General features: G+C 39.6%; 8 protein-coding genes and 1 pseudogene across 10 annotated transcripts; 1 reads left to right on the forward strand and 8 right to left on the reverse strand.

Annotated features, from left to right (window-relative positions):
- Window positions 1-46,091: 46,091 nt before the first annotated feature.
- Window positions 46,092-53,318, forward strand: H1-7 (H1.7 linker histone). Its single transcript, XM_014481355.2, has 2 exons — window positions 46,092-46,116; window positions 52,510-53,318. Exons 1-2 carry the CDS (start codon window positions 46,092-46,094, stop codon window positions 53,316-53,318), a joined length of 834 nt encoding a protein of 277 aa, XP_014336841.2.
- Window positions 53,319-60,601: 7,283 nt separating this feature from the next.
- Window positions 60,602-73,486, reverse strand: ZNF641 (zinc finger protein 641). Of its 3 annotated transcripts, XM_070370689.1 has the most exons (6): window positions 73,141-73,486; window positions 70,299-70,507; window positions 69,587-69,678; window positions 67,744-67,873; window positions 67,009-67,122; window positions 60,603-66,163 (listed from the first exon to the last, which is right to left on the reverse strand). In XM_070370689.1, the coding sequence occupies exons 2-6, from the start codon at window positions 70,480-70,482 to the stop codon at window positions 65,409-65,411; spliced, it is 1,275 nt and encodes a 424-aa protein (XP_070226790.1). In that variant the 5' UTR covers window positions 70,483-70,507; window positions 73,141-73,486; the 3' UTR covers window positions 60,603-65,408. The 3 variants fall into 3 exon arrangements, with proteins under 3 accessions (XP_070226791.1, XP_070226792.1, XP_070226790.1); XM_070370690.1 differs by lacking the exon at window positions 70,299-70,507 and having other exon boundaries at window positions 60,602-66,163; window positions 73,141-73,259; XM_070370691.1 differs by lacking the exons at window positions 69,587-69,678; window positions 70,299-70,507 and having other exon boundaries at window positions 60,602-66,163; window positions 73,141-73,250.
- A 4-nt stretch (window positions 73,487-73,490) lies between these two features.
- On the reverse strand, window positions 73,491-136,435 carry LOC102265933 (olfactory receptor 5G9-like). Its single transcript, XM_070370111.1, is given in 6 exon segments — window positions 73,491-73,608; window positions 89,875-90,390; window positions 90,392-90,803; window positions 130,812-130,852; window positions 131,751-131,818; window positions 136,385-136,435. Coding segments are annotated over 6 exon segments (1,206 nt in total).
- A 6,560-nt stretch (window positions 136,436-142,995) lies between these two features.
- On the reverse strand, window positions 142,996-143,925 carry LOC102266218 (olfactory receptor 8S1-like). Its single transcript, XM_014481348.2, has one exon. The coding sequence runs from the start codon at window positions 143,923-143,925 to the stop codon at window positions 142,996-142,998; it is 930 nt and encodes a 309-aa protein (XP_014336834.2).
- A 29,914-nt stretch (window positions 143,926-173,839) lies between these two features.
- LOC102266502 (olfactory receptor 8S1) lies at window positions 173,840-174,742 on the reverse strand (the record flags this gene model as incomplete). Its single annotated transcript, XM_014481349.2, has 1 exon — window positions 173,840-174,742. A coding segment is annotated over one exon (903 nt), but the record flags the coding sequence as incomplete, so codon positions are not given.
- Window positions 174,743-212,603: 37,861 nt separating this feature from the next.
- LOC102266787 (olfactory receptor 8S1) lies at window positions 212,604-213,515 on the reverse strand. The gene has a single exon (XM_005905477.3). It carries the CDS (start codon window positions 213,513-213,515, stop codon window positions 212,604-212,606), a length of 912 nt encoding a protein of 303 aa, XP_005905539.3.
- Window positions 213,516-227,617: 14,102 nt separating this feature from the next.
- Window positions 227,618-228,489, reverse strand: LOC102267067 (olfactory receptor 8S1-like). Its single transcript, XM_014481350.2, is given in 2 exon segments — window positions 227,618-227,997; window positions 228,000-228,489. Coding segments are annotated over 2 exon segments (870 nt in total).
- Window positions 228,490-255,470: 26,981 nt separating this feature from the next.
- LOC102267339 (olfactory receptor 8S1-like) lies at window positions 255,471-256,425 on the reverse strand (annotated as a pseudogene).
- Window positions 256,426-275,234: 18,809 nt separating this feature from the next.
- LOC102267632 (olfactory receptor 8S1) lies at window positions 275,235-276,170 on the reverse strand. Its single transcript, XM_005905478.2, has one exon. The coding sequence runs from the start codon at window positions 276,168-276,170 to the stop codon at window positions 275,235-275,237; it is 936 nt and encodes a 311-aa protein (XP_005905540.2).
- Between the last annotated feature and the right edge of the window lie 12,188 nt (window positions 276,171-288,358).

Genomic DNA, 288,358 nt, shown 5'->3' on the forward strand with positions numbered 1-288,358 from the left:
ATAAATCACTGCTCATTTATTTCTAGTAAATTCTTGTAATTTTTTTTTCAACTTCAGGTCATTCACTCTGATTTACACCAAATTGAAGTCAGCTCTTGCTTGATGAAAAAAAGCCAGCACAGTGATATAATTATTATATCACTGGATATCATTACCCAGTGATATAATATCTCAACAGGTCTCTTGCTTGAGGCCCTCTTGATTCTGATTGAAAATTTTGCTTCTCCATTCTTTCTGAAAGAAAGTTATACTTAAAGTCTGTACACGTTGTCATATTTAATGGGGCAATTTATCCATCAATCATGGGGCTTCTAGACCACTGTATTCTCCAGAACTTTAAACATTTGGCATTCAGCCTTATGTTTATCGGGTATCTATTATGCCCCGGACACTATTCTAGGTGCAGGAGGTGCAGCAATGGAGATAACAGACATGTCCCTTGCTCTCATGAATTGTAGATTTTAGAGGAAGGGGAAGTTAACTACCGAATCAATAAGTAAACAAATAGGATATTATTCAGATAACAATAAAAAATACTACTTTATATTGGGTGGTCAGGGAATGACTTGAGACAAAAATGATGTGAAGGGGCAAATATGAAGATTTTGGAACAGAGGATTACAAGCAGAAAGAACAAAAAATGCCAAGCGCTAAGGTAGGAATAAACTTGGTAAGTTCAAGGAAGAGAAAGACTAGTGTGATTGGAGCAGGGCAAGCAAAGCAGAGACAAGTGGTACAGGTGTCCAGAGGACACCAGAGGGACAGTTCATGCAGGGAGTGTAGGTCAAGGAAGGAGCTTGAATTTCATTTTACATATACAGGGAACAGAATTTTCTAGAGTAGGATTCATAAGGACTTCATCACAGAAAAAGTCAAATGAAGAAGAAATACAACAGCTGGCAAAGTTATTTCCTTTCTGGTTGAACTTTTCTTTTTGCTTAGATAGCAAGATATCTAAGCAAAGATAGCTTATTGTATGTAGTATCAATTATGAAATAATCTGCTGAGAAAGAATTCTTAAACAAGAACTTAAAAATACATAAAAAATAAGGATTTCTGACCAAAGAATTTTATTGACATTAATTACATAATAACAAAAACATTAACATTCAATGAATGAGAATTTTTCAACATATACTTTTACCCTAACAAAGGGAATTTCCTTATGTAATCATTAAAATATATTCATGAAAAATATATTCTTAAATAAAATCACAAGAATTCCTCATATTCCAGAATACATTCTTTTTGTTCTTTTATTTTTATAATCTTTAATCTTTTCCTTTATTTGCCCCTTGTAGTAGCCAGAGAAGGGGTAAAGAAAACAAAACATTATTTAAAATGCTGTCAGGCAACAAATAGTTTTCAAGACACTTTAAATAGTATTATAGTTAAAGAGGTAAATTTATTCAAATGATGATTTGGTGAATTGATAATTTGGCCAGCTGGCCATTTGCTCTTGTTGAACTGGCTTTCTACTTATTGTTAGTGAATTAACTGAGGCCAATGAGAGAGGTCAAAATTCATGGGAGCCAGAAGACTGTAGTTTGAACACAAGCATCTGATTTTGCTCTCTCCTCTAAACTCTGCAAAAACTACAACAGAGTTTTTTTTTTTTTTTTAAAGACATAGACCTACAGAATAAACAAAAAATAAAACACCAGGAGCAATATATTTTGGAAACTGACAGTATACAGATGTGTGGTATCTGATTTTACAGAGTTAAGAAATATAAATTCCAGATTAGTAGCTAGGCAGGGGCATGGGACTGAGAATAAACCAATGAGTAACGCAAACTCGTCTGGAACTGGGAACAAAAGTTAGAACTGGTTGAAAGCTACTTTAAAACCTTTACAATCTTTTCATCCCTTCCCCCAGTGCATACTGTGTGAGATCATCTCTCACACACCATGGCAGTAAATTGGAAGTTTATTCTTTGGAGAGAAGTAGTACTTTGGTCTCAGACATACTATGTCTACTTGAAAGCATTACTATCATACCCGAAATAGGGGAATTAAGGAAACAAGAGCGTCCTAAATAAGATGCCCAGATCTCTTTCCTCACTTAACTCCTAGATGCTGGCAGTTAGGTCTTAAGTCTCCAGGTGGAAGACTGGAAGAGTCTTCTCTGAGAATCAGATTAACCTAAGAGGAAAGGTCTAAACATACTGACAGCAGGGCTTTCTAATCAAGCGTTAGTCACTCAGCAGTGTCCAACACTTGGTGACCCCATGGATTGTAGCCCACTGATCCTCTGTCTATGGAATTCTCCAGGCAAGAATACTGGAGTGGGTTGCCATTCCCTTCTCTAAGGGATCTTCCCAACCCAGGGATTGAATCTGGGTCCCCTGCGTTACAGGCAGACTCTACCATCTGTGCTACTAGGGAAGCCCTTCATAACCAAAGACCCAACCAAATTAAACAATAAAAAGCTCAAAGTTGACAAGTTCAACCAAAGTACTTGGAATTTCATCCACATTTTAGTCTTCTTCTACTCTAAATATGGACAGGCAACAAAGTATTACCAGGCAAATGAGGAAAACTTTCAAAAAGATGAAGACCAAATCAAACTAATAGAATAAAAGGGCAACGTGGAGAAACATGCAATATGCAGAGAGAAGAAAACCAGAAGTCAACACCTAAAGAGATGAAATGAATCTGGGAAGGAAGTATAAAAAGGAATATTTAGAAAACAAAGAAAGGACTGTTAGAATTAAATATAACATAAATAAAAATTTCGATAGAAGAATTAGAAAATAAAGTTAAAGACATTTCCCAGGAAATAAGGCAAAGAATAAAAAAGGCTATCATGTGGAAAAAACCATTACCATGATAATTAAAAAGGTTTTTTCTTAGAACTGAATAATTTCTTACACTGCATGAATTTTCAGATTGAAGGGCTCAAAATGTTTATATGATAAAGAAAATTTAAAAAAAAACACTGAATTACACTACTGGAGAATTACAGTACACTAGGACAAAGAAAATTCCGTTAAGCTTCTAGATAGACAAATAGAAATATTGAAGAATACAAAGATAGATAAAAGTAATAAGATAAAAAGAATCATAAGTCAAAAAAGGTTTTGTACTTCTCAAGAGTAACTCCAGAATCTAGAAAACAATGGGTAAATGCCAAGGGAAAAAAGGATTTCCAACCTAGAATACTATACCCACTGAAACTATCTATTAAATGTGAGAGCAGAATAAAAACATTTTTAACATGCAAGTTATTACATTTATCTTCCTTGTACTTTTTCTCAGAAGACACTAGAGGACAGTTTACTCCAAAAAAAAAAAAAAAAAAAAGAGAGAGAGAGAGAGAATAAACTAGGAGGACAATATGGGATGCAGAAGACATTTGGAGACAGAGAGATGAAAGAAATCCCTTATGATGAAGAAATACTCTAAGATTAGAATTATGTACCAGATTGGAGCAGTGCAATTCAAAAAGTACATATTAAGGACTGTCATGCTCATTTACTGTCATTATTACATTTTTAATCTTCACAAAGCTACTGTAGGTGTATTTCACCAAAAAAGATGAAGGAATGAGATCCAGGGATTAGGGAATCCAAATCAGAAGAAAGCCAAAGGGAATTCCTAGGATGGCAGTGAAGGAAGTCCTGGGATCATCATTGCAGAGCAGGACCAAAAGCAATCAGGGCAGAATGAATCTCTTAGAAGAGCCTGTCTGTTTATCTGTCTCTCTTTCTCAGTCCTCCATAACAACACACGTGTGCATGCACACACAAACACATACACACTCACATTGGAATTAATATATTAGCTGATGAAATTGCTCTTATGGGAAATTATAGTGAGAGATTATTGGAAGATATGAGAAGAAATAGCAATTAGTAAAAGAAAAAGTATGTAAAAACTGTGAAAAGAAGCAAAGCAATTATTAACTTTAGGGAAAGATGTAAGAATATAATCCAAGCACTTTACAATAATCTGATAGAACTATCAGGACAGATAATATCATGTAAATACTGAATATCAACTTAATAAGTAAACTATATCATAACTCTACTGGGAGGATAGGGGAAAAAAAGCCAAAGAAGATGGAAGCACATGAGAGCTAAATCCTTTCTACCATTTCTGTCCATCATATTAGGACCTCAAAGGACAATGTCAAAAATAAATGAATTCACAAGATCAGAAATTTGGAGATAAGTAAGTGGAGATGTATAAAAGCTGGAAGACACAGCTAGAAAAGGAGTCAGAAGTTGTTGCCTTTGAGGAGGAAGAGTTGGGGAAGCAAAGAGGAGTAGCGTAAAGCATCATTATTTTTATACTAAGTCTTTCAGAACTATTTGATAACTCTTTATACTTCAGTTTAGTTCAGTTCAGTCGCTCAGTCATGTCCAACTATTTGTGATCTCATGGCCTGCAGCACGCCAGGACTCTCTGTTCATCACCAACTCCTGGAGTTTACTCAAACTCATGTCCATTGAGTCAGTGATGCCATCCAACCATCTCAGCCTCTGTCGTCCCCTTCTCCTGCCTTCAATCTTTCCCAGCATCAGGGTCTTTTCAAATGAGTCAGTGCTTCACATCAGGTGGACAAAGCATTGGAGTTTCAGCTTTAGCATCAGTCCTTCCGATGAATATTCAGGACTGATTTCCTTTAGGATGGACTGGGTGGATCTCCTTGTCATCTTTATACTTAGTGCATGTATTATGTTAATCAAAATCAAAAGTAATTTTTAAAATCCCTGGGTTCCAAGAGAGGCCATAACATCTGATTTTGGCCTGTATGTAAATTGGATATTCACTCTGAATATCCAGGTTGATCTCCCTTTGCAAATGCCCACAGCTTACACTCCCCTCCTTGTATCCCAAAAATGCACGGTGAAGTCTTATGGACATAAAATATGAGGGACAAACTCCAGCCCTTAGGAAAACTGGCCTGCCACCTGTTTTAGTATGACTTGTGAGGTAAGAATGGCTTTTAAAATTTTAAATGGTTGAAAAAAAATCAAGAAGAATATTTTATGACATAAAATTGTATGAAATTCATATTTTAGTGTTCATGCTTATTTCTTTACATTTTGTCTATGCCTTTTTTTTTTTTTTGCTACTACTAGAGCTAAGTAGTTGTGACAGTGACTGTGGCCAGCAAAGCAAAGGATATTTGCTATCTGGCCCTCTACATAAAAGGTTTGCCTACTCATGACCTAGAATCTTAGTATCACAGGATGGGTACACATAAGACCATCCCTCCTCTTTAACACTCATCTGAAATCATATTCCAAAAATGCATGCACATATAAGCAAACACATACTCTAAACTATCAAAAATCCTCTCCTTTTAGTTTCACCACTGAAGTTTTTTGTCAAATTTCATCATAGAAATTTCAAAGGCAGTCCCCATTTCCCAACACTATGATTTTGGAATCATTAACTTATAATTGGTCATCTCAATTCAGAACAAAAAACACTGAGGACCTGATGGAAAGAAAAGTAGTGATGCCATCTTTCAGTCTAGTATTACTGTCAGTAGGAAGAGGGGGAAACTAGGAAGGTAGATGTTCCAGAAAAGAAGAAAGTAATTAGAAATAATCTGATATTTTTTTTTCATTACAGTAAGGTCTATCTCCCCAAAGATGGTGTTACTAGCAAGTCTAGGAAAAGGAAAACAGAAACCTATTTTTTATCATTAATTTGAAGTCTAGATCCATTCTCTATAAAATTGATTCTAGAAAGTTATGGTGGTCCCAATCTGAATATGCTTCTCAGAAAGTGAGATTTAAAAGTTTTGGGTGGGGACAAAGGATAGAGGTCATAAACAGTTCTCTGTCCTATGAATCTACATTGGGCTTAAATTTCTGAAACTTCTACTCTTATCTGGGCCTTCCCTGTTCCTCTAATCTGGGATACAGATGTTGTGACTTCTCTTCTTAGGGCAATTTTTCAGGTTATGATTCAGTTTTTGCTACTGGGGAACTCAGTAACACCAACTCCACCAAAAGAACTCCTTGTCCTATTTCTGAATTGTGGCCTGAACATCATTCTTTGTTGCTGTAGTGTTCAAGGTTCAGGTTTCTTGAAAAAACTGGCTGAAATTTTGCATGGAATAAGAGAAGGAGAAAGAGAAAATAAAGTTCTGTTTTCAGAGGTTGTTAAGGAGAGTAAAGAAATTTCCAAAATATTCTGGCCTAAAGCTTGAGCTGGGATCTACTGAGATATAGAAAAATGAGAGTTAGAAGGACCTCCCTATCTCTACTCTATTTTGTTGCCTGAATGATTCCTCTAGGTTCATTCGTTTCTATCATGACCTCTGATGTGCTTCAATAATTAATAACTCCAAGCAAAGAGATTGGAGAAGGCAATGGCACCCCACTCCAGTACTCTTACCTGGAAAATCCCATGGATGGAGGAGCCTGGTAGGCTGCAGTCCATGGGGTCGCTAAGAGTCGGACATGACTGAGTGACTTCACTTTCACTTTTCACTTTCATGCACTGGAGAAGGAAATGGCAACCCACTCCAGTGTTCTTGCCTGGAGAATCCCAGGGACGGGGGAGCCTGGTGGGCTGCCGTCTATGGGGTCGCACAGAGTCGGATATGACTGAAGCGACTTAGCAGCAGCAGCAGCAGCAGCAAGCAAAGAGATAAATCAATACCGGGGGCTAATGGGCCTCAGGAAAGAATCACTAACCTTTTCTCTTAAAAGATCAGAAGCCCAAAAGAAATAGAAATCTTCATAACACAAAGGAGGGCACTGGCTCAAACATAAACCCCTTCCTCACTGCTCAGTTTTATTTTCTTGCAGAAAATTCTCTAAAACATTTACAACTATCTACATGATATACTTGTGTGTGTCCTTACAGAAAACAGAGACAATGAGCACCATTCCTTCTCTCCCACTCTGCCTTTCTGGCCTCCTTCCCTCCCTCCCTGATCATGTGAGTGCCCCATCTCACATACCGTGTCAGCTTCCAGGACTCTTTCTGCAAGTTTTCTCTTATGTCACAGTCACAATTCTTCACTACATTTTGGATGCTGCTACTGAATCTAGGACTAGATATTCTTGGGCAAAATCTATTCCTTAGTGTGGTTCTGACCTCAACGCCTCAAGGCATAGCTGCCAGAATTGAGCCAGAACTAATTCAAAGAAGCTATGGCAGGAAACATTAGGGCCAAAAGAGTTCCCACTTAGGCTGAACCTCTGATTCCATAGGGCAATGTTCCTGCAGGGTACCCTCTGGCTCCAATGACTGGCCCTAAAAGCATCATCACAACAGACTGATTTCAAATAGGAAAAGGAGTATGTCAAGGCTGTATATTGTCACCCTGCTTATTTAACTTCTATGCAGAGTACATGATGAGAAATGCTGGACTGGAAGAAAATCAAGCTGGAATCAAGATTGCCGGGAGAAATATCAATAACCTCCGATATGCAGATGACACCACCCTTATGGCAGAAAGTGAAGAGGAACTAAAAAGCCTCTTGATGAAAATGAAAGAGGAGAGTGAAAAAGTTGGCTTAAAGCTCAACATTCAGAAAACGAAGATCATGGCATTTGGTCCCATCACTTCATGGGAAATAGATGGGGAAACAGTGGAAACAGTGTCAGACTTTATTTTTCTGGGCTCCAAAATCACTGCAGATGGTGACTGCAGCCATGAAATTAAAAGATGCTTACTCCTTGAAAGGAAAGTTATGACCAACCTAGATAGCATATTCAAAAGCAGAGACATTACTTTGCCAACAAATGTTCGTCTAGTCAAGGCTATGGTTTTTCCTGTGGTCATGTATGGATGTGAGAGTTGGACTGTGAAGAAGGCTGAGCGATGAAGAATTGATGCTTTTGAACTGTGTTGTTGGAGAAGACTCTGGAGAGTCCCTTGGACTGCAAGGAGATCCAACCAGTCCATTCTGAAGGAGATCAGCCCTGGAATTTCTTTGGAAGGAATGATGCTAAAGCTGAAACTCCAGTACTTTGGCCACCTCATGCAGAGTTGACTCATTGGAAAAGACTCTGATGTTGGGAGGGATTGGGGGCAGGAGGAGAAGGGGATGACAGAGGATGAGATGGCTGGATGGCATCACTGACTCGATGGACATGAGTCTGAGTAAACTCCAGGAGTTGGTGATGGACAGGGAGGCCTGGTGTGCTTCGATTCATGGGGTCGCAAAGACTTGGACACAACTGAGCGACTGATCTGATCTGGTCTGATCTGGGGGTGGGGTGTGGTGGATTGAGGGGAGGTGCATGTTCCGAACCTTTAGCAACAGATTCTCCTCCCTGCCCAGTCTCTCTACACCCTGTCTGGGAGTATTGACAAGTTTGACCCACCCAGCCTTCAGAGTATGGGAAAGGGTGAGCAACAAGATCAGAGCTTTGGCTTTTACCCACTGCAAGTGCCCAGTCTTTCTCCACCTCCTCTGGTGGTAGCCCCTGGACCCTACATGGTCCCTCTTTTCAATGCCAGCTTTCCTTTGAGGACAGGAGTCATGCATGCACGTGTCCCCTCAGCCTTAGGACAAGAAGGAGGAGTCAAAGCCCCACAAAAGGGGCTTTGGCAAATCTTCATGGAAATTATACCTGCAGCTTGCATAATTTTAGTTTTAAGTGTAGTAGGTGGGAAGAAAATTGTTAAGGAACTTGAGATAGGCAGTGAATTTCTTATTCAATTGTAATGCACAAGTGCAGTTGCAGGCCCAAAAGGCCAGCCCCATTACCAAGGCAATAAAAATATCCCAGGGACAAAAATTTCTGCTTTCTTTCATTCTCAGATAAAGGAACACTGGTAAAGGCCCATCATATAAGATCTGGCCCTTGTTCTCTAGGAGAGGATGTAAAGAGGACGGTCAGCCAGTCAATAAATATTTATTAAACTCCTATGTTGGCAGCATATTAGACAGGTAAAACAATAAATAAAATGCTGCCTTTGCTCTCCAGAAAACTATTCTAAAACAGTTATTGTGATGATTATTGTAATATGTAGTATGGGAACAAAATGCAAAGACTCCTAACTCAGACCACTGAAATGGAGGGCGAGAGAATCAAGGAAAGCCACCCAAAGATAAATACTCATGAATTAAATGAAGTAAATACAAAAACCAAGTCAAAAAAAAAAGAAAGCTGCCCAGAGAAAGTGATAGGTTTGAATTAAGTCCTGAAGTGGTCTAGGTTTGGAAAGAACTTCAATCCTCATTATCTGTACAGAACACTGAAGTCTGGATGGATTAAAGACCTAAACATTAATAAAAAAAAAGTATTAAAATATAGAATACTATTTTTATGATCTAAGACAGGGAAACAAAGCAGAAACATCATTTTGCCTACAAAGGTCCATATAGTCAAAGTGTGGGTTTTCTACTAGTCATGTATGGTTGTGAGAGTTGGATCATAAAGAAGGCTGAGCAAGGAAGAATTGATGCTTTTGAACTGTGGTGTTGGAGAAGACTCTTGAGAGTCCCTTGGACTGCAAGGAGATCAAACCAGTCAATCCTAAAGGAAATCAACCCTAAATATTCATTGGAAGGACTGATGCTGAAGCTCCAATAATTTGGCCCCCTGATGCAAAGAGCTGACTCATTGGAAAAGACCCTGATGCTGAGAAAGATTGAAGGCAAAAGGAGAAATGGGCAGCAGAGGATGAGATTGATTAGATAGCATCACTGATCCAATGTACATGAGTTTGAGCAATCTCCGGGAATTGGTGAAGGACAGGGAAGCCTGGCGTGCTGCAGTCCATGGAGTTGCAAAGAGTCTGATATGATTTAGAGACTGAACAACAATAATAACAGAAGATACCATAAACAAGGTTAAGAGAGAAAAGAAAAATGAGGAAAAAAATCTGTGTCACGCTTGAGAGCCATCAACGTCCAGATGTCTGTGCCCACCAGCCAAAAGTACCTGGAAACACAACAGTAGGCAAACAGAGTTGGATCTAATACTTGCTACCAAGAAGGAAGACTGCACACCATGGGGAACCTCTAGGATATTTCAGTAAGAGGGGATTGTTTTGTGATTTGGGCTAGTGTTTGAGTTGGGGAGAATTTGTCAGAAATCAGGGCAATTCTACAATTGGATATCTTAATTTTTATCTAGGAGGTGAGAGAAACTGAAAGGAGCTAAAACTACAGTTGGTAAAGCAGCAGCAGGCCCTCCTGTTCCCTGGGAGAAGAGGATATTTGGTCATTTTTTGTGATATGAACAGTGTTCCTGTTTTTATCTGTGCTCAGATGATTTCAGAGCAGTTGTATTTTTGTCCTGCTCCATCGGAATCACAGAGTAACCTTGTCTGATGTTGCTGTTCTCTGTAGCTATTATGTTAAGTAGGGAATGCCTGGGCCTAGGTACTAGCTGTAGATGAGCTCTTTCTATTTCACACCTGTCATTTTTGTTTTTTATAGAATTATAAATCAATAACAAAACAATATGCAACCCACCAAAACATTAGGGGAAGATAGGAACAGTAATTCATAAAAGAAGAAATAAAAGTGCAATTTTTTTAGGGTCAATTGCACCAACAGGAAAATACATATTACAACAGTGAAACCCTGTTGGTATTAATTTAAATTGGTTCAGCTTTTATGGAGGACTGGGCTTCCCTGGTGGCTCAGAGGGAAAAGCGTCTGCCTGCAGTGCGGGAGACCTGGGTTCGATCCCTGGGTTGGGAAGATCCCCTGGAGAAGGAAATGGCAACCCACTCAGGTACTCTTGCCTGGAAAATCTCATGGATGGAGAAGCCTGGTAGGCTACAGTCCATGGGGTTGCAAAGAGTCGGATTCGACTGAGCGACTTCATTTTTGCTTTATGGAGGACAATTTGACAATATCTTATATGCATATACCTTTCAACCAGGAATTTCTGTTTCTTGAAATTTCTTCTAGAGAATTACATGGACAGGTACATAAAGAGGAATATAAAAGGATATTCACTGTAGCTTGTTTATAATAGTAAAAACTGGAAAGCCTAAATAACTGTCAAAAAGAATAATTAAACTCTGGAATATTACACAGTAGCTTAAGCTTGATCTTACTTAACCTTCTGTTATTTAATTACAAAACTTGAAAGTCAGTATTTATGTCTCTAAGTAGCAACATAGGAACATAATTATGCCATTATTCAATGGCATAATTCAATTTATTGAACTTCAATAAAGAAAGCAGCATTCATAATTATACATAATTATTCATAATTATATATATCAGTATGATTCTGTTTTTTAAAAAATTTCCAAAGGAAAAAAAAAAGATTTAGGAAATGCTCCTAAATCTGAGTATTTAGATGGGAAATTTTTTTCCTTCTTTCTAATTTTCAGTATTTCCAAACTGTGACAATTAGCATGCATTTCTTTTAGAAATGATTAAAAAAATTTGTTTTTAAATGTAGCAGTCTACAATATGTCAGCAGGTACTAATCCAGAGTAGCTGGCCTGGATAAATCATTGTCAAAAAATAGTCCCTATGTTGAGATAAATTCACATGGGAAAACAAGATTTTCCAAAAGTGCCTTGACTCTGTGACCATTTTAAAATTATATGAGGGCTTTCAAGAGTCTGGTTACTCTTATGCACACGTGCTTCCATGTTCCAAACTGATTCAGTGACCTTGGTGACATGTTAATATTGCTTTAAAAAGATTTTGTAATGTTTAATTATCAAGCATCAGGCCCTCTTACTCTATCACTGAACCTGACCCAAACTCTTGGTTTTATTCTAATTCTGAGCTTTGACAAAAAGACTCAAAGATTGGGTGGGATTTCAGGAATGCTGCTGCTGCGTCGCTTCAGTCGTGTCCGACTCTGTGTGACCCCAGAGACGGCAGCCCACCAGGCTCCACCGTCCCTGGGATTCTCTAGGCAAGAACACTGGAGTGGGTTGCCATTTCCTTCTCCAATGCGTGAAAGTGAAAAGTGAAAGGGAAGTCGCTCAGTCGCGACCCCATGGACTGCAGCCCACCAGGCTCCTCCATCCATGGGATTTTCCAGGCAAGAGTACTGGAGTGGGTTGCCATTGCCTTCTCCATTCAGGAATGAGGTCAGGGGAAATTGTGTAATGTATTTATAGGATATAAGCCTATTCATGATAAAATATTTAAAGCTGTCTCTATAGGCTTAACTTTCACTGAAGCTTAATGTTCATGTTTTCACTTTCTTTTGAAATGCCTCCTTTTATTTATTAACTCAAATGCAGAATGCTAAAAATCAAATGTATCATTTCCTCTCAGTATGAACCATTATTTAATAATTAACACAGAACTTTGAGAAGAATATAATCAGACTCCAGGACTCTGTACATTTTGACGAAAGTGTATCTCATGGTTGTAGATTTCATATGAGCACTCCCAAGTAATTCCACCATAAGAAAGAAGAGACTGGAAAATGTAACAGGAAGCAAGTCCAAGGAAGTCCAACTGGTAAAGAGAAGTTAGAGCAGGGCTCACACATATTTCAGGGTCATGGTGTGGTAAGGGTCAGGCTCCAAGTGAAACTGCCACATAGACTTTGAAGTGGTTTTATAGAGAGGGGTAAGAATGAGGGCTTCAGGGGGCTGGCTGAAGGAGTTCACTATATAACGCTGTGATGACAGGTAAACTTGATGGGAGAAAGCATATGAGCATATTGAAGAGTTTAGACCCAATTAGAAGATACAAGCAAAGTAATATGATTGGATCCAAAAAGTGTTATAACTACATTGCTGGTAGTTACAAGGGTAAAATAAATGGGTAATTTCATTTGGGTAAAAGAATATTCCCATATCCTTGGAAGAATAATAACAGTGATAATAATAAATATAAACGACCAAACTTTTTGAATGCTTAACATGTTAGAAGGCTATGATAAGTGCTTTATGTTTAATCATTTAACCAATATTTATTGAGCATCTAGTATGTGCTAATAGGTACTGTGCTAGCTAGGTAACAAGTTAGACAAGATTCCTCCTCTCAATGGGCTTATTTTCTAGTATATCTCATGAGTTATCCTATGTAATATTTCCAACAATGGCTCACAAGTGTTATTAAATCTATTTTATAGATAGGAATCCTGATAAACAGAGAAATTAAATAATTTTCTAAAAATAACATGGCCAGTAAGTGTCAAAGTAGAGAAATAAGCCTAGATGGCCTGATTCCAAGTTCACTGTAAAACCTTTATGTTATAATCGTGGTTATTTAACCAAAAGCCATAAAATATTTCTCTCTACATGTATATCAAGGAGTTCTTCTATCACTCAAAATGTAGAATTTTTGAGGGCAGAAGAAAGTTCCTAACCACTAACTACTCAAAATGAAAAATTTTTCTTAGGGCTAAGACCAGTTAGAGAGCCCTCTAACATTTATTTGTGAAAGACTGAATCTTAGAGTTCAACAACAACAGCAAAGCAAAATTACCTTTTATAATTTTTGAATATTGTCCAGGTTTGATTCAGGATATAGGATCCCTGGGGCTGGTACACTGGGATGACCCAGAGGGATGGTACGGGAAGGGAGCGGGGAGGGGGGTTCAGGATGGGGAACATGTGTACACCTGTGGTGGATTCATGTTGATGTATGGCAAAACCAATACAATATTGTAAAGTAATTAGCCTTCAATTAAAATAAATAAATTTAAATTTAAAAATAAAAAAAAAAATGAAATGAGGTTTTTGTAAGTGAAATGTAGTTAGAAAGAAAAAAAAAAAACTACCTTAATATCCAGGAACTGATGTGATACAGCTAAGTTATGTTATCCCTGGATGTAAACAATCTCACAAGTACATCCACTTTAGATAAGATAATTGTAAAACTCCACAAAATACCAAGTATTTCCCTGTCACCTAAATGAGTGCCTGCTTCTTCTTTACCATTTATCTTTGCTCTAGTTTTCTCTCCCAATAGGTAAAATTTATTGAGATATCCAATCATAGTGTTGCCCCTGCTTTTTGACACCACCAAATCTAGAATATCTGCTTCCTTAGACTCTCTACAAAATTTATCAATCAAAGTCCAACTCCCAGGGTAAGTTCTTTCTAACATCCTCTTACTGAGACATCACACAGCTTCCCAAGTTGTGTGTTCTCCCTTGCTACAATGAGTAATAGATTCAACTCATTTAACTGCAGGCGTTCCTATAGTTTTTAGTTGAAGAGTTCAGTTCAATTCAGTTCAGTCTCTCAGTCATGTCCGACTCTCTGCGACCCCATGAGCCACAGCACGCCAGGCCTCCCTGTCCATCACCAACTCCCAGAGTTCACCCAAACTCATGTCCATCGAGTTGGTGATGCCATCCAGCCTTCTCATCCTCTGTTGTCCCCTTCTCCTCCTGCCCCCAGTCCCTTCTAGCATCAGGGTCTTTTCCAATGAGTCAACTCTTCACATGAGGTGGCCAAAGTATTGGAATTTCAGCTTCAACATCAGTCCTTCCAATGAACACTCAGGACTGATCTCCTTTAGGATGGACTGGTTGGATCTCCTTGCAGTCCAAGGGACTCTCAAGAGTCTTCTCCAACAACACAGTTCAAAAGCATCAATTCTTCGGCGCTCAGCCTTCTTCATTGTCCAACTCTCACATCCATACATGACCACAGGAAAAACCATAGCCTTGACTAGACGAACCTTTGCTGGCAAAGTAATGTCTCTGCTTTTGAATATGCTATCTAGGTTGGTCATAACTTTCCTTCCAAGGAGTAAGTATCTTTTAATTTCATGGCTGAAGTCACCATCTGCAGTGATTTTGGAGCTCCCCAAAATAAAGTCTGACACTGTTTCCACTGTTTCCCCATCTATTTGCCATGAAGTGATGGGACCAGATGCCATGATCTTAGTTTTCTGAATGTTGAGCTTTAGGCCAACTTTTTCATTCTCCTCTTTCACTTTCATCAAGAGGCTTTTTAGTTCCTCTTCACTTTCTGCCATAGGGTGGTGTCATCTGTATATCTGAGGTTATTGATATTTCTCCTGGCAATCTTGATTCCAGCTTGTGCTTCTTCCAGCCAGTACCAACAGCATAAATATAAAAGTAATTGGTGGTAAATTCTGCTAAACATTTACTGAGCCTATACTATATACAAGGTAATGTATTAGGTTTTAGAGTATATTTGTGCCAAGGAGCTTATAATTACTGAGGGACAAAATAAGCACAGTAATGAAGCACAAAATACTTGAATTTTACACAGAAGCAAACTTAGTGATTAAAAAACAACAAAAGGCTATTTAATATTGAAGGAAATCAGGACAGCTTCATAAGAGGTGTATTTTGAGACTGATCTCAAAGTAGGAGGATTTATTTCTACATGTGGAAATGAGAAAGAGTATAAGAGCTAAGGTAAACGACTACTGTATTTGATTTCTTAAGTGATAACAGCACTGCCTATAAAGCATGAAATGTTCTAGAAATATTAGCCCTATTTATCCTCAAAATATCTATATTTTGTAGGTGAAATTGAGAGAGGTTAAGTCATTTGTCTAAGGTCACACAGCAAATAAGTGACAGCTTGATTGAAACCCAAGTCTGCCTAAGTGCAATGATTGTGCTTTTAACCATCACAAAAGTGCAAGCCAGGCTTTTGGGTAATGGCAGCTCTGTCTTGATGTCCTCCAGTGTTGAAGTGACAGCTATAATTTAACCACTTATATACTGGACTCAGTTAATGTTGTTAAAAAGAAACAAGCAAGCAGGGGGAAACAACAACAACAACAACAACAACAACAACAAAACAGGCAGAAAAAGACAGTGGCCAGTGTGGATAAGAATATTATATTGTTTAATACTTGGAAGAGTTCTAGATATTTGCAGATATCAGTAACTAAGGTACTTTCAAAGGCGAATATTTCTACTGAATTTACATTAACCTGAGAAAGGTCCATCACAGTTCACCCAGTAGTAATCAATGTCTACTCTGATTTGGAGAGGACTTTCATGGGAGGACCCTGAGGGAGGGTACCCAGGGGAACAATTTACTTCTGAAGTGGTAGATATCAACAGAATGACCACGAAATGTTGGTCCATGAGACACAAAAGAATTATGTGTGTTTTATTCTACATCTTTACTAAGACTACTACCATAATGATTATTGAAAACACTAAACATTTGAGTATATGCAGTCAGCTTAATTTTGCCTGTTTTAAACTTCGTGTTTGGAATCATACAGTATATATTCATATCTCTTTTTTCACTCTACGTAATGTCTGTGAGATTCACACTAATTGGAGGCTTTTTCTATTGGTATGTAATGTTCTATCGTATAATTCATTAAGAAGGTATAATTAATTTTTAAAATGTATTATAAAATGTTTAGAAAAATGTATCTGGCTCAAGTGCAGTGACCATTTATTACACATGATAGAGATTCAAGAATCTGGCCTCAGAGATTACCTAGTTTGTGTTCTGACTCTTGAATTGGGCTCCAGATCCCAAGCAAATAAACTGAATTTACTTTTTCTGAACTCCATTTTCACTTCTCGTTTCTATTTCAACTCTGGGCTAAAGTGAAGAAACAGAGATATCGATGGAATTATCCTACAGACTCAAGCCAATTATAATTGATTTAGTACAAGTTTCCATAACCTTATGTCAGCACTAAGCCTGTAGGAATTCATACCTTTAAAGAATCATAGTATTAGAATAACCTTGAAAACCAATCATTTATGGGATGTCAAGCCTGTGGTCTCCAAACCTGTAGGAATTCATAAATGATTTTCAATATTTCAAGGTTTTTTTTTTTTAAAGAAGTCACATAGCTACCTAAGTCTGTGAATGCTAAATAAAATAATTTCTTTGTTTTTGGCTGATGTACCAACTCAGGGTGGCAATCATGTATATCTTAAGTTAATCAGAAACAAAAATGTCTTTAATTAGTAAGAAATAGAAAACAAACAGTTTCTTAATAAATATGATATGTACTTTACAAGGCAAAAATCTTTCAAAGCATGAGATCCGAGGAAAAACAGCAAGAAATTATGGTTCTTGATGGTCTCACTGCTGTAGTCCAACCTGCCCATTTTGAGGATACCTAGGCCTAGAGAGGTGAAATTATTTGCCCAAAGCTATGCTAAAGCTGAAACTCCAGTACTTTGGCTACCTCATGCGAAGAGTTGACTCATTGGAAGAGACTCTGATGCTGGGAGGGATTGGGGGCAGGAGGAGAAGGGGACAACAGAGGATGAGATGGCTGGATGGCATCACCGACTCGATGGACATGAGTGTGAGTGAACTCCAGGAGTTGGTGATGGACAGGGAGGCCTGGCGTGCTGCGATTCATGGGGTCACAAAGAGTTGGACACGACTGAGCGACTGAACTGAACTGAACTCTCCTAGGGAACACAGTTTAGCAAAGGTATGTAAACAAATGTGTTTTAGTGTGTTAAAATACACATAACATAAAGTTTACCATCTTAACCATTTTTAAGTATACAGTTGAGTGGTATTACATACATTCATTCAGCCATCAGCACCATCCAGTCCCATAACTTTTCATCATACAAAACTGAGACTCTATACCTATTAAACAATAACTGCCTATTCTCTTCTCTTGCTCACCCCTGGCAATAAACATTCTAATTTCTGTCTCTATGATTTTGACTACTCTAAGTACCTCATATAAGTGAAATCATATAGTACTTGTCTTTTTGTTGGACATTTGGATAGCTTCCATGCTTAAGCTATTGTGAATAATGCTACTATGATCATGGGTGTATAAATATCTCTTTGAGACCCTGCTTTCAATTCTTTTGGATATATGTACAGAAGTGGAATTGCTGGATCATATGGTAATTCCATTTTTAATCCTTTGAAGAACTACTATACTGTTTTGCACAGCAGCTGTATGATCTTATTTTTCTACTAACAGAGTACAAGGGCTCCAATTTCTCCACATTCTTGCCACCATTTGTTTTCTGTTTTGTTTTCAGCAGTAGCCATACTAATAGGTGTGAGGTGGTTTCTCGTAGTTTTGATATGCATTTCCCCACTGATTAGTGATGTTCACAATCTTTTCACGTGCTTATTGGCCATTTGTACATCTTCTATGAAGAAATGTGTGTTCAAATCCTTTGCCAATTTTTGAATCAGGCTGTTTGCTTTTTTATTGTTGAATTTTAGGAGTTCTCTGTGTGTTCTGGATATTGATCCTTTATCAAATATATGATTTGAAAATATTTTCTCCTATTCTCCCATTTTGTGGGTTGCCTTCTTACTCTGTGGACAGTTTTCTGGTGTACAAACATTTTCATGAAGTCCAGTTTGTCTATTTTTTTTCTTTTGTTACCTGTGCCTTTGATGTCACATCCAAAAAAATCATTACTAAGTCCAAAGTCATGAAGCTTTTGTCCTATGTTTTCTTCTAAGAATTTTATTATTTTGGTCTTACATTTAGGGCCTTGATCCATTTTGAATTAATTTTTGTGCATAATGTTAAGTAAAGGTCCACCTTTGTTTGCATGTAGATATACAGTGTTCCCAGCACTACCTATTTTAAAAGACTACCCTTCTCTATTCAATGATCTTGGCATGATTTGACTGTATATGGGAGGGTTTATTTCTGGGCTCTCTATTCTGTTCCAGTGGCCTATATGCCTGTCTTTATCAGCACAAGTATTTTAAACCATAGGTCAATAGTGTCCTGTGCCTGCTTGTTTAGGTCAAAGAAGAATGTGAAGCTGGTGGCTGGTCTGAAGGTGGATAGGTATGTTTTTTGTAAACTTCAGTAGCCTTCTCTGAGAATGAACAATATCATTCATCCTCCTAAGTCAGGGTTTCTCTCCTGTTAGACAAATATTAACCCCATCTGTTATAGTTTTGATAAAGAATTGCATGTAGAATAAATCCCTCATTTAGTAGAATGCCTGAAATTCAGTAAACTCTACCTATTAAATATGCTAGAGCAGTAGTTCTCAAAATGTGGTCCCCAGAACAACAGCAACAGTATCAGCTGGGAATTTATTAAAAGTGCATATTATTAAGATGTAAAGGTGGCTAACAGGTACAGAAAAGAAGCCCAGTATCTCTAATCATCAGGGAAATACAAATCAGAACTACAATGAGCTATTACCTTACATCTGTCAGAATGGCTATTGACAGAAACACAAAAAATAACAAGTATTGGCAAGAATGTGGAGAAATGGGAGCCCGTATCTACAGATGGTGGAAATGAAATTGGTTTGGCCACTGTGGGAGATTGTATTAAGGCTCATCAGAAAAATTAAAAATAGAACTACCATACATTCCAGCAACCCCACTCCTATGTATTTATCTGAAGAAAACGAAAACACTAATTAGAGAAGACATACGCACCCCTAATTTCATCACAGCTTTATTTACAATAGGAAAGATATGCAAGAAAAGATGTGAGATACACATTCTTTATCAATAGATAAAGAAGATGTGAGATACACATACACTGGAATTATTACTCAGCCATAAAAAAGAATGAAATCTTGCCATTTGCAACAACAAGGGTAGATGTGGAGGACTTTATGCTAGGTGAAATAAGTCAGACAGAAATATAAACGCCATATGATCTCACTTATCTGTAGTCTGAAAAAAAAGTACAAGCTCATAGATACAGAGAACAGATCTGTGCTTGCTAGAAGTGGGGAATGGGGCTGCATGAAATACGTGAAGGAGATCAAAGGTGCAAATTTCCAATTATAAAGTGTCTAAGTCCTGGGTATGTAATGTACAAGAGACTGAGTAGAGTTAACAACACTATACCGCCTATTTGAAAGTTGCTAAGAGTAGATCTTAAAAGTTCTCATAAGAAAAATGTTTTGTAACTATATATAGATGGTAACCAGAGTCTGTGTGATCATTTCACAATATATATTCAAGTGTCAAATCATTATGTTGTACACCTGAAACTAATATAGTGCTACATATTAATTATATAAAAACAAACAAAACACAAATTTTGGGGCCTCACCTTAAACGTGCTAAATCAGAAAGTTTGGAGTAGGACCCAGAAATCTGTTTTTCTAACAAGCTCTTCAAGTGATTTTATTATGCACAGCCAATGTTTGAACATTAATTCCCACCATGGTTCCATTCCTGGGTTGGGAAGATCCCCTGGAGGAGGGCATGGCAACCTACTCCAGTATTCTTGCCTGGAGAATCCCATCGACAGAAGAGCCTGGCAGGCTACAGTCTATGGGGTTGCAAAGAGTCAGACACAACTGAAGCGACTTAGCACGCATGCCTGACGGAAACACAAACAAATTCTCCTGAGGATACTTATATGTTCAAGTACCTTGTCATTTATACATTTTCAAAGGTATAAATTAGTGGTAATACTGGGAGTTAATTTTAATGACATAGCTAGTCTAAACTTATCAATGAACAGGAAAATGAAGTAAGGAGAATGCCTTTGTGCTCAAGGCAACTATCAGTTCAATCACTCAGTCATGTCCGACTCTTTGCGACCGTTTGAACTGCAGCACGCCAGGGCTCCCTATCACCAACTCCCAGAGTCTGCCCAAACCCATGTCCATTCAGTCAGTGATGCCATCCAACCATCTCATCCTCTGTCATCCCCTTCTCCTTCTGCCCTCAATCTTTCCCAGCATCAAGGTCTTTTCAAATGAGTCAGCTCTTCGCATCAGGTGGCCAAAGTACTGGAGTTTCAGCTTCAACATCAGTCCTTCCAATGAACACCCAGGACTGATCTCCTTTAGGCTGTATTGGTTAGATCTCCTTGCAGTCCAAGGGACTCTCAAGAGTCTTCTCCAACACCACAGTTCAAAAGCATCAATTTTTCTGTGCTCAGTTTTCTTTATAGTCCAACTCTCACATCCATACATGACCACTGGAAAAACCATAGCCTTGACTGGACGGATCTTTGTTGGCAAAGTAATGTCTCTGCTTTTTAATATGCTGTCTAGGTTGGTCATAACTTTCCTTCCAAGGAGTAAGCATCTTTTAATTTCATGGTTGCAGTCACCATCTGCAGTGATTTTGGAGCCCCCAAACATAAAGTCAGCCACTGTTACCACTGTTTCCCCATCTATTTCCCATGAAGTGATGGGACCGGATGCCATGATCTTCGTTTTCTGAATGTTGAGCTTTAAGCCAACTTTTTCACTCTCCTCTTTCATTTTCATCAAGAGACTCTTTAGTTCTTCTTCACTTTCTGCCATAAGGGTGGTATCATCTACATATCTGAGGTTATTGATATTTCTCCCGGCAATTTTGATTCTAGCTTGTGCTTCCTCCAGCCCAGCATTTCTCATAATATACTCCGCATATAAGTTAATTAACCAGGGTGACAATATACAGCCTTGACATACTCCCTTTCCTATTTGGAACCAGTTTGTTGTTCCACGTCCAGTTCTAACTGTTGCTTCCTGACCTGCATACAGGTTTCTCAATAGGCAGGTCAGGTGGTCTGGTATTCCCATCTCTTTCAGAATTTTCCAGTTTATTGTGATTCACACAGTCAAAGGCTTTGGCATAGTCAATAAAGCAGAAATAGATGTTTTTTCTGGAACTCTCTTGCTTTTATGATGATCCAGCGGATGTTGGCAATTTGATCTCTGGTTCCTCTGCCTTTTTTTAAAACCAGCTTGAACATCTGGAAGTTCACAGTTCACGTATTGCTGAAGCCTGGCTTGGAGAATTTCGAGCATTACAAGCTAAATGAAGAGTCTGTAGAGCAGTGGTCCCCAGCCTTCAGGATCTAATGCCCGATGATCTGAGGCAGGCCTGAAATAATAATAGAAATAAGGTGCACAATAAATATAATGCACTTGAATCATCCCAAACTGCCGGGAGCCGGTGAGGCATTCCACTCGTGACAAAGGTCATGAGGAAGGAGGCTCGGCATACGCAAAGGCGGGATCGAGCCTCAGGAGTCCGCCCGGATATTCTCGAGCATCTACCCCCCCAAAAAACCAGAGTCTGCCTACTTTATTGCTTTGTGCTCTCACCTCTGACTTTACTGGGGGCTGTCCCCTACCACCATCTCGCTCTCTCTGTCAAAGAGTTAACTTACAGTTCCAATTAATAAAGTTCCTGGGCAATTAGGAGTGTTTAAATTCAAACCCCTCAGATGGCTCTCTAACTCGCCTGACAAGTTTACCTGGACTCCTGCAGCTATGCATACGATTGTTTACAGTCTCCCAGCCTCGAGAGGCGCGGGAAGCTTAAGATATTCAAATAGCTTAGAGCCTCTCAGAGAGTTAGAAACTGTCAGAATAAACTAGTAAAGGATTTCATTGATGAGTCAATGTTTATTGCCAAGTTTTCACATCCCCTGAATTGTATCCTTGAATATGTATTAATTAATAGTTGGTATATAGAAAAAATAAGTAGTGGCCTTGGTGTTAGTAACTTTAGACCCTTAAGGTAATAAATTCTTTCCTTTGTTGTAAACCCATTACACATCCGCCCTATAGGAATGCAATTTTATCTTTGGAAGATGGCGCCAAACCTTAAAATAATTACTCTTAGAGAAAATAAGTCTTTGTTGATAAGTCCTTGTCAAGAGTCATAAAATGTTAGTAGGCCTTCTGGCCAGAAGATGATGTAAATCACCTAAACCATTTGTATACGATAAATTTGCAAGAAAGAAACCCTGGTTTTTGATAAGAATCAAAGACTGCTGACTTTGCATCCCCTATTATCCTCTATGTGTAACTTAGGGTATATAAGCCCCTGTTGAAAATAAAGCTACGGGCCTTGCTCACCAACGCTTGGTCTCCCCATGTCATTCTTCCCTTTAACTTCCAGCTGAGTCTCCATCTGGAGCGCGGAACCCACCACGCTTACTAATTATGCCTGGGCTTCTAAGACCCACTCGAGAAGGTGTCTAGGGTGAGGCATCTTCCGCTATTCGAGAGGGCGCCTGCGGCCTATGTAAGTGGTGCAAACTTCTTGTCTTGAAGTTTTATTGGTCTCCCGCGTAAACCAAGCTACTCAGCCTCGTTTCTCCACTGAATTTTCCTACTGAGCTATCCTCATTCTATTATTCTTTATATCTCTAATTAGCATATAAATAGTCGCCTAGGCCATCTCTCCTTCGAATACCCTGGATCAGCTGGGGCTGGTCCCCAGCACCAAACCACCCCCTCCCCCAACCCCAGTCTTGGAAAACCTGTCTTCCACAAAAAGAACCCCTGGTGCCAAAAAGGTCAGGGACTACTGCTATAGATGGAAAGAATATCAAAAGTCAGGAAAGAAAAGGCTATTTTCGTTAGTTATTCAGAAACTTCTAAGAGTTGAAATGTTTTCTCCTGGCTCAGCCCAGCCATTCATTCTGGCTTAATGCCTTGGTTCCTTTGCTCTGCTCTGCCTAGTCCGTTGATAAGCAATTCTTTTCTCACCTCAGCGCTCCACTTGGCCAGCTAGTTCCTCTACCTAGCCTCACAGAAAGTAACCTTTGTTCTTTGTTTCTTTTGCTCTTTGGCCTTTCACATTTAACTATTCGTCTGTTTTTTGCTCCTGCTATCCCTCGCTGCATGTGCTCTTCGCCAGCAGTTACCAAATTTCTTTATAACTCTAGCACTGAGCTCTGAAGAGCCTCCTCCTTCTGGAACACAGCAGGGGCGGGGCCGGAGAAAGCTGCTCTCATTGGCTGACGTTTGCTGAACTCCCCAATGCGCAAGGCCTCCTGGGAGGAGAAGCGCCATCCTAAAACTGAGCTTCACTGCCATTAGGGCGTGGTTTCCCCTTTCCTTAAGGCATGTGGGTTACCTTCCTCTGTGGGCGGAGTGACTCTGGGAGGCCCTGTCCTCTCTCCAAAGGCCATTCCTTGGGAACCATCGTTTTCAGGTAGACACCTCTGAACTCCTGAGGGTCGCTCAACTTCCGTGGTGGGTTTTCTGCCTGCTTCACTCACAGGTCTTCCCGTTGTGACCTCTCACCTTTGGAGGTGGGAAAAATTAAGAATTTTTAAAAATAGTTTTTAGAAGAAGCAGTAATGGAGGTTTTCTGAAGACACACTTTCTCCAGGAATGGAAGAAGCATGTGGAGATAGATTGTGTATTCAGTGCAGGTAACGTGAACAGAAGGAAGGTAGAACAAGCAGAAGTATTACCTACTCCATTTTCTCTGAAAAATTTCCCTTTCATTTTATGTATTGAAAGTCCCTACTTTTTATGATTGCTGGAAGAGCAGTCCTCCTTGGTGTCTTAATTTATGTAGGCATTCTTTCCCTACCCTTAATTTTCTCTTTCTAAAAAATACCTGCCCTAATTTCTTCAGAGTAGATGCTTTAATTTTTAAGGCTTCTATGTAATACTTTCTTTCTTGATTGCACTTTTTGTATTTTCCACGTTCTTAACAATGCATCAATATCAATGAATCAGAAAAATACGATACAAATATTTGTTTGAAAAGAAAAATAACTGTTGGAAGTTCAGAGGCTGCAGATAGGGCAGAATTAATTTATCTAACATATTGTTTTAACTTTTCAGGACTCAGGGTGCCTTCATCAACTTTACTGACTACAGGCGCAAAGAGACTTGGTACCTGTATCTTAAGGATCTTAAAGCAACTGAATCCTGGCAAAAAGACCCAGGTGAAGAGCATATGAAGAATAAAAGCCACTAGTAGATTAGGAAAAAGGAGCAGCTGTATCTGAAAGTTTGTGAAGCACTGAAAGAATCTCAGGAGACTAGGCGTATTATTACCCATAGTCTGGTCCTTTTCTTCTGTAAAGTCGTATTTTAGGATTCCTGATATATGAGATGACCAAGATTTAACCCTTTTCTGGGTAATTAAGGCTTTTGGATACTAATCCTGAAACTACTTTTTTTTTTTTTGCTAATGTTCAGACATACTTTATTCTCTCCTAAAGTTTGATAGATGCCCTAGAAGGTTTTTCCCTATTGATTTTAAAAATAGTTAAAAATTAGTTTAAATGTAACTTTAATTTATTCTTTTGGTGGTTGAAGGAGGAAGCATATAAGAAAGGGGGACAGGAACTATGAAGGGGAATGTTTCCCAAGTATCCAATAAGGGAAACTCGAAATGAGTGGCAAAGAAAGAATGTGTCTGTTTTCCTGAAATCTTTGAAAGGTGGAATCTGATAGACCAACAGGAATCCAATGTAGGAGGAAGAACTTGCCAAATATTTTAGCATGTGAAAACTCTGGGTTGATTTTAAGTTGGAGTTATCCCTTGAGGTGTTGGTACATCACATTTGTTGTTTTAGAAAAGCAGTTGTTGAGGAACAAAACTACTTCTGGTGGCGATGAGGATCGGGGTTGAAATATGTGGGCTTTGTTTCCGGCACTTGCTGTCGTTTTGTGTCTGTTAATGCTAGATAAATGCTTCTCTAGTACATAATGTGAATCGTAGAATGCTATGTTTTTAATAGTACAGTTTCTGAATCAATTTAAGTGCTTTGGGAAGTTAGTGCTTTAACCTGTTAAGTCTGCAGCCGTCTTGTAGTTGTAGTATTGGTACATAATCAAGGGTGCTAGCCTAGGTCCACAGATGCATGTATGTATTTCTTTTAGTATTGTTTTAGTACTTGTAGAGAAAGTTGCACCCACTTTTGGCATAATTTTGTATATGAGTATCAAAGGGGACTTTTGGTATAATATTTAGCTGTAAAAATAATCTCAGAACTCTCATATATATTAATATATAGAGTTTGTCCCCAAGAGGCAGGGGGTGGCAGGAGGAAGGACTCTGCATGAGCTTCCAAGCTTCCAGCACATGCCTCATTGTCCCAGACAATTTCACTTACAAGAAATATAAGCTCAAAAATAAAGTTAAGAATTTTAAGATAGCAACCTGGTATTGAACTTCAAGCCTGGAGCCCTGTGTGACTGTACTAGTCACATACCCAAAAAGTTGCTAATTACATTAAAGAAATTTTCTCCAGTGTAAAAGATGAGGCATATACTTTACTTATGTATTTCTGTTGTGTCATTTATCTTGTGCAAAATAGAAGGCTCGATGACACTGATGACATTCAAGGTGTTTCTCCCTGGTGTGATTGCTCATCCATTACGTAAGGGCAGAGAAATTGCCTCCGACTCATTAGTAACATTCATGAGATTTCTGTCCAGTATGAATTCTCTTAGATTGTCTAAGGGATGAAAGATCAATAAGTGCTTTCCAACACTAGTTGCATACATAAGAATTCTCCCCACTGAGTATGCTGTTATGCACAGTAAGTAAACAAAGAACATCAGTGGAAGGATTTTCTGTACTGAGTACATTCATAGGGCTTTTCTCTGATGTGGTTTGTCATGTTTACTAAGGGATGAAGTAACACTAAAAGATTTCCCACAGTCTCAGAGTTCCATTTTGTATTCTGTTGTACACACTAAGGGAAAAGCTACTACAAAGAATTTTTCATATTGATTGCAAGTATAGGGTTTTCTTCAGTGTGAGTTCTCATGTGTACATTAAATGCAAGTGCTTCCTAAAGATTTTTCCACAGTCTTGGCCTTCAAAGAGTTTCTCATCGGTCTTATGTGTGCAGTGCAGGTAGAATTTACACTGATGCCTTTCCATATCAATTACATTTATAGAGATTGTCTCCAGTATGAATTCTCTTGTGCCATCCAGAGACAGATCTGCTGCTAAAGACTTGAAAACACTACTTATGTTCATAGTGTTCTATGCTAGTGTGAATTCTCACATGTATCTGAAGGGATGAGTGAGAATCAAAGGCCTTCCCATAGTTCTTACACTCTTAGGGTTTCTCCTCATTATGTATTTCTATATGCATAGGAGTAGTCCTGAAATATTTTCCACATTAATTACATTCACAGCATTTCTCACCAGTAGCAATTTTCTTGTGTTGAGTAAAGTTAGATCTTGTACTGATTATGCATGTGTGTGCTAAGTTACTTCAGTTTTGTCTGACTCTGTGTGATCCTATGGACTGTACTGATTACATTCAGAGTTCTTCTCTAAGATGACTTCCCTCCATCTTCACACAAGTAGGTGACTTTTATCTGAAAAAATCTTGCCTAAGATTTGACCCTTTAATTTTAAGTAAAATCTACAAATCTGGACATGCTGCCTAGGTGGCTCAGTGGTAAGGAATCCACCTGCCAATGAAGCAGATGAGGTTTGACCTCTAGGTTGGGAAGATCCCCTGAGAAGGAAATGGCAATCCAATCTAGTATTCTTGCCTGTAAAATCCCATAGACAGAGGAACCTGGCGGGCTATAGTCCATAGGGTTGCAAAAGAGTCAGACATGACTTAGCATCTAAACAGCAACAAGTCTGGACAGGTGTTTGGAGATTTTCACCCTTCTCTGTAATCATCTCATCCTTTTTCTCCAACCAGGAGATAAAACTGGGTTCCTTGATAATGATGCCCACGTGATGCTATTTCTGTAGTTCTCCTGCATCTTATTCTGTGTTTTTTGCTGAGAAGGGTCTAGCAAAGCCTACTTCATCTGGATGAATTCCACAGTTGTATCTTTTTTTTTTAACTTTTCATTTTATATTGGAGTATAGCTGATTAACAATGTTGTGATAGTTTCAGGTGCACAGCAGTAGTGACTCAGCCGTGCATAAACATGTATCTGTTCTCTCCCAAACTCCCCTACCATCGGGCTACCACATAAAATTGAGCAGAGTTCCCTATACTATTCAGTAGGACCTTGTGGATTATCTGTTTTAAGTATAGCAGTGTGTACATGTCAGTCTCAAACTCCCTAACTATCTCTGTCCCCCATGTTGTAAACAGTGCCACAGTCATATCTTTGAAACTCATCCAAGTCCTTGACCAGTTTGTTAGCAGCCCAGCAACCAACCATCCTTTCCTGTATTTCCCCTCTGGTGCCAGAGGGGTCCTGAGCAGGCCAAGAATGAGTCAAGGACAGATAACTGCCATCCTGTGAATCTAACTGCAAATTTTCTTGAAATACAGAGCAGCAGGGACTTTAGAACACTCCTCTCAGTTCTCACAGTCCATTTGGGGCAGGGATCTTTGATACTTTAGACATCTTCCCACTGGACTGTGACTTTTCAGATGAAGGTTATTGGGCCCTTTATCTCCTCCAGCTGCTTGTCCTGAAACATTCCAGAGCCTGCCCTTTCCCTTTCTTTGGGATTTTCTCCTTGCTCAGGGACTGCCTTGAGACCTTGGGCCTGTGTGTAGTATGCATGCTCAGTCATGTCTGACTCTTTGTGTCCATGAACTGTAGCCCTCCAGGCTCCTCTGTTCATGGAATTTTCCAGGCAAGAATACTGGAGTGGGTTGCCATTTCCTACTCCACTGGGATATGAGTAAGTAAAAAAAAAAAAAACCCTCAAAGGCGGGATGCTTTGTTCATCCAGAGCCTATATTATCTCTATTGAAATCCCCATTTCTCTCATTCTGATCATCAGGTACCTTCCCAAGAGCAGTAATTCTCAAACTTTTTGAACCCATAATCTCTTTACATTTTAAAAAATAATGAAGGTGTTCTAAAAAAGTTTTTGGTATGTGGTGCATGGACCCATATATAATTGTGTAGACATGTATGTGTGTATATATGTGTGTGTGTATATATATATGTCTGTATACATGTATATTAATGTAACTTTAATGGAAAATAATTTCTTAAAACAAATTGGGTGAGAACAGTGACATTGTTTCTTGTTTATATGTCTTATTTAAAAAGAAACAGCTAGATTTTTTTAAAATTTTATTTATTTTTTTACTTTACAATATTGTATTGGTTTTGCCATACATCAACATGCATCCGCCATGGGTGTACACGTGTTCCCCATCCTGAACCCCCCTCCTACCTCCCTCCCCATACCATCCCTCTGGGTCACCCCAATGCACCAGCACCAAGCTTCCTGTATCCTGCATCGAACCTGGACTGGCGATTCGTTTCTTATATGATATTATACATGTTTCATTGCCATTCTCCCAAATCTTCCCACCCTCTCCCTCTCCCACAGAGTCCAAAAGACTGTTCTATACATCTGTGTCTCTTTTGCTGTCTCGCATACAGGGTTGTCGTTACCATCTTTCTAAATTCCATATATATGCGTTAGTATACTGTATTGGTGTTTTTCTTTCTGGCTTACTTCACTCTGTATAATAGGCTCCAGTTTCATCCACCTCATTAGAACTGATTCAAATGTATTCTTTTAAATGGCTGAGTAATACTCCATTGTGTATATGTACCACAGCTTTCTTATCCATTCATCTGCTGATGGACATCTAGGTTGCTTCCATGTCCTGGTTATTATAAACAGTGCTGTGATGAACATTGGGGTACATGTGTCTCTTTCAATTCTGGTTTCCTTGGTGTGTATGCCCAGCAGTGGGATTGCTGGGTCGTATGGCAGTTCTATTTCCAGTTTTCTAAGGAATCTCCACACTGTTCTCCATAGTGGCTGTACTAGTTTGCATTCCCACCAACAGTATAAGAGGGTTCCCTTTTCTCCGCATCCTCTCCAGCATTTATTGCTTGTAGACTTTTGTATCGCAGCCATTCTGACTGGCGTGAAATGGTACCTCATTGTGGTTTTGATTTGCATTTCTCTGATAATGAGTGATGTTGAGCATCTTTTCATGTGTTTGCTAGCCATCTGTATGTCTTCTTTGGAGAAATGTCTATTTAGTTCTTTGGCCCATTTTTTGACTGGGTCGTTTATTTTTGAGCTGTAGGAGTTGCTTGTATATTTTTGAGATTAGTTGTTTGTCAGTTGCTTCATTTGCTATTATTTTCTCCCATTCTGAAGGCTGTCTTTTCACCTTGCTTATAGTTTCTTTTGTTGTGCAGAAACTTTTAATTTTAATTAGATCCCAATTGTTTATTTTTGCTTTTATTTCCAATATCCTGGGAGGTGGGTCATAGAGGATCCTGCTGTGATGTATGTCGGAGAGTGTTTTGCCTATGTTCTCCTCTAAGATTTTTATAGTTTCTGGCCGTATGTTTAGATCTTTAATCCATTTTGAGTTTATTTTTGTGTATGGTGTTAGAAAGTGGTCTAGTTTCATTCTTTTACAAGTGGTTGACCAGTTTTCCCAGCACCACTTGTTAAAGAGATTGTCTTTAATCCATTGTATATTCTTGCCTCCTTTGTCAAAGATAAGGTGTCCATAGGTGTGTGGGTTTATCTCTGGGCTTTCTATTTTGTTCCATTGATCTATATTTCTGTCTTTGTGCCAGTACCATACTGTTTTGATGACTGTGGCTTTGTAGTAGAGCCTGAAATCAGGCAGGTTGATTCCTTCAGTTCCATTCTTCTTTCTCAAGATAGCTTTGGCTATTTGAGGTTTTTTGTATTTCCATACAAATTGTGAAATTATTTGTTCTAGCTCTGTGAAAAATACTGTTGGTAGCTTGATAGGGATTGCATTGAATCTATAGATTGCTTTGGGTGGTATACTTATTTTCACTATATTGATTCTTCCAATCCATGAACATGGTATATTTCTCCATCTATTAGTGTCCTCTTTGATTTCTTTCACCAGTGTTTTATAGTTTTCTATATATAGGTCTTTAGTTTCTTTAGGTAGATATATTCCTAAGTATTTTATTCTTTTCGTTGCAATGGTGAATGGAATTGTTTTCTTAATTTCTCTTTCTATTTTCTCATTATTAGTGTATAGGAATGCAGGGGATTTCTGTGTGTTGATTTTATATTCTGCAACTTTACTATATTCATTGATTAGCTCTAGTAATTTTCTGGTGGAGTCTTTAGGGTTTTCTATGTAGAGAATCATGTCATCTGCAAACAGTGAGAGTTTTACTTCTTCCTTTTCAATTTGGATTCCTTTTATTTCTTTTTCTGTTCTGATTGCTGTGGCCAAAACTTCCAAAACTATGTTGAATAGTAGTGGTGAGAGTGGGCACCCTTTTCTTGTTCCTGACTTCAGGGGAAATGCTTTCAATTTTTCACCATTGAGGATAATGTTTGCTGTGGGTTTGTCATATATAGCTTTTATTATGTTGAGGTATGTTCCTTCTATTCCTGCTTTCTGGAGCGTTTTTATCATAAATGGATGTTGAATTTTATCGAAGGCTTTCTCTGCATCTATTGAGATAATCATATGGCTTTTATTTTTCAATTTGTTAATGTGGTGTATTACATTGATTGATTTGCGGATATTGAAGAATCCTTGCATTCCTGGGATAAAGCCCACTTGGTCATGGTGTATGATCTTTTTAATGTGTTGTTGGATTCTGATTGCTAGAATTTTATTAAGGATTTTTGCATCTATGTTCATCAGTGATATTGGCCTGTAGTTTTCCTTTTTTGTGGCATCTTTGTCAGGTTTTGGTATTAGGGTGATGGTGGCCTCATAGAATGAATTTGGAAGTTTACCTTCCTCTGCAATTTTTTGGAAGAGTTTGAGCAGGATAGGTGTTAGCTCTTCTCTAAATTTTTGGTAGAATTCAGCTGTGAAGCCGTCTGACCTGGGCTTTTATTTGCTGGAAGATTTCTGATTACAGTTTCAATTTCCGTGCTTGTGATGGGTCTGTTAAGATTTTCTATTTCTTCCTGGTTCAGTTTTGGAAAGTTGTACTTTTCTAAGAATTTGTCCATTTCTTCCACGTTGTCCATTTTATTGGCATATAATTGCTGATAGTAGTCTCTTATGATCCTTTGCATTTGTATGTTGTCTGTTGTGATCTCTCCATTTTCATTTCTAATTTTATTGATTTGATTTTTCTCCCTTTGTTTCTTGATGAGTCTGGCTAATGGTTTGTCAATTTTATTTATCCTTTCAAAGAACCAGCTTTTGGCTTTGTTGATTTTTGCTATGGTCTCCTTTGCTTCTTTTGCATTTATTTCGAGGCAGCTAGATTTTTATATCTACTTTTTAATTCAATATGTTGCCATGTTTAAAAGTACATGAAGAAAATTCAGCCTCACACAGATAATGTAGTTGGAAAAGGGAGTAGTATTTTAGTAGCCTTTTCAGACAATGGTGGATATTCTTTGATAAAACACTTAAATTCTACAGGTAGTAATTTCATAAAGGTTAGTTGCAATGTGAAATCAGAAACTTTATCAGTGAACTCTGCAGGCTCTGTTAGATTGAAAACCTTTGACCTCTGTTATACTTTGAATGAATCTTTCACCCACATGTAGTATTGTAACCTTATGTTGTAACTTTGAAATGCATTGGACATTTGGAAAATATTAATATTATTAGCTCCCTGGGTTAAGCAGATCTTCCAAACACACATTTCACTATACAGTATTCCCAAATCACAATTATTAATATCACCACTGATCTCAACAGAAAGTGTTAGGAGGATGTCAAATTTGTTTTAGCTGATACAGGTCTTACAACACTTTACTTTTTTGCTTGAAAGCCTGGATTTTATCATTGGCAGTAAATACTGTCAGTGGTTTTATTTGAAATGATAGAGATATTTTGTTCATATTTGAGAATATGCTTGCCAAATATCCATTTGCAATAATCATTGTTTTCATTTCAGTTGTTCTTTCAAGTGAAATAGTTTCCATGAAAAAGTAGTTAGTTGAGCTTGCAACTCAAACAGTTGCACAAAAGTTTTTCCTTGAGACAACCACTAAACTTCAGCACACAGCAGAAGTACTTTTTGTGTACCTCCCATTTTGCCACACAGAGTATCACTCAAGGGTTGAGATTTTTAAAACCCAGTAATTTTTATTACTTCATCAAAGATGTTTAAAATAAAACTTGCTTTCTTTTCCTTCTTTTCTCTGAGTATAGTGGGAAAGAATATAGTGTTTTCTAGTACAGTTTGGTGCCACTGCCTTGGTTCATGTTAAGAGGGCAGCAGTTTTACCCACTGTTGGTTTTTCACTGTCAAATAAATGTCAACCTAGGTAAATAATGTCTTAGAATTTATTGTGAAAAGTTTTGACCTTCTGAAATTCCCTTGAAAGTCTTGGCTTCCCCAGGGGCATTGGACTACATTTTGAGAATCATTACTCTATGGAGAATAAATAGCAAGGCCTTTCCTTTTTCTCTCTAATCTTCAGGCAGAGAAGGTAGTAAGCTTTAGTGGATTATTCAGTATCTCCTTTTTTGTGTGTGTACAGTTGCTAATCCAGTTATATCCAAACATCATATTTGATTTGCAATTCACAGAAAAGATTTTAGAAGCCATTTGAACCAATAATTAGTTATTTTAAAGTGTTCCACTATTTTCTGACCTGAATGCCATCATATGAATTTTTGTTCACCTATATGATTCATTTGGTAATTTTTTGTCTGCTTTTAAGTTTTTCCTTTATTTTTTGGCTTTAAGCAGGTTGATTGTGATGTGTCTACCTATGATTTTCTTTAAGTTTATCCATCTGAATTTTGCTGTATTTCTTGGATCTACAAATTTATACTTTTCACCAAATTTGGGAGGTTTTCTACCATTATTTCTTCAAATACACTTTTTTTCCCCCTCCTATTTCAGTCTCTGTCTCCTCTTCCTCTGGGACTTCTGTATCATGAATATTGGTTCCTTTGATATCGTTCTACAGATCTCTAAGACTGTTTCAATTCTTTTTATTCTTTTTTCCTTCTCTAGCTTGTATATAATACAGGCATACCTCAGAGATATTGCAAGTTCAGTTCCAGGCCATCACAATAAAGCAAATATTGTAATACATTGAACCAAAAGAAATTTTCTATTTCCTAGTGCATATACTGCTTTGGCCACTTGATGCAAAGAACTGACTCATTTGAAAAAACCCTGATGCTGGGAAAGATTGAGGGCAGGAGGAAAAGGGGATGACAGAGGATGAGATGGTTGGATGGCATCACCAAAGCTATGGACATGAGTTTGAGTAAACTCTGAGAGTTGGTGATGGACAGGGAAGCCTGGCGTGCTGCAGTCCATGGGATCGCAAAGAATTGGACACGACTGAGCAACTGAACTGAACTGAGTGTATATAAAATTTATGTTCACACCATACTGTGGTCTATTAAGTGTACAATAACATTATTTCTAAAAAACATTGTGCATGCCTTAATTAAAAAATACTTTTGTAGTAACATCAAAGATCACTGATCACAGATCACCATAGCTTATATAATAATTATGAAAAACTTTGAAACATTGTAAGAATTACCAAAATGACTTGCTTGACATAGGGTTTCCACAAACCTTCAATTTATAAAAGATACAGTATCTGTGAAGTGTAATAAAACTAAACAAAGTATACCTATAATGTTTATTTTCAATTTCACTCACTGTACTGTCACCTCCATAATGCTGTGAATCTCTATCGTGAATTTTAAAATTTCACTTACTGAATTTTTCTATTCTAAAACTGTTCCTTAAAAAAAGAAACTCCTGTTTCTTTTCTGAAAACTTCTGTCTTTCCATTCATTTCAACAACCTGACTTCTTGGATCATGGTTGTAACAGCTGCTTTTCAGTCATTGATAATTCTGGCACTTAGGTCATCTTGCAGTTGGCATCTGTTGTTTGCCTTTTCTTTAGGGAGTTGTTTAGGTTTTCCACTTATGTTGAGTAATTTCAGATTCTCTCTTGGACATATTGAATATTATGTTATGAGACTCTGAGTTCTGTTTAAATCTTCTGGAAAATGTCGATTTATTTATTTTTACAGCAGGCAGTTAACATGGTTATGTTTTGATATGTCTTGGCTTGTTTTCTGTGGGCTCTGGTTCCAATTTTAATTTAGTTTTCAAAGTCTTACAGTGCTATTCGGGTCTTCTCTTGTGTATCCACCTCAACAACCAGCCTGAAACCTGGGGAGAGTATGTAATGTAATGTAATGTAATGATACAGAATCATGATATAGAAGTTCCAGAGGAAGAGGAGGGAGAGACTGAAGCAGGAGGGAAAAAAAAGTGTATTTGAAGAAATAATGGTAGAAAACCTCCCAAATTTGGTGAAAAGTATACATTTGTAGATACAAGAAGCACAGCAAAATTCAGTGTAATGCAGTGTTTATTTAAAGTCTTGACTCTGCTAATTTCAGTCAGTTTCACAAATGTACAGCTAGGAGGTAAGATCAACTCCACTCATACTCAAGGTTCCCTTTCTCCAGCTCCTTCATTTCCTTCATCATCTGCTTACTCTCTGGCTCTCAGGTTTCCCCATTCCTGGCTAGAAAACAAGGACAGTACCTTCCCTGACTGTTGCCAGGAAAACCCCAGTTTGCTTTTTTTTTTTTTTTTATAATTTTTTAGTGTACCAAATTTTAAGATTTTTATATAATAATTTGTAAGGAATTTCCTCTGTGATTCTCTCATTACTTTTTCTTTCCAACGTGAATTCTTTTGGTATTTAAAAAAAAATGTCTATTTTTATTTATTTGGCTGTGATGGGTCTTAGTTGTGGCATGTGGGATATAGTTCCCTGACCAGGGATTGAACTTGGGCCCCTTGCATTGGAAGTACAGAGTCTTACTGGACCACCAGGGAAGTCCCTCTTACTACTTTTATGCTTAGAAATTCTTTCATATAAATATTTCCCTGCTTTCATTTTCAATGTTTAATTCTTTGATCCATTTTAAATTTACTAGTGTGTGGTGAAACATGAGTATTAAAAAAAATCAATTTGTTAAATGTTACATTCTATACATTTCTCATTAAAAGTTACTCCTAACTTGTTAAAAATTAGGTCTAATGAAAAGCAGATTAAAAACTCCAGGGTCTTTGTTAAAAATATAAAATGATTTTCATCTTCATTTTAAAGATGAAATTTGTTTTTCAGGTTGAATTTAATGAATAGCCCCCTGTTGCAAAACTCCTCTGATGCTACTGTTTTAGTCTGGTCCAGTCAGGAGACAGAAACCACACAGTAACTGAAACAGGGAAAAGTTAACATAAAGAATTTTTAAGCAATTATAGGAGAATAACAAGGAAGGACAAACTTGGAATGAGGGTTCAGATCATGTCCTGCTCTGTTTGCCATCAACTGAGGCATTCTTGGGACACACAGCAGTCAGCCCAAGTGAGAGGGACCTGGCAGGAATGTAGTGGTGTGGGGTGCAATTTCTCGTTCTGCCTCAGTTACATCCAGATCCCAGGATGCCTTTCTCACCTCTCAGAGATCTGCGTCATGTCAATTTGGGCAGCTGGCTGGAGTATTGAGGAATGTGTAAGTAGTGACAAGTACAGGTCCTGGGGAGTGGTGAGGCATGGCCCCAGGCCAGGGAGGCATAGGCTATGCTGGCAGTGGAGGATGAAATAGAGGTGGGAACATTCTGTCTTGTTCTTTGAAGCTCAAAGTGCTGGTCCACTTGAGTGGTTTCCGCAAGCCATTTAAAAACAGGCAGCAGGCTGGATTTGGCCCTTCGACTGCAGTTTTCCAATAACTGCTCTAGAAATCTGATGAAGGAGAGGCCAGAGAGAACCAGAACTAGAGAGGAAAGCTGTTTCCTCCTGTGCTGTCTCTCCAGTGCCCTCTACTGACAACACTTAACATCATGTCACCTGGAAAACAAAAAATATTTAAAAGACCCTGATCCATTTTCACATATTGGTCAACAAAGGGTAAATTTGGTGCTGAAAGGCAATAAACTGGTAACTGGCATAGTTAGAATGGTAGAAATTATGGTAGGAAAAGGAGAATATAAATTGCTTGCTCAAAGCTTTGGTTGGTGAAATGATAGAAGAAAAGAGTGTTGCAATTTCTCTTCTCTAGATGGAAAAGGAAAATTTGAGATCCTTGTTGGATTTATTTGTGAACTGTGGAGTATTCTCATTCTGAACTTTTCCTTTTGTATACCATTTACCCTCTCATCTATAAATGTGAATAATATTACCTACTTTTCATTGTTGTTGAAAGAATTAGCGACAATATATAACCAATTATAATGCTTGGCTCATAGGCCTTCAGTAAATAGTAGCTCTTCTTCCCTAGATGGATCAAAGGTTGAAAAAAATCCATGGGAGAATAGTTGGGTTAAATTTTTAAAATGGGTATTATTTTCCCAGGAAATGGAGTGTTTTTTGAATTGAAAAATTTAAAACTTGAGCTTTGAAGAAAAGATTGGGGGAAGTTATATAGTAAAATACTAGAACACGTGTTATTAAATGGAATGCAAATATAGCTTGCTTTTGGCTGTATTGTTTAGCATGGATATTTATTTACATGGTTACTTAATTTGGTGGAAAGCAGTTTTTAATAAGTGAATTCAATTTTGTGGAATTTTAGGTGTTTAGAGATTAGGGTAGAAATAAGGTTCTTCATGGTGGGATTGATATATCAAATTGGGCTTTTAGGTCTGGGGTATTTTAATTCTCAGGCTCTAGGAGTTAACATGTTGGGTTGGCCAAAAAGTTCATTTGGGCTTTTCCATAGCATTGTGTGGAAAAACTTCAATGAACTTTTTAGCCAACCCAATATATTATGATAAATGATGGTTATTTGCCAATTTTCTGTTTCTGCTTTGGCTTCATTTGTACATATTCTGGGAATACTCTGATAATTGGAAAAGAGATAGATGGCTGGGAATTACAATAAAGAATTGAAAAATTTGATGTTGATTGAATTGAATTGAAAAAAATTGATGCCTAGAATATAGTGTTACTGGGGGGCTGCAACATTACTGTGTCTTGGGACTTCCCAAGCCTTGTGTTAAAAGTATAAATCCTCAGAGAAACGGGATTTTAGCTTGAGACGTAACTGACTGTAGTAGAATGACTTTTAGTCATCCCATATTTTAGATTTATGGAAAGACTTAACTATTAATATATTAACCCAATATATTATGACTTCCCTGGTGGCTCAGGAGGTAAAGTGTCTGCCTACAATATGGGAGACCCAGGTTCAATCCCTGGGTTGGGAAGGTCCTCTGGGGAAGGAAATGGCAAACCACTCCAGTACTCTTGCCTGGAAAATCCCATGGACAGAGGAGCATGGTAGGCTACAGTTCATGGGATTGCAAAAAGTTGGACACGACTGAGTGACTTCACTTTCACTTTAGCTACTAATAAGCTCTGGATGAAAGATTTAATTTGTATAGCATATCTTTGTTTGGGTTAGGATTTTAGTAATACCAAAGCCCATTTTTCTCTCCTGCTGTCATATATATAGGTTTTATGCATGTGGGGATGGGTATGTTTTACAGAGTGCTTAGAGCTTCTTTGAAGGGCTTAGGGAGACCAGATCTTCATATTTGCAGGCTAATTGCTGAGGGGTTTGTCTGGTCCTCCAGTAAGATCACATGGGTCTAGATTCTCTGTACTGTCTCCATGCTTTTAAGGAATCTTGATATCTTTGCATTATTTTTTATGAAACCACTTTAGTGCTCCTGAAAGCCATGAGTGGACCAGTGGGCTTATTTGCTCAAATAACTGTTGTGGGGTTATTCACACTAAAGTGAAAGGCTCAATAGTAGTTCAGGAGAGGAGAAGAATTTTAGAATATAAAACAAAATGAGATGGGAAGTTATTTTTGCAAAACAAACAAACAAACAAGCAGTTTAAGGTCAGTTGTAATAGATTGCTGAACAGGTTTCTGTCATTCAGTTTGGGGAGAGAGAAATTGAATCAATGCAAGATAATTGAGTCAGAAAGACCTAGCCCCTGGGAACTGAGGGGCAGTGAGATTATTTATAGATTATTATAGATTGAGGTTAGATCAGCGTGTGCTACTAAATTTTGCTGTACCTGACATGGAGTTATCCTCGGTGAAGTTAGAGTTATATAACACTGTATGAAGGAATGAGATTAATAAAACCTCTGATGGTCTTAGAATTTAGTGTAGTAATAAAAGGTTGCTTATTGTTTAAATATTTCAATGAAGTTACTCTAGACTCCTCATAGAGGCATGACTAACCTAGAGGAAGGGTCTTGTTTCCAAGGACAAAATGATCTTGCTCTGGAACTTGAAGCAGAAGGATTTAGATTACAAATTTCCAAGTGTCCTTTTCCTCCCTGCCCCCACTTTCTGCCCACCCCCCCCCCCCAACACACAGTCCCCAGGACTTCCAGAAATTAACAGCTATTGCTCTTTCTCACAACTGGGTAGTTCTGTCCTATTTTGGTGATAACTTCTGGTTTATAATCATAGACTATTAAAATTGGAAGGGATAGTTCAGTCTTTCTGGAGCTGGAGTTGGTATTTCTTGTAGGGGTATGATGTTGGTTTGTACTGATTCTTCCTGAAGAAATAATTTTCTCTTGGAGTATCTTTTCTTTTTGGGGTATCAGAAGATGGGAGCTGGCAAGTAGATTTATTCTAAAGAGGAAGAGATTGGTGCTTTGGTCTGGGGAGTGTGTAATTTCCTCAGTTCTGTCTTTCCACAGCAAAAATTTGAAGTGGCAGATGGACCAGTGTTATAGCTCAGTTTTATTGGCAAGCAAAGGAAAATACATCCTCAAGGCATGAGGGTGGGTCGACCAAAAAGACACGAGCCCCTGGCTCAATTTTGGCTTCTCTTTTTATATGTTTTTTTCTGTCCCCCTACCCACCCTGAGCCTGCCCTCTGTAAATTGGGCTAGCCAAGGAGGGTTTTACCTGAGGTACTCACTCCAGTCCCTGGACCTTCCTTTGTTCTCTTTCCCTTCTTTGTCCTTTAGCCACTGCCATTTTGGACTCCTTTTTCCTATTCTAACTACCTAACATTCCCTGCTCAAGAGATGGGAGGCCCAATTCTTTGGGAATAGGGACGTCAAAGTCTCTCTGGCTACTTCCTGCTGAACTGGGATGGCAAGGGGCATTGGGCCTCCCCCTCTTGCTAGTCTCAAGACTCAGAGACTTATAGCAGTGTCAAGCCTTATAGCAATGTCCATCTAAGGGTGAGTGATATTTTCTGTCATCAGATGTAATTTTATATATCCTTGTTAAACTGGCACTGCATGTTGTAGCCTGTTGACCAGGGCAGAGAAAAAATGGGTTAGACAATTGATAATACATGGAGCAATCATAAGCAGCATCAATATGGTGATAGCAAGGATTAGTAGGGGCATTAGCCAACTCCAAATTCCCTATTGCCAGGAGAAGGATCCCCAGAGAGATTGTAGCCACCCCAAGAACTCTCCAGCTCATTCTTTGAGGTCCTGTAGGATCTAGAATTTTTTTCTTGAAGACTGTAAGACTTTCTTTAACTTAGATGCAGGTATTTACCCAAAAACAACATGTCTCATTCAAGATGGCTCAAGTCCCTCCTTATTCAGGGATCAGGAGATCTGTCCCCTGTCTATTTTGGAGTACAACCCCTGCCAAGTTGTGTTGCTCTTTAGAGCTGTCCTGAGAAATCTTATTCCCAGAAACTTAATTTTGGGGATCTGCATTAGAATGGCAATTATTTGCATTTCCAAATAGGTATCTGAGATCTCCCAAGGGCTCGCAGGTGTACTGAGTTTCCTCTTATGTTTTCTTCCATGGCTTGACTTGGGAGTCAAGTCAAGGACATGACTTGTACCTGGTACCTTGACTGCTGTGGGGGTAGAAAGTGAAAGGTTGTTGTTGAATCATGCAAAGACGCCGGGATTCTTGGCCCCCGGAGGAGAAGAATTCAATCCGGGGCCAGAGACGAGTCTTGATCGCTCATAGCTTTTGTGTAATAAAGTTTTATTAAGGTATAAAGGAGATAGAGAAAGCTTCTGACATAGGCATCAGAAGGGGGCAGAAAGAGTACCCCCCTGCTAGTCTTCAGCTGGATGTTATATAGTCGCTAGCAGTCTGTTAATGAAAGAAAGGAATGTCTTAAAACTCAGAATGGCACCAGGCCCCTCACCCATAAGATGCATTTTGGGATAATCTTGACACCAAATGGTTCATCCTGGGCCATAAAATGATTAACTTGAATCTTGAAGAAGGGCAGATCACCATATAAATAGTTTCATTTATGTAGATTAGGGAAACAATATCTGAGTATAACATGCTGGTTTGTCAAGTAGGTTCTGAGCCAAGAGGCAGAACCGACTTGAAGACAGTTCAGTTCAGTTCAGTTAAGTCGCTCAGTCGTGTCCGACTCTGCGACCCCATGAATCGCAGCACGCCAGGCCTCCCTGTCCATCACCAACTCCTGGAGTTCACCCAGACTCATGTCCATTGAGACAGTGATGCGATCCAGCCATCTCATCCTCTGTCGTCCCCTTCTCCTCTTGCCCCCAATCCCTCCCAGCATCAGAGTCTTTTCCAATGAGTCAACTCTTCACATCAGGTGGCCAAAGTACTGGAGTTTCAGCTTTAGCATCAGTCCTTCCAAAGAAATCTCAGGGCTGATCTCCTTCAGAATGGACTGGTTGGATCTCCTTGCAGTCCAAGGGACTCTCAAGAGTCTTCTCCAACACCACAGTTCAAAAGCATCAATTCGCTCAGCCTTCTTCACAGTCCAACTCTCACATCCATACATGACCACAGGAAAAACCATAGCCTTGACTAGACGGACCTTTGTTGGCAAAGTAACGTCTCTGCTTTTGAATATGCTATCTAGGTTGGTCATAACTTTCCTTCCAAGGAGTGAGCGTCTTTTAATTTCATGGCTGCAGTCCCCATCTGCAGTGATTTTGGAGCCCCTCCCCCACCAAAAAGTCTGACACTGTTTCCACTCTTTCCCCATCTATTTCCCATGAAGTGATGGGACTGGATGCCATGATCTTCGTTTTCTGAATGTTGAGCTTTAAGCCAACTTTTTCACTCTCCTCTTTCACTTTCATCAAGAGGCTTTTGAGTTCCTCTTCACTTTCTGCCATAAGGGTGGTGTCATCTCCATATCTGAGGTCATTGATATTTCTCCCGGCAATCTTGATTCCAGCTTGTGCTTCTTCCAGTCCAGCGTTTCTCATGATGTACTCTGCACAGAAGTTAAATAAGCAGGGTGACAATATACAGCCTTGATGTTCCTATTTGGAACCAGTCTGTTGTTCCATGTCCAGTTATAACTGTTGTTTCCTGACCTGCATACAAATTTCTCAAGAGGAGATCAGGTGGTCTGGTATTCCCATCTTTTTCAGAATTTTCCACAGTTTATTGTGATCCACACAGTCAAAGGCTTTGGCATAGTCAATAAAGCACAAATAGATGTTTTTCTGGAACTCTCTTGCTTTTTCCATGACCCAGCGGATGTTGGCAATTTGATCTCTGGTTCCTCTGCCTTTGGGGTAAATGCATAGTACATTAGCATAGCTTGAGACAAACATTTCCATAAGAGAAATGCATTGGTTATCTCTAGGTTTGAGAATAGTTAACTTCAGATGAAACCAGGTGTCATTATGGTAACACAGTATTTTAAGAGAAATCTCTTTTAAATTTGTATAGAGAAGGAAAAAAATATTGCTAGTTTGTTTGCTCCTGCCGCTTAAGTCTGACACTTGCAGGCTATTTCCTCTGTTTGGAGACCCCTGGCCTTCCTGCCTGTTACCCTCTCAAAAGTATTACAGGGTAGGGACCCTGGAGTTGAGCTGGAAAGGCTGGACCCATCTTTCCAGACTTTAATTAGGATTTGAATCCCTGGAGCATATAGTGGTGACTTTTTAGAATCTTTTGGGTCCTGGTTAACACCCCATGAGCGTATATCCTGTTGGAATTGCCCAGGGGCCATGGTATAAGACTGGAGGGACTGAGGCTCTGGATCTAGGAAGAGGTCATTGACATAAACAAAAGGTCTCCCGTATAGCATCTCATAAGGACTAAGACCAATCTGTTGCTTACGGGCAATATAGGTGTGGAAGAGAGCTACTGGTAAAGCCTCCTTCCATCTCAGAGAGATCTCTTGGGTTACTTTTTTTATCACTGATTTTAATAATTGTTGGCTCTTTCTACTTTTCCTGAAGGCTGAGACCTCCAGGCATAATGGAGATAGTAGGTAATGCCCAATGCTGTAGATACTCCTTGGGTGACCTTAGAAGTAAACGATGTCCCTTTGTCACTTTGTAATGACTTGGGAAGACCAAATCTCAGAATGATTTCATGGAGCAGTTTTTTTTTTTACCACCTCCTCAGCCTTCTCAGTGTGGGTGGGAAAGCCTTCAATCCATCCTGTGAAAGTATCTATCATGACTAATAGGTATGTATACCCTTGAAAAATGCAGGTCAGGAAGCAACAGTTAGAACTGGACATGGAACAACAGACTGGTTCCAAATAGGAAAAGGAGTACATCAAGGCTGTATATTGTCACCCTGCTTATTTAACTTCTATGCAGAGTACATCATGAGAAACGCTGGACTGGAAGAAGCACAAGCTGGAATCAAGATTGCCGGGAGAAATATCAGTGACCTCAGATATGCAGATGACACCACCCTTATGGCAGAAAGTGAAGAAGAACTAAAGAGCCTCTGATGAAGGTGAAAGAGGAGAGTGAAAAAGTTGGCTTAAAGCTCAACATTCAGAAAACTAAGACCATGGCATCCGGTCCCATCACTTCATGGCAAATAGATGGGGAAATAGTGGAAACAGTGGCTGACTTTATTTTTCTGGGCTCCAAAATCACTGCAGATGGTGATTGAAGCTATGAAATTAAAAGACACTCCTTGGAAGGAAAGTTATGACCAACGTAGACAGCATATTCAAAAGCAGAGACATTACTTTGCCAACAAAGGTCTGTCTAGTCAAGGCTATGGTTTTTCTAGTGGTCATGTATGGATGTGAGCGTTGGACTATAAAGAAAGCTGAGCTCAGAAGAGTTGATGCTTTTGAACTGTGGTGTTGGAGAAGACTCTTGAGAGTCCCTTGGACTGCAAGCAGATCCAACCAGTCCATCCTAAAGGAGATCAGTCCTGGGTGTTCATTGGAAGGACTGATGTTGAAGCTGAAACTCCAATGTTTTGGCCACCTAATGTGAAGAGCTGACTCATTTGAAAAGACCCTGATGCTGGGAAAGATTGAGGGCAGAAGGAGAAGGGGATGACAGAGGATGAGATGCCTGGATGGCATCACTGACTGAATGGACATGGGTTTGGGTGGACTCCGGGAGTTGGTGATAGACAGGGAGGCCTGGCGTGCTGCAGTTCATGGGGCTGCAGAGAACTGGACACGACTGAGTGACTGAACTGAAATGACCCTTGAAAAACTGGCATCTGGGTGAAGTCCATCTGCCAGTCCTCTCCTGGGTAGGTCTCACGTCATTGGACAGGCTGTGCCAGCTGGGGTCTTCAAGCTCCTTGGGGGTTGTTTAATTGGCAAGTGGGACAAGAGGAGACCACTTGCCTTATGGTAGTTCGGAAGCCTGTTCCTCTGAAGGACCTTTCTAGTAATTTTTGGAGGGCCTTTTCCCCTAAATGAGTGGTGGCGTGTAAGGAATTAACCAACTTCCATTGGAGGTTCCCAGGCAAAAAAAGGAGTCCCTCCTTTTGGAATCACTCCGTATGATCTTCTTGGAAGCCCCACTCTTAGCTTTAAGAATCTCACCTTCAGTATATGAAGGAGTTTCTGGCAAGTTAGTCTGTGGAACTAAGGTGACAGCCCCTGTTAGGTCATTATTCTGTAATGATTCTCTCTTAGCTGCCTGATCGGCTGCGTGGTTCCCTTATGCCACTTCCGTGCTCCCTTTTTGGTGTCCTTTACAATGGGAAACTAAAACCTCACTGGGCAGATGAACTGCCTCTAAGAGCCTAAGGATTTGATCACCATATTTGATTGGGGACCCTCGGGTTGGTCAAGTGGCCTCTGTCTTTCCAAATGGCAGCATGTGCATGTAGCATCAGAAAGGCATACTTGGGGTCAGTGTAAATGGCTACTCTTTTTCCTTTTCCCAGCTCTAAAGCTCGAGTCAGGGCTATGAGCTCAGCTAATTGGGATGAAGTACCTGGTGGCAAAGATTTAGCCTTTGTGGTCTCAAAATTGGAGACTACTGCATATCCAGCTCTTCCTTTTCCATCCAAGACAAAACTGCTTCCATCAGTGTACCAGATTTCCTCAGGATTGGTCAGAGGATCTTCTGACAATCCCTCTCAGAGTTTTGTCCAGTGGTCCAAAGTTTCTAGGCAAGAGTGAAAGGGGAGAGAGCCCTTGGGGATAAACAGGAAGGTAGCTGGGTTAAGAACCTCACAAGGGGATATAGTCAGGCCTGGATTTTCCATCAGCACTACATGATATCTGAGGATTCTTTGATCAGACATCCATAAATGGCCTCTCCCATTCAGGAGTTGTTTCACTTGGTGGATGGTAAAAATAGTGTTAGTTCGTCCCCAGAAGAGAGTTTTAAAGCATCTTCTAGCAGGTCTGCAATAGCTGCAAGATTTTGAAGACAGGGAAAGATCTCTTCCCAATAAGGGAGTTGGACCCTCAGGGACCACCCAAAACTGATGGGAAGATGTTTGTCCATCCCAGAAACTAGAGAAGTGCTTGGGAGAATGAATCTTTTTGTAATTGTTTTTCCTGTAGCACCCGAAATGGTACAGGTTTGGGAGGAGAAGTTTCCAGAGCAGAAGGTCAGGACAACCAAGAAATTCTCGGACCTACCTGCCACATCCAATTGCACCCTTGGCTCCAGCCCCATGATGGTTATCTGTGACAGGTGGGCTGGCTGGAGTGAGCTGCTTCAGTCCTGTTGAACCATTGTGAGGGAAGGCTTGGCACTTGACCTAGAAGTTCTTGGGTCCTGAGGATAGAGTGCCACCCAATGTCCCAACTGATGACATTTGTAGCGAGCTGTTTTAGGAGACTTGTCACAGTTTGGACACTTTGGCCCAGTGTCTCGCCTGTCTACAGATTAGGCATTTGCCTTGTGCCTTACCCTTTAAGGACTTGGGGTTTGCCATAGGGCTTCTCTGGAGGGTGGCCAGCATCTGGGCATGCCTTGTCTCTTTTATTCTCTCCCTTTCCTGGGCCTTGGCCTCCCTCTCCTGTTCTCTGTTATCAAAGGAATTGGTGGCTGTCTGGACCATCTCATCTAAAGAGGCATCAGGGTCCTGCTGCTATAGCTGTTGTAACTTTATCCTGATGTCTGATGCACATTGGCACAGGAATTTGTCTTTCAAAATCACCTGTCCCTCATAAGAGTCTAAGACCAGATTGATAAACATTTAGTGGGCCTTTTAGCCTTTCCAGAAAGGCAATGGGGTTCTTGTTGGACTCCTGAGTTATTGCTGAGACTGAGCATAGTCCCACAGCTAATAGGCTTCCTTCTATTTTCATGGGTGAACTTCCTTAGGGGTGAGTCTTTGTGAAGTTTATCCTACCCAGTACTGTTGCAACCTGAGAGCCAGGCGTCCCCGGGTCAGGGCGCAGATCCCCAGGCAGGCTGAGGTGTGACAGCCTTCTGGAGATTGAATCTAGGCATGTTGACCTCCTGGGATGCCTGGACTGGTGGATCCCCAAGCAAGTTGAGGTGTGACAACCTTCTGAGGACCAGATCCTTAGGCAGGTCTACCTCCTGGGACCATGGGCTGGTGGATCCCCAAGCAAGGTGAGGTATGACAACCTCCTGGGGACCAAGTCCTTAGGCAGATCGAGGCATGTCGACCTCCTGGGACCCTAGGCTGGAGTTGGACGTCCCCAAGGTCTCCAGCATGACTAGTGCTGGGTAGGATTAAGGGATTGTAATCTTAATTCATTGCTGGTTTGTCCACTGCAGATGGGAATAGATATCATGATGTAAAGTAATCCAAGCCTGTGCTCTGAGACTGGGAACCTGGTGAAACAGCCATAAACCTTATCCTCTTATTGTTCTGAGGGAATGTAAGTCATTGATTTCCTCCCCTAGTCTTTCATAAGAGCAGCTTAGAGTGTCTCCAACGGTAAACATCTCATTGTCATAGACCCACTTTAGGTAATAACAGAAATAATGGCAAAGGAGTGGGTTATCTGGTCCTGTTAGGGTCATTAGGAGTATTTTAATAATAATAAGCGGGGTGGAGTGATGTTGCCTACAAGGGGGCAGGGTCCTGGTTGTAGGAGTTAGTAAGCGGCTTAAGAACAAATTGATGAGGCAACAGACCAGATGTTCCATAAAAGTGGAGTGGAGATCTGATCCAGGGGTATGTTTGTAACTTTAGGAGAAGGGTGATAAGGGATTGGGCCCAAACAGCCTGTAGGGCTAATTCCCAGAGTTGCAAACATTATCCTTGGAAGCCCAATTGCCTTTGAAGGGATGCCACCAACAGATGGACTTCTAGCAGGCATTGTGGGCCTGCCACCTGCCCTAGAGGGTTCACTGAGAGATGCTACTGTTGCACATGTTGTAGGAAACATGGAAGATGAGGGCCTGAATATCTAGAGAGATTGGATATTATACAGTATGTCTCTCCCAAGGGCCAACTATTTTCTAGTTGTCCCTCCAGAAGATTGTAGAGGCAACATTTTGGGCCTGGACGGGCTCAGGAAAAGAGCATGAAACAGGAAGGGCGGGGGGAGGGCACAACTTTAGAAAAAATGACATAGCCCAAGGGCATAACATAAACCAATTAAAATCAAATGGGTCCAAGATGACAAGTCAAATTCAACTAAACCTTGATCCTCAATATGCAAGCTAAATGACACAGCCGGTGGTTATCTGGCCAGGACAGTTGCAAGGCACTGTCAAAAGACCGAGGAGTGGGTGGTTCCCCAATTGTCCGAATGATACTCACACTCATTAGCATATGAAATCACCGAGCTCGCAGAAAACTAACCGCACCACTCTCGCCCTCTGCAATGGCCCACACCCTGTGGAGTGTTCAGTTCAGTTCAGTCGCTCATCGTGTCTGACTCTTTGCGACCCCATGAATCGCAGCACGCCAGGCCTCCCTGTCCATCACCAACTCGAGGAGTTCACTCAGACTCATGTCCATCGAGTCAGTGATGCGATCCAGCCATCTCATCCTCTGTTGTCCCCTTCTCCTCCTGCCCCCAATCCCTACCAGCATCAGAGTCTTTTCCAATGAGTCAACTCTTCGCATGAGGTGGCCTAAGTACTGGAGTTTCAGCTTTAGCATCAGTCCTTCCAAAGAAATCCCAGGACTGATCTCCTTCAGAATGGACTGGTTGGATCTCCTTGCAGTCCAAGGGACTCTCAAGAGTCTCCTCCAACACCACAGTTCAAAAGCATCAATTCTTTGGCACTCAGCCTTCTTCACAGTCCAACTCTCACATCCATACATGACCACTGGAAAAATCATAGCTTGACTAGATGGACCTTTGTTGGCAAAGTAACGTCTCTGCTTTTGAATATGCTATCTAGGTTGGCCCTAACTTTCCTTCCAAGGAGTGAGCATCTTTTAATTTCATGGCTGCAGTCCCCATCTACAGTGATTTTGGAGCCCTCCCCAAAAAAGTCTGACACTGTTTCCACTGTTTCCCCATCTATTTCCTATGAAGTGATGGGACCAGATTCCATGATCTTCATTTTCTGAATGTTGAGCTTTAAGCCAACTTTTTCACTCTCCACTTTTACTTTCATCAAGAGGCTTTTGAGTTCCTCTTCACTTTCTGCCATAAGGGTGGTGTCATCTGCATATCTGAGGTCATTGATATTTCTCCCAGCAATCTTGATTCCAGCTTGTGCTTCTTCCTCTAACTGTTCTTTCTTGACCTGCATACAGATTTCTTAAGAGGCAAGTCAGGTGGTCTGGTATTCCCATCTCTCTCAGAATTTTCCACAGTTTATTGTGGAGTGTACTTTCTCTAAATCCGAACAAATCCACCTCTTACTTATCACTGTGTCTCTCACTGAATTTTTTGCAAGGAGGCATCAAGAGCCTGAGCTTCATTCATTAGGTCCTAAAACCAGACACCATGGGTTTTGGCCGGTTTCAAGTCCCAGTCAGATATGACTGAGTGACTAAGCATAGTACAGAGTCCCTGCCATGTGGGTTTGAGTCCCAATCTTAGGTAAATGGTTTCAAGCACAACTTTCACGAATGGAAAGACGATGACCTGCCCAACACTTTGTAAGCAGTGGCATAGATGGAGAGAGGAACTGAAGGATGGGAGGAAAAAGGAGTGGGAAAAACGTGCCAAGAAATCCCCTTCATAACCTGCCAGAAAATCTGCTGAATACCTGACCTGTGCTCACAGTTTTCATTGGCCTGATCCTTGGCACAAAGAAGATTAAGGACAGAAGAATCCCCACCCACTTGGGCAACAGCTACTAGGGCACCGCAGATAGTGGAGCCTTCGGGACACCCTGGGCACCCACTGTTGCTCGCCTGTTTGCAGGGGGTTCAAGGAAACAAGAGATTGTAAAGGAATTAAAATTTTGTTAGCCATATGTCCTTCCAGCCACAGGAGTGAGGACTTCCTACCCGAACCGGTGGTCTCTGGAGTCTGAGACTGAGCCGTGTGAGCTTTCTGCTGTTTGTTTTTGCTGTCCCGGTTTCCAGCACAGTGGGATTTTTGTCCCTTCTCCTGCACTGGGTTTTCTTCGTGTTCAGCTTCCACCGTGGAAGCTTTCACTGAGTTGGGCTTCTGCTGTGCTTGGCGTCTTGACTCGTTGGGGCTGAGCCGAGATTGTTTCAGCCAGGTTAAACCTGAGTCATGGCATACAAACCATGTATGTCGGAGGAGTGTGTAATTTCCTCGCTTCTGTCTTACCGCAGCAAAAATTTGAAGTGGTGGATGGACCAGTGCTATAGCTCAGTTTTATTGGCAGGCAAAGGAAAATACACCCTCAAGGCATGAGGGTGGGCTGACCCAAAAGACACGAAGAGAAGCCCCTGGTTCAATTTTGGCTCCTCTTTTTATGTTTTTTCTCCTCTCCCTGAGCCTGCTCTATGTAAATTGCACTAGCCAGGAGGGCTGTTTGTTTTACCTGAGGTCCTCACTCTGGTCCTTAGACCTTCCTTTGTTCTATTTTCGCAGGCTTTTCCCTTGTCTTTTAGCCACCGCCATTTTGGACTCCTTTTTCCTATTCTAACTACCTAACTCTATGAAAGATGTCAACTGGCTTTCTTATCCTCTGAGTCATCTGAGTGGTGGTAGGGGCATTTGTTTTCTACCTCCCATTTTTAGTTATTCCTGTCTTATTTACAGCATACTTATACAGAAATCTATGTGAAATGAATGGTTATATATAAATAAAGATGTTTTCTCTTTTTTGTCATAGGTGTTGAGTTTTTTTTTTCCATAGGTTTCCTTTCCTTTGATTTCAGCCTCAAAGGTTTCCAGTTTGCCTCCTTTGTAATCACAGGGGTATCAGTAAACATGGTTTTTTATTTGGTTCTTTCCTTATGATGATACCATTGCATGCAGTATCATACATAAAAAAACAACCTGTTTTTACCTGGAATCAGCTGATACAAAGGTGACACTTCATTTATTTCCCTCCTATTCTCAAAGCAAACACTTCTGTTTTTTTTTTCTCTGGTGGTTGCCCCTTCCTGTGACCACTGGCCTATGCAACCAGGAAGAATAGCCAGGCCAAGAGACTCTACAAATGGGAGAGATCTAGCACCATGTAGTTCTGCCTCTGCGTCTGGCAGCTCTTCCTTGGTGCATTGTCCCTGTGCTGCTGTGTTAGCCCTTGCCCCTGGAGATCCTCAGGGTCACAGAACTCTGCCCTGATCGAAAGCCTTCGAAAAAGTACAGTGATTGCATATAAATACTCTTGACTCTGAGCTGTGATTATAAACTTCCCTCTATGTATTCAGCTGCTCAGTCATGTCCAACTCTTTGCAGCCCCGTGGACTATAGCCCATCAGGCTCCTCCATCCATGGAGTTTTCCAGGCAGGAATATTGGAGCAGACTGCCATTTCCTACTCCAGGGGATCTTCCCAGTCCAGGGATTGAACCTGCATCTCTTGCTTCTTCTGCATTAGCAGACAGATTCTTTACAACCAGGACCACCTGGGAGGCCCCTCCACTCTCTAATGGAGATATATAAGGTGGTGGGGAGAAAAGGAAACCTAGCATAGTAATTTTAAGTAGAAAGTGAAAGTGAAGTCTCAGTTGTGTCCAACTCTTTGCAATCCCGTGGACTGTAGCCTACCAGGCTCATCCATCCATGGGATTCTCCAGGCAAGAATACTAGAGTGGCTTGCCATTTCCTTCTCCAGGGGATCTTTCCTACCCAGGAATCAAACCCAGGTCTCTTGCATTGCAGGCAGATACTTTACCCTCTGAGCCACCAGGGAATCCCAGAATTAAGTAGACTCAGGTTTAAATCCAAACTCTACCACTTAACTGCTGTGTGACCTATAACATCTATGTCATTATAATGGCATCTGTCCTTCACAACCTTTACCCTCATCTACATTTCCAGTCTTATGTCCTGCCACTTTCCTTCTAATTGTCTACTCTCCTCTACCCCTAGCACTTGTGTTTATCCAGGAACTACGTGGGACCTTGTTGGTAAAATCTCTGGATCCATCTCAGATCTAAGTAAGTGCACGTTAAAACTTAACAAGCTCTGGTCTAAGCAACTTCCTGGAACTTTGATTCCTGGAAGAAACAATGCCACACTCCAGCCTATGACTGCTGATGATATGTGAATGTTCTCTGGAAAAGTATGATATGCTTTGTAACTTGAGGTATTCTTTGAATTATTCCCAACTAAACCGTGTCTTAAATTAGAGGTCCTTGAACAACTAGCTTCCTTGGTTGCCTTCATTTCCAGCCCTTTGAAATTCATCCTGCTATTTTCTCATGTTTTTCTGGGACTTTCCTTCTGAATCCAGAAAAAGCCTCCTCACCAGCAAGGAGCTTAAGCAGACTCAAATCAAATGCTTGCTATATATAATATGCTGTATTAGGTACAGCACGGGGTATAGAAATTAAAAGACTGACGCTGAGTGACCTTTTTATTTCATTGGAAAGATATACAGATCCAGAGTGAAATAACTTTTATGCTCCTTTGTCTATTATCACATCTTTGAATTTTTGCAGTATGGTGTGTTTCTGTGATGTTGGTAGGAAGGGATTATTAAACGTTTTTCTTAGATAAGGAAGTCAGGTTTAAAAATATTAAGGATTATTAATGTCATATGGCTATTAAAGAGCTAGGATATGTATTCATATTTTCCAGCTCCAGTTTTTTTTTTTTAAATATTGTGCCACACTGTACCTTCTAATATCAAGTTAATTTACAGTAAAGAAAAAACCATATAGGGTTACAGAAGTAATTGTGGTAATTAAGAGGAAAGACATTCTTTTACTGCAGGTGTCTAAGGAGGCTTCAGTGAAGGAGCATTTAGCAGGATTTTGAAAGACAAGCAGGATTTATCTGGACAGAGATGGGATAAGCAATCTAAGAAGAGGACAAGCAGAAAATCACAGTGTCTGTTTAAAGAATAATGATTAGACCAGTGTTCTTAGGCTTTTCTTATTTGTAATCTGGATTGTTCCAATCCAATTGAACGAGGCATCTGAACTGTGCAGGTGTGGGAACTGATTTCTTATTTTGTTTCATACTCTTGCACAAAATCCACTGTGCTGAGAGCCAGGGGGATATAACTGCATACATTTTCCTGGTGGGACCTAAAAATGGGAGTTTCTCGGCCGGGTTGTGTTTTATAGACTACCACAGCCACTTGTTAAAGGCAGTGTATTACTTGTGGGTGGTTGGCAACAACTTCTCTTCCTTTGTAGGAGAATGTGGGTAGATGGTGTGCAGGACCACAAAAAAATAGTGACCTTCAGAAAGCGGCTGAGATCAAGATCAGTGAGAAGCATAAACTTAAGACCAGGAAACAGAACCCTGGATATTATAAAGGGGATTTTTCAGGTGTGCAGAGGCTCTGAAAATCCGAATTGGTTTAAGACCTAGAAGGAAACGGCGTCTGATTGGTTTTCCTTTTTTTTTTTTCCAAAGTGAGAAAGGCACCCCCTACCCATTGGGTGGGCCGCCCTCGTAATAGGACCTGCCTTTGTGACGTGGCCCGGCAGCCGCAGTCTTATTAGCTCATACCTGGGTGAGTGAGGTTCAGAGCCAGTGGCCCCGCGGGAGCGGGAGCGGGGCCATGGCTGAAGGGGTTGAGCCCATGGACGAATCCCAAGGTACTGAAGTTAAAACCCAGCAGCCCACGGAAAGAGGCCTCGCGGGACCCCTGAGGCGGAGCTCGTGCTCCGTGCTCAAGGTGTCCCAGCTGTTGCTCCGCGCCATCGCCTCACACAAAAGGCTGACCCTGGCGGCTCTCAAGAAGGAGCTTGGAAATGCGGGCTATGAGGTGCGCAGGAAGTGCGGCCGCCTCTCGGGCGAAAGGTCCGGGTCTGAAGGGAAGGGCCTTCACCTCCGGGTGACTGGCAGCGAAGCCGCCGGCTACTTTAGGATCTGGAAGATTCCGAAGCCGAAGAGAAAGCCAGGACGCCCAAGGCTGGAGGAGGGTGGGCGCTCGCCGAGGACCCCTCTCGGGGCGCGGAACTCACGCAGGCGCTCTGCGCGCCGCACGGTGGCCAGGAAGGTGAGGAGGGGGCGCTCGAGGGCAGACTCGAGGAAGGTGAGGTCAAGGGCCAAGGACCTGGTGAGTTCCAGAACCAAGGAGGAAGGGAGGGCCAAGAAGGAAGACATCAGGCCCAGATCCCGAAATGCGAAGAGGCCAAGCTCCAAGGCCAGGGAAGAAAAGAAGCAGGACCCGGGGAGGCCGGTGAAACGGACCGTCCAGACGCCAACGGCGAAGACGTGCGACTCGAGGGCTACTCGCACCAAGACTTCTGCTAAAGCTGAAGGTGCTCGGAGTGCGACCGGGAGTCCATAGTGTGGGAGCCACGCCCCTTCCTCCAGGCACAGATGCCTTTCCCCCCATAGGCCCCAGTGAGAGCAGCCCCCCACACTCGTTGGAATGAACAAAATATATACAAGACCTTTCCACCGCATTGTGTGTGTTTCCTCTTTGCCGCACCCGAAGGGGAAAGGGTGGGTGTTGAGCTGAGACGTGTAGCAGAAGCCTGTCGAGTGAAGACAGAACAAGGTGTATGACATTCTGTTTCTGCTGCAGGAGCCAGAAAAATGCCTTTTAAAAGGAAAGAAAACAGGTAGAAGAAAGCCAGCAACTTCACGGGGTTAGAGGATGTGTTGGATTAATGTGAGACAGCCTAGCAAATCTAAATTGAGTTTTGGAGAGAAGGGCAAGTAAGGAGAGAAGTAGGGGCATCACTGGGGCAAGAGAATAGACAGCCTTTAGGTTAAGTGGTCCCACTAATCCAAAGTGTTCTTACTGGAAATTCCTTTTAGAAGACGGCCTGTCTCCCGCAATTGATTGTAATGCGTTTGTAATTTTTGCCCTGATTTGATAATTGTTTTAACTTAGAAAAAAATGTCTTATATGTTAATCCTCAATTGAGTGACCGTGTGTGTGAAAGCATCTAGCACAAGGCTTGAGTCATGGTAGGTGCTTATCACAAGAATTATATATGAGTAGAAATGATTTGTGATAGAGCGATAATGTGCTACCACAGAAAACTATACTGCATCAGTACTTATTGAGACCAGGATCCTAGTCAAAGTGCTGCCACTCTGACCTTAACTAGGTTATTTAATCACTCATGGTCTTGGTTTCCTTCTCTGTTTAAAAAAATACTGGAATTAGAGTAGGATTATTTTAGGTGATCTCAAGTGTCTGTAAAATGATAAGAGGGACTTAGACATCATGGTGTGTGCTTTGATTGACAAAATTCATTAAGGGAATTATCAGCTGAGAAAGTACTATCTCCTACTGAGGAAACTACTAAGATATACAGAATGCATATCAGAAATAAAAGAAGATGGGAAAGGCTAAGTAATGAATAGCTAGATCTTTGGTCTTCTGAAAACACATGTGCTAAGCACTATATACCAAATTGGAGCAAATATATGATTTCTTTGGGTTCTCAAAGCAGGCATAAAGCACACTATTAGAACAGTTCTCATGCCATCGGCTATGACAGGATACAGAAATGGTTCCTTGGGAAGTGTACATATGAGTTTTTTAGAGTATACTTGACCAAACTTTCCCCAGAAAATTCTGATATCTTTTATAAGGGGGCACGGGATTTATATTTAAAACAAAGTTCAGTGATGCTAATATTCACTGACACCTTTAAATGAGGATCACTCCTTTAAGTCTATACAATGTAACAGCAAAATGCTTGCCCTGTATTTCATCTATAGATGATCTGAACTTTGAAATCTCCCCCTGCTATAGTTTTACTATGCACTTGAATTGTCTGTAAGAGGCAGAATGAAGCAAACAATCAGAAAATAGCCACCTGAAAAAAAGGCAAAGAGAAACATTGTCTACTGAACACAATTAGAACAGGTTAATCAAATGCCTATTTGATCACCAGATGTTATTGCCCCTTTATAGTTGCAGGATGTTTTTACTTAAAGAACAAGATCATCTCAAATTAGAAATCCCTTTCCCCTAAATTAGGATGGGAAGGACACTGGCAACAACTTGTTTTCTATATTTCCTAGGAATCTTCATGCTTCTCTTTGCATTATGATGTTTTTCTTCATTTAAGCAAACGTTATTAATCACTCAGTAAACTTACCAAATTAAGTAAATTATGTATATAATTTACATAGCTAACAATGGTCATTTCAGATTATTTTCATTGATAAGGTGATTTAGTATGACTGTACTCTGATTAAATATAAGGCATGATCTTAACTCATAGGTAGGTCATCCAGATTGTTTAGGTCATGATTCTAACATGTTTAGGTCATGATTCTCCATGGAGAAACTGCCAAGAATAGCTCACTTCATCAGTGTCTGCAAGATTGTGAATGTTTTGCTGAGAATAAAGATGGATAAAACATAATTCCCACTTTTTAGTGCTCACATTCTAGTGGCATATTTAGGTATTTAACTTTGGTCAGAGCAAATAGAACATCCCTGCCCTCAATTCTTTGTTTTCCTTTTTATCTCAACTGCCTAGTGCAATTATGGTCAGAAAATTTTTGGTTTAGAGTTGTGATGCCATCTAACATCGAATATTCAGAGGTTGTTGAAAAAACAAATAAAATGGCCTTGAAAAATATGGAAAAAAGTATAATTTTACTCATAAAGGAAATGAACATTAAAACAATAATATAACATTTTTAATCAAAATATTTGAGAACCTACTCTGTTGGTGAGGCTGTGGGGAAACAGGCACTCATATACAATGCTCAGTTCAGTTCAGTCGCTCAGTCGTGTCTGACTCTCTGCGACCCCATGAATTGCAGCACACCAAAGAGGAACTAAAAAGCCTCTTGATGAAGGTGAAAGAGGAGAGTTGAAATCAAACTAAAGCTCAACATTCAGAGTCAGATCATGGCATGTCCCATCACTTCAGGGAAATAGATGGGGACACAGTGGAAACAGTGTCAGACTTTATTTTTCTGGCTCCAAAATCACTGCAGATGGTGACTGCAGCCAGTCTTTTCCAAAGAGTCAACTCCTTGGAAGCATGAGGTGACCAACCTAGATAGCATATTTGAAAAGCAGAGACATTAGCATTTGTCCAACAAATGAACACCCAGGCTATAGTTTTTCCTGTGGTCATGTATGGATATGAGTGTTGGACTGTGAAGAAGGCTGGCGAGAAGAATTGTCTTTCCAACTGTGGTGTTCAGAAGACTCTTCAAGTCCCTTGGACTGCAGGGTGATCCAACCAGTCCATTCTAAAGGAGATCAGCCCTGGAAAATTTCTTTGGAAGGACTGATGCTAAAGCTGAAACCAGTACTTTGGCCACCTCATGTGAAGAGTTGACTCATTGGAAAGACTCTGATGCTGGGGAGGATTGGGGCAGGAACTTTCCTTCCGACAGAGGATAAGATGGCTGGATAGCATCACTGGCTGCGATGGAAAGGTGAGTCTGAGTGAAAGAAAAGTTGGTGATGGACAGGGAGGCCAGGTGTGCTGCGATTCATGGGGTCACAATTAGTCGGACACGACTGAGTGACTGATCTGATCTGAGGCCTCCTTTAAGTTTTATTAAAGTATAAAGGAGCTAGAGAAAGCTTTTGACATAGGCATCAGAGGGGGCAGAAAGAGTACCCCTCTGCTAGTCTTCAGCTGGATGTTATATAGTCACTAACAGTTTGTTAATGAAAGAAAGGAATGATTTAAAACTCAGAATGGCATCAGGCCCCTCACCCATAAAATGCATTTTGGAATAATCTTGGCACCAAATGGTTTATCCTGGGCCATAGAATGATTAACTTGAATCTTGTAGAAGGACAGATTACCATACAAATAGTTTCATTTACATAGATTAGGGGAACAATATCTGAATATAACATGCTGGTTTGTCAAGTAGATTCTGAGCCATAAGGCAGAACAGACTTGAAGACAGAGTTTGGGGTAAATGCAGTAGTACATTAGCATAGCTTAAGACAAATATTTCCATAAGAAAAATGCACTGGTTATCTCAAGGTTTGAGAATAGTTAACTTCAGGTGAAACCAGGTGTCATTATGGCAACACAGTATTTTAAGAGAAACCTTTTAAATTTGTATAGAGAAGGAAAAAAATACCACTAGTTTGTTTCCTCCTGCCGCTTAAAAGAGATAAAAATGTCTGACACTTGCAGGCTGTTTCCTCCTTTTGGAGACCCCTGGCCTTCCTGCCTATTCCTCTCACAATCACCATCTGCAGTGGTTTTGGAGTCCAAAAAATAAAGTCTGACACTGCTTCCACTGTTTCCCCATCTACTTCCCATGAAGTGATGGGATCAGATGCCAGGATCTTAGTTTTCTGAATGTTGAGCTTTAAGCCAACCTTTTCACTTTCCTCTTCACTTTCATCAAGAGGCTTTGTAGCTCCTCTTCACTTTCTGCCATAAGGGTGGTGTTATCTGCATATCTGAGGTTATTGATATTTCTCCTGGCAATCTTGATTCCAGCTTGTGCTTCTTTCAATCCAGGGTTTCTCATTATGTACTCTGCATATAAGTTAAATAAGCAGAGTGACAATACACAATGCTAGTGAGAGTGTAAATCTCCATGACCCCAGTGGAAGAAATTTGGCTTTAATAATTTTAAATGCAAATGTCCTTTGATTCAGTGGAACCACTTTTAGGAATTTACTTTTTAGATATTAATGCATTTGTGTAAAGACTTATGTGCAAGGTATTTAATTGCAGCATTGCAATAACAACAACAAAAAAAGAAAGTAAGGTAATGGCATTAGGGGATTGATTAAACTGTGAAACTTCCATACAGTGAAATAGTACACAGCTATAATGATTCTCTATGTATTATGACAAACTCCCCAATATAGATGAAGTAAAAAAAAATTCAGGACACTGAGTATACCAAACTACCTTTTGTGTAAAGTGAAGGAAAATGTGTCTCTTTGCAACTGTATAAAGAAACTGGAAGGATACACAAAATCCTGTTTCTGTTGTGAGGGGAAGGTAATGGGAACTGTAGAAAACACATAGAAATAAAACTCTCTACCATATCTTTTCTTGTATTTGTTTTCAGAATCATATAAATTGTAACTTGTTCAAAGATAAGGTAGAAATTTCCACATAATTGTCAATTATAGCCTTTTCACTTATACAGTGGTTTATAGTTTTGGATGCATTGTTTCATTTTACTTCATGACAGTCTCTTAGATTTTAAGTGAAAAATCTAATGTTAGAAAATGTACAATTAGAAATTGACTTTTAACTGCAAATTCAGTGCTCTCTTCACTATAGTTGTAGTTGAGTAAGGCCTCTACAAGAGTTAATGTAGGGAAAGGTCAGAAGTTTAGAATTCATTTATACACTTGAGTATTTTAATAATTTAGCGATTTCTTGTAGGGAAAGATGTTCAACACATGGTGTGTGTGTGTGTGTGGAGGGGGTTGTTTTCTGATCATGAAACTATTTCCATTTGTTAGTGGTCTCAAAACAATAGATTTCTCCTGTTCTTCCTTTTCCTCTGGAGATAGACAGCAAGGCTGTCTGGTTGGACTGCAGATTCAGCCAAAACCTAAGTGCCCAGTAAGGATAGGAAGATTGGCCATTTGGGAATTGATAGAGGGACACCATGCTGAAAGGGGCTCAAAGAAAGCCAGAGGATTTGGAAGAGAGGGACTGAAGACTGGCTGAGGGGGTGTTAGCATGAGTCCTGTCAATGCTAGGAAAGACATCGATATGGTAAGAAGGAAGTCAGGATGTCAGTAGTCCACTGGAGTTGGTGGAGAGGACAGGCCCATCGATGAACAATCACAGTTGTGTTTCTCCTCCTCCTCTTGTCAGTTCTTTCCCTCTTCCACGTTTTGGTTAGGGGAGAGGCTAGACATGTCAAAAGCTTTATTCCAAGTGATGGGGGTGGGGGGGTGGGGTGGGTGGGAATTAGGAGTGAATGCAAAAAAATAAGGAAACACATGGAGCACAAGGCAGGTTGGCAAACAGCCTGGCTGGTGTTCAGAAAGCTACAGAGACACATCACCCCTAAGCAGTAGGACTGAAGCTCTTGAAGGCAACTTCCATGGAGAAGAGCAAAGCCTTTGGGGTGTACCCAGTGCCTGCAGAATGGTTTCCTGCCCCCATCCCAGTGAAGCTCCATGGGTAAAAGGCCACGTCAGTGGGTCACAGGCTGGGTGGTTTCCCCCTAGGCCAGCTTTCCATTTTCCCCCATGTTGTTTCTCATCCTGTCCTCTTGATACCCTCTAGCAGATGCCCATCCTCTTCACCATCAACAGTGAATGTATCTGGTGGACTCAACTGTGCTGGTTTCTTCTGGGTCCCCCCAAACTTCCAGTACTTGTGAATTTGTCTGGGAGGTCAATTCAATCACCACCTCAGGTTCCAGACTTAGGCTCAGCACTCTAAGGGTCTCCTGAAAGTGGGTCAGCACTTAATCAACCCTGAGATGGAATGCCTCCTTATGTTTGTGTGCAAGGCCCTTGTTCCCTGACCCTTGGCCTGGCCTCCTCAGCACTCTGCTCCCTCAGTCTCCAGAATATGTTGCATCCCCAGATGATGGAAGTGACATCTGGGAGCCAAGGCACTAGGAGGAAGGTGGGAAGACCTAACATGGGTACCTTAAGGTGTTTGTTTCAGGAAGGGAAGCAAGGGGGCTCCTGCATGGCTGTGTGACTCCCCCTAGAGCTGTCTGGTGTTCCCCACTTTGTTGTATCAGGAAAGAAGAGCTGAGAATGGAGGGGAGAGGAGAGGATGGAGAGAGGAAGTCAGAGACACAGCCAATACATCCTTTATTCAACTGACAAGGACCATGAAGAGTAGATTATAGATCTCTATAGATAGAGATGAAGGTCCCTGGTTGGATGATCCATGGGAAGTTCACTGTCCATCAGAGGGAACTAAGTCAGACAATAGCTAGAAATCTGGAAGGCATTAGGTAGTTAGGCTGGATGGCCAGTGGGTATACAGCCCTGAGGCTGCCTGATGCATGGTGTTCTGAGGTATGGCAGCAAAGTGCTGGCAAGGGAGGGGTCAGCTGAGAAAGATGCTGAGTGTAGGGACCATGGCCGTACTCAGTCCTCCAGGCTTGGGACAGCCCACACCTGGCACATAGTAAGCACACAAAAAATGGCTTGTAGAATTGAAGCTTATTCTCAGGAGCCAAAAAGGACAGGAGGGGACTGAGTTTTGGAGACTGCATCAAGGGAAGAAGAGTCTGTAGGGAGGGTGTAAGGGGCCTGGGTTTGGCAGTACAGGCAACCTTGGCCTCGTCCAGATGTGGGAAGGTATGTACAAGAGAGGCGTAGAATAGGGTGATGGTGGCTGAGCTGCTACAGGCAAGCCAAGAATCTCAGGGAAGAAAGGACCCTTCTTAATAGGCTTGAAGATGACAGAAAAGAAATTGGACAACAGGCAGAGGTACAGGTAGCAAGTAGGCTCACAATAGAATGGAACTGGCTAGAAACTGGAAGAGAGAAACTACAATGGAAGGGTAGGAATTGGGAAAAACAAACGCCCTTGGGAAGGTGTGGCATTCCCCAGGAAAAACAAGAGAGAACCAAACCAAATTGAAAAAGAGAAGTGGGAGTGAAGAGTGGAAGAAAAGCTGTTTATTGGACAGACGGAGGCAGTGACAGGAGAGAGGCAGAGCTTGAGGCCTAGAGTTTCTGTGCCTTAGGAGAGAGGAGCTGATCATTTCCAAAGAGACTGGGGTTCATGCTAACCTTTTGACCTTCCAGAGCCCCAAAGAGGTAGCAGGTTTGCAAGGATCCTCATGGGTATGTCTAGGACAGAGGGTGAAGGAGGTATCAGGGCCAAGACAGAATCTTCGAAGCAGAAAAATGCATTTTTTATATAGGCACTGTGGCTTAATTAGTTACAACCTCTACCTAGTAAACACTCTAGGTTCAGATTTCATGTCATATCTTACTAAATGAGCCTGGTCTCCTCCTATGTCCTGGGGGTCTCTCTGATCCTTCTGCTGCCCTTGCCCACAGGGTTGGCCAAATCATCGTGAGAAATCCTTTGCATGGCACCTTATTGGTCTTCAGTGCAACTGTGAGGTAAGAATACTTGGGTCCTTAAGGGCTTGAGACAAATGGCCTTACTCTGCCTCTGTGCTGAGTAAATGCCCACCCCTTTGCCTCCAGGGAAACTCATATTAGGCCTGAAAAAGACCAGATAAGGAGGACCACTTCTTTGGGTGTCCATTTTTATGTTGGATTTACCATCTTTGAGATGTCTGCTCCTTTTTGTCTTTTTAGATTTCTAGACCAGTGAAACCTCAGTACCTGTTTTAGAAGCTCCAGCCTCAACCAATTACAGAAGCTTAGTAGCTACCCCACCACAATTTCTGAAATTGGTGACTAACCCAGTTCTTTTTCTGACTTAAGGTTAGTGGGATACCTTGGGACTCAAGAGGAATTGAACTGAGGACAACTATCCTAGGAGTTTGCAGAAAATAAATCTAAGAACACGGGTGTTAAGATTCCATCTCTCCCTATTTGAAAATGGAGAAGGCAATGGCAACCCACTCCAGTACTCTTGCCTGGAAAATCCCATGGATGGAGGAGCCTGGTAGGCTGCAGTCCATGAGGTCGCTAAGAGTCAGACACGACTGAATGATTTCACTCTCACTTTTCACTTTCCTGCATTAGAGAAAGAAATGGCAACCCACTCCAGTGTTCTTGCCTGGAGAATCCCAGGGACAGGGGAGCCTGGTGGGTTGCTGTCTATGGGGTCGCACAGAGTCGGACACGACTGAAGTGACTTAGCAGCAGCAGCAGCAGCTATTTGAAGAGGGTGAGGAACCACTGGTTAAAATGGAATCTGGATCTCCTAGCCATTGGTTCCATTTGTTCCGTCCCGACTTGGGTCCACATCAAATACCCTGAGAGGCAGGTTAAAGACCAATTGCTGGATTCCATCCCCAGTGTCTGAATCAGTTTGTCCAGGGTGAAAATTTACATTTCTAAGATAACTTCTTCTAGGTGATGTTGATGTTGCTGGTCCAAAGATTCATTTGAGACCCATAAATTTTGCCATCTCAGAATCTCTAAGGGATCCAAGGGAATAGATTTCACTCTGTTGTTGCCCAGCCCTGCTCACCCTCATCCAGAGCACTCAACTGAACAGAGCTGGAAAGAACTTGTTCTCTGGAACCTCTGGTTCTGAGTCAGGGCTCACTTTGCCCTTGATGGAAACAAGAAATAGTGATTTGATTGTGGGAGTGCTGGAAAGGTGAGGATTTTATCCCAAATTATCACCTCTTTGCTCCCTGAATGCATAACATCATTTTAACAAGAAAACTTTTCCTTCTTCCACTATCAGCTGCTGCTAAGTCGCTATCAGAGCTACAGCTTAAAATGTAGATAGCTCTGGGAAAGTCAACCCTTTGGCTATAGTCTTCATTGCAAGGGATTCTTTGCAGAGATACCCTAATGGGGTGGAAAGGCAGGGATACTTGGGCTCTGAATAGGGTAGAGGCACCACACAGAGGAAAAAAGGTGACAGGTTACTAAAGACAGACTTCCCTATTTTACATTTTGTCCAGAGAGAACACGGAGACATTTTTTTATTTAAAGGGGATAGGGTAGGGTAGACATGTGGCAGAGGGAGTTGGGAGGAAGATGGGAGTTTTCCCTGAGGGAAAAATGACTCAAATCTCTTTACCCAGCTGGTGGCTGTTGCTTATTTTATTTTTTGTCCAAGGGAAGTGGTGTTGGACGGAGGTAGAGAAGACAGTGGTACAGTAGAAATGACCTAAAGGGATGCCCCTTCTGCCAAATGCCCTTAGACTCCACGATGCCTTTCAGTTGGGTGCTGAGTGCACCTACACTTTGGGGGCTTCATTTTCCCTCCTTAAAATTACGAGAGATCAAAGGCTGGAGGTTAACACCTGGTTTTTAAGAGGTGTGATCCAATGGTATGGAGGGTCACCTCATACAAGTCTTTAGAACAAGGTTTGTGAGAAACTCGATTTGTCACCAAGTCATATAAATTTTTAAGAAAGCACAGAGTGTAAGCAATACCCTTCAAATCATTAAAGACTGAACACTCTCCTGATATCCTACTGCCTCTGGTATCTTAGTCCTTAAAATGTTTAGAGATCCTTGCCATGTAATTCTTGACACAAATATAGAATGACCATATTGGATCAGGGTAACTCCTTCTCTTTGACCCCCATTTAGTGATTCCATGGATGGGCTGTGACCCTGCTGAATGTGTGTGAACTACTACTGTCTTTTCTTCTCAAAAGTGAGTTTCTGTTTTTTATCAGATTCTCAAAAGGGTCTGTGATCCAAAACAGGTTCTGGACAATGCTCACATAGAGCTGATTGTGTTAATGTATGAGGTATAGTGGAAGGTAAAAGAAATGGCATCATTCAGTTTTGCCAATGGAATCCAGTATTTTCCTATGCCCTGGGGTGTCTCCTAATACTGATCCTAAAATGCTCCTGTCTCAGAGGACCTGGGACAAGGATGCCTTACAAATAGCTGGCCATTTTGCTCTATTCATAGGAACATAAGCAAGAGAAGTGCATTCTAGGCAAAATGGGAAGGCTGCCCTGAGCAGAAGGGAGGTAGGGGCTGGATTGCTCAAGTTATATCCATTGTTAAGAAGCTATGATTCACTCAGTTTTTCCTAAGCAAGTGTAAAAGCCATTAAACTAGATTGTTGCAGCTCACTTCCTCGTCTCTCTGGTTAATTCCACCAACTGTGGTTGAGAAACAAGTGTGTTAAGGAAAAACCAGAATCTAAGCATTAAAGAGAAAATATCCCACTTCCATCTTCTTCGCTCTTCTCCCTCCCTACCTACAAGGTGCTCTTACATACAAGGTAATTTTTAAATTATAAGACTGGTATTAACACATTATCAATAAAGAGAAACAATGACCAATGCATTGAACAATGTTAGAATACTTATACAAGTTAAGAGTCAGTGCATTTTCCCAGAACTGGGAGGAGAACCAACCAGAAAGCTTATTACCTGCATCAGCCAAATAGCTAAGCCACAGCCATTTCCCTAAAGTTCTATTTAGGGGAATGAGATCGCAAGAATAACTCTGCCCTTGATGAGGCAATCAACGTCAAACAAGAGTGACGACAACAATCTGCAAGCACCGTGACTCCTGCTGTAACTTCTCAGCACTTAAAACAAGACCCCAAAACCCACTCAGCACACAGCTGCTATATGCACCTGACTTGAAATTAATAAGACATAGCTCACCTCACAGAGGATGTCTCTCTCTCCACTTAGGCAAAAAGAATCTGTAGCCCAGAGATTCAGACCTAGACTTACATATCCAAGTTGTCTTGATCTCAGTGATCCTGGGGAAGGCTGTATACCTCAACCCCCAAAACTTAAACCTTTCTACTAGGGCTCCCTTAATCTCTCAGCTTGCTTATTATCTTGAAACAAAACAAACCAAAAACCCCATACAATCCCCACTACCCTCATCCCCAGAACACAGCCCCTAGAAAATCTAGCTTATACAGTTTGCACTTGGCATGCTCTCTTCAAAGACCCTGCACACAGATACACAGACACATAAAGACACTGTAAAGAGGAGAGGGGTCTGTTCAAGGGAATGAAGTATTTTTCTTCTGTGTGGGCCTGGGTTACCTGGGGGTATAAGGTCCATCTCTTAACACTGTAGCGTGATCTCTCAGCTAGATATATGTATATGCAGGGTGAAGGGAGCAGGAACAGGGGGTGAGAAGGTTACTGTTTGTTTTCAGCAGGTGGGGTGAGAGGTGTGGATGTATATTCAGATGATTGGAGTAGGGGTGATGGGCCCACACAGGAATGAGGTCTGCCCCTCAGCTTTCATTTGGATAAAAAAGGGGGCTCTGGGTGCCTGATCACTCTCTGTCTCCTGTTTCCTTATTACTCTGTAACCCAGTGTTCACCAGTGTGGTTCAAGGAGTCACCAGTTCTGTGAGATGCAAGACAAAAAGGATACTGAGGTCAAATAAATTTAGGAAATACTGCAGTAAGAAAGGCTTAACCATTTGCTCTAATGCATAAATTTTCGAGCCTTTAATAAGCTAGTATGTGTGTTCTCTCTCTCTCTATATATATAGACAGAATATTTATGTTACAGAAGCATGATACTCAAAATATTTAACAACTGGTATGGCACAGGCTTCCACCAATCAGAATGGGCCTTAGCCACAAACTGCTGGTACCACTGTACCCTGGAGAACGGGATCAGGCTGAATATCAGCCCACCCAGTAAGCAGCATTTCCCAAAAGTTTTGCCCAAAGAACTCTACTTTGTGTGGCATCTCACAGAACTGGGGAGAAAGGCTCTGGCTAATGCTGGAACTGCATCTCTCTAGGGATGGGGCCAGGACTCATGATTCTGACCACGGGGGTACAGGAGAGGGGCCAGCTCTGGCAGAGATTCCTGGTAGCACCGGCTGACAGATGTGACTACAGCTGCAGCAGAAATAGATTTCAAAAGACAGATGTCCCTCTGTCCCAGCTGCTCCGGGGACTCTGTCCCTGGTGGGTCAGCAGGTGCCTGTCCAGGTGATGTTTGCGGCCGAAGCTCTTCTCACAGCGTGGGCACTGGAAGGGCTTCTCCCCGGTGTGTGTCAGCCAGTGTCTCACCAGGTGGTGCCGTCGGCCAAAGCTCTTCCCACACTCAGTGCACACGTGGCACTTTGGCACAGGTGGCGCACGCTGCCGCTTCCTAGCCCCAGGGCTCTCTCCAACCTCTTGGCCCTTGCAGGATTTGCCATCTGCGTGCACTCTCTGGTGGCTGGCTAGATGGGAGTTGCATCGGAAATTCTTGCCACACTCAGGGCACCTGCTGGGCTTGTCATGTAGGTGGGTTTTCTGGTGTCGGATCAGGTGATGTCTTCTCCCAAAGCTCTTCTCACACTTGAGGCAGCTGTAGGGCCTCTCCCCAGTGTGTGTCTGCTGGTGCCTGGCCAGGTGGGAGCCCCACACAAACTGTTTACCACACTGGGGGCACGTGTGTGGTCTTAACAGGGAATCCATTTCTGTGCTACACAGAAGGTTTGAGAAGCTGTCTTCCTGAAGAAAAGGTGGGCCTAGGAGCATGCCTCTGGAGCTTCTGGGCATGGAATCCCAGTTTGCATCCTGCTCTGGGTTCCAGAGAACAGTATCTTGAGACACACTAGATAACATTCTGGGAGGCTCTGCTTCTAGTTCAGGGGTATCCCCCTCGTGCTCACTTCCGTCTCCTGTGGAAAAAGGAAAATACAGACCCCAAGAGGTGAGTCACGAGGAGCCCAGGACTTAGTCACAAATGAGGCTGTGTGATGCCTATTAGGGTCTAAACCTCACCCCATAAGGTCTGAGAGAACAGATTTTAATGTTGTACAAGACAGTGTAACAGGTACAGTGGTTAAAGCTTAGACTTAGGAGACAGATACCCAGAAAATCTGTTTTCCCACTACACTTCTGTAGGCCTTCATGTCTTCTTCTGCAAAATGGGAATAATTATAAGGTAGATGTTATAAGACAGATAGACTAGTACCTGCATATGTTAGACACTATTAAATAGTCCATGCTATTGTTGTTATCTATTTATTTACTATTATTTATTTAGCACTTAAAAAAAAACTATTAATCACCATCACCATGAAGAGAGGTGAGGAATGGTCTGAAATCACTGGCCAGGTGACACCTTGTCAGCAACACTGGAGACATTGTGGAAGGCATTTCTACAATGGGTGGGAGGTTGAACAACAACAACCAACATTTATTGAGTGCTTACTATGTGCTTGGTACTGTTCGACTATGGTAACATATTTAAATCTCGTAATAATTTATAGATGAGGAACCCAAAGAGAAGTTAATTATTTTTCCAAGGTTCCACAGGAATGGTCCTAGATTCAGATCCACAAAGTTTGGCGCTAGAGCCTGCCCTCTAAATTATTATGTTACAGTCTTGCTTTTGAAGAAAAGGATCTCTAAACCATTCAATGCTATAACTGTCTGAGGCAGAGGAGGGGTTGGAGGGACATGTAATGATAAACCCCCAAAAGGGGCGAAGGTCGCGGCTGAGTCTATCATACATCATCACCTGTGTATGTGACCTTCAGAATGTCCCTCTCTTCTAAGTCTGGGGGGTCAGGGACCCATTGTTCTTCTCCTCCTTCTAGTTGAGAAAGCATATCCAGTTTGGGAATTGGAAATCCTGACCATGGGAGAAAAAAACAGAGATGTCAGTTTATTCAACTGTAATTTTCATTTCTGAAAAAAGCTTTTTCCTAGATTATTCCTTTGAACTCTATAGATAAAGAAGGCCAGATAAAACAAGCCTTTCCCTCTCCCCACTCCCATTTCTGTTAAGTCCCCTCTTCTTTCAGAAAATCATATTCTCTTTCCAAGTGTTCTCTTTTGTGCAAATTTCAAATACTTTCAGCTCAACTGTTCTTTCTGGTCCTACCTTCACTTAATTAGCCCTACTACAGCTGTCTCACCCCCACTCCCACTCTCATCTTTCCTATATGGTTTCTGAGTTTCCAAGGACTCAGTTCCACTTCTTAGGTGTCCTTCTCTCTGAAAGAACCTCCCAATTCCCAACCAAGAACTGCCTAAAGTTCTCTAATAATTCACAGCATTTTGTTGTTGTTTTTAAAAAAGTGACACTTCTATTCTCTTTGGATTAACCCTAGTGCTCTTTCCCTAGTGGAAACCTAGACAGATTTCCTGCCAAGAAAAGAACCCCAAATGGACACTATGCAACAGTCCCAGAGCAGATGGCTCCACTCTCCTAGAGTACAGTCATTGAGTGGCTGGGGAAGGTTGTGCTTACTCAGGGAGACCACTATCCCACAGTTTTCCTGCATGACATATTCTCCATAGAAGTCTGTTTGAGAAGGGTCCAGGCTCCTCCACTCCTCCTGAGAGAAGCACAGTGACACATCCTTGATGGTTACCAGGCCCTGAAACAAAATGCAGCATCATCTGTCAGCAGCTGTTCTTTAAGGAAAATGGGGTCTCAGTATAGAAGGCTAAGGTGGTAATAGAGGAGAGGTGGCAAGAGAAGGTCTAGAAAAAGAACTGCCCAGAGGTTCCTGGGCAGGGAACATGGTTTTGGTGACGAGGAAAGGGGTAAAAGTAATGGTCAGGGTGTGAGCAATAATGTCTGTAGAGGAGATTCCCAAGTTGGGACCATGAGAAGTTGGAGGCACCACAAACTCATTGGTCCCTCTGTGTAGTTACAAATGTCTACCCAGTCTCTTCTCATCTGCCTTTCTTGGACTATTCTTGCTGCCTTTCTTCACTGCAGAAATTGTGTACAAGTTCCTCCTTTCTCTACTTCACCTTTCCTTTCCTATCTGTACAAAACAATATGGATAAAATATTCTTTCTGGCCTCCTCCCCCTATTATGCCATGTCCTTATCTTTTAAGGCAGCAGAGTCTGAAAGTTAGGAGCCCAGATTCTGGAGCCAAATGACTCCTAGCTCTGTCACTTACATTAGCAGTATGACCTTACACAAGTGCCTTAACCTCTTCCTGTCCAATTTTCTTGTCTGGGGATAACTGTGTTTCTCTCAGGGTTAAACGAGTTAATGTATATAAAGCACTCAAAGAGCAGCAAACATGGTAAGCACTCTGGGAGTGTGGATACTACAACTACTATTATTACTAACTTCCCATGGCTCTCCCCTTGCCTTCTGAATCTAAACTTGTTTTCTGTCTCTGGTGCTGCCCCTCTTCATATCTTTCTATCTTTTATTCATGTCCATAAATGCTCCATCATCCACCTAATCCAGTCTACTTTATGTTCTTCCAAGCTTCCTCCAGGTCCTCTTTTCCTAATCTTTCCAGATTTCTGTTTTTAAATTTAAAGTAATTTATTTATTTTTGGCTGTGCTGCGTCTTTGTTGCTGTGCATGGGCTTTCTCTAGTTGTGGTGAGCAGGGGCTACTCCCCAGTTGCAGTGAATGGGCTTCTCATTGTGGTGGCTTCCCTTGTTATTGAGCTCGGGCTCTAGGGTGCACGGGCTTCAGTAGTTGTGGCACTTGGGCTTTGTTGCCCCATGGCACGTGGAATCTTCCCAGACCAGGGATCAAACCTGTGTCCCCTTCATTGGCAGGTAGATTCCTAAGCATTGGACAAACAGGAAAGCCCAAGATTTATTTCTTAATAAACATTAATGAATTTTTCTTAAATTCTCCCTGTGGCTAGCATAGCTATCTATTAAAACAAAACAAACTCAATCTGTAGGAATTTTCTTCTTCTCATCATGCCTCCATTCATTTTTCAAAAGGTTATAAGTTCCTTAGAAAGGGACAGAATCTGTGAAGATATCAGACTAAATACCAATAGTGATCAAGTGAAATGACAAATTAATTAAATGAAATGAAGTAAAAGTCACTCAGTCGTGTCTGACTCTTTACAACCCCGTGGACTGTGTAGCCTGCCAGGCTCCTCTGTCCATGGAATTTTCCAGGCCAGAATACTGGAGTGGGTAGCCGTTCCCTTCTCCAAGGGATCTTCCCAACCCAGGGATCAAACTCAGGTCTCCTGCACTGCAGGATGATTCTTTACCATCTGAGCCACCAGGGAAGCCCAATGGAATGACACAAAGGCTACAGAAAGGCAGCAGTGCTGAGACCTTGAGAGAGGCCAAGAGAAGAACATAGCCCACCTGTGATCCCGCCGCAAGAAGTGCAGCTGCCATCTCCCAGTCTCCAGTGCTCCCTTCTTGGGGAATGGCAGGAACCCAGGGAGTGGACTGAGCTGGTGAGGGGAGAGAGGAACCATTAGAGATGGACCATCCATCTTTTTCCAGTTACAGCCTGGGACCTATTTTAGTGAGGCTTAAGCGTCATATTTTTCCCCTATATCTATGTCCACTGGTAAGACTCAAATGCATAAATGTACTGTAGTAGAAGAGACCTTCCCTCAAATGTTCTGAAAGGGTACTGAGTGGTTTTTAGTAGAGCATTTATGTCATTCATTTCTATTAAACTAGCTGTGGTTTGAATTTATATTATTCAAATGTAATTTTCATCTTGTAAAGTGCATTTTACTGGGTGTGTTTTCCAGTGGCAGTCAGTGTTTCTGTCACTTCCTTTGTCTCCCATATTTGTTACCACTAACCGTGTAACAGGTGGAGGGAGTGATTATGTAAGAAATGGGAGAAACCCAGTTACATGGTTTGCAGAATCCAGATGCTTCTTATATTTTTCTGACTAGGGCCTGTAAGTTTTTTCTATTTCTGTGGCCTAGTCCTGGTACTAACTGTGCTGTTCACTCAGTCCATGGCCATTGGGAGATTTTTAATTCTACTTTTTCAATAGAGATTAGAAGATTATTCTCTGCATTGTGCTTCCCACACACACCCTATGGGCTCTCACCCTTCTCCTGAAGGGACTGTGGCTCCTCTTCAAGGTCACAGCATAGGTGCTCCAATGGCCCTGGAGCTGTTCTCCATGGCCCCTCTTCCTGGCTTCCCCTTTCCACCTGGGGCTCTGCTCTATCCACCTGGACATTCATTGACTCCCATCCTGTCCCCAGGGCTGCTGTCTGTTCTGAAAGCATTTTTGCTGCAAACCCAAATTGTGACCTGGAACAAATTCATATCAGTTATGCCCATGACAATGAAAAGGGGTGATAATCCTAAGGGAGAACAGTCCAGGGATAAAAGATGAAACTGGATAGGAAGAGCTTGATGGAAGATAAGTTTTATGTGTTCCAATCAACTGAACCTGAGCCAGAAATGAGCAAGTGCTATATAGTAAAGTCACTAATGGTTATTTTGGGGACCTCATGGTTGGCAGAACTTCATTTAAAAAAATCCTGGAAATTCAAAAGCTATCAATTAATTTCAACCATGGAAAATACTTAATCTGGGAATCTCAACCACTGAAAATAAGCAATCTGGAAATATGCAGGAGGGAATGCAAACAGATTTGCATTCAACAAAAACGGAGGTAATCCCACATAAGATTTTCTGCCACAAACTCCATTCTCATCAGTTTAGAATGAAATGATTACTATAGGTATTAATCCTAGTCAAATGGTGTATTTCTCATAAGGCTGAACCAAATGGTGTCTTAGAACAAGCCTCAACTAAGAGACTTACAACCTATCATTCTGTTGTTGAAAATCAGAACTGGTAGTAAATATGGTGGACAGATCAATAACTTCGAAAGCAGATGTAAGATTCTAAAGCAACCCTAACAGATAAGAAACTGTTGTCAGTGAGGAGCTATGTCTAAAAAAAAAAAAAAAAAAAAGAAAGAAAGAATTTCATATAGGTAGAAAAAGGGGAAACAGGTGTTGCTAACATGACCCTGGGGTGAATAACAGCCCTGTGATTTAAGACACAGCAAAGAACCTGAGACACATGATAGAACCAGTCAGATCTAATTATAAAAACATATTCAATTTTAAAGAAGGATATGGTGAAGCCACAGTGTATTCCATCACAAGAAACAAAAGTTAAGAAAGGGATGGGAAATATGTCCATTAGGGAAAAGTTCAAAACAATGGACCTAGTCTTCTCTTGCCTTGGGAAGAAGGCTCATGAATGATGCTGCCAATGAATAAAAAGAGAGATGTTTTCTTTCTCTATGTAGATCTCTTCTCTTGATTGCAAGAGAATAGATTTAGGTAAGATTTAAAAATTCTTAATAATCCTGCAGTGCACAGAGTTGAAGGCTCTTTGCTCTGGACCTCTTCGGAGCACGACAGTTTGTGTTGTGATAGCAGTCTCCCTGCCTTACAGCAGAGAAAGCCTATAAGACTGTGCAGAGTCACTTTTTGCTTGGCAACATCATATTTTTGTGATTCTTATTCAATGCCCAAGCAATCAGAGCCAGTCAAAGTGTTTCAAAAACAGGTCAGAACCTCTGTAACTGTTCTGGCTCACTCACATTCATCTAATGACATTTGCAAGAACCCAGAAGCCCGGAACAGATAATGACAAATGTCAAGTTGTTTATTTTCCTGCCTATCTGTCTTTGACAAAAGAGGTAAATGAGAACCCTAAGCTCAATGAACAGCAAGGGAACAAATTCCCCTTTCATCTCAGATGTCCAAAGATGTCTCAGGGCCTCTTGGGAATATTCTGGACTGATTCCCAGCTTAGGAGGTTTCCTTTTCAGAGACTTCTCATGAGAAAGGAAAATTCCCAATAAAGCAATAAAGGGGGAGTTCCATTTTAGATTTCTCCTCTGAATTCCAGCCCCTGTGTTCTCGTCACTTCTAATATGTAAAGCATGGATTCACCCTCTTTACCAAAGGTCTTCCTCATCCACTAGCTTCCTTGGAAAGTCCTCCCTCAGGGCTTTACCTCTAGGTAAATATCTGGACACCTGTCTGAGATCCATTTCTCCATCTCCCTAGCAGCAGAGTCCCTTGATAGGAAGCCTCTTTCTCAGGCCAGATGTGAGACTCTCCAGACCACTGACAGAAAACCTGTGGAAGAAATCTCAGCAAAGGAGGGGGCGAGTACTTGTCCTCAGATTGCCTTTGCTAAGATGTGCATGCTGTCGGAGCCAGCACCTGGGCAGTTAAGGTATCAGCCCTAACCTGGATTTTCCTGGTTCCAGGATGTACCTCAGGCCTACTGGAGTCAGGGTTCTAGAAGTTTCGTTCCCCCTTTTGCTTCACATATCTTAGGGGGGCATGGCACCTGCAGAAGTTGGTTTCTGCAGCGAGTGCTGTTGGACAGAGAAAGGGCCACGCTACTGAAATGAGTAGTAGCCCAAGGGCATAGGGACAGTCGCTGTCAGAGAAGCCTGGCCCCGTTCCCGGGCAGGGTGTGGGCGGGACGGGTGCCCACTCCAGAGTTGGGTTGCTTCATCCCTCTTCGTCTCCGTGCCCCGGGAGAGGGTCAGGTTTCAGAGAACTCGAGAGAGAGGCAGAGCTGGAGCAGGGGAAGTGAGGTCAGAAAACAGGTTGCCCGTGAACTGGGACAGGAGCAAGTGAAGAAAAAGGAGCCACGGGGAAACCTGCGCGCGGTGACAGCGGCGGGAACCCGCGGGGCCTGACAGCGACGACGCTGGGGACGAAGAGACAGGAGAGGGGCGGGCACAGAATGTCAGCGAAGCCGAACCTGGGAATGGCAAGCGACCCAGAGGCCGCGTCGACCCTCCTCCCCGCCCCCACGGGTGACCGGCCCCACTCGCCGCCAGGGGAAGCCAGGTGTCCCTCCCTCCAGCGGTGACTCCCGCCGGCCCGGTCCCAACTCACCCGGGTCGGCTTGGCCTGCAGCCCGGTGTCTCCCTCCCGGGCGCCGGCTGCCCCTCCCCTCCGCCCTCGCTTCGTCGGAGCCGGCGTCCGCGGAGCCAGCGACAGGCGGAGACGGCGGCCCGACTGGTGCGGGTGGGGCGGGCACAGGAAATCCCCGCCCGCTTCCGGGGCTCGGCGGCCGCGGCGGCGCTAAGAGGGGAGGGGCCGGTGCAGGGGACGGGCTGCGGCTCTGGCGACCCCCGGCCGGCCCAGCCCCGCACTTCAGCGCCCGCCACCCCGGGGCGTCGGTGGCCCGAGCGCGCGGATCCCGGCTGAAGGTGGTTGCTCAGCCCCGCCCTCTCCCTGACTGGTCATCTTCCCTCCCGGCCACTCGGCCCCCCGCCGGGTCCTTTGCGCTTGGGTTCGTTAATTACTTTGACATTATAACAACCGCTGATTATACGCCGGCAATCGCTATGAGGCTGATTTCTAGAGACAACGGTCTGAATTCTTCAAGGAGCTCACCTTCTAGGTTTCAAGAAAATGACGATGATGATAAGGGGCTGAGAGAGCGCTGAGGAAGAGTCACTAATTCTGAACGAGGTTGACTTCACCCAAGACGTGTGTCTCAAGTAGGCCTTGCGGCTGTATTGTCCAGTTTGCGAAAGCCACCAGCCACAGTCCAGACAGAGGTGTGTTGTAACATACGCACCAGATAATTCGGAAGACAAAATTAGCGAAATGTACAATAGCTAATAAACAATATTTTGAATATGTTGAGCTAAAATGTTTAAATTCACTTCACCTACTTCTTTTAGCTTTTTAAATATGGCTACTAAGGTGTTTGTATATGCGGCTTACGTATTTCTATTGGACAAAGCTACTTCGAAACAGTAAGATAGATTTGACTGGAAAAGATGAGAAAGGGCCTACAAAACAGAATAAACAGACTAGTCTTAGAATCTGTTTATAATCTACAAATCGCATTCTTCGTCATCAGAACAATTCTATACAATTGTATTTTATAGGCTTAACAAGTGACTCACTTAAGATCATAGGGGACAGACATTCCTTTAATATATAGTTATTTTTGCTGTGTGCCAGGCAGTGTAACTAAATCCTGGAAGTCAAAGATCCCAAAGAGATTGTCTGCCCCTAGATTCAAAAACTCGGTCTGTGGAAACACATGTTAACAAATATTTGCAAAAAAATATAACAGATGCTAAAGTGGAAGAGTATACTTTGCACTGGGAGCAAAGAAGTAAATGTGCATGGGTGGGAGGTCAGAGAAGGCCTGACAGAAGTCTTGAGGGAGAGAAGGGTGGGGAAGGCTCCATTAATGAAAGAGAATGTGCTAGACATGCAGTTGCAAAAGGATATAGACCGTATTCAAGAGCAGATCATAGGGTATTTTGCGGAAGTAGTAGAGCCAGGATTTATATCTCAGTTCCTGGAACTAAATCCAGAGGTTCTTTTCATTTATATTTCCAAAAATGAGAAATACAAGGTATGTTAATCTGGGTATTTAGTAATACCAATATCTCAGTGACTGAACATAATAAGAGCTTATGTTTCATATAAGTCAGTGTGTAGCAGGCTTGTTGGGGCCAGTGAATGGGTTACGTGCTCCTTGCAATTATGGAAAGACCAGGTTTCTTCCATCTTGTGACTCCACCATCCCCTGTTGCCTTGGAATCATCCAATCTGTGGGCTGACTTGGTGGAGGTATCAGGGCCCAGCCCTGGAAGTGCTATACATCATTTATACCCCATTTCCTTAGCCAGGGTTCAGGTACATGGTTACAGGGCTGTACCTAACTGCAGGGGGTGACTGTGAAGTGTGTGTACCCCAGTAGAGAAGGAAATGGGGTTTGATGAATGGTTAGCATTGCTTCTGTCACACATATAATTAATCAAACACCTAAACCTGACTTTACCTGAAGGAGATATTTGGGGAGTGGTGAAGATTATATATATATTAAAAAAAAAAACAAAGAAAAAGGCAAAATAGTCATCTTTGGACTGATGACACAGTAATGGGACATTAATATTTAATAAACATCTACTTTATGCCAGAAATTTGTTTTTTTAACATCACGGGGCAAAATATAAAATGTCTTTATTATTAGCTTTAATGTGCTATCTCTTTAGATATCAGTCAGCAAGCTGTGAGGTGTAGATATCTCAGCAAGGGTTTAAGAGCATTCGGTGAGCCAAAAGGCAAAATTAGGAATTGAACTCTGGTCTTTGATTTATAATCTGGTGCACCTGTCACCAGAGTGTTACTTTACCTTTCACAGTAATACATGGATGAATCAAATTCCTATGTAAGGTGGAATAATTAAACATGCAGGGAGTAGCAGGCAGATGATTCCATCTTTTTAAGACTTTCCAGTCTTAGATCAAGACTGGATCAGCTTTGAAGGCAAGATGTAGGAACAGCATCTTGTGTAGAATCAGAAGGCAGAAACGTACATGCTGTGGGGTGAAGAACATATGCAGATGTGCCTATTTAGAGAAGAAATGAGGAAAATGATAGAAAGATTAGAATAGTGGGTCAAGGACTTCTAACTTGCCATGTCAAGTTATAGAGAGTCACTATATTTAGTGTTATAAGCAAGAATAAACCTGATAGGTCTAATTATATCATTCTAAGGAGACTCTTTTATCCAGGACTGCCCTATTGATAGAGTTCAGAACAATAGAATGGGATGAGTTGGACCTAAAGCCAGATTCTAGTGTGTATAGTACAGAGTTCCTCAGGACATAGCAGTATTCTTCCTGGGGCTCAGGGAAGTCACAGTCATTTAAAGTTCCAAGTTCTCTGTGAGGACTTCAAAAGACCTTAAGAGAATCAGTCTCTTGTCTGTCAGCCTTGGCTCCTTCATTTCTGAACTCTTGTTCTGCCATGGTTTGAATAAAAAAGTATAATTCAGGTGTTCACCAGTTTATGATTGTATTATGAGTTTATCAGTTGATTGTAATAAATTATCAGCTTGGCTTATAAAAACGTGTTCCACTGTAATAAACATACCTCCAATTGCTAATTAGAGCCCAATCACCATTTATAACACTGCTTTTCTTCCACTCAAAGTTTCTGAAGCTTGATGTTGGAGATGAGTTTTCACTAACAGGGCAGTGCAGTTATTTGCTTCCTCTATGTCTGTGTCTATAAAAGAAAGAGGAAGGTCAAGGAAACTGTAGTAGGACTCCTGTGGAAAGAAAGGTAAGGGCCCCTTCAGTTCAGTTCAGTTCAGTTGCTCAGTCGTGTCCGACTCTTTGCAACCCCATGAATTGCAGCACACCAGGCCTCCCTGTCCATCACCAACTCCCAAAGTTCACTCAGACTCACGTCCATTGAGTCAGTGATGCCATCCAGCCATCTCATCCTCAGTCGTCCCCTTCTCCTCCTGCCCCCAATCCCTCCCAGCATCAGAGTGTTTTCCAATGAGTCAGCTCTTCGCATGAGGTGGCCAAAGTACTGGAGTTTCAGCTTTAGCATCATTCCTTCTCAAAGAAATCCCAGGGCTGATCTCCTTCAGAATGGACTGGTTGGATCTCCTTGCAGTCCAAGGGACTCTCAAGAGTCTTCTCCAACACCACAGTTTAAAAGCATCAATTCTTTGGCACTCAGCTTTCTTCACAGTCCAACTCTCACATCCATACATGACCACAGGAAAAACCATAGCCTTGACTAGACGGACCTTTGTTGGCAAAATAATTTCTCTGCTTTTGAATATGCTATCTAGGTTGGTCATAACTTTCCTTCCAAGGAGTAAGTGTCTTTTAATTTCATGGCTGCAGTCACCATCTGCAGTGATTTTGGAGCCCTCCAAAATAAAATCTGACACTGTTTCCCCATCTATTTCCCATGAAGTGATGGGACCAGATGCCATGATCTTAGTTTTCTATGCTTAGTCAGTAGTTAATAATTAAAACTGGTACTTGTAGAGCACTTTAAAATTTACAAAGTACTTCTGTATACATGTGATCTTCATAGCTCAGGGAGATAGACTAATCATCTTTATCCCTAGTCTTCATAAAGAGATACAACTGAGCAACAACAATAATAATCCCTGGTTTACATTTAAGGAAATAGCAGTTCAGATATTTAAAATTGCAGAACCTCACTTTTTATTTCTACAATTCTGGGCAGATTTATATAGATATATCTGTTTTCTAATCAATAAAATGAATGTCATTATACCTACTCCATAGGGTTGTTCTGAAGAATAAATTGCCACCTAAAAATTGTCACTCACCATTTGCCTCTACAAGGATTAGGTCACTAGCTGCTGTTGTCACTGACCTTCAACACATCTTAAAAAGACTTCAGGGTGGACATCAAGGATGAGGCAGTCTGTGCTCTGGGAAAAACTGGCAGAACAGGCTTTCAGATAGTTAGATATTTTCAGAAGAAGGTTTTATGAGCCTAGTTTCTCGCATCTTCTCATATCTAGGTAAGCACTAATATCATTAATGAGGACATTCTCTCCTTGTGACTATCAGCAACTTTCTGTGAGTAGCAGTAACCTGCCAAAGTATATGCTGGATACATGTATCCCCCTTCAGCAAAATCAGGTATATACTGACTTCCCCCCCTACCTCTTTAAAGCAGTTCCTCAGAGCTATCTGAGAGGGCTTCTCCCAGGCTATAGTCCTCATTTTGCTCCAAATAAAACTTAACACACAACTCTCACATTGTGGATTTTTTTTCTGTCAACAAAATAGATAATTTAACACATAGGAATAATTCAGTAAATGATAAGACCTAGGTATGGAGCTGTATAATTTGTGAAAAGAAGACTTTAGTAGGGTGGGACAGAGCAAAGATGGGATAAAAGATAATTTATTCCTGAGTCTCAGTGAGGTAGACAAATTGATTGGAGCTGAAGATGTAGGTGGCAGAGTGGGAGCTTTAACTGCAGCTTGGGATAGGGGCTACAGTTATTGGTAATAACTAGGTATAGGGTATGACTGTAAAAGTGAATGACTGAGGTTGTGGACAAGATTATTTAAGGTAAGAGAAAGTCAAGGAATGGAGAGGCTGGGTATTAGTGGGGATAGTAATCAAAATATTAAACTACCAGTACTAGTGTGGGCATAGGCCCATTAAAATGAGGTAGCTTATAGTTCTGTGCAGGGTCCTGGAGGCACTAGTGGCAATGACAGTGTTTCAGTATGTTAATGATCATGCTTGCACAGTTGAACCCAGGGCATAAGATGGGTCATCCACTTGGATACTACCATGAATGATGATGAAGTTACATAGAGTGAGATAGCAAGCTAGTTGAGGGAGTCTTTAATGAAAGAAGGAGAATGACCAGGACTATGGTAGGTGATAATAACAAGGAAGGGTAATGTGCAGAATGGCCTGACGTCTCAAAGGAGCAGGACATTACATAGGGAGAAAGGAGGATAGTAGTACTTGAGGCAGTAATGAGCAAAGAGCCTATTTATTCTACTTCTAACCCTATAAAGTGTAAAGCCGTGGCTTTCAAATTTCATATATTATATTTGAAAAAAAAAACATATTTGAAAGTCATCATTTATATACTTGAAAAAATAGCTTACTTTCATGGAACAATACCTTAACTACATGCAGTATATGCTGATATTTTTCTATTTATTTTTAAAGTTTTTTTATTTCCTACCCATTAAATTAATTTCATAAACCATGAATAGGTTGCAATTTACCATTTGAGAGCATTGGTATGTATATTGTCAGAGAAAAGTCCCCTTGAGAGGACTGCAAAAGAAGCATGCTTTTTCCTGAAGAGGTAGCCAGGTTTCAGCTAGATAAAAGAGGTGAAAGAAACGTCTGTCAAAGAGGTTGAAGGATATAGGAGCATCTTAGTCTGTTCAGGCTGTGGTAACAAAATACCATAGACTTGGTGGCTTATTAACAGTGAACATTTATTTTTCACAGTTCTGGAGGGTGAGAAGCCTAAGACTGAGACACTGACAGATTCTGGTGGAAAACTGCTTCTGGTGTCTTCTTGCTCTGTCTTCACATGACAGAAGGGGTAAGGGAGTTCTCTGAGGCCTCTTTTATAAAGGCATTAATCTCATTTATGAGGGGTCTGCCCAAAAGACCTAATCGTTTCCTTGAAGGCCCCACATCCAGGTACCATCAAACTGGGGATTAGGTTCCTATATATGAATTTTGGGAGGACACAAACATTCAATCTACAGCAATGGGACTTTACTGATGATGGGTCCTGAATTCCAGAGATCACAGTGGAAGAAGTTAGAAGTTGTTTTGAGGGTTAGAGTCTGATTCAAATTAGGCAATGTAGAAGACAGTAATAGGGTAAGAATCTCTATGGTGAGGGGTGATCTGGAGGCCAAGTATTTTTGTGGCCAGTGTTGTAAGCAGAGATATAGGACATGATGGATTAGTACTCTCAGGGGAGGTGTATAGTTAGTTCTCATGATAGTCATCTTGTCAGTGGTGAGGTGAGGTTTAAGGGTTAGCTTGGGATCAGTAGACGAAGTGTTTGTGATAGAATGAAAGTCTCACTAGAAGTGTGCTGCACTTGTATACTCTCTTTCAATCGTGTTGTGAACAGAGTTAAGGCCAGAGGAGCTGTCTTTCCAAAAGTGCCAGAGCTCCAAGGTCTCTTAAATCATGCTTGGCAATAGTGGTGGTGGTGTGAAGGATTAAGGAGTTCTGTGGCTTAACCTTAAATCTTACTTTCCCTGATATTGAGGGGAGGGAAGGAGTAGCCTTATAAGGAGGTAACAGTTTCTTGTGTACTCTTTTTTGTTGTTGTTGATTTTATTTTTTTTAAGTTTTTGATGTGGACCATTTTTAAAGTCTGGTGTGCTGCAGTCCATGGGGTCGCAGAGTCAGACATGACTTAGCGACAGAACAACATCATTTCTTAAAGTCTTTATTGAATTTGTTGCAATAGTGCTTTTGTTTTGTTTGTTTTTTTTTTTTTTTTTTTTGGCCACGAGGCTTGTGGGATCTTAGCTTCCCAACCAGGATGGAATCCACACCCTCTGCATTGGAAGATGTAGTCTTAACCACTGGACAGCCAGTTAAGTCCCTCTTGTGTACTCTTTAAATGGGAAAATTTTAATACTAAAGACAGTGCTAAATTGAATAGTGGGCACAGAGTTGTGCTGGAAATAGCACTAAACTAAGAAGCAAAAGATTTGTTTTTAGTTCTGGCTTTGCCTCTAGGTGTCAGATCAATCAACTTGGTATAATGTCATTCATTCTTCTTTTCCTTAAAAGCTGTTATGAAGACTAAATTAAATAATAATACAGGCACATGGTGTAAAATTTTTAAAACACTTGTAAGCAAGATGTTGGCAATTGATGTTACCTGGCAGAAATAATTTGTAGTCAGTGTAAATAGTGAACCAAGTGCCAGCAGCTGTCAGTTAGTGACAGCTGGTGTTGCAATCAGGGTAAGACTAGATGTTTTTATAAGATTTAAAAAATTTTTTGGTGGTAGGACACAACTCAGAGACAGACAGGTGAAAGGCAGAACTCTTTGTTACTTGCAGCTATAGACCAGAGAAGGCTGTCACACAGGGTCACACAGGAATTTTACCCAGGGACAGGTAACAGTAAGCTGGAACTGTAGGAAATGCTTGTGGAGTCCTAACTGCTGGACTGCCAGGGAATCCCAGCACTGTGACATATCATGTTGTACTCAGACAACTGCAAAGTGGTGTAATCTCAAATTGTCATTATTTTATAGTACAAAAACTTAATTCTAAACAGATTACTCGTTGACATAGTATGGTATCTTAATTTAGTTCTCTGTTGCTTTTTTCATTGAAGACTAGTTGATTTATGATATTATATTAGTTTCAGGTATACAACAATGACTGCATATTTTTATAGATTAAACCCCATTTAAAGTAATTATAATATGTTGGTTATATTCCCTGTGCTGTACTGTGTCCATATTGCTTATTTATTTTATACCTACTAGTTCATACCTCTTAATCCCATTCCCCATCATGTCTCTCCTCTCACTGCTCTCACCACTGGTAAAAATAGTTTGTTCTCTGTGTCTGAGTATGTTTCTGTTTTGTTATATGCATTTATTTGTCTTGTTTTTAAGATTCCACATATAAGTGAAAAATACAGTATTTGTCTTTCTCTGACTTATGTCACCTTTCATAATACTCTTCAAGTTCACCTATGTTGTTAGAAATGGTAAATTCTTTTTTATGGCTGAATAATATGCCGTGCGCACGTGTGTGTGTGTAACAGTTTATTTGTCTGTTCATGATGAACAGTTTATTTGAACAGTTTGGACACATGAATGGACAGTTTATTTGTCCATTCATCTTTTGATGAACACTTAGATTGCTTCTGTGAATGTCAGATTCTTCTTAGATGGCTATTGTGAATAATGCTGCTGTGAACATTGGGGGTGCAAATGTCTTTTCAGGTTAGTGTTTTTTTTTTTTTTTTTTCATTTTCTCTGGATATGTAACCAGGATTGGAATTGCTGGATCATTCTATTTTTAATTTTTGAGAAAACTTAATACTGTTTCCACAGTGACTGTACCAATGTGTATTTTGACCAGCAGTGTACTGCTGCTGCTGCTGCTGCTAAGTTGCTTCAGTCGTGTCCGACTCTGCGACCCCAGAGACGGCAGCCCACCAGGCTCCCCCGTCCCTGGGATTCTCCAGGCAAGAACACTGGAGTGGGTTGCCATTTCCTTCTCCAATGTATGAAAGTGAAAAGTGAAAGTGAAGTTGCTCAGTCGTGTCCGACTCCTAGCGACCCCATGGACTGCAGCCCACCAGGCCCCTCCGTCCATGGGATTTTCCAGGCAAGAGTACTGGAGTGGGTTGCCATTGCCTTCTCCGGCAGTGTACTAGGGCTCCCTTTCTCCACATTTTCACCAACATTTATTATTTGTTATCTTTTTCAGGGTAGTCATTCTGACAGATGTGAGGTAGTAACTCCTCATACTTATAATTTGCACTTTGCTGATTATTAGTGATGTTGAGCATCTTTTCATGTGCCCATTGGCCATCTGTATATCTTCTTCAGAAAAATATTTATTTAGGCAATCTGCCTATTTTTAATTAGGTTGTTTTTTGATATTAAGTGGTATGAACTCTTTATTTGTTTTTGATATTACCCCTTATCAGTCATACCAGTGTAAATATTTTCTCCCATTCAGTGCTCAGTTGCTTCAGTTGTATCTGACTCTTTCTGACTGCATGGACAGTAGCCTGCCAGGCTCCTCTGTCCATGGGACTTTCCTGGCAAGAGTACTGGAGAGGATTGCCAAGCCGCCCTTCAGGAGATATTCCCAGGGGTCAAACCCGTGTCTACTGTGTCTCCTGTATTGCAGGCAGATTCTTTACTGCTGAGTCACGGGGAAGCCCTCCCATTTAGTAGGTTGTTCTTTTGTCAATGGTTTCCTTTGCTGTGCAAAATCTTCTAAGTTTAATCAGACTTCATTTGTTTATTTTTGCTTTTGCTTTTCTTGCCTAAGGCAACAGATCCAAAAAAATATTCCTAAGATTTATGTCAGAGAGTGTATTGTCTATGTTTTCCTCTAAGACGTTTATGGTTTCTGGTCTTACATTTAGGTCTTTTATCCATTTTGCATTTATTTTTGTATGTAGTATGATAAAATGTCCTAATTTTAGTCTCTTACATGTAGCTGTATAGTTTCCCCAGCACCAGTTATTGAAGAGAGTATCTTTTCCCCATTTTTTCCACCTTTGTTATAGATTGATTGATCATAAATGCATAGGTTTATTTTTGGGCTTTCTGTTCTATTCCATTGATCTATGTGTCTGTGCATGTGCTTGTACCATACTGTTTGATTACTGTAGCTTTATAGTATAGTCTAAAGTCAGGGAATGTGATACCTCAGTTTTGTTATTCTTGCTTAAGATTGCTTTGACTGTTTGAAGTCTTCTGCAGTTTCCTATAAATTTTAGGATTGCTCTAGTTCTGTGGAATATGGCATGAGTATTTTGGTAGGGATTGTATTAAATCTGTAGATTGTTTTGGGTAATATAGCTATTTTAACAATATCACTTTTTTCTAATTGTAATTCATGAACATGGGATATCTTTCCATTTATTTGTATTATCATCACTTTCCTTCATTAATGTCTTATATTTTTCAGAGTACAGGTCTTTTATCTCCTTGGTTAAGTTTATCCCTAGATATTTTTTTCTTTTTGATGCGATTTTGAATGGGATTGTTTTGTTGCTTTCTCTTTTTAATAGTTCTTTATTAGTATATAGAGAAGCAATGGATTCCTGTATATCAATTTTATATCCTACAAATTTACTAAATTCACTTATTCTAAATTTGGTAGAGACTTTAAGGTTTTCTATATTTAGCATCATGTCATCTGTATATAGTTATAATTTTATTTCTTCCCTTCTAATTTGGGTGCCATTTATTTCTTTTTCTTGTCTGATTACTCTGGCTGGGGTTTCCAATTCTATATTAAATAGAAATTGTGAGAATGGCATCCTTGTCTTTTTCCTGATTTTAGAGGAAAAACTTTCAGCTTTTCACTGTTGAGTATGATGTTAGCTTTGGTTTTGTCATAGATGGACTTATCATGTTGAGGTATGTTTCCTCTATACCAACTTTCTTGAGGGTATAGACTTTTTTTTTATCATGAGTGATGTTGAGTTTTGTCAAATGCTTTTACTGTGTCAGTTGTGATGATCATGTGATTTTTATCCTTTGTTTGTTAATGGGGTGTGTAACACTGTTTGTGAATATTACACATCCTTGCATCTTTGGAATAAAAGATTTTTAAGTTTGAGTGTTTCTATGTATCATTTCAGTTCAGTCACTCAGACGTGTCCAACTCTTTGCAACCCCATGGACTGCAGCACGCCAGGCTTCCCTGTCTATCACCAACTCCTGAAGCTTGCTGAAACTCATGTCGTTGAATTGGTGATGCCATCCAACCATCTCATCCTCTGTCGTCCCCTTCTCCTCCTGCCTTCAATCTTTCCCAGCATCAGGGTCTTTTCCAATGAATAAGTTATAAGGATCATGAATAAGAGAGTGTATCACTACAGATCCTTCATAGACTTAAAAGCCAATATGAGGAAGTTATGAATGATTTTATGCCAACGCATTTGACAATTTAAATGGAGAAATTCTTTGAAAGACACAGATTAACAAATTACAAGAATATATAGAAAACCACAGTAGCACTATCAACTATTGAATTTGTAACCATAATCAGAAGGAAACTCAAGGTCTAGATGGTTTTACTGGTGAATCTGATCAAACTTAAACAAAAGGATAATAATTCTACAAACTTTTTTTAAAAGAAATTTTTATTCAGATCTTGTTTTATGACTAAATATAGTTTTAGTCATATAAATTCTGTATTTTTTGGTTAAATTTATTACTGGTTATTTTATTATTTTGTTGATAATGTGAATGGATTTTTTTCCATTTTCAGTTCAAATTGGTTTTTGATAGGATAGTAATAAAATTTTTTTGTATTTATTTTTTGTGTTGTCAACTTAATCTCTCTTATTAATTCTCATTCTTCCCTTCACCTCAGCCTATTGAGTCTAAGAATTAATCATATCATCTGCATACAAAATAAGTAATTTTGTATTTTATAATTATTTTAAGTATTTCTTCTTCATGTCTTATTATCATAGTTATAAGTTTCAAAACAATGTAAGGAAACCATAGAGAAAACAGGCATGTCAGCTCAGTTTCTGGTTTTAATAGAAATCACTTCAGTATTTCACTATTTATAGTTTATCCAAGAAATTAAAATTACCATGTTTACTAAAAATTCCATGTTACATTTGTGTATAACTTAACAATTACTTAATAAAGCAAAGATCTATGTGATCACTGTATAAGAAAAAATTTAAAGGTTAAGAAATAGTACATTACCAGCACTGGGAATGTACATCATTCTGCTACAGGAACCCTGTCCCTTCTCCTCTTAGTACTAACACAGGTTGCCCTAACATTCTTACTGATTTCCTTACTTTCTTTATAGTTTTACCATTTATACATGCATCCCTAAATATTATAGTCTTGTTTGCCTTTATTTGAACTTTATATGAATGAAATAGTTTTATGTAACATTTTGTACAATATTATATCTAAGGTTGATCCATGCTACTTGGTGTGGAAATGTTTATTCATTTTCTTTGGTTGTATTCACTTCACATATACATACATATGCACGTCTGCTCAGTAGTGTCTGACTTTTGCAGCTTTATGGACTGAAACCCGCCAGGCTTCTCTGCCCATGGAATTTTCCAGGAAAGAATACTGGAGTGCGTTGCCATTTCCCATTTCCATTGGGAAGATTAGGGGATCTTCCCAATGCAGGGATCAAACCTGCATCTCTGGCATCTCCTGCATTGGCAGGCAGATTCTTTACCACTGCACCACCTGGGAAACCAATTCAAAAATTGTCTTTTAATTTCTATTGTAGATGGCCATTCAGGCTTCCCTGGTGGCTCAGCCAGGAAAGAATCCACCTGCAATGCAGGAGACCCATGGGTTGCATAGAGTCGGATACAACTGAGCGAGTTTGATTATGGTATTATGGTATGGGTTATTTCCTGTTTTTGGTTATTACAAGCACTGCTACCATGAACATTTTTGTACATTTATATTGGTGCAATGAATAAGAGTTTCTCTAGATAAATCCATAATAGTGGAATTTGGGGCTGAATTAACTTTACCACATAATGGTTAACAAAAAACTTTTTCCCAAATGAGAATTTTCATTGTTCTACATTATTGCCAATACCTCGTTTTATTGGGCTTCTTAATTTTTGCATTTTGTCATCTGCCTAATGGTACTTTTCACTGTGGTTTTCATTTGCATGATTCCTATTAAGGATGAGGATCTAAGAGATTTGGATTTCCTCTTTTGTCAAGGTCCTGTTTCCAGACCATTGTTGATTTTCCTATCTGAATGATTTCTTTTTTTATAATGGATACTAGGATTTTGCTGCTCATGTGTGTGGCATATATTTTTTACTAATCTTTTCATTCTTTTTTAAATTTTTTATTTTATTTTTTAACTTTACAATACTGTATTGGTTTTGCCATATATCAACATGAATCTGCCACAGGTATACACGTGTTCCCCATCCTGAACCCTCCTCCCTCCTCCCTACCCATACCATCCCTCTGGGTCATCCCAGTGCACCAGCCCCAAGCATCCAGTATCCTGCATTGAACCTGGACTGGCGACTCATTTCATATATGATATTATACATGTTTCAATGCCATTCTCCCAAATCATCCCACCCTCTCCCTCTCCCACAGTCCCAAAAGACTGTTCTATACATCTGTGTCTCTTTTGCTCTCTTGCATACAGGGTTGTCGTTACCATCTTTCTAAATTCCATATATATGCATTAGTATACTGTATTGGTGTTTTTCTTTCTGGCTTACTTCACTCTGTATAGTAGGCTCCAGTTTCATCCACCTCGTTAGAACTGATTCAAATGTATTCTTTTTAATGGTGATCTTTTCATTCTTAATGAGGTTCTTTTTGATAAGTCAAAGTTCCTAATCTTAATATAATTCCATTTATCAACATGTTTTGGTAGTTCAGTTCAGTTCAGTTGCTCAGTCGTGTCCAACTCTTTGCGACCCCATGGACAGCAGCATGCCAGGCCTCCTTGTCCATCGCCAACTGCCGGAGTTTACTCAAACTCATGTCCATTGAGTTGGTGATGCCATCCACCCATCTCATCCTCTGTTGTCTCCTTCTCCTCCTGCCTTCAGTCTTTCCCAGCATCAGGGTCTTTTCAAATGAGTCAATTCTTCGCATCAGATGACCAAAATATTGGAGTTTCAGCTTCAGTATCAGTCCTTCCAATGACGATTCAGGACTGATTTCCTTTAGGATGGACTGGTTGGATCTCCTTGCTGTCCAAGGGACTCTCAAGAATCTTCTCCAATACCACAGTTCAAAAGCATCACTTCTTCAGTGCTCAGCTTTCTTTATAGTCCAACTCTCACATCCATACATGACTACTGGAAAAACCATAGCTTTGACTAGACGGACCTTTGTTTGCAAAGTAATGTCTCTGCTTTTTAATATGCTGTCTAGATTGGTCATAACTTTTCTTCCAAGGAGCAAGCGTCTTTTAATTTCATGGCTGTCGTCACCATCTGCAGTGATTTTGGAGCCCCGAAATATAGTCTGTCACTGTTTCCACTGTTTCTCCATCTATTTGCCATGAAGTGATGGGACCAGATGCCATGATCTTAGTTTTCTGAATGTTGAGTTTTAAGCCAACTTTCTCACTCTCCTCTTTCACTTTCATCAAGAGGCTCTTTAGTTCTCCTTTGCTTTCTGCCATAAGGGTGGTGTCATCTGCATATCTGAGGTTATAGTACTTTTCATATCTGGTTTTTAAAAATCCTCCTCTGCCATGAATATATTGTCCTATATTATGTTATAAAAGATTTTTAGCTTTGCCTTTCACATTTAATACTTTGACTGGAACTGTTTTTTGCTTATATTGGGTGAGGATAAAATTTTATTAATTTTCTACATGAAGAGCTAATCATCCCAGCAGTATTGATTGAAAAGTACACCTTCAGTGAATTGATTTACCTTGCCATCTCAGGGTTTACTTCTGAGTTTGGGCTCCATTTCTGAGTTCTCTTTTCCATTAGTGTATTTGTCTATTTGTTAGTAATATAAAGTCTTAATTACATAGTTTTATAATAAATCTTGATGTCTTATTCTTCTTAACTTGGCCTTTATTGAGTTGTTTACCTTTGCATAAATTTTGGAATCAACTTTTCAAATTAATAAAAAATTGTTCTGGAATTTAAATTGAAATTATACTAAAAATATGGGCTTCTCTGGTGGCTCAGTGGTAAAAATCCGCCTGCCAATGCAGGAGATGTGGGTTTGATTCCTGGGTCAGGAAGATCCCCTGGAGAAGGAAATGGCAACCCCACTCTAGTATTCTTGCCTGAAAAATCCTATGGACAGAGGAGCATGGCAGGCTACAGTCCATGGGGTTACAAAAGAGTTGAACATGACGTAGCAACTAAAACAACAGCAACATACTCAATATATAAATGATTTGGGAACAACTGACATTTTAAAAATCATCTAACATTTGTAAACATGATATATTACTTTCTATTTAGGTGTTCATTAGTGTTTCTCAATAGGCTGCTATTATGTATTTGTTTATTAATTACATAGATGCAAAGGGGTACCTTATTGACCTTTTAATTTTAGTTCTATAATTATTCATGCCTACCACCTACTCCATATACTGTTATACAATATGTACCTGGATCAAATGCACATGCTATATTTTATAAATGTAAGATCTCGGCAAGAGAGCTTAGGAAAAATAAGACAGGCATGATACACGGATTTCTAATATGAGAATAATTGAATTTTTTCACCTTTTCCTGCCATATTGGTCATGATTCTAAAAAACAGAACTGATAGACTATGTATATAAATACATAGATATGTAGAAGAGATTTATTGTGAGACATTGGCTCACACAATTATGGAAGCTGAGATAATGCCACCTGCGAAACAGAGGCTTAGGAAAGACAGTGTTGTAATTCTAGTCAAAACTGAAGGTTTAGAAACCAGGGGAGCTAGTGAGAGAAGTCCCACCTTTAGTCTGAAGGTCCAAGAACCAGAAGCATCACTATCTAAGGGCAGAGAAAGCAAACTCACCCTGTTTTGTTCCACTTTAGCCCTTAGCAGTTGGATGATACCCAGGCACACTGTGATACCCAGGCAGTCTTCTTTGCTAGGTCTATGGATTCAATGCTCATCTCTTCTGGAAACACTGTCATAGACACACCCAGAAATAATGTTTTGCCAGCTGTCTGGGCATCCCTTAATCCAGTCAAGTTGACATGTAAAATTAACCAACACCATCAGCCTATGCAGGTTCACTGGCCTTTTGATGCCAGAGAATACCACCAGGTCTTATGAATGGATGGCTCTGACTATTTTCATTCTGGAGTATTATTTATACCTGATTTCTTCTTTGTTGTAGGCGCCTTTCTTTATTGTGTGCCTTTGTTAAAATGCCAAGAAAAAGTTGACATTTTGGCCAGAGACCCTGTTCTGCTTCAATATACTTTATGTATGTCAGCAAGCCCTGCTATTTCCTCACACAGAGCCAAGATCTCTCTCTGTGAACATGTGTGTGAAGTGAAAGTTGCTCAGTTGTGTCCGACTCTGTGACCCCATGGACTATACAGTTCATGGAATTCTCCAGGCCAGAATACTCGAGTGGGTAGCCTTTCCCTTCTCTAGGGGATCTTCCCAGCCCAGGGATCAAACCCAGGTCTCCTTCATTGCAGGCAGGTTCTTTTACCAGCTGAGCCACAGGGGAAGTCCAAGAATACTAGAGTTGGTAGCCTATCCCTTCTCCAGCAGATCTTCCCGACCCAGGAATTGAACCAGGGTCTCCTGCATTGCAGATGGATTCTTTACCAATTGAGCTATGATGGAAGCCCCTTGTATGAGGGAAGCTATGAGAGAGCTGTGAAGGTCTCTCTATGGTTATTTTGCAAAAGGCTCCTGGATAGGAACCTGCACATCAAGCTCTTTTTCCCCCAACCTCCTCCTCTTGTTTTTTGGGGGCAGCTTATTTACTTCAAAATCCAAACAAATAGTTAAATATAATTGAAATTCAATTTCCCCAAGTGCTCTGTGCCTATAAACATCTTTCTCCTTTAGAGATACATTTTCTCTTTCCTGAGCAGAAGCACACAGCTTTCTCTTACCTGCTGGCACACTTCTGTTGCCTCAGCAGTCGCTGTAGAGCTGTTTTTACCTCCTGGTTCTTGAAGCTGTAGATAAGGGGGTTCAGCAAGGAAGTGATCACACTATACTGAATGGAGACCACTCGCTCCAACACTGAGCCTGAGTCAGGGCTGATGTACCTGAACAGAGCCGTCCCGTAGAACAGGAGCACCACAGTGAGGTGGGAGGAACAGGTGGAAAAGGCCTTGCCTTGGCCCTCAGCGGAGCGGATACTCAGTATGGCAGAAATCATTCTTGAGTAAGAAAAGAGGATTGGGGGAAGTGTCAGCAGCCCTAAAGATGTGCATGACACAGCTAGAAGAATCTCATTGACAGTGGGGTCAGTACAAGACAGAGGGAAGAGTGGAGGTAGCTCACAACTGAAATGGGGGATGATGTTGGAACCACAAAAATGTAACTTGTGAACAAAGAGGCTATTCATCAAGGAAATAGAAAATCCCACTGCCCAAGCTATGCTCACAATCCCAGTGCAGAGGTCTGTTTATGACCACAGTGTAGAGCAGAGGGTGGCAGATAGCAGCATAGCGGTCGTAGGCCATGGCAGAGAGAAGACAGGCTTCTGTCCCCCCTGAGAGAGTGAAAAAGAAACTCTGAGTGATGCAGCCCCACACTGAGATACTTTTCTTCTGAGACAAGAAGTTCTGTAGCATTTTGGGCACAGTGACTGAGGAGAAACTGAGATCCAGAAAAGACAGGTGTCCGAGGAAGAAATACATGGGTGTGTGGAGCCGAGCATCAACCTTGATGATCAGGATCATCACTGTGTTCCCCACTAATGTCAGCAGGTAAATCCCCAGGAACAGCACAAAGAGCACGGTCTGGATCTGGGGGTCACTGGACAATCCCAGAAGGACAAACTCCGTAATAATACTGACATTTTTCTTGGTTGCTTAGAGATTCTGTCCCTCAAAAGAAATGAATGGTTCTACATTTGTGAGACATTAATCTGAGTCATTTTCCATGAACAAGAGACTTCTGCTCAAAGAGAGTATATCTCTTTCTGTGCTGTGTGCTAAGCCGCTTTAGTTGTATACCTTCTTACCTATAGACTAAAATAGGAAACTCAGGATAAGGGAGTGTCTTCTCAGATGCTATATTCTTACTTGACCTTGTTTTCTAATTGCTAGCATTATCTTGTCATGATCTTTAATCCTTCAGCCTACTTTGTCACTCTTAGTAATAATAATAATGATAACTCATGTGCATTTAATAATAACAGTGTATCATGCATAGGAAAATCAGGTTCTGGTTTCAAAACAAGGGGCATAGCCCAGAAAACCCTCCATGGTTAAGGGCTGAGAGGACTATGGGAAAGTGATTCCCTCTTAGAATAGTGAGATCATAGACTCACAGTATGCTAGGATGTTGTCATAATGGCTTTTAACCCCTTCATTTTATAAATGAGGTGAATGCAATGCCTAAGGCCTCATAGCAAAGTGAAGTCAAGGTTGGGATTAGCCCAGATGTTTCAATTAGTCTTGCATGCATCCTCATGTACCACACTTACTGGTTTTAAACTGATAGTTAAGATGAGTTTTGTGTGGTTTTGGGGTCATGAACAACTTCATTAGTAGGGAGTTCACCTAAATTATGTCTAGGTATTCCTTGGCTCTGATATAGTGCTCCCTACAGTTCTGTGACAGCAGCTAAGTGGAAAGAGTGCTAGTTTTAGAGTACTAACCTTAGTTTGAGTCTTGGCTCAAACATTCTAATGGTATCATCTGAGAAAAGTTACTTAGTTTCTTGAAACCTTCCCTTTTTCATTTATGAAATTGGGCAAATGAAACATGCTTTTGCAAACTGTCTAGCCCATGACACACTACACAAAAACATCAAATGTGTGTATGAACAAAGATTGACACAGAATATTGAAAAATAGAAGTGATTTCTCTATTGGTTAGTAGGCTTATGGGCATTCATTTCTTTTGAACAGTTTCTCTAATGTTGTAAAATTATTTTTCCACTGAACATTTCTTTATATATATATATAAACATTTATATATATATATATATAAAGAAAAGATTTGGAGACTTTCAGGAAACTCTCAGCTTAGCTCTGTTTTCTTCAGAGAGAAATACTGAATTGCAGTGAGAGAAAGCTCCTGGGCAAAGGAAGCTGAACCTCTAAAGTGTGAATTGTTTTGTCATTTCTTCCCCATTACCATTGGGCATCTCAGTAGTTTGATACTACTCAGTACATGTCCCAAGTCCTACTTGGGTATATGGGACTGAACCCAGTGCTATTTTAAAATATTCCAGGCCCAGGATCTCAGAATACTTCAGGGAACTGTTTTCAAACTGTGAAAACAGTTTGCCATAGTGCTTTAGGGAGACACCCTAAGTATCAAGAGGCTGAGGAGTTAATAGGGTGTTTGGGGTTCTCACATCCATCTCAATTACCCCATCTCTCCATTCATCTATTTAATCATACTTGATGGTAGGATTTTGGTGGTAGGATTTCATCAACGCAAAGCATCCCATTAGTACAAACTTTCGAAAACCCTGCAACCTAGGGATTCCTTGGCCAGAATAAGAGAAGGGCGGAGAATATAGTGAGAAAGACAACTTTATTAGTTGTCTTTCTCACTATATTCTCCGCCCTTCTCATTTTCAGTCCTCCAGGAAATCTCCTCCTTACTCTTCATCTGGTTTTCAGCCAGTAAAAACATTCCCATTTAAAATAAAGGCCTAAATTCCAGGGGAGGGAGGGGTCCCAGAACTTGATACATAAAGGAACAAATAGGAAGACTCCAAATGGACAAAGGGCAGAAGGCTCAATCTTCCAGCTCAGCCATTACCTGAATGGAGGTAGCAGTGTCTGACTTTGAGAAAGATACTTCCCTAATCTGGATCTAATTTCCTTCTGTGGAAACAGGAGGGATTTGGACCAGATACCTGTACAGCTCTCACTAGTTACATTTAACTACGCACCTTTAAGTCTCTCACCTGCCTTACTAAGCACGACTGCTCAGGGTTTGCTGCGTCTTTCAAATTTCCAGCCAGGCTGCTTGCCACAGGACACTGTTGCTGGAAGACTTGACTCCAGCAGTTTGAAATGAGAGGCTTCAGTCAGGTCCCAGGAAAGGTGGACTTTGTTTCCCAGCCAATAATATGGCCAGAAACAGGTAGAGACAGGCAGTGGTTAAGACCAAAGTGTTCAGGTGTGGGTCTCTTTGGAGAGGGCTCTCTTAAGACTTAGGTTTTTCTCCTGTTTTCTCCTTGTACTCCCTCAGTCCCAGGGAGAGCTCCTGGATAGTTTGTGTGACTTGTATTTCCTTTCATCAGAGTCCTGGGATGTGTGACTTGTATTTCCTCTTTCATCAGAGTCCTGGGATCTTATGCCAGGTGGGCCCTGGGGAAGAATGGTGAGAAGACGCTCCAGAGTCAGAAGCTGTCCACTGCCCATGGGAGAGGTAGCATTAGCTAGAAGGGCCACTGGTCCTGGGACTGAGTGGTTACTGACATGGCTGTTTCCAAGAGAATCTGGTTGAGGCACAGGAGTTTAGAAAGCTCCTGGCCATAAATTGCTCTACTAATTAAGAAGCAGAGGATCCAGAAGTTCTATAAAGGATTCATCTTGTCTCTGACAGCTCTCTTGGATTTTGAGCATGAGTATGTGCATGCACACAAACACATATACCCAGGTTTATACAATTTGAAAGTGTATTACTCTTATGAAGCCATTTGCTCCATTCTAAACCCTTGTTTTTCTAGCAATCTGCTTAAGCTCTTGTCTCCTACTTCATGGAGGAAATGTTTCTATGCTTATTTTAATTTTGTTGTATCTCTTCCTCTGTTAGGCTTTAGTACTGGTTATTGCTCATGTTTTTCATTTTTAAAAATGTAGTGAGAACAAAAATAGAAATATAGATCAATGGAACAAGATAGAAAGCCTAGAGATAAATCTATGCATCTATGGGCACCTTCTCTTTGACAAATGAGGCAAAAATATACAGTGGAGAAAAGACAGTCTCTTCAGTAAGTGGTGGTGGGAAAGTTGTTCAGCTACATGTAAGATAATGAAATTAGAGCACTTCCTAACACCATACACAAAAATAAACTCAAAATGGATTAAAGACCAGAAACCGTAAAACTCTCAGAGGAAAACATAGGTAGAACACTCTTTGATATAAATCACAGCAGGATCCTCTATGACTGACCTAGAGAAATGGGAATAAAAACAGAAATGAACAAATGGGACCTAATTAAACTTAAAAACTTTTGCACAACGAAGGAAACTATAAACAAGGTGAAAAAGACAACCCTCAGAATGGGAGAAAATAATAGCAAATGAAACTATTGACAAAGGATTAATTTCCAAAATATACTAGCAGCTCATGTGGCTCAATACCAGAAAAGCAAACAAACCAATCAAAAAGTGGGGAAAAAACCTAAACAGACATTTCACCAAAGAAGACATACAGATGGCTAACAAACACATGAAAAGATGTTAGACATCACTCATTATTAGAGAAATGCAAATCAAAACTATAATGAAGTATCATCTCACACTAGTCAGAATGACTCTCATTAAAAAGTCTACAAACAGTAAATGCTGGAGAGGGTGTAGAGAAAAGGAAACCCTCTTCACTCTTCATGGGAATGCAAGTTGATATAGCTACTATGAAGAAAGTATGGAGATTCCTTAAAAAACTGGGAATAAAACCATCATACAACCCAGCAATCCCACTACTGGGCATATACCAGTTATGAGCATATACCAATTATGAGGAAACCATAATTGAAAAGGATGCATGCACCCCCAGTGTTCTTTGCAGCACTGTTTACAATAGCTAGGACATGGAAGCAACTTAGATGTCCATCGACAGATGAATGTATAAAGAAGATGTGGTACACATACACAATAGAATATTACTCAAGTATGACAAATAACACATTTGGAGAGAACAAGATGGCAGAGGAGTAGGTGGACATGGAGTACATCTCTCTCCACGGATACATCAGGAATACACCTTCAGACACAGAAGTGCATGCAGAACACCAACTGAGAGCAGACAGGAGTACCTGACCAGGGGAAAAGAATATACAGAACCAGGCAAAACTTGGTAGCATGAAGGAACTAGGGGGAAAAACAGTAGTGTTAGTAGGACTGGACCTGCCCTCCACCAGTGGGGGAACCGAAGCAGGGGTCCGATCCCCACACTGGGGCAATTGTCTAGGTCAGAGGAGGAACATTTAAGGCTTAGAGTGAAACAGCTGATCTGTGGCAGCCTAAATGGGATGAGAATCAGATAGTCCTTGCCACGGCCATACATACCCTGGACAGAGATGCAGGTCTGCTGGAAGGCACAGTGGCTGGTGGCTGGGAGCTGGAGTTTAGGGATTGTGGAGCAATCCCAGGGAGAGGGCTGCTGTTGACTGCAGAGAGACAGATCAAAGGGATGTGAGGGAGGAGATTGTGGTGGGAAATGCCCATGGAGGAAAGCCAGGCAGGCGTGGAAGCAAGGCGATACTGCTGAGTCACACATAGCGGGTGGAGCCATCACCATAGCCTCTCTCTCCCCACATGCCAGCATTGACAGCTGAACAATAGAGAGGCTGGCCATCAAATGCCAGCCTGAACTGCAGAGCAGGACGTCACCCAGGGTGCTCCTTTAAGTGTCTGATGCCCTGAACTACAGAGTAGGACCCCAGCCAGGGGGGCCCCTCTATGTGCCTGACATGATGAACAACAGAGAAGGGCCCCAGACAAGGGAGCCCTCTAAGTGCCTGAATGGGCAGAGCTATGGAGAAACTGGTCAAAGAGGCCTTCTGATTGCCAGCTACAAGAGGCTCAAAAAAAGACTCTGATGGGGCCATAACTCCTGTGGCAGAGGCCATCCATGTCCCCACAAACGAAGCAGCTGCACCACCTTCACACTCAACTTTCACTGGGGCAGAGCTGCCACAGGCAAAAAAGTCTTGCGTCTATGCGTGCAGGGTCGCTTCGGTAGTGTCGACTCTTTGTGACCCTGTAGACTGTGGCCTGCCAGGCTTCTCTGTCAGGGAGGGGGGTTCTCCAGGCAAAAATACTGGAGTGTATTGGCCATTACTTGTTGCCATACCCTTCTAGAGCACTGTGTTTCCTGCTGCCCTAGCTGCCAACTCCTCTGAGTACCTGGTGCTGCCAGAACCCCTGTGACCCAAGCAGGTGCACCACCTCCACACCTGGCCCTCACAGGGGCAGACCCAAGTCCTCCAGGGCAGCTTCAGAAGCAAAGCCCAGTGGATGACCCACAGGCAGAGGTGGAAATAAAACCACAGTTGAAACCCAGGGGCAGTGTGGCTAAGGAGGAAGACCCAAAACCTTCCCACCTGCTGTACAAGCTGCAGATTAAATCCACACAATCAACTAGGGAGGCTCTGTGTCTATGGAATATATATATATAATTTGGACATTGAGACCTCCCACAAAAGAAAATGTACTAGTTCTGATAGCTGTGGACATTAGAGGCAAGAACACACAGGAGAAGGATCAGATTAAAATCTGAGCTGCCCCCACAGCAGGTCCAGAGATCAGCACAGAGTTGGAAGGCATCCTAGGGAGGTGAGGTAGACTGTGACTCCCAGAGAGGGAAAGGAATGTGACAGCAGAGACTCAAGAAAAACATTTATTATTCTTATGTTTTGGCTTGTTCTGTAGATTCTTTTGAATTTTTTTCTTTTTTTATCCCTTTTTCTCCCCCTCTGTTGTAGTTGTCGATTTTATTGGCACTATGAAATCCAATTAAGCTTTTGAGCTTTCTTTTTTTTTTCTTGGTCACATTTTTATTGTTGTTATAAACCTCTGCCTCTATGTTGGGCTTTTGCAGTTCTGTGGATTTTCCCCTTTTATTTTTTTTCTTTTTTTTAATTTTAATTTTTAAACCTATTATTATTTTTTCTACATTTATTCCTTTGCTTTACCTACAGTTCTTTCCCCCTTGTAGTTAATCTTTAATGTATATAATTCTTTATTTACCTCTATTTATCTTTGCATATCTATATTTTCTTTTTTTTCTTTCTTTCCTTTCCTCTTAACGTATTTGTTAGTTTTATTTCCATTGCTTTCTTCCCTAGTTGGCACTTTGCTTTAGTTTTGTTTTCCAGTTTGTGCTTTAGTTAGTTTTGTTCTGGTAGATATAATTTTTGGTTTCCTTTGTTTGCCGGGTCAATCTATTGTACTTTATTTTTGTTGGACTATTTTGATTTAGCTTATGGGTGTATATGTGTATGTGTATATTGTCACACTTTTTATTGTTGTTATAAACCTCTGCCTCTACATTGGGCTTTTGCAGTTCTGTGGAGTTTTCCTTTTTTATTTCTTCTTTTTTTATAATTTTTTAAAACCTATTGTATTTTTTCAATATTTATTCCTTTGTTTGCCTTTCCTACTGTTCTTTTCCCCTTGCAGTTAATCTTTAATGTATGTAAATCTTTGTCTACTTCTGTTTAACTTTACATATCTATTCTTTCTTTATATTCTTTCCTCTCAACATAACTGTTAGTTTTGTTTTCATTGATTTATACCCCACTTGACATTTTGCTTTAGTTTTGTTTTCCAGTTTATGCTTCCGTTAGTTTTGTTCTTAACTGGTAAATATAATTTTTGATTTCCTTTGTTCACCAGGTCAATCTACTGTACTTAATTTTTTGGACTCTTTTGACTTTGCTCATACATACACATATGTATATGTGTATATTCCATTATTTTAATTATTATTTGCTGATTTTGTAGCTGCCATTTGTCTGTGATTCATCTTTGGTTTCTCATTTTTGGATATTTGTTTTAATCTCACTTAATGCTTTAACAAACCACTTGTGGAATCTTTGTTCCTGACCAGAGATCAAGCCTTGAGCCTTTTGAGTGGGAGCACTGACACGAAGGCCCTGGACTACCAGAGAACTAACCCTAGGGAGTATCCAATAGTGAGAACTCACACAAAGGAAACCATTTGAATATAAGACCTGGCATCACCCAACCACCAGTAGCACCCTGCGCAGGATGCCTCATCTAAACAACAAACAAACAAAAAATACAAACCCAATCATCAGCAGACAGGATTACCACCTCACTCAGCCTTGTCCATCAGAGGAAAAACAAAAAAAAAATTCAGCATAAATCTCACCCTATAGGAAGCTTACACAAACCCCTAGAACCAACTTAGGAGGACAGAAACCAAAAGGAAGAAAGAATTCAACCCTGAAGCCTGGGAAAAGGAGACCTAAAACACAAAAAGTTAAAGAAAAGGCAGAGATATACTACACAAATGAAGGAACAAGCTAGAAACACTGAAGTCCAAATAAATGAAGAGGAAATAGGCAAACTACCTAAAAAAGAATTCAGAATAATGATAGTAAAGGTCAAAAACCTTGAAAACAAAATGGAGAAAATGCAAGAATCAATTAACAAAGACTTAGAAGAATTAAAGAATAAACATACAGAGACAAACACCACAATTACTGATCTGGGGAGTTCATCTTTCAGTGTCCTATCTTTTTGCCTTTTCATACTGTTCATGGGGTTCTCAAGGCAAGAATACTGAAGTGGTTTGCCATTCCCTTCTCCAGTAGACCACATTCTGTCAGGTGGGCCTTAGGAAGCATCACTACGAACAAAGCTAGTGGAGGTGATGGAATTCCAGTTGAGCTATTTCAAATCCTAAAAGAGGATGGTGTGAAAGTGCTGCACTCAATATGTCAGCAAATTTTGGAAAACTCAGCAGTGGCCACAGGACTGAAAAAGGTCAGTTTTCATTCCAATCCCAAAGAAAGGCAAAGCCAAAGAATGCTCAAACTACCGCACAATTGCACTCATCTCACATGCTAGTAAAGTAATGCTCAAAATTCTCCAAGCCAGGCTTCAGCAATACGTGAACTGTGAACTTCCTGATGTTCAAGCTGATTTTAGAAAAGGCAGAGGAACCAGAGATCAAATTGCCAACATCTGCTGCATCATGGAAAAAGCAAGAGAGTTCCAGAAAAACATCTATTTCTGCTTTATTGACTATGCCAAAGCCTTTGACTATGTGGATCACAATAAAGTGTGGAAAATTCTCAAAGAGATGGGAATACCAGACCACCTGACCTGCCTCTTGAGAAACCTGTGTGTAGGTCAGGAAGCAACAGTTAGAACTGGACATGGAACAACAGACTGGTTCCAAATAGGAAAAGGAGTACATCAAGGCTGTATATTGTCACCCTGCTTATTTAACTTCTATGCAGAGTACATCATGAGAAATGCTGGGCTGGAGGAAGCATAAGCTGGAATCAAGATTGCCAAGAGAAATATCAATAACCTCAGATATACAGAGAAGAACTAAAGAGCCTCTTGATGAAAGTGAAAGAGGAGAGTGAAAAAGTTGGCTTCAAGCTCAACATTCAGAAAACGAAGATCATGGCATCTGGTCCCATCACTTCATGGCAAATAGATGGGGAAACAGTAGGAATAGTGGCTGACTTTATTTTTCTGGGCTCCAAAATCACTGCAGGTGGTGATTGCAGCCATGAAATTAAAAGACGCTTACTCCTTGGAAGGAAAGTTATGACCAACCTAGACAGCATATTCAAAAGCAGAGATGTTACTTTGCCAACAAACGTCTGTCTAGTCAAGGCTATGATTTTTTCAGAAGTCATTATGGATGTGATAGTTGGACTATAAAGAAAGCTGAACACTGAAGAATTGATGCTTTTGAACTGTGGTGTTGGAGAAGACTCTTGAGAGTCCCTTGGACTGCAAGGAGATTCAACCAGTCCATTCTAAAGGAGACCAGTCCTGCGTGTTCATTGGAAGGACTGATGTTGAAGCTGAAACTCCAATACTTTGGCCACCTGATGCGAAGAGCTGACTCATTGGAAAAGACCCTGATGCTGGGAAAGATTGAGGGCAGGAGGAGAAGAGGATGACAGAGGATGAAATAGTCGGATGGCATCACTGACTCAATGGACATGAATTTGGGTAAACTCCGGGAGTTGGTGATGGACAGGGAGGCCTGGAGTGCTGCGGTTCATGGGGTGGCAAAGAGTTGGACACAACTGAGTGACTGAACTGAACTGAAGTTGAATGTATCAGTCAGCTTAGGCCAAGTTATCCTGTGAAAAGTGACCCAAAGTTTCACCAGCTTAACAACAGTAAATATTCACTTCTCATTCTATGTGTCTGTTAGGATAGCTGTGACTTTGTTGCTACACAAAATTTTCTTCAGGACCTAGACTTTTGGAGCAGCCTTTAAACTGGGGTATGGCTATTGTTTGGGCTGTTAGAAAAGAGTACAATGATGAACTGTGAGCTGGTTCTTGAAGCTTCTGCTCAGAAACCATATGGGACTTTGAACCACACTTCACTAGCCAAAGCAAGTCATATGGCCACACTTGACTTCAGTAGGGCAGAGGTGTATCATCCTCCCACCAGGAGGCACAGGTAAAACCTGAAGTGCATGGGCTGTGGAGAAATTATGACTCTTCCTCAGGAGGGGTTAGCAAGTAATTTGAACAGTGATACAAACCCATGTTGGGAAAGGAATTAATGGTCAGCAAGGAGGTCAAAACCTGCTTTCACCACTTTCTCTTCTCAGTCTATATAAATGCAAATAGTTGGCTTTTTTTTTTTTTTTTTTGCACTTTTAAATTTAGGTATAGTTGATTTATAGTATTTTATCAGTTTCAGATATACAACACAATGATTCAAATTTTTGTAGATTATACTCCATCTAGTTATTGTAAAATATTGGCTATATTCCTTTGCTGTAACAGTCTATCCTTGTACCTTATTAATTTGATCTTAGTATTGTAGTCCTTAATCTCCTATCCCTATTTTGCCCACCTCCCTTTCCTTGTCCCCCCAGGTAACCACTAATTTCTTCTCTGTATCTGTGAGCCTGTTTTGTTATACTTAATCATTTATTTTTTTAGATTCCACATATAAGTGCTAACATACTGTATTCGTCTTTAATTTATTTCACTAAACATAATACTCTCCAGGTCCATCCAAATCGTTCCAAATGGCGAAACTTCATTTTATGGCTGAAGAGTAGTCCATTGTATATATATATGTGTGTGTGTGTGTGTGTGTACACACACAGACATACATGCCACATCTTTATCCATTCATCTGTTGGTTGCTTCTGTATCTTGCTATTGTAAATAATGCTGCTGTGAACACTGGGGTGCATGTATCTTTTGAAATTAGTGTTTTATTTTCTTTCAATATACAACCAGGAGTGGGATTGCTGGATCATATGGTAATTCTATTTTTAGTTTTTTGAGGAAACTCCATTCTGTTTTCCACCGTGGTTATACAAATTTACACTCCCACCGACAGTGTAAAGGGTTCCCTTACTCCACTTCCTCTCCAAAATTTGTTATTTATTTGTTTTTAACGATTTATTTACTTTTATTTTTGGCTTTGCTGGGTCTTTGTTGCTGCACACAGGCTTTCTCTAGTTGCTGTGAGTGGAAGCTCCTCTCTAGTTGTGGTGCGTGGGCTTTTCATTGTGGTGGCTTCTCTTGTTGCCAAGCACAGGCTCTAGGCATATGGGCTCAGTAATTGTGGCTCACAGGCTTAGTTGCTCTGCAGTGTGTGGGATCCTCCTGGACCAGTGGTCAAACTGGTGTCCCCTGCATTGCAAGGTGGATTCTTAAGCAGTGGACCACTGGGGAAGCCCTATTTGTGGCCTTTTTGATGATAGTTTTCCTGATAGATATAAGGGGATATCTTATTGCAGTTTTGATTTGCATTTCTTTGATGATTAGCAATGTTGAGCATTTTTTTCAAGTGCTTGTTGGCCATCTGTACATCATCTTTGGAAAATATCTATTCAGGTCTTCTGCTGATATTTTAGACTTTTGTTTTTGATATAGAGTTGTGTGAGCTATTTATGTATTTTGGATATTAACCCTTTATTGGCCATATCATTTTCAAATATATTCTCCCATTCAGTAGGTTGTCTTTTTTGTTTTGTTGATGGTTTCCTTTGCTTTGCGAAAGCTTTTAATTAGGTCCCATTTGTTAACTTTCGTTTTTGTTTCTTTTGCCTTAGGAGACAGATCCAAAAAATAACTGCTGTGTTTTATGTCAAAGAGTATTCTGCCCAAGGTTTGGTTCTTATGGTTTCCAATCTTACATTTAGGCCTTTGATACATCTCAGTTTCCTTTTGTTTCTGGCATGAGAATATATTCTAATTTCATTCTTTTACGTGTGTCTGACTGGTTTTCTCAAACCACCTACTGAAGAGACTGTCTCTTCCCCATTGTTTATTCTTGCCTCCATTGTTCTTGACTGAGGAATAGAACAAGAGTGACAGTAGACAGATTGTCCGTCACAGGCCACGGCACCCTGAGAAGGACGACACACTCTGGGTGATACAGTCCTCAACAAGAGATATAGCATCCTGCTTGATTTATTCTCTTCTTATTAGCATACTTTACCAAAAACTGTTTTCAGAGAAGGTGGTCATTAGGTAAATTTTCCAAGGCTTTCTATTGAAAAATATTATTGGGCCTTAACTTTTAAGAGAAAGCATCACTAGACAGATATTCTTAATCTTAAAATTTCTTTCCTTCAATGCTTTAAAGTCTTTCTTCACTCTCTCTCTGTATCTTTTGTTACTTTTAAGTGTCAATCTGATCTTTTGCTTAATAGGGAATTCTTTCTTTATCTCTAGAAATATTTTATAAACTTTTAAGAATGTCTTATTCATCTTTGAAGTTCTCAACTTTCACTGTATATTAAGTGATTATATTGTGTTTAAAAAAAATTATCTATCCAGCTTGGCACTCTGAATTCTCATGAAGTATATCAGACATGAAAAAGGCTATATATTTTGTCTATGTGTGGTAAAATTTACAATAAATGGACCTCTGTGTACATTCAGCTGAAGGGTAAAAACATGATAACACTTTGAAAGATCCCTGTACACTCCTCCCTCTGATAACCATTATCCTAAAATTTGAGTTTATTGTTTTTTCCTTTTGTTTTTATGATTTTATCTCAAATGTATGTATTCCTAAGCTGTATGTTTAGTTTTGTATATTTTTCAACCCTACATAAAGGAAATAATAATATGTATTATGCAGTGACATGTTTTATTCTCTCAAAATTATGTTTATGAGATGAAAACAATATTTGACAGGATGGAGATGTCAAATCAGTAGGAAAGGAAGGAGCTTTTCAGTAAATGGAACAATTGGTATCCATTTGGAAAAAAATTAAATTGGATCTTTCTTATATCACACATTCATTAAGTAATTTATATGTGGGTTACAGGCTTAAATGTAAAAAATACTTTAAAGTTTCTTGGAAAATTTAGGGAAATTTATGTTTGGTTTACAGTGCAAGCTGTACCATCAATTTCCCAAGGGTATACGCCTTTATTTCTGACTTCTCTATTCTGTTCAGTTGGCTTATTTGTCTATCTTGCCACTAATGCCACATTAGCTTTATTATAAATTTTGATATCCAGTAAAGAGAATTTACTCATATTGTTATTCTTCAGAGGTGTATAGATGCTTCCTGAAATCTGACAAGCTTATTGTTTGACAAGCTTGTCAAATTTCAAGATGTTATGAGATCAGTGATTTGCTTTTAAAAACCTAAGCGTATTATATTGTGTTAGTTATTTTACTCTATAGTTTGGAGTTGGTCAACTATTCCAATCTGGAATACATGTTACTGGCATGGTTTGTTAGCACTTAGGTCAGATTTGGGGGCTTCCCCAGTGTTGCTAGTGGTAAAGAATCCACCTGCCAATGTGAAGATGTAAGAGACACCAGTTTGATTCCTGAGTCAAGATAATCCCCTGGAAGAGGGCATGGTAACCCACTCCAGTATTCATGCCCAGAGAATCCCATGGACAGAGGAGCCTGATGGGCTATAGTCCATGGGGTCACAAAAAGTTGGACACAACTGAAGCAACTTAGTACAGCACACACTACAGGCACTTTTAACTGTATTTCCTATTGTACCTTGAAGCTTTATTAGCATGGGTTAGCTTATCTATATTTTTAAAAATTGAAGTACAGTTGACAATATTTTTTAGTTTCAGTCATACAACATGGTCATCCAATATCTTTATAGATTCATTCAATATCTATACAAATTTACTGTAAAATATCAACTATTATTCCCTGTTCTATACATTACATCCCTGTAACTTATTTATTCATAACTGGTAGTTTGTATTTCTTACTTCCTTTTGCTTACTTTTCTCCTCCTTGCCTCTAGTAACCATTCAGTTCAGTTTAGTTCATTTCAGTCACTCAGTTGTGTCTGACTCTTTGTGATCCCATGAATCACAGCACACCAGGCCTCCCTGTCCATCACCAACTCCTGGAGTTCACTCAAACTCATTTCCATCGAGTTGGTGATGCCATCCAGTCATCTCATCCTCTGTTGTCCCCTTCTCCTCCTTCCCCCAATCCCTCCCGGCATCAGGGTCTTTTCCAATGAGTCAACTCTTCGCATGAGGTAGCCAAAGTATTGGAGTTTCAGCTTCAGCATCAGTCCCTCCAATGAACACCCAGGACTGATTTTCTTTAGGATGGACTGGTTGGATCTCCTTGCAGTCCAAGGGCTTCTCAAGGGTCTTCTCCAACACCACAGCTCAAAAGCATCAATTCTTCGGTGCTCAGCTTTCTTCATAGTCCAGCTCTCACATCCATACATGACCACTGGAAAAACCATAGCCTTGACTAGACAGACCTTTGTTGGCAAAGTAATATCTCTGCTTTTCAATATGCTATCTAGGTTGGTCATAACTTTCCTTCCAAGGAATAAGCGTCTTTTAATTTCATGGCTGCAATCACCACCTGCAGTGATTTTGGAGCCCCCAAAAAATGCCCCCCAGGATAAAGTATGACACTGTTTCCACTGTTTCCCCATCTATCTGCCATGAAATGATGGGACCAGATGCCATGATCTTAGTTTTCTGAATGTTGAGCTTTAAGCCAACTTTTTCACTCTCATCAACAGGCTTTTTAGTAACCATTAGTTTATTCTATGGAGAAGGCAATGGCACCCCACTCCAGTACTCTTGCCTGGAAAATCCCATGGATGGAGGAGCCTGGTAGGCTGTAGTCCATGGGGTTGCTAAGAGTCGGACACGGCTGAATGACTTCCCTTTCACTTTTCACTTTCATGCATGGGAGAAGGAAATGGCAACCCACTCCAGTATTCTTGCCTGGAGAATCCCAGGGACAGGGGAGCCTTGTGGGCTTCTGTCTATGGGGTCGCACAGAGTCGGACAGGACTGAAGCGACTTAGCAGCAGCAGCAGCAGTTTATTCTAAAAGAGTTGGATATAACTTAGCAACTAAACACCACCACCAACATCTAGTTTTGATGACAAGAACAAGATAGTAAGACTTTATCCTGTCCATCATTTCCAAATAGATGTGTGGTAGAGGATTCCATAGTATAACTCCAGAACTGAAAACTATTAGAGTCAGAGCTTTAATTGGTACTAATTGTAATAGAAAAAAGGCAGATAACATTATAGATATGCTAGTAATAGGCTAGCAATATCTTCCTTATGAGGATTCCAAGCACTTGTTGCACAAATAAATGGTTTAAACAAAATATTGATAGGAGCAATACAAGAGGAGTACTCTTGGGTTTATGCGAACTCTTCTGTGTAGCAGTGCCAGATATTAGAGGTTGACTTTTAGAAAAAAAGAAAAACCACTAACATTTCAGATCACACCATTTAATAATCCTTGAGTCTGTTTACACATACATACTGCCAGATCTTATCTAAATGGATACAGAACACAAATCAGCAGAGAAATTTCCACCATAGTTAAAAAATATCTCCTATACCTATAGTTATAACCCCTCTTTATCCCCAATATTTTTTTTTCTTCAATCCACCAGAAGTTGTTATTCAAAGGACTGTCTTCTGGCTTTTAAAAAATTTATTTAAAATATCTATCTATCTTTTCCCAATTTTATTGAGCTATAATTGATATGTAGTACTATAAGTTTACTCAATATGCCAGCAAATTTGGAAAACTCAGCAGTGGCCACAGGACTGGAAAAAGTCAGTTTTCATTCCAATTCCAAAGAAAGGCAATGCCAAAGAATGCTCAAACTACTACACAACTGCACTCATCTCACAGGCTAGTAAAGTAATGCTCAAAATTCTCCAAGCCAGGCTTCAGCAATATGTGAACCATGAACTTCCTGATGTTCAAGCTGGTTTTAGAAAAGGCAGAGGAACCAGAGATCAAATTGCCAACATCCACTGGATCATGGAAAAAGCAAGAGAGTTCCAGAAAAACATCTATTTCTGCTTTATTGAGGTCATGTATGGATGTGAGAGTTGGACTGTGAAGAAGGCTGAGCACCGAAGAATTGATGCTTTTGAACTGTGGTGTTGGAGAAGACTCTTGAGAGTCCCTTGGACTGCAAGGAGATCCAACCAGTCCATTCTGAAGGAGATCAGCCCTGGGATTTCTTTGGAAGGAATGATGCTAAAGCTGAAACTCCAGTACTTTGGCCACCTCATGCGAAGAGTTGACTCATTGGAAAAGACTCTGATGCTGGGAGGGATTGGGGGCAGGAGGAGAAGGGGATGACAGAGGATGAGATGGCTGGATGGCATCACTGACTCGATGGACATGAGTCTGGGTGAACTCCGGGAGTTGGTGATGGACAGGGAGGCCTGGCGTGCTGCGATTCATGGGGTCGCAAAGAGTCGGATATGACTGAGTGACTGAACTGAACTATAAGTTTAAGATATACAATATAACAATTTAACTTACATGTACCCATGAAATAATCATCTCATATAGACACAGCATTAAAAAAATAGAAAACTATTTCCCTTGTGATGAGAACTTTTAGAATTTACTTTCTTAATAACTTTCATTTATAATGTACTGCATTATTAATTATTTTTATCATGTTGCACATTACCTCCCTGGTACTCACTTATCTTATAACTGGAAGTTTCTACCTTTTGACACAGTTTTTCTAATTCCCCCTCCCTCACCCTCCACCTCAGGTAGCACAAATCTCATCTCTCTTTTTTAAAATTCTTTTTTAATTGAAGGATAATTGATTTACAATATTGTGTTGGTTTTTGCCATACATCAACATGAATCAGCCATAGGTATACATATGTCCCCTCCCTCTCAAACCTCCCTCCCACCCCTTCCCACCTATTCACTCCCCTCTAAGTTGTTACAGAGCCCCAGTTTGAGTTCCTGAGTCATACAGCAAATACCCATTAGCTATATATTTTACATATGGTAGCATATATATTTCCATGCTACTGTCTCCATTCATTCCACCCTGTCCTTCCTCCCAGCCCCCTGCCTGTGTCCATAAGTCTATTCTCTATGTCTGCATCTCCATTGGTGGTGGTTTAGTTGCTAAGCCGTGTCGAACTCTCGTGATCCCATGGACTGTAGCTTGCCAGGCTTCTCTGTCCATGGGATTCTCCAGGCAAGAGTACTGGAGTGGGTTGCCATTTTCTCCTTCAGAGAATCTTCCTGACCCAGGAGTCGAATCCAGGTCTTCTGCATTGCAGGCAGCTTATTTACCGACTGAGCTACAAGGGAAGCATCTGCATTGCTGCTGCTGCTGCTAAGTCGCTTCAGTCGTGTCCGACTCTGTGAGACCCCATAAATGGCAGCCCACCAGGCTCCGCCGTCCCTGGGATTCTCCAGGCAAGAACACTGGAGTGGGTTGCCATTTCCTTTTCCAGTACATGAAAGTGAAAAGTGGAAGTGAAGTTGCTCAGTCGTGTCCGACTCTTTGCGACCCCATGGACTGACTAGCCTACCAGGCTCCTCCATCCATGGGATTTTCCAGGCAAGAGTACTGGAGTAGGGTGCCATTGCCTTCTCCAATTGCTGCCCTGCAAATTGATTCATCAGTACTCTCTTTCTAAATTCCATATACATGTGCATTAATATATGATATTTAGTTTTTCTCTTTCTAACTTACTTCACTCTTTAAAATAGGTTTTAGGTTCATCCACCTCTTTAGAACTGACTCAAATGCATTCCTTTTTATGGCTGAGTAATATTGCAAAGTATATAATTGCCACAGCTTCTTTATCCATTCATCTGTTGATTGGACATCTAGGTTGTGTCCATGTCCTAGCTATTATAAATATTACTGCAATGAACATTGGGGTCACATGTATCATTTTCAATTTTGGTTTCCCTAGGGTATATGCCCAGTAGTGGGATTGCTGGGTCATATGGTAGTTTTATTCCTAGTTTTTAAAGGAATTGCCATCCTGTCTTCCACAGTGGCCACATCAATATGTATTCCTACCAACAGTGCAAGAGGATTTCCTGTTCTCCACACCCTCTCCAGCATTTCTTGTTTGTGGATTTTTTGGTGATGGCCATTCTGACCAGTGTGAAGTGATACTTCATTGTAGTTTTGATTTGGATTTCTCTAATAATGAGTGATGTTGAGAATCTGTTTATTAGCCAACTGTGTGTCTTCTTTGGATAAATGTCTATTTAGGCCTTATGTTCACTTTTGATTGAGTTGTTTGTTTTTCTGGTATTGAGTAGTATGAGCTGTGTCTATATTTTGGAGATTAATCCTTTGTCAGTTTTGTTTGCTATTATTTTCTCTCATTCTGAGGGTTGTATTTTCACCTTGTTTATAGTTTCCTTTGCTGTGCAAGTTTAATTAATTAAAATTTTAAGTTTAATTAAGTACCACTTGTTTATTTTTGTTTTTATTTCCATTACTCTAGGAGATCAGTCATAGAGGATATAGCTGTGATTTATGTCACTGAGTGTTCTGCTTATGTTTTCCTCTAAAAGTTTTATAGTTTCTGGTCTTACGTTTAGGTCTTTAATCCATCATCTCTTTTTTAATAAGTTTGTTTTTGAAGTATAATTGACCTACAGCACTATGTCAGTTCCTGTTACACAACATAGTGATTCAGTATTTCAATACATTTTAAATGATGAGCACAAGTCTAGTTGTTATCTGTCACCATACAAAGATATTACATAATTATTGATTATATTCCCCACACTGTACATTTTATTACCCATGACTCATTTGTTTTGTAACTGAAAGTCTGTACCTCTTAATCTCCCTCCCTATTTCTATCCCCCCTTATCCCGCTATCATTTGGAAACCACCTAGTTTTTCTCTAGGAATTCTGTTTCTGTTTGGTTACATTTGTTCATTTATTTTGTGTTTTTAGACATTACATATAAATGAAATCATGTAATATTTATCATTCTCTGACTTTTTAATTTAACACGTACCTTGTAAGTCCATCTCTGTTGCTACTTATGACAAGATTTCATTCTATTTTATGGATGAGTAATATTCCATTATGTGTGACATATATCTTCTTTATTCATCTATTGATGGGCACTTAGTTTGCTTCCATATTTTGACTATTGTAAACAATGTTGTAATCAACCTGTAGGTGCACATATTTTTGAATTAGTATTTTCATTTTCTCACAACAAATACCTAGAAGTGGAATTGCTAGATTGTATGGCGTTTCTATTTTTCATTTTGTGAGGAATCTCCATACAGTTGTCCATAGTAGCTATACCAATTTACATTCCCACCAACAATACACAAGAGTTTCCTTTTCTCCACAACCTTGCCAACACTTATTTCTTGTCTTTTTGAAAATAGACATTCTGACAGGTGTGATATCTCATTTTGGTTTTGATTTGCCTTTCCCTGATGATTAGTGATATTGAGAATTTTTATGTGCCTTTTAGTCATCTGTGTTTTTTTTTTTTTTGAAAATGTATATTCAGGCCCTCTCTCCTTTTAAAAAAAATCAGAGTTTTTTTTTAATGTTCAGTGCATGAGTTATTTTCATATTTTGGATATTAACCCCTCATCAGATATCATTTGCAAATATCTTCTCCTGTTTAAAAGCAGCCTTTTCATTTGTTGGTAGTTTCCTTGGTGTGAAAAAGCTTTTTAATTTGATGTAGTGTCCCATTTATTTTTTTAGCTTTTGTTTCCCTTGCCTGAGGAGACTGATTTAAAAATTGCATTGCTAAGAACTATATCTTAGAACATACAGCCTATGTTTTATTCTAGGGGTTTTATGGTGTCAAGTCTTACTCTGAAGTCTTTAATCCATTTTGAATTTATTTTTGTATCTGTTATAATAAAATAGTCCAATCTGATTCTTTTACATGTGGCTACCCAGGTTTCCTAATAGAATTTATTGACGAGGCTGCCTTTTCTCCACTGTATATTCTTGTCTTCTTTGTCATAAATTAGTTACCTGTATAAGTAAAGGTTCATTTCTGGGCTGTCTATTCTGTTCATTGATCTATGTGTCTGTTTTTGTGGCAGTGCCATACTGTTTTGATTACTGTAGCTTTGTGGTATAGTTTGAAATCAGGGAGCATGATACCTATCATTTTATTTTGTTAATAAAATTATTTTGGCTATTCTTTTCTGTTTTGATACAAATTTTAGGATTATTTGTGCCAGTTCTGTGAAAAATGCTAGTGGTATTTTGTTAAGGATTGCACTTAATTTGTAGATTGCCTTGGATAGTACAGCTATCTTAACAGTATTAATTCTTCCCATCCATGAGCATGGTATAACTTTCCATTTGTTTGTATCATCTTCAGTTACTTTTATCAGTGTCATAGTTTTCTCTTTACAGGTCTTTTACCTGCTTAGATAGATTTATTCCCAGGTATTTTAGTTTTTCAGTATGATTATGAATGGAAATGGTTTCTTAATTTCTCTTTCTGATAGTTGATTGTTAGTGTATAGAAATGCAACAGGTTTCTGTATGATAATTTTGTATCTTGCAACTTTACTGAATTCATTTATGAGTTCTAGTATTTTTTGGTGTTATCTTTAGGATTTTCTTTCTATTGTATCATGCCATCCACAAACAATGGCAGTTTTACTTCTTCCTTTCCAATTTGGATTCCTTTTATCTCTTTCTCTGTCTGATTGCTGTGGCTAGGATTTCCAATACTATGTTGAATAAAAGTAGTAAGAGTGGATATCCTTGTCTTGTTCCTGATCTTAGAGGAAAGCTTTTAGCTTTTCACCATTTATTGTAATATCAGTTGTGGGCTTGTCATATATGGCCTTTATTATGTTGATATACTTCATGTCTAACTTTCTTAGTTGTTGTAAGTTTTTATCATAAATGAATGTTGAATTTTGTCAAAGCTTCTTCTGTGTCAATTGAGATGATCATATGATGTTTATTCTTCAATTTGTTGATGTGCTATTTAACCTTGACTGCAAATACTGAAGCATCTTTTTCTCTGAAATGAATCTCAGTTGATTATGATGTATGATCCTTTTAATGATGTTGAATTCAATTTGCTTATACTTGATGACTATTATATCTATGTTCATTAGTGATATTGGCCTATATTTTTCTGTTTTGTGATTTTTTTGTCTGGTTTTGGTATCACAGTGATGTTAGATGATTGGAGCATTTCACGTCACTTAATAGCCCCGACGTACATCTACATTGTCCCAGCTGGCAAAATTTCATTTTTTTAAATATCTGAGTAATATTCCATTATCTTTCTATCTAATCTCACATCTTCCCTATCTATCAGTGGATATTTAGGTTGCTTCCATATCTTGGCTATTATAAATAATGCTGCAATGAGCAAAAAGATGCATATTTCTTTTTGAATTAGTGGTTTTTTCCTTTACATAAATACTCAGAAGTAGAATTATTGGGTCTTATGGTAGTTCTATATTTAATTCACTTTGGAATCTTCATAGTGTTTTCTTTAGTGGCTGTACCAGTTTACATTTCCATCAGTAGTGCATGAGGGTTCCCTTTTCTCCACATGCTTGCCAGGACTTGGCATTTCTTTGAAAATAGCCATTCTGACAGGTGTGAAGTGATAGCTCTTTGGTTTTGATTTTAATTTCCCTTATGATTAATGATGTTAAGATCTTTTCATATGCCTGTTGGCCATCTTTATGTCTTCTTTGGAAAGATATCTATTCAGATCCTCTGTCCATATTTTTAAAAGTTGTTTTTTGAGCTGTATAAGTTCTTTATTTATATTTGAATTTTAACCCCTATTGGCAATACAGTTTGCAAATATCTCCCTCATTCAGTAGATCACCTTTTTATTTTGTTGGTTGTTTCTTCACTGTGCATAAATGTTTTTGTTTTATGTTGTTTCACTGGTTTATTTTTGCTTTTGTTGCCATTGCCTTTGGAGTCAGGTCCAAGAAAACATTGCCAAGAGTGATGTCAATGAGCTTATTGCCTGCTTCCTTCTAGGAGTTGTGTGATTTCTGGTCATATATTCAAGGCATTTTGAGTTAATTTTTGTGTATGATGTAAGACAACTGCTATCTTTGGAAAAGCCTACTTGTAACATTGGCTCTGGCTGATGACTTCAAGATGGTTCCTACCATTCTTCAACTGATAAGAGTGTTTCATTATGCCTTAATTGTTTCTACAAATACTATTGTTTATGTTCAACAGATGCTTTCTATTTTTGAGTGTAGAATTATATGTATGTTATACTAGGGGTGCCCACATAACCAGCCTCCAATATAAAACTGTGGGCACTGAGCCTCTAATGAGCTATTCTGGCCGGCAACATTTCACATATGCAGTCACAACACCTTGGTTGGGAAATAAGTGTGTCCTGTAAGTGACTTAGCATGTACACACATGAGCCTCTACTGGGAGAGGAATTTTGGAATCTGGTACTTCATTTTCTCTGGACGTTGCCCCAGGCACCTTTTCCTTTTGCTGATGATTTTATTTTGTATCTTAATACAACTATGTGCTGGATTCTGTGAGTCCTCTTAGTAAATCACTAAACCTTGGGAGTGATCTTGAGAACCCCCAACACACCTAGTTATAAGGAGGACTATGGAATTTAGTTTCTAGCTGGGTAACCATGTGTACAGCTAAAACTATAGAACCATGGGATAAGGGAAGAATGGATTGGGGTAAAAAAATAGAACCCTGCCTCACCCACATGGTTATTAACTTCTTTGCTTATTATTCCTAATTGTACTTTAGATCTTCCTTTTAGATTTATTTTCCTTCTTTTTAGGAGATATTCCTTATCACTCAGCATAAAAACCAAATGCTTAGTGTGGCCTCAAGATCTTTGTGATGCGGCCTAGATATCTCTAGGACCTCATCTTTTCCCACACTCCCCATTCTATTTTCTCTCCAGTAGCTCTAGTCTTATTGCTGTTCTTTGAATATACAAAACACATTCCATTTTATGACTGTGCTTGCTGTTTGCTCTGTGCATAGTGCTCTTTTCCCAGATAGCCATATGGCTGACTAACTCCTTTTTTGCCCCCTTACTTCTGCTCAAATGTCACCTTATTGGAGAGGACTTCTATGATCACCTATGAAAAACATTAAAGTTTTAGCATACTGTCATATTTGTCCTCCTTTAGATTTCTCCACAGCATTCAATATTGTGTCACATGTTACACGATGTTATTTGCTTGTTTATTGTCTGTCTCCTCTCATTAAATTATTAATCTATGAAGATAGATTTTATCTATTTTATTCATGACTGTATCTGTAGCACTTACAGCAGTGCCTGGAATATAATAACTTAATAACTATTTTGTAAATGAATGAAAAACTGATGAAATCCCTTAGAAGCTACTTCAGTGTATTAGTTTTCAAGAATTTCTGTAACAAATCACTGGAAATCAGGCGGCTTAAAACACAGTTTATTCCCATGGTTCTGGAGGCTGGATGTCAGGAGAGCTATGTTCTCCGACAGTTCTAGACAAGAATTCTTTCTTGCTTCTTCTAGCTTCTAGGTGTTTTTTTTTTTCTTTTGGAGAGGCAATCCTTGGCGTTCCTTGTAGGTGCATTAATCCAGTCACGTGGTCATTTACTCCCTGTGTGTCTTGTCATTTTTATTTTCTGTATGTCTATTTCTGTGTCCAAATTGCACCCTTTTATAAAATATCAGTAATATAGGACTAGAACCCATCCTAGTGAACTCATTTTAACTTGATTATCTCTGTAAAGATCTTATTTCCAAAGAAGGTGTGAGGTGCTGGGTGTTAGAACTTCAGCAAACCTATTTTGGAGGCAAAATTCAACCTTTAAAAGTGAGAGTGAACTTTTATAGCATTTATTTGTCTGAAAAAGCTAATCTTATACTTATTGTTGAATTAAGACTGTACTGATTATGCAATTATAAGTCATAGTTATTTTTTTCTCAGCATTTTGAGGGTAGTACTCCACCTTTTTTGGCTTCACTGATTTGATGAGAGTCAAATTGTTGTTTCTTTGTAGAATATAAATCTTTTCTTTCAGGCTAATTTTAAAGTCTTTTTGTTTTTGATGATCTGAATTTCACTAAAATACAAAAGGGGGTAGATTTGTATTTTTCTAAAACTCATTATAATTTCTGTATCAGAATCATTTCTTATCCCTAATCAAAAATTGTTAAAGTTAAATATCTTTCCATAATGAAAGCTCCAGGTCCAATTGCTTTACCAGTATATATTCTAAACATTAAAGAAACAGTGACACCAATGTTATATAAACTCTTTTGGAGACTGAAAAAACACTTCCCAACTTGTTTTACAAGCCTAATATAATCTTGACACTGAAACTGACAAAATCATTGCAATAAACGAATGTTACAGGCCAATCTCTTTCATGATCTTAGATGTAAAATTCCTGAACAAAGTATTAACAAATATAACTCAGTAAATGTAGAGAAATTATAATTCAATCGAAACAACTTGAATTTATTTATAGTATGTATCATTGCTTTAACATCTTAAAAATTGATCAGTATAAATTCACTACTTAACAGGATAAAGGAAAACAAATCATATGAATTTCAATAGATATAGAAAAATTGTTTAATCAGATTTATCACCCTTTCATGTTTAAAACTTGTCAGAAAACTAAACATAAAAGGGAGAAGGGAACTTTTTCACTCTGATACAGTGTTCACAAAACCTGCAACAAGCATACTTAATGGTAAAATATTAAAAACTTTTCCCCATAGGCTTGAAATGAGACATGAATACCCACTATACAGCTTAAACTTTACACTAGAGACACCAGACAATGCAATAGGCAAGGAAAAGAATAAAAGTTCTAAGGAATGGAAATAATAAGATAAATGGCTATTATTTGAAAATTATGTGATATTATATGCAAAGATCAAAAGAATCTACAGATAAACTATTATAATTAACAAGTGAATTTAGGAAATTTACCACATACAGGGTCAATATATGAAAATTAAATTGTATTGTATTTTTATAAATAAGAAACCTTGGAAGAAAAACTATGGCAAACTTAGACAATATATTAAATAACAAAGACATTACTTTGCCAACAAAGGCCTGTATAGCTAAAGCTATGGTTTTTCCAGTAGTCATGTATGGATGTGAGAGTTGGACCATAAAGAACGCTGAGCACCGAAGAGCTGATGCTTTTAAACTGTGGTGTTGGAGAAGACTCTTGAGAGTCCCTTGGACTGCAAAGAGATCAAACCAGTCAATCCTAAAGGAAATCAGTCCTGAATATTCATTGGAAAGACTGATGCTGAAGCTGAAACTCCAATATTTTGGTCACCTGATGTGAAGAACTGACTCCTTGGGAAAGACCCTGATGCTGGGAAAGATTGAAGGCAGGAGGAGAAGGGGACAACAGAGGATGAGATGGTTGAATGGTGTCACCAACTCGATAGAAATGAGTTTGAGCAAACTCCAGGAGTTGGTGATGGACAGGAAAGCCTGGCACGCTGCAGTCCATGGGGTCACAAAGAGTTGGACATGACTGAGTGACTGAACTGATTGAACTGAAGTTGCATTTTTATGAAAAAGAAACTATTGGAAAATGAAATAAAAATTCAGTTTTATAATAGCACCAACAAACACCTAAATATAGATCTAATAAAAAGATGTTCACTATCTCTATACAGAACACTATAACACATTGTTAGAGAAATTAAGGAACTAGATGAATGGTGTGTTATTCATGTTCATGGGTTGGAAAGTACAACAATGTAAGGATGTCAACCTCCCAAATTGACTGTACCAGCTATCAATTTATTGCTCCTTAGCTCCAAATCTACCTTGCCTTGCCTGATCTGTGATAACAGAGCTGGAATCTGTGAATATATTTCCCTTGTCAGCTGACATGATTTTAACTTTGTCAGTAGAGGGCAGTAGAGGGATAGTGGTAAAGAAAGAGGTTCTCTTCTGGTTCTGGTGAACTCCCCTAGGCAGGCTCCTGCAGTACGTGTCTTCTGCATCACGGGGCTCCTGCAGCTCTCATGACTTCTGAAATGCCAGGCTCATTCAGTGCATATAACTTATACAGGGCCTGCTTCACTAACTCGAATGGCTTATGTAGCGCCTGGTTTCAGCAGTGCTCAGCTCAGCACCTCTCATGAGTGGCTTCCTTGGCATCTCTTGCATGTCTGTAATAGAGTGCTACTGGTCTGACACCACCCATTGAATGGCTTCTTCTGGAAATCGCTCAGGTGACTTTGCAGAGATATCACAATGAGATATCACCCCCACACTGGTCAAAATGGCCATCATTAAAACGTCTGCAAATAAATTCTGGGGAAGGTGTGGAGAAAAGGGAACCCTCAGAACAGTATGGAGTCTCCTTAAAAAATTAAAAATAGAGTTACCATATGATCCTGCTATTCCACTCCTGGGCATACATCCAGAAAATATGAAAACTCTACTTCAAAAAGATATATACCTCAGTGTTCACAGCAGCAGCAATATTTATAATAGCCAAGACATGGAAGCAACATACATATCCATCAACAGATGAATGGGTAAATATGTGATATATATGTATCTGTATCTATCTATATATATATGTATATCTGTGTGTGTGTGTGTGTATATATATATGCCTAAAACTGTATGTATAAGCTTCCCAGGTGGTGCTAGTGGTAAAGAACCCACCTGCAGGAGGTGTGAGAGATGCAGGTTTGATTGCTAGGCTGGGAAGATTCCCTGGAGTAGGAAATGGTAACCCACTCCAGTATTCCTCCCTGAAAAATTCCATGGGCAGAGGAGCCTGTGTGGGCTACAGTCCATGGGACTGCAAAGAATTGGACATGACTGAACAGTCCATGGGACTACATAAGCAGAATATTAGACATGACAATGCCATTTACAGTCATGGATGGATCTAGAGATTATTACCTAAGTGAAGTAAGTCAGACAGAAAAAAATAATTGTATTGTGTGAATCTAAAAAGTGATACAAATGATACACACTTTCTTATCCTTGCAGTCTGTTTGCTGATGGGACTAGATGTCCATCGAAAGGATAAGGTTGTAATGGCATTGTTTCATTCTTTTTATGCACTGGAAGGAAATGGCAACCCACTCCAGTGTTCTTGCCTAATAGCCTGGTGGGCTGCCGTCTATGGGGTCAGCACATGGATGGATCAGCAGCAGCATTGAAAAGAACAATTTGATTACACTAAAGGTGGATGAAACTGGTGCCTATTATAAGTCAGACAGTCAGACAGTAGAAATGGAATTCAGAAAGATATTGTTGATATGTGAGGACACAGATCTAAAAAAGACTTTTTGACTCTGTACAGGGTGGGAAAGAGAATAGCACTGAAACATGTGTATTACTGAAACAGAAACCAGGTTTGATGCATGAAACAGGGCACTCAAAGCTGATGCACTGGGACAACCTAAGGGATGGGATGCGTAGGGAGGTGGGAGGAGGGGTTCAGAATGGGGGACACATGTACATCAATGGCTGATTCATGTCAGTGTATGGCAAAAACCACTACAATACAAACAATATTGTAAAGTAATTAGCCTCCAATTAAAATAAATAGATTAATTAATTAAAAAATACAGAAATAGACTCACAAATATAGAAAACAAACTTATGGTTGCCAGAGAGGAAAGTGAGGGGGAAAGTTAAATTGAGAATTTGGGATATAACAGATACACTACCATATACAGTACTGCTATAGTACATAGTAGTACTATGCATGCGTGCTCAGTCACTTCAGTCATGTCTGACTCTTTGCAACCTTGCAACCCCATGGACTGTAGCCCTCCAGACTCCTCTGTCTATGGGGATTCTCCAGGCAAGAGTACTACAGTGGATTGCCATTTTCTTCTCCAGAGAATCTTCCCAACCCAGGGATCAGACCCATTATCTCTTGTGTCTTCTGCATTGGCAGGTGGATTCTTTACCACTGCACCACCAGGAAAGCCCATATATGTGTATGTATGTGTCAGTCACTCAGTCATGTTCAACTCTTTGTGACCCCATGGACTATAGCCTGCCAGGCTCTTGTGTCCATAGAATTCTCCAGGCAAGAATACGGGAATGGGTAGCCATTTCCTTCTCCAGGGATCTTCCTGACCTAGGGATTGAACCCAGGTCTCTTGCACTGCAGGCAGATTCTTTATCATCTGAGTCACCAGGGAAGCCCAACTTAAAGGCTGGGCTATGTCTGCCCAAAACAAGGGGTGCAGCCCCATGTATGTGTATGTATGTATATAAATGTATCACTTTGCTGTTCCTCTGAAACACTGTAAATTAAATATACTTAATTAAAAAATAATTAAAGCTGGTGAGGATGTGGAGAAAGAATACTTATGTACTGTTCTTGGGAATGTAAATTGGTATAGCCACTATGGAAAACAGTATTAATGTGCTTCTAAAAACTAAAAATACAGGTACCATAAATTGGAAACTAATAATCCCACCTCTGGATAATACCCAAAGGAAATTAAATTACTATGCCAAAGAGATATATTGAGGAGATAGTTCAAAGAAATGTTCTTTGCAGCATTACTTACAAAACCAAGACACAGTTGCAACCTAAGTGTCCATTGATAGATGAAAAGATAATGAAACAGTGGTATATGTGAATATGTTGTGTATAGAATAGTCTGTTATATATGATATATAATAGACTATTACTCAGCCATAGAGAAGAAGGAAATCCTACCTTTTGCAACAACATGGATGAACCATGACGGCATTATTCTAAGTGAAATAAGTCAGACAAGAAAAGACAAATACTGTATTAATTCACTTATATTTGAGATATAAAAAAACTGAATTTATAGAAATAGAGTTGAATGGTGATTTCCAGGTGCCAGGTGGTAAGAGAAATGAGATGTTGATCAAAGGGTACAAACTTCCAGTTGTAAGATAAGTAAGTTCTGGAAATATAATGTACAACATATTGAAAGCAGTCAGCAATACTGTATTAAAGTTAGTGAGAAAGTAGATCTTAAATGGTCTCCCTAAAAAAAATAAGCAAACTCATGCCCATGAATTTAATTATGCTTACCATGTGCCCCACCAGCCAGAAGTGGCTTGGATATCTGAAAGATGGGACAGGCTTACTGAAGACTCAGCTGTGGCACAATTGAGAGGTAACTTCCTGAAAGGATGGAATTTAGTATTATAGGATGCAATATTTTTCTTGAATCAGATATCATTAATATGCTGCTGCTGCTAAGTCACTTCAGTAGTGTCCGACTCTGTGCCACCCCATAGACGGCAGCCCACCAGGCTCCCCCGTCCCTGGGATTCTCCAGGCAAGAACACTGGAGTGGGTTGCCATTTCCTTCTCCAGTGCATGAAAGTGAAAGTGAAGTCTCTCAGTCATGACCGACTTTTAGCGACCCCATGGACTGCAGCCCACCAGGCTCCTCCATCCATGGGATTCCCCAGGCAAGAGTACTGGAGTGGGGTGCCATTGTTATCTCCCACATAAAGAAGCCTGGGAATAAAAGGGTGGAAGTGTTCCTTTCATTATTACATAAAATAACCCATCCTGGGTTATTGTATGTATGTACTCTCCTGGTTTTCATATCTTAATCCTTGAGGAGAAATGCTTAAAACAGGTTAAAAACAATGGTTCCTATGAAGGGGAAGGTAAGATAGCTACCTGGCCATTTTGGGCTTCTTTTGCCTCTGAGCCAACAGACAAAAAAGAGCTTACTCAACTGGCTGGAGTGATTGATCCTGATTATGAAGGGGAAATTGGATGGCTGCTACCAAATGATATCAAGGAAGACTAGATCTGGAACACAGAGAAGGCTCTGGGTTTTCTCTTAGTCTTTCAATGCCAAATAGTAGATTAAGTTAATAGAAAACAATGGCACACTACTACCACCAAAAAAAAATAAAAATGGGGGGGGCTGAATATTTAGAACTCGGGCTTTTCATAAATAGTAACTTTACTAGGTTAAGAGCACTAATTAGGTTCTGACTGAGGACAGAGGAATAATAAAACAGTAGAGAAGGAAGCCATAGATATTAATTTTGTCTATATGATCAAGTAGAGGAATGAGGACTGTAATAGGTTTGGATATTTTCTCTTTTATTTTTTTCAGGTGTACATATTTATTTATTATTTATACATGCCAATGGGCTTTCCTGGCGGCTCAGATGGTAAAGAATCTGCCCGCAATGCAGAAGACTCAAGTTCAATCCCTGGGTTGTAAGGATCCCCTGGGGAAGGAAATGGCAGCCCACTCCAGTATTCTTGCCTGGAGAATTTCGTGGACACAGGAGCCTCTCAGACTACTTTGCAACTACTTTGCAACCGTGGGGTTGCAAAGAGTCAGACATGACTGAGCAAGTAATACTTTAACTTTCAACTGTTTTATCTCTCTTTCCTTTCTTTTTTTTTTTTTGGTTGCATTGCAAGGCATGCGGGATCTTAGTTTCCCACCCAGGGATAGAATCCATGCTGCCAGCAGTGGAAGTGTGGAGTCTTGACCACTGGACTGCCAGGGAAATCTATTTCTTCTTCCACTTTTTATTTTGTATATATCAGTTGATAGAGTCCAAATTTACTATAATCTTTGTGAGATCATTAAATTTCAAATTTAATAGATTTAAATTAAATTTAAATTAATTAAACTCTGCTTTTTAAATTATTATTTTTTATTATGTTAAGAATACAAATAATATGTACTTTCTTTAACAAAATTTTAATTGTACAATACAACGTTGTTGAGTATCAGCACGATTTTGTACGGAAGATCTCCAGAACTTAATTATCTTACAAAACTGAAACTTTATATCTGTTGAACATCCACCCTCCATATCCTTCTCCCAGCCTCTGGAAACCATCATTCTACTCCCTGTTTCTATGAGGTTGACTATTTTAGATAGCTCACATAAGTGGAATCATGCAATATTTATTCTGCTGTGGAGCTTATCTTTTTATAATGTCCTCCAGGTTTATCCATGTTGTTGCATATGACAGGAACACCTTCTTTTTAAAGACTCAATAACATTCCATTATATGTACTTACCACATTTGGCTTACCCTTTCATCTATCAGTCAGCACTTTATCTGCTTTCACATTTTAGCTACTGTGAATAATGGTGCAGTGAACATGGATGTACAAACATCACTTTGACACCCTGCATTCAGTTCTTTTGGCTGCATACCCACAAGTGGGATTGTCGAATGATATGGTAGTTCTATTTCTAGTTTTTAGAGGAATCTGTTTCCCATAGCTGCTGTACCAATTTACATTTCCACCAACAGTAGAAGCTTCTAATTTCTCCAGATCCTTGATAACACTCTATCTTTTGTTTGTTTGTATAATAGCCATTTTAATAGGTTTGAGGTGGTATGTAATTGTTTTTAGTTTGCATTTCCCTGATGATTACCTATTTTTAGCACTTTTTATATGCCTGTTGACCATTTGTATATTCTCTATGGGGAATGTCTATTCACTTCTATTACACATTTTAAAAATGTGGTTATTTTATCTTTCTGCTAATCTCTTTATTTATATTGGTCTGTTAAGGTTTTCTATTTCTTCTTTTGTTTTTCTGGGAAGAATTTAATCTTACCTTTATTTCTTTTTTTTTAAACTTTTTATTTTATATTGGAGTATAGCCAATTAACAATGCTGTAATAGTTTCAGGTGAATAGCAAAGGGACTGAGCAATACATATACAGGTATCTATTCTCTCCCAGACCCCCCTGCCATCCAGGCTGTCATGTAACATTGAATTTTGCATTCAAATGGGTATATCTTTCCTTTTCTCCTTTGCCTTTCACTTCTCTTCTTTTCTCAGCTATTTGTAAGGCCTCCTCAGACAACCATTTTGCCTTTTTGCAGTTCTTTTTCTTGGGGATGATTTTGATCACCGCTTCCTGTACAGTGTTACAAACCTCTGCTCATAGTTTTTCATGTACTCTGCCAGCAAATTTGGAAAACTCAGCAGTGGCCACAGGACTGGAAAAGGTCAGTTTTCATTCCAATCCCAAAGAAAGGCAATGCCAAAGAATGCTCAAACTACCGCACAATTGCACTCATCTCACACGCTAGTAAAGTAATGCTCAAAATTCTCCAAGCCAGGCTTCAGCAATATGTGAACCATGAACTTCCTGATGTTCAAGCTGGTTTTAGAAAAGGCAGAGGAACCAGAGATCAAATTGCCAACATCCACTGGATCATGGAAAAAGCAAGAGAGTTCCATAAAAACATCTATTTCTGCTTTATTGACTATGCCAAAGCCTTTGATTATGTGGATCACAATAAACTGGAAAATTCTGAAAGAGATGGGAATACCAGACCACCTGATCTGCCTCTTGAGAAATTTGTATGCAGGTCAGGAAGCAACAGTTAGAACTGGACATGGAACAACAGACTGGTTCCAAATAGGAAAAGGAGTACGTCAAGGCTGTTTATTGTCACCCTGTTTATTTAACTTATATGCAAAGAACATCATGAGAAACTCTGGGCTGGAAGAAGCACAAGCTGGAATCAAGATTGCCAGGAGAAATATCAATAACCTCAGATATGCAGATGACACCACCCTTATGGCAGAAAATGAAGAGGAACTCAAAAGCCTCTTGATGAAGGTGAAAGTGGAGAGTGAAAAAGCTGGCTTAAAGCTCAACATTCAGAAAACGAAGATCATGGCATCTGGTCCCATCACTTCATGGGAAATAGATGGGGACACAGTGTCAGACTTTATTTTTCTGGGCTCCAAAATCACTGCAGATGGTGACTGCAGCCATGAAATTAAAAGACACTTACTCCTTGGAAGGAAAGTTAGGACCAACCTAGACAGCATGTTCAAAAGCAGAGACATTACTTTGCCAACAAAGGTTCGTCTAGTCAAGGCTATGGTTTTTCCTGTGATCATGTATGGATGTGAGAGTTGGACTGTGAAGAAGGCTGAGTGCTGAAGAATCGATGCTTTTGAACTGTGGTGTTGGAGAAGACTCTTGAGAGTCCCTTGGACTGCAAGGAGATCCAACCAGTCCATTCTGAAGGAGATCAGCCCTGGGATTTCTTTGGAAGGAATGATGCTAAAGCTGAAACTCCAGTACTTTGGCCACCTCATGCGAAGAGTTGACTCATTGGAAAAGACTCTGATGCTGGGAGCGATTCGGGGCAGGAGGCAAAGGGGATGACAGAGGATGAGATGGCTGGATGGCATCACTGACTCGATGGACCTGAGTCTGAGTGAACTTCAGGAGTTGGTGATGGACAGGGAGGCCTGGTGTGCTGCAGTTCATGGGGTTGCAAAGAGTCAGACACGACTGAGCGACTGATCTGATCTGATCAGATCAGATCTAATTCCTTGAATCTATTTGTCACTTCCACTGTATAATCGTAAGGGATTCAATTTAGGCCATACCCAAATGGCCTAGTGGTTTTCCCTACTTTCTTCAAGTTAAGCCTGAATTTGGCAATAAGGAGCTCATGATCTGAGCCACAGTCCGCTCCCACTCTTATTTTTGCTGACTGTATAGAGCTTCTCCATCTCCAGCTGCAAAGAATATAATCAATCTGATTTTGGTGTTGATCATCTGGTGATGCCCATGTGTAGAGATGTCTCTTGTGTTGTTGGAAGAGGGTGTTTGCTATGACCAGTACATTGTCTTTGGTGCTCGGCCTATCTTTATCCAAAAAAATAGAGATAGTAGCATTTGAGAAATGGCACCCCACTCCAGTACTCTTGCCTGGAAAATCCCATGGATGGAGGAGCCTGGTAGGCTGCAGTCCATAGGGTCGCTAAGAGTTGGACATGACTGAGCAACTTCACTTTCACTTTTCACTTTCATGCATTGGAGAAGGAAATGGTAACCCACTCCAGTGTTCTTGCCTGGAGAATCCCAGGGACGGGGAAGCCTGGTGGGCTGCCGTCTCTGGGGTCGCACAGAGTTGGACACGACTGAAGCAACTTAGCGGCATAGTATATTTCAAATTTGCTAAGAGAGTGGACCTTGAAAGACCAAGGAAGAAGTACATGGGTGTGTGCAGGTGAGGATCAGCCCTGATCACCAGGATCATCAGGTTCCCCATCAGGGTCAGGAGGTAAATCCCCAAGAAGAGAACAAAGAGCATGATCTGGATATCTGGGTCAGTAGACCACCCCAGTAGCACATATTTGTCAATAATGCTAAGGTTTTTCATGGTTTCTTACATATTCCATCCCTAAAGGGAAAGAAATATTTACCTATTTGGTGGGATAATGATCTGAGTCATTCTCTGCAAATAGAATTTTTTTTAATCTAAAAGATCTGCTTTTTAGCTTTAAGCCAGAATGTGAACCTGAGTATAAATATCTGACAATCCTATTACCCAATTAAATACTGCAACTTTCCTTCTCCTGCCTCTAAATACTCCCTATTAAGCTGAACATAGCTCCCTCACAATACTTAACACTTTCTAACATATGGATAATGGATCTAGTACATTAAAGATAATTTTTCCCTGTTATAACTTATATTACACACAGGCAAGGATGTTTGTCTGTTCATCCCCCCTCCGCATGAAAACAATCCAAATTGCCAATAATAACGACTCATTCCATAAGTTTTGAGTAGAGAAGCAGGTCATGAAAGTGTCACAATGCAGTTGACTCAACTAGATGGCTTTAAATAAACATTTGTTGAATAAAAGAATGGTGCCTCCTAGTACAATCCCTTAACTGTCATCCCCTGACCTGTTAGATCATGTGTGTGTTAGTGGCTCAGTTATGTCCTATCTTTGCGACCCATGGACTGTAGCCCACCAGGCTCCTCTGTCCATGGAATTCTATAGTCAAGAATACTGGAGTGGGTTGCCATTCCCATCTCCAGGGGATCTTCTCAACCCAGGGATTGAACCTGGGTCTCCTGCATGCAGGCAGATTCTTTACCATCTGAGCTACTAGGAAAGCCTCACAATCTCTATCCTGTCATGCTCTTCAGCAGCCTTTCCTTAGTACCCGATATCATCCAAGACTCTATGAAACTCTTGAAGTTGCAACAAGTAGAAAGGCACCCAGAAGCAAAGCAAGAAACTTCCTTTTCTGTGTTACTGCTTCTGAGCAATTAAGAGTTTAAATTCCTAGTACATCTCATCTGACATGTCAATGAAACCTGGTATCTGACTTCATATTTTCAGGTTGAGGACAACATGTGATATAAAGGTGACCTTACTTGTACCATAACTAGATGTCTCACAGCCAGAACTAGCCAGGGTTTTTTCCAGTACCTCACACAGAGTAAGTATTTTTGGATGTAAGGAGTTTGGGGTTTAGAGCAGTGTGGTTTTTGGAGTACAGGAGTGATCACCAGTTTCCTTGATCCTATGAATTTGCATTATAGGGGAGTAGAATGCAAAAGTAGGAAGTCAAGAGATACCTGGAGTAACAGGCAAGTTTGGCCTTGGGGTACAAAATGAAGCAGAGCAAACACTAACAGAATTTTTCCAAGACAATGTACTGGTCATAGCAAACACTCTCTTCCAACAGCACAAGAGACATCTCTACACATGGGCATCACCAGATGGTCAACACCAAAATCAGATTGATTATATTCTTTGCAGCTGGAGATGGAGAAGCTCTATACAGTCAGCAAAAATAAGAGTGGGAGCGGACTGTGGCTCAGATCATGAGCTCCTTATTGCCAAATTCAGGCTTAACTTGAAGAAAGTAGGGAAAACCACTAGGCCATTTGGGTATGGCCTAAATTGAATCCCTTACGATTATACAGTGGAAGTGACAAATAGATTCAAGGAATTAGATCTGATAGAGTACATGCAAAACTATGAGCAGAGGTTTGTAACACTACAGAAGGTGGTGATCAAAATCATCCCCAAGAAAAAGAAGTGCAAAAAGGCAAAATGGTTGTCTGAGGAGGCCTTACAAATAGCTGAGAAAAGAAGAGAAGTGAAAGGCAAAGGAGAAAAGGAAAGATATACCCATTTGAATGCAGAATTCCAAAGAATAGCAAAGAGAGGTAAGAAAGCCCCCTTAAATGAACAATGTAAAGAAATTGAGGAAAACAATAGAATGGGAAAGACTAGAGATCTCAAGAAAATTAGAGATACCAAGGAAACCTATCAAGCAAAATGGGCACAATAAAAGACAGAAATGGTATGTGCCTAACAAGCAGAAGATATTAAGAGGTGGCAAGAATACACAGAAGAACTGTACAAAAAAGATCTTAATAAACCAGATCACCATGATGGTGTGATCTCTCACCTAGAGCCAGACATCTTGGAGTGTGAAGTCAAGTGGGCCATCACTATGAATAAAGCTAGTGGAGGTGATGGAATTCCAGCTGAGCTACTTCATATTCTAAAAGATGATGCTGTTAAAGTGCTAGACTCAATATGCCAGCAAATTTGGAAAACTCAGCAGTGGTCACAGGAGTGGAAAGACCAGTTTTCATTTCAATCCCAGAAAGGGTAGTGTCAAAGAATGTTTAAATTACCACACGATTGCACTCATTCCATATGCTAGCAAAGTAATGCTGAAAATTCTCCAAGCTAGGCTTCAGCTGTATGTGAACCAAGAACTCCCAGTTCGAGCTGGACTTAGAAAAGTCAGGGGAACCAGAGATCAAATTGCCAACATCCATTGGGTTATAGAAAAAGCAAGAGAGTTCCAGAAAAACATCTACTGCTGCTTCATTGACTACACTAAAGCCTTTGACTGTGTGGATCACAACAAATTGTGGAAAATTCTTAAAGAGATGAGAATACCAGATCACCTTACCTGACTCCTATGAAACCTGTATGCAGGTCAAGAAACAACAGTTAGAACTGGACATGAAACAACAGACTGGTTCCAAATTGGGAAAGGAGTACATCAAGGCTGTATACTGTCACCCTGCTTATTTAACTTATATGCAGAGTGCATCAATGTGAAATGCTGGGCTGGAGGAAGCTCAAACTGGAATCAAGATTGCTGGGAGAAATATAAATAACCTCAGATATGCAGATGTTTACTTTCTGTCCTTATGGCAGAAAGTAAAGAGGAACTAAAGAGCCTCTTGATGGAAGGTGAAAGAGGAGAGTGAAAAAGCTGGCTTAAAACTCAACATTCAAAAAATGAAGATCATGGCATCCGGTCCCAAAACTTCATGGCAAATAGATGGGGAAACAATGGAAACAGTAACAGATTTTATATTCTTGGGTTCCAGAATCACTGAAGATGGTGACTGTAGCCATGAGATTAAAAGATGCTTGCTTCTTGGAAGAGAAGTTAAGACAAACCTAGACAGTGTATTAAAAAAGCAGAGACATCACTTTGCCAACAAAGGTCCATATAGTCTAACCTATGGTTTTCCCAGTAGTCATGTATGGATGTGAGAGTTGGACCATAAAGAACGCTGAGCACTGAAGAGTTGATGCTTTTGAACTGTGGTGTTGGAAAAGACTCTTGAGAGTCCTTTTGGACCGCAAGGAGATCAAACCAGTCAATCCTAAAGGAAATTAGCCCTGAATATTCAATGAAAGGACTGATGTTGAAACTGAAGCTCCAATACTTTGGCCACCTGATGCAAAGAGCCAACTCATTAGAAAAGACCCTGAGGCTGGGAAACATTGAAGGCAGGAGAAGGGGACAACAAAGGATGAGATGGTTGGATGGCATCACCAACTCAACGGACTTGAGTTTGAGCAAGCTCCAGGAGATGACGAAGGACAGGGGAGCCTGGTGTGCTGAAGTCCATGGGGTCGCAAAGAGATGGACACTACTGAGCAACTGAACAACAACAAAAATTAATTTGCAATATGTCCTAAAGTTTTATAGCAGCTGCTGTGATAGTAAAATGAGTAGTGGACTCATAATGATACTGTCCTTGCTGATTAGTGGCTGTGAAATCTATTCAAGACATAACTTTTCTCACATGCAAAATGGGGTAAAAATGAGGTCAAATGTAGTTAAATATAATCCAGAAAATACTTTATGAAAGTTAAAAATCACTCTATATATGCATAAGAATAAAATTTATGGTAAATGAATATTTGTGATGTATTGAGTGTCAACAGTTTTGTACATTTTTCCTAATTATTTTACCATTGCTCTAAAATCTGTTTTCACTTCTTGATTGGGTCTTTTATTTTTCTGGAATTGAGCTGTAGGAGTTGCTTGTATATTTTTAAGGCCAAGGAACTAAACAGACATTTTTCCAAAGAAGACATACAGATGGCTAACAAACACATGAAAAGATGCTCAATATTACTCATTATCAGAGAAATGCAAATCAAAACCACAATGAGGTACCATTTCATGCCAGTCAGAATGGCTGCGATCCAAAAGTCTACAAGCAATAAATGCTGGAGAGGGTGTGGAGAAAAGGGAACCCTCTTACACTGTTGGTGGGAATGCAAACTAGTGCAGGCACTATGGAGAACAGTGTGGAGATTCCTTTAAAAACTGGAAATTGAGCTGCCATATGACCCAGCAGTGCTACTGCTGGGCATACACACCGAGGAAACCAGAACTGAAAGAGACACGTGTACCCCAATGTTCATCGCAGCACTGTTTATAATAGCCAGGACATGGAAGCAACCCAGATGTCCATCAGCAGATGAATGGATAGGAAAGCTGTTGTACACATACACAATGGAATATTCAGTTCAGTTCAGTCGCTCAGTCATGTGTGACTCTTTGCGATCCCGTGAACCGCAGCACTCCAGGCCTCCCTGTCCATCACCAACTCCCGGAGTTCACTCGGACTCACGTCCATTGAGTCGGTGATGCCATCCAGCCATCTCATCCTCTGTCGTCCCCTTCTCCTCCTGCCCCCAATCCCTCCTAGCATCAGAGTCTTTAACAATGAGTCAACTCTTCGCATGAGGTGGCCAAAGTACTGGAGTTTCAGCTTTAGCATCAGTCCTTCCAAAGAAATCCCAGGGCTGAACTCCTTCAGAATGGACTGGTTGGATCTTCTTGCAGTCCAAGGGACTCCCAAGAGTCTTCTCAAACACCACAGTTCAAAAGCATCAATTCTTCGGCGCTCAGCTTTCTTCACAGTCCAACTCTCACATCCATATGTAACCACTGGAAAAACCATAGCCTTGACTAGATGGACCTTTGTTGGCAAAGTAATGTCTCTGCTTTTGAATATGCTATCTAGGTTGGTCCTAACTTTCCTTCCAAGGAGTAAGTGTCTTTAAATTTCATGGCTGCAGTCACCGTCTGCAGTGATTTTGAAGCCCAGAAAAATAGTCTGACACTGTTTCCACTGTTTCCCCATCTATTTCCCATGAAGTGTGGGACGAGATGCCATGATCTTTGTTTTCTGAATGTTGAGCTTTAAGCCAGCTTTTTCACTCTCCACTTTCACCTTCATCAAGAGGCTTTTGAGTTCCTCTTCACTTTCTGCCATAAGGGTGGTGTCATCTGCATATCTGAGGTTATTGATATTTCTCCCGGCATTTTTGATTCCAGTTTGTGCTTCTTCCAGCCCAGCGTTTCTCATGATGTTCTCTGCATATAAGTTAAATAAGCAGGGTGACAATATACAGCCTTGATGTGCTCCTTTTCCTATTTGGAACCAGTCTGTTCTTCCATGCCCAGTTCTAACTGTTTCTTCCTGACCTGCATACAGATTTCTCAAGAAGCAGATCAGGTGGTCTGGTACTCCCATCTCTTTCAGAATTTTCCACAGTTTATTGTGATCCACACAGTCAAAGGCTTTGGCATAGTCAATAAAGCAGAAATAGATGTTTTTCTGGAGCTCTCTTGCTTTTTTGATGATCCAGTGGATGTTGGCAATTTGATCTCTGGTTCCTCTGCCTTTTCTAAAACCAGCTTGAACATCTGGAAGTTCACGGTTCATATATTGCTGAAGCCTGGCTTGGAGAATTTTGAGCATTACTTTACTGGCGTGTGAGATGAGTGCAATTGTGTGGTAGTCTGAGCATTCTTTGGCATTGCCTTTCTTTGGGATTGGAATGAAAACTGACTTTTTCAGTCCTGTGGCCACTGCTGTGAGTTTTCCAAATTTGCTGGCATATTGAGTGCAGCACTTTCACAGCATCATCATTCAGGATTTGAAATAGCTCAACTGGAATTCCATCACCTCCGCTAGCTTTGTTCGTAGTGATGCTTTCTAAGGCCCACTTGACTTCACATTCCAGGATGTCTGGCTCTAGGTCAGTGATCACACCATCGTGATTATCTTGGTCATGAAAATCTTTTTTGTACAGTTCTTCTGTGTATTCCTGCCACCTCTTCTTAATATCTACTGCTTCTGTTAGGTCCATACCATTTCTGTCCTTTATCGAGCCCATCTTTGCATGAAATGTTCCCTTGGTATCTCTAATTTTCTTGAAGAGATCTCTAGTCTTTCCCATTCTGTTGTTTTCCTCTATTTCTTTGCATTGGTCACTTACATCTTTATTCATATGATAATAACTATTATTTATTTAATGCATAATTTATGCCAAGGACTATAACAAAGTGTTGATTTCATTTAATCCTACCCTACCTTGTAACATAGGTGATACCTCATTTTTGAAGATCAGAAAGGTTGTGACATATACTGACATAGACTTTATAGTCTATGGATACTTTGCTTTCTCCTGAGGGAACTTGGGAGCCCAGGGAGGAATGTGAGGTGACTTTGGGAGTTTGGCCCATTGACCATGTCTGAAGCTTCTCCTTATCCAGGATGACCTGCTACTCCTGGACATATGGTATGAGAGATTTTACCTCTTGCAACAAAGATGGGGGCTTCTAGGCCAGGGAAAATGCTAGGAAGAGAAGACCAAGGAAAAGCCAGATTGATAACTAAGAGCAATCCAGGCTGAAAGGTGAGAAGTTGACAGAGGTGGGGGATCATGGTAGCAGTAATGGCCCTTTTAGTTTTCCCTCTCATTTCCCTATCTGAAGCATCTGAAGAAGCCCTGGCACTGACGCATTAAGGATTAAGATTTACTCATGCAAAGTACAATTTATTCTTTTCCTTTTTCAGAACAGCAGCAAATTTAACTTATAGAAAAATCTTCCCACACTTATTACACTTTCCCAAAAGCTATTATGCTTACATTTTGATTCCATCTGGAGGCCTCAATGAACTTTAGGAATCCACAGTATCCTGATCTCTAGTGAAATTTTTCCAGAGTCTTTTTTGGGCTCCTTGGAGCCCAAACATGGTGTTCTGGTGCTTTAGGCACCAACAGAATTGAGTTTCTGTGTCTCCCCACCCCACCCCAAACTACCATCCTCACCATAGCATTCCATTTATCTGTTTTATACATATGTAATTTCTTTGGTGGGCTTTTTGTTCCATGGACAAAATATATAGCCAATGAAATCACTTTCAAAACATATGACATAGGGAATCTGCAAAGAGGTATGGAGAAAGAGTTCCCTCTTTGGTCTCCTAATAAACTTCATCCATCCTCCATCTCAGAAAATGTTTCTATGTGTGGTTCAAACCCCTGGTACAAAAAGAAACAGTAGAGGAAAATCCTAAATGGGCAAATAAGTGAGAGTTCAAACTTGTAGGACAGTTACTACTTGTAGGACAGTTTTGCAACTTTGAGCAATAATCTTCCCCATCATGGGTTCAGTTGCCAGTTTTAATAAGAAATTTACAACTTTTGCCAGTAAGATCCTTCTATTTAGGTGTTTTTCTGGCTCACTTACCTCCTCATTGGGCAGGGCTGTACTTGGTCCAAAATGTACTCTGCAATGTGAGCCAGGCTGTCAACTACCTGAAAAAGAAGGGTGTATATGTTAAAACATATTCCAGCAGTGGGGGTGTTCTGCAGAGGACTCTAACTGGATCTGCACACAGCAGGCTTTCTTCACAGTCAATGCAAGGTCTGAAGTCATATTCAGACTCAAAGCAAGGTCACCTCAAGGTCACTTCTGGGTAAAGGCTAAAAAGTATCCTTGCATCCAGTTGATGCTGTTTTGAGTCTTTTGGTCATCTTAGAGTATTTGCCACTCTTCCTTATCATTATACTCTCATTTTTCACTTTTAAACCTGAGAAAAGTGCCTGTCCAGTTTGTATGACTTATGTCTCCCTCTTCATCAGCTTGTTGGCAATCTTATGCCAGCTTAGCCCTGGAAAAGGATATCAAATAAGAACTCTTGGGAACCAGGATCAGTTCATTGCCCATGAGAGAGGCAGCAGTGGTCAGAGCCAAAGTGATTCTCAGTCTAGAGATGGGCAAGCTACTAGTCCTGCTGTGGCCAGTGGAAGACACAGTTCTGAGGATGCTCCTAGGTATAAATGGCTTTGCTAATAGGGAACCAGGTAAATTCCAGTGTGTGAGGCTCTCTTGCTGCTGCTGCTAAGTCGCTTCAGTCGTGTCCGACTCTGTGTGACCCCAAGACGGCAGCCCACCAGGCTCCCCCATCCCTGGGATTCTCCAGGCAAGAACACTGGGGTGGGTTGCCATTTCCTTCTCCAGTGAGACTCTCTTAGGGCTGTTTTATTCCCTTATAGTCCTGGGATACTAAATACACATCCCCTTCTCTCTTCACTTCATATATACTCTTTCCATTCCCACCATGACAAGTTCAGTCACTTCATTACTTTCCTGAATTTACCTACTCCTAACTCTCAGCTGATAAAGGGCAGAGGAAACGTGTCTGTTCATGCTGTGGGTGATCTCTAACTCCTTAACCCCACACATGGAGTTATTCTTCTTTTCTTCCCTCCAGCTTGGGGAGGGAGCTTCCCAGGTAGTGCTAATGGTAAAGAACCCGCCTGCCAATGCAAGAGACATAGAGATGCAGGTTCTATCTCTGGGTTGGGAATATCCCTTGGAGGGGAGGGCATGGCAACTCTGTCTAGTTTTCATGCCTGGAGAATCCCATGCACACCGGAGCCTGGCGGGTTACAGTCCATGGGGTCACAAAGAGTCAGACATGACTGAAGGACTAAGCATGCATGCAGCTTGGAAAGGAGACCCTTTTCCATCTCTGGCCAGTGCCTCTGTTTTCTGGATCCCATCTTAACCCTTCTTTTTGAGCATCTCTCTGAATCAACCATATTCTTTCCTCTTCCCTTGCCTCTTCTTTTCTATCAGGCTTATGCATTCTATTTATATGTAGAAATCACTGATGTTTATCCATTTAAAATAGACCAGAAACCATTAGTAAACCTTCTTTCTTCCATAGGAAGCCTACTACTACAATATTGTATAGTAATTAGCCTCCAATTAAAATAAATAAAGTAATTAAAAAATAGATAGTAGAGTTTGGAGCCCTTTTCTGAGTAATAAAGTCCATTGCCATTAAAGGATTTTATACATAGAAACACTCAGAGGTTAGGAGCCTTTATGAGACAGAAACAGAACAAATTAGTGAAAATTTTATTCTCATTTATCAAGATTTTAATTTCTGGTATGGTCTCAACCTTTCAGAAAAGATACATATGGAATATACTACATATTATATAACATCTCTGGTGTACCCTTAGTCAAACACATTACTATTTCTATAATGAAACTTTTAAGTACCTCTTCTACATGGGGTTGTAAAAGGCTACAAATAGTGTCATGTCCGTTACTTTCCAATTTTACCTCCAAATTAGTTTTGGGGAAAAATGTTCGATTTTCAGAGACTTTAGAGATTTTGGAATTGGAGACGAGGGCTTATAAACTTGTTTTAAATTTCTGTATTTACTGATTTTTATTTCGAGGTTTCCTCTTCTATACCTTGATCTGTTTTTAACTGCAGGGCTATACTATTTTAATGAATGTATACAGATGTAATATATGCTTTAATACCTGGTAGTGATAGACTGTTACTTTTATACTTTCTAGTTTATGTTTTGTTTTCTCATTCTTATAATATTACTTCATAATCAGATTCATAGTTTGAAAAATTCCTTTGAGATTCCAACTGGTGTTCTTCTTTCTTTTTTTTAATAAATATATTAATTTGGGAGTTAGCTTTACAATTTGTTCTTTCTTTGAATTTTCTCTTTTGGCTTGCAGTTTAATTTTTTTTTCACATACGCTCCAGGAATTTTGTCACTGTGTTATGTACACTTTTTTGTTGTTGTTGCTATTTTAATTATAAACTTTGCAATTGAGGTTCCCAACTACATAGTCATGCACCTCTGCTTGGGAATCCCCATTTTCAGGACAACTATTGTAGAAGTAGCTTCTACAGCCTGTTCTCCATACTCTTATGAAAGAGATTTGATTTATGTGGGTGTAGGGCAATGGCAACCCACCCCAGTACTCTTGCCTGGAAAATCCCATGTGGAGGAGCCTGGTAGGCTGCAGTCCATGGGGTCATTAAGAGTCGGACACGACTAGGCAACTTCACTTTCACTTTTCACTTTCATGCATTGGAGGAGGAAATGGAAACCCACTCCAGTGTTCTTGCCTAGAGAATCCCAGGGATGGTGGGGCCTGGTGGGCTGCCATCTATGGGGTCGCACAGAGTTGGACACGACTGAAGCGACTTAGCAGCAGCAGCAGCAGCAACATGCTGCCAGATAGGGTGCATTAGCAATTCTTCTGGCCTCCACTATTACTTATTCTTCCCTGACATCGTCCGCCACTGGGAGGCAATGAGCTTTCTCTTCATTTCAAGCTCTGCTCCTATAAGGAAACATGTCACCCTGTTGCCACTTTCTGTCTAATGCCACATGTGTTTGCTCACACATTACTCCAACCAAAGTTCCTCTTGGTGCCCTTTGATTTTCCCCTGCCCATGACTTCTACTCATCCACTTGGGAAACTTCCTAGTTGTCCCTCCTACCTTTTTGTTTTGGTTCGTTCCTGCTGGACCCTGAATATTTTCTAGTTACTGTTTCCACCTTAATATCATCAAACTGGCTTTCTGTTTCTCAGTAACTCCTTAATCTGCCCCTCTAAGTTATCACGCTTTTCGTTTGACAATAGATGAATTCACTTAAAAATTCCTCTTTGATATTTTCCAACATTTGGTTCATGAAAGAAAGACTGCATCATATGCTCAGTAGACTATTTTATAATGAGAAGCTCACGATCTATATTTTTCAATTCATTGCAGATGATAAAACATTGAATGGGAGAGAGAGAGAGAGAAACACAGTGGTCATGAATTTGTATTTTGTAATATAGACATTCTAGATTTCAGTCCTGACTCTTATCACTCACTGGCTAAGTGACCTAGGGGAAGTTAATGTTCTCAGTAACCCTCAGTTTTTTCACGTATGAAAAGAATGTCTGCCTTCAAGTTTGCCTAATAATGTTTTTATAATATACAGAAAAGTGCTGCCTAATAACTCAATAAACAGTGGCTTTATGCCTATTTTCATGGCAAAAATAAGAGTAGAGAAAGGAAGTTTACAACAAAACTATCAATTGAGACATCAGAAATAAGTAAACCCATAATTTATGACTGTAAAATAATAAATAAAAATCAAAGTGGTGGTAAATACAATATTTTAAATATCCTAATTAAAAGGTACAGAATTAAGAAACAAAAATCTAATGATATGTTGCTTAAAGATAATTGACATATAACACAATAATATGGAAACATTAAAACTAAAGTGATAGATTTATAAAGATATATATGGTGAAATTATCTGAAAATAAAGAACAAGTGAAAATGTTCTTGTAATTTAATTAAAATTTAATTTAATTGGAGTATGATTGATTTACAATGTTATGTAGTTTCCAGTGTATAGCAAGGTGATTCAGTTATACACATACATATATCTATTCTTTATCAGATTCTTTTCTCATACAGGTTTTTACTGACTATTGAGTAGAGTTCCCTGTGCTATACAGTAGGTCTTTGTTGATTATTTTATATATAGGATTGTATATATGTTACCCAAATCTTAATTTATGTGTCCCTCCCATCTTTCCTCTTTGGTAACCATAAGTTTGTTTTCTAAGTCTGTGAGTCTGTTTCTGTTTTCTAAATAACTTCATTTGTATCATCTTTTTAGATTCCACAAGTAAGTCATATCACATAATACTCGTCATTCTCTGTCCGACTTACCTCACTTAATATGATAATCTCTAGGTCCATCCATGTTGCTGCAATGGCATCATTTCATTCATTTTTATGGCTGAATAATATTCCATTGTATATATGTATCACATCTTTGGCCATTCGTCTGGGCATTTGAGTTGCTTCCACATCTTGGCTATTGTAAATAGCACTGCAGTGAACATTGGAATGCACGTATCTTTTTGAATTATGGTTTTCTCTGCATATATGTCCAGGATCAGGATTGCTGGATCATATGTTAATTCTATTTTTAGTTTGTTAAGGAACTTCCATACTATTCTCCATAGTGGTTATACCAATTTACATTCCTGCCAACAATGTAGGAGGGTTCCTTTTCCTCCACACTTTTCAACATTGTAGCCTATTTGATGAAGGCCATTTTGATGGGTGGAGGTGATACCTTATGGTAGTTTTGATTTACTTTTTTCTAATAATTATTACTGCTGAGCATCTTTTCATGAGATTTTGCCCATCTATTTGTCTTCTTAGGAGAAATGTCTATTTATATCTTCTTCCCATTTTTTGATTGGGTTGTTTATTTCTTTGATATTGTGCTGCATGAGCTGTTCGTGTATGTTACAGATTAATCCCTTGTTGGTTGCTTCATTTACAAATATTTTCTCCTATCTGTGGGTTGTCTTTTTGTTTTATTTGTGGCTTCCTTTGCCATGCAAAAGCTTTTAAGTTCAATTCAATCCCAATTATTTATTTTTGTTTTTATTTTCATTAGGGGGGGTGAATCCAAAAAGATTGCTGCAATGTATGTCAAAGAGTATTCTGCCTATTTTTCCTTTAAGTGTTTTATGTATGCAGTCTTACATGTAGGTATATAGTGTCTCTACATCTGAGCTGGTCTTTTGTAGAAAAAAATATATGGATCTTGCTTTTGTATCAATTTAGCCAGTCGATTTCTTTTGGTAGGAGCAATTATTCCATTTACTTTTAAAATAATTACAAATATGCATTTCTTATTGCCATCTTGTAATTGTTTTTAATTTTTTTCAGTCTTTTTTCTTACCTTTTTTTTTTGTTCTCTTCTCATGTGATTTGATAACTATCTATAGTGTTGTGTTTAGATTCCCCACCCCCTTTTTTTTTTGGTGTGTATGTGTATCTATTATGATTTTTTGTTTGTGGTTTTCACTGTTTTGATATACCAGACTATATATATACAAGATTGTTTTAAGTTGCTGGTCTCTTAATTTAAAATGCATTTTCAATATCTTGCATTTGTACTCTCTTCTCATGGTTCCTGACTTTGGTACATATTTGTGTGTAGATGATTTCCTATCTTTACTGTATGCTTGCCTTGACAGGTGAACTTTCCTATTTGTGATTTTTTTGTTTCTAGTTGTGGCCTTTTCTTTTTGGCCTAGAGTAGTTCTTTTGGCATTTGGAGTAAAGCTGGTTTAGTGCTGCTAAATTCGATAAGCATTTCCTTGTATGTAAATCTGTTAATTTCTCCATCATATCTGAATAAGAGCCTTGGTGGGTGGAGTTTTCTTGGTTTTAGATTTTTCTCTTTTATTACCTTAAATATATTCTACCACTCTCTTCTGGCCTGAAGAGTTTAACCTTATGGGGATTTCCTTGTATGTTATTTGTTGCTTATCCCTTGTTGCTTTTAATATTTTCTTTCTTTTATTTTTGTCAGTTTGATTAATATTTGTATTGGTGTTTGGGCTTATCCTGTATGGGACTCTGTGCTTCCTGGGCTTTGGTGACCTTTTCCTGTCCCATGTTATGGAATTTTTCAGCTATTATCTTCAAATATTTTGAGGCCCTTTTTCTTTCTCTTCTCCTACTGGGACCCCTATAATGTGGATGTGTTTACTGTTGTTCTAGAGGTCTCTCAAACTATCCTTGTTTTTTTTTCATTATTTTTTCTTTAATCTGTTTGTGGCAGTTATTTTCACCAATATATCTTCCAGCTCACTTATCCATTTTCCTGTCCCTTTATTTTGCTTTCTAGTGTATTTTTCATTTCAGTTATTTTATTGTTCAACTCCAGTCCCATCACTTCATGGGAAATAGATGGGGAAACAGTGGAAACAGTGTCAGACTTTATTTTTTTGGGCTCCAAAATCACTGCAGGTGGTGACTGCAGCCATGAAATTTAAAGACGCTTACTCCTTGGAAGGAAAGTTATGACCAACCTAGATAGCATATTGAAAAGCAGAGACATTACTTTGCCAACAAAGGTTCGTCTAGTCAAGGCTATGGTTTTTCCTGTGGTCATGTATGGATGTGAGAGTTGGACTGTGAAGAAGGCTGAGCACTGAAGAATTGATGCTTTTGAAGTGTAGTGTTGGAGAAGACTCTTGAGAGTCCCTTGGACTGCAAGGAGATCCAACCAGTCCATTCTGAAGGAGATCAGCCCTAGGATTTCTTTGTAAGGAATGATGCTAAAGCTGAAACTCCAGTACTTTGGCCACCTCATGTGAAGAGTTGACTCATTGGGAAAGGCTATGATGCTGGGAGGGATTTGGAGCAGGAGGAGAAGGGGACGACAGAGGATGAGATGGCTGGATGGCATCACTGACTCAATGGACGTGAGTCTGGGTGAACTCTGGGAGCTGGTGATGGACAGGGAGGCCTGGCATGCTGTGATTCATGGGGTTGCAAAGAGTTGGACATGACTGAGCGACTGAACTGAACTGAACTGATTGTTCAACTCTGTTTGTTCATTATATATTTTAGCTCTTGTTAAATATTTCTTCTATCTTTTGGTCTGTGCCTCTATTCTTTTTCTGAGATTTTGGATCAGTTTTACCATCATTAGTCTGAATTATTTTTCAAGCTTTAAGCACTGGATCACCAGGGAAGTCTCCCATGCCTTCTACATTGTCTTTGGATGTAGAATATCATTTTTGGTAGGTTCCAGAATTTTTTGTTGATTTTTTTGCCCAGGTAGTTTTGATTTTCATGTTTTGGGAAGAAGAGGTGAGCTTGAGTCCTTTTATTCTCCCATCTCGTCTTCAACTCCTCATTCTATCACTTTATTTTTTTTTTTTTGAGATTTTAATTTAATTTTATTTAACTTTACAATATTGTATTGGTTTTGCCATATATCAAAATGAATCTGCCACAGGTATACACGTGTTCCCCATCCTGAACCCTCCTCCCTCCTCCCTCCCCATACCATCCCTCTGGGTCGTCCCAGTACACCAGCCCCAAGCATCCAGTATCGTGCATCGAACCTGGACTGGCAACTCGTTTCATATATGATATTATACATATTTCAATGCCATTCTCCCAAATCATCCCACCCTCTCCCTCTCCCACAGAGTCCAAAAGACTGTTCTATACATCAGGGTCTCTTTTGCTGTTTCGTATACAGGGTTATTGTTACCATCTTTCTAAATTCCATATATATGCATTAGTATACTGTATTGGTATTTTTCTTTCTGGCTTACTTCACTCTGTATAATAGGCTCCAGTTTCATCCACCTCATTAGAACTGATTCAGATGTATTCTTTTTAATGGCTGAGTAATACTCCATTGTGTATATGTACCACAGCTTTCTTATCCATTCATCTGCTGAGGGACATCTAGGTTGCTTCCATGTCCTGGCTATTATAAACAGTGCTGCTATGAACATTGGGGTACACGTGTCTCTTTCAATTCTGGTTTCCTCGGTGTGTATGCCCAGCAGTGGGATTGTTGGATCATAAGGCAGTTCTATTTCCAGTTTTTTAAGGAATCTCCACACTGTTCTCCATAGTGGCTTAGAAATAAGGATTGGCTTCTTGGGAGCAAGTGGCCAAAGGTCCCAGCTGATGCCTAATGGGAGATGACATCCACCTCCCCCCAGTGTTGACAGATAGATGGAATTTTGTGGCCAGTGGGAAGAGGTTTATGGTAAAAGATGCTTTGGTATGCTGCAGGAAGTAGTGTGAGTTCCTGGCCCTCTCTGAATTGCCATATATTAACCAACCTGGAAGTTCCAAATAATTATATATATTAACATTATAGAATATGGAATTCTAAAGAAAAATTAAAGTAAAAAAAAGCTACATTTATAATGATAAGAGGTATAACCCAGAATGAAGACAAAGCCATCATGATCTTGTAAGGCTACAAAGTTCAGTTTCAAAATGAAGGCAGCAAAAACATGGAAACAGCATGAAATATGGCCAAAGGGACAATGATGGTGGCAAACGTATACACATTTTTTAAAGTATTGGGCAAAGGAAATAAGTGAAAGTCAACATTATAAAAGATTTCATCATGCAATGAGTAGAATAACAATATCTTCATACTAACACCTAAATAAGAGTTATTTTAATAATAAATATGCAGGTGAGTACTTCTCCAATACAAATAATTTAATGGAGTATGAAAAGAATATTCATGAATGTGCTTTCCCATTAATGTAATAATTGTTTAGTATTAAAAATTTTTATAAATCATTCAATAAGAAGATATATAGTAACATCAATAAATGGTGAAAATCTACTTTATGATAATCAATATCTATTTTGATAGTATACCTTTATAACTAAAATGGATAGCTATAACTTGATAAAATATCGGCAATATGCTGATATCTAACATTATACTAACAATGAATTGTCAGTATTTTTTTAAACTTAATTTTATTTTAATGAATGCTTTTATTGAAATATAAAGTATAAATTACAGGTGTATAATATAGTGACTCACATTCATTAAAGGTTATACCCCATTTATAGTTATAAAATATTTGTGATATTCCCTTTGTTATACAGTATATCCTTGTAGCTAATTATTTACCAAATAGTATCTACCTCCTAATCCCCTACTTCTATATTGCCCCTCTGCCTTTTCTTTCCCCATTGACAACCACTGTTTTGTTCTCTATATTTGTGAGCCTGCTTCTTTGTTTATTCACTAGTCATATTTTTTATATTTCACATACAATGGTACCATATAGTATTTGTCTTTCTCAGTCTGATTTATTTCACATAGCATAATGCCCTCCAAGTCCATCCACATTTCTGCAAATGGCATCATGTCATTCTTCTTTTATGGCTGAGTCATATTCCATTGTTTATATGTACTACATCTTTAATCATTCATCTGTTGATGGACACTTACGTTGCTTCCATGTCTTGTCTATTGTAAATAGTGCTGCTATGAACATTGGGGTGCGTGTAATTTTTTGAACTAGCATTTTCATCTTTTCCAGATATATGCCCAAGATTGGGATTACTGGATCACATGGTAACTTTATTTTTAGTTTTGTAAGCAATTTCCATACTGCTTGCTTTCGTGTCATACCAATTTACATTCCTGTCCACAGTATAGGAAGGTTCCTTTTGTTCACACCTCCAGAACTGATTTAATGATGATCATTCTGACTGGTGTGAGGTGATACTTAGTGAAGTTTTTATTTGTGTTTCTCTTCTAATTAGCAGTGTTGAGCATCTTTTCGTGTCCTGTTGGACATCTGTATGTCTTCTTTGGAGAAATGTCTATGTAGGGCTTCTTCCCATTTTTTAATTGTTTTTTTTTTTAAATATTAAGTTATATGAGATGTTTGTATGTTTTAGAAGTTGAGCACTTGCTGGTCAGTCATTTGCAAATAGTTTCCCATGCTCTACAGGTTGTCTTTCTGTTTTGTTTATGATTTCTTTGCTGTTCAAAAGCTTGTAAGTTTGATTAGGTCCCGTTTGTATATTTTTGCTTTTATTTCTTTTGCCTGGAGAGATTAACCTAAGAAAATATGGTATCATTTATGTCAGAGAATGTTTTGCCTAAGTTCTCAAATGAAGTTTTATGGTGTCATAGCTTGTACTTGAGTCTTTAAGCCATTTTTTTGTTTATTTATGTGTATGGTATAAAGAACTGTTCTAACCTAATCGGTTCATATTCAATAATATAATGCTCTTGACATGTTAATTTACATTATGCTACTTCTAATGATTTTTTATCTGACTTACATATGTATATATATCAAGTATGATAGTGTTAAAATGAAGTTATGTCTCCAGGCAAGAGGTTGCCCATATTTAGTATAATAATATGTTCATTCTTACTTATTTATTGTAGATTTTACTCTCTTAATTTTTTAGATGTTTAGTAGTTAACTATATGCACATTGCAGTGCAGCAGATCTGCTTTTTATCTTGCATGACTGGTAGTCTATGCTCATTGACAGTAATTTCCCAGTTTCCCTTCGCCCAGGCCCTGGAAACCACCATTCTACTTTCTGCTTCTATGAGTTTGACCTCCTAAGATACCTCAAATAGATAGAATTAAGCAGTTTTTCTCCTCTGACTGCCTCTTTTCATTTAATAAAATGTCTTCAAGGTTCATGTATGTTGTCACACATTGCAGACTTTCCTTCTTTTTTAAACTAAATAGTACTCCATTGTATGCATGTACCATATTTTATTTATCCATTCATCTGCTATTCATCTGCATTGATATTTAATATGTTTAATCTTTGCTTTCACTGTTCTTTGGCTATTTGCAGGCGCACATGCCATTTAATGCCGGTGGTGCCACCAGGTCAGGTGAATGAAATGTAATGAATTATCTCATTCTGAAACCTTAAATGTATCTAGGTTACTTCTTCTTTACCCTTCTACTAATGGGCTCCCTTGTGTAGCTCCACAGCTAAACTCCTGGGATCAGGGAGCTCTGTTCTTGCCAAGGTCATTCTTCTTGTTCTACCTGCTCAACTGTAGTGAAGTCACTCTTCTGATTAGTTTCCAAGGCTGTGGTAGGAGCTGATGTCTCTGAACTTGTATGCTCAGACCCAGAATGGGTCATTAATTTTTCTGACTATTTGGAAGACATTTCACTTTGAATAAGAAATAAGTATAGTAAATTAAATTAAAATTCAAGTTCCATAGGAGCTCTGTTTATATATTTATCTTCCCTTGTAGATTGCTTTTCTTGTAGAAAAAAGGACCTATTATCATTTCTTACCCTGAGACACATATTTGCTGCCTCAGTATCCTCTGCAGAGCTGCCTTCACCTCTTGGTTCTTGAAGCTGTAAATGAGGGGGTTTATCAAGGATGTGATCACACCATATTGTATGGAGACAACTCGCTCCAGGACTGATCCTGAAGAGGGGCTGATGTACCTGAATAGAGCCGTCCCATAGAACGAGAGCACCACGGTGAGGTGGGAGGAGCAGGTGGAGAAGGCTTTGCCTTGGCCTTTAGAGGAGGAGATACTTAAAATGGCAAGAATAATTTTTGAGTAAGAGAAGAGGATCGGAGGAAGTGTCACAAGTCCTAGAAATGCAGTGGACCCAGCCAGCAGGATGGTGTTAGGCATGGTGTCACTGCAGGACAGAGGGAAGAGTGAAGGCAGTTCACAACTGAAGTGGGAGATGATATTGGGACCACAGAACTGTAAGTTCTGGGTACAAAGATTATTCACTAGTGAGCTCAGAAACCCCATCACCCATGCCGCACTGACCATTGCAGTGCACAGAGGTCCATTCATGATCATAGTGTAGAGCAGAGGGTGACAGATGGCAGCATAGCGGTCATAGGCCATAGCAGAGAGCAGGCAGCTCTCAGTGGCTCCAGAGAAAATGAAAAAGAAACTCTGGGTAATGCATCCCCACACTGAAATGGTTTTCCTCAGAGACAGGAAATTCTGTAGCATCTTGGGCACAGTGACTGAAGAGTAGCATATGTCCAGGAAAGACAAATGACCAAGGAAGAAGTACATGGGCGTGTGCAGTTGAGGATCAGCCCTGATTACCAGGATCATCATCAGGTTCCCCATCAGGGTCAGGAGGTAAATCCCCAAGAAGAGAACAAAGAGCATGGTCTGGATATCCGGGTCAGTAGACAACCCCAGCAGCACAAATTCATCAATAGTGCTAAGATTTTTCATGGTTTCTTAGACATCCCATCTCTAAAGAGAAAGAAAGTTTACTCATTTAGTGGGATAATGATCTGAGTAATTCTCTGGGAATAGAATTTTTTAACCTATAAAAGATCCACTTTTTAGCTTAAAGCCTGAAAGTGCATCTGGGGGTAAATCAGCATCTGACTATCCTATTACCCTATTAAATACTGCAACTTTCCTTCTCCTGCCTATAAGTGCTCCCTATCAAGCTGAAATTTGCTCCCCCATAATACTTTACACTTTCTAACATATGGATGGGATGTAGTACATTAAAAATTATCTTTTCTTGTTAGATTTTATATTATGCACAGGCAGGGATGTTTGTCTGTTTTTCTCCCATGTTGCATTCCTAAGTACCAAAATAGTCACTAGTTCCATAATTTGTGAAAGAGAAGAGGATCAGGAAAGTGTCATAGTCCTGGATATGCAGTAGATTCAGTTAGACTGCTCTACATAAACATTTGTTGAATAAAATAATGAGTAATTTCAACTAAATTCATTAAAAAAATAAGAAATGGATTTCGGGTTCCATTTTTTCCTAGCCTTAATTCCAAGGCTTTATTTATTCTTCCAGACATTCTCTCCTTCTGGGGCACAGTGACTGACCTCTTACATTTCATAATTGAAACTCATCAGCAAAAATCTTTCTTCACTCCCTTCTTTTCTTCTCTTGCCAAACCTCATTTTGCACATCTTCCTTCCCACCCCCACCTGCTTACATCTTTACTCATATGATAATAACTGTTATTTATTTAATGCACAATTTATGCCAAGGACTATAACAAAGTCTTGATTTCATTTAATCCTACCCAACCTTGCAACATAGGAAATACTGACCTCATTTCTGAGGGTCAGAAAGGATGTGACACATGCAGACACAGAATTTACAGTCTATGGACACTTTGCTTTTTTTTGAGGGATCTTGAGAACCCAGGCGGAAATGTGAGACGGCCTTGGGAGTTTGGTCCATTGACAATGTCTGAAACTTCTTACCCAGGATGACTCACAGCTCCCAAACATATGGTATCAGAGATTTGACCTCTTGTAACAAATAATGGGGTTTTAGGCCAGGGAAAATGCCAGGAAGAGAAGACTAAGGAAAAGCCAGGTTGAGAACTGAGAGCAATTCAGACTGAAAGAAGAGAATTCTACAGAAGTGGGGAGATCAGGGTAGCAGAGATGGCCCTTCTAGTTTTCCCTCCCTTTTCCCTACCTGAAGCATCTGAAGAAGTCCTGGCACTGATGCATCAAATAAGTGATGGTAGACATAAAGGGTTAAGATTTATTCATGAAACGTACAATTTATTCTTCTACTTTTCCCTAAAAAAAAAAAAAAAAAAAAAAAAAGCAGCAAATTTAACTTAAAGAAAAATTTTCCCACCCTTATTGCACTTTTCCAAAAGCTACTATGCCTACATTCTGATTCCATCTGGAGGCCTTGATGGACTTTAGCTATCCAGAGGGTACTAAACTCTAATGAAATCTTTCCAGAGTCTTTTCTGGGCTTCTTGGAGCCCAAACATGTTGCCCCCATCTTCAGGCACCTTCACAGTTGAGTTTGTGTATCTTTCTTCACCCCACCCCCAACTACCATCATCACCATAGCATTTCATTTATCTGTTTTATACATATATAGCTTTTTAAGTGGGCTTTTTGTTCCATGCACAAAGTATTTAGCTAATGAAATAACTTTCAAAATATGTGACATAGGGAATCTGCAAAGACATAGGGAGAAAGAGTTCCCTCTTTGGACTCCTAATAAACTTCACTCCACCCATCATCCATCTCAGAAAATGTTTGTATGTGTGGTTCAGACCCCTGGTACAAAAAGAAACAGTAGAGGAAAATCCCAAATGGGCAAGTGGGTAGAGAGTTCAAACTTGTAGGGCAGTTACTACTTAGTTTTGCAAACTTTGAGCAATAATCTTCCCCATCCTGAGTTCAGTTGCCAGTTCTAATGAGAAATTTACAACTTGCACCAGTAAGATCCTTCTATGTAGGTGTTTCTCTGGCTCACTTGAGCTACCAGGGAAGCTGGCTTACTTACCTCCTTATTGAGCAGTGCTTTCCTGGGTACAAAATGTACTCTGCAATTTGAGCCAGGCTGTCAGCTACTTGAAAAATAAGGCTGCAATATGTCAGAAAATATTATAGCAGTGGGGGTGTTCTTCAGAGGGCTCCAACTGGATCTTCACAAAGCAGGCTCATTTCACAGTTCATGCTAGGTCTGGAGACATGTTCAAACTGAAAGCTGCTCACCTCAAGGTTACTTCTGGGTAAAGGCTAAAGTATCCTTGCATCCAGTTGATTTTTTTTTTTAGTCAGCTAAGAGAATCTGCCACTCTTCATTATCATTTTACTCTCCTTTTTTCTCTCTCAGTCCTGAGAAAATTGCCTGCTCAGCTTGTGTGACATAATCTCGTTCTTCATCAGTTTGTTCTTATATATATCTGCTTCTTTATCAACTTGTTGACACTCTTGTGCCAGCTAGTCCGGAGAGGGATGAGGGATGTTGAGTATGAAATCTCCAGAGCCAGGATCAGTTCATTGCCCATGGGAGAGGCAGCAGTGGTCAGAGCCAACCTGGATCCCAGTCCAGGGATGAACAAAGTACTAGTCCTGCCATGGCCTGTGGAGGACACAGAGCTGCAGAATGCTTATAGCTATAAATGGCTTTGTTAATAGGGGACTAGGGGATCAAGTGAACTCCAATCTGTGAATATCTCTTAGGGCTTTTTTATTCCCTGATAGTCCTGGGATTCTAAATACACATGGGCTTCTCTCTCCACTCTATATATACTCTCCATTCCCACCATGACAAGTTCAGTCATTTCATTACTTTCCTGAACTTACCTACACACATTCCTAATTTTCAGTCAATAATGGGCAGAGGAGATGTGCCTGTTGCTGTGGGTGATCTTTAACTCCCTAATCCCCACACATGGAGTTGTTCTTTTCTTCCCTCCAGCTTGGGGAGGAGGCCCTTCTCCTTCATCTCTGGACAGTGACTCTCTGCTCTTTTCCCTTATCTTTGAGCATCTCTCTGATGCTTTTTCTCTTCCCTTGTCTCTTACTTTCCATCAGGCCCATCCACTCAGTATATATGTAGAAACTACTTATGCTTATCCACTTAAAATATACCAGAAACCATTAGTAACATTCTTTCTTTCATAAGAAGCCTTAAAAATATAATGGAGTTTAGAGCCCTTCCTATATTATATTATATTCCTGAGTAATATAAGCTCAGTTGCTTTTAAAGGATTTTATAATAGAAACACTCAAACTTAAGAACCTTTCTGTATGAGACAGAAACAGGACAAGTTAGTGAAAATTTTATTCTCACCCATCTAGATTTTAATTTCTGACATGGTCTCAACCTTTCAGAAAAGATACATATGGAATATACTGCATATTATGTAGCTCCTATGCTGTACCCTTTTAGTCAAACACGTTACTATTTCTATAATGAAACTCCTAAGTATGGCTTCTACATGGGATTAATAGCCCCATGTCTGTTAACTTCCAATTTTACCTCCCAATTAGTTTTGGGGAAAAGTATTTTATTTTCAGAGATTTTTGGAATTGGAGATATGGGCTTAAACCTTGTTTCAAATTTCTGTATTTACTGACTTTTGTTTCTAAGTTTCCTCTTTTATGCCTTGATCTGTTTTTACATCAGTCAGTAATCCAAGTCTATGCCCCAACCAGTAACGCTGAAGAAGCTGAAGTTGAACAGTTCTATGAAGACCTACAAGACCTTTTAGAACTAACACCCCAAAAAGATGTCCTTTTCATTATAGGGGACAGGAATGCAAAAGTAGGAAGTCAAGAAACACCTGGAGTAACAGGCAAATTTGGCCTTGGAATACAGAATGAAGCAGGGAAAAGACTAATAGAGTTTTGCCAAGAAAATGCACTGGTCATAACAAACACCCTCTTCCAACAACACAAGAGAAGACTCTAAACATGGACATCACCTGATGGTCAACACCAAAATCAGATTGATTATATTCTTTGCAGCCAAAGATGGAGAAGCTCTATACAGTCAGCAAAAACAAGACCAGGAGCTGACTGTGGCTCAGACCATGAACTCCTTATTGCCAAATTCAGACTTAAATTGAAGAAAGTAGGGAAAACCACTAGACCATTCAGGTATGACCTAAATCAAATCCCTTATGATTATACCGTGGAAGTGAGAAATAGATTTAAAGGCCTAGACCTGATAGATAGAGTGCCTGATGAACTATGGAATGAGGTTCATGACATTGTACAGGAGACAGGGATCAAGACCATCCCCATAGAAAAGAAATGCAAAAAAGCAAAATGGCTGTCTGGGGAGGCCTTACAAATAGCTGTGAAAAGAAGAGAAGTGAAAAGCAAATGAGAAAAGGAAAGACATAAACATCTGAATGCAGAGTTCCAAAGAATAGCAAGAAGAGTTAAGAAAGCCTTCTTCAGCGATCAATGCAAAGAAATTGAGGAAAACAACAGAATGGGAAAGACTAGGGATCTCTTCAAGAAAATCAGAGATACCAAAGGAACATTTCATGCAAAGATGAGCTCGATAAAGGACAGAAATGGTATGGACCTAACAGAAGCAGAAGATATTAAGAAGAGATGGCAAGAATACACAGAAGAACTGTACAAAAAAGATCTTCATGACCCAGATAATCACGATGGTGTGATCACTGACCTAGAGCCAGACATCCTGGAATGTGAAGTCAAGTGGGCCTTAGAAAGCATCACTATGAACAAAGCTAGTGGAAGTGATGGAATTCCAGTTGAGCTATTTCAAATCCTGAATGATGATGCTGTGAAAGTGCTGCACTCAATATGCCAGCAAATTTGGAGAACTCAGCAGTGGTCACAGGACTGGAAAAGGTCAGTTTTCATTCCAATCCCAAAGAAAGGCAATGCCAAAGAATGCTCAAACTACCGCACAGTTGCACTCATCTCACACACTAGTAAAGTAATGCTCAAAATTCTGCTAGGCAGGCTTCAGCAATATGTGAACCGTGAACTTCCAGATGTTCAAGCTGGTTTTAGAAGAGGCAGAGGAACCAGAGGTCAAATTGCCAACATCTGCTGGATCATCAAAAAAGCAAGAGAGCTCCAGAAAAACATCTATTTCTGCTTTATTGACTATGCCAAAGCCTTTGACTGTGTGGATCACAATAAACTGTGGAAAATTCTTCAAGAGATGGGAATACCAGACCACCTGATCTGCCTCTTGAGAAATCTGTATGCAGGTCAGGAAGCAACAGTTAGAACTGGACATGGAACAACAGACTGGTTCCAAATAGGAAAAGGAGTTCGTCAAGGCTGTATATTGTTACCCTGCTTATTTAACTTCTGTGCAGAGTACATCATGAAATGCTGGACCGGAAGAAACACAAGCTGGAATCAAGATTGCTGGGAGAAATATCAATAACTTCAGATATGCAGATGACACCACCCTTATGGCAGAAAGTGAAGAGGAACTCAAAAGCCTCTTGATGAAAGTGAAAGTGGAGAGTGAAAAAGTTGGCCTAAAGCTCAACATTCAGAAAACGAAGATCATGGCATCCGGTCCCACCACTTCGTGGGAAATAGATGGGGAAACAGTGGAAACAGTGTCAGACTTTATTTTTCTGGGCTCCAAAATCACTACAGATGGTGATTGCAGCCATGAAATTAAAAGACGCTTACTCCTTGGAAGGAAAATTATGACCAACCTAGATAGCATATTCAAAAGCAGAGACATTACTTTGCCAACAAAGGTCCGTCTAGTCAAGGCTATGGTTTTTCCTGTGGTCATGTATGGATGTGAGAGTTGGACTGTGAAGAAAGCTGAGTGCCGAAGAATTGATGCTTTTGAAGTGTGTTGTTGGAGAAGACTCTTGAGAGTCCCTTGGACTGCAAGGAGATTCAACCAGTCCATTCTGAAGGAGATCAGCCCTGGGATTTCTTTGGAAGGAATGATGCTAAAGCTGAAACTCCAGTACTTTGGCCACCTCATGCGAAGAGTTGACTCATTGGAAAAGACTCTGATGCTGGGAGGGATTGGGGGCAGGAGGAGAAGGGGACAACAGAAGATGAGATGGCTGGATGGCATCACTGACTCGATGGATGTGAGTCTGGGTGAACTCTGGAAGTTGGTGATGGACAGGGAGGCCTGGTGTACTGTGATTCATGGGGTCGCAAAGAGTGGGACATGACTGAGCGACTGATCTGATCTGATCTGATACTGTCTTAATGGCACTCCACTCCAGTACTCTTGCCTGGAAAATCCCATGGATGGAGGAGCTGGTAGGCTGCAGTCCATGGGGTCACTAGGAGTCAGACACGACTGAGCGACTTCACTTTGACTTTTCACTTTCATGCATTGGAGGAGGAAATGGCAACCCACTCCAGTGTTGTTGCCTGGAGAATCCCAGGGATAGGGGAGCCTGGTGGGCTGCTGTCTATGGGGTTGCACAGAGTCAGACACGACTGAAGCAACTTAGCAGCAGCATGCAGATATAATATATGCTTTAATACCTAGTAGTGATAGTCCATTATTTTTATACTTTCTATTTTATGTATTGTTTGTTATTTCTTATAATTTCACTTCAGAATCAGATTTGTAGTTTGAAAAATTGCCTTGAGATTTCAACTGGTGTTTTTCTTTTTCTTCTAATTTTTTAAAAATAAATGTATTAATTTGGGAGTTAGCTTTATAATTTGTTCTATTTCTTTGAATCTTTTCTTTTGGCTTACAGTTTAGTTTTTTATTTTCTTCACATAGGCTCCAGGCATTTTGTCTACCTTTTTTTTTTAAACTATTTTAATTATAAACTTTGCAGCTGAGGTTCCCAATTACATAGTCATGCACTTCTGCTTGGGAAATTCCATTTTCAGGATGACTATTGTAGAAGTAGCTTCCACAGTCTGTGCTCCATACTCTCACGAAAGAGATTGGATTCATGTAAGCGTATGCTGCCAGATACGGTGCATTAGCAACTCTTCTTCTGGCCTCCACTATTTCCTATTCTTTCCTGACATCATCAGCCACAGGGAGGCAATGGGCTTTCTCTTCATTTCAAGTTCTACTCCTACAAGGAAACACACTGCCCTGCTATAGTTGTCTGCTTAATGCCACATGTATTTGTCCACACATTACTCCAACCAAAGTTCTTCTTGGTGCCCTTTGATTTTCCCCTGCCCATGACTTCTACTCATCCACTTGGGAAACTTCCTAGTTGTCCCTCCTACCTTTTTGTTTTGGTTTGTTCCTGCTGGACCCTGAATATTTTCTAGTTACTGTTTCCACCTTAATATCATCAAATCGGCTTTCTGTTTCTCAGTAACTTCTTAATCTGCCCCCTAAGTTATCAGGCTTTTGGTTTGACAATAGGTGAATTCACTTAAAAATTCCTCTTTGATATTTTTCCAGGGTTTGGCTCTTGAAAGACTGCATCATATACTCAGTAGACCACTTTATAATCAGAAGCTCACTCTCTGTACTTTTCAATTCACTGAAGATGATAAAACATTGAAGCGGGGGGAGAGAGAGGAAAAAAAACACAATGGTCATGAATTTGTATTTTGTAGTGTGGATGTTCTGGATTGCAGTCCTGACTCTTATCACTCACTGGCTAAGTGGCCTAGGGAACTTAATGTCCTCAGCAATGCTCAATTTTTTCATTTATAAAAAGAGAATGTCTACCTTCAAGATTGCCTTATAAATTTTTTTTTATAGTATGCAGAGCAGTGCTGCCTGATAACTTGATTAATCATGGCTTTTATGCCTATTTTTATGGCAAAAATAAAAACAGGAATGAAACTTACCACAAAAATTATCAATTAAGACATCAGAAGTAAGTAAACCTATAATTTATGACAATGAATGTAAAAGTCACCATGGTAATAAAAAGGATATTTTAAATATCCTTCTTAAAAGGCACAGAATCAAGAAACAAAAATGTAATGATATGTTTCTTAAAGGTAATCTACAAAATAATACTGCAACATTAAAACTATAATGATAGACAAAGACACATAAGGTGAAATTATCTGGAAATAAAGAGCAAGTGTAAATTTTCTTTAATATAAAAATTTTATTTTACATTGGAGTATTTTGATTTATAATGTTATGTATTTTCAGGTGTACAGCAACATGATTTAGTTATACACGTACATGTATCCTTTATCAGATTCTTTTCTCCTATAGGTTAACTGACTATTGAGTCAAGTGCCCTGTGCTATATAGTAGGTCTTTGTTAGTTATTTTATATATGCTAAGTCACTTCAGTCATGTCCGACTCTGTGCGACCCCAAAGACGGCAGCCCACCAGGCTCCTCTGTCCCTGGGATTCTCCGGCAAGAACACTGGAGTGGGTTGCCATTTCCTTCTCCAATGCATGAAAGTGAAAAGTGAAAGTGAAGTCGCTTAGTCGTGTCCGACTCTTAGCGACCCCATGGACTGCAGCCTACCAAGCTCCTCTGTCCATGGGATTTTCCAGGCAAGAGTACTGGAGTGGGGTGCTATTGCCTTCTCCGTATTTTATATATAGTACTGTGTGTATGTTACCCCCGGAGAAGGCAATGGCACCCCACTCCAGTACTCTTGCCTGGAAAATCCCATGGACGGAGGAGCCTGGTAGGCTGCAGTCCATGGGGTCATGAAGAGTTGGACACTTACGGAGTGGCTTCACTTTGACTTTTCACTTTCATGCATTGGAGAAGGAAATGGCAACTCACTCCAGTGTTCTTGCCCGGAGAATCCCAGGGACGGCGGAGCCTGGTGGGCTGCCGTCTATGGGGTCGCACAGAGTCGGACACGACTGAAGTGACTTAGCAGCATATGTTACCCCAACCTCTTAGTATATGCTTCTTTTCCATTTTCCCCCTTTGGTAACCATAAGTTTGATTTCTAAATCTGTGAGTCTGTTTTCTAAAATAGCTTCATTTGTACCATCTTTTTAGATTCCGCATATAAATCATATCACATGATATTTGTTATTCTCTGTTTGACTTACCTCACTTAAGGATTATCTCTAGGTCCATCCATGTTTTGGCAAATGGCATTATCTCATTCATTTTTATGGCTGAGTAATATTCCATTGTATATATGTATGACATCTTTTTTAGCCATTCATCTACCAATGGACATTTAAGTTGCTTCCATATCTTGGCTATTGTAAATAGCACTGCAGCAAACATTGGAATGCATATATCTTTTTGAATTATGATTTTCTCCAGATATATGTTCAGGATTGGGATTGCTGGATCATATAATAGTTCTGTTTTTAGTTTGTTAAGGAAATCCCGTGCTATTCTCCATAGTGGTTATATCATTTCACATTCCTGCCAACAGTGTAGGCAGGTTGCCTTTCCTCAGCACTCTTCAGCATTGTTTGTAGCCTATTAGATGAAGACAATTCTAAGAAGTGTGAGGTGATCCATTATGGTAGTTTTGATTTACATTTTTTAAAAAATTAGCAGAGTGGAACATCTTTTCATGGGCATTTTGGCCATCCGTTTGTCCTCTTTGGAGAAATGTCTGTATTGTCTCATCTTTTGATTGGGTTGTTTATTTTTTTATATTGTGCTGCATGAGCTGTTTATAAATAGTAAAGATTAATCCCTCGTTGGTTGCTTCATTTGAAATTTTTTTCTCCCATCTTATTTGTGGTTTCCTTTGCTATGCAAAAGCTTTTTAAGTTTAATTCAATCTCATTTCTTTATTTTTTGTTTTTATTTTCATTACACTAGGAGGTGAACCCAGAAAGATTGCTGCAATGTATGTCATAGAGTATTCTGCCTATGTTTTCCCTTTAAGTGTATTATGTATGTGGTGTTACATTTAGGTCTTAAATCAATTTTAAGTTTATGCTTGTATATGCTATTGGAGATTGTTCTAATTTCATTTTTTTTACATGTAGCTATTCAGTTTTCACAACACCACTTATTAAAGAGATTTTCTCTATTGTATATTTTTTTCTTCTTTGTCATAGATTAATTGACCACAAGTGGCTGGGCTTATTTCTGGGGCATCTAACCTGTTCCATTAATCTATGTGTCTGTTTTTATGCCAGTAACATATTATTTTGATTATTGTAGCTTTGCAGCATAATCTGAAAGCAGGGAGCCTGATTCCTCCAGCTCCATTTATCTTTCTCAAGACTGCTTTGCTATTTAGGGACTTTGTGTTTCCATACAAATTTTAAGCTTTTTGTTGTTGTTGTTGTTGTTCTAGATCTACAAAAAAACCTCATTGGCAATTTGATGGGAATTGGATTAAATCTGTAGATTGCCTTGGGTAGTATAGTCGTTTTGATGATATTGATTCTTCTAAACCATGAGCATGGTATATCTCTCCATCTATTTGTGTCATTTTCAGTTTCTTTTATCAACATCTTATAGTTTTCAGAGAACAGGTCTTTTGCTTCCTTAAGTAGGTTTATTCCTTGGTCTTTTATTCTTTTTTGATGTGATGTCAAATGGATTTGCTTCCTTAAATTCGCTTTCTGATATTTTGTTGTTAGATATGCAAGATTTCTATGTATTAATTTTGTATCCTGCAATATTTACCAAATTCATTGATGAGCTCTAGTAATTTTCTGGTAGCATCTTAAGGATTTTCTATGTATAGTAGCACATCATCTGCAAACAGTGACAGTTTTGCTTCTTTTCCAATTGAAATTTCTGTTCTTCTCTGACTGCAAAAGCTAGGACTTCCAAAACTATGTTGAATAAATGTAGTGAGAGGTCACATCCGTGTCTTTTTCCTGATCTTAGAGGAAATGTTTTTAGCTTTTCACCACTGAGTATGATGTTAGTTTAAAGTTTGTCACATACGGCCTTTATTATACTGAGGTAGGGTCCCTCTCTGCCCACTTTCTGCAGTACATTATTTTTTTTAATATCATAAATCAGTGTTGAATTTTACCATAAGTTTTTTTCTGCATCTAGTGAGATCATCATATGCTTTGTTAATGTGGTGTATCACACTGATTGATTTGTGGCTATTGAAAATCTCATGCATCCCTCAGGTAAATCCCATTTGATCATGGTATATAATCACTTAATGTATTGTTAGATATGGTTTGCAAGTATTTTGCTGAAGACTTGTGCGCCTATGTATATCAGCAGTAATGGTCTATACTTTTTTTTTTTTAACTTTACAACATTGTATTGGTTTTGCCATATATCAACATGAATCTGCCACAGGTATACACATGTTCCCCGTCCTGAACCCTCTTCCCTCCTCCCTCCCCGTACCATCCCTCTGGGTCGTCCCAGTGCACCAGCCCAAAGCATCCAGTATCATGCATCGAACCTGGACTGGCGACTCATTTAATATATGATATTATACATGTTTCAATGCCATTCTCCCAAATCATCCCACCCTCTCCCTCTCCCACAGAATCCAAAAGACTGTTCTATACATCAGTGTCTCTTTTGCTGTCTCGTATACTTTTATTTTTGTGGTATCCTGTCTGGTTCTGGTATCAGGGTGACAACATAGAAAGATCTAGGAAGTGTTCCTTCCTCTCTAATTTTTTGGAAGAGTTTCAAAAGGATATGGAGAAGGAAATGGCAACCCACTCCAGTGTTCTTGCCTGGAGAATCCCAGGGACGGGGGAGCCTGGTGGGCTGCTGTCTATGGGGTCACACAGAGTCGGACACGAGTGAAGTGACTTAGCAGTAGCAGCAGCAGAAAAAGGATAGGTTTAACTCTTTTCTAACTGTTTGATAGACTTCAGCTGTGAAGCCATATTACCCTGCATGTTTTTTAGTTGGGAGTTTTTAAGTCACAGTTTCAATTATAGTACTTGTGAATGGTCTGTTCCTGTTTTCTATTTTCTCCTAGTTCAGTCTTGGGAGATTGTATTTTTTAAAGAATTTATCCATTTCTTCTTGGTTGTCCATTTTATCGGCATATAGGTGCTTGTAGTAGTCTCTTATGATCATTTGTATGGTTAGTTTTAAGTTCTTTTTCTTTCTGATTTTATTTATTTTAACCCTCTCCCTTTTATTCCAGATGAATTGAAATTTTATCAATTTTGTTTATCTTGTCAAAGAATCAGGTTTCAGTTTTATTGATATTTTCTATTTTTTAAAGTATCTATTTCACTTACCTGCTCTAGTCGTTATGTTTTCTTTCCTTCTACTAACTTTGAGTGTTTTTTGTCCTTTCTCTAGGATCCTCATGTTTGTGTTTTTTAGTTTTCTTTCATGACATGTGATTTCTACTCTCAGAGCATTGTGGTCTCAAAAGGTGACTAATATTATTTCAGTTTTCTTTTTTTAAAAAATTAATTTATTTTAATTGGAGGATAATTGCTTTACATATTGTGGCGTTTTTTGTCATACATCAACATGAATCAGCCATGGGTGCACATGTCCCTCCATCCTGACTTGCCCTGCCAGCTCTCTCCACACCCCATCCATCTGTGTTGTCCCAGAGCACTGGCTTTGAGTGTCCTGCTTCATGAATCGAACTTGCACTGGTCAACTATTTTCCATAAGGGAATATACATGTTTCAATGCTAATCTCTCAAATCATCCCACCCTTGCCATCTCCCACAGAGTCCAAAAGTCAGTTGTTTACATCTGTGTCTCTTTTATTGCCTTGCATATAGGATCATCATTACCGTCTTTGTAAATTCCACATATGTACATTCAGTTCAGTTCAGTCGCTCAGCCATGTCCGACTCTTTGCGGCCCCATGAATCGCAGCACGCCAGGCCTCCCTGTACATCACCAACTCCTGGAGTTTACCCAAACTCATATCCATCGAGTCGGTGATGCCATCCAGCCATCTCATCCTCTGTCGTCCCCTTTTCCTCCTGCCCCCAATCCCTCCCAGCATCAGAATCTTTTCCAATGAGTCAACTCTTCGCATGAGGTGGCCAAACTATTGGAGTTTCAGCTTCAGCATCAGTCCTTCCAATGAACACCCAGGACTGATCTCCTTTAGGATGGACTGGTTGAATCTCCTTGCAGTCCAAGGGACTCTCAAGAGTCTTCTCCAACACCACAGTTCAAAAGCATCTCATTTTCAGCTTTCTTTATAGTCCAACTCTCACATCCATACATAACCACTGGAAAAACCATAGCCTTGCCTAGACAGACCTTTGTTGGCAAAGTAATGTCTCTGATTTTGAATATGCTATCTAGGTTGGTCATAACTTTCCTTCAAAGGAGTAAGCGTCTTCTAATTTCATGGCTGCAGTCACCATCTGCAGTGATTTTGGAGCCCAGAAAAATAGTCTGACACTGTTTCCACTGTTTCCCCATCTATTTCCCATGAAGTGATGGGACCAGATGCCATAATCTTCGTTTTCTGAATGTTGAGCTTTAGGCCAACTTTTTCACTCTGCTCTTTCACTTTCATCAAGAGGCTTTTTTTTTTTTTTTTTTTTAGTCAATATGCTTTATTAAATAATACAGATGTTTCAGCTGTTACTGGGAATTGTTATTAAAAATAAATGTCCAGAGACTAATTCCTTAAAGATTATAATGCAGTTGAGATGGTTCAGTACACATTAAAAATAGGTATACTAATTTTAGGTTAGGTTTCCAACTATTTGTAAACCAGGCTATTTAATTTCAATATCCTAACTGCATCAAGAGGCTTTTGAGTTCCTCTTCACTTTCTGCCATAAGGGTGGTGTCATAAGGGTGGTGTCATCTGCATATCTGAGGTTATTGATATTTCTCCCAGCAATCTTGATTACAGCTTGTGCTTCTTCCAGCCCAGTGTTTCTCATGATGTACTCTGCATAGAAGTTAAATAAGCAGGGTGACAATATACAGCCTTGATGTACTCCTTTTCCTATTTGGAACCAGTCTGTTGTTCCATGTCCAGTTCTAACTGTTGCTTCCTGACCTGCATATAGGTTTCTCAAGAGGCAGGTCAGGTGGTTTGGTATTCTCATCTCTTTCAGAATTTTCCACAGTTTATTTTGATCAATATACAGTATTTGTGTTTTACTTTCTGACTTACTTCATTCTGTATAATAGGCTCCAGTTTCATCCACCTCATTAAAACTGACTCACATGCATTCCTGTTTATACCTGAGTAATATTCCATTGTGTATATGTACCACAACTTCCTTAACTATTCATCTGCCAATGGACATCTAGGTTGCTTCCATGTCCTAGATATTGTAAAAGTGCTGCAATGAACATTAGGGTACATGTATCTTTCAGTTCTGGTATCCTCAGTGTGTATGCCCAGTAGTGAGATTGCTGGGTTGTGTGGCAGTAATCCCAGGTTTTTAAGGAATCTCCACACTGTTCTCCATAGTGCCTGTACCAGTTTGAATTCCCATCAACAGTGTAGAAGGGTTCCCTTTTCTCCACACCCTCCCCAGCATTTATTGTTTGCAGACATTTTGATGGCAGCCATTCTGACCAGCATGAGATGGTACCTCATTGTGGTGTTGTTGCATTTCTCTGATAATGAGTGATGTTGAGCATCTTTCCATGTGTTTGTTAGCCATCTGTATGTTCTTTGGAGAAATGTCTGTTTAGTTCTTTGGCCCACTCTTTGATTGGGTCATTTATTTTTCTGGTATTGAGCTGCATGAGCTGCTTGTATATTTTGGAGATTAATTCTTTGTCAGTTTTGTTTGCTATTATTTTCTCCCATTCTGAAGGCTTCCTTTTCACCTTGCTTATAGTTTCCTTCGTTGTACAAAAGCTTTTAAATTTAACTAGGTCCCATTTGTTTATTTTTGTTTTTATTTCCATTATTTTGAGAGGTGGGTCATCAAGGATCTTGCTGTGATTTATGTCAGAGAGTGTTCTGCCTATGTTTTCCTTTAAGAGTTTTATAGTTTCTGGTCTTACATTTATATCTTTAATTCTTTTTTAGTTTATTTTTGTGTATGGTGTTAGAAAGTGTTCTAGTTCCATCCTTTTACATGTGGTTGACCACTTTTCCCAGGAGCACTTGTTAAGAAGATTGTCTTTTTTCCATTGTATATTTTTGCCTTCTTTGTCAAAGGTAAGGTGTCCATAAGTGTGTGGGTTTATCTCTTGGCTTTCTATTTTGCTCCATTGATCTATATTTCTGTCTTTGTGCCAGTATCATACTGTCTTGATAACTGTAGCTTTGTAGTATAGCCTGAATCAGGCAGGTTGAGTCCTCCAGTTCCATTCTTCTTTCTCAAGATTGCTTTGGCTATTTGAGGCTTTTTGTGTTTCCTTACAAATTGTGAAATTATTTGTTCTTTTTCTGTGAAGAATACCATTAGTAGCTTGATCAGGATTGTGTTGAATCTATAGATTGCTTTGGGTAGTATATTGATTTTCACTACACTGATTCTTCCAGTTCATGAACATGGTATATTTATCCACCAATTTGTGTCATCTTTGATTTCTTTTACCAGTGTTTTATAGTATTCTATATATATGCCTTTTGTTTCTTTAGATAAATTTATTCCTATTTCATTCTTTTTGTTGCAATGGTGAATGAGATTGTTTCCTGAATTTCTCTTTTGTTTTTTTCACTGTTAGTGTATAAGAATGCAAGGGATTTCTTTGTATTAATTTTATATCCTGCAACTTTACTATATTCATTGATTAGCTCTAAGAATTTTCTCGTGGTATCTTTGAGTTTTCTGTGTAGAGGATCTTGTTATCTGCAAACAGTGAGAGTTTTACTTCTTTTGCAGTGAGGATTCCTTTTATTTTTCTTCTCTGATTGCTGTGGATAGGACTTCCAAAACTATGTTGAATAGTAGTGGTGAGAGTGGGCATCCTTGTCTTGTTCCTGATTTTAGAGGAAATGTTTTCTGTTTTTCACCATTGAGGATAATGTTTTCTGTGGGTTTGTCATATATGGCTTTTATTATGTTGAGGTATGTTCCTCCTATGCCTGCTTTCTGGAGAGCTTTTATCATAAACGAGTGTTGAATTTTGTCAAAGGCTTTCTCTGCATCTACTGAGATAATTATATGGATTTTATCTTTCAAGTTGTTAATATTGTTTATCCCATTGATTGATTTGCAAATATTGAAGAATCCTTACATCCCTGGAATGAAGCCTACTTGATCATGATGTATGATCTTTTTAATATGTTGTTGGATTCTGTTTGCTAGAATTTTGTTGAGGATTTTTGCATCTATGTTCTTCAGTGATATTCGCCTATAGTTTTCTTTTTGGTGGCATCTTTGTCTGGTTTTGGTATCAGGGTGATGGTGGCCTGATAGAATGAGTTTGGGAGTTTGCCTTCCTCTGCAATTTTCTGGAAGAGTTTGAGTAGGATAGGTGTTAGCTCTTTTCTAAATTTTTGGGAGAATTCACCCACAAAGACATCTGGTCCTGGGGTTTTGTTTCTTGGGAAGATTTTTGATTACAGTTTTGATTTATGTGCTTGTGATTCATTGTTCAGATATTCTATTTCTTCCTGGTTCAGGTTTGGAAGGTTATACTTTTCTAAGAATTTGTCCATTTCTTCCAAGTTGTCCATTTTATTGGCATATGGTTGCTCATTGTAATCTCTTATGATCTTTTGTATTTCTGTGTTATCTGTTGTGATTTCTCCATTTTCATTTCTAATTCTTTGATTTGACTCTTCTCTCTTTTTCTTTTCTTGATGAATCTGGTTAACAATTTGTCTATTTTATGTATCTTCTAAAAGAATCAGCTTTTAGTTTTGTTGATCTTTTCTATAGTCTCCTTCGTTTCTTTTTCATTTATTTCTGCTCTGATTTTTATGATTTCTTTCCTTCTACTAATTTCGGGGTTCTTTGTTCTTCTTTTTCTAGTTGTCTTAGGTGTAAAGTTAGGTTATTTGATGCTTCTCTTATTTCTTGAGGTAGGCTTGTATTGCTATAAATGTTCCTCTTAGCACTGCATTTTCTGAATCCCATAGGTTTGGATTGTAGTGTTTTCATTAGCATTTCTTTCTATGCATATTTTAATTTCCTGTTTGATTTCTTCCATGATCTGTTGGTTATTCAGAAGCATGTTGTTTAACCTCCGTATGTTTGTGTTTTTTTATAGTTATTTTCCTGTAGTTAATATCTAAACCACATTTTGATCAGATGCTTGAAATTTGATTTCAACTTTTTAACTTTACTGAGGCAAGATTTGTGGCCCAGGATGTGATCTATCCTGGAGAATGTTCTGTGTGCACTTGAGAAAAAGGTGAAATCCATTTTGGTGAAAGGCATGTAAATATCAATTAGGTCTAACTGGTCTATTGTACCATTTAAAACTTGTATTTCCTTGTTAATTTTGTTTGATTGATTTATCCATAGGTGTGAGTGGGGTATTAAGGTTCCCCACTATTATTGTGTTACTGTTAATTTCCCCTTTAATACTTGTTAGCATTTGTCTTATGTACTGAGGTGCTCCTATGTTGGGTGCATATCTATTTATAATTATTTGTTGCTTTTCCCTTGCTGCTTTTAATGCTTGCTCTTTGTGTTTAATTTTTGTAGTTTGATTAATATGTGTCTTGGGATGTTTTGCCTTGGGTTTATCCTGTTTGGGACTCTCTGGGTTTCCTGGACTTGGATGGCTATTTCCTTCCCCATTTTAGGAATGTTTTTGGCTGTTATCTCCTCAAGTATTTTTTCATACCCTTTCTTTTTGTCTTCTTCTGCGACCTATGATTCAAACATTGGGGCATTTAACATTGTCCCAGAGGTCTCTGAGGCTCTCCTCATTTGTTTTTATTCTTTTTTTCTCTCTGCTTCATTTATTCCACCATTTTATCTTCCACCTCACTTATCCTTTCTTCTGCCTCAGTTATTCTACTGTTGGTTCCCTCCAGAGTGTTTTTAATCTCAATTATTGTATTGTTCATTATTGATTGACTCTTCTTATTTTTCTAGGTGCTTGTTAAACATTTATTGCATCTTCTCAATCCGTGTCTCTAGTCTACTTATCTGTAACTCCATTTCGTTTTCAAGATTTTGGATCATCGTTACTATCATTATTCTGTATTATTTTTCAGGTAGGCTGCCTATCTCCTACTCTTTTGTTTGGTCTTGTCTGTTTTTATCATGTTCCTTCACCTGTTGGGTATTTCTATGCCTTTTCATTTTGTTTAGGTTGCTGTGTTTGTGGTGCCCTTTCTGCAGGGTAGAAAGTCATGGTTCCTCCTAATTGTGAAGTTTGCTCTGTGAGGGTGGTGTTGGACCAGTGGTTTGTCAAGGTTTCCTGGTTGTGGGAACTTGTGTCTGTGTTCTGGTGGGTGTAGCTGTATCTCTTCTCTCTGGAGTGCAATGAAGTGTACAGTAGTGAGTTTTGGGGTGTCTATGGGTTTGGTATGGCTTTGGGCAGCCTGTCTTTTAATGTTCAGGATTGTATTCCTATTTTGCTGGAGAATTAGTGTGGTGTGTCTTGCACTGAAATTTGCTGGCTCTTGGGTGGAGCTTGGTTTCAGTGTAGATATGGAGACTTTTGGGTGGGCTCTTGTCTATTAATGTTTCCTGGGGTCAGGAGTCCTCTGATATTCTCAAGTTCTGGAGTTGAGCCTCCTGCCTCTGGGTTTTGTTTCCCCTAGCCTCAAAACTTCCTCACTCATACAGCACAGAAGATAAAACCCCTAAGTTAACGATGAATCATCTCACCACAGCCAGGAACACCCAGAGAGATTCACAGAGTTATATAGAGAAGTGCAGAGGAAGCAGGGAGATAGAGGTGACCAGGAGAAAAGAGAGAATCAAAAAGAGAGAGAGCAATCAAGCCAGTAATCAAATCCCTAAGTGAAAATGGACACTGAAGATTAGATTCTTAAAGGTACAAAATTGATAACAAATATCAAAAATTTAAAAAAATATATGAAATTTGTTTTTAAAAATAAGGTTTTGTTTTTTTTTTAAGGAAAGGTAATAGGCTATAAAAATGAAAGTTAAGGGAGTAGTAAAGAACTAAAATTTTTAAAAATTGAAAAGTGATAATAGTAAAAATATATCTAGGAATTTGTCTGGAGCTGTTGTGGGAAGTGTGGGGTCAGTTCAGTGTCAGACAGTCCATTGTTCTGGGTTGTAGTTGTTCTCAAAGTCTATAGTTGCTCCTCAAATGCACAGTCTCAGTATTAACTGCAGGGTTTCAATCTGTTGCATCTGTCACTTCCAGGGTGATTCCCCCTTCTTTGCTTATTTTGTCTTCCTCTGCATGAAGGTCTCTTCAGTGTCTAATTTCTGCCCTGACGTGAGGGGGTGAAGGTGAGCACTTATTCAGGCTCACTTGTTCAGTTGTGCTGTGGAGAGGGAGAGACACTGCAAACAAATACCCACTGGCATGTGTGGGGAGTGTCGCAGTGTATGGACAATGCTGGTTTTGCCAAAGCCCAAGGCAGTGTGTACTTCCCAGGTCCACAACTGCTCAGGGTCCAGGGTGCTCTATAAGGGCACTGTGCCAAGTGGGCCCTGCATTTCGTGCACTTCCCAGGTCTAAGCTTCTCAGGTTCTCAGGTGCTCTGCAAGGGTACAGACCCAGATGGGCTGTGCATTTTGTGCCCTTCCCAGGTCCAAGCCACTCAGGTGACTGGGTGCATGGCGAGTGCACTGTCCCAGGTGGGCTGTGCATCTTATGCACCTCCCTGGCTGCTCTGTTTTCTGGGTGCACCTTGAGGGCACAGTCTCAGATGTGCTATTATCTCCTCTGAGGTGCTGATCTCAGGCTGTGACACTCCTGGCTGATATGAAGCATCCATGATCCCAGCTAGACATGGTGAATAACTGGCAGCCTGCTCAGTTTGATGGAAGATGCAGTCTCTGGGCTGAGATTGCAGTGACTCCATGCCTTCTGGCTCTAGTTGTGGCACACCTGCCTCTCTGCCTCTAGGGAGGGAGGGCCCTAGATGGCAGCTGAATTTCTCTCCTTTGGTATTCACTAGGGAGCAATCCTTTGCTCTGTGAGTGCACCTGGGTCACTGCACAGCGTTAGAGTTTTCTCACAGGAAAAGTCCTATTATTATTATTATTTGTCTCTCTAGTGTTCCCACGGTTTGAATGCTATGTCATGTTAGTCCCCTCAGATTGTCCTCAGGCACTCAAGCCCAGTCTTTACCCAAGGACTGATGATGCAGCCTTGCTGATCATTTGGAATTTGTCTGGAGCTGTTGTGGGAAGTGTGGGGTCAGTTCAGTGTCAGACAGTCAGACAGGTGCTGATGCACCTCCCTGCCCAGCCTCCACTCGCTGCTGGCAGACCTGAGCATCTGAGCCACTTCTCCGCTGAAAGAAGAAATTCCACGCCCTCAATTTCAGTCTGTAATTGCAGTTACTGTTTTTTAAATTTGTCTGTGGTTTTAAAATTTTTTTCCAGTTATGCTGCTCTCTGTGCAACATTCCAAAGCTCCCCACTGACCTGCCTGTGAGAGGGTTTCCTATTATGTGGAAACTTCTCCTCCCCCACAACTCCCTCCCCAGGACAGGTATCCAACCATAAATACTTTGTCTCTGTTTTTGTCTTTTATATTTTGTCCTACCTCTTTTTGAAGAGATTGGGCTGCTTTTCTGGATGTCTGATGTCCTCCACCAGCGTTCAGAAGTTGTTTTGTGGAACTTGTTCCACATTCAAATGATCGTTTGATGAATTTGTTTGGGGGTGGGGGTGGAGAAAGTGGTCTCCCCCTCCTATCCCTCCGTCATCTTGGGAATGCCCTGATTTCAATTTTCTTAAATTTACCAAGGCTTGCTTTGTGTCCCAGCCTATGATCTATTCTGAAGAATGTCCCATGTGCACTGAGAGAATATGTTCTGCTGCTTTTGAATGGAATGCTCTATAAATATCAATTAAGTCCAAGTAGTCTAATGTATCATTTAATAAATTATTGTCCAGAGACACAATAACATGTATTTTGTTACCTGAATGTTTTTGGCCAAAGATGTATCAATATTCACTTACATTTCAAATTGCTGGTCACAGGTGCTAGTTTCTGCAAAAATCTCCCATTCAAAAATGGGTTAAGGCCTGGGTTTCCTTACTGATTTTCTGTCTGGATGATATCCTTTGATGTAGGTGGGGTGTTAAAGCCTGCCATTATTATTGGGTTACTGTAGATTTTCCTTTCAATGCTTTATCATTTGCCTTATGTATTGAGGTGGTACTATGTTGAGTGTGTTGATATTTACAATTGTTATAGCTGCTTCTCTGATTGATCCCTTGATCATGATGTGTCATCATTCTTTACTTCTTATAACAGTCTTTATTTTAAATTCTTTTTTTTTTTCCTTATATGAGTATTGCCACTCTAGTTGTCTTTTCCATTGCACTTGCATGGAATACTTTTTCTATTCCCATAATTTCAGTCTGTATGTGTCCCTAGACTTGAACTATGTCTTTGTAGAAGAGAAAATATATGGATTTTTTGTTATCCATCTTGTTTGATTTTGTATTGATCTTGTTTTTGTATCCATTCAGCCAGTCTATGTCTTTTGGTAGGAGCATTTAATACATTTATATTTAAAGTAATTACAAATATGCATGTTCTTATTGCCCTCTTGTTAATTGTTTTGATATTTTTAGATCATTTTTTTCTTTTTTTTCTTTTGTTCTCTTGTGATTTGATGTCTGTCTATAATGTGCTTGAACTACCTTTTTTTGGTGTGTGTGTGTGTGTTATCATAGGTTTTTGGTTTGTGGTTACCACTCTTTTGATATACCAGTCTCTATATAGATCATTTCAGCTTGCTGGTCTCTTAATTTCAAATGCATTTCCACTACCCTGCATTTGTACTCTATTCATGGTTCCTGATTTTGGTACATATTTGTGTGTAGATGATTTTTTATCTTTACTGTATCTTTACTGAATATCTTCACTATATCTTCACCTTAACAGGTGAACTTTTCTATTTGTGGTTTTCTTGTTTCTAGTCATGGCCTTTTCTTTTTGGCCTGGAGTAGTTTTTTTGGCATTTGTGGTAAAAGATGGTTTGGTGCTGCTAAATTCTACAAGCTTTTACTTGCCTGTAAACCTGTTAATATCTCCATATCATATCTAAGCAAGAGCCTTGGTGGGTGGAGTTTTCTTGGTTTTAAGTTTTTCTCTGTTATTACCTTAAATATATTCTTCCACTCTCTTCTGGCCTGAAGAGTTTAACCTTATGGTGATTCCCTTGTATATTATTTGTTGCTTTTCCCTTGTTACTTTTAACATTTTCTCTTCCTTAATTTTTGTCAATTTGATTAATATTTGTATTGGCATGTTCCTTCTTGTATTTATCTTGTATGGGACTCTGCTTCCTGGACTTTGGTGACTGTTTCCTTTCCCATGTTATAGAAGTTTTCAGCTATTATCTCTTCAAATATTTTATCAGGCCTTTTTTCATTCTCTTCTACTGGGATCACTAAAATGAGAATGTTGATGTGTTAATATTGTTCCAGAGATTTCTCAAACTGTCTCATTTCTTTCATTCTTTTTTCTTTATTCTGTTCATTGAAGTTATTTTCACCAATCTATCTCCCAGCTCACTTATGCCTTTTTCTGCCTCTTTACTCTGCTAATGATTTCTCCTAGTGTATTTTTCATTTCAGCTATTTTATTGTTCAACTGTTTGTTCTTCAAATCTTTTAGCCCTTTGTTAAATATTTTTTCTATCTTTTGGTCTATGCCTCTATTCTTTTTCTGAGATTTTGTATCATTTTTAATATCATTAGCTTGAATTATTTTTCAAGTAGATTGCTTAGCTCCACCTTGCTTAGTTTTTTTTTCTAGGGGGTTATTCCTTCATCTGTCACATATTCCTCTGCTGTCTTATGTTTTCTAATTTCCTGTGATTGCAGTCTCCATTCCACAGGCTACATGATTGTTGTTCCTCTTGATTCTTGTGACTGGCCCCTGCTTAGGTGAGGCTGGTCTAAGAGGCTTGTGAAAGCTTCCTGATAGGAGAGATTTGTATCTTCCCACTGGTGGATGGGGCTGAGTCTTGTCTCTCTGATCAGCTTGGTATTGTTAAGGGATATGTGTAGAAGTGGCTATAGCTCTAAAAGACTTTAAGCAGTCTGTCTGCTGATGAGTGATGCTGAGCCCCTGCCTTGTTGGTTGTTTGGCCTGAGGTGTCCCAGCTGTGTAACTTACAGGCTGCTGGATGGGGCCAGGTCTTGGTATCAAAATGGCAGCCTCTAGGAGAGCTCACACCAATGAATACTCACTGGTACCTTCATCTTCAGTGTCCTTGTCCCTATAGTGTGCCACAACCAATCCCCACTTCCCTAGAAGGCCCTCCAAGACCTCAGGTAGGTCCTGCCCAGGCTCCTATGAAGGCTAATATTCATTGCTTTTTCCCTGGGTCCTGGTGCACATGAGAGTTTGTGTATACCCTCCAAGAGTGGGGTTTTTATTTCCCCTAGTCCCATGGAGTTCCTGCAATGAAGCTCTGCTGGTCTTCAAAGCTTGCTTTTCTTGGGGTTCTTCCTCCCAGTGTCAGACCCCCAGGCTGAGGGCTCAGAACTCACTTCTATGGCAGAACCTCTATGATATAATTATTTTTCATGTTTGTGGACTGGTATGGGATTTGACTGTATCATGACTGTACCCCTCCTACTATCTCATGGTTTCTTTTCTTAAAAATAAAGCAACACTTTGTTGTTATTTATTAACTATTATTTTTTAGCCACATCACATGGAATGTGGGATATGAGATCTTAGTTCCCTGATCAGGAATCAAACGCACATCCCTCTAGTGGAAGTGTGGAGTTTTAAGCACTGGACCACAAGGGAAGTCCCTTGTGCCTTTTCCTTTGTCTTTTGATGTAGCATATCTCTTTTGGTAGGTTCCAGAAGCTGACTGTGGCTCAGATCATGAACTCCTTATTGCCAAATTCAGACTCAAATTGAAGAAAGTAGGGAAAACCACTAGACCATTCAGGTATGACCTAAATCAAATCCCTTATGATTATACAGTGGAAGTGAGAAATAGATTTAAGGGACTAGATCTGATAGACAGAGTGACTGATGAACTATGGACAAAGGTTCGTGACATTGTACAGGTGACAGGGATCAAGACCATCCCCATGGAAAAGAAATGCAAAAAAGCAAAATGGTTGTCTGAGGAGGCCTTATAAATAGCTGTGAAAGAAGAGAAGTGAAAAGCAAAGGAGAAAAGGAAAGATACACCCATTTGAATGCAGAGTTCCAAAGAATAGCAAGGAGAGATAAGAAAGCCTTCTTCAGCGATCAATGCAAAGAAATAGAGGAAAACAACAGAATGGGAAAGACTAGAGATTTCTTCAAGAAAATTAGAGAGACAAAGGGAACATTTCATGCAAAGATGGGCTCAATAAAGGACAGAAAAGGTAGGGACCTAACAGAAGAAGAAGATATTAAGAAGAGGTGGCAAGAATACACAGAAGAACTGTACAAAAAAGATCTTCATGACCCAGATAATCATGATGGTGTGATCACTGACCTAGAGCCAGACATCCTGGAATGTGAAGTCAAGTGGGCCTTAGAAAGCATCACTACGAACAAAGCTAGTGGAGGTGATGGAATTCCAGTTGAGCTATTCCAAATCCTGAATGATGATGCTGTGAAAGTGCTACACTCAATATGCCAGCAAATTTGGAAAACTCAGCAGTGGCCACAGGACTGGAAAAGGTCAGTTTTCATTCCAATCCTAAAGAAAGGCAATGCCAAAGAATGCTCAAACTAACACACAATTGCACTCATCTCACACGCTAGTAAAGTAATGATCAAAATTCTCCAAGCCAGGCTTCAGCAATATGTGAACCGTGAACTTCCTGATGTTCAAGCTGATTTTAGAAAAGGTGGAGGAACCAGAGATCAAATTGCCAACATCCACTGGATCATCGAAAAAGCAAGAGAGTTCGAGAAAAACATCTATTTCTGCTTTATTGACTATGCCAAAGCCTTTGACTGTGTGGATCACAAGAAACTGTGGAAAATTCTGAAAGAGATGGGCATACCAGAACACCTGACCTGCCTCTTGAGAAATTTGTATGCAGATCAGGAAGCAACAGTTAGAACTGGACATGGAACAACAGACTGGTTCCAAATAGGAAAAGGAGTACATCAAGGCTGCATATTGTCACCCTGCTTGTTTAACTTATATGCAAAGTGTATCATGAGAAACGCTGGGCTGGAAGAAGCACAAGCTGGAATCAAGATTGCCGGGAGAAATATCAATAACCTCAGATATGCAGATGACACCACCCTTATGGCAGAAAGTGAAGAGGAACTCAAAAGCCTCTTGATGAAAGTGAAAGAGGAGAGTGAAAAAGTTGGCTTAAAGCTCCATATTCAGAAAACTAAGATCATGGCATCTGGTTCCATCATTTCATGGGCAATAGATGGGGAAACAATGGAAACAGTGTCAGACTTTATTTTTCTGGGCTCCAAAATCACTGCAGATGGTGATCGCAGCCATGAAATTAGAAGACGCTTACTCCTTTGAAGGAAAGTTATGACCAACCTAGATAGCATATTCAAAAGCAGAGACATTACTTTGCCAACAAAGGTCCATCTAGTCAAGGCTAATGTTTTTCCAGTGGTCATGTGTGGATGTGAGAGTTGGACTGTGAAGAAAGCTGAAGCTGAGATGCTTTTGAAGTGTGGCATTGGAGAAGACTCTTGAGAGTCCCTTGGACTACAAGGAGATCCAACCAGTCCATTCTAAAGGAGATCAGTCCTGGGTGTTCATTGGAAGGACTGATGCTGAAGCTGAAACTCCAATAGTTTGGCCACCTCATGCGAAGAGTTGACTCATTGGAAAAGACCCTGATGCTGGGAGGGATTGGGGGAAGGAGGAGAAGGGGATGATAGAGGATGAGATGGCTGGATGGCATCACTGACTTGATGGACATGAGTTTGGGTAAACTCCGGGAGTTGGTGATGGACAGGGAGGCCTGGTGTGCTGCGATTCATGGGGTCACAAAGAGTCAGACATGGCTGAGCGACTGAACTGACTAACTGACTGAGTTTTTCTGTTAATGGTTGTTGCTCAATTAGTTTTGATTTTGGTGTCTTGGGGAGAAGAGGTGAGGTCAAGTCCTTCCACTCTGCCATTTTGTCTCCAACTCTTCACTCCATCATTTTAGAAGTAAAGATAGGCTTATTGTGAGCAAGTGACAAAAGGTGCCAACTGAGGCATAATGGGAGAGGACACCCACCTCCGCCCAGTGTAGATAGAGCTTTGTGGCTTGTGGGAAGAGGTTTATGGTACAATATGTTTTGGCAAGGATATGGGTACTGGCGTGAGCTTCCTTGCCCTCTCAGAGCTGCCATGATTTACTAACCTGGAAGCTCCAAACAAGTGTATATATTAACATCACAAAAAGTAGAAATTAAAGAAAAAATATTAACGTTAAAAAAAAACTACACTTTTTTTTTTTTTAAAGATAAGAGGTATAACCCAGAATGAAGACAAAACTATCATGACCTTTAAGGGTACAAAACCCAGTTTCAAAATGAAGCCAGCAAAAACATGGAAACAGCATGAAATATAGCCAAATGCAAAATGATGGTGGGAAACTTAGACATATTTTTTAAAATCTTAAGCAAATGAAATGAAATGAAAGTCAACAAAATTACAAAAGATTTCAGCATATAATGATTGGGATAACACAGTCTTCATATTAACACCTAAATAACAATCACCTTTAATTTTATGTATGTATGTGAACACTTCCCCAATAGAAATAATTTAATGGAATATGAAAAGATATATCCATGAATGTGTTTTCTCATGAATGTAACAATCATTTAATGTTAGGAAAATTTACAGTTTGTTCAATAAGAAGACATATAATAATCTCATTAAATGATGAAAATCTACTTTACAATTTTCAAATTATTTTGATAGTATACCTTTATAAATAGGGCTTCCCTGGTGGCTCAGCAGTAAAGAATCTGCCTGCAATACGGGAGACCTGGGTTCAATCCCTGGGTTGGGAAAATCCCCTGGAGAAGGGAATAGCTACCCACTCCAGTATTTTGGCCTGGAGAATTCCACGAACTGTATAGTCCATTGGGTCGCAAAGAGTCAGACACAACTGAGTGACTTCCAGTTCACTTTCACTTTGTAAGTAAACATGGATAGGTATAACTTGATAAAATATGGGCTATATGTTGATATCTAACATACTAACAATGAATTGTTGAAACATTTTTTTTCAATTTTAATTTTATTCTTTTAGTAAACATTCTACTGAAATGTAAAGTATAATATATAAATTACATGTGTATAATAGTGATTCACATTGGTTAAAGGTTATATTCCACTTATAAAGTATTTTCCATATTCCCTGTGTTGTACATTATATCTTTGTAGCTGACTGTTTAGCTAAGAGTGTGTACCTCTTAATCCCCTACTGGTATATTGTTATCTCTCTCCCTTTTCTCTCCCCATTGGTAAACACTATTTTGTTCTCTATATCTGTGAGTCTGCTGCTTTTCTGTTATGTTCAGAGGTCATATATTTTACATTTCACATGCAGTGATACCATATAGTATTTGTCTTTCACAGTCTGATGTAGTTCACATTTCATGCCCTCCAAGTGCATCCATGTTTCTGCAAATTGCCTTATGTCATTCTTCTTTAACAGTGGAATCATATTCCATTGTTTATGTATACTACATCTCTTTTGTCTATTCATCTGCTGATGGACCATTAGGTTGCTTCCATGTCTTAGCTATTGTAAACAGTGATGCTATGAGCCCTGAGGTGCATGTATCTTTTTGAATTAGCATTTTCATCCTTTCCAGATATATATATGTCCAGTATTGGGACTGCTGGATCATATGGTAACTTTATTTTAGTTTTATAAGGAACTTCCATACTGTTCTCCATAGTGGCCATACCAGTTTACATTGCTCTCCACACTGTAGGAAAATTCCTTTTTTCTACATCCTCTCCAGAATTTACTTGATGAGGGCCATTAACTGGTGTGAGGTGATACTCAGTGAAGTTTATATTTGCATTTCTCTAATCATTAGCAATGTTGAGCAGTTTTTCATGTGCCTGTTGGCCATCTATATGTCTCCTTTGGATAAATGTCTATTTAGGGCTTCTTGCAACTTTTTAATTGGGTTGGATTTTTATATTAAGTTGTATGAGTTGTTTGTAGTATATTTTGGAAGTTAAACCCTTGCTGGTTGGTCATTAGCAAATATTTTCTCCTACTCCATAGGTTGTCTTTTTGTTTGTTCCTGATTTCCTTTGCTATGCAAAAGCTGAAGTCGCTCAGTTGTGTCTGACTTCTTTGAAACTCTGTGGACTGTAGCCCGCCAGGCTCCTCTGTCCATGGGATTCTCCAGGCAAGACTACTAGAGTGGGTTGCCATTTCCTTCTCCAGGGGGTCTTCCCAACCCAGGGATTGAACCCGGGTCTCCTGCATTGCAGGCAGACGCTTTATCCTCTGAGCCACCAAGGAAGCCCTTGTAAGTTTAACTAGGTCCCATTTATTTACTTTTGCTTTTAATTCTTTTGTCTTGGGAGACTGACCTGAGAAAATATGGTATGATGTATGTCAGAGAATGTTTTGCCTAAGATCTCATTTGGAACTTTCATGGTGTCCCAGGTGGCTCAGATGGGAAAGAATCTGCCTGCAATGCAGGAGACCTGAGTTTGATCTCTGGGTCGGGAAGATCCCTGGAGAAGATAATGGCTACCCACTTCAGTACTCTTGCCTAGATAATTCCATGGTATAGGAGCCTGGCAGGCTACAGTCCATGGGGTCTCAAAAAATTGGACATGACTGATCAGCAATCACACACACATGGTGTCATAACTTAAGTCTTTAAGCCATTTTGATTCTATTTTTGTGTGTGGTGTTAGGGAGTGTTCTAACTTCATTGATTTATGTCCAATAAAAATAATGCTCTCTTAATGTTTTAAACTACATTATGCTACTCCTAATGGTTTTGTCTGGCTTCCATATGTGTATGTGTATGTATCCATAGGTGTGTGTGTGTGTGTGTGTGTGTGTATATATATATATCTATCTCAAATATGATGATATGTTTTAAAATGAAGTGTGCCTTCAGACAAGAGGTTACAAAATGCAATACTGATATTTAGTGTAATGATATGTTCACTCTTATTTATTTTTTATTGTGATAAAAAACACAACATAGATTTTTCCCTCTTAAGTTTTTATGTATACTACTGTTAAGTATATGCACATTGCAGTGTAATGGATCTCTTTTTTATCTTGCATGACTGATACTGTATGTCCATTGGACAGAGTTTCCCAATCCCCTTTCCCCAGGCCCTGGAAACCACCATTCTACTTTCTGCTTCTATGAAGTGGACCTCTTTATATACCTCATATAAGTAGAATTAAGCAGTTTTTCTCTTCTGTGATTGGCTTTTCTCACGTAACACAATATCTCCAACATTCATCTATGTCATCACACATTGCAGACTTTCCTTCTTTTATAAACTGAGTACCACTCCACTGTAAGACTGTACCACATTTTCTTTATCCATTCATTTGCTCATAGATGTAATGTTCATTCTTTGCTTTCACTATTCTTTGATGATTTGCAGGCACACATTGCCATCTAATGCTTATGGTGCCACCAGCTCCAGTGAACAAAAGGTAATGAACTGTCCATTCTGGAATGTTAAATCTGTCAAGGTTACTTGTTCTTTGCCCTTCTACTAATGGGTTCATTTGGTAACTCCATAGGTAAAGTCCTAGGCTCAGAGAGCTTTGTCCTTGTTCTGCCTCCTAAACTGTAGTGAAGTCACTGTTCTGTATTAGTTTCCAAAGGCTATGGAAGGAGCTGATGTCTCTGAACCTTTTCTGTCAGATGCAGGATGGGCCAAATACTTCTTTGACTATATTTCTCTCAGCTTTTGGAAGTCTTTTCAATTTGAATGAGAAACAAACATAATTAGCTACATTAAAAATCAAGTTCCACAGGAGCTCTAAGTTTACAAAGTTCTCTTCCTTTGCAGATTGCTTCTCTTGTAGAAGAAAGGTCTCCTTGCCATTTCTTACCCTGAGACACATATTTGCTGCCTCAGTATCCTCTGCAGAGCTGCCTTCACCTCCTGGTTCTTGAAGCTGTAAATGAGGGGGTTTATCAAGGATGTGATCACACCATACTGTATGGAGACAACTCGCTCCAGGACTGATCCTGAAGAGGGGCTGATGTACCTGAATAGAGCCGTCCCATAGAACGAGAGCACCACGGTGAGGTGGGAGGAGCAGGTGGAGAAGGCTTTGCCTTGGCCTTTAGAGGAGGAGATACTTAAAATGGCAAGAATAATTTTTGAGTAAGAGAAGAGGATCGGAGGAAGTGTCACAAGTCCTAGAAATGCAGTGGACCCAGCCAGCAGGATGGTGTTAGGCATGGTGTCACTGCAGGACAGAGGGAAGAGTGAAGGCAGTTCACAACTGAAGTGGGAGATGATATTGGGACCACAGAACTGTAAGTTCTGGGTACAAAGATTATTCACTAGTGAGCTCAGAAACCCCATCACCCATGCTGCGCTGACCATTGCAGTGCACAGAGGTCCATTCATGATCATAGTGTAGAGCAGAGGGTGACAGATGGCAGCATAGCGGTCATAGGCCATAGCAGAGAGCAGGCAGCTCTCTGTGCCTCCAGAGAAAATGAAAAAGAAACTCTGGGTAATGCATCCCCACACTGAAAGTATTTTCCTCTGAGACAGGAAATTCTGCAGCATCTTGGGTATGGTGATTGAAGAGTGGCATATGTCTAGGAAAGACAAATGACCAAGGAAGAAGTACATGGGCGTGTGCAGGTGAGGATCAGCCCTGATCACCAGGATCATCATCAGGTTCCCCATCAGGGTCAGGAGGTAAATCCCCAAGAAGAGAACAAAGAGCATGGTCTGGATATCCGGGTCAGTAGACAACCCCAGCAGCACAAATCATCAATAGTGCTAAGATTTTTCATGGTTTCTTAGATATTCCATCCCTAAAAAATAAAAACATATTTACTTATTTAGTGGGGTGATGATCTGAGTCATTCTCTGGGAACAGGATTTTTAATTTATAAAAGATCCACTGTTTAGCTTAAGCCAGAAAGTGAATTTGAGGGTAAATAAATATCTGACTATCCTATTACTCTACTAAATACTGCAACTTTCCTTTTCTTGACTCTAAGTACTTCCTATGAAGATGAATGTCCCATAATTCTTAACATCTCTAACATATAGATAATGGATTTAGTATGTTAAAGATTATCTGTTCCTGTTAGAATTTATATTTTACACAGGAAAGGATCTTTGTTGGTTTCTGCCATTCCATCCCATGATGCATTCCTAATTGTCAATAATTCAAATTAAGTCCATAATTTTTGAGTAAGAGAAGATGATCAGAAAAGTGTCACAGTCCTAGAAATGCAGTAGACCTACTAAACCCAGCTGCTGCTGCTAAGTCGCTTCAGTCGTGTCTGACTCTGTGTGACCCGATAGACAGCAGCCCACCAGACTCTGCCGTCCCTGGGATTCTCCAGGCAAGAACACTGGAGTGGGTTGCCATTTCCTTCTCCAATGCATGAAAGTGAAAAGTGAAAGTGAAGTCGCTCAGTCATGTCCGACTCTTCGCAACCCCATGGACTGCAGCCTACCAGGCTCCTACATCCATGGGATTTTCCAGGCAAGAGTACTGGAGTCGGGTAGTAAACCCAGCTAGATGACTCTAAATAAACATTTGTTGAATAATAGAATGAATGCTTTCTCAGCTAAAATCTCCATTCTACCATCTCTCTGGACTGCTTAGGTCACAGGCCCTCACAATCTGTATCCTCTCATGCTCTCCCCCAGCCTTTCCTCATCATCTGATATCATCCAAGACCTGCTGAACCCTAGAAGTTGCAACAAGTAGACAGACACCCAGAGAAATCCTTTATTGGGAGGCTGCTTTTCAAAATAATGGAGCTTAAATTCCTAATACATCTCATTTGATATGTCAACCCTGACATGCAATCTGACCTCATATTTTCAGACTGAGGACAATGTGGGACAGAGCAGTGACAAGACTTCCACAATAACTAGATATCTTAGGGCCAGAAGTAGGCCAGGGCTTCTGACTTCACAACCAACTCTCCTTCTAGTGCTTCATAGATAGACAATAAATACTGGGGGATTTAAAGAGTTTCAGGTTGAGCTAGTATGGTTTGGGGTTGATACGAGTGGCCCTATTTTCCTTAGTCCTCTGACTCTCCAAATGGCCTAAAGTTCAACAGCATTTGCTGTGATAGTGAAATAAGCATTGAACTCAGAGTCAAAGGGTCCTTGGCTGATCACTGACTGGGAAACCTATTAAATACATGACCTTATCCAATGAAAAATGGGAATAAAAATGAGGTCAAAATCTTTACAACCTATTAAATGCTTAATAAGCATTTAAAAGCCCTCTGCAAATGCAGAAGAATGAAATGGTTCATGGTAAACAAAAATTTGTGATCTGTTGTATGTCAAGATTATGCATATTTTTCCTAATTAATATTTCCTTTTGCTGTGAAATTGTGTTTTCACAAAATGCATTGTTTAAATATGCAAAGTGTTTACTGGCTCCCTCTCTTCAATCAGATTTCTAGACTTTGTCATTAGTTATTCTCTCCAGACATTCTCTCTCTCCTACTTGGGTACACTGACTGATGACCTGCATTTTATATTGAAACCTGTCAGTGAAAATCTTACTTCCCTTCTTCTTTCCCTTCTCCCACAAACCTCATTTCACACATCTTTCCACCACCAAGTACCACATATTTACTCACATGATAATGACTACTATTCATTTATTACATAATATATGCCAACCACTATAACAAAATCTTGATCTTATTTAATCCTTATAAAACTTCGTAACATCGGTATTACTGACTTCATTTCTGTGGGACAGAAATGTTGTGACATATGCCATAGACTTTACAAAGTCATGGAGTTGGGACTCACATCCAGGGTCCTCCAATTTCAAATCCCATGTTTTTCCTACTTTGCAATGCTGCAAAACTTTATTTGTGAGAAAAATCTTCCCTAATTTGGAGATTATGCTTTCTCCAGAGGGAACTTGGGAACCCAGGCAGGAATGTGAAGGGTCCTTGGAAGTTTGACCCAATGATATGAACCTTCTCCTTAACCAGGATGTCCTGCTGCTCCCAGACATATGGCATCAGGGATCTGACCTCTTGTAACAAAGATGGAAGCTTCTGAGCCAGGGAAAATTCCAAGAGAAATCTAAGGAAAAAGAGTGAATGTGAAAATCAAGTCAGGCTGTAAAAAAGCAGCCTCTACGGAGGTGGGGCAAGTGGAATAGTAGAGATGGCCTCTCTGGTTTTCCCTCCCCTGTTTCTCTTCCTGAAGCATCTGAAGAAGTCCTGGCACTGATGCATCAAGCAAATGATGATAGACATGAAGGGTTAAGATTTATTCATGCAAAAAATTTTTTCTTTTCTTCCTTCTTATAAACAGCAGCAAATTTACTTTAAAAAAATCCTCTCATTCTTTTACACACTTCCAGCAGCTACTATGCTTACACTTTAATCTCATCTGGAGGCCTCAATGAACTTTCAAAATCCCCAGGATCCCAGACTCTAGTGAAATTTTTCCAGAGTCATTTTTGGGCTCATTGGAGCCTAAACATGCTGTCCCAGTGCTGAAGCACCACAGGCACCGAAAGCCTAGTTGAGTTTGTGCATCTCACCCCACTTCCAACCCTAACTACTCCCAACTTCCACCCCCAACTACTATTATCACCACAGCTCTTCATTTATCTGTTTTATACAGATGTAGCTTTTTCAGTGGGCTTTTTTTCCTATGAAAAAAATATTTAGCAAGTGAAATAACTTTCAAAACAAATGACACAGAAGAACTTTGCAAAGAGGTATAGAGAAAAATTTCCTATTTGGTCTTCATATTTATTTTACTCCGCCCATCCTCCTTCTCAAAAGTTTTTTTTTTTTTTTTTTTTGGTATTTAGTTCCAGACATCTGGTACAAAAAGAAACAGAAGAGGGAAATCTCAAATGGGCAAGTGGGTTTAGAGAGGTCAAACATGTAGGACAGTTACTACTTAGTTTTGCAACTTTGAGCAATAATCTTCCCCATCCTAGGTTCAGCTGCCTGTTCTAATAAGAAATTTAGAACTGCTGTTGATTAAGGTCCTACCATTTAGGTGTTTCTCTGGCTTACTTACCTCTTCACTGAGCAGGGCTTTCCTGGGTCCAAAATATACTCAGCAGTTTGAGCCAGGCTGTCAACCACCTGCAAGACAAGGCTGCAGTATGTCAAAAAATATTCCGGCAGTGGGGGCGTTCTTCAGAGGGCTCCAACTGGATCTGCACAAAGCAGGCTTATTTCACAGTCAATGCTAGGTTTGGAATCATGTTCAAACTCAAAGCAGCTCATCTCAAGGTCTCTTCTGGATAAATGCTAATGTGTCCTCTGGCATTCAGTTGATTCTGAGTCTTTTGGTCTCAGCTAAGAGAATCTGCCACTCTTTCTTACCATTTTAGTCTCCTTTTTTCTCCCTAAGTCCTGAGAAAATTGCCTGCCAATTTTGTTTATATCTCTTCTTCATCAACTTGTTGGCAATCTTGTGGCAGCTGAGCCCTGGAGAGGTATGTGTCAAGTAAGAACCCTCGGGAGCCAGGATCAGTTCACTGCCTTGGGAGTGGCAGCAGTAGCCAGAGCCAAAGTGGTTCTCAGTCCAGAGATAGGCAAGCTACTAGTCCTGTCATGCCTGGAGGAGGACACAGGATTGCAGAATGCAAATGGCTCTAAATGGTTTTGATAATGGGGGACTAGGGACCAGGTGAACTCCAATGTGTGAGACTCTCTTAGGACTTTTTTAGTCTCTGATAGTACTGGAGTTCTAAAAACACACTCCCACTCCACTCAGTGTACACTCTTTTCCCACTGTGATGAATTAAGTCTTTTCATTACTCTCCTTAAGTTACCCAGTCCTTTAAGCTCACACTCTTCTCAGCTGATAATTGGCAGAGGACATGTTCCTGTTCTTTCTGTGGGTGATCTCTAATTCCCTAAGCCCCACACATGGAGTGTCTTCTCTTGCCCCCTCCAGCCTGGGGAGGCCCTTCTCCTTCATCTTTGGCCAATGCCTCTCTCTGCTCTGGATGCCATCTTAACCCTTCTCTTTGAGGATCTCTCTGAAGCAACCATGCTCTCTTTCCTTGAAGCTTATCCTTGAAGCTCCACCTTTACATAAAGCTTATCCACTCAGTGTATATGTAGAAACTACTTATGTTTATCCAGTTAAAATAGACCAGAAACCACTAATAACCACCTTTCTTCCATAAGAAGCCTTGAAAACATAGAATTTGGAGCCCTTCCTTGAATAATAACATAAATTGCCTTTAAAGGTTTCTATGTGTAAAAAGACTAAGATTCAGATAAATTTTTGTTTGAGACATAAAGGAAAGTCCATGTTAGTAAAAATTTTACTCTCATGCATCTAGACTTTAACCCATTTCTGATGTTATCCCAATCCTTCAGAAAAAATGTATATGGAATATAACACATATTATATATAACACCTCTGCTGTACCCTGTAGTCAAACACATTGCTATTTCTCTAATGAAACTTCTGAGTGCTCCTATTACATGGGATTTTAAAAGGCTACAAATAGCCTCTTATCAATTAACTTCTAGTTTTTCCTCCAAATCAGTTTTTTGGGGAAAAAAAAAAAGCTTGGTTGTCAGAGATTTTTAGAGATTTTGGAATTGGAGATAAGGGCTTATAAACCTATTTTAAATTTCTGTATTTACTGGCTTCATTTCTAGGTTTCCTATTCTATTCCTTGATCTGCCTGTTTTTACAGTAGTGCTATACTGTCTTAATGATTATATATATGTATAAAATATGCTTTAATATGTGATGGTGCCAGTCTCTAATCTTTACATTTTCTATTTTATGTTATCGTTTGTTTTTTTCTTTTAATTTCACTTCAGAACTGGATTTTTAGTTTGAAAAATTCCCTTGAGATTTCAATTGGAGTTGTTTTTTCTCAAAGAAATACTTACTTTGGGAGTAAGCATTAAAATGTGTTCCCCTGTTCTTTAGTTGAGTCTTTTCTTTTTTGCTTACAGTGTAATCAGTGTAATTTTCATTTTACTAACATAAGCTTTTCTGTCTGTGTATTACGTATACTTTTTTTTTCTCTTTTAATTATAAACTTTGCGGTTGAGGATCCTAACTACATAACTTTGGGGAGAAGTAGCAGCAGCTCCCAGGGTTGTGCTCCGGACTCTTATGGAGAAATTGGATTTAAGTAAGCTTGGTGGCTCAGTGGTAGAGAATCCACCTGCAATGCAGGAAATTCAGGTTTAATCCCTGGGTCAGGAAGACCCCCTGGAAAAAGGAATGGCTACCCATTCCAATATTCTTGCCCGGAAAATCCCATGGACAGCGGAGCCTGGCAGGCTACAGTTCGTGAGGTTGCAAAGGTGTCAGACATAAGTTAGTCACTAAACAACAACAAATAATCCCACCAGATAGAGTACACCAGCCAATATTATTCTGGCCTCCACCACTTCCTGTTCTTCTCTGACATCATTAATCAAATGGAGACACTCTTTCTTCTTAAACTCTGCTCCTACATGGAAACATGTCACCCAGTTTCAGATGCCTATCTAATGCCATACGTATTTCCTCATGCATTACTCTGACCAGAGTTCCTGTTGGTACCCTTTTACATTCCCATGTTCCTGGTTTCTACTTGTCCACTCATGAAACTTCCTGATTTTCACTCCTACTTTTTTGTGTTGGTACTTTCCTGCTGGCCCATACATACTTTCCCTCTTTAATATCATCAGATCTTTCAGTTTCTCAGTAACTACTTAATTTCTTGTCTTCTAAGTAATCACCCTTTTGATTTAACAATAGATACATTCACTTACAAAACACTCTTTGATATTTTTCTTAAAAGAAAGGCTGCATCATCTGCTCAGCAGACCACTTTATAATCAGAAGATCAGAAAGTATATTTTCCAATTCACTGCAGATGATAAAACAATGAAGCCAAGAGAAAGACAAAGAGGAGTGGGTAGGAGGGGAGGGAGGGAAAGAGAAAAAGATTGGTCATGAATTTTCATTTGGCACTGCAGAACTATTGGATATCAATTCTAACTCCATCGCTTACTGGCTAAGTGATCTTAGGTAAGTTAATGGGCTTGGAAATACTTAGTATCTTCGTTTTTAAAGAGGGAACTTGTACCTTACAAGGTTATTGTAATGAATTAAGTTTTTTTTTATAGTAGTATACAGAACAATGCTAACTGATAGCTTGATAAACTGTAGCTCTTTTGTCTACTTTTATGACACAAATAAAAACAGAGAAAGGAAGTTTACAACAAAAATGGTCAAATAAGACATTTGAATAAATTAAGCCCATAATTTATGACAATGAATGTAAAAATCACAGTGGTGTTAAATACAAAGTTTTAAGTATCTTCATTAAAAAGGCATAGATTTAAGAAATAAAAATCTATTTTCAATTGGTTATAGATGAACTCAGATAAAGGAGGGTTTTTCTTCCTTGCTGTGTTACTGTATTAATTTCTTCTTACTTTAATTATATAACAGAAATCATATTGACACCTATAAATAAATGTCTCAGAAGTCACACATATTACAATACAGTTTAATATTATTTCAAGTAAACCTTTGTGATTCCCTCTACTGGATATACATAAAATAAATGCCTCTTCATCACATTCCTAAAAAGTTAATAAATATTAATAAACATTAAAAAAAAAAAATCCAATGATATTCTGCTTAAACAGAATGATACAGAAATGTTAAAACTGCCATGATAGGCAAGGACATACATGGTGAAATCTAAAAAGAAAGAATAAAGTAGAAATATTAACATCACAGCTCAGTCGGTAAAGAATCTGCCTGCAATGCAGGAGACCCAGGTTTGATTCCTGGGTTGGGAAGATTCCTTGGAGAAGGAAATGGCAACCCACTCCAGTATTCTTGCCTGGAGAATCCCATGGACAGAGGAGCCTGGCAGGGATTGCAGGAGTCAGACACGACTTAGTGACTTAACTACTAATCCCCTGTCCATGGGATTGCAGGAGTCAGACACGACTTAGTGACTTAACTACTAATGCTACTATTAACATCACAGAAAGTAAACTTGAAAGAAAAACATTAAACTATAAAAGAGTTCCATTTTATAATGAGAAGAGGTGTAACCCACAATGAAGACAAAACTATCATGATCTTTTAAGGCTACAAAATTGAGTTTCAAAATAAATGAAGCAAAAACATGGAAATATCATGGAATACATCCAGATGCACAATGTTAGTGTCAAACTTATACATATGTTTTTAGTCTTTGACAGAATAAATGAAGTGAAAGTCAACAACTCTGCAAATGATTTGAGTGTATGATAAAAAGGACAAGGACAAGATGGTACAGTAGAGGGACTTGAGCTCACCTTCTCTCACAAAACATCAAAATCACAACTAACTGCTCAGTGAAAGTGAAAGTTGCTCAGTCATGTCTGACTCTTTGTGACCCCATGGACTATACAGTCCAAGCCAGAATTCTCCAAGCCAGAATACTGGAGTGGGTAGCCTTTCCCTTCTCCAGGGGATCTTCCCACCCCAGGGACTGAACCGAGATCCCCCACATTGCAGGCAGATTCTTTACCAGCTGAGCCCCAAGGGAAGCCTGAACTACTGAATAACCACCAACAGAAAAAGACTGGAAACAACCAAAAAAGATATTATGCAACCAAAAACAAAGAAGAAGTCACAATGAGATGGTAGGAGGGGAACTTTTATGATATAATCAAATCCCATACTTGTTGGCTGAGTGACATCAAAACTGGAAAATAATTCTATGGTAGAGGTTCTCCTACAGGAGTGAAATTTCTGAGTCCCACATCAGGCTTTCCAGTCTGTATGTCTGGCATCAAGGGGAAGAGCCCCCAGAGCATTTTATTTGAAGGCCAGCAGGGTTTCATGGCAGGAATTCTATAGAACTGGGAAAACAGAACTCCACCCTTGTGTGAAACTCCACACAAGGTTTCACATGCACTGAGATGCAGGGCAAAGCAGTGACTTCATAGGAGCCTAGGCAAGACCTATCTGTGGGCTTTAGGGGAGGTGAAGTTTGGCTGTGGCCACAGTGGGGGCATGGACAGTTGTGGCAGAGGCACCAGGGAATATTCCTCAGTGTGAGCTCTTCCATGGGTCACCATTTTGGCACTGAGACCTGCCTCACCCAACAGCTTTCAGAGGCTCCAGTGCTGGGATGGCTTGGGCCAAACAACCAACAGTGTGAACCAAGCCCCACCCATCAACAGACAGCCTGCCTAAAGTCCTGATCCCACAGCTACCTCTAGACATGCATCTTCCATGGCCCTGCCCACCAGAGGTATATGAATCAGCCCTATCCACCAGTGGGCAGACACCAGTCCCTCTTGCCAACAAGCCTGCACAAGCCCCTGGACAAAGCTCACCCACCAGGGGGCAGACACCAGAAACAAGAACTACAATCTGTGGAACAGAGGAATAGAGTCCACAAACAGGAAGAGTTAGACAAAATGAGATGGCAAAGAAATATGTTGCATATGAAGAAATAAGATAAAAACCCAAAGAATTAATAAGTGAAGTGGAGATAGGCAATCTTCCTGAAAACTGTTTTCAGAATAATGATAGTGAAGATGATATAAGATGCTGGAAAAAGAATGGAGGCACAGACCAGAAGATACAAGAAATGGTTTTATTTATTTTTTGCTGTTTTGGCCATGCCTTGTGGCTTGTGGGATCTTTGTTCCCTGACCAAGGATTGAATCTAGGTCCTCAGCAGTGAAAGTACTGAGTCCTAACCACTGGACTGCCAGGGGAATCCCAACAAGAATTATAAATAGCTACAAGATTTAAAGAACAAACCAAGAAATAAATAATACAGTAACTGAAATGAAAAATATACTAGAAGGAAACAATAGCAGAATAAATATGGCAGAAGAATGAATAAATGAACTGAAAGAATGATAGAATAGAATAAAGAAAGATTGAAAAGAAATTAGGACAAAGAGACATCTGGAACAACAGTAAATGCACTAACATTCATATTACAGGGGTCAAAGAATGAGAAGAGAGGTACAGCTTGAGGAAATATTTGAAGAGATAACAATTGAAAACGTCCCTGGGAAATGAAATACTCAAATCCAGGAAGTGCAGAGAGCCCTTTATAGGATAAAGTCAAGGGGAAACATACCAAGGCACACATTAATCAAAAATTAAATACAAAGAGAAAATATTAAAAGCAACAAGAGGAAAGCAACAAGTAGCATGCAAAGGAATCCCTATAAGGTTATCAGCTGATTTTTCAGCAGGCCAGAAGGGAGTGGCATGTTATATTTAAAATGATTTAAGAAAAAAAGCCTACAATCAAGAATATTCTACCCAGCAAGGCTTTCATTCAGATTTGATGGAGAAATTAAAAGCTTTACAGAAGAGGATAGCTAAGAGAATTCAACACCATCAAACCAGCTTTACAACAAATGCTAAAGGAATTTCTGTAAGTGGAAAAGGAAAGCCCAGAACAAGAAACAAGAAAATTGTGAATGGAAAATCCTAAAGATGCTATCAGAAAACTACTAGAGCTCATCAGTGAACATGGTAAAGTTTCTGGATACAAAATTAATATATGGAAATCTCTAGCAAGTATATATCACATCAGATCAGATCAGATCAGTTGCTCAGTCGTGCCCGACTCTTTGCGACCCCATGAATCGCAGCACGCCAGGCCTCCCTATCCATCACCGACTCCCGGAGTTCACTCAGACTCATGTCCATCGAGTCAGTAATGCCATCCAGCCATCTCATCCTCTGTCGTCCCCTTCTCCTCTTGCCCCCAGTCCCTCCCAGCATCATAGTCTTTTCCAATAAGTCTACTCTTTGCATGAGGTGGCCAAAGTACTGGAGTTTCAGCTTTAGCATCATTCCTTCCAAAGAAATCCCAGGGCTGATCTCCTTCAGAATGGACTGGTTGGATCTCCTTGCAGTCCAAGGGACTCTAAAGTCTTCTCCAACACCACACTTCAAAAGCATCAATTCTTTGGCTCTCAGCCTTCTTCACAGTCCAACTCTCACATCCATACATGACCACAGGAAAAACCATAGCCTTGACTAGACGGACCTTTGTTGGCAAAGTAATGTCTCTGCTTTTGAATATGCTATCTAGGTTGGTCATAACTTTCCTTCCAAGGAGTAAGCGTCTTTTAATTTCATGGCTGCAGTCACCATCTGCAGTGATTTTGGAGCCCAGAAAAATAAAGTCTGCCACTGTTTCCACTCTTTCCCCATCTATTTCCCATGAAGTGATGGGACCGGATGCCATGATCTTTGTTTTCTGAATGTTGAGCTTTAAGCCAACTTTTTCACTCTCCACTTTCATTTTCATCAAGAGGCTTTTGAGTTCCTCTTCACTTTCTGCCATAAGGGTGGTGTCATCCGCATATCTGAGGTTATTGATATTTCTCCCGGCAATCTTGATTCCACCTTGTGTTTCTTCCAGTCCAGCGTTTTTCATGATGTACTCTGCATAGAAGTTAAATAAACAGGGTGACAATATACAGCCTTGACGTACTCCTTTTCCTATTTGGAACCAGTCTGTTGTTCCATGTCCAGTTGTTTTTTTTTTTTTTTGACTTCTTTTTTTTTTTTAATTTTTTATTCCTTTATTTCTCATGTGTTCCCCATCCTGAACCCTCCTCCCTCCATGTCCAGTTTTAACTGTTACTTCCTGACCTGCATATAGGTTTCTCAAGAGGCAGATCAGGTGGTCTGGTATTCCCATCTGTTTCAGAATTTTCCACAGTTTATTGTGATCCACACAGGCAAAGGCTTTGGCATAGTCAATAAAGCAGAAATAGATAACAACAAATAGCAGAATAGCAGAAAGAGAACTTAAGGAAACAATCTCATTTACCATTACATCAAAAATATAAAATACCTAGGAGTACAGATGTGAGAGTTGGACCATAAAGAAGGCTGACACCAAAGAATTGATGCTTTCAAATTGGGGTTCTGGAAAAGACTCTTGAGAATCACTTGGACAGCAAGGAGATCAAACCAGTCAATCCTAAAGGAAATCAACCCTGAATATTCATTGGAAGATTGATGCTGAAGCTGAATCTCCAATACTGTGGCCACCTGATGTGAAGAGCCGACTCATTGAAAAAGACCCTGATGCTGGGAAAGACTGAGGGCAAAAGGAGAAGGAGAGGACAGAGGATGAGATGGTTGGATGGCATCACCAACTCAATGGATGTGAGTTTGAGCAAACTCTGGGAGATGGTAAAGGACATGGAAGCCTGGTGTGCTGCAGTTCATGGGGTTGCAAAGAGTTAGAAATGAGTTAGCAACTGAACAACAACAATAACAACAAAACCTATTAATACCTAGGGAGGCAAAATACCTGTACTCTGAAAACTATAAGATGCTGATAAAATAAATTAAAGTTAGAATGAACAGTTAGAAATATACACCATGTTCTTGGACTGGAAGAATCATTATTGTTAAAATGAGCATACTACCCAAGGCAATCTACAAATTCAGGGCAATCCCTATCAAATCACTAAGGGCATTTTTCACAGAACTAGAAGAAATGTTTTAAAAGTTTGTAAAACATTTTAAAATAACCAAAACAATCTCGAGAAAGAATAGCCAAACAGCCAAAACAATCTTGAGAAAGAATCATGGAGGTGGACAAAACATGCTTCCTGACTTCAGCATATACTACAAAGCTACAGTAATCAGAACAGTATGGTACTGGCACAAATACAGACATATAGATCAGTGGGATAGGATAGAAAGCCCAAAATTAAACCCACACATTTATGGTCAATTAATCTACAACACTATATTCTTGAGCCAAAGATGGAGAAGCTCTATACACTCAGCAAAAACAAGACCGGGAGCTGACTGTGGCTCAGATCATGAACTCCTTATTGCCAAATTCAGACTTAAATTGAAGAAAGTGGGGAAAACCACTAGACCATTCAGGTACAACCTAAAACAAATTCCTTATGATTGTACAGTGGAAGTGAGAAATAGATTTGTGGGACTAGATCTGATAGACAGAGTGCCTGATGAACTATGGATGGAGGTTCATGACATTGCACAGAAGACAGGTATCAAGACCATCCCCAAGAAAAAGAAATGCAAAAAAGCAAAATGGCTGTCTGGGGAGGCCTTATAAATAGCTGTGAAAGAAGAGAAGTGAAAAGCAAAGGAGAAAAGGAAAGATACACCCATTTGAATGCAGAGTTCCAAAGAAGAGCAAGGAGAAATAGAGGAAAAGAATAGAATGGGAAAGACTAGAGATCTCTTCAAGAAAATTAGAGATACCAAGGGGCCATTTCATGCAAAGATGGGCTCAATAAAGGACAGAAATGGTATGGCCCTAACAGAAGCAGATGATATTAAGAAGAGGTGGAAAGAATACACAGATGAACTGTACAAAAAAGATCTTCATGACCCAGATAATCATGATGGTGTGATCACTCACACTCACCTACAGCCAGACATCCTGGAATGTGAAGTCAAGTGGGCCTTAGGAAGCATCACTACGAACAAAGCTAGTGGAGGTGATGGAATTCCAGTTGAGCTATTTCAAATCCTGAAAGATGATGCTGTGAAAGTGCTGCACTCAATATGTCAGCAAATTTAGAAAACTCAGCAGTGGCCACAGGACTGGAAAAGGTCCGTTTTCATTCCAATCTCAAAGAAAGGCAGTGACAAAGAATGCTCAAACTACTGCACCGTTGCACTCATCTCACACGCTAGTAAAATAATGCTCAAAATTCTCCAAGCCAGGCTTCGGCAATACATGAACCGTGAACTTCCAGATGTTCAAGCTGGTTTTAGAAAAGGCAGAGGAACCAGAGATCAAATTGCCAACATCCACTGGATCATCAAAAAAGCAAGACAGTTCCAGAAAAACATCTATTTCTGCTTCATTGACTATGCCAAAGCCTTTGACTGTGTGGATCACAATAAACTGTGGAAAATTCTGAAAGAGATGGGAACACCAGACCACCTGATCTGCCTCTTGAGAAACCTGTATGCAGGCCAGGAAGCAACAGTTAGAACTGGACATGGAACAACAGACTGGTTCCAAATAGGAAAAGGAGTATGTCAAGGCTGCATATTGTCACCCTACTTATTTAACTTCTATGCAGAGGACATCATGAGAAACGCTGAGCTGGAGGAAGCACAAGCTGGAATCAAGATTGCCAGGAGAAATATCAATAACCTCAGATATGCAGATGACACTACCCTTATGGCAGAAAGTGAAGAGGAACTAAAAAGCCTCTTGATGAAGGTGAAAGAGGAGAGTGAAAAAGTTGGCTTAAAACTCAACATTAAAAAACGAAGATCATGGCATCTGGTCCCCTCACTTCATGGGAAATAGATGGGGAAACAGTGGAAACAGTGTCAGACTTTATTTTTGGGGGCTCCAAAATCACTGCAGATGGTGATCGCAGCCATGAAATTAAAAGACGCTTACTCCTTGGAAGGAAAGTTACGACCAACCTAGACAGCATATTCAAAAGCAGAGACATTACTTTTCAACAAAGGTCCATCTAGTCAAGGCTAATGTTTTTCCAGTAGTCATGTATGGATGTGAGAGTTGGACTGTGAAGAAGGCTGAGTGCTGAAGAATTGATGCTTTTGAACTGTGGTGTTGGAGAAGACTCTTGAGAGTCCCTTGGACTGCAAGGAGATCCAACCAGTCCATCCTAAAGCAGATCAGTCCTGGGTGTTCATTGGATGGACTGATGTTGAAGCTGAAACTCCAATACTTTGGCCACCTGAAGCGAAAAGCTGACTCATTTGAAAAGACCTTGATGCTGGGAAATATTGAGGGCAGGAGGAGAAGGGGATGGCAGAGGATGAGATGGTTGGATGGCATCACCGACTCAATGGACATGAGTTTGGGTGGACTCTGGGAGTTGGTAATGGACAGGGAGGCCTGGCATGCTGCAGTTCATGGGGCCAGAAAGAGTCGGACACTACTGAGTGACTGAACTGAGCTGAACTGAACTGAATATATAACAAAGGAGGCAAGAATATACAGTAAAGACAGCTTCAATAACTGGTGTTCAGAAAACTGGACAGCTACATGTAACAGAATGAAATTAGAATATTCTCTTAACACCCCATACAAAAGTAAACTCAAAATGAATTAAATATATAAACATAAGACCAAATATTATAAAACTCCTAGATGAAAACATAGGAATAACACTCTTTGACATAAATTGTAGAAATGTTTTTTTTTGGAGCTGTCTCCTAGAGTAATGGATGTAAACACACAAAAAAGGAAATGTAAACTTAAAAGCCTTTGTACAGCAAAGAAACTGTAGACAAAATAAAAAGACAACTGACAGATTGGGAGGAAACCAATGTTGGCCCCCTTCCCCCACCAAGTTATAGAAGCCAGATGTTGGTGCTTCACTGCCAGAAGCCAGGAAGCCACAATTATCATAATGACAAGGGAAGTCAAAGAACAGCCAAAGGGGTGTTTTTGAGAATTGTATAGTTAGTTAACAGATGAGCAGTCAATGCTGCTTAACACGTAGTACAAAAGAAACAAGAATGGAGGAACAGGAGGCTGAAGGTACATAGCCCTGTTAAAAATTATTCTTTACTTGGTTCCCTAACCTGAACCAAGGTTTTGGTTTAGAACCTGCCAGCTGAAAATACACAGTTAGGTCCGTAGGAGGAAGAACACTTCAACAACCCCTCTTCTAGGTTTCTCCTGAGGAAGAAATGTCCACAGGAAGCATGGAGAACCTGCTGCCTGAACTATGGAGAAGGAGGTACATGTAGCATAAGGACGGGACTGTTGTAGCCATGAAAATGCATCTTTCAGATCTCCAGCTTCAGGGAATGTGACTGACTCATTGTTTTCATGACCATGTTTATGCTGAGGTAATGATTCCCAGGAGCTGCTCCTAGCCACTGACTGAACTTGGCAGGGATACTAAGGCAGATTTGTTTCTGAGAGTTGCAGAATTTGATTGATGGGCAACTTTGGCCCAATTTTGCTGACTTTTTTCTTATAACTGTGTTACAGACTGACTTCTCCTGCTCAGCACACCTTTCTTCCTTCTCTTCTTCACAGAGGTTAGACCTGTAACAGCTAACCCAGTCCCCCCAGCCCCACTCCCCAGTTCCTTCCCTATCTACCCTCACAAGTGTTTTCCTATACAAATCTCTTGAATGTATAATTCTATCTAGGCATCACCTTCTCAGAGAACCCAAAGAAATTACAAAACTCTTTTCTAAAGTGGTTGTGTAATTTTATAGTCCCACTGGTAATGTATTAGAATTCTAATTGCTCTACATCCTCACCAACAGTTGGTATTGTAGTTTTGAGTCCATGGGGTCACAAAGAGTTGGACGTGGCTGAGCACCTGAACAAGAACAGAAGGTGCAGTGTGGTATCTCTGCTGCTGCTAAGTCACTTCAGTTGTGCCCGACTCTGTGCGACCCCATAGACGGCAGCCCACCAGGCTCCCCCATCCCTGGGATTCTCCAGGCAAGAACACTGGAGTGGGTTGCCATTTCCTTCTCCAATGCATGAAAGTGAAAAGTGAAAGTGAAGTCGCTCAGTCATCTCCGACTCTTAGCAATCTCATTGTAGCTTTAATTTGCATTTCTCTACTACCCCAATTATGTTGAATGTGTTTTCATGTGTTTATTTTCATCTATATGTAATCAGATCAGATCAGATCAGTCGCTCAGTCGTGTCCGACTCTTTGTGACCCCATGAATCGCAGCACGCCAGGCCTCCCTGTCCATCACCGACTCCCGGAGTTCACTCAGACTCACGTCCATCAAGTCAGTGATGCCATCGAGCCATCTCATCCTCCGTCGTCCCCTTCTCCTCCTGCCCCCAATCCCTCCCAGCATCACAATATTTTCCAATGAGTCAACTCTTTGCATGAGGTGGCCAAAGTACTGGAGTTTCAGCTTTAGCATCATACCTTCCAAAGAAATCCCAGGGCTGATCTCCTTCAAAATGGACTGGTTGCATCACCTTGCAGTCCAAGGGACTCTCAAGAGTCTTCTCCAACACCACAGTTCAAAAGCATCAATTCTTCAGCACTCAGCCCTCTTCACAGTCCAACTCTCACATCCATACATGACCACAGGAAAAACCATAGCCTTGACTAGACGGACTTTTGTTGGCAAAGTAATGTCTCTGCCTTTCAATATGCTATCTAGGTTGGTCATAACTTTCCTTCCAAGGAGTAAGCGTCTTTTAATTTCATGGCTGCAGTCACCATCTGTAGTGATTTTGGAGCTCAGAAAAATAAAGTCTGTTTCCCCATCTATTTCCCATGAAGTGGTGGGACCGGATGCCATTATCTTTGTTTTCTGAATGTTGAGCTTTAAGCCAACTTTTTCACTCTCCACTTTCACCTTCATCAAGAGGCTTTTGAGTTCCTCTTCACTTTCTGCCATAAGGGTGGTGGCATCTGCATATCTGAGGTTATTGATATTTCTCTCGGCAATCTTGATTCCACCTTGTGTTTCTTCCAGTCCAGCGTTTCTCATGATGTACTCTGCATAGAAGTTAAATAAACAAGGTGACAATATACAGCCTTGACGTACTCCTTTTCCTATTTGGAACCAGTCTGTTGTTCCATGTCCAGTTCTAACTGTTGCTTCCTCACCTGCATACAAATTTCTCAAGAGGCAGATCAGGTGGTCTGGTATTCCCATCTCTTTCAGAATTTTCCACAGTTTATTGTGATCCACACAGTCAAAGGCTTTGGCATAGTCAATAAAGCAGAAATAGATGTTTTTCTGGAACTCTCTTGCTTTTTCCATGATCCAGCAGATGTTGGCAATTTGATCTCTGGTTCCTCTGCCTTTTCTAAAACCAGCTTGAACATCAGGAAGTTCATGGTTCACATATTGCTGAAGCCTGGCTTGGAGAATTTTGAGCATTACTTTACTAGCGTGTGAGATGAGTGCAATTGTGTGTTAGTTTGAGCATTCTTTGGCATTGCCTTTCTTTGGGATGGGAATGAAAACTGACCTTTTCCAGTCCTGTGGCCACTGCTGAGTTTTCCAAATTTGCTGGCGTATTGAGTGCAGCACTTTCACAGCATCATCTTTCCGGATTTGGAATAGCTCTATGTCCAAATATTTTGTCCATTTCCTCATTGGGTTGTTTGACTTATTATTACTGAATTGAGTTCTTTATAGATTTTTGAACATAAATCCTTTATCAGTTATGCATTTTTAAGTATTATTTACTGATATGTAGTCTATCTTTTCATTTTCTTAAGTGTTGAACAAAAGAAGTTAATAATTTTTGATATTCAATTTAGAATTTTTGCTTTATTTTTTGCACTTTTTGTTTCTCTGTAGAAATTGTGGTCAACTCAGGGTCACATAGATTACCTGCTATGCTTTCTTCTAGCTGTTTTATAGATGGAGGTTTACAATCAGACCTATCATTCAAGTTAATTTTTGCATATGGTGTGCATCTAGGCTCATTAAGAAACTTTTTAATACCTTTATGATACCACTTAACTCTTAACATAAGTTCATGATACCTACTTTGTTGAAGGAAGAATATTTCATTCATGTAATTATATTCAATATGATGAGTATGTAAATATCAAAGCTAACTTCCAATTTATAAATGTAATTTATATCATATAAATATATAGAAAGGAACAAAACCTAAATTCAAATGTGTTAAGGCAGCGTTTATTCAAGAATACTGGTTATTACTGAAAAAATTATATACGCATGTAAGTTGTTTTAGGCATAATTCAGTAAATTAAAAATAAAAAATTTACCTTTTTTCTGCAAAAAAACCCTAATTAAATATATAAATATAAGACCAGGGGCGGGGCCGGGCATGGTAACGGCTAGGCTGCTGGGCTGGAGGGAGGAGGAGGAGGACGGTATCTGCGCCGCTACACGCTGCTGTGAAGTTAATTTAAAAAAAATATATATATAAATATAAGACCAGATACTATAAAACTCCTAGATGAAAACATAGGAATAATACTCTTTGACATAAATTGAAGCAATGTTTTCTTGGATCTGTCTCCTAGAGTAATGGATATAAAAACAAAAACAAGCAAATATAAACTTAAAAGCCTTTGTGCAGCAAAGAAACTATAGACAAAATAAAAAGACAACTGACAGATTGAGAGGAAATATTTGCAAATGAAGTGACCAACAAAACATTAATTTCCAAAATGTAGAAACAGCTCATACAGCTTAAGTATCAGAAAACAAACAACTCAGTCTAAAGATTGCCAGGAGACCTCAACAGATATTTCTCCAAAGATGACTTATGGCCAATAGGCACATTAAATATGCTCAATATTGCTAATTATTAGAGAAATGCAAATCAAAACTACAGTGAGATGTCACTCATACCAGTCAGATTAGCCATCATTAAAAACTCTACCAGTAATAAATGCTGAAAAGGGTGTGAAGAATAAGGAACGCCCCTACACTATTGGTGGGAATGTAGTTTGGTGCAACCATCATGGAAAACAGTATGGATATTCCTTAAAAAAACTGAAAATAGAGTTACCATTTGATCCTACAATCCTACTCCTGGGCACATTAAAAAAATACGTGCACCCCAGTGTTCATAGAAGCACTATTTGCAATAGCCAAAGACATGAAAGGAATCTAAATATCCATTGACAGATGAATGGATGAAGTTGTTGTACATATATACAATGGAACATTACTCAGCCATAAAAAAGAATGGAATATTGCCCATTTGCAGGAACATGGTTGGACCTAGAGAGTATCATTTTCACTTACTAGTGAAGTAAGTCAGAGAAAGACAAATATCATACATCACTTATATGTATAATCTAAAATACGAACCAAGTGAACTTATTCACAAAACAGATCTGAAGATATAGAAAACAATCTTAATGGTTACCAAAGGTGATAGTGGGAGTGGGGGCAGGGAGCGATACATCAGGACTTTGGGGTTGACATACACTTCTGTATCAAAAATAGGTAGACAATAAAGACTCCATAACCAATATAGGTAAATAACATTGACTCCATAAAATAACAACATCATGTACACAGTTAAATATATATACACAGTTATATACTAATATACATACAGAAGTTTCATATATATATATATATAGTTGAGATATATAATATATATAAATATAGTATATTTATATGAGTGTAGAAATATAGAGGATTGGGATGCCAGCCTTCTATGGAGTGGAAAATTCTCATATAACTTATAGTTATCCCTATTTATATGCAGTTGGTTTCCTCCATATCTGCTGTCCCACCTATCTGTATCAACCAACTACAGATCACTTAGGACTGTAGAATTGCCTACTGAAAAAAATCCATGTGTAAGTGAACACACACAGTTCAAACCCTTGTTGTTCAAGGTTCAACTGTAAATAAATAAAATATATAATCAAAATACACATGACCTAAATCAAATCCCTTACAATTATACAGTGGAAGTGACAGATGGATTCAAGGGATTATATCTGATAGAGTGTCTGAAGTCCTATGGACAGAGCTTCATAACATTGTACAGGAGGCAGTGACCAAAACCATCCCAAAGAAAAAGAAATGCAAGAAGGCAAAATGGTTGTATGAGGAGGGCTTACAAATAGCTGAGAAAATAAGAGAAGTAAAAGGCAAAGGAGAAAAAGATACGCTTACTGAATGTAGAGTTCCAAAGAATAGCAAGGAGAGCTAAGAAAGACTTCCTAAGGGAACAGTGCAAAGAAATAAAGGAAAACAACAGAATGGGAAAGATTAGAGATCTCTTCAAGAAAATTGTAGATACCAAGGGAACATTTCATGCAAAGATGGCCACAATAAAGAACAGAAACAGCAAGGGCCTAACAGAAGCAGAAGAGATTAAGAGAAATGGAAAGACTACATAGGTGAACTATCCAAAAAAGGTCTTAATGAGCTGGATAACCATGATGGTGTGGTCACTAACCTAGGGCCAGACATCTTGGAGTGTGAAATCAAGTGGGCCTTAGGAAGCAGTACTATGAACAAAGCCAGTGGAGGTGATGGAATTTCAGCTGAGCTATTTCAAATCCTAAAAGATGATGCTGTTAAAGTGCTGCACTCAATATGCCAGAAAATTTGGAAAACTCAGCAGTGGCCACAGGACTGGAAAAGGGCAGTTTTCATCCTAATCCCAAAGAAAGGCAATAAGGAGATCAAACCAGTCAATTCTAAAGGAACTCAATCCTGAATATTCATTGGAAGGAATGACGCTAAAGCTGAAGCGCCAGTGTTTTGGCCAACTGATGAAAAGAGCCAGCATTGGAAAAGACCCTGCTGCTGGGAAAGGTTGAGGGCAGGAGGAGAAGGGGACAACAGAGAATGAGATGATTGGATGGTGTCACTGGCTCAATGGACATGAGTTTGAGCAAAACGCAAACTCTGGGAGATGGTGAAGGATGGGGAAGGCTGGCATTCTTTAGTCCATGTTGTTGCAAAGAGTTAGACATGACTTTGCAGACAACAAAGCCATAGAATAGGAGGCAAAAAAAAAAAAAAAAGGCTGTAGGGTCCTTGTGCTATTTAGAAAGTAGCAAAAGTACTACTTTACATTAGACTTTAATAAAAAAAGAATATGTTATTTCTAGGGCTGCTCCTAAAAACAATGAAAAAATTATAACAAGTTAGTAAAGAGGAAAAATAGACTAATAAAAATTCTTAGTAAATTGAAAGGAAGGCAATAATAGTAAAAGGAATGTAGAACATATGGGACTTATAGCAAATAGTCTGATAGATTTAAACCAGAATGTATGAATAATTATATTAAGTGTAAATCGACTAAACTGTCTGGTTAAAAGATAAAGATCATATTGGATTAAAAAACAAACTCCAGTATATGGTACTTATAAAGGACATGTTTGAAATATAAAGACACTTAGGTTGACATTAAAAGGATGGAAAATGATATATCAAGCAACTCTAGCTAAAGGAATTGGTGAATCTATGTTAAAATCAAAGTAGTAGTTGTTAAGTTGTCCAGTCGTGTCCAACACAGTGACCCCCATAGACTACAGCATATCAGGTCTCCTTATCCCTCACCATCTCCTGGAGTTTGCCCAAGTTCATGCTCATTGTATCAGTGTGCCAAGCCATCTCATCCTCTGACACCCTCTTCTTCTGCCCTCAATCTTTCCTAATATCAGAGACTTCTCCAATGAGTCATCTGTTCACATCAGATGACCAAAATACTGGAGTTTCAGCTTCAGCATCAGTCCTTCCAGTGAATATTCAGGGTTGATCTCCCTTAAGATTGACTGGTTTGATTTTCTTGCTGTGTAAGGGACTTTCAGGAGTCTTCTCCAGCAACCACAGTTTGAAGGCATGAATTCTTTGGCCTTCTGCCTTCTTTATGGTTCATCTCTCACAAGGTAGTATTGAATCAAAGAAATTACTGGAAATAATAATACATTTAAAATGATAGAAGAGTCAATCCAACAAGATCATATAAATTATTTAATTGTAAGCACATATAGATTAGCTCTTTGTTCAGCAAATATCTACTTCTTAACCCTTCCCAACCACCTCCATAGAGAAATACATTTCTATATCCCACTGAAGATGCGCTAGTCCATGGGGGTGAGTTGCTTGGCCAACAGAATGTAAACAGAAGTGCCAGATTGCCAGCTCTGAGCACATGCTTTAAGAGGTAATCCATGTTTCCATTTGTATTTCTGAAAGTTTCTAACCTCCATGATGAAAATAATAGCCCCAGGTAGACACTGCCCCTTCAGACTAAGCTGCAGAATGAGACATTCAGAATAGACTATAGCTAGGGGTCGCACAGAGTCAGACACGACTGAAGCGACTTAGCAGCAGCAGCAGCAGGAACGAAGTCCAGCCAATCCGCAGCTGTGCTACCTCAGCTGACCTGCAAACCCATGAGTGAGAACTTAGTAGAACTGACATTGCTATGTGCCACTAAAATTCTGTGAATGCTTATCGTGCAACAAGATATGACTGATAGATCGCCTAATAACAAAACTTCAATATATAGCTATAAAGTAAAAAATGTAACTAAAAGAAGAAATAGATCAATTGCACCCTTAATTGCCATCTGACAGAAAAGTAGACCAAAACCCAGTATGTGAAAGATTGGAAAAGCAGAGTAGCATCCTGATCTCACTGACATACATAAATCACTGTGGCTCACAACTGCAGAATGCTCAGTTTTCATTTTCACAAGAAACATTTTCTAATGTTCACCATATGCCAGGGCACTGCTATATTTAAAATAGGCAACTAACAAGAGCCTACTATATAGCACTGTCAACTCTGCTCAATACTCTGTAATAACCTAAATGAAAAAGAATTTGATAGACACATGTAAATGTATAACTGAATCACTCTTCTGTACACCTGCATCTAATAGAACATTGTTAATCAACTATACTCCAATATAAAATTTAAAAATTGAAATATATTTCTAAAGGATTGAAATCATACAGAGCTTGATGTTCTCTAAGTAGAAATCAATAAAATATAGCTAGAAAACTCTTAAATGTTTTGGGGGAAAGCAACATAATTTCATTTAACCCATAGATCAGAGACGAAGTAACAATGGAAGTTAATTTGATTTGTTAAGCAGTCTGGCAGCCATTAGGTTTGCCTATTCAATGTAGAAAACCCTACAATTATCCTCTTCTGATTGTTTTATTCATGATTAATTATTTTCCTAATTACTAGTTAGAAAGTGTTTCTCTCCTACAGTGATAATTTACATTTAAAAGACTTTTCCACAGTGAAGGGATAGTTAAATTGTTATAGATGAATGAGAAAAAATACTGGTGACTAATCATTTATTGGGTGAAGTGAAGGGTGAAAGGCATTAAAGTGCAGTGAAAAATAAAGGTAATTAGCAGTAAATGCATTATTAAATATGGATGAAAGACTTTTAATTAAACTGTTGTTTTTCACTATTTCACTGAAATAACATTAAATTGACTATTTCATCAAAATAGCATATTGGAGACAAAAAAGTCACTTGTTAAAAAGAAAAATAAATAATGATAATTACTGTGACTCAAATGATAATCCATTATGCTCAGAACCAAATGAACAAAAGTAGCCAAATAGAAAGCAAGCAAATACAGCAAATGATAGCATCCATCCCATTAACGTAGTTAATTGGAGTTTGAGTTTTATAATATTGTGCATGTTTAGTTTGGTTTCACAGTGTATTATATGTTACAAAGATAAGGGAGTTATATCTTCTGTTGTTTGAACATATTTAAAAATGTCATAATAAAATAATGTAGAAAAATATTGATAATATTAAAAGTTTTTTATTTAAATGGTTATGTAAATTTTGAGTTAGAGAAGCAACACTGAAAATGGCTGTGTGTGTGTGATAAGCACTTTTGAAATAACAAATATATGTGTATTGGTCTGACTCCGCCCTTTATACAAAGTTTTATCTTTGACACCCAATTACTGACGTAAAGCTATTAAACCCTTATTCATGGGGAATAAATTCCAGTACTTCCAGTGGACGCCTGCAAACCCAGATAGTGAAGTGAAGTCACTAAGTCATGTCCAACTCTTTGTGACCCCATGGACTGTAGCCCGCCAGGCTCCTCTGTCCATGGGATTCTCCAGGCAAGAATACTGGAGTGGGTTGCCATTTCCTTCTCCAGGGGATCGTCCCAACCCAGGGATTGAACCTGGGTCTCCTGCATTGCAGGCAGACGTTTTATCCTCTGAGCCACCAGGGAAGCCCAGATAGTAGCAAATCCTAAACAGCTGACTCTTGAACAACATGGGTCTGAACTGTGCTGGTCCACTTATATAAAAATTATTTTTCAATAATTACATACTATAGTACTACAAAATCTGCAGTTGGTTGGTTAAATTCATGGATGTGGTACTGCAGATATGGAAAATTGTTGCAGATTTTTTATTGTGTGGAGTCCATGTCCTGAGCCTCTGGATCATTCAAGGGTTAGCTGTACTATGATTTTTCCTATAGTAATGGACTGGTAGCATATACAACATGGACAAGCTTGACAAAGGCATGATTCATGCCCTGGCCAGGACAGAGCAGAATGGGATGAGATTTCATAATGTTATTCAGAAAGGCGTGCAGTTAAAAACTTATAGGTCGTTTATTTCTAGAACTTTCCATGCAGTATTTTTGGACCACAATTTAACATGGGCCACTGAAACCATGGATAAAGGAGGACTACTGTAATTTATTATACAGTGGAAGTGAGAAATAGATTTAAGGGCCTAGATCTGATAGATAGAGTGCCTGATGAACTATGGAATGAGGTTCATGACATTGTATAGTAGACAGAGATCAAAACCATCCCCATGGAAAAGAAATGCAGAAAAGCAAAATGGCTGTCTGGGGAGGCCTTACAAATAGCTGTGAAAAGAAGAGAAGCGAAAAGCAAAGGAGAAAAGGAAAAATATAAGCATCTGAATGCAGAGTTCCAAAGAATAGCAAGAAGAGATAAGAAAGCCTTCTTCAGCGATCAGTGCAAAGAAACAGAGGAAAACAACAGAATGGGAAAGACTAGAGATCTCTTCAAGAAAATCAGAGATACCAAGGGGACATTTCATGCAAAGATGGGCTCGATAAAGGACAGAAATGGTACAGCCCTAACAGAAGCAGAAGATATTAAGAAGAGGTGGCAGGAATACACAGACGAACTGTACAAAATAGATCTTCACGACTCAGATAATCACGATGGTGTGATCATTGACCTAGAGCCAGACATCCTGGAATGTGAAGTCCAGTGGGCCTTAGAAAGCATCACTACGAACAAAGCTAGTGGAGGTGATGGAATTCCAGTTGAGCTATTTCAAATCCTGAAAGATGATGCTGTGAAAGTGCTGCACTCAATATGCCAGCAAATTTGGAAAACTCAGCAGTGGCCACAGGACTGGAAAAGGTCAGTTTTCATTCCAATCCCAAAGAAAGGCAATGCCAAAGAATGCTCAAACTACCGCACAATTGCACTCATCTCAACACGCTAGTAAAGTAATGCTGAAAATTCTCCAAGCCAGGCTTCAGCAATATGTGAACCGTGAACTTCCTGATGTTCAAGCTGATTTTAGAAAAGGCAGAGGAACCAGAGATCAAATTGCCAACATCCACTGGATCGTGGAAAAAGCAATAGAGTTCCAGAAAAACATCTATTTCTGCTTTATTGACTATGCCAAAACCTTTGACTGTGTGGATCACAATAAACTGTGGAAAATTCTGAAAGATATGGAAATACCAGACTACCTGATCTGCCTCTTGAGAAATTTGTATGTAGGTCAGGAAGCAACAGTTAGAACTGGACATGGAACAACAGACTGGTTCCAAATAGGAAAAGGAGTATGTCAAGGCTGCATATTGTCACCCTGTTTATTTAACTTCTATGCAGAGTACATCATGAGAAACGCTGGACTGGAAGAAACACAAGCTGGAATCAAGACTGCTGGGAGAAATATCAATAACCTCAGATATGCAGATGACACCACCCTTATGGCAGAAAGTGAAGAGGAACTCAAAAGCCTCTTGATGAAAGTGAAAGAGGAGAGTGAAAAAGTTGGCTTAAAGCTCAACATTCAGAAAACGAAGATCATGGCATCCGTTCCCACCACTTCATGGGAAATAGATGGGGAAACAGTGGAAACAGTGGCAGACTTTATTTTTGGGGGCTCCAAAATCAGTGCAGATGGTGACTGCAGCCATGAAATAAAAAGACGCTTACTCCTTGGAAGGAAAGTTATGACCAACCTAGATAGCATGTTCAAAAGCAGAGACATTACTTTGCCAACAAAGGTCCGTCTAGTCAAGGCTATGGTTTTTCCTGTGGTCATGTATGGATATGAGAGTTGGACTGTGAAGAAGGCTGAGCACTGAAGAATTGATGCTTTTGAATTGTGGTGTTGGAGAAGACTCTTGAGAATCCCTTGGACTGCAAGGAGATCCAACCAGTCCATTCTGAAGGAGATCAGCCCTGGGATTTCTTTGGAGGGAATGATGGTAAAGTTGAAACTCCAGTACTTTGGCCACCTCATGCAAAGAGTTGACTCATTGGAAAAGACTCTGATGCTGGGAGGGATTGGGGGCAAGAGGAGAAGGGGACGACAGAGGATGAGATGGCTGGATGGCATCACTGACTCGATGGACATGAGTCTGAGTGAACTCCTCGAGTTGGTGATGGACAGGGAGGCCTGGCGTGCTGCGATTCATGGGGTTGCAAAGAGTCAGACACGACTGAGCAACTGAACTGAACTGTAATTTATTGAGCAATAAGAGTCTCTGATACAGAGCTTCTAAATCCTTTAATATTTCCTGACTCATAGAAGCAAGAGGTGGGCTCCTGGATGAGGGTTGGTCATTAGACCAAACTATGATTAGAAGGTTTAACTTTCAGCCTTACCTACCCCATCCTCTGGAGAAGGTGGAGTATCTGGAAAATGAGTTAACTGGTCATGCCTACATGATGCAACCTCCATTAAAATCCCTAAATTACAGGGTTTAGAAAGTTTTCAGCTAACTAAACTTGTGCAGATGCCTGGAAGGTGGCAGGGAAGCTCAGTGCAACTTCCCACAGACTTTGCCCAATGCATCTATTTCATCTGCTTGTTTCTGGGTTGTATTCTTTTATAAAAAGTGAATAGTAAACAAAATGTTTTCCTAAGTGCTGTGAACTACTCTAGCAAATTATCAGATCCAAACTGGGGGGTGGGGATCATGGGAATCTCTAATTTACAGCTGGTTGGTCACAAGCATGGAGAAGGCAATGGCACCCCACTCCAGTACTCTTGCCTGGAAAATCCCATGGATGGAGGAGCCTGGTAGACTGCAGTCCATGGGGTTGTTAAGAGTCGGGCATGACTGAGCGACTTCACTTTCACTTTCATGCATTGGAGAAGGAAATGGCAACCCACTCCAGTATTCTTGCCTGGAGAATCCCATGGACAGAGGAGCCTAGTGGGCTGCCGTCTGTGGGGTCATACAGGGTTGGACACGACTGAAGCAACTTAGCAGCAGCAGGTCACAAGCATAGGTGAGGACCTGGACTGTGACTGACACTTGAAATTGGGGTGAAGGGCAGTCTTGTGGGACTGAGCTCCTAAACTCTGGGGTCTGTGCTAACCTCAGGTAGATAGTATCAGAATTGAACTGAATTGTATGTAGGTCAGCCAGCTTGTGTCAGAGAATTGGTCAATGGATGTCCTCTCCTTCACCGGCAGGTGGGTTCTTTACCACTAGCACCACCTAGGAAGCCGAAACACACTGGGGTTTCTTGTAAATGAAGGCAGGTCATAAGGGAGGGAATACATATCTAATAGTAGCCGATGAAGGCAAGCATCATTCTGCAAAATCCTTCCAAATAGTTACGTGACTCAATCTCTCATGCCCTGGTATGGCCAGGAGCAAATGGATGCCATGTTAAACAATTTGACTAGTGATTCTACTTCTGGAACTCTTTTTAATGCAAAGAACCTGAAATACAGACCAGCATTTAGGCAGAAAGATGTCGAGAACAATATTAGCTGTAACAGAAAAACCAGACAAAAAGTCTAATTGTTTCATAATTGCAGAAGAGTTCATATTAAATCAAATTAAATCATGCCAGATGCTTACTTTTCCCTCATTCATTAGATCTAATGTGTTACCAAGTTGTCTTTATTCTACTTTCTAAATATTTCTCAGATTTTGACTTCTTAAAAATAAAATTCTAGAGAAATTAGATATTCTAAGTGAGATATGAGGTGGGTTATATTCTTTACCAAGATGCTGGATCTCTGAAGAAGTCCGTTTGTTACCTCTAAAATAAATAAGGACCTGACTACAAAGGATACTTTTCTGTTTTTGAAAAAAATTAGCATGAGTATCATAACTCAATATAATGCAGTTATTGACTCCTATGCTTTATTAAATTGTTATATTGAAAACAAGGTTCTGATACATCTAAATAAAGTATAAAATACTAAAAGTGGCTGTGACAAATTTGTAAGTCAGAAGACACCTGTGCCAGAAACTGGGTTGGTAGGCATAGAAAGTATCAAGAATTCTTGACTGAGGAGATGACTTCTACTTCTGATAATGTAGTATATTGTCTCAAACAATGTTTTTGGTTTCAATAACTAATAAGCTGAATTTTAAAAATTAATGGATTTCTGAGATGATCTTTTTAGCTCTTCAGAGCTCACAAATAAAGTGGAAGTAGAAATCTTGAAAATTAAGCAAATACTCAAACCAGCTAGATTCTGGTTTATGGAAATTGCATTACAGGGGGATGCAGGGCCAGGAGATAGAACCTAGGGATCATCTAGGCTAGTTGAGTCTAATAGGAGAATTCTAATAGAAATGATCCTAATAGAAGACCTCCAACAGTGAGAATGATACATATTAACTGGAATAGCCTAGCATTTGAGAGCATGTATACTGGGTCCTAACTGCCTGGGTTTAAATCTCAGCTCTTCCAATGACCTTGGGAAAGAAACTATGCATCAGTTTCTTCACCTATAAAATAAAGATAATAATATAACTATCTCATAGGGTTGTTCAGAGCATTAAATTAGTTAATATATATAATGATCTTAGAGACAGTAAGGTGGAGACAAGATGGTGGAGTAGAAGGACATATGAAAACACCAGTTACAACTGACTGCTGAACAACAATCAACAAAAGATACTGGAACTTAACAAAAAAGATATTCTGCATCCAAAGACAACAAAGAAACCACAATGAGATGGTAGGAGGGGCACAACTGCAAAAATATAAAATCCTATACCTGTTAGGTGGGCAACCCACAAACTGGAAAATAATTATATCACAGATGCTTTCCCATAGGAGTGAAAGTCTTAAGCTCCACATCAGGCTTCCCAGCCTGGGGGTCTGGCATTGGAAGGAGGAGCCTCCAGAGCATTTGGTCAGTGGGATTTGATCACAGAAATTTCACAGGAATGGGGGACACAAAACTCCACTCTTGGAGGGTGCATGTAAGGTCTCCTGAGAGCAGGACACAGGGGAAAAAACGAGTGACCTCATAGGAGCGTGGGCCAGACCTACCTGCTGGTGCTGGAGGGTCTTCTGCAGAGGTTGGGGGAGGTCATGGTTCACTGCCAGGACACACACACTGGTGGCAGTAGTTCTAGGGAGTACTCGTTGGTGTCAGCCCTCTTGGAGGCTGCCATTTTCTTACCAAGTTCTGGCTACTTTGAACAACTTGTAGGCTCCAGTTCTGGGACACCTCAGGCCAAACAACTAACAGGGTGAGAACATAGCACCAGCCATCAGCAGACAGGCTGCCTGAAGTCTTCCTAAGCCCACAGCTTCACACTAAATGCACTCCTTGACGTAGCTCCGCCCTGCCACAGGGATAAGATGCAGCTCCATCCAACAGTGGTCAGGAACCAGTCCCTTCTACCAGGAAACCTGTATAAACTGACATCATCCACCAAGGGGCAGACAGCAGAAGCAAGAAGAGCTATAACCCTGTAGCCCGCAAAACAAACTACAATCACAGAGAGGTAGGCAAGAAAGGAAACCACAAACAAAATGAAAAGACAACCCACAGTATGGGAGAAAATATTCTCAAATGATGTGATTGATAAGCAATTAGTCTCCAAAATTTATAAACATCTCATGAAGCTCAATATCCCCAAAATAGAAAACCTAATCAAAAAATGAGCAGGAAACCTAAGTAGACATTTCTCCAAAGAAGATATACAGATAAGCAACAGGTACACAAAAAGATGCTCAACATTGCTAATTACTAGAGATGCAAATCAAAACTATAATGTGATACCACCTAACATTAGTCAGGATGTCCATCATCAAAAAGTCAAAAAACAATAAATGCTGGAGAGTATGTTGAGAAAAATGAACCCTCCTACATTATTGGTGATAATGTAAATTGGTACAGCTACTATGCAGAACAGTATGGAGGTTTCTTGAAAAACTAAAAATAGAATTACCATATGATCCAGTATATATGATCATATCTATGACCCAAGTCTTGGCATATATATGGAGAAAACCATGGTTAAAAAAATACCTGCATCCCAATGTCATTGCCATGCTGTTTACAATAGACAAGACATGGAGGCAGCTTAACTGTCCATCAACAGATGAGTGGAGAAAGAAGATGTGGTACACATATACAATGGAATATTACTCAGCTATCCAAAAGAATGAAATAATGCCTTTTGCAGCAACATGAATGGACCTGGATATTATCATACTTAGTGAAGTGGGCTAGACATATTATATTGCTTATTTGTGAAATCTAAAAAAAATATACAAATGAACTTATTTACAAAATAGAAATAGACTCACAGACTTATAAAACAAGCCTATGGTTATCAAAGGGGAAAGCAGAGAAGAAGGATAAATTGGGAGTTTGGGATTAACACATACACACTGCTATATAAAAAATAGATAATCAACATGGATCTGCTCTATAGCACAGGAAACTACTTAATATTCTATAATAATGTAAATGGGGAAAGAATTTGCAGAATAGATATATGGATATGTAATAATTGTACTACTTTGCTGTACTTTCCAATATTTGGCCACCTGATGTGAAGAACTGACTCATTAGAAAATACCCAGATGCTGGGAAAGATTGAAGGCAGGAGGAGAAGGGGACAACAGAGGATGAGATGGTTGGGTGGCACCGACTTGATAGACGTGAGTTTGAACAGGCTCCAAGAGTTGGTGATGGACACGGAAGCCTCATATGCTGCCATTCATAGCGTTGCAAAGAGTTGGACACGACTGAGTGACTGAACTGAACTGACCTGGGGCTCAGACATGTTTGAGGTATGCATTCATGCCATGCTTTTTTTTTTTTTTTTTTTTTTTTCTGAAATAACTCAAGCAATATATGTGGAATCTAAAAATCATACAAACAAATGTAAATGTAAAACAGAAACAAGTCACAGATACAGAAAACAAACTAGTGGTCTTGCATAAAATAGATAAACAACAAGGATATATTGCATAGCACAGGAAATTATAAATATTATCTTCTGAACACTTTTAATGGAGTATAGTCTGTGAAAACATTGAATCACTATGTGGTGGTTTAGTCGCTAAGTTGTGTCTGACTCTTGCAACTCCATGGACTGTAGCCCACCAAACTCTCTCTCCATGGGATTTTCCAGGCTAGAATACTGGAGTGGTTTGCCATTTCCTTCTGTAAGGGATCTTTCTAACCCAGAGGTTGAACCCGGGTCTCCTGCCCTGCAGGCAGATTCTTTACCAACTGAGCTACCAGGGAAGCCCTGAATCACTATGCTATACAAATAAATTAATATAATATTGTAAATCAACTATACTCTAATTTTTAAAAGTGGGGCTGACTCCTAGGTAACAGGTAGAGTGGAATAAATATCTTTTCTGTGAAAACAGAAACTTCAACTCTGGGCTCAACATGGAATTTAATGACCAGAAAAATTATCTTTCAGAAAATAAAATTATTTTTAGGCAAAGAAAAACATTTCTTTAGTGACTGACACTTAAAGAGAATTCTAAAAGATCAAAGGTAGACATGAGAAGATGATTCCTAATGAAAATTTGAGATGCAAAAAGACATTGTGAGTTCAAGGAGCCTGTCTATATTTCATGAGGTCTCATGTGGAAGTGGGCTAGTGTGTACTGTCATAGTGAGCAATTATTAATGTGGCTCTTATCACTTGTACCCAAAATGATATTCAATATTTGTGAAGTGTTTTGAGTGCCTTCTATAAAAGATACATATAATTCAAAGTGCATGGTTTAGTAAAACCATGCCAAAAATTACTGATAAATATTATCAGAAAAGTCAATATTTGTAGTGTGTAATTCTGTGTTAACATTTCATTTTGTTTGTATGTGTAGACAATAGTGATATAAGTAACTTTTAACTATATTCTATATTAAGTAGTTTTTTTTTAGTAAGTTATATGATCTATAGTATATTTGAAAGGTGAAAGTGAAGTCGCTCAGTCGTGTCTGATTCTTTGTGACCCCATAGACTGTAGCCTACCAGGCTCCTCTGTTCAGGGGATTTTCCAGGCAATAGTACTGGAATGGGTTGCCATTTCCTTCTCCAGGGGATCTGCCCAACCCAGGGCTCGAACCCAGGTCTCCCACATTGTAGACAGACGCTTTACCGTCTGAGTCACCAGGGAAGTCCAATATTTAGGAGAAATCAAATCATAATGTATCCTGCATTTTTCTATATGTTATAAAACATAATTATGATGCTATCATAATTTTGTTTTGTCTGTAATTGTACCTTTGTAAATATAATTTTCACAAATTGTTTTTTCAGCATACTGTAAACACCATATAAACAACAGCCATATTACAGTATTTTTTAAAAAGGCAGGCAATGGTATGATAAATACGTAAGCACATCTAAACAAAAAGTTATTGAATAAATAAAGTAGTAATAATATCTAATTTGAGGGGGATAGAGAAAGAACTAAATTCCTGGATTGAAAGGACATATACACTGAAGGTAGTGTTGTTTGGAGTTAAAATGTTACATGGCCTTCACATTATCTTGAAAGAGGCTAAAGATCCTAACTTTAGAGAGGAAACCAAGATGACGGAATAGAATAATAAGCTCACCTCCTCCCACAAAGACATCAAAAATACATCTACACATAGACCAGTTCTCACAGAATACTGACTGAATGCTGGTAGAAGATATACAGTGAAAGTTGCAAGAAAGATCACTGCATAGTGGGCAGGAGGAAAAAGAGTTAAAAAAAAAAAAAAGAATTAGGATGAGACCTGTGTCACTGGGAGGGAGCTGTGAGAGAGAAAGGTTCTACCTGAGAATCCGCTTCACAATTGGGAGATCAGCTTGGATAGACAGGAGCTTCAGAAGCTCAGAGGCGAGTGCAGCACCCAGACTCTGGCAGGCGGAATAGAGAGACCAGCACCGATGGATGGTGTGACCAGCTTGCTGCACTCCCCAGCCTGATACATGCCCTGATAGTGTGTGAGGGAGGCTGAGCACTGAAACTCATGCTTCAGCTGACAGACCTGGCGAGAGAACTGAGGCTGGTTACACAGAGACAGCCTGAAGAGACTAGTTTGATCTGGGTGGCAACCACGAGTGTATGCAGGACAGAGTCCAGGTCTGCCATAGGCGGCCCATTGTTAATGGGTGTGTGAGGGGAGAGGCCCCATCACTGCAGCCTCATTCTCAGCTTGTTCACAGTGGGCATGGCTCTGCCTCTAGGAGCTCTGGAAGTGTGCAAATGATGATGGCTCGCACACGTGGAGGTGGGGCTGAAATCTGAGCTGTGTCCCAGAGGCTGTTTGAAGTCTGTGTGTTTATACCACTGCCAGCAGCTTTGTAAACTCAGATCTATGGGATACCCAAGAGGACTAATGGTACTCCAGGGGCTGGGGTGGGTCCAGTGTTAGCAGCTACAGGCTTTGCAGGTACATGCATGTGGAGGTGGGGCTGGGGTCTGGGCTGATTCCATAGCTCCCACAGATGGGCCTGATGCCCGACTTCCAAAGATCTGTATTGGTGACTCTGCACTGGTGGCTTTGTGAATACAGTGCCTAAGGAACACCCAGTCCTATTCCCTGCATTCCCGTGGTTGAGGTAGGGCTGAGGGAAGTAAAAACAACAGTGTACTTTGCAAGCCTGCACAGCAGGCACATAAGGCACATGCACTTCCCGGTGAACAGCTCTCGCAGTGGAATACTCCATGACTCTTCTCCCTGTGGACGTGCTCCTGTCAGTTCTACCTCACACTGCAGCTCTCAGAAATGGATCTGGGGGCTTCTATTCCAACTGGGAAGCAGACCCTGCCACTGGCAGGGTTGTGAAAACCACAGAGCAAAGAGGAGACACTGTTTAACATCCCGTGTAGGCTCTGGTCACCACAACACTAATCACACCCCCTATCAAGGGGATAACAGCCAGTACACATTGAGGAAAGATGTGGCAAGCATCTATACTAAAAACAGCCCTCACACCAAAAATATTAGACTTGTGGCGTCTACACAGAGATGCTCCCACCTAAAATAACAGCCCCTTCAAGACAACAGTAGATAACTGTTTCTCCTAAATTCATCAAGTCAGAGAAATATAAATAAAATGAAGAAGCAGAGGAACCACTCCCAATTAAAAGAATAAGATAATTCTCTTGAAAGAAGAGCGGAAAAAAGGAAAAATCCACAGAAACACAATAATAGTAGAGGACTTTAACACTGCACTTACACCAATGGACAGATCATCAAAACAAAAAATTAAAAAATTAATAACGAAACACAAATGACACATTAGACCAGATAGACCTAATTGATATCTTCATGAAATTCCACCCAAATGCAGAAGACTACACTATCTTCTCAAGTGCAGAAGGAACGTTCTCCAGGATAGATCACATCTTGGGTCACAAATCAAGGGTTGGTAAATTAAAGAAAATTAAAATCATATTAAGCATCTTTTCTGTCCACAACACTATGAGACAAGATATCAATTACAGGAAAAACCTGTAAAAAACAAAAATACACAGAGATTAAACAATACATTTCTAAATAAACAACAGTTTATTTAAGAAATAAAAGGGGAAGTCAAAAATACCTAGAGACAAATAACAAAACACGGTAATTCAAAATCTATGGGATACAGCAAAAGCATTTCTAAGAGGGAAGCTTATAGAAATGCAATCCTACCTCAAGAAACAAAAATGCATCAAATACACAACCTAACCCTACCCTTAAAGCAACTGGAGAAACAAGACCCAAAAAAACTTCCGAAGTTAGTAAAAAGAAAGAAAGCATAAAGATCGGACCAGAAATAAAGAAAAAGAAATGAAGCAAACAATAGCAAAGATCAATAAAACTAAAAGCTGGTTCTTTGAGAAGATAAACAACATTGACAGACCATTAGCCAGACTCATCAAAAGAAAAAGAAGACTCAAATCAACAAAATTATAAATGAAACAGGAGAGATTACAACAGCTCAGAAACACAAAAGATCATAAGAGAGTGTTTTGAGCAACTATATGCCAATAAAATGGACAACCTGGAAGAAATGGACAGATTATTGGAAAAGTTCAACCTTATAAGACTGATCCAGGAAGCAATAGAAATTCTGAACAGGCTGATGAACAAGCCCTGAAATAGAAACTGTGATAAAAAAAAATTTCCCCTGAAAACAAAAGCCTAGGGCCAGATGGCTTCACAGGTAAATTCTATCAAACATTTAGAGACAACCTAATGCCCAGCCTTCTCAAACTCTTCCAAAAAATTGGAGAGGAAAGAACACTTCCAAACTCATTCTACAAAGCCATCATTACTCTGATGCCGAAACCAGACAAAGACATCACAAGAAAAGAAAATTACAGGCCAATATCACTGATGAACGTAGGTGCAAAAATCCTCAACAAAATTCCAGCAAACAGAATTCAGCAACACATTAAAAGGATCACACACCATGATCAAGTAGGGTTTATACAAGGGATGAAAGGATTCTTCAATATACACAAATCAATGTGCTATACCACAAATTAAAAGATAAAAATCTCAGTTGATGCAGAAAAATCCTTTGACAAAATTCAGCACCCATTCATGATAAAAACTTCAGAAAATGGGCATACTAGGGAACTACTTCCAGAGAAGGAAATGGCAACCCACTCCAGTGTTCTTGCCTGGAGAATCCCAGGGACGGTGGAGGCTGGGGGGCTGCCGTCTATGAGGTCACACAGAGTCGGACACAACTGAAGCAATTTAGCAGCAGCAGCAGCAGCAGGAAACTACTTCAACATAATAAAGGCCATATATGGCAATGGCACCCCATTCCAGTACTCTTGCCTGGAAAGTCCCATGGACGGAGGAGCCTGGTGGGCTGCAGACCATGGGGTCACGAAGAGTCGGACACGACTGAGTGACTTCACTTTCACTTTTCCCTTTCATGCATTGGAGAAGGAAATGGCAACCCACTCCAGTGTTCTTGCCTGGAGAATCCCAGGGACGGGGGAGCCTGGTGGGCCACCGTCTATGGGGTCGCACAGAGTCGGACACGACTGAAGCGACTTAGCAGCAGCAGCAGCAGCATGACAAATCCACAGCAAACATCCTTCTCAATGGTGAAAAACTGAAAGCATTTCCTCAGGAACAAGACAAGTGTGCTCACTCTTACCATTAGTATTCAACATAGTTTTGGAAGTCTTAGCCATGACAATCAGAGAAGGAAAAAAATAAAAGGACTCCAGATATGAAAAGAAGTAAAACTCTCACTGTTTTCAGATGACATGATACTGTACATAGAAAACCCTAAATAAACTATCTCATAATTTATGTTGATAGAATATCAAGCCCATGGAATTCTTCAGATAAGAATACCAGAGTGGGTAGCCATTCCCTCTCCAGGGGATCCTCCTGACCCAGGGATTGAACCTAGATCTCCTTCATTGTTGGCGGATTCTTTACTGTCTGTGCCATCAGGGAAACCCATCAGAAAATTACTAGGGCTAATCAGTGAATTTACTAAAGTCATAGGATACAAAATGAATACACAGAAATTTCTTGCATTCCTATACACTAACAATGAAAAGTCTGACACTGTTTCCACTGTTTCCCCATTTATTTCCCATGAAGTGATGGGACCAGATGCCATGATCTTAGTTTTCTGAATGTTGAGCTTTAAGCCAATTTTTTCACTCTCCTCTTTCACTTTCACCAAGAGGCTTTTTAGTTCCTCTTCACTTTCTGCCATAAGGGTGGTGTCATCTGCATATAGTTTATAGTTAAAGACTGAGAGAGGTCACTAGTCCTCCAGGAAGAATGAGACAAAAGTAGTCTTGTGGCCAAAAGTACAGAAGCAAAAAGAACTCAATGCTCAGAGATCCTGATAGTGTAGCCCAGACAACCAGGTCAGGAAGCAGAGTTTCTCGTGAAAGTGCTGACACACGAAGGGCTATCTCGTGTGGACTACTGCTTCCACCATAACCTCAGGCTGCCCTTGCTCTCTGGGACAAACACATGACCTCTAATCTGGTGAACTGGCTGTTGAATGCCCTCAGCTGCTTTCAGGTGAGGTAAAGGAAGTTCTTGCTAGTTGCTGCTCTGGAGCATCTGTCCATTGGCCTCATGCTGTACTGAAGAATCTGTTATAATGGCAGCTACCCAGGAGAGGTGGAAGGAACAGGCTGCATCTGCCTTTGTGGACAGTCTAGCTCTTCCCCTCCTTATAATGTCCTGAAATAATTCAGGGAATTTTTTTTTTTTCATTTTACAGTTTTGTAGAGGGAAACAGATCATAAGATCACATAGTCAAAAGTTCTCTTCTTGACTGCTTTACCAACTTTCTCATTTAAGTGGGATTCTTCACCTTGATGTCAGTATCCCACCTTTTTCCAAAGAGAGTTTTCTCGAACATTCATTGGGCTAAACACTGTTTCTCAGACTCAAGCATGCACCATGGTCATAATTAAGAAACAGACTGTTGAGCTCCACCTCTAGAGTTTCTGATTCAGTAGATCAGGGTTGGATCTGAGACATTCTAGCAAGCTTGCAGACGATGCACATTCTGATGCTGCTGGTATATGGATGACACTTTGAGAACCAGTATATAACTTCTTTTATATATTTATATTGACCTCCGATGTCTTTTTTTACTCTTCAGGTGTTTCCAAATATCCCTCCTCTCCACTCTCTGACTAAAACCACACAGAGAATCCCTCCTCTGGGGATCACATTCACTTCCTCAGCATCCTTTTCAGAGCGCCCTTCACCTCCTGATTCTTGAGGCTGTAGATGAGAGGGTTCAGCAAGGATGTGATGATACTGTACTGAATGGAGACCACTCGTTCCAACACTGAGCCTGAGGCGGGGCTGATGTACCTGAATAGAGCCGTCCCATAGAACAGGAGCACCACAGTGAGGTGGGAAGAGCAGGTGGAGAAGGCCTTGCCTTGGCCCTCATAGGAATGGATGTTCAGAATGGCAGAAATGATTCTGGAGTACGAGAACAGGATCAAGGGAAGTGTCAGAAGTCCCAGCAATGCACTGGTCCCTGACAGAAGGAACTCGTTGGCAGTGGGATCAGTACAGGACAAGGGGAAGAGTGATGGTAGTTCACAGAAGAAATGGGAGATAGTGTTAGACCCCCAGAAACGTAACCTGTGGATGAAAAGATGATTCACTAGTGAGTTCAGAAGCCCCAACAGCCATGCTGCACACACCATTGCAGTGCAGAGAGGCCTGTTCATGACCACAGTGTAGAGCAGAGGGTGGCAGACAGCAGCATAGCGGTCGTAGGCCATGGCAGAGAGAAGGCAGGCTTCAGCACACCCATAAAGGAGAAAAAAGAAACTCTGGGTGATGCAGCCCCACACAGAGATGCTTTTCTTCTGTGACAAGAAGTTCTGTAGCGTTTTTGGCACAGTGACCGAGGAGAAACCGAGATCTAGGAAAGACAGGTGTCCGAGGAAGAAGTACATGGGTATGTGGAGCTGAGAATCAGCCTTGATGATCAAGATCATCGCTGTGTTCCCCACTAATGTCAGCAAGTAAATCCCCAGGAACAGCACAAAGAGCAGAGCCTGGATGTGGGGGTCAGTAGACAGCCCGAGGAGGGTGAACTCAGTGAAGAAAGTGAAGTTGTGCATGGCTGTTTGTAAGTGTCTTTCCTAGAAAGAAATCAACTATATTACAGAATCTGAGTAATTTCTACTGATCAGAATATCATCCCTCCACCCTAAAACTTCTCAGGAAATACTTCTTTCAGCTTAACAATAGAAAAGGAAAAGAAGTTGAGTAATTCCAATTGTGACCTTTATGAGTTGAATTGTGTCTAACTCCAGAAAATACGTTGAAGTCTTAATCCCTTGTACCTCACAGTGTAATCTTATTTGGAAATAGGGTCACTGAAGGTACAATGAATTAAGGTGAGGTAACACTGGAATAGGGTAGGCTCTTAATCTAACATGACTGATGTTCTTATTGGAGACGAGAGAGCCTTATAATACACACAAAGTGGGACAGCCATGTGACAACAGAGCAGAGTGGAGCGAGGTGCCTGCAGGTCAAGGAAGCCAAGGGTCGACAGCCATAACCAGAATCCAGGAAGAGACAAGGAAGGATTCTTCCCTACAAGTTTTGGGGTGGCCGTGGCCCTGCTGACACCTTGATGTCAGTCTTAAGAGTCCCTAGAACTGTGAGAAAATAAATTCTATTGTTTTAAGCCAAGTGGTTTCCAGTAGTTTGTTACAACAGCCCTAAGAAATTATTACAGTGACTTTAAGAGTTTCTCCTCCTTGACTCTCCCCAACAAGTCTCATTAATTCTGTCAGTGAATATAACACACATCTTTCAGATTACATAATTTGCTAAATCATTAAAATAAATAAATTTAATTTTTTTTTATAATTTAACTATTACATAATTATATTAGCCTCTAATTAAAATAAATAACCCTCCTCCTCCTTTAATTTTTTTAAAAAGAGTATACTTAGGAGAATAAACAGGCTACTTCAAATGAAATTGTTTCCGAGAATAGATGTTTAGTTGCAAGTCTTCTTATATTTAGACATCCATCTTAAAGCCAAGAACTACAGAACTCACCATCTTATCACAGACATTCTGGGTATTAGATGAAGATGTAGAAAAGAGATTTGAACAAGAAATTTTGCTACTAGATAAAGGACTTGTATGATGCTACTAGAGGTTGCAAGAGGCTTTCCAAACATTCCAGGAGCAATTCAAGAGTACCCTATATCTCCAAAGACATACTAGCAAAGCTGGAAAAGTATCTGTGGGAAGTGTTTGTGCCTCAATGCCTTGTTCCATTCTCAGGCCAGTGAGACTAGGCTCTCAGCATCTCAGAGCAGGGAAGACAGAGGCTCACAGAGGTGAGCTGACTTCTTCCATATCATATAGCTCATCAGCAGAACAGTCAGGAATTAAACTAAATGCTCTGCTCTCAATCACCCCAAAGATGGACAACATATATTTTGAGTCATTTAAAGAATCTGTATCTTAAACATAGCACTTCCCCTAAAATTAAAAACAAAAGCTAGACCTGAAAAATGAAAGCTATGTATGTGAACTTGAGCAAGATACTGAATCCTTCTGAAGGTAAATTTTCACATCAACAAAATGGAACATGGTTGACACCAACTTAGTCAACCTTGGTTTTAGTCACAACCTGATAATCGGATACTTCTTTAGTATTTAATTTCTTTCCTTTCACTTTGCTGCTATTGTTATTGTCTTTTACTCATGCAAAAATGTCTAGACCAGGACTTTGTTAACAGCGTTCACATGTTTCGCTGGAGCCCTGCTGTTGTTCAGTCGTTGTTCCAGTTATCACTGGGACCTGAACTGGAATATTATAGCTCCTCCCCAGCAGTCTTGTCAGAACTAGTCTTTAACACCCACAGCCTTTCTTCCTCCTCGGTCCATTTTACCCTGGCTCTTATAAAGCTTGGTTCTGATGACATAAACTGAAAAGTTACGTTAGAGGAAATTCAAGAGAAAAGAAACATTTGTGGAAACATTTAACTTATATTTTTTAAGTACAATGAAAAACATGAATCCAATTTTATGATTTTTCAAAAAAGGGTACAAATAGTCCTAGGAAGACTCTGGTGACAGTGATATCTATACATTGCTGAAGAAAGTGAAAGTTGCTCAGTTGTGTCTGACTCTTTGTAACCCCAAGGACTATACAGTCCATGGAATTCTCCAGGCCAGAATACTGGAGTGGGTAGCCTTTCCCTTCTCTAGGGGATCTTCCCAACCCAGGAATCGAACCCACGTCACCCACATTGCAGGCAGATTCTTACAAGCTGAGTCACAAGGGAAGCCCATTGCTGAACGCATTGCTGAATGCATTGCAAATTGCACACTTTGAGTCAGAGTCTTATAAGTTCTTGGATTTATGCTAAAACTATAACTCAAAAGGCTAAAATGTGACATTTATAATGATGCACACTGCATTGTTATATGTTTAATAAAAATGGAAATGTTTCAATATTTTCATATTCTGGAGTATCTAAATACCAACTAGATAATGTAGACAATAAAATTAAAATCATAAAGACTATGTGGCAACAAAGGAACATATCAATAATAGCTACAAAACTAAGAAATTTCTCTTTGGTATAATTAGAACTGGTACCATTATCTTCCTCAAACCTCCAGCTTCCTTTTCTCTACAAACACCCCAGTCAAATCCCTCAGTTAACAATAGACTTCCTTCCCTTTCTTTGAAGATGTACCCAAACCATGTACTTGCTCCTAAAACATTTCACTTAATTTTAAGAAGATTGATTTATTAAGTAAGGAGATAAAGAAGCCTTACCAATCATGAGATCCCCTAGATTAGACTCATCTTTCTGGCTACCAGGATCACACTTTCCTGTGGGAGGTTCAGACAGCTTGGTGGGAAGGAGAAGAGTGAGCTGACCAGGATCACTGGGAGGAATTCCAGGGTAAAGAACAATGGAGAAACTAACTGCTCTAAGGAGGAAGAGGAACTTTGATAGAAAGAAAATGACTACCTAAAAGAGAGAAAGGAAGAAAATAAGAAGGTGCAGGTTATGCCTTTCTAGCCCTAAGCACATGAAGATTCCCCAGTATCCTTTGGGAATATTTGTAGACACTGGCATTGGCATTTCAGATGAAGAAAACTATTTTTATTCCCAATTCTGACAATCACAGCAAAAGTGTTAATTAGGGGACAGTTCCACCTCTGACACTTTCTAAGAGACTGCACTACTGGTCTGTCCTCTCTGCAGATTTACTCAATACGATTCAATACAACTTCATGATTTCTTGCTCTCCCCGAAACCAGAAGACCTTAGAACTCTTAGTGAAAGTTATACAAGAGGGAATGGGAAGGTCTCCTTCTACATCCAGTACTCCTGCCATGGTGCACATTTGAAGATATGATCCTCAAGTCCTCCATCAGGATGCCTCTTGCCAGCTCCCCCATGTCAAAAGATGACCTGCTTTTTTGTCAGGGTCAAGGGACATGAAGGGAGGAGACAGAGGGATCCTAGATGGACAGAAGTGCATTGTAGATCAACATCTCAGGGAAAAAAAACTTCATCTACTTATTTCTTTGACCATTGGCACCCCACTCCAGTACTCTTGCCTGGAAAATCCCATGGACGGAGGAGCCTGGTAGGCTGCAGTCCCTGGGGTCGCTAAGAGTCGGACATGACTGAGCGACTTCACTTTCACTTTTCACTTTCGTGCATTAGAGAAGGAAATGGCAACCCACTCCAGTGTTCTTGCCTGGAGAATCCCAGGGGCAGCAGAGCCCGGTGGGCTGCCATCCATGGGGTCTCACAGAGTCGGACATGACTGAAGCGACTTAGCAGCAGCAGCAGCATGATATTTTCCTTATGACTATTTCTATTTCCTTTTCATTGCCGTGAGGAATTTGGGTTAGAGTAGGATTCTTCTGAGTTGTTCAAACTGATGAAAGTTTCCTTCTTTGCCCCTTTTACTGAGCTAGACTGTTCTAAATCTGGCTCCTGTTTGGGGTTCTTTGAGGCAAATTGCCTATGCCCCCATAGCTGGGCCTGCAGAATTAGGTCTCCAGCTAAACCTTGGGAAAAGTCAGTTTTATTTCCTGACAGTTTCCAGCATCAAACTCCTATGGTCAATTCTAGCTAAAGCCTAAAGGGCCAGCATTCTCTGCACTGGGACTTTCTAGGCCTTGCTAACAGTCATTAATTCTTGTCAGTCTTCCTGAGGTCACCTACCTCAGTACTGAGAAGAGCTCCTGGCTAGTCTGTAGGAGTCTTATATTCCTCCAGTGCTCTTCTGTTTGGCCATCTCTTTGATCTCTTTGCCAAGCTATAGCTCTGGGAGAGGAGCATGAGTAAGGAGCCCAGGGAGCCTGGGACTGCTCACTGCTCATGGGGGAGGCTGCAGTAGTCAGAGTCACTTGGGGCCTGATTTGGAAGTGGGGGTGCAGAAAAATTTCCAGGAATAACACAAGAAACAATGCAATATCTGACAAATAAAGCTCAATCTAGGGTTTCTCAACCTCAGACATATAAACGTGTGCACAGTGAGGCATTAATGTTCATGTGTGTGTGCACGCATGCGTCACCCTCATACTCTCTCTATAAAGTCTAACATTCCCTTTCCCTTTGGAGTTACTCCAAAATCTATGCACTTGAGGTATGCTATATTTTTTCTGCACGCATTTATCACATGGCCCTATAAGAGAAATTAGAGCCATAAGGCAGGACCTCATTAATTTTCTTGAGTCCCCACTTAGAAATGTATTTCTTTGTCCCTTCTTTAGATTTAATGGTAGAGGTAATGCTTTTAATCCAAGACTAACACCTGTACTTGGACTTTAACTCTGATCCCCTTCTGAGCCTCTGGGTCCTTCTCCTTCAGGTATGCTAATTACCCATTTTTAATCATCAATTTCCTTCTTTTACTCATTTGTACCAAGAATATAAATATATTAAAATAGTTCCCATATTTAAAAATATCTAACTGACCCCATGTTTCACTGCAGCCACTGATTCTACATTGCCTTACTCTACTTGTCTCACAGCCACTTCTGAAAGTCTGACTTAACTATACTACTTCCCAAGCTTTTCTTACTCCTTATCCCTCAACATGCTGGCTTCTGCACCCACCATTCCTTTCCCTTTCTGTTTCTAGTGACTTATAAAACCAGTATTAATTTTCCTTCTGATACTGTGATGCAAGAAACTCCCATTTCAGTCCTCATATTCTACATGATTGGATTCTGGACTCTACATAGCTAAGAAAAAGTTGGGAAGAGGACGTTATTATTCTTGAGCCATCAGGAAAGTAGTCCCTATATAAGTATATCTTTGGAAGGAGTCTGGGATTCTTCCTCAATAGGACCAGATCAGGAGGACTGGTGGTTTCTCTTAGTGATAGACTTTACTTCTGCATAGGGTGTAGGACAATAACTGTAAATAGGTAATTAAAAGTATTTATATTTTATATAAGTAACATAAAGGTATAAATAATCAATTCACATTGACCAAAGATCAGACTTAGCAGCATTATATTTGGCATTAGTATTAACTTACATATTAATACATATACCACCCTTTCCATTTTTTTAGAAACACTGGCAGATTTTATTTTCTTGGGCTCCAAAATCACTGCAGACAGTGACTGCAGCCATGAAATAAAAGATGCTTGCTCCTTGGAAGAAAAGCTTTGACAAACCTAGACAGTGTGTTAAAAAGCAGAGACAACACTTTGCCAACGAAAGTCTATATAGTAAAAGCTATAGTTGTTCCCATAGTCATGTATGGATGTGAGAGTTGGACCATAAGGAAGCCTGAGTGCCGAAGAATTGATGCTTTTGAATTGTGGTGCTGGTGAAGACTCTTGAGAGTCCATTGGACAGCAAGGAGATCAAACCCATTAATCCTAAAGGAAATCAATCCTGAATGTTCATTGGAAGGACTGATGCTGAAGCTGAAGCTCATATTTTGGCCACCTGATTAGAAGAGCCATTGGAAAAGACCCTGATGCTGGGAAAGATTGAAGGCAGGAGGAGAAGGGAATGACAGAGGATGAGATAGTTGGATGACATCACCGACTTAATGGACAAGAGTTTGAGCAAGCTCCAGGAGATAGTGAAGGGCAAGTGTGGTGCAGTCCATGGGGTTTCAGAGTTGTATGCGACTTAGCAACGGAACAACAAGATACCAGCTTTCCCACAAAACTGTGGCTATATTCTGTTTAGCACCATTGAAGGGAAGTGACAGCAATTGGAGTTTATAGCAAATTTAAGAAGGATCTTATATAAGCAAGGAGTTGATAAATTATGGTTTTCAGGCCAAGTGTAGCTTACCTGTCTGTTTTTAAGAAAACAAAATTTTATTAGAACACAGCTATGCTAACCTACTTACAATCTGTGGGTGCTTTCATACATGGCAGAGTTGAGTAGTTACAACAGAGACTGTACATATGACCTACTAAACCCAAAACCTTTGCTATCTGGCACTTTAAAGAAAAAAATTATCTTACCTTTACTGTATGCCACACTTAGGAGCTCAACAAAATTTACACTGAGTCTTTATAGAACCATTGGGTGTTCCAGATATCGAGTCTGAGAACATACACACCACTAAAACGATTACTGCAGAGAGAGACAGAGGATCCTGCTCCTGAACAAGGGGACAATCGTCCTATCATATTTTAAGTGTTCACCTAATAATCCAGCTTATCTGCTTTGTTATAGTTTCCTACAATTTGATGCTGCTGCTGCCAAGTCACTTCAGTCGTGTCCGACTCTGTGCGACCCCATAGACGGCAGCCCACCAGGCTCCACCGTCCCTGGGATTCTCCAGGCAAGAACACTGGAGTGGGTTGCCATTTCCTTCTCCAATGAAGGAAAGTGAAAAGTGAAAGTGACGTCGCTGAGTCGTGTCCGACTCCTTGAGATCCCAGGGACTACAGCCCCCTAGGCTCCTCCATCCATGGGATTTTCCAGGCAAGAGTACTGGAGTGGGGTGCCATTGCCTTCTCCATCCTACAATTTAATACACTCTAAAACACTGGAGATAGCTATTTTGATGGTTAATAATTATATCATAAATGTGTTACTTTCATTACCATTTTTTTCTTAGGTTCCAGTCCTTCCCTCTGGTATCACTTTATTTCTTGTAGAAATATTTGTTAGTAAGGAAATTCTTTGAGTAGGAAATCATGGGTAATATATTCCCTGAGCTTTTACATGTTTGAAAATATTTTTAGCTTTCCCATATTTAAAAATGTATTTTAATACATGTCCATAGTATATAGAGTAAGTTTTCTCCAATTCCTATTCCCCAACTACTTACTTATCCCTTTCTTAGATGCAAGGACCAATTACCATTTTACTTAAATGAACTTTCAGAGATAGTCTATGAGTATGCTGCTGCGGCTGCTAAGTCGCTTCAGTCGTGTCTGACTCTGTGAGACCCCATAGACAGCAGTTCACCAGGCTCCCCCGTCCCTGGGATTCTCCAGGCAAGAACACTGGAGTGGGTTGTCATTTTCTCCTCCAATGCATGAAAGTGAAAAGTGAAAGTGAAGTCGCTTAGTCGTGTCTGACTCTTCGCAATCCCATGGACTGCAGTCTACCAGGCTCCTCTATCCATGGGATTTTCCAGGCAAGAGTACTGGAGTGGGGTGCCGTTGCCTTTTCTGAGTCTATGAGTATAGCCACATGTATATATGTAAGATTTTCATAAAAAAGATAGCAGAGTCTGCACCCCATTTTGTAACTTACTTTTTAATATTATTTATTATTTATTTTGAAGATCACTCGATATTGGTATATACAGAGCTGCCTCACTTTTCCTTCTTTTTCTTTTTGAACATGTAGTTTATGAGATCTTAGTTCCCTGACCAGGGACTGAACCCATGTCCCGGCAGTGAAAGCCCAGAATCATAACCACTGGACTGCCAAGGAATTCCCCAGAGCTGCCTCAATTTTAAATGGCTGTCTAGTCATCGTCATATGAAAATACAATTCATTTAACATGTACTTTACAGATGGCAATAGTCAACATCTGTTCATTCATTCTCTAAGTATCCATTGAGCATCTATTATGGCCAAAGTGCTTCTAGGTGCTTGGGAAGACATTAATGAAAAAACAGAGTTCCCTGTCTGTATAGAGAAATGTTTTGATGGTTATGCTTATAATTTTCTTTGCATGCTTGTGAGGATATTTGTAAGATTAATTCTCTAAATGTCCATTGACAGATAAATGGATAAAGAAGATATGGTGTGTGTGTATTTTATATATATATATAGATATAGATATAATGGAATATTACTCAGCCACAAAAATAATGCCATTTGTAGCTACCATGGATATATCATACTGAGTGAAGTATTAATAAGTCAGTAAGAGAAAGACAAAGACATTATATAATATCACTTCTATGTAGAATCTAAAATATGACACAAATTAATTTATCTAGAAAACAGAAACAGACTCACAGACACAGAAAACAAACCTGTGGTTGCCCAGGGGAAGGGGGCATGGGGGACAATTCGATTGGGAGTTTTGTACTAGCAGATTCAATATATAGAATGGATAAACAATAAAGTGCTATTGTATAGCACAGGGAATATATATATTTGTTGTTTTTGTTCAGTCACCCAGTCATGTCCGACTCTTTGTGACCCCCATGGACTACAGCACATCAGGCCTCCCTGTCCCTCACCATCTCCTGGAGTTTGCCCAAGTTCATGTTCATTGCATCAGTGATGCCATCCAGCTATCTCATCCTCTGATGCCCTCTTCTCCTTCTACCCTCAATCTTTTCCAGCATCAGGGACTTTTCCAATGAGTCTGTTTGCATCAGATGACCAAAATACTGAAGGTTCAGCTTCAGCATCAATCCTTTCAGTGAGTATTCTGGGTTGATTTCCCTTAAGATTGACTATTTTGATTTTCTTGCTGTCCAAGGAACTTACAGGAGTCTTCTCCAGCACCACAGTTCAAAGGCATCAACTCTTTGGTGTTCTGCCTTTTTTACGGTCTAGCTCTCACAACCAATCATGACCACCAGGAAGACCACAGCCTTGACACACACATGCACATATATGCACATGCTCATACATGCACATGCTCATACATGCACATACTCATCCCTAGTGGCTCAGACAGTAAAGAATCTGCCTTCAATGTGGGAGACCCAGATTCAATTCCTGGGTCAGGAAGATCCTCTGGAGAAGGAAATGGCAAGCTACTCCAGTATTCCTGCCTGGAGAATTCCATGGACATAGGAGCCTGGTGGGCTACAATCCATAGGGTTGCAAAGAATTGGATACGACTGAGCAATTAACATATATATATATATATATAAAACTGAATCACTTTCTTATACATCAGAAACTAACAACATTGCAAGTCAACTATACTTCAATTAAATTTTTTTAAATTAAAATCCTTCCACATTTTAATAGTTTAATTATTTGTCTTTAATTCATGTGGAATTTATTTGGGTGTAAGACAGGAATCCAGGTTCATTTTTAACAGAAAGCTACCAGTTAGTCTATATCATATAATGAATAATCCATCTTTAACCTATTGATCTGAATTAGCATCTTTCCAATATTCTAAATTGCCTGTATATCTTTGGGTATGTTTATGGGCTATCTATTCAATATATTCATTCACTAGTGCTACACAATTGGAATTATTGGATCCTTTCATTTTTATATTCTGCAGAACTTTTCCCTTTATTACACTTAGAGTTTTCTATTCTTGTTTTTTTAACTTTTCCTTTGAATTCTAGAAACAAATAATCTAATTCTAAAAGAAGCTTGTTTATATTTTTATTAACACCATGCTCCATCCATAAGCTTTTAAGAGAGTTATTAGATCTTCACTATATTGAGTTCTACCACTCAATAATATGATATGCTTGTTCATTGTTTTAATCTTCTTTGAGTCCCTTGATAGAATCTTAAGCTTTTCTTCCATGAGCTTTTGAACACTTTAAATTTATTCCTGGGTGTTTTATCTTTTTTTGTTCCTACTGTGATGTTAATTTCTGCCATTATGTTTTCTAATTAGTTGTTTAGAGATAAGCAAGGATATTGATTTCTGTTTATTAATTTTATATCTAGTTACTTTACTCTTAACAGTTTTCTGTATAAATCTCCTAGATTTTCCAGATAAACAATCACATCCTTTGCAAAACCCTAAAATTATCCTCTTCTTTCAAGTTTTTATTCTTAATTTCTTGTCAAATTGCATTCTCTTAATAGATCCTGGAGTATTCCATGAATATTTAATATTATATGCATTTTCACAATAGTGGCTATCAAGGGCTCCTTTTCCTGATTCAGGGAAATGTTCTTAGTGTTATCTCAGTAAGTGTGATATCTGCTTTAGAGAGAAATACATAAAACATATATATTTTTAATTCATATATATATTCATATACATACATTTTAAAGAACTTTACTCATATTAAGGAGACTTTATTTTCTTGGGCTCCAAAATCACTGCAGATGGTGACTGCAGCCATGAAATTAAAAGACACTTGCTCCTTGGAAGAAAAGCTATGACCAACCTAGACAGATTATTCAAAAGCAGAGACATCACTTTGTCGATAAAGGTCCGTCTAGTCAAAGCTACGGTTTTTCCAGTAGTCATGTATGGATGTGAGAGTTGGACTATAAAGAAAGTTGAGTGGGGAAGAATTGATGCTTTTGAACTATGGTGTTGGAGAAGACTCTTGAGAGTCTCTTGGACTGCAAGGAGATCAAACCAGTTAATCCTAAAGGAAATCAGTCCTTAATATTCATTGGAAGGACTGATGCTGAAGCTGAAGCTCCAATACTTTGGCCACCTGATGTGAAGATCTGGCTAATTAGAAAAGACCCTGATGCTGGGAAAGATTGAAGGCGGGAGGAGAAGGGGATGACAGAGGATGAGATAGTTGGATGGCATCACTGACTCGATGGACGTAAGTTTGAGCAAGCTCCGGGAGATGGTGAAGGACAGGGAAGGCTGACGTGCCACAGTCCATGGGGTTGCAAAGAGTCAGACATGACTGAGTGTGAGCAACAACAAGAGAGCAAATAGAATTGAGAAGCTATGTTGGGAAAATTTAGGTAGAATTAGCTAGAGTCGGACACGACTGAGCGACTTCACTTTCAATTTTCACTTCCATGCATTGGAGAAGGAAATGGCAACCCACTCCAGTCTTCTTGCCTGGAGAATCCCAGGGATGGTGGAGCCTGGTGGGCTGCCATCTCTGGGGTCGCACAGAGTCAGACACGACTGAAGGGACTTAGCAGCAGCAGCAGCGGCTATTGGTATTGGGCAGATGAGTCTGTTTCTCAGATGTAAACTTGTGAATCAAATTATAGTTTGGGGGAATCTTAAGATCATAGGTGGTAATTTAATTAAGTAAATGAGAATATCCTTCACAATTTCTTCCCTATTCTTACATAAATCAGGGGAATAATTCAGAAGTTATGCTTCAGATCTTATTTACACAACCTCTTCCTAACTCTAGTTGCAAACTTGCTATTGAGAAATCATACAAATAGGTTATTTAGCTCTTGACATTGGTTTACCTTGGATGTCTCTTCTTTGTTCCTCATTTATTTTGTATCTGGTCCTACCTCCCTGAGCCAAACGAGGGTCAGACTCTTATAATATACTTGCTTGGAAGGGACAAGAGAAATTCTACATGACTTAAATGAAATGTAAAAAAGCACACAAGAAAACTAGAAGAAAAATTCAGGACACTGATAATAAGGACTTCTTAACCTTAAAAGCAGAGAAAATTACACAAAAGGAAAGTTATTTGACTATATAACACAAATAAAAATAAAAACATAACAGTAAAACAATACACTTTGAAAGGGTTTGAAGTGAGTTATTGCAAAAATTAACATCCTTCTTATTTAAACACATCATTCAAATAAAAATAATACTGTAAATGCAGTAAGAAACTAAGAAAATGGCATGCTAATAATAAAAGATGAGATACTGATGTTTAATGTTTGAGAAATGTTGAATATTATTTGTGATGAAAAATAAATGCAAACACAAGAAAGAATTAACATCTTATACCTATCAAATTGGTAAATATTAAAATGATTGTCAACTCTGGCATATATATATTGCTAAACCCTCTAATATATTGCTGGCTGGACTATAAATTAGTATAAATATTTATGCAAGCAAATTGGTAATATAAATCAAGATCATACTTATAGCAAAAGGGCAGGAGAGGGAGTGAGAATGACAAGATAAGGGATGACAGTTTGAGTATAAAACTTTTTTTAACTAACACAATTCATAATGTATATATGGGAAGCTGGTAGGGCAGTCCACCAGAGATTTTGCTGCGTGACAGTCTGTAGTAGGAATTGAGAATAAAGAAGTAGGTAGCAAGCACACCTGGAAGCTTGTGCCAATGACTGCTTCAGTCTCCTAAGGGAGGGGAGACTGATAGATGAGTGAGTCCTTGAACCCATCTCTCAAAGATGCAAATGAGGACGGGAATGGTTGCAAGATGCAGATGCTATACCGTTGATGTCCCTTTAAGTGACTGCATATCCTTTACTAGGGTTTGGTCTGGGGAAGGATACCCTTCTCATTATACCCATAACCTATATCTAAATAGGTCCATTTTGGAGAGGTACTCTTAAAAACATATAAGGGGCAGGGCACAATGGTGTTATTATTAACTCTTCCTTTATTTAAAGAGTCACTAAGTTGTGTTAATTCTACCTCCTATGTTGAAATTAGATCACTTAAGGGATAACTGTATGTTCTACATGAGGTGCAGAACTGGCTGTACTCTGTACAAAAACCACTTTTTCTTGACAAAATCTGATGACGTCAATTTGTAGAACTGACCCAAAAGGTAATTACTATGGATATATAATCATTATATTTTAGAAGTATACTTCGATATATGGCAAAACCAATACAATGTTGTAAAGTTAAAAATAAAATTAAATTAAAAAATTAATTTTTCCTGAAAATATGATTTATAAAATATTTACATCTTTTGAAGTATTTTTCTTATTTACTCACTACACACTCCCCTACTAATTTTGTAGAATTTATTATATATTTAAGATTAAAAGTTCATGGTAAAAATAAAAAAAAAACAAACCAACAATATTTTTTCAATTTTAAGAAATTAAGAAAATGCCAAAGGAAAAAAAAACCTTACTTTTGTTTAATGCTTATGAGGGTAAATACAATGATGCATGTTAAGTATTTCATTTAAGGAGTGACAGAAGTCAGTCCATCCACTGGGTTGTTAGCTTACTGTCTCCTCACCCATGAATCTTTTGTGACAAGAAATTAATTTATTTGACTGAATATGTGTCAAAGAAATGATGGACAGTGAGTTCAGGAGGGTTTGGCTGATTGGGATTGTCAGACACCAAGTGAATTAACTGACTTGATGTTCTTGGGGTTGAATGAAAACATTGTTTTGAGACAGCATAGACATTCTCTAGGTTATGTCCAAGGAGATCTCTAGTCTAGTTGCCAGACAGCCAGATTCCATTCCAGATACTCAAAATGTTACCACCAGCACACTTGAAACAGTTATTTTTCCTTTGATTGGATTAGGGCAGATTCCTGTCCTAGTTGCTTTCTGGCAACTTGAAAGTTAGTAACTCAAACTAGGCACATCAATTTTTTGGGGTTCCCCCAGGTAAGGTGGATGAAGCAACCCTCATTCAGTACAATCTTCAATCAGTAGCTTGTTTTCTCTCACTCTGAAATGCCTTTCACCCTCCCATCTTTTTTTTTTTCTTTCTTTTTTAATGCTTAGAATGCCATACTATTAACACTTTGATGGGGAACACGTGTACACCCATGGCAGATGCATGTTGATGTATGGCAAAACCAATACAATATTGTAAAGTAAAAATAATAATAATAATAATAAATTTAAAAAAGGCAAACAAATTTGGACTCTTGTCTACATTATTCCATCACAATGCTTATTTCTCAGGCTTCACTTTATTTTCCTATCAAATACAATAAAATAAGCAATCACACACTTAGAGCTCTATTACCCACACACAAGAGGTTATATTCATCAAATGGCAAATTTCTAAAGTGACCAAGTTAGCCATTAATGCTGTACAGTCCCTGACTATGCTTTTTCATTGTCTTCAAACCAAAGATAACATGAATCCCCCACATACAGAGGGGCACATTTATTGCTTCAACACTCTATGCAGGGCTATCTTCACCTCCTAGTTCTTGAGGCTGTAGATGAGGGGGTTTAACAAGGACGTGATCACACTGTACTGAATGGAGACCACTTGCTCCAACATGGAGTCCGAGAGAGGGGCCATGTACCTAAATAAGGCTGTCCCATAGAATAAAAGCATCCCAGTGAGGTGGAAGGAACATGTAGAGAAGGCTTTGCCTTGACCCCCAGCAGAAGGGATGCTTATGATGGCAGAGATCATTCTAGAATAAGAGAAAAGAATCAGGGGAAATGTCACAAATCCTAACAATGCACATGGCCCAGCAAGAAGGGCCTCATTGGCAGTAGGATCAGGGCAAGACAGAGGGAAGAGTGAAGGCAGCTCACAGCAGAAGTGAGGGATGACACTGGGGCCACAGAAACTAAGTTGTACGTGAAAAGACTGTCTGGCAGCGAGTTTAGGAACCCCACTGCCCAAGCTGCAGTCAGCTTCCCAACACACAGAGGCCTGTTCACAATCACACTGTATAGCAGAGGGCAGCAGACGGCAGCATAGCGGTCATAGGCCATGGCAGAGAGCAGGCAGGCCTCTGTGCTCCCAGAGAGTATGCGGAAGAAACTCGGGGCCATGCAGCCCCACACAGAGATAGTTTTCTTTTGAGTTAACAAGTTCTCCAGCATCTTGGGCATGGTTATTGAAGAAAGGGAGAGATCCAGAAATGACGGGTGACCTAGGAAGAAGGACATGGGTGTCTTAAGGTGAGAATCAGTTCTGATCACCAGGATCATCACCAGATTCCCCATCACAGGCAGGAGGTATATCACCAGGAACAATGCAAAAAGCATGTTCAGGATCTGGGGATTTCTGGAAAATAACATGAAAACAAATTCAGTAATGATGGTGAGATTTTTCATGATTAGAGATGCCCTAAAAAGAAATATAATGCAGTTGAGTCATTCCAGGTGAATAGGACTGCCTCCCCTGTGAAAAATGTAACTTAACAGCTTAAAGGTATAAATAAAAACTATGAAGTCAAGGAGTTTCCCTCTTTGTCACACTCGGCACCCCCCATCACTACTTCAACTCTGGAGGCATGCAGCCTTCCAAAGTTCACCCCCCATAATTGCTTCTTTAATTTTTAATACTCATTTACTCAGGAAATATTTAATAAGCATCCAAGTACTGGGCACTCTACCAGATCCCAAGGATAGAAAGTTGCACGTGGCATGATTGCTGCCCTTAAAGAAATATAATTTAATAGGGGCAGACAGACACGTAAAGAAGCAAAATAAAGGCTATAATAACATAATGCACAGGATACAGTGCTGGTACAAATGTGAATCAATCATCTCTAGATAACATGGCAAACCTTCAAAGAAGAGGTAAAAATGCTTAAGCCTGACTGAAATTTACTCCACTATGGAGATAAAATGGAAGATGGCATTCCAGGCAGAGGAAATGATGTGATCAAATACAAGGAGACATGTGCTGATAGTACATCTCTGAGGAACTTCATCAGCTTCGTTTGGGTGGGTACAGGGTGATGTCAGGAGGAATGTAATACCAATATGTGGGTCATGTGATCAGATTGGTAGTTTAGAAATATTCACCCAGTGGACATGTGGAAGATGAACGATGGAGCGTATAGTCAGGGCAATTAGCTCATCTATTCAGTACACACGTACTAAGTACCTTCTATGTGCCAGGCATGCTTCTAGACCTAGGGTGCATCATTAAACACATCAGAGTTTACATTCCAGTCAGGTGAAACAGATAAGAAATAATAGGTGTAATAATAAATAAGTATAATGTGTTAGAAGATGCTATGTGCTGTTTAAAATTATAGATCAGGGAAAGGGAGATTGTTAATGGAATAGAGGAAGGCAGTGAGGTTTACAATTTAAAATAGAGTAGTCAGGGAAGGACTGAGACAGTGTCACTTGAACAAAAATTTGAAGGAAGTGAGGTTGTAATCCATAGGAACATCTGTTGAAGGAGAATTGGGAGAGCATTGCACCAGCCCTGGCTAGAGATGATAAGGGGTTAACAGAGGCTGCAGCAATGAGGGCAAATGAGAGGAGACATATTCGAAAGACATCACTGTGCTGTGCTTAGTCGTTCAGTCGAGTCCAACTCTTTGAGACCCCGTGGAGTGTAGCCCGCCAGGCTCCTCTGTCCATGGGGATTCTCCAGGCAAGAATGCTGGAGTGGGTTGCCATGCCCTCCTCCAGGGGATCTTCCCAACCCAGGGATCGAACCCAGGTCTCTCGCATTGCAGGCAGATTCTTTACCAGCCAAGCTACCCAGAAAGCCCGAAAGATATCATTAACTGTATTCAAAACGATTTCAAGTATTCCCTGGTGATCCAGTGGTTAGGACTTGGTACTTTCACTTTCAGGGCCCAGGTTTGATCCTTGGCACAGCCAAAAAAACCCCCCCAAAAACAAATAAAAAAGAATTTCATCATCAATTCAATGATAGGATAAAAGAATAATAATAAAAAAAAGATTCTCAGGTTTCTATCTTTGGTGACTGAGGGGTCTCATTTATTAAAATAGGTGACCCAGGAAAAGCAGCATGTTTGAGGGAAAGAGGATACTCAGTTTTGAGTATGTTGTGTTTGATGAGCCTGTGAGACAGTGATGAGACATTCAGGAGGCACTTAGAGCTAGAGTCCTGAAGTTCAGGAAAATTATTTGGGCTGAATATATGAGTAAAAGAATCATTAACAAACTTAGCCACTGAGAGCCCAATCATAAGAGAAGATGCACCCTAGGACAGAGTTTCATATAACAGAAATTTAATGAAATTAGAGGAAGAGAAACTCACAAAGTGTCCCTGAGCTTATTCAGCATGGTCAATCATGGATCTCTCTGCTCCGAAGTGTCCATTGGAGGTCATGGAGCCCAGTGCCCTCTGTTTATAGGTGAGGAGACTGAGGCCCAAAGATGAGAAGTGACCTATATAGCCTCTTCCTCCAGCTCCACCACTCAGCAACCACGCCCCTGTGCCCCCCACCGGGCCCCACATCATTCCTGCTTCTCTTTCTCTGCCTATCCTGCCAAGAGCCTTCACATCTTAGTTCAAAGGTCATTGATGTCAGGAGCTGCGTAAGGCGTTACTGACAAAATGGAGGCACGGCCCCAACCCCATCTCCTCATCTTGCAGGCACGGCCCTGGGATGAAGAAGTTAGGCCTTGTGATTCTGACTTGTTCTTTCCTTTCTTCGGTTGAGTTGGCTGGAAAGAATGTTAAGGTGCTTGAGAGAAGCATGAAAAAGCACAAAGCCTTCTACAGTTGTGCCCAGAAAATAATCTATAAAATAACCATTGACATTTGTTCAAGGATCTTTACAAAGAATGTCCCAGGATGAGCACATAGGCTGCAGCTTGAGGCCATGGGAAGGATTGTTTTCTGAGACCTGTTTGTGAGGGAAATATTTATAGCAAAAGTAGTTTGCTGAGTTTAGGGTTTAGGAATAATTAAGAATAGCTAGAAGCCTTTTTAGGAGATAGTGATCTTAAGATGCTAGGGGCAAACAGGATTTAGAAAGATAAGAAATAAACTGAGGAATGTGGCATGAGTTACAATGTAATCACAAGTTAAGTATAGGACACACAAGAGAAAGTAGATAATAGATAGAAAAGCCGATTCTGAGAGAATCGCTGAAGCAGGAACTCTGTTTGAAGGACAACAATGATTTCTGGAGACAATAAATCTGGGTGGGGAAAACTAAAAATGTCAAACCTCTGACCTAATGCTTTTGTCAAAGTATAAAAGAAAACCTGAAGCTTGAAATAAACATGTAGTTCCATACTATGAATCAGGGGCTACATCATCATCCACAGACACCGCTCACCCCTTCATGCTGATTCCCTGGCTGCTGGAGCTGGACTCCGGCACATTTCCTCAGGGAAGTCTCTGCTGCTGACACAGTAACTTTTTTTGGGGGGTGGGGGATATACTTGTTTCTCATTTATTATGCTTATTATAGCTGTAAAAATAATACCTTTTTAGACTATGCAAGAAAGATTTTCCCAATCTCCCTCAGCCTGTCCCCACCCCTGCAGACTATCTCTGTCTTATTACCTTGCTTTGTCTTCACAGCACATGCCAGTATTTGGTATTTTTTAATATACTGATTATCAATTTTCTTTTCTACTGAAATGTAAACTCAAAGATTTGGTCTGTTGTGGTCAACACTCCATCTCTAGCACTTAAGAGAGTGCCAAGTGCCCAACATATAAAAAGGGCTCAGTGTATATATGTTGAGTGACTGAATGAATTTGTTTCACATCTATCTAATTTTTGAGTAAGTTCTATGAAGACAGTGACTATGTCAGTATATTCATCATTATCTCCTCAGAGTTCAGCACAGTGCCTGGCACTTAGTAGGTACATCAGTTCAGTTCAGTCGCTCAGCCATGTTCGACTCTTTGCGACCCCATGAATCGCAGCATGCCAGGCCTCCCTGTCCATCACCAACTCCCGGAGTTCACTCAGACTCACGTCCATCGAGTCAGTGATGCCATCCAGCCATCTCATCCTCTGTCGTCCCCTTCTCCTCTTGCCCCCAATCCCTCCCAGCATCAGAGTCTTTTCCAATGAGTCAACTCTTCACATGAGGTGGCCAAAGTACTGGAGTTTCAGCTTTAGCATCAGTCCTTCCAAAGAAATCCCAGGGCTGATCTCCTTCAGAATGGACTGGTTGGATCTCCTTGCAGTCCAAGGGACTCGCAAGAGTCTTCTCTAACACCACAGTTGAAAAGCATCAATTCTTCGGCGCTCAGCCTTCTTCACAGTCCAACTCTCACATCCATACATGACCACTGGAAAAATCATAGCCTTGACTAGACGGACCTTAGTTGGCAAAGTAATGTCTCTGCCTTTGAATATGCTATCTAGGTTGGTCATAACTTTCCTTCCAAGGAGTAAGCGTCTTTTAATTTCATGGCTGCAGTCTCCATCTGCAGTGATTTTGGAGCCCCCAAAAATAAAGTCTGACACTGTTAGACACTACTACATTACTACAGTACTAGTGTAGTAGTAGTACTACTACTACACTATGTAGTAGGTCCATAGTAAAGGCTTATAAAATAAACATATAAAAACACCACAAAGCTAGATTTTACATAAGCTTGTTCTACGGCGGAGCCTGGTGGGCTGCCGTCTGTGGGGTCGCACAGAGTCGGACACGACTGAAGCGACTTAGCAGCAGCAGCATAGAAAGCATTAGACACTCAGTCATGTCTGACTCTTTGTGACCTCATGGACTATAGCCTGCCAGGCTCCTCTGTCCATGGGACTCTCTAGGCAAGAATACTGGAGTAGGCTGCCATTTCCTTCTCCATGGAATCTTCCCAATCTAGGGATTGAACCCAGGTCTCTTGCATTGCAGGCAGATTCTTTGCCATCTGAGCCACAGGGTAAGCCTTATACTATATATAGGAGGTCATAAAAATATTTTTGATTATTAAGTAAAACAATTAATGAAATGAATAATCATATGATCCAGAGGCAACCCCACTGGTGAGACCATAGGTTGCACTGGCAGTGAGATGTCACATACACTCTATGGCCTGGTTAGGAAGGAGCTCTTTGAAGGAGGGAGTTAGTTTGAGGTCTCTGTGGCTTTCTTGAATGGATGGTAATGGGCCTGAACAAAGTCAGAGGATCTTGATGGGATTCTCAGCTACTCTGCAGGCAGTCAGACTTTGGGCAAGGGGGTAAATCTGAATCTGAATCTCTGTTTTCTTATTTGTGTTATCTACCAAGGTTTACATGATGAACTATATAGAAATAGGCCTTAAAGTCTGGTCCTAATACCAACAACTGTTGGTTTAATTTGGTAACTTAGTATTTGCCAGTTCAGGGAAGACTGGTTACACTGTTGGAAAAAAGAGGGATAACAACACATCCTTAATGGAATAAAATTGATTGCAAAACAAAAGCAATTTACTAATGTATGAACACTATTTCAGACAAGAACTAACATAAGTAGCTCATGATCTTTAACAAGTCAATTGATTTTTCTTAGTTTAGTCTAAGCATACTGCTGGGTACAGGGAGGTCTCTCCAGTTTTTACCTAACACATTTTGTTTTCATTGTCATCTCAATATTTTAAAATTTCCCTATTCCTCTATAGTATTTACACTTTGGGATTCATCATCTAGCATTGAATGACTCCAGAAGCTTTCTGACCTGTCCATATGCCAGTTCTCTCTGCCATGGTTTCTAGCTGCTGCAATTCTTTGGACAAAATTTAAGTGGTGAAGGATGACTAGCCTAAACTCCTAGGCATATACTAGAAAAATATATGGGAAACCTCTGCTCTATTTGTAAATTGAAGCCAGATGATGATAGTGTTGCAGATCCACTTAAATGGAAATTAGCTACTTTAAATTCTAATATCCAGTGTTGGCAAGATTTGGTGAGTCATATATGATCTTATACCTTGTTCATAATATTATATTTGGTACAATAATTTTTGCAATGTGAAATCTAAGTTCTCTCTTTTGGAAATTTGTCTTAAATAATTCAAAGGAGAGGAATGTATGAAAATTATATTCAGGGTTATTTTCAAGACAATAATTCAAGATCAATCTAAAAGATCAACTAACTGGTGAATAGCTACTCTATTGTTGTAGAAACAAATGCAGAATATTACCTAATGATTAAAATAATAATTATAGGGGAGAGACAGAAACAAAATATTCATGATATCTAGTAAAAAGATCAGAATACCTGATTAGTATGAATTCATTAAATTATGTAAAAATATGCATATAATAGGGGCTTATGTAGAGTTATCAATGGAAAAATAAATAGCTGAGTGAACTATTGTCATGATTTTGCCTTTTTAACAACATGGTTTTTATACTTTTAATGAAAAATATCTTTATGGGGATAACAAGCAATCCATATTCTACCCTTTTGCTTCAAACTCAGCAATTAATTAAGCCAAATTCCAACAAAATATATGCATCTTCTCTTCCCACCGTATTTCTGCCTTTTATAGTCTCAAACAAGATGGAACTTGGTCTGAGAAGCCATTTCTTAAGAAGGTGTCTTAGAGGCTCAGCTGAAGAATGGAAATGGCTCAAGTAGTTTGGTTTTTCTATTAGTATATTTACTAATTAGTTTTGTGTGTTTACTATTAGTACTGTATGTTCCCTACCAGATCCTTAATCCCAAATTTGTAGTCTAGGAGACATTGCTGGAGGATTTGGTCCTGAGGCCAAAGGCTGAAGGCTAGTGAAAAGTCCCTGGTAGAAAAGGAAAGAAAGGGAATTCCCTGGTCAGAAAACTAGGATTCCACAGGCCTTGTAGCCAAAAAAAAAAAAAAAAAAGTATAAACAACAGAATCAATATTTTAACAAATTCAATAAAGATTTTTAAAATATACATATTTTAAAAAGGAAAGAAACAAGCTTTTGAAGGGAAGATTACGTCTGGAAGCGAAGACAAGAGGAGCAGTGCTCTTGTGGAATAGGAAGAAAAGGATATCAAAGATTTTCTCTCTTCTCCTTTTCTCATGCTAGTTGCAGACTTTGCTCCCTGAGCAAATCTTTGTAGCTACAAGCCATTTAGGCTTTTAGATAATGAAAACTTTCAAAAAATTTTGTTTTGTGACAAGAATGAAAAGGAGAGTTACAGATTTTGTTTTGTTTCTGAAAAATTCTAAGGAGCTGTGCAATTTGGCTGTGCTTTCTACAGATTTGGTCTTGCTTGGAGATGGGGCCCTGAACTACAAAAAGGGTTAGTCACTGTCTTATCCAGCTCTTTGCAACCCCGTGGACTGTAGCCTGCCAGGTTCCTCTGTCCATAGGATTCTCCAGGCAAGAATACTGGAGTGGGTTGCCAGTTCCTTTTCCAGAGGATTTTCCCAACCCAGAGACTGAACCCAGGTCTCCCACATTGCAGGCAGATTCTTTATTGTCTGAGCCACCAGGGAAGCCCATGAACTAAATGTCCTCTCAAATTACTTTCAGCTTAAGATTCTGGCATTTAGCTAGGAAATCTTCCATCAGAGACTATTCCAAACTCACTGTTACTACCCATAATTCAAAAATGTTCCATTCAGCTGCCCACCCAGAAATTATAGCTCCCTCATCCAATCCATCTCAAAGGAATTATAAACTTCATTTTGTAAGTGAAGGGAAAGGACAGATTATGGATTAATAAAGTGACAAATTACTCAATCTTGTAAATATTTCATCCCAGATCTGTCATGGCCTGCTTCTGTGAATTTGGCAAGGCACTTTTTGCTTCTTCTTCTTCTTAAACTCAGTTCTCCCTAATGTGCAATGAAAGGTCTGGAACAGTTGCCTAGTAAGATCCCTCACATCTGGTGGGTTGGGGACTGAGAAGGACTGTGGAGTCTCACTCTAACTTGCCTTCTGTGTCACTTTGAAAGATGAATGATGTAGGATGCTCAAAGAACTCAGGTTCCAGGAAAAGCTGTTTTTTTTTTCCCCCAACAAGTTGAAAACTGTGTTCAATGCAAATAGTCATCTTATGTTTAGTTTTGGATAAAGACTAAAATGTTGGGATGCATGGGCTCTGGTTTGAGTCCGTACCTGTTAAGAAGCTTTAGCCATCCTCCTTTTCTTCATTTTTCTTCCTCTTTTCTCTCTTTGGGTTCTAAGGAGGGCTCCTGGCCAGTTTGTATGACTTCTATCATTTTCTCTAACCTTTTTCTACTTGGTATCCATATGCCAGGCTGGAGTGAGAGGAAGCAATGAGGGCCCCAGGGAGCTGGGAATTAATCTGTACTCATGGGAAAACAGCAGTAGTCAGTCATTTGGACCCCTGGCTTTCCTGCCACTATTGTGGGAGGGCTTGTAAACCCTTCTGCTAGCCAGAGAGCAGCCTGGGGCTTCCTCAGGTTTGACAAAACTTGACCTTAATGTGCACTTACAGGCATACATACTCCTACTCACACTCTCTCACTTATATGCAAACAAATAAGCCTTACTTTTAGAATTCTATGAATTCTTTTAGAATGCTTTTAGAATTCTAGAAACCGTACTTTTATTCTCCACAGAATTCTATGGAGCATAAAGGATAGCATGGATCATTTTATTTCAATCTCCAACCTGATGCATGAGTCCCATACAGCATCTCCCATTAAGTGACCATTCACTTCTGTTTGAATTTCCTCAGGAACTCTATTACACCAGTTTAAGTTTCTTTGCCATAATCCTGCCCCAAATTTTGATATTGCATTACCTATGTGACCGTTTCCACAAACACCTAAACAAACTTTACTATCTCTTCTTAGAAACAAAGCAAAATCAAAGGCAAGAAGCAGAAACAAAAAACCCCTCGACTTTCCTCAAACCTACTGCTGCTCCATTTTCTCAATCTCCTTCACAGTAAAACTTCTCAACAAAGTTATCTATGGTTGCTCTTTGTACTTTTCCACTTGCCATTCTTTCCTCATCTTATTCCAGCTAGCTGAAACTTCTCCTGTCAATATTGCCAACAACTTCCAAAGTCAATGTTGCAAAATCCAATGGTAACTTTTCTGTTTTCTTCTTCTTTGAATTTTCAATGGCAGCCAACACAACTGACCTCTCTATACTCCTTGTAGCATTCTCTTTCCTCCGATTTTGTGACACAAAGATTCCTGATTTTGTTTCTTGCTTAATGGCTGCTACTCCTGTTTCTCTTGTTGGGTCATTCTCAACTTGAGCTATAAATTCTGGAGTGCTCCAGAGCTAATTCCCAGAACCTTCTCTTCCTTTCATTTTCCTTAGATGTTCTGTGCTAATCTTATATCTCAAAATACCACATATACCCCCAAACATTAGCCCTGATCTCTCCCTAGACCATTAACTTGACATTCAACTTGACTTTCCACTTTGATGTCTAATAAGCATCGTAAGCAGTTTAGCCAAAATGCAACACACCAACCAGCAAAACTAATAAAAATCAAATCCTTAATCTTCACCCTCCTAATATGCAATTCTCCCAGTCATGCTTATTTTAGTAAACGATGTTACCATCTATCCACTTGCTCAAGTGAAAAATTTAAGACTTATCCAAGATGACTGCAGTGAGGTAGGAAGTACAGATGAAGAAATCCTTACTTCTGCTTTGTGATGAAGCTGATGCTCACAATGGTAGACACAATGTAGGCATAGAAAGGAGGACAGTTCCACGGTTACATATGACGTAAGACCAGGCCAGGGCAGTTAGACTGGTGGAGATATTAGAGCAAGCCAGAGGGAAGAGAGAGGGCAGCTCACAACTGAAGTGAGCGATAGTATGGGTCTCACAAAACTCTAAATTGGCAGCTCCAAAGATACTGATGCAATCATCCAGAAAGTCCAGGCCCCATGAGGCCAACAGCAGTCCCACATAGAGCTGGTTTCTCATCACCTGACTCAATAACAGAGAATGACAAATGTCAACATAGTGGTCCTGGGCCATTGCTAAGAGCAGGAAGGATTCAGTGCCCTCAGAGGCAAATACCAATGTGGGCCACAACCTGCTACTAAGACTGCTTCCTTTTCAGACAAGAGATTTTCCATAAACTTGGGCACTGAGACTGAGAAGTAGCAGATGTCCAGGAAGGAGACATAGGTACATGGAAATGGTAATCAGCACTGATCAGCAGAAGCATCACCTGATCCTTCATCAGGGTTAGGAAGTAAATCCCCAGGACTAGCACAAGAGCACAGCCTGGATGTGGGGGTCAGCAGACAGCCCAAGGAGAATGAACTGGGTGATGGTTGTTGTGTTTTTCCACAGTCAAAAAGAGGAAACTTACCTTGGAAAAAATTAGTGTTTCAAAAAACTCATTTTTTAAACTATTTCCTCTGGGTCTTAAATCCTTCCTCTATACACATTATTTTTTGACTCTGGGATTCAATTTCAAGTTTTGAACTATCTTCACTAACTCTCTATACTCAGTAGTATCTTTGATTTTCTTATATTTTACACCCTCAATCCTAGATCAATCTGATTCTGTTCAGTCTTTAATAAAATATTTAGATGGATATAGAGAGAAATAGCTAATGTAGTTTGAATGACTCAATTTTTTTGCAAAAGTAAATGTCAGTGGGATCCAGAGAAAGAGTGGAGGAGTTTATCTTGGGAATAGGGATGCCTGAGTAAGAGGAAGGAAAGCAAAGAGGGAAGTGAAAGATACAGGGACTTGTTTGTGTCTGGAAGGGAAGCAACCCTATGGACTATAGCCCACCAGGCTCCTCTGCCCATGGAATTTTCCAGACAAGAATACTGGAGTCTGTTGCCATGCCCTTCTCCTGGGGATCTTCCCATCCTGGGGATCTTTCCGACCCAGGGATCCTACTTGCATCTCTTGCATCTCCTGCATTGGCAGGCAGGTTCTTTACCACTAGCACCACCTGGGAACCCCTCAGAAGGGAAGGGAGTTTCCTATTTATAGCCTCTATGTTATCAAGAGGTAAAAGGTAAAGCCATCAGTGGATGTTCAAGGAGGAGACTGATGTTTAAAATAACTGCTTTGGATTAGTTGCAGAGGTGAAGTCTAGTCTAGATTTTTGGTTATAAATTTGAGTCCAGTTATCACTCTTATGTGATTTTTCTCCTGTTGGTATATGTAGAGCATAAGTCATTGCATTTATCTCAGACATGTAAAGTAATGAAAGGAAAGATGGTTTATGGAATTAAGAAACTGCCCAAGGTGATTAAATGAATGAATCTTTCCTGGTTCATGAGAGAAGTAAAGATATGAATGGCATGAGAATGAAAATATGGTCAACATAAAGGATTAGCGTTCTCAATGCATGTGAAAAATGGTTGGTTTAGGAACACTAAATTAAATGAATTAGATAGAGAGGTGACTGTGGTAGGAGAGTGTTTGAAACTGAGATTTCTGAAGATATTGGTTGAATGTGTGAAGAAAAACATCCATGGAGAGAGGCACACAAGGTAATCACAGACTTGGTACAATTTTAATTGAGATGAGAATTTGGGTTTTTCTTTTCCCCCTTCTCCTAAAAGTCACATAATGTTAAAATGTTTTAAAATATGTAAAAGTTATAAAAATGTGAAAAGCAGAGCACAGGGAAGGTAGCCCAGAGATACTCCAGATATGCTGCTGTGGGAAGGCACCCGTCTCAATGGGTCACGATTGTTTCTTCCCCTCTTGTTGTTCAGTCGCTAAAGTCATGTCTGACCCTTTACGATCTCTTGGACTGTAGCCTGCCAGACTCCTCTGTCCATGGAATTCTCCAGCCAAGAATATTGGAGTGGGTAGCCATTCTCTTTCTCAGGGGATCTTCCTGACCCAGGGATTGAACCCAACTCTCCCACGTTGCAGACAGACTCTTTATCGTCTGAGCCACAAGGGATGATGATTACTTTTTCTCCTCTACAAATATGTAATTAAGCTCTGTTTAAGAGTGCTATATTCAGACCTTGTTACTTTCAGTATTCTCAGCTAGCTAACTTATGCTAACCTAGAAAATGCCCAAGTTCATTTGCTCTGACCTGACACTGAGACACAAACTTAGCATCAGTATCACTATTCAACGTTCCTGGCTCAGTCAGCTAGTTCATTCTGGCCTTCCTGTCTTGTGGCTGATGAAATTAATTACTTAAGCAAGATTGAGACTTTCTTCCTATTATTTCCTTACTTAGCAATCGAGGCTTTGTTAGATACCATGCATAATCAAATGAAGCAATAAGTAGACAAGTTGGCAGAATTTATTCAGATTCAGTGACAAAGATGTTTAATTGGCTTGTAAAATATGCACTGAGAACTGCCAGGAAGGAGTTGGCACAGTGTACTGTTTATATTTTTTATTTTCTGTATAATGTGATGTTTTGACATCTTAAAACTTTCTGGCAGGGGAGAGTCTGCCTCTCACCAGGGGTAGCTAATTCTTAAAGATAACAAAGGAATTAGTAGGGAGAAGACCTTTAAAATACACACTAACCAATTTGGAGCCATTTCTCCTCTATGTAGCCCTTCAGATAAGATCAGATCAGATTAGTCGCTCAGCCGTGTCCGACTCTTTGCGACCCCATGAATCACAGCACGCCAGGCCTCCCTGTCCATCACCAACTCCCAGAGTTCACTCAGACTCACATCCATCGAGTCAGTGATGCCATCCAGCCATCTCAGCCTCTGTTGTCCCCTTCTCCTCTTGCCCCTAATCTCTCCCAGCATCAGAGTCTTTTCCAATGAGTCAACTCTTCACATGAGGTGGCCAAAGTACTGGAGTTTCAGCTTTAGCATCATTCCTTCCAAAGAAATCCCAGGGCTGATCTACTTCAGAATGGACTGGTTGGATCTCCTTGCAGTCCAAGGGACTCTCAAGAGTCTTCTCCAACACCACAGTTCAAAAGCATCAATTCTTCACACCAGGAAACAATATTTCTCTGCCTTTATCATCCCAGAGCCAAGTGCCAGCCTATTAGGGACCACAATGTGGGAGATCTGGGTTCAATCCCTGGGTCGGGAAGATCTCCTGGAGAAGGAAATGGCAACCCATTACAGTATTCTTGCCTGGAAAATCCCATAGACGGAGGAGCCTAGTAGGCTACAGTCCATGGGGTCCCAAAGAGTTGGACACGACTGAGTGACTTCACTTTCACTTTTCCAGTGAAAACCCAGTAAAGACTCTAGACCATGCTCTCTCTCTGTCCCCTTCTGCTCCTCACCAGTGCTGGGGCTTCCCCACATGGTCCTGTGTGGTGTGCCATGCCTACTGTTTCTAGTACCTGTCAGTAAAATAGATTTTGTTTTCTTGAACCTCTCGTGTGATTTTTCCTACTGTCTGAGACATACCTGGGGGTCAAGTCATCAAGTATCTTATTGGCTCTGTTTCTCATTAGCTGTATGATTTTTGGAAAGTCTTTAAGTCTTCATTATCTCTATTTTCTGATCCATAAAACAGCCTGTACTAATATCTCTGTTACATGGTTTTAAGAAGTTATTTATATAACTTATGTGCAGTGCTCAGCATATATTGGTTATAATTAAGCTTCTTTGTTATTCATTGCCTTAGCTTTAATCTCTCACTATTCTCAAGGACAGAAGAGTTCATTTTAAAGGCAGATCCAAACATGTTAGTAAACAGAGAAATAAAAACCAGATCAAAGAGGGAGAGATGGAGATGGATGATCTCACTGTAAGAAATGAGCTGCAGGAAAGCTCAAAGGCAAAGCCCAGAGCTGGGAGGACATGAAGAGGAAGAGTAGTGATAAGTGACTTGAGGGAAACCTAGCTCTCCTCTTCCCCAGTGAAGAAGGCCCTTTACATGCTCTCACCTGTTCACAGAATGTGTCAATAAACCATGCAGGAAGAAAAGATCAACAATTGTTTCCTCTGAAGAAAAGCTTTTGTCTGTCTACATGCCAGTATTAGAGGGGGAAAAAAAAAAGGTACATCAGTGCATGTGCCGGGAGTCTTCCTGGCTAAGATTTCAAAATTCTTTAGGTTCTTATTAATATAAACCTGGGCTGCTCTGAATTCCAAGAAAAGTACGTAGAAATACAATTTTGAAAAGTTCTGATTCTCAGCATATAAATATTTGACTACTCAGACCATTTCAAAGCCAGTTACACAGTTGCTTTTCACTATTTTCTCTTATTGTTCTACTTTCCCAAGGGTATTATTCAAATAAAGCCCTGTCAGATCTAAACATTCAGAAGAATGCCTACATTTAAATAGCCAGTGGATGGGCAACTGATCATGTAAGCCCAGAATACAGCTGAGTTGATTCCTTGGACTCCCTGAAGTTCTGCTGCTGCTGCTAAGCCACTTCAATCATGTCCGACTCTGTGTGACCCCATAGATGGCAGCCCACCAGGCTCCCCCATCCCTGGGATTCTCCAGGCAACAACACTGGAGTGGGTTGCCATTTCCTTCTCCAATGCATGAAAGTGAAAAGTGAAAGTGAAGTTGTTCAGTCGTGTCTCCGACCCTCAGCGACCACATGGCTGCAGCCTTCCAGGCTCCTCGATCCATGGGATTTTCCAGGCAAGAGTACTGGAGTGGGGTGCCATTGCCTTCTCCCCCTGAAGTTCAACCAGTAGCAAAATTTTGATCTCTTTGTCTTAGAAGTTTCCTTATGTGCATGTATGTATATATGAATAAATACAGTCTTAATGTTTCCTTCAGCTTGACTAAACTTTAAATAGGTTTATTCTTGAGTCTAGGTTCCTGATCTCCCTTTTCTTAAAAATATTTGCTTAAAAAAACTTGAAATTGTAAATTCTTTCTCTCTTTCTTTAGGGTGGGTGTAAATCCCCCAGCCTCTTACCTGTGAACTATCTCTTTGAAATGCAAACACTGAAGAAGACAGCACCTATCTCTTAGTCCCTGTGGGAGGACAGAAGCCTAATTTACATAAACAATAATTAGTAAATTTGAAAAACAGGGAAAAACATTTGCAAACCCAGGAATAACTCAGTGAGCCTGACATCCCATTGACTGACTGTAAGAAACATACACACATACATGCTCTACTGAGTCATAAGTAGCTAACATTTCCCCCTCCATGAAAAAGGCTTATTTATGCATCCCATCACAAATAGCGTAGGATAATATACATATCTCAAAAGTGCAGAACTTGTTCCACTAATTTTATCACATGGCCAAAATGAGTAAAGTGATGTGTACCTTCTCTACGGGCAAATGGGGAAGAAGAGAAAGGTGGGATTGAGCTTCTTCTTCTGAACTCACCAATCCAGTAACAACTTGCCCTCTGATGGGGTTGGAAAGTCTTTTTGAGTGTTAGTGTTTTAGGTTGGATTCCCAAGAACTGGAGCCTGAGAAGTCTTTTCATATGTATCATTTAAAGGAGAAAGCTCTCAGGAGAAATTAGTAAGGAAGTGGGGGAATCCATTATATCCAGTATAGGGAAAGATTTGTGTAAGATTTTGGTTTCAGGTAACGTGTAGCAGCTGTATTCTAAGATGAAATCCACTGGGGCTTCTGAACTTTAGAAGCTGATTTAATCTCTCAGAGGCTCACTGTTAAATACTGTAAGGAGTTAATAGAACCTGTAAGATTATCAGAGCATCAGCCAAACACCTAAAATATTATTAGAAGAATCTATTGAGCTAGTACCAGATAAGTTATTTCAAGCAAACTGAATGAACTTATTTGTCATTGAGAACTACATTACCATATTGAAGACCATAGCAGAGACATACAGGAGCCTGAGGGAACAGGAGCAGATGGAGGAATTTTTGGTTTTCGGGTAATCAGAATGCCACTCACTATTTCTAGTTGCCTGAAAGACATGGCTTATTAACTAAAACACAAATAAGAAAACCAATCTGTCAAGAAGTTATTTCGGCTCTATGTTTTGCCATATTTGCTGGGCCAAAGCTGTATATACACATGGACACATCTCTCAGAAAGTGTTATTTAAGATACGGCTGTCTCAGAAAGTATAAATATTTGCAGTCATGGTAGTCCCAGTCCCTGGGACAGTTACTGAAGTAAGGTACTTTCTTTGCTTCCAGAGTATTCAAAATATTTTAATTTCTATTTTGTTCTAGAATTTGTTTCTTACATCACATGTTAGATCAAAGTGGGCTCTGTCAGGACAGCCTGTTCCTCAGTGGTAAGAAGGGAAAACCTGAGGAGTTAAGAGTCAAGGCACCACAACACCTGCTTTATCTCTTACTCTGGATTAATTATATCATCTTCATCTTTTATTATTTTTTATTTATTTATTTTTAAATTTTATTTTATTTTTATTTATTTTTTTTAAATTTTATTTTATTTTTAAACTTTACAATATTGTATTGGTTTTGCCAAATATCAAAATGAATCCACCACAGGTATACATGTGTTCCCCATCCTGAACCCTCCTCCCTCCTCCCTCCCCATACCATCCCTCAGGGTTGTCCCAGTGCACCTGCCCCAAGCATCCAGTATCGTGCATCGAACCTGGACTGGCGACTCGTTTCATATACGATATTATACGTATTTCAATGCCATTCTCCCAAATCATCCCACCCTCTCTGTCTCCTACAGAGTCCATAAGACTGTTCTATACATCAGTGTCTCTTTTGCTGTCTCATATACAGGGTTATTGTTACCATCTTTCTAAACTCCATATATATGCGTTAGTATACTGTATTGGTGTTTTTCTTTCTGGCTTACTTCACTCTGTATAATATTCTTTTTAATTATATTTCCTCTTTTTTTTTTATTTTTTATTTTTTCCACCTTTTAGAACTAGTTTTTCAAATGTATTCTTTTTAATTATATTTCCCTCTTTTTTTGATGATAAGACATGAGCATATTTTTTTAAAAAATCAATTCAAGATTTTAGGAGAATATATTTCAAAAGACAGTATGTTCCAAGCAATTTATTGTTGTTTTAGTTTTTTAATTACAATTTTAAGATTGTAACTGCTGCTAAGTCACTTCAGTCGTGTCCGACTCTATGCAACCCCAATAGATGGCAGCCCACCAGGCTCCGCCGTCCCTGGGATTCTCCAGGCAAGAACACTGGAGTGGGTTGCCATTTCCTTCTCCAAAGATTGTAACTATTTTATATCAAAATTGAGATGATAGCATAATTATTTCACAGTGAAGTATCCTTGTCTTTTTCTTTTGTTTATTAATAAAGCATTCTTAGGGTAAAGAGTCAATGTATTAATTTGGGGATTATTAATATCTTCACAATATTGAGACTTCCAATATTTGAACTAAAACTATTTTAAAATTTATTTAGATTTTATTTATGTCAATAATTTTTATGACCTTAGATTTTAGCATATTTTCAACTTCACAGCAAAACTGAGAGGAAGATAGAGATTTTCAATTTACCCCCACTCCACTCATACATAGCCTTCTACATTATCAATATCCCCCTCCAAAGTAGTTATATATGTGTTACAACTGATGAACCTACAATGACACGTCATCAACAACCAAATCCACAGTTTACCTTAGGGTTTACTCTTGGCATTGTACATTCTATGGATTCGGACAAATGTAATGACATATATCCATTTTTTAAAATGTTATTTATTTTAATTGGAGGCTAATTACATTACAATACTGTGGTGGTTTTTTACCATACATTGACATGAATCAGCCACAGGTGTACATGTGTCCCCCCCATCCTGAACCCCCTTCCAACCTCCCTCCCCATCCCATCCCTCTGGGTTGTCCCAGTGCACCGGGTTTGAGTGCCCCGTTTCATGCATCAAACTTGGACTGGTCATCTATTTCGCACATGGTGATATACATGTTTCAGTCCTATTCTCTCAAATCATCCCACCCTTGCCTTCTCCCACAGAGTCCAAAAGTCTGTTCTTTACATCTGTGTCTCTTCTGCTGTCTTGCTTATAGGGTCATTGTTAGCATTTTTCTAAATTCCATATATATGTGTTAATATACAGTATTGGTGTTTTTCTTTCTGACCTACTTCACTCTGTATAATAGGCTCCAGTTTTATCCACCTTATTAGAACTGTACAGAGTAATTTCACTGCCCATTGATCCTGGCCCTACCCCAGCCAATCACTTGTCTTTATACTGTCTCCACAGCTTTGACTTTTCCTGAATGTTATACAGTTGGAATCAAAGAATGTAGTCTTTCCAGTTTGGCTTTGTTCACTTTGTAATATGCATTCACGGTTTCTTCATGTCTTCTCATGTATTTTAGTATTGAGTTTTAGTATTGAGTTTTAGTATTGAATAATATTCAATTTATTTATTTTTCCTTAATAAATGGTTTATTGATGCTACATTCTAATGAATGACAAAATAGTGTGATCTATATTTCTAGACCTAATGGCCATCCTATAGAAAGCATCTTTGGAATAGAATAAAAAATTACAATTTTATCAAATCCCATAATCATAAAGCTGTCATCATGAGTCTAGGCACAGGTAGTGCAACATTTTCCTTGACCCCACAGGCTCCATTCCCTTTACCAACTATTTATAATATGCTTGGGTCACTCACACGAGAAAAACACTGTCAGCATCAATATTTAGCAGCATTTTCAAAATATATATTTTTTTGTCTTCATTATAAGCTAAACTAGTCTTTCAGTCCAGTAATTCCATATGGTCTTATTTACTTCTATACATAAGATACAATCTTTTAACATTTATGGAGGTGAATATTTCCCAGTTTTTGAGAGTTCCCCAAAGACTCTTAGGGTTTTATTTTGCCACAATAAAAGAAAGGAGCAGTGTCAACTCATGAGAGTCAGACGAACAGTTTAAGTAGACCCTCCACGCGGTTCAGCTCCTGGTGCATAGAGAGACTGAACATCGTCCCCCAGCTCTCAGCTCTCAGACAGGAATTTGAGAGGGATAAAAGCAGGAACAATATTACTTAATAGTCTAGGGAGGGAGAAAACAGATGTCTAATAAAAGTAGTAGAAGCCAAGTCCTTTCATTCTAGTATGTATGAAAAAGAGATTCAATGGAGCACGGATACAGAGAAGGCGTCATTCCTAATAGGAAAAAGTGAACTGTGGACAGTCACTCAAGGCCAGAGAAGCAATCACTGAGAGCTACTGTTTCAATCCCACTGTCACCAGGAGGGCACATGCCAGAGAAGCAGGGACAAAGGCAGCTAGAGCCCCTGGCATTCTCAGGCCTCCTGGTGCTATGTTTCAACAGCCTTTAGGGGCTGGGGAGAGCCAGGGAGCACCACCGTCATGTGTGAAAAAGCTATTATGGCAACAACCTGGCTGTGGAAAATCAACTAGAGCTTGGGTGATACACCGCTTGGAATCCAGCCTGTGTTGCTTCCTTTCTTATAAAGAACTTGAGACATGTGCAGGGACATCTTAAACACGTGTAGGTGGCCCCTCTTTTAGAAAGGCAGAGAAGAGCCTCGTCATTAACTCATTCTATTCATTAGTTTTCATGTCTGTTCACCATTTAAACTAGAAAAGACACTGCAAGCTATCTCAGCTAGCTGCTAACTGGGGCATGGCACCAACACTACACATACAGTTGAACAAATGACCATATCAATTTATTTTTATTTTTAGTATTGAATATTATTTCATTTTTTAGATATACCACAATTCATTCATTCAGTCAAGAGGGATATCTTGATTACTTCCAAATTTCAGGAATTATTCATAAAGCTGCTATATCCATCCATGTGCAGGTTTTTGTGTGGGTATAAGCATTTAACTCCTTTGAGTAAACACCAAGGAGCATGGGTATTTGATTGTGGTAAGAGGATTTTTAGTTTTGTAAGAAATATCAAATTGTCTTCCAAAGTGACATCCCATTTTACATTCCCACCAGCAATGAACGAGAATACCTGGTGTGCCACATTTCAACCAGTACTGGTTTTGTCAGTATTCTAGACTTTGCTAATTCTAAAGGGAGTGCAGTGGTTTCTCAGTTTTAGGTTGCATTTCCCTGATGACATATGATGCATAAAACTTTATTATATGCTTATTTTCTATCCGTATATCTTCTTTACAAGGTGTCAAAGTATTTGGCCAATTTTTAAATTCATTTTTTATTGCTGAGATAGAGGGGTTCCCTTTTGGTCACACCAATTGACACATAGGGCCTTAGTTTCCCAGTCAGGAATCAAACCTGCATCTCCTGTACTAGAACTGTGGAGTGTTAACCACTGGACCACCACAGAAGTCCTATAGGGCTTCCTTTTGTTTTGGATAACAGCACTTTATCTGATGTATCTTTTGCAAATATTTTCTCCCATACTGTGACTTGTATTCTCATTCTCTTGACCCTGCTCACAGAGCAGAAAATTTTAATTTCAGTCAAGTCTGGTTTTTCAATTATTTCTCACATTAACCCTGTCTTTGATGCACTTAAAAGTCATAGCAATATCTAAGGTCTTCTAGATTTTCTCCTGTGCTAACTTCCAGGACTTTTATAGTTTGCAATCTATACTTAGTTCTGTGTCCCATTTTGAGTTATTTTTTGTGAAGGATATAAGGTCTGGGTTTAGATTATTTTTTTCACATGTGGATGTACAGTTGTTCAGGGCTATTTGTTGAAAGGACTGTATTTGCTCCATCCTATTACCTTTGCTCCTTTGAAAAGATCAGTTACTATAGACATGAAGGTCCATTTCTGGGCCTTTTGTTCTGTTACACTGATTGATTTCTCTATTCTTTCACCAGTACCACACTGTCTTGATTGCTGTAGCTTTATACTAAGTCTTGTAGTCAGGTAGTGATGGTTCTCCAACTTTGTTCTTCAGTATTGTGTTTGTTATTCTAGGTCTTTTGCCTTTCTATGCCAACTTGAGAATCATTTTGTCAATATGTACAAAATAACCTTTTGGATTTTTGATTGGAATTGCACTGAATCTATTTATCAAGTTGGGAAGTACTGACATTTTGGTAATACTGAGTCTTTCTATCAGTGAACAAGGAAAGTCACTACATTTATTTACTTCTTTGACTGTGCTCATGAGTTTTACCATTTTTATCATATAGTTCTTGTACACATTTTATTAGATTTCTTGTTGCTCTTCAGTTGCTAACTCATGTCTGACTCTTTATGACTCCCATGTATGACTCCTATGTATGAGATGGTATGACAGCCTCCTCTGTCCTTCACTGTCTCCAAGAGTCTGCCCAAATTCATGTCCATTGAGTCAATGATTCTATCTAACCATCTCATCCTCTGCCTCCCACTTCTCTTTTTGCCTTCAAACATTCCCAGCATCAGAGTCTTTTCCAGTGAGTTGGGTCTTTGCATCATGTGGCCAAAGCATTGGAGCTTCAGTTTCAGTCATTCCAATGAATATTCAGGGTTTGATTTCCTTTAGGAATGACTGGTTTGATCTCCTTGCTGTCCAAGGGACTCTCAAGAGTCTTCTTCAGCACCACAATTTGAAAGTATCAATTCTTTGGCACTCAGCCTTCTTTATGGTTCAACACTCACATCCATACATGACTACTGGAAAAACCATAGCCTTGACTATACGGACCTTAGTTTGCAACATGATATCTCTGCCTTTTTTTTTTTTTTTAACTTTACAATATTGTATTGGTTTTGCCATATATCAACATGAATCCACCACAGGTATACACGTGTTCTGCATCCTGAACCCTCCTCCCTCTTCCCTCCCCGTACCATCCCTCTGGGTCATCCCAGTGCACCAGCCCCAAGCATCCAGTATCATGCATCGAACCTGGACTGGCGACTCGTTTCATATATGATATTATACATGTTTCAATGCCATTCTCCCAAATCATCCCACCCTCTCCCTCTCCCATAGAGTCCAAAAGACTCTGCTTTTTAATATGCAGTCTAGGTTTGTCATAGCTTTTCTTCCAAGGAGCAAGCATCTTTTAATTTCAGGACTATAGCACACTGTCCACAGTGATTTTGGAGCCCAAGAAAAGAAAATCTGTCACTGCTCCCACTTTTTCCAATTTATTTCTCATGTAGTGATGGGACCAGATGCCATGATCTTAGTTTCTTTAACGCTCAGTTTTAAGCTAGCTTTTTCACTCTCCTCTTTCACCCTCATCAAGAGGCTCTTTAGTTCCTTTGCACTTTCTGCCATTAGAATGGTATCATCTGCATATCTAAAGTTTGCATATCTTGATTCCAGTTTGCAATTCATTCAACCTGGTATTTCAAATGATGTACTCTGTATGTAAGCTGAATAAGCAATGTGACAGTGTACAGCCTTGTTATACTCCTTTCCCATTTTTGAACCAGTCAGTTGTTCCATGTCTGGTTTTAACTGTTACTTCTTGACCTGCATACATGTTACTCAGGAGACAGGTAAGGTGGTCTGGTACTCCAATCTCTTTAAGAATTTTCCACAGTTTGTGTGATCCACACAGTCAAAGGCTTTAGCATAATCAATGAAGCAGAGATAGATGTTTTTCTGGAACTCCCTTGCTTTCTCTATGATCCAATAAATGATGACAATTTGATCTCTGGTTCCTCTGTCTTTTCTAAACCCATCTTGTACATCTAGAAGTTCTCGGTTCATGTACTGCTGAAGACAAGCTTGAAGGATTTTGAGCATAACTTAACTAGCATGTGAAATGAGTGCAATCATACAATAGTTTTAATATTCTTTGGCACTGCCCCTCTTTGGGATTGGAATGAAAACTAGCCTCTTCCAGTCCTGTGGCCACTGCTGAATTTTCCAAATTTGCTGGCATATTGAGTGCAGTACTTTAACAGTATCATCTTTTAGGATTTTAAATAACTCAGCTGGAATTCTATCATCTTTACTAGTTTTGTTCATAGTAATGGACTCATCTCACACACTAGTAAAGTAATGCTCAAAATTCTCCAAGCCAGGCTTCAGCAATACGAGAACCGTGAACTTCCAGATGTTCAAGCTGGTTTTAGAAAAGGCAGAGGAATCAGAGATCAAATTGCCAACATCTGCTGGATCATGGAAAAAGCAAGAGAGTTCCAGAAAAACATCTATTTCTGCTTTATTGACTATGCCAAAGCCTTTGACTGTGTGGATCACAATAAACTGTGGAAAATTCTGAAAGAGATGGAAATACCAGACTCTTGACAAGGACTTATCAACAAAGACTTATTTTCTCTAAGAGTAATTATTTTAAGGTTTGGTGCCATCTTCTGAAGATAAAATTGCATTCCTATAGGGCGGATGTGTAATGGGTTTACAACAAAGGAAAGAATTTATTACCTTAAGGGTCTAAAGTTACTAACACCAAGGCCACTACTTATTTTTTCTACATACCAACTATATTAATTAATACACATTCAAGGATACAATTCAGGGGATGTGAAAACTTGGCAACAAGCATTGACTCATCAATGAAATCCTTTGCTAGTCTTATTCTGACAGTTTCTAACTCTCTGAGAGGCTCTAAGCTATTTGAATATCTTAAGCTTCCCGTGCCTCTCGAGGCAGGGAGACTGTAAACAATTGTATGCATAGCTGTAGGAGTCCGGGTAAACTTGTCAGGCGAGTTAGAGAGCCATCTGAGGGGTTTGGGTTTAAACACTCCTAATTGCCCAGGAACTTTATTAATTGGAGCTGTAAGTTAACTCTTTGACAGAGAGAGCGAGATGGTGGTAGGGGACAGCCCCCAGTAAAGTCAGAGGTGAGAGCACAAGCAATAAAGTAGGCAGACTCTGGTTTTTTTTGGGGTAGATGCTCGAGAATATCTGGGTGGACTCCTGAGGCTCAATCCCGCCTTTGCATATGCCAAGCCTCCTTCCTCATGACCTTTGTCACGAGTGGAATGTTTCTCGCCAGCTCCCAGCAATGACTGATTGACTGAACAACAACATGACAAAATAAATAGACAGGTAATAAGTCATCAATGTTAGCAATATAGGTTACAAATTATTAGTAATTACATGGACAAAATATTGGACAGTTTTGTCCAGTGAACAAAATATTGGACAAAATATTGCTAATAGACAAGACAAACACAAAAGAGAAATGGGAAAATATATGAATGAGAAACTTACAGGAGAGTAAATCCAAATGGTTAAAAAAATACATGAAAAATAGTAACATTCACTGGTAGTAAGGAAAATGTAAAATAAGCTAAACAAACATACTACTTTGTACCCAGCTGAAGGCAGAAAGTTTTTTTAAAAAGTTTTTTAAACTTGTTTATTTTTTAATTGAAGGATAAATGCTTTACAGAATTTTGTTGTATCCTGCCAAACATCAACATGAATCAGCTACAGGTATACAAATGTCCTCTCCCTCTTGAACCTCCCTCCCATATTTCTTAAATTGAAGTACTGATTTACACTGCTGTGTTAATTACTGCTGTGCAACAAATGAGGCAGTTACATTTTTTCATAAGTGTTAAATGATCTGTAACAACTGTATCTGGAGAGAGGAAAATCACACCTATTCACTACTTAGGATGTGTGAACATTCCAGAGAGCAATCTAGCAACATATCAAATTGAAATACCTATCCATTTTGATTTTAGAATCTCATTCCTAGGAATCACTCCCATATAAATAAAAGCACCCAAAGTTTAAGGCTTTATATACAAATATGTTTACTGAGATATTCATTGCCAAAAATCTGTAAGCAAATGTAATGCTCAAATAAAAGATAGTTGTATAGATTATGACACGTCCTTACCATAGAATATTAGGCTACAATTTAAAAGACTAAATTAGAACTAAACCCTTTGACCTAGATTACTATGCCAATGGTACTGTTGAATGAGAAAGACAAGACAAAACCTACATATTTAAAGGGATATATTTAAACCAACATATTTAAAAAACAGAATGTCCATGTATGTGTAGAAACAATTGTATATGTAAAAATGAATATATCTATGTGGGTGTATATATATATGTATATATATATATGAGCACTTACATATAATTATATGAGCATGCTGAAAATTATGAAACAAAATACATTCAGTTAACATGGGTTTGTGGAAAAGGAGGTGATGTGATTGGATGGAAAATAGAAATTGGAGAAAAGGGAAATACGTAAAAAAAAAAAAAATAAGACTGGAGCACCATGAAGTTTTATTTATCCAATAATCTCACAAAATTATATATGTCTTTATTTGTATAAAGGTATAAAAATTAATTTAAAAATGTCAAGTTCACACTCCTTGGCTGAACATACTTGAAATAATGTTCCACAAATTATCTCTGTATTTTTGAAATAGAAATTAATGGGTTATTATTTGGCTTCCCTGGTGGCTCAGACAGTAAAGAATCCACCTGTGATGTGGGAGACCTGGGTTCAATCCCTGGGTTGGGAAGACCCCCTGGAGGAGAGCATGGCAACCTACTCCAGTATTCTTGCCTGGAGAATGCCTATGGACAGAGAAGCCTGGTGGGCTACAGTTCATGGGGTTGCACGGAGTCGGACATGACTTAGCAACTAAGCACAGCACAGCACACTGCTAGTTTAAATTCAAATCTAATGATCTTTTCTGATTCTGCATTTCAGTCCAAGTCATGTTAATTTTGCATGCTGGAAACTAACAGAGTAACAAGAAAGGATGGACATGAGAAGATTCATGGTTTATTTTCCATCAAGGATGGAAGAGCTTGGGTGAGGAAGAGCACTGTGGGGGTCATTTTGAGCGGTTTGGAGGCTTGATATGCTGAGTCCTCAAATCCTCCTTGGTATAACTGTTCAACTTTTGATCAATTCTATACACAACCCAGGATGACAGTTCATTCTCATAGGGCTGGAATTCAGCAAGCCAGAGATCAGCCTCTGAGTTTGGCTTTAGGTCATCTCTGAGCCACAAGCAGTAATGTCAGAATTTCCAGATTTCAACTTGTCTTTATTTCAACTTGAAATTATCCTTGGCTTTTAATATTTGTGTCCCTTCCATACTGGATGAGAGGAGCAGCTTCTTAATCACTATAGTTTTATTCTCAGTGGGTACCTGATTTTAGGTGATCACAGGTGGTGAGTAGACATTTGCCATTGAATAGTGTGGTATGTATCTTCCCATCAAAATACAAATTTTGCTGTATTTTATACTTGATGTATATTAATTAATCAAAAAATCCACTAGGGGTCACATGAAGAACACAATTCAATTTTTAGTGCCAATTTGAATAGCAATTTGGCTTGTTTCCCACCAATATAATTTGAATTCTGATCATACTAATAAAGAAAAGGTGGCTCAGGGGTAAGGAATTCACCTGCAAATGCAGGAGGTGAAAGAGACACAAATTCAATCTCTGGGTCAGGAAGATTGATTCCTTGGTCAGAAACGGCAACCAACTCCAGTATTCTTGCTTAGAGAATCATATGAGCCTGGCAGGCTACAGCCCATGGGATCACAAAGAGTCAGACATGACTGGCCATGTAATAAAGAAAAGGATGTTTTGCAAAGTATCAGACTCAAAAAAGGTTTGTGAAAATGGACTCTGGATTCAGACCTACTGGTTTGAAATTCTACTTCTCCTTACCTGTAGGCAACTTTCCTGGTTCTTGGATATTTATTTGTAAAACAGGAGTAACAGCACTTAGTTCATACAAGGTTGTTGAGATGAGGATTACATGTATAAAACATTTAAGATAAGGGTCTTTATTAAAAGTTTGCTATTGTTATTTCGTTTATTGAAAAATCTCCTAGGAGGAAGCCCAGTGGGCATGGAATCACTGGAGATCTCAGTAGCAGGAGGGCCTGGGCATCTCTTGTTAGGAGGTACTGGCCTTTCATGGGTCACGTGATCTCCTTGTAGTGAGTGTGGGGACAGGGGGCACCATGGAGAGCCCACCAGGCTACACAGAGGGGGGAAGTGTTAATTTCCTTGAGAGACTGGTGTGCAGTTGCTGGAGGAAGGGTAAAAGCACACTGGGCAGGCAAAAATAACAGATGTTCTCTACAACATAAATATATAAACAATGCCTCGGAAAATTACATGACTCACTTCTCATCCTCTGAAGAAGTCTGACCATTAGTCCTCCTTTGAATAGAGCTTGCTGTCTTCTTAAGCATGTATTAAGATGCTGACACATACATACCTTTTAACGTCTGTCATCATGGCCAATCCCTTGTTTCTAAGAACACTACTTTCAAGCTTCATTCAGACCACCATTTTATCAGTGAAAGGAAGTGACCCTCATTCTGTAATGCATGTAGTGAAGGATTTAATAACACTTCTAATAAAGATATTTCTAAGAATACTAATATTCTTATTATTGGCCACCTGATGTGAAGACCTGTCTCATTTGAAAAGACCCTGATGCTGGGAAAGATTGAAGGCAGAAGGAAAAGGGGCGAGAGAGGATGAGATGGTTGGATGGCATCACCGACTCGATGGACATGAGTTTGAGCAAACTCTGGAAGTTGGTGATGGACAGGGAAGCCTGGCGTGCTGCAGTCCATGGGGTTGCAAAGAGTCAGACACGACTGAGTGACTGAACTGAACTGAAGAATACTAAAAAAACACCCTTAATTTCCAATTACATATCTTGTTAAAGAATAGTTTAGCTTCTTCATGGTCCTGTTTTTCTGGTTCTGTATGTGAAAAAGATACCATATCTTCTTAACATTCTTCTCACAGCTGCCTTCACCTCCTTGAAGTGGCTTTAGATGAGAGGATTCAGTATGGGGGTGATCACGCTGTATTGTAAAGGGAAGATCATCTCTAGGGGGGAACCTGAGGTCGGCAACAGATAGCTGAGGAAACCTGAGCCATAAAACAAGATCATAGTAGTGAGGTGGGAGGAGCAAGTAGAGAAGGCCTTACTTCTGCCTGAAGTGGAGCTGATGCTCAAGATGGTGGAGTTAATACAGGTATAAGAGAAGAAGGTAAAGACGAAGGTTCCAAAGAAATGTAAGAATGAAGAGCAGAGCAGGAGCGTGAAATTGGTGGAGGTATCAGAGCAAGACAGAGGGAAGAGAGAAGACAGCTCGCAGCTGAAGTGGGGAATAGTTTGGTCCTAAATTGTAGTAGTCTAAATTGACCACCAGGAGGATGTTGATGAGAGCATCCACAAAGGCCAGGCCCCAGGAGCCCCACACCAGCCCAACACAGAGCTGGTTGGTCATCACCTGGCCGTAAAGCAGAGGGGAGCTGATGGCTACGTAGCGGTCATAGGCCATCACAGCCAGCAGACAGGCCTCAGTGCCCCCGGTGGTAAACACAAAGAAGGCCTGAGCCAGGCAGCTCTCTACACAGATGGCTTTACTTTCAGAAAGTAGATTTTCCAGCATCTTGGGGACTGTGACAGATGAATGGCAGAGATCCAGAAAGGAGAGCTGTCCCCAAAAGAAGTACATGGGTGTGTGGAGGTGGGGATCAACCCTGATAACCAGCAGCATCACCAGGTTCCCCATCAAGGTCCGGAGGTAAATCACCAGAAACAATGTGAAGAGGAGAATCTGGGTCTGAGGATCAGCAGAAAAACTGAGGAGGGTAAACTCACTGGATATGCTGTGGTTTCCCATAGCGATAAGATTTACCCTAAGAATCCAAGAAAGAAAGACTTTAAAACTCCCTTTGTGCCTCCCAGTTACCACACTGCCTTAGCCCTCTTGTTCATTTACACCATTTCACAATGGTACTGGAAACCATGTTCACATATTCCTAAGCTAACTTCCTAATCATCATGATAACTTTGATACTCCTGGATGGCAATCCACCACCCCTCTATCAAATCCCTATGTAAATTTGTGGACTCTTGTCTTACATCTCTGGAAGTTTCTTTAAGATGGGTATTAATATAAAGAACACTTTGTATAGTCAATGGGAATAGAGAGAGAATTTTTGATGCAGCAGAGCAAGACATGAACAGCAAAAGTGTAGTCATTTAAAAAGGGAAAAGGAATAAGATCCAGGCAGGACAGGTGGAGTTTTCTCCATAATTAGGAAGACAGGCACTTTATCTTTTGTAAACAGGAGGGAAGGTAGAGTGAGTGGGGACCAAGGCAGCTAGCTTGGAGGATTTTATGGATGAAATGAGAGACTTTCTGACTGTTGCAAAGTTTTGTAGAATTATGAGATGAGATCATGAACAGAATTTGCCTATCTATCTATGCATATGTGTTGTGTGTTTTTAGTGAGGTGGTGGTGAAAGATATTGATGAACCAAGAATGCAAAACTCAGGTACACCAAATACCCGAGACTAATTATGAAGGAAATACAGTAGGGTTAACTGGTGATGTGTTTGCCCATTTGACATGCTGGGACCAATCTGAACAAGCATCTGAACAAGTAATATTTAGCTGCGTAAGCACCATGTGTAGAACAGATACATATTTGGTTTCAAATGGAGTTTTGTTTTGTTTTCTTTTTACAGCCTTATGTAGTGATAAAGACAAAAAGATGTAAGGAAGAAGCATGCTAGCAAGTGAATGAATCACAGAAACAAGGCTGTGCAGGGAATTAAAAGGGGGGCCAAGCCAAGGAGTATGGCTAGGGGAAAAGCTGTAAAGTCATTGGCTTGGGATTGAAAAACTGCTTATGTAGGAACACTAGAGTAAACAAATTGTAAGATTTGGAGATAATTATTAAAGGGATGCTTGAAATTCAGATTTTGTAGGTATAAGTGCCGGGAGCCAGCGTGAGGAACTCCGCCCATGGCAAAGGTCATGAAGAAGGAGGCTCGGCATATGCAAAGGCAGGATAGAGCCTCAGGAGTCCCCCTGGAAATTCTCAAGCATCTACCCCCAAAACCAGAGTCTGCCTACTTTACTGCTTTGTGCTCTCACCTACACCTCTGACTTTATGGGGGGCTGTCCCCCACCACTTCTCTCTGAAAAAGAGTTAACTTACAGCCCCAGTTAATAAAGTTCCTGGGCGTGACAAGAGTGTTTCAACCTACAAACTCCTTTGGAAGTCCTCTAGCCTGCCTGAATAGGTTCTTCCGGCCACATGTGATTGTTCAGAGCCTCCCAACCATGAGAGGCATGAGATGTTCTAAACTGTCTAAATACAGATTCCTTTGAGCAGTTAAAAGATTGATTAGAAATTGTATTGGTGAAGGGTTTTTCACTTGTTGGGCCAATGTTTGCTGCTAAGTTTCCATATCCCTTACCTACTGTGTCCCTGAGAGTGTATTGATTAATATAATTGGTGTATAGGAATGTAAGTAGTAGCTTTAATGTTTGTAACCTTGGACCCTTGAGTTAATTCTTTTCTTGTTACAGCCCACCACACCTTTGCCCTATAGGAATGCAACTTTATCTAATGCTTTCGGAGGGTGGCACCTGACTTTAGAATAATCACCTTTAAAGAAAAATAAGTTTTCTGAAGAAAGGATCATAAAATGTTAATAGGCCTCTTGGCCAGAAGATGATGTAAATCACCTAAACTTTTGCATATGATAAGTTTGCAGGAAGAAAGCCTGGCTTACTGCTGACTCTACCTCTTCCCCCATTATCCTCTATGCACAACTTAAGGTATAAAAACTACTTTGGAAAATAAAGTGCGAGCCTTGTTCACAGAAGCTTTGTCTCCCCATGTTGTTCTTTCTCTCACCTTCTGGCTGAATTCCCATCTGGAGCATGGAGGCTCATCAAGCCTACTAACTTTGCCTGGGCTTCTAAGATCTGACTGGGGAGGCCTTAGTGTCTCCTCTCCTTCAGGAGAACGGGAGGACGCCTGCGGCCTACGTAGGTGACGCAAATTCCTTATTTTGGAATTTTATTAGCTTTCCACGTAAACCAAGTTATTCAGCCTCTTTCCTCCACTGAATTTTCTCACTGAGCTATCTTTATTTAACCACTCTTTATACCTTTAATTCTATTGTATCCTGATCACTGAAGCCGTCTCCCCTTCGAATTCCCTGGATCCACCGGGGCTGGACCCCGGCATATAAGTACTTCTGATGAAAAGTGATGGGTGTTACGGTAGCTAAGATGAGGTAGAAGGTTCAGTCTCTGGCACAGTAGAGAACAAAGTCTAGGGTGCTGAGCTAGTGGGTAAGGACTGTTATCCTGTTTTATTATTTTTTGTTTTATTGTTTAATTCTACTCCATTTTCTTTAATGATTACTTTTAAATTTAAATAGAATTTACTGAAAAATCATTTCCATTTAAGGTAACCAGATGAATTATAAACCTAGTTGACTATTGGAAGAAACAGCCACATATTTGAAAAAAGAAGCTGTTCCCTGCAACAGAGTAATACCTGGTTGGATATTCTATGCCCAGCTTAAATTCCTTTTAATAGTTTTTTTTTTAAATTTTTAATTAATTTATTTATTTTACTTTACAATATTGTATTGGTTTTGCCATACATTGACTTGAATCTGCCATGAGTGTACTTTTAATAGTTTTATAACCTGGCTCTGCATTGTCAATGTCTCAGCCAGCATGGAAAGTGTACATGCCAACCCAACCTCATGTCACATTCCAAGACCTGCCCATGTTCTGCTTTGTTCTTACATCCCTGACTTGTAACCTCAGACTCTGGGTAACTATTCTATAATGCTGTCCAAGTCTAGCCCACCCTGGCCTTTCCTTCTAATTCAAGACAATCATATTCAGCTCATTGAGGGAATTAGGGTTTCTCTTCCCTTGACTGCTAACCAAGCACTAGATGACTATGTTCAATTACATGTCTAAATAACCAGTAGCAGCAGGTGGTGGCATCAATCTCAATCAATTTGAGATCCAGTGACAAATTATTCACATCCAGAGAAAATTACTCAACTTGTATAGTTAGTGTTGAGAATCCTATATTATAGCACAATGGGGCAGCTGAAATTGTTATATTTTGCTTATTAATTTAGATCTGGTCACAGTGTCCACTTGGGCTCCTGGTGTGCAGATCATCACACTATGTCCAGAGGATACAGGCAAAGCAGCTAGTATATAACTGAAATATGAAATCCTTTATGTCTGGTAAAAAGCTCACATTACTAAGGGTGTGAACGTGTTGGGGCCGCTGTGCCTCTTTGACATGATTTCAGGGCAATACAAAGAAAAACCCCTTTTATATCTCCAATCTCCACATATATCCTTACTTATTGGCTCCAAAAGATTCTATAAATTATGGAGAAAAATTTACCCCTACAACAAGGCGAAAGATGAGCTAAGCTTGCATAGTGTATTTGCACACGTGAGACACACTGACAGGAAGAAGAGTTTCTGTCCAGGGGGCTTGACTTCTGCAGAAGTAGAACATCGGATTTCTTTTTGGAAGAATATTTGTAGACACTCTCAAAATAAATATGTAAAATAATAAAAACAAACCATATTATTGTGGCTGATGTTTAAAGTGTCACCATTAGTGATTTCTTTCTTCTGTTGTTTCTAAACATAAAATGTCAACACTTTGGAAAGCATGACATAGCAGTTTTGTTGCCAGATATAGTTCACTGGATCCTATCCAAAGGAAAAACAGCTAAGGACTGATCATTACAGAATGAAATATGACTTTATCTCATGTTTATCAGAAGATATTATCAGAGAACATTAATAAGTGTATGAATGAGTAAGGAGGAAAAGGAGAAAGTGGTTCAGTGTATTATCAATGTGGGAAGATAAGCCTGATCCATAAAGAGCTTAAAGTCCTAGGTTTATGAAGAGGCACCTGATATTAAGGAAAAAACCTAAAACCAGAGCTAAGAAGGTATTAGAGATAGGCATAACCTATTTCATAATTATACTCAGACTGTGCCTTGATCTTGCCCCACTGGTCTCAGGGCTAGGCCATCTGAAGGTTATTTGAATTGCAGATAAAGCAACTCCCCAAAGCTCACAAGACTACAGTTGATGAGGAGACAGTTGAAGGCATGAAGAATGGGAAATGTGCTCCTAATGTTTCACCATGTCCCTATCTGGGTTGCTCTCAGCTTCTTCAAGATAAAACATAGACTTTATGCCTGAAGTTCACTAAGTGGACTGGAATGTTGCCAACATCCTGCAGTTTAGAGACAGACACATCTGGTATAACCCAATTGTGTCATTTACTTTCTATTTAACTTTCGTGATATTGCTTGGTATTTTAGATAATAATTTTTTCACATGTGAATTGAATAAACTTGGGGGAAGTAATGTATATCTTACATTTGGAAGGATAGAATTAGCTTATACATAAAGAACTGGAAACAAGATTTCTGACATACTGTAATTATTAATGCATACCAGAAAGAGGAAGAAGAAGGATACTGCAGAGGAAAGAGGAAGAAGAAGGATACTGCAGAGGGGGAGATCAAAGCATCTTAGGGAAGAGATAATATAAAGTTGTTTGCAGAAGAGCTGTCCCTAGACCTGGAACAGTGTTTTGACAGGAGAGCAGTGAGGAGCTGAGAGGCTTCAAAGGGAAGCTAAGTCTCTTAGGAAGCAAGAAGATATGAAGGGAGTGAAGGGAAGAGGGAAGTACCTTAAAGAGTAGGTTAGGAGGGGAAAAAGCATCAGAGGATTCAGTAGAACATTTCATGCTCTTGGCTTCTCCTGGTGGAAATTATCCTGGAGCGTTGAGCCAACAGGTGAAGAGATCAGAGAACAAGTGATATTCTTTAGGAAAAGATGTACTGTAACTTCCCAATTCTGGGAGTAGACATAGTTTTCTTTTTAGGCAGCTGAGTGAAAGGGAGAGAAAAAAAAATACATTAGCACAGTCTTCAAAAAGCACTTCACTGGTAGAAAAAGTGTTCAGAATCTTACTTGTGCTCTTAGCCTATCCTGGCTTTGAAGACAAGACAGGGAAAATATCTTGAAAATTGCAAGTTCTTGACAGGTTGTATTAATCTCTCTCATGGTGTCTCAAGCTTGATCTGGGTAGTAAGTACAAGATCATTAGTTCATACCTTTTCCTCAATGACTCTAAATATGTTGCTGATAGCATCACCTGAACAAAGGATTCTGATGTCTAGCCAATCAAAAGAGAGTTGGTTTAGGCTGAAGTAAAGAACCCAGTGGTTCCTTAGGAACCTGACTCAATAGTGTACATTTGTAGGAATATGGATTATTGAGCTTGAAGCAAAAGTCTAGACTCATTTGCTAAGAAGCTTGAACTTTTAAAAAGTCATATGGGATTTTCTCATGTGTGACCATTTCAACTTGTGGACTGAAGCAATCAAGTTGAACTCTTAGATGAGCTTTCCTGCTAGTCTGCTGGAAACTGAAGAGAGGCATGGTAGGAGAAGTGAATTTGGAACCTGTGAAGAAGGCCAGAATTTCCCCTCAGGGACCTAGAGGCCATGTGGACCGAGAGAATTAACTTGGGATCTGAAACTAGACTCACAGCTAACCTCCAGATTATCTTCTCATGTGTATGAGAAAGTCAACTGGATTTAATGTTAATCAGCATTAATATCCAGAGAAGGCAATGGCACCCCACTCCAGTACTCTTGCCTGGAAAATCCCATGGATGGAGGAGCCTGGAAGGCTGCAGTCCATGGGGTCACTGAGGGTTGGACACGACTGAGCGACTTCACTTTCACTTTTCACTTTCATGCATTGGAGAAGGAAATGGCAACCCACTCCCGTGTTCTTGCCTGGAGAATCCCGGGGACAGGGGAGCCTGGTGAGCTGCCGTCTATGGGGTCGCACAGAGTCAGACACGACTGAAGTGACTTAGCAGTAGCAGCAGTATGAAATACAATGGGGTTCTCTTGTGGCTCAGCTGGTAAAGAATCTGCTTGCAATGCGGGAGACCTAGGTTCGATCCCTGGGTTGGGAAGATCCCCTGGAGAAGGGAAAGGCCACCCACTCCAATATTCTGGCCTGGAGAATTCCATGGACAGTATAGTCCATGGGGTCACAGAGAGTTGGACACAACTGAGCAACTTTCACTTCACTATGAAATACAAGAACAGCAGTGATATTTTCTGATGCCAAGGAATTATTGTTATCTAAAGGAAAAGAAGAGAAGCAAAAAGCAAAGGAGAAAAGGAAAGATATAAACATCTGAATGCAGAGTTCCAAAGAATAGCAAGGGGAGATAAGAAAGCCTTCCTCAGGGATCAATGCAAAGAAATAGAGGAAAACAACAGAATGGGAAAGACTAGAGATCTCTTAAAGAAAATTAGAGATACCAAGGGAACATTTCATACAAAGATGGGCTCGATAAAGGACAGAAATGGTATGGACCTAACAGAAGTAGAAGATATTAAGAAGAGGTGGCAAGAATACCCAGAAAACTGTACAAAAAAGATCTTCATGACCAAGATAATCATGATGGTGTGATCACTCACCTACAGCCAGACATCCTGGAATGTGAAGTCAAGTGGGCCTTAGAAAGCATTGCTATGAACAAAGCTAGTGGAGGTGATGGAATTCCAGTTGAGCTCTTTCAAATCCTGAAAGATGATGCTGTGAAAGTGCTACACTCAATATGCCAGCAAATTTGGAAAACTCAACAGTGGCCACAGGACTGGAAAAGGTCAGTTTTCATTCCAATCCCAAAGAAAGGCAATGTCAAAGAATGCTCAAACCAACGCACAAATGCACTCATCTCACATGCTAGTAAAGTAATGCTCAAAATTCTGCTAGGCAGGCTTCAGCAATATGTGAACCATGAACTTCCAGATGTTCAAGCTGGTTTTAGAAAAGGTAGAGGAACCAGAGATCAAATTGCCAACATCCGCTGGATCATGGAAAAAGCAAAAGAGTTCCAGAAAAACATCTATTTCTGCTTTATTGACTATGCCAAAGCCTTTGACTGTGTGGATCACAATAAACTGTGGAAAATTCTTCAAGAGATGGGAATACCAGACCACCTGATCTGCCTCTTGAGAAACCTATATGCAGGTCAGGAAGCAACAGTTAGAACTGGACATGGAACAACAGACTGGTTCCAAACAGGAAAAGGAGTTCATCAAGGCTGTATATTGTCACCCTGCTTGTTTAACTTCTATGCAGAGTACATCATGAGAAATTCTGGGCTGGAAGAAGCACAAGCTGGAATCAAGATTGCCGGGAGAAATATCAATAACCTCAGATATGCAGCTGACACCACCCTTACGGCAGAAAGTGAAGAGGAACTAAAAAGCCTGTTGAAGAAAGTGAAAGAGGAGAGTGAAAAAGTTGGCTTAAAGCTCAACATTCAGAAAACGAAGATCATGGCATCTGGTCCCATCACTTCATGGGAAATAGATGGGGAAACAATGGAAACAGTGTCAAACTTTATTTTTCTGGGCTCCAAAACCAGTGCAGATGGTAATTGCAGCCATGAAATTAAAAGATGCTTACTCCTTGGAAGGAAAGTTATGACCAACCTAGATAGCATATTCAAAAGCAGAGACATTACTTTGCCAACAAAGGTCCGTCTAGTCAAGGCTATGGTTTTTCCAGTGGTCATGTATGGATGTGAGACTTGGACTGTGAAGAAAGATGAGCGCCAAAGAATTGATGCTTTTGAACTGTGGTGTTGGAGAAGGCTCTTGAGAGTCCCTTGGACTGCAAGGAAATCCAACCAGTCCATTCTAAAGGAGATCAGTCCTGGGTGTTCTTTGGAAGGAATGATGCTAAAGCTGAAACTCCAGTACTTTGGCCACCTCATGCGAAGAGTTGACTCATTGGAAAAGACTGATGCTGGAAGGGATTGGGGGCAGGAGGAGAAGGGGATGACAGAGGATGAGATGGCTGGATGGCATCACCAACTCGATGGACATGAGTTTGAGTGAACTGCGGGAGTTGGTGATGGACAGGGAGGCCTGGCGTACTGTGATTCATGGGGTCGCAAAGAGTCGGACACGACTGAGCGACTCAACTAAACTGAACTGAAAGGACCAATATTAAATAGATGTCAAGAGGTTTTCATAATTTACTGCATATGATTAGCTGCATAAATGACTCCATGTTACTTTAGTAAAGTGGGAAGAAAGGCTCAAGGTATTTACCTATGTACTATGTACGTCTGTGTAAAAGTATTCACTGTGACATCATTTATAACAGCACAGATACCCATGAGTAGAGACTGAACACTCACAGGATGGAGTAGTTTTAAGCTGCAAAAAGGAATGGGAACAATCTCTGTGCATTGCTGTGGAATGATATCCAGGATATATTTATATTGTTAAGTCAAAGCAAAACACAGGGTCGTCTAAATAGTGTGCTAACTTCTGAGTAGCAAGAACACACCCATGTGCATACAATACACATCATTTGTTTAACTTTCAAAAAACATTAGAAGTATTGGGTAAAACTAATTATATATAGGAAGATGGAGAAAACAAACAGGGTGGGGGAAACAAAGATAAGAGTGATAAGCATTGAATGTACTTTGTTATACAGCATTGATTTCTGAGTAAAACTTCTGAGTTTTACAAAATAAAAGATTAAAAATCCTGAAGTTAAAAACAATCTAAAACAAATGATCCTTGCTGTATATCAAAGTAGTGATGTGACCACAATAGAAAATAATTATTTCAACTGACCTTAGACTATAGGATTTTGATTGGGCTGCCTCAGTGAGAGATTTCATTCAGTAGTCTAATTTTAGTAATAATACTGGTACTGCTTTTTTAAACTATTAGATTTATGTTTGAAAGATGAAATAAATATCATGCTAATATTGTTAGGAATACATATTTCAGCACAAGAGCAAAATGAGACAATATAAAATTAGAGTTTCTGCAATCTTGAATTTGGGTTTGAAATATTTATGAACTTTTTTTTTTTTTTTTGCTTTAAAAGGCTCTGAAATTAAAACACGCTTACTCCTTGGAAGGAAAGTTATGACCAACCTAGATAGCATATTCAAAAGCGGAGACATTACTTTGCCAACAAAGGTCCATCTAGCCAAGGCTATGGTTTTTCCTGTGGTCATGTATGGATATGAGAGTTGGACTGTGAAGAAGGCTGAGTGCCGAAGAATTGATGCTTTTAAACTGTGGTGTCGGATAAGACTCTTGAGAGTCCCTTGGACTGCAAGGAGATCCAACCAGTCCATTCTGAAGTAGATCAGCCTTGGGATTTCTTTGGAAGGAATGATGCTAAAACTGAAACTCCAGTACTTTGGCCACCTCATGCAAAGAGTTGACTCATTGGAAAAGACTCTGATGTTGGGAGGGATTGGGGGCAGGAGGAGAAGGGGATGACAGAGGATAAGATGGCTGGATGGCATCATCGACTCGTTGGATGTGAGTCTGAGTGAACTCCAGGTGTTGGTGATGGACAGGGAGTCCTGGCGTGCTGCGATTCATGGGGTCGCAAAGAGTGGGACACGACTGAGTGACTGAACTGAACTGAACTGTCCATTGAAAAAGCCTACAAGTAAAGAACAGTAGTAGTGATCACTGATGGTACTCTGAGTTTGGTTTCCAAATATGATAAAAAGAATCAGGATTCCTTAGAAAACCTGATTACAGGTTCAGGACAGGGAGTATACAAAATAAACCTGGGATTTCTTTGTGCCAGAATGTAAACAAGGCATCAAAGCCATCAATGGCATCAAAGTCATCAGAAGGTCACATCAACCAGCCCACTGTCCAAGAATGGAGTATTCTAATGAAAAGTAATGACTGAAATTGATTAAGACACACTGAATATATTAAAATACATGATTTAATGACAATGCAAATCATTCAATTAATGAATTGATAAAAGGATAGAAAGAAGAAGCCCACTGGACAGCAATGGAAGTTGCACTGAAAGTTTATAATTAAAAGGAAAGACATAAAGTAGTTGTCACGACTTCTGCTATGAATTACATTTCAGGGTAGTCAAAGAAACCTCCATGGATATAATAAGTTACTTTATTTTCAGATGAAGTCCAGCTAATAAATGCAGAAAAGTAACAAAATTAGAAAATTACCATTTTGGAACTTCTAATAAAATAAATGCTCAGGCAGTGGTCATATATATATATGTAAATATATAAATATGTAAGTAAATATGTAAGTAAAAGAAGATTTACAATTAAGAGATGTGATTATAATCACCCAAACCAACTGATCAAGCCTGCCATCAAAATCAGTAGAATAACCAACATCATTTTTCCCTTGCTATAATGCAACATGAAGTTCACAAATCCACTTATGAAGATTTTAAGAAAGGACTGAAGTCTTAAGACAAAGTATGGGACAGGACAAGGTAAATAACAACAATAAATCAAATTGCCTAAATCTAGAATGTAGATATTCCACAGGGAAACAGTATGGATTTCTCCAATAAATAGCAGCAGTCAGTTTTCCAAACCGCTCAGAAGCTGTGAAGACTCCTGCCTTGCCAGTGAGGTAAGTTGCTTGCAGCACGCATGATGGCCCTTGTTCTCCTCTTAAGTAGGATCTCCTGAATCCACCACCTTCAGCCTGGCTCTGCTCTCAGGAGTATTCCCTGTCCATTATCCTGAACAGCCGCGTCTGAGATGAGCACTGGAGACAATGTCTTTCTGAGCAGCTGTGTAGCTTTCACTACCTACTTTTTATTGGTACCTGTTGCTTCAACACCGGCAATTTTCTTTGGGGATTGATCCAACACTGGTTTTTGTAAGGCATGCTAGTCCCTGTGTACGTAGGTAATCATAGCTCTAAATCTTCAATAGGTTTGATTTTTAAGTCTGAAGACCCTGTCATCTTAACTTTTATTTAGCAAGCATGCTCTGCGTCATCTCCTTGCACTCTTATTAGTTGGGCTGCCTTGGCGCTATCTGAATCAATGGGCTTAAGTGAGAAAGTAGCACTCAAACCTGGCTTTGCCACTAGGTCTTTGTCTTACTGCGTGAAAGGAATTTAGTCTTATCTCCTATTATGGCTTTTGCGTCAAAACCAATGCTTATCGCTGTGTCAGTTTCAGCTACAATATTTCACTCCTGCAAGACTCTAAATTATAGAACTCTAAATTAATATAGATTAACTATAGGCAGAAACTAACTTGATAAACTGTATTTCCTTTCACTTATGCTTGGAGGCAAGAGTTTTGGCCAGAACTCATTTCTCACAGGGCTTTTCAGAAATGGGAAGTCAGCATCCATCAATGTCTCATATTTTTACTATCTTTTCCTCTAATGCTATGTCATCAGTTGGCATGTGGGCTGCCTTTCAAGCTGTCATGGATGAAACTTTGATCAGATAATTTACTATAGCTTAACCAGGGTGCTGTACCTTCTACTCTGCCGTCTCTAAATCTTTACTGAAGGCAATGGCACCCCACTCCAGTACTCTTGCCTGGAAAAGCCCATGGACGGAGGAGCCTGGTAGGCTGCAGTCCATGGGGTCGCCAGAGTCAGACACAACTGAGCGACTTCACTTTTACTTTTCACTTCCCTGCATTGGACAAGGAAATGGCAACCCACTCCAGTGTTCTTGCCTGGAGAATCCCAGGGACGGGGAAGCCTGGTGGGCTGCCGTCTATGGGGTCACACAGAGTCGGACACGACTGAAGTGACTTAGCAGCAGCAGCCTATTGCTTGACTGCTTGTGCCAAACCTATGACACATAAGTTTTGTTTGAGCACTCTACTTTCTGGAGTCAAATTCTATATTCCTTAGGATAAAATTTATTCACAAGTATCTGAGACTGAAATGATAATAGCTTAAACAATACAGAATTTTATTTTAGCCATATAAAAGCCCAGAGGTGGCAATTCAGGGTGGGTATGATGACTTTATTGCCCCAAATCTTTAGCTTCCAAGCAGTTTGTATTTGCACTCATATGAAAGACCTCCATTCCCAAAGTCATGGGACAACATGGGTATTTCCATGTTGTGGACAACATGGGTATTCCAGCTCCTGCATTATAAATGCAGTCTAGCAACAAAAGGAGAAGGATGCAAGATGTGGAAAACAGCAAGAAACAAACAGCACTTTTTCAAGGATGGCTCCTTGAAACTTTCACAGTATACTTTATTGGTCTGATTTAAATCATATTGTTATACATAGCTCCAAGAAAGATTTGCTAAAGCATTATTCTGTATATACATAAGCCTGGATAAAGAAGTATAATAATTCTGTGATGAGGCAAAAAAAAAAAAACACAACAAGCATTTGGTGACAACAAGCAATTTCTACCACACACAGGGCATATGAGTAATATAAAATGCAAAATGATAACCAGAAAATAAGGCTATAGAATAATATCAATTATAAATATTGACACAAAATTTCTGAATAAACCAAAAGCAAAAGGAACACAGCAATGGATGGATTCCAAAATAGGATGTTTTGAGGCTGAATAAAATAATGAGAAAAAATAATAGTGATTGTGGGTAATGTTGCTGAAGGAGCCTTATTTTGCCAAATATTAACACTTTAATAAAAAGATAAATAGAACATTGATTAAAAAATTTAAAAACCACAAACTTACCTCAGATTTAATGTGTGACTCAATTGCTATTTTAGTTCAATTAGAAAATATCTTATTTATTAATGTTGCTGTCATAGTTGTTATCCATCATACCCTAATATAGTTAGACACCTATTTCACAGCAAGTACAAACATGAATTCCAATGATTATAGATACAAATGTAAAAAAATTAAATTTAAAACTAAGTGTAAGAAAGCATATCTAGGGAACTATTTTTAAATTCAAAGGTGAAGTAGACCTTTATCTCAATGGGTAAAGAGATTTATTATTTGAAGAAAGTAAATTATGTATGAACATGTAAAAACTAAAACTTTTACATAGCAAAAGATACCATAAATAAAGACAAGAACAACAACAACAACAACAAAAAACAGAAAAAACACCTACTACATAGAATATGAATGTCAATATACATGAAATGTGAAATGCTCTAAAACGGATTAAAGACCAAAAAAAAAAAAAAAAACAAGCTGAAAGAAAAATTTGGCTGAGGACATGACCTTTGCAAAAGATCAAATGCAAAGAACAATCTAATATGTGAAAATATGTGAAAAGATGTTAACATTGCCTAGTGGCAGAGGGATGCAAATTAAAATAAAAATGAAATAGCACTATGTAGTAACCTATAATATTGCAGGCTCAGTGCAATGAACACTCTTGGCTGGTAGAGTTGTGAAGTGTTAGTGCATATCCAGAAAACAATTTGGTGACATCAATTAAAATTAGAAAAATACAAAGACTTTACAATGCTACTTCTGGGAATCAGAAAGAAATTTCAAAGAAATAAAAACATTTAAATTTCATAGTATGTACTCAAAAATGTTTACTGTAGCATTTTTGTACTGGTTAAAAAATGGAAGCAAAGAGAGCCTAAATGTAAAGGAATGGTTTGAGAAATTATGGCACATTTATAAGAGAATTTTATGCTGATACACACAAAAATAATGAATTAGAGCTTGCCATATGAGGTGTCAGGGAAGGCAATGGCAACCCACTCCAGTACTCTTGCCTGGAAAATCCCATGGATGGAGGAGCCTGGTGGGCCGCAGTCCATGGGGTCGCTAGGAGTCGGACATGACTGAGCGACTTCACTTTCACTTTTCACTTTCATGCATTGGAGAAGGAAATGGCAACCCACTCCAGTGTTCTTGCCTGGAGAATCCCAGGGATGGGGGAGCCTGGTGGGCTGCTATCTATGGAGTCGCACAGAGTCGGACAAGACTGAAGAGACTTAGCAGCAGCAGCAGCAGCAGCATTTAAGGTGAAGTATGTTTTATATAAATTATTCGTGAATGAAAAGCAAACAGAAGTGTATAATATATACAGTTTTTAAACAGAGATGGAAAACTTCTAGTTACCATATATATATATATATGTATAAGCATATGTGTACATAAGTTTGAATGTGAATGTATAAACCCAGAGAAAGCTAAGAAAGATATACTCTGTGGTTAACATGGATTATCTTGAGTAGGAGAATAAGCAGGAGAAGATGTGGAAAGGTTGGCAAGCCAAAAAGTTCCCAGGAAATAGACTGTAATATAATGTGATACCATTCAAGTGTTTGTGTAAAATGATGTCTGAATAAAAGAACATAGATATGTAAAAATGGTTCAAAAAACACTACTGCTGCTGCTGCTGCTAAGTCACTTCAGTCGTGTCCGACTCTGTGCAACCCCATAGACGGCAGCCCACCAGGCTCCCCAGTCCCTGGGATTCTCCAGGCAAGAACACTGGAGTGGGTTGCCATTTCCTTCTCCAATGCATGAAAGTGAAAAGTGAAAGTGAAGTCGCTCAGTCATGTCCGACTGTTAGCTACCCCATGGACTGCGGCCCACCAGGCTCCTCCGTCCATGGGATTTTCCAGGCAAGAGTACTGGAGTGGGGTGCCATTGCCTTCTCAAAAAAACACACTACTACACAGAAATTAAATTGACTCTCCTTGGTTAAGAAAAAAAAAATTTCTCAGAAATATTCTCTAGATTATTAGAGATAAAAATTCATCTATTTATTTTGTTTTCAACATGTAATTAATTTTTTCCTTTCCTGATTCTGATCTTGTCTTTCAAGCCATGTTGGTTTTGAATCCTGGATCTCAACAGAGCAACGTGGAAGAATAATACCAGGGGTAACTAACTTTCTTCCATTTGGGAGTCACAATATGCTGGGGCAAGAGAAAACATGCTGGTTTTAGAGAGGTAGGAGGTTCATGATTCTCCAGGTCCTTCAAATTCTTCATCATGACATTATTCTGCTATTCCATGCTGTTAAGATGATATAATTCCCAGGTCAACATCCATTTCTCCCATAAGCAACCTGCTGTGGTAGTGAAGTCACTGAATCAGTCTCTGAAGTTAGTTTTCAATAGTTTCTGTTCTATATCTATAAAAGGTCATGTATTTGTTCAGCATAGGGAAAGTCCCTGAACTTAATTCTGTACCTGAAGGTCAAAAATCAAATTTTTTTTGATGTTGAGTTGTACAAGGTGTTTATATATGTTGGATACTAATCCCTTGTCAGTCATATCATTTGCAAATATTTTCTCCCAACAACCTGATTTTAAAAATGTACATATAAGCTAGACATTTTTCAAAGAGGAAATGTAGATGGTCAACAGGCACATGAAAAGATGTCCAACATCACTAATTATTGCTGCTGCTGCTGCTAAGTCACTTCTGTCGTATCCGACCCTGTGCGACCCATTACAGAAGTGCAAATCAAAACCATGAGGAGATATTACCTCACACCTGTCAGGATGGCTATCATCAAAAAGTCTACAAATAAAAAACCTTAGGGAGGATGTGGAGAAAAGGGAGACCCTGTACACTGTTTTTAGAAATGTGAATTGGCTTAGCCACCGTGAGAAACAGTATGGAGATTTCTCCAAAAAGCTAATAGAACTACCATATCAGCAATTCCATTCCTGAGTATATAGCCAAAAAACCCCTAAAGCACGAATTTAACAAGATACATGCACCCCAATGTTCAGAGCTGCATTATTTACAATTGCCAAGACATGGAAATAACCTGAGTCCATCAACAGATGAATGGATATAGAAGGTGTGTGTGTGTGTGTGTGTGTATAAATATATATACATATATATACACACATACACACAATGGAATACTACTCAGCCATGAAAAGAACAAAATTTTGCCATTTGTAGCAACATGGATTCACTTGGAAGGCATAATACTAAGTGAAATAACTCAGAAAAAAGAGAAATACTGTATGAGATCACTTATATGAGGGGTATAAAAAATACAACAAAATACTGAACATAACAAAAAAGACACAGACTCAGAGACATGGAGAAAAATCTAGTGGTTACTAGGGTGGAGGAGGAGCAACATAAGGGTTGGGGAGTAAAAGGTACAAACTATTAGGTGTGTAAGATAGGCTCAAGGATATATTGTATAAAACAGGGAATATATCCAACATTTTGTGATAACTATAAATGGAAAGTAACCTTTATAACTGTATAAAAATTTAAAAATCAAGAAATGAAATAATTGTCTTAACAAAAGAAGTCCCTGTGGCCTTGGCATTCCTCTTTCTCTTGTACTAGCTTAACGTTAGCAAATTTCCCTTACTACAGGGCTTAGTGTCCACGATCCCAGGCAATGGGTCTTAAAATAAGAGTGGCAATTACATATTATGAGTAGTAACAATGGACAGATGACTGACTTCATTGTACCTGTCTTAGCACAATTGTAAATACTAAATATCCTCATTTCCCTGAGAGTTGTTGTCTACAGATCAATTTCCCAATTCTAATTTTAAAACCAATTAGTTTTCTTTGAAAGAAACAGAAACTTACTGAAGATAGCTTAATTAAAGGGAGAAAAATACATTTTTGGAAAAAAGGACAGTTCACAAAATAGAAGAGGAAGCATAGCAATTACTGTCTTTTCCAAAATCTTAACCAAATATCTAATTCTAAATACTTTCACCATTTATCTGTTGCATTTCACCCAAATTTCTGTTGCTTGCACCTCACTTTTGATACCTGTATCAACTACCATTCTTTGTAAGCAACTAATCCGATAGAAAATATAATTGCAGAAAGTACTTGTGAGCCTTATAGACTTACTGGAAGCAGCACTTCAGTGATTGAGAGTATGGACTTGACTCAAACTGCATGGGTTAAGATTCCAGCTCCACCATTTCCTTGCTGTGAATTTCTGGAGAGTATATAAACATCCTGAGTCTCATTTCCTCACCAGTAAAGAAAAGCTAACAATAAATGCATCTCCTTAAGTATGATAATAAAAATTAGATAACAGATAATAAAAGTTAGGTGTCTGACTTTTTGCAACCCTACGGACTGTGGCCCGCCAGGCTCCTCTGTCCATGGGATTTTCCCAGCAAGGATACTTGAGTGGATTGCCATTTCCTCCTCCAGGAAATCTTCCTGACCCAGGGATAGAACCCATGTCTCCTGTATATCCTGCATTGCAGGCTGATTCTTTACTGCTGAGCCACCGGGGAAGCTCCACTGAGCAAGAATATTATTAATAGCTTTCTATTGCTGCCATAAAACACATGACCACAAACTCAAATGACACAACTATATTTTATGATAAGCTTTTTAGGTCAGAAATATGGGTGAGCTCAACTGATTTTTTGATGTGGGTCACACAAGGCCAAAATCAAGTCAGCAGGCTTTACCTGGAGGGTTGAAAGAGACACCAGGTTGTCGGCAGAATTCAGTTCATGAATTCCATGGACTGAAGTTCCTATTTCTTTCCTGGTTTTGGCTGGGAGTTGTTTTCAGCTTTAGGAATCACCCACAGTCTCTGGCTCACAGACCCATGCCAGCAATGGTGGTTTGAGTCTTTGTGATATCTGCTGCTGCTGCTAAGTCGCTTCAGTCATGTCCGAATCTGTGCGACTCCATAGACAGCAGCCCACCAGGCTCCCCCGTCCCTGGGATTCTCTAGGCAAGAACACTGGAGTGGGTTGCTATTTCCTTCTCCAATGCATGAAAGTGAAAAGTGAAAGTGAAGTCGTTCAGTCGTGTCCGACTCCTAGCGACCTCATGGACTGCAACCCACCAGGCTCCTCTGTCTATGGGATTTTCCAGGCAAGAGTACTGGAGTGGGTTGCCATTGCCTTCTCCATTGTGATGTCTATATTACCTTAAAAGACCTTTCCTTTCTGCCTCATCATAACTGCCTACAGCTGGAGAAGTTTCTCTGCGTTCAAGGATTCATGTGATTAGGTTGCGCCCACCTGAATAATATACGATACCCAAGGCCTTTTAAGGTCTATAACTTTGTTCATCTGTCCAGTCCTTTTTGCCACATAATGTATTCACAAGCTCCAGGGATTATGAGATCATCTTCGAGGGGCCAGTCTGTCTATCCCAGGTACTTAGTGCACTTTGTGACATGAGTTAAGAAATGTAACAAACTGGCTAATATTACCATATCTATTAAAAACATGACCTCAGGAAGGACAAGTGCCAGGGGAACAGGGTTTCACGGTCTCTTTAGGCACTATAGTCAGATTTTCTTCTGAATGATGGGTGTGTTGTTGTTGTTTGTTCCTGCTCAATATTTGAATTTTCTACAGAAAGATTCTAAGTAACATCACTTGGGTTTTTCTTTCACTCCTTGCCTGAATGCACTGTCAGAAGAAAAGGGTAGAATAATTGGTCTATCCTGGGTTATAGGATCATCTCACTCTGTGGATGTATAAATTTGAGAAAATCAGTTTTCCAAGGGATTTGGAGTGTAATTATTCAAAGACACATGAAGGAGGAATAACACGAGCAACAAATGTTCACAAAATATGAATATTAAATCAACACTTTAACAAAATAATCCTGTAAAAAAGAGAATTATCTGATTCATTTCTCCTTTGCCAAATAAGACTAAACCTGAATCATCCCAAGAGTTTTCTACCCTTTTCAGAAGCATTTCCAAGGAAATAATTGCTTTATGTTCCCTGTAACATCTGGCAGCCTGGACAATCAAGAAACTCCTTAAAGTCCATTGTTTGATCATGTAGCACGGTAGTTCAACTTCTCTTTCATAATCATTTTGTGTATACTACAAAAGAGAATCAAAGTATTTTCTAAACACTCTTCCCATAGCTGCCTTCACCTCCTTGTTCTGCAGGCTATAGATGAGAGGATTCAGCATGGGAGTGATCACGCTGTATTGCAAGGAGAAGATCATCTCCAGGGCAGAAACTGAGGTTGGCAACAGATAGCTGAGGAAACCTGAGCCATAAAACAAGATCACAGTAGTGAGGTGGGAGGAGCAGGTAGAGAAGGCCTTACTTCTGCCCGAAGTGGAGCTGATGCTTAGAACAGTGGAGACAATGCAGGCATAGGAAGAAGCAATCATCACAAAGGTTCCAAAAAAATGCAAGACAGAAGAGCAGAGCAGGAGCGTGAAATTGGTGGAGGTATCAGAGCAAGACAGAGGGAAGAGAGAAGACAGCTCGCAGAGGAAGTGGGGAATAATTTGGTCCTCACAGTAGTCTAAATTGACCGCCAGGAGGATGTTGATGAGAGCATCCACAAAGGCCAGGCTCCAGGAGGCCCACACCAGCCCAACACAGAGCTGGTTATTCATCACCTGGCCGTAAAGCAGAGGGGAGCTGATGGCTACGTAGCGGTCATAGGCCATCACAGCCAGCAAACAGGCCTCAGTGCCCCCGGTGGTAAACACAAAGAAGGCCTGAGCCAGGCAGCTCTCTACACAGATGGTTTTACTTTCAGAAAGTAGATTTTCCAGCATCTTGGGGACTGTGATAGATGAATGGCAGAGATCCAGAAAGGAGAGCTGTCTCAAAAAGAAGTACATGGGTGTGTGGAGGTGAAAATCAGCCCTCAGCAGCAGCAGCATCAAGAAATTTCCCATTAGAGTGAGGAGGTAAATCAGAAGGAACAGCACAAAGAGTACAGCCTGAATATGTGGGTCAATAGATAGTCCAAGGAGAACGAACTCATTGATAGCACTATGGTTTTTCATTATCATATAGAGAAGTGTTCTTTCTGGAAAACAAAAAAAGAATATCCACATCAAAAGTCCTTTAATGCTTCTCCGTTACCCCAGCACCTAGATCTTACTCTGCATAAATGTTTTCTTCATTACTGTCCCACAATCCATATTCAGATACTTAAAAGCTCACTTCCTGGTCATTATCATATCATAAATGTTTTAAATCAGCCAATTACTATTTTTTTAAATAAAATCTTTTTTTGAACTAGAGTACTTTTATATGGCTCATAGTGATACATTTGAAAAGGAAAGTCTACTGACATTAGAGGAGGATGAAGAAAAATTTCAAGAGTGAATTACTTGAGAAACAGAGCATTAAATCCAGGTGAAAAGGACTTAGGTAGAAGCAGGGGCACTTTGTCTATTCTGTATCTGGGAGGGAAGGTCATAAGTGGAGGAAGTTAAGGGAATTTCCATTCGATTGCTTCCATTTGTTTTCAATAAAGCATAAATGAATTCATTGGTTATACATGTGAATGTCTGTGAGCATGCCCATAGGAACACAAGAAATTATAAAGACATGATAATAATGAAATTAACTGTTCAGTCATGAAGTATAGGTGAAAGTGAAGTTTAAGAAACCATTAGACAGTAGGAGGACAATGTGATAAGAAGGGAATTTAGAGACTGAATATGAAATTATATTGCTTTGGATTTTTCTTGTTTTAAATCTCTCGTTTTACTTAGTGGCATCATTTATCATTTAATTTTAAAATATATTAATACAATTACAGAAAATTTAAAAAAAAATAGTAGCCTAGATTATCATGCCCAGTGATATTTTAGGTGGGTTTTTGTAGGCAATGCTATGAGTACAATGAGTCAGGAGAAGCTGTTTCCCAGTAACAGAACAATGCTCTGGATAATACACCATTCTCATCCTAAAACCAATATATCCAAAAATATATATAGTCACCACATGTATCTAAGTCATTTTGGCAAGTTTTAAGGTTCCACATGGTTAGTTAAACTCTATTCTCACACTTTAAATAAGACTTGAGCATGTATCCCTTTGATATTCTATATATGGGGTCAATATATAGAAGAGCTGAGTCTCAATGTAACTATTCCATACTCTGGACTCAATCTTGAGACCCATCCTGGCCTTTGATGTTCTAATTAAACACTAGCTCACTTAGTCCACCATTTCTGAAGACTCAGAAACCTATCCTTTTGTCCATTCGTTCACTAAATAGCTGAGTTTCCCAGCCCACCTGAGGAACAATACCCACTTACCTGAATTCTCAGTTAGTGGTACACTGGTGTGTACCAGATCCAGTAAGTGATAAAAATGTTTAGCTTGTGAAGTCAACATTGAGAATACTGCTGTGGGGAAGAAATAGAAATCATATTGAAAGTTAACACTTAGGATAGAAATTCAACACTAATAATGTAAAGTGACAAAATGTGGACCATATCTGGACATCTGTTGACAGTAATTTGGCCTCAGGATAAGGGAGATAATTTCTTAAATTCTTCTTCTTTTACTCTGTGTACAGCAACATTGTGCATGGGGGCTCCCAGTGCTCATTCTGAAATCAACCCAGAGCAAAGCAACTTGGAAGGGAACGCAAGTAAGTGTTCACAGTAGCCAGGGATAAGGCTTTCTCTTCCTCTTGGTTACCAAGAAACACAGTTCAACTAACTAGATCGAGAGATTCCATGAATTGTAGAAAGAAACTCAACTTTGCCTCAAGGCAATACCTTACACAGAAATTAACACTGTGATAAAAGTTAATGCTAGGGGTTTGATTTCATAGCAAGTTTTTTCTTTCAGGTTATTTTGAGATTCTCAGAGCAATCTTTTAAAAATATAATTAAGGAGTGATGTTAGCAAGATGGTGGGCTGGGAGGTCCCTGTCTTCATCCTCTCCAGAGAAGCACTAATTTAGCAACAGTCTATGGATTAAAAATACCTTTATGAAAGATTTAGAATCCAAGTAAGAGACTATAGCACACTGATGGAACACAGAAATGAGAAAAGACATAATTGAAAGGGTAGGAAAAAAGTTTTACTTTACCTATGTCACCCCTTTCACAACTCAGCACAGAAGAGCATGGAAAAAACCCACCTTTGGTCTGAGTTCTTCTATGGGGGAAAGAGAGAACAACACACTAGCAGATGCCAGCAGCAGGTGTACTTGCCATGGACCCCAGCACCGAGCCTGCTTATTAATGGTTCTAGAAACCAGGCCCACCTGCAACCCCCTAAAGCAGATCTGCCTGTGAACCTTGGCATCAGGCCTACCCACCTACACACCTTAGGACTTGGTAAGCCCATGTGCAACCCTGGCACCAAGCCTGCCTGCTAGTGAACCCCAGCATAAGGCTGGCACACATACCTCACCAGCTCCTGCTCACGGTCCCCACCAACCAGCCCACACAGATCTCAGGCAAAATTAACTGGTAAAGAACTTTCTTTGCTGAAGCCAGACTATAAAGACTCAAAGAAGTGACTCCTCCTTGAAAGGTACATACACTAATGCAAGGTTACAAGGATCAAGAGGAATCAGGCAAACATAACACCAACAAAAGAACAAGATTTATCAAGCTACCAACAGTATTCTTCACAGAGCTAGAACAAATAATTTCACAATTTGTATGGAAATACAAAAAACCTCGAATAGCCAAAGCGATCTTGAGAAAGAAGAATGGAACTGGAGGAATCAACCTACCTGACTTCAGGCTCTACTACAAAGCCACAGTCATCAAGACAGTATGGTGCTGGCACAAAGACAGAAATATAGATCAATGGAACAAAATAGAAAGCCCAGAGATAAATCCACGCACATATGGACACCTTATCTTTGACAAAGGAGGCAAGAATATGCAATGGATTAAAGACAATCTCTTTAACAAGTGGTGCTGGGAAATCTGGTCAACCACTTGTAAAAGAATGAAACTAGACCACTTTCTAACACCATACACAAAAATAAACTCAAAATGGATTAAAGATCTAAACGTAAGACCAGAAACTATAAAACTCCTAGAGGAGAACATAGGCAAAACACTCTCTGACATACATCACAGCAGGATCCTCTATGACCCACCTCCCAGAATATTGGAAATAAAAACAAAAATAAACAAATGGGACCTAATTAACCTTAAAAGCTTCTGCACATCAAAGGAAACTATTAGCAAGGTGAAAAGACAGCCTTCAGAATGGGAGAAAATAATAGCAAATGAAGCAACTGACAAACAACTAATCTCAAAAATATACAAGCAACTCCTACAGCTCAACTCCAGAAAAATAAATGACCCAATTAAAAAATGGGCCAAAGAACTAAATAGACATTTCTCCAGAGAAGACATACAGATGGCTAACAAACACATGAAAAGATGCTCAACATCACTCATTATCAGAGAAATGCAAATCAAAACCACTATGAGGTACCATTTCACACCAGTCAGAATGGCTGCGATCCAAAAGTCTACAAATAATAAATGCTGGAGAGGGTGTGGAGAAAAGGGAACCCTCTTACACTGTTGGTGGGAATGCAAACTAGTACAGCCACTATGGAGAACAGTGTGGAGATTCCTTAAAAAACTGGAAATAGAACTGCCTTATGATCCAGCAATCCCACTGCTGGGCATACACACTGAGGAAACCAGAAGGGAAAGAGACACGTGTACCCCAATGTTCATCGCAACATTGTTTATAATAACCAGGACATGGAAGCAACCTAGATGTCCATCAGCAGATGAATGGCTAAGAAAGCTGTGGAACATATACACAATGGAGTATTACTCAGCCATTAAAAAGAATACATTTGAATCGGTTCTAATGAGGTGGATGAAACTGGAGCCTATTATACAGAGTTAAGTAAGCCAGAAAGAAAAACACCAATACAGTATACTAACGCATATATATGGAATTTAGAAAGATGGTAACAATAACCCTGTGTACGAGACAGCAAAAGAGACACTGATGTATAGAAGTCTTATGGACTCTGTGGGAGAGGGAGAGGGTGGGAAGATTTGGGAGAATGGCATTGAAACATGTAAAATATCATGTATGAAACGAGTTGCCAGTCCAGGTTTGATGCACGATACTGGATGCTTGGGGCTAGTGCACCTGGACGACCCAGAGGGATAGTATGGGAAGGGAGGAGGGAGGAGGGTTCAGGATGGGGAACACATGTATACCTATGACGGATTCATTTTGATATTTGGCAAAACTAATACAATTATGTAAAATGTAAAAAAAAAAAAAGGAACAAAATTAAAACTCCAGTACCTGACCCTTTGTTAGAATTCAAAATAATTCTAAGAATTCAAAATAATTGTCTTAAAGGAACTCAGTGAACTGTAAGAGAACACAGATAACTGAACAAAATCAGGAAAGGGATACATGAGCAAAATAAGAAGTTCAGTAAAGAGACAGAAACTGTAAAAAAGGACCAACCAAATATTTTCGAACTGTAGAATACAATGACTGAACTGCAAATTAAATAAAGACCTTCAACAGCAGACTTGACCAAGTAGAAAAAAGTAATCTGTGAACTTGAATATAAATCAATTTATATTATCCAATCATCCGGGGTTCAGGATGGGGAACACATGTATACCTGTGGCAGATTCATGTTGATGTATGGCAAAACCAATACAATATTGTAAAGTAATTAACCTCCAATTAAAATAAATAAATTTATATAAAAAATAAATTATCCAATCAGAGGAATAAAAGAAAAAAATGAAAACCAGTGAAAAAAGTCTATGGCACATATGAGACTCCATCAAGCAAATCAATATATACATCAATGGTGTCCCAGAAGGAGAAGAGAAAGAAAAACGGGCAGAAATGTTACTTAAAGAAATAAATGCTGAAAACGCCTAAATCTGAGGAAGGAAATGGACATCCAGATTCATGATGCACAACAAATTTTAAACAGGTTGAATACAAAGAAGTCTACACTGACACATTATAATCAAATGTCAAAAGTCAAAGAAAGAATTTTGAAAGCAGCAGGAGAAAATCAACTCATCACATAAAAGGGAATTCTCATAGGACTATCAGGGGGTATTTTTAGCAGAAACTTAGCAGGACAAGAAGACTTACATTCATAGTTTAAAGTACTGAAAGAAAAAAATCTGCTAACCAATAATACTATACATCTCAAAACTGTCCTTTAAAAGTTAGATAAAGACTTTCCCAGACAAATGAAAATAGGAAAAATTCATCTCCACTAGAACTGCCTTACAAGAAGCACTAAAGGAAGTTCTTCAAGTTGAAACAAAGGGATGATAAACATATAAAAGCATATTAAAGTATAAATCTCACTGATAAGGTAAATATATAGACAAATACAGAATACTGTAATATTATAATGGAAAGTAAAATAGAAAGTGTTACTTGCTCAGTCAAGGCTGACTCTTTGCAACTCCATGGACTGTAACCCACCGGGCTCCTCTGTCCATAGAATTCTCCAGGCAAGAATACTGGAGTGGGTTGTTATTCCCTTCTTTGGGGGATCTTCCTGATCCAGGGATTGAACCATGGCCTCCTGCATTATGAGTAGATTCTTTATCATATGAGCCACCAGGGAAGCCCCTAGTGGTACACAAATTATTTTTAACTTCAGTATAAGACTTTTACTTAATTTTATAGTTATATGTACTTAATCATATAAGATCTTAATAGTATAAGATCAAAGTACTAGGAGTAATGTACATGATAACCACTAAATTTTTTAAAAGGATACACAATGTAAAAAGTAAATTGTGACATCAATAACATACATTTTTGGGTATAAGAAGTAAAAGTTTTTATATGTGATTGAAATTAAATTGTTATCAGCTTTAAATAAATTTTTATAGCTAAGAGAAATTTTATGCAAACTTCAAGGCAACCACAAAGAAAAAGACCTAGAGTAGATTTAAAAATGATAAAGAGAAAAGAATCAAAGTATATCATTACCCAAAAAACCCCACCAAATCTTTGTGGAAGACAGCAAGAAAGAAAGAGGAACAAAAAAGCCACAAAAGTGGCAGAAAACAATTAACACAGCTGCAATAATTAGTTCTTTTGTGTGACTGTGTTCAGTTGTGTCCAACACTTTGTGACTCTGTGGACAGCAGCCCTCCAGGCTCCTCTGTCCGTGGAATTTTCCAGGCAAGAATACTGGAGTGGACTACCATTTCCTACTCCAGGGGATCTTCCCAACCCAAGGATCAAACCCACATCTCTTGCATCTCCTGCACTGGCTTCTTTACCACCAGTGCCACCTGGGAAGCCCTTATCTATCAATAATTACTTTAAATGTAAATTGAGTAAATGTTCTAATCAAAAGATGGAGTGTCTGAATGAATTTTTTTAAAAAGATGAAACTGTATGCTATTTACATGAGATTCACTTTAACTTAAAGGGCACACATAGGCTGAAAGTAAAGGGATCGAAAAAAAGGTTTTCCAAACAAATGGCAATCAAAAGCAAGCAGGAGTGCTATACTTACAATTAAAAACTAGTCTTTAAGAAAAAATTGTCAAAAGAGATAAAGAAGGTCATTACATGAAAAAACACATTACATAATGTACCAGAGAGTCATAAAAATTATAAATACATATGCACTAAACATCAGTGTGTGTATGTGTGTGTGTGTGTGTGTGTACGCACACACGCACACACACACATATAAAGCAAAAATTGATAGATCTGAAGGGAGTAACAGACAGCAATACAATAACAGTACAATACAATAACAGTACAGGCTTCAATAGTCCATTTTCAATAATGGATAGACCACCTGTACAAAAAATAAATAAGGATATAGACTTAGGAAGCACTACAGGCCAAACAAACCTAACAGATATATACATAATATTTGATACAAAAGTAGTAGTATATGGAACACACATATGGAACATTATGCAAAACAGACCATATATTAGACAACAAAATATGTCTTAACAAATTTGAGAGGACTGAAATCATATCAATTACTTTTCAATCACAATGGTGTGAAAGTAGAAATCAATAACAAAAGTAAAATAGGAAAAAAAATACATGGAAATTAAAGAATGCACTCTTGACAATCAAAGAAGAAATTAAAAGGGAAATTAAAAAACATCAATATAAACAAAAACAAAGACATAACATACCAAAGTTTATAGGACATAACAAAAGTGGTACTCAGAAGGAAGTTTATAGTGATAAGTAGCAAACCACCTAACTTTACACTTCAAGGAATTAAAAATAAGAACAAACTAAGCCCAATGTTGGGCTTCCCTGGTGGCTCAGATAGTAAAGAATCTGCCTGAAACACAGGAGACCTGTATATTTGATCCTTGGGTCGAGAAGATCCCTTGGAGAAGGGAATGACTACCCACTCCAATATTTTTGCCTGGAGAATTCCGTGGACAGAGGAGCCTGGCAGCCTACAGTCCATGGGGTTGTAGAGTCACACGCAACTGAACAACTAATACTTTTCACTAGTGTTAGAAAACATAATGTTACATACAGAAAACCCTGAGTACAACAAAAAACTGTTAGAATTAATAAATGAATTAAATTAGTAAAGTTGTAGGATATGAAATCAATATAGAAAAACATACTGCTATACACTAACAACAAATTAGCTGGAAAAGAAATTGAGAGCACAATTCCATTTATAATAGCATTAAAAATAATAAAATACCTAGAAAAAATTTAACCATGGAGATGAAAGACCTTTATGGTGAAAACTATGACTTTGGTGGAAAAAACTGAAGAACACACAAATAAACAGAAAGACATCACATCTTCACAGATTGGAAGAAATGATATTTTTTAAAAAGTCCAAGCTAATCAGAGTGACCTAAGATTCAGTGCAATCCCTTTCAAAATACCGATGGCATTTTCACAGCAACAGAACAAACAATCCAAAAATCCATATAGAATGATAAAAAATACCCTAAATAGCTGAAGTAATTTTGAGCAAGAACAAAGGTGAATGTATCACATTTCCCCATTTCAAAATATATTACAAAGTTATAATAATAAAAACAGTAAGATACTGGTAGAAAAAAATAAACATATACACCAATAGGACAGAATAGAAAGCCCAGAAATAAACTCATGCACGCAAAGTCAATTAATCTCCAAAAAGAGCGCCAAGAGTACACAATGGGGAAAAGATAGTCTCTTCAATAAGTGGTACTGGGAAAACCAGATATCCACACGAAAAACAATGAAATTGAATCCTTATACACAAAAATTAACTCAAAATGGATTAAAAGCTTAAATGTAACACCTGAAACTATAATACTAGTAGAAGAAAGCCTTGGGGAAATCGTCTTCATATTCATCTTGTCAATGTTTTCTTGAATATGACGTTGAAAGCACAGAAAATTACAACAAAAATAGACTAAGAGGGGCCATGTCAAACTAAAAGGCTCTGCATGGGAAAGAAAACAATCAACAAAATGAAAAGGCAACCTAAGAATTAGGAGAAAATATTTATAAACCACCGATCTGTTAAAGGGTTAATATCCAACATATATAGGGAACTTTTCCAACTTATTAGGAAATCATCATCATCTGATTAAAAACTGACAAAAACTTTGAAAAGACATTTTTCTTAAGAAGACGTACAAATGACCAATAAGTACATGAAAAGATGCTCAACATCACTACCCATCAGTGAAATGCAAATCAAAATCACAAAGACATATCACAACACAACAGTCAGGATGGCTATTATAAAAATATGAATAAATAAATAATTGTTGGTGAAGATGTGGAAAAAAGGGGGACCCTGGTTTGTTGTTGATAGGAATGTAAATTGCTAGTCACTTAGGAAAGTAATATAGAAGTTCATCAAAAAAATAAAAATACAACTACCATACAACAGTCATTTGGATATATTTCCAAAGGAACTGACAGCTAGATCTTTGAGACATCTGCACTCCCATTTTCACTGCAATGTTATTCACAGTACCCAAAACAATAGCAATCTCATTGTTCATCAACAGATTAATGGATAAAGAAAATGTCATAAATACATAAAAAACAACATTATTCATCCTTAAAAAAGGAAATCTTGCCATTTGCCACAACATGGATGAATCTGAAGGACTACATGTTAAGTGAAATAAACCAGGAACAGAAGTAAAAATACTACATAATACCACTTAAATGAGGAATCTAAAATAGCTACACTCATAGAAACAGAGAGTAGAATGGGATTGCCAGAGTCTGGGAGGAAGGAGAACAGGCAGGTATTAGTCAAAGGGTCCAAAGTTAATTATACAACATTAATAAGTTCTAAAAGTCTCCTGTATAGCATAGTGTCTACAGTTAATAATGCTGTTGTATACTTAAAAACTAGTTAAAGACGTTAGATCTTAAATGTTACTATCACAAACAAAAAAATCACAATAATAATAAAAAGGGTGGGAGGAAACTCTTGATGGTGATGGATATCTATTTATCTTCCAACTCACTAAGTCATACATGTTAAATACATGGAGCATTTTCTTTATCAATCATATCTCAATAAAGTGCTTTTAAAACTATTTTGAAACTTCCATTTTTTTTTTACCATGGCAGAAATATCACCATTATTGAGTTTTTTTTTTAAATTTTATTTTATTTTTAAACTTTACAATATTGTATTAATTTTGCCAAATATCAAAATGAATCCGCCAAATCCCTGGTGGTCTAGTGGCTAGGATTCAGCGCTTTCACTGCCACGGCCCAAGTTCATTACTGAGTTTTTAAAAATCTATTTCAAATTTAAAATAAACATCTTTGGGAACATAATGAAACAGGTTTGTTTCTGAATACTAACACCATTATGTGAAGAAATGAGTTGGCTCCTGCCTGAAGAAAAAGTTCCCTAAGAAGAATTCATTTCAGAATTAGACAAAGGGTATCAAGCATAATAAACATTCCATAAGTGTTGTCCAGAATGTAATAGTGAAGATGAATGAATGAATGAATGACACTGCTTTTGGAAGTCAAGTCAGTCTATATAACCAAGACTCAGGTTTTTAAATGGTCTGTATTAGCTTGAAGTCCTTTACTTTATGGGGCCTTTCCTAGTGGCTCAGGTAGTAAAGAATCTGCCTGCAATACAGGAGACCTGGGTTCAGTCCCTCAGTTCAGTTCAGTCGCTCAGTCATGTCTGACTCTTTGAGACCCCATGGACTGCAGCACACCAGGCCTCTCTGTTCATCACCAACTCCCAGAGTTTACCCAAACTCATGTCCATTGAGTTGGTGATGCCATCCAACCATCTCATCCTCTGTCATCCCCTTCTCCTCCAACGTTCAATCTTTCCCAGCATCAGGGTCTTTTCCAAAGAGTCAACTCTTTGCATGAGGTGGCCAAAGTATTGGAGTTTCCGCTTCAACATCAGTACTTCCAATGAACATTCAGACTGATTTCCTTTAGGATAGACTGGTTGGATCTCCTTGCAGTCCAGGGGACTCTCAAGAGTCTTCTCCAGCACCACAGTTCAAAAACATCAATTCTTTGGCACTCAGCTTTCTTTATAGTCCAACTCTTACATCCGTACATGACTACTGAGAAAACCATAGCCTTGACTAGACGGACATTTGTTGGCAAAGTAGTGTCTCTGCTTTTGAATATGCTGTCTAGGTTGGTCATAACTTTTCTTCCAAGGAGTAAGCATCTTTTAATTTCATGGCTGCAGTCACCATCTGCAGTGATTTTGGAGCCCCCCAAAATAAAGTCTGACACTGTTTCTACTGTTTCCCCATCTATTTCCCATGAAGTGATGGACCAGATGCCATGATCTTATTTTTCTAAATGTTGAGCTTTAAGCCAACTTTTTTACTCTCCTCTTTCACTTTCATCAAGAGGCTCTTTAGTTCTTCACTTTCTGCCATAAGGGTGGTGTCATCTGCATATCTGAAGTTACTGATATTTCTCCCAGCAATCTTGATTCCAGCCTGAGATTCATCCAGCCCAGCATTTCTCATGATGTACTCTGCATAGAAGTTAAATAAACAGGGTGACAATATACAGCCTTGACATGCTCCTTTTCCTATTTGGAACCAGTCTGTTGTTCCATGTCTAGTTCTAACTGTTGCTTCCTGACCTGCATACAGATTTCTCAAGAGGCTGGTCAGGTGGTCTGGTATTTCTATCTCTTTCAGAATTTTCCACAGTTTGTTGTGATCCACACAGTCAAAGGCTTTGGCATAGTCAATAAAGCAGAAATAGATGTTTTTCTGGAACTCTCTTGCTTTAGGTTGGGACAATCTCCTGGAGAAGGGAATGGCCTCCCACTGCAATATTCTTGCCTGGAGAACTCTATGGACAGAAGGGCCTGGCAGGCTACATTTCAAGGGATTGCAAAGAATTGGACAAGACTGAGAAAACAACACTTTCACTTTATAAAGGGCACTTGGGAACACACGTACACCCGTGGCAGATTCATGTTGATGTATGGCAAAACCAATACAGTATTGTAAAGTAATTAGCTTCTAATTAAAATAAATAAATATAAATTTAAAAAATAATAATAAATAAAAAAATAAAGGGCACTTGGCATTAGGGGGAAAATATAAAGTGAGAGGCGCCACAGACAACCATCACCTACTTTTAGAATGTGTCCTGATTTTGCCTCATGTCCTACTCCTTTGTCAATTAGATACCTCATATGTTCTGTGGTAGATAAAGGAAGTGTTTTGTTAGGTTTTATTCTTCAAATTGTTATTAAACAAACCTGGAAATCCATAGTATTACTACATAAACTAGACTATAATAAAATTACCTAGGATTGATATACAAATCATAATGATTTCCACTGTGCCATCAATTGACAAGATTTTGAACAGTACTCCACATGAGTGAAAATGAGCTGTGTACATCACACAGAAACTGAGATATCTTATAGAGTTTCCAGCTCTAGCTCAACAGGAAGAGCAACAGGTGACCAAGCTTACTACCTCATACCCACAGTACCCTATAAGAGTCATATCTGTCTGAGAGGTATGGACCACACTGTGAGGCTGCCCATAAAGTAATACAGAAAGATCTATGCTATCACAGTTCTTTAAAGCTGAAACACTATCCTAGAGGACAAGGAAGTATGGTTACATTTCAAAAGGCTACTAATCTCATCCATTAAAACAGAAATCCAATGTTAGATGTTATTGAATTATTGTTAATCATCTCAGATATGTCAATGGGATTGCAGTTATGTAGGAGAACATTC

Source organism: Bos mutus, chromosome 5 (genome assembly GCF_027580195.1).
Source record: "Bos mutus isolate GX-2022 chromosome 5, NWIPB_WYAK_1.1, whole genome shotgun sequence".
In the NCBI taxonomy this organism is placed as follows: domain Eukaryota; kingdom Metazoa; phylum Chordata; class Mammalia; order Artiodactyla; family Bovidae; genus Bos; species Bos mutus.

Bases quoted from the DNA above. Each gene is read 5' to 3' on its own strand.
- H1-7 (XM_014481355.2), top strand. From the start codon at position 46,092: ATGGGCTGGTGGATCCCCAAGCAAG. The intron at 46,117-52,509 runs GTGAGGTATGAC...GTGGCCCGGCAG, and splicing joins CTGGTGGATCCCCAAGCAAG to CCGCAGTCTTATTAGCTCAT.
- ZNF641 (XM_070370689.1), bottom strand. From the start codon at position 70,482: ATGCTTTCAGAACAGACAGCAGCCCTGGGGACAGGATGGGAGTCAATG. The intron at 69,679-70,298 runs GTGAGAGCCCAT...TCCCCTCACCAG, and splicing joins ACAGTCCCTTCAGGAGAAGG to CTCAGTCCACTCCCTGGGTT. The intron at 67,874-69,586 runs GTGGGCTATGTT...ATTTTGTTTCAG, and splicing joins TTCTTGCGGCGGGATCACAG to GGCCTGGTAACCATCAAGGA.
- LOC102266218 (XM_014481348.2), bottom strand. From the start codon at position 143,925: ATGAAAAATCTTAGCACTATTGATGAATTTGTGCTGCTGGGGTTGTCT.
- LOC102266787 (XM_005905477.3), bottom strand. From the start codon at position 213,515: ATGCACAACTTCACTTTCTTCACTGAGTTCACCCTCCTCGGGCTGTCT.
- LOC102267632 (XM_005905478.2), bottom strand. From the start codon at position 276,170: ATGATAATGAAAAACCATAGTGCTATCAATGAGTTCGTTCTCCTTGGA.